At 37.1% G+C, this 249,964-nt stretch overlaps 1 protein-coding gene across 5 annotated transcripts; it reads left to right on the top strand.

The window, feature by feature from the left end:
• Positions 1-19,881: 19,881 nt before the first annotated feature.
• Positions 19,882-239,940, top strand: mid2 (midline 2). Of its 5 annotated transcripts, XM_038286574.1 has the most exons (12): positions 19,882-20,222; positions 71,291-71,349; positions 132,721-133,595; positions 177,555-177,620; positions 180,989-181,084; positions 196,578-196,685; positions 202,877-203,025; positions 204,047-204,174; positions 204,915-205,058; positions 220,078-220,239; positions 237,537-237,744; positions 237,993-239,940. In XM_038286574.1, exons 3-12 carry the CDS (start codon positions 132,777-132,779, stop codon positions 238,414-238,416), a joined length of 2,304 nt encoding a protein of 767 aa, XP_038142502.1. In that variant the 5' UTR covers positions 19,882-20,222; positions 71,291-71,349; positions 132,721-132,776; the 3' UTR covers positions 238,417-239,940. The 5 variants fall into 5 exon arrangements, with proteins under 5 accessions (XP_038142502.1, XP_038142505.1, XP_038142501.1 ...); XM_038286577.1 differs by lacking the exon at positions 71,291-71,349; XM_038286573.1 differs by lacking the exons at positions 19,882-20,222; positions 71,291-71,349 and adding an exon at positions 97,692-97,966.
• Positions 239,941-249,964: the final 10,024 nt, after the last annotated feature.

The raw sequence follows: 249,964 nt of genomic DNA, 5'->3' as shown, positions 1-249,964 counted from the left end.
TAGGACAATTTTTGAAGTGCAAATAATTTTTTGGGATACTTTGATTTATGTTTCACAATATATTTTTTTTTTTCAAGTTCACATAAATTTTAAGATATAAGTTTATTACAGTTTGGGGCAAATTGGGAAAGCTCAAATGATGGGTGTTCAGCCATTTCTATCATAACTTTTCATGAATATTGAGGGACATTAACAGTAAACCTTTAAGTCTTAATTCAAATACAACAAATTGAAGGTCCTGGTCCTTCACCCTTATCAGGGTCAACAGTAAGAACTCTGTCATGGGTTGGAAAGGAACTCCAGACAGCCTTGCTGTATCCGGACAGAATTACCTGATGGAAACACACATGGAGAATATCAAACTAAGACTACAGCCATCAGAAAAAGAACTAGAAAAAACATGAGTCACATAAACCTAGACACCTTGGACATCTGATTGCTGTCCAATCCTATTTGCACAGCTCCAGAATGATTCCTCCTGCCAGTGGTCCATCCTCTGGGGGGTGGCCTTGTGTCTCAACTTCAGGTCTGGCCTGGCTGGGTCCCACAGGGAGAAACCTTGCCAATGAACCCTTGGCTTCAGAGTAAGTTCCTGGCTCTACCGTACCGGATGACATCACCTGCCTCGATTTCTTGGTTATCATTAGGGCTTTGTGAACTGCTATGTGTCTGACCTGCTACCAGGGTCTGTTTGCCTTGGGAGGCACTACAAGTGGTATTTAAACCCCCAACAACATAGCTTCATGGATCGTCAGAGGTAGGGGTTCAAGCAGGGGTGGCTGTTTAAAGGAATAGTACACCCAAAACATGATTAGCCTTCATTTTCTACTCACCCCCATGCTGAACAACACCCTGGAGTACTTTTTTGATATCTCAAATGCATCTGGAGATCTGGGAGGCTTCTTGCTGTCTGCTGACATTCAAATAATGGAGGTCTATGGCGCCCGAGGCAGAAAGGTCCATAAAAGTCCACAAAAAACGTGTCAATATTCCTCCATACTGCTCGTCCAAAGTATTCCAAGTGTCCTGAGTGGGTAGCATCCAGAATTTACTCGAAACGAAGTCATTTAGAATGTTTTTAGAGCATAAACAGTAGTGTATAGGATTTCCTGAAAGCGCGCACCTGCGCGTTCATGACGCTACGGAAGCCGGCAGACCAAACCAGATGAAAGTGCGCATTCAGCGTCTGCTCTGCCAATAATGCAAGCGTAGAAGAAGAAATGTGCTGTTTACCTGTGCAAAGAAAGAAACAACGAAATAAAAATGTCTGAGGACTTCAGTGTTGAGGAAGAGCATGAGTTCTTTGCCGAGCTGAATGCGCACTTTCATCTGGTTTGGTCTGCCGCGGTTTCCGTAGGCTCGTGAACGCGCTTTCAGGAAATCCTATACACTACTGTTTATGCTCTAAAAACATTCTAAATGACTTCGTTTCGAGTAAATTCTGGATGCTACCCACTCAGGACACTTGGAATACCTTGGATGAGCAGTATGGAGGAATATTGACACGTTTTTTGTGGACTTTTATGAACCTTTCTGCCTCGGGCGCCATAGACCTCCATTATTTGAATGTCAGCAGACAGCAAGAAGCCTCCCAGATCTCCAGATGCATTTGAGATATCAAAAAAGTACTCCAGAGTGTTGTTCAGCATGGGGGTGAGTAGAAAATGAAGGCTAATCATGTTTTGGGTGTACTATTCCTTTAAGGAGGGGGTTCTTAACTTCGCCTATGGTCACTAAATCTGGATCATGACCAATAGAACAAGGTTCTGAGCACAAGTAGACAAAATTAGCTTTCTTATCAGGACGGCCAGGCACTAACTTAGAGATCCTGTAGGGCGAGGGGTAGAGCCGCTTCTCCCTACATTGAGAGAAATCAGTTGAGGTGACATCTTTTCTGGACACACCCTGAATGCTACCCTTGAGAGGTGTTCCAAGCATGTTCCACTGGGGTCCAGGAGTCCAGGAGACAGCCCTGGACACGCTGGAGGGACTATGTGACCTGGGTAAGTGGAAGACAATGAATATTAGTATTACTCTCTGTTTTTTTGCTTTAGTCCTTAGCCATAAGAAATGGCTTTGCAACTATTGCCATACTTACTAATCTGTTCTAAATGCATCTTTCGTATTAACACTAGAAATGTCACTGAGTAACACATCTACTTGCTGCCCGTTCACTGATGAACGAAAGACGAGTAGAAAAAAGAGGGATAATTTATTTTATAGTGATTGAAGTCTTTCCTCTGAATCAAATGGTTTAATTCTATATTTAGATTGTAAGATCTGAAGATGCCTGATAAATAATCCAGTTGGTTCAGTTGTGTTGAAAGACGGATGTTTCCAAAAGTTGCAGGATTGCTGCTCTTGAGGACTGGACTGGAGCCCACCTGCTCCACAGTACTGTGCCAGTGAAAGATTTATTTTTGAAAACAAGTGTCAAGGTGTCAATACAGAGTTAAGTACTGCAGCTTTCATCAGCTGGATGCCTAACAAAGATTGGCTTTCCCAAAAATATTTAGTCTAGAACGTAAAACCTTCATATTTTTCATACAGAAGCATTATTAAGTTCAAGCCTTTCTACCAAACATGCAATGTACAAGAAGATGCCTCCAATTAACCCAATGAACACTAGAGGGCAATAAAATCAAAAAGAACATATCAGCCTGTTTTTTAATTTACCATCTGCAAATGCATATTCTGCTACTTTAAAAATAACTTGTTTTTGATTCTTGACAAGACGCAGAATGTGCTAAGCATTTAAGCTCACACTTTATCATTTATCACTGCAATTTACATGCTAACATCAGGCTCAAACAGTGTGAACCTTCATTTTATTTATAGAATACATATATAGTGCAATTTTCCATAGTTGAGTATCAGGCCAGTCTATAAGAACCATTTATTTCTATACTGCTGCTCTTCCCTGTGCATTTAATCCTCTGCTTTGGGCTGTGATTGGTCAAAACATTGGTGTCAGACAGGCTCATATCCTTGGTTGGTGAGATATGGCCAATAATCTTAAGCTTCTTACCACCCACTGGGGATTAAATTTGCTGTCCATTCATCTTTAAGAAATGCAGCTCCTCTAGTTAGCCTTGGACTAAAAAAAAAAAAAACATGAAGCAGGCAAACTCTTATCACAGGAACATGCAGCACAGAGCAAGTAGTGAGCCTGTGCTTGCTATTACTTAGGTTTAGGACATGTATTAATTCTAGAAGTAATTGTAAGGAAAATGACACCTGAATTCATTATAAGGAAATTCATGACATAATCTACCATACAAATTTTTGAAACCCTAAGTTATTTTTGGATCTTTGCATACCTTCCACTCTTTGTAACTAAGTGTTCTCTGTTAATCTTATTTATTTTATTTTTTTCACTTCAGTGTATTTTTTTTTAATGATAAAGAGCAGCAAAATCTGGTTTGTTGTTGTGAAACTGGAAAATGTTAATTCAGCTCACTGATTCTAGTTATGCCCCAGACAGTTAAACAGTAAGAAAGTAAGTAAGCTTTTTTTTATATAGAACATGTCTCATACAAGCTTTACAAAGTGCTTTGCAATATGAGGCATAAAATACAAAACAGCACCATATAAAATAGCTATAGATAAAATAAATCCAATAATCAATAAAGGCGGGAAAAAAAAAGGCATACAAATCTAGCACAATACATAACACTCAATTCATTAAATTTCTATATAATGCATTTAAGTTTCTATTTTGAAGATAACGAAATGTTGAATATTGTTGTTTTTTTTCACATCACTGTACAATGCACAGCACTGCTGTTAACAAATATCTCGCACTGAAATCTTAAATAACATGTATCATAACAACATATGTACACTATATTGCCAAAAGTATTTGCTCACCCATCCAAATTATTGGAATCAGGTGTTCCAATCACTTCCATGGCCACAGGTGTATAAATTCAAGCACCTAGGCATGCAGACTGTTTTTACAAACATTTGTGAAAGAATGGGTCGCTCTCAGGAGCTCAGTGAATTCCAGCGTGGAACTGTGATAGGATGCCACCTGTGCAACAAATCCAGTCGTGAAATTTCCTCGCTCCTAAATATTCCACAGTCAACTGTCAGCTGTATTATAAGAAAATGGAAGTGTTTGGGAACGACAGCAACTCAGCCACGAAGAGGTAGGCCACGTAAACTGACGGAGCGGGGTCAGCGGATGCTGACGCGCATAGTGCGAAGAGGTCGCCAACTTTCTGCAGAGTCAATCACTACAGACCTCCAAACTTCATGTGGCCTTCAGATTAGCTCAAGAACAGTGCGCAGAGAGCTTCATGGAATGGGTTTCCATGGTCGAGCAGCTGCATCCAAGCCATACATCACCAAGTGCAATGCAAAGCGTCGGATGCGGTGGTGTAAAGCACGCCGCCACTGGACTCTAGAGCAGTGGAGACGCGTTCTCTGGAGTGACGAATCGCGCTTCTCCATCTGGCAATCTGATGGACGGGTCTGGGTTTGGCGGTTGCCAGGAGAACGGTACTTGTCTGACTGCATTGTGCCAAGTGTAAAGTTTGGTGGAGGGGGGATTATGGTGTGGGGTTGTTTTTCAGGAGCTGGGCTTGGCCCCTTAGTTCCAGTGAAAGGAACTCTGAATGCTTCAGCATACCAAGACATTTTGGACAATTCCATGCTCCCAACTTTGTGGGAACAGTTTGGAGCTGGCCCCTTCCTCTTCCAACATGACTGTGCACCAGTGCACAAAGCAAGGTCCATAAAGACATGGATGACAGAGTCTGGTGTGGATGAACTTGACTGGCCTGCACAGAGTCCTGACCTCAACCCGATAGAACACCTTTGGGATGAATTAGAGCGGAGACTGAGAGCCAGGCCTTCTCGTCCAACATCAGTGTGCGACCTCACAAATGCGCTTCTGGAAGAATGGTCAAAAATTCCCATAAACACACTCCTAAACCTTGTGGACAGCCTTCCCAGAAGAGTTGAAGCTGTTCTAGCTGCAAAGGGTGGACCGACGTCATATTGAACCCTATGGATTAGGAACGGGATGTCACTTAAGCTCATATGTGAGTCAAGGCAGGTGAGCAAATACTTTTGGCAATATAGTGTATGTGTAAAGTAGTAAATAGCAGCAAAGGAAATATGTCAACAACCTTCGGATATTCCTTTAGAAGACTCTGCTTTGCCATAATTCATTTGTCCCCACAGTCAGTTTTTGAAGTGCTACTACTTTGATTCCAGTGTTTGATCTCCCCTGTATGTTTCTACTGATTATTTGAAGTTCAAATGGGTTTTCTGCTCAGCAGGCAGTGTCCTTTCAGCAGCAGCTTGTGCAGTAGATTTACTTCCAACACTTCTACTTTAAAGGAATGATTTGTTATGCTTGTGGATTTCATGTTGCTACTTGTGTAATGGTAAATCATAATACTGAGACTTGAAAAGAGTCTGTTAGCCCTGATTATGTTTCTGGTTTCAATTCAGGTAAGATATCTATTTTCAAAGAGAAGAAATATTTTTCAGATTTAGCTTCAAATTTAACCCCATTCCTTTTAAAACACAGAATATAACTTTAATTCCTCAAAATTTAGAGGGAATGTGACTCAGACCATATTTAATCTGACATATTCATAATTATTGCCATCAGCAAAGGAAGATTCTTATCATTATTATTTTTTCTGGGAGCCAATGGTGTCTAATTAGAGTTCCAAGTTCCAGAGCAAATGTAATTTATTTCAGACTGGATATTAACTTTATTCTCTGCATTTTTATAAGAAGAGTGAATGCATTGCTATTCTAATACACAGAGGAAGGTTTATTTATTTTGCAGCCTTCCAGGTGAAGTGTGAAGTTTAAGTAAGCTAAAAAGTTTTTATCATAGAACTAATATTAAATAGGAAACTGTGTGTTTATTCTTCAAATACAGTGCCACTGATCAGATCAGAGGCTATGTGGCCTATTTTTAATCACTGTTCTATGAAAGCAAAAAAATAATAAATATATATATGAACTGGTGTCTCTCTTTTAGCCTTAAGGGTATACCGATATCATATTGAAGTTATTTTTTATCAAGAATCTTATGTCATTAAAACTTTTTTGTATGTAGGAGAGAATGATCACTTTGCATTTACTGATTACAAGATGATTTAATCTTTTGTTTTCTGGTAGTTATTTACCAATGATAGCCTGACAGTCTCTAAAAAGGACTTCTTCCAGTTACCAGTTTTGTTGTTGATCTCCAATTTAAAACTGTATACTTTTATACAAAAATGTAATAGACTGGTGACTGTTAAGGCTCAGAACAGAGGACCCAGAATTTAAGGCAGATAGTCAGAAATCTCAAAAAGGCATTTATTTAGAGTAATGCATCTGCAGTGAACAGCTAGGGCGTCTAAGGCAGCAACCTTCTGCAGGAAGAGAACACAGGTTAGAGACCATGTAAATCTTGTGAAGGAAGATAATGAAAATGTGAGTCACTAACCTGGTCTTATAGTTCAGTCCATGTCCGGAGGACGAGGTTGGTACAAGCAGCTCAGCTGCCAAAAAGACGAGCCGGGCACCACCCAGAAAATCCCAGAACCTGAAGGAAGACGAAGGAAGACAAGATAATCCAGAGGGCGAAATCAAGGACGTGCTCAGGATTCAGATCCAGGAGATCAGAGGTCCAGAGAGGTTCCGAAGTTCCAAGTTCTATACACAGGCAGAAATCTAGCAAGTGTCCAAGGACAGGTCTGACAAACGGATAACAATAATACTCACTGGAAGACTCACCGAGTGCCTGAAAAATCTGTCACTGATAACTGGAAGCAGGCAGGTTTAAATAGAGGCTGAAGCAGATGAAACAGATGAGTGGTAATGAGAAACTGGAGGGGCTTTGTAGGGGAATGGAATGAACAGTCAAGCCAGTCATCAGTGCCAAGATCATGACAGTGGCATTTTTTTTATCATGTTGCAAACATAATGAATATTATGTAAAACAGCTCTTTGGTCAAGAACTGTAAACAGAATCTAAACTAAAAAAAATAAATAAATAAATAAATAAACCACAGGTTCTGTTTGTAATGGATGAGCATTAACATTCTCCTCTTAATTTAATGCAAGGTATCTGATGTTTACTGTTGTGTAGCAAAGCATTGATTTTTTACTTTTAAAGCCCAACTCTTCTTGTTGAAATATAGTATGGTCTGACAAGGTTAGGGTCTCCTTATAGTTCTATTTATTTCTCTCTGTATGTGATAAGGACATTGGTGAAATATTGTTCTATAAAAGAATCTAAACAGGTGATAAGATTGAATTGGGGGTGAATGTGCTGTTTGGTGTCAGCATTTTACTTTTTTTATCCTAGAGGCTGGTAGTGACAGTGAGCGTTTGTCTGGCCTGTCAGACAGAGAAATGTCCAAGGGTAAATGTGTTTCTATACTGGAAGTAAACACACTTTTGTCCATTGCCACAGCCTGTAAAACCTAATGGGGTATAAAAAAATATAGCAAAACCCATAAATTGTTACTAAACCTACACATTAAAAGCACTAATGTATAGTTTTCAGCTGTTTTTTTGTTTTGTTGCTAAACTTAAATTTAATGTGTCGTTTTCATGTTTGGATTACAGTAAGGCTTAGGGCCTGAAGTAAATCATATACAGAATCTCTCCCCTGAGATCCACAGTTGTATCAGATGAAGACATTGAAGCTACAGGAATAATTTAATCCCTTTAAGTTCTTGTCTTGACAACACAATTGGACAGACTCTGATATAAAGCAATTAGTAAAACAAACAAAACAAAAGACACAAACGTTCACCAAGTTTTTAAACAGATTACATAGATTTCAATTTTTTATCAGTTTATACATGTTCAGGTCACCATACAGGAGAAACATTGTGATCAAAGTGATCCCAGTATTTGATCCCTTGAGAACACTTTCTGCCCTGATCTGCCCTGACCTAATTGTTCATTTTACTCACCTGCCTAACTCTGTCCGGTTGTCAATCACCAATCATCTAATCAACCTGTGCCTGCTGCTTATATCCAGTTCAGCCCAGCTATCAGGGCCAGATCATTATTTATGCATGTTTGTCAGTTAGTTTGAGATTTGGTTATTCTAAGGTTCCTGTTTTCGTTCTTGTAGGGTGGTACTTAGAGAGGGTATTCGGTGTTGTATTATCGTTTCCTGATCGTATCCTGGCTCTTGCCTACTGAGCACACCCAGTTCCTGTTTTGGCTTGGTGGTGGAAGCCAGTTTAAAGTCCTGCAGTTCTTCTGGTACCATTTCTTGTCTCTGCCTCTCAACTACTGAGCCCCCCTGTCTCCATCGGCGAGTGTCTGTCTGAGCTCGCTGTTGGGCTCATGGAACTCTGATTCTGCCTGAACGCAATGTGGATTCCTGGAGCCCTGGATCTGTCTATTTCTGCTCTCATCGGAACCTCTGACCGGGTTTTGGACTCCTGGGTCTCAGAACCATCCTTATTCTGGACTGTTCTCCTGACCTGACTCGCGGACACTCTGGGTGGCCCTGCGCAGTATCTTGTTTTGCAGTCCATCGGCTGGATCCTGTCTCACCTGAGAGGACGGGCTGAACTGTTAAACCAGGGAAGTGACTCACATGGATAATTCTCTTCCATCAGATTATCGAGGTCACTTACCTGGTTTTCTCCCTCAACCAGTGTAAGTGATGGGCGGTCCCCGCGCCTCCCCCTGCAGCCGCTGCAGATCCGCAGATCCACAGCAGCCTGCTTCTGTTCCTTTCTGTTTGTTTGTTAATAAACATTCTGAAATTTCCCACTGTCTCTCCTGAATAAAGGGTCCATCTGCTACGTTTTATGACACTTACAGGTTGGTGCTTTCAATTTCTCTCTGTTTGTGGTTGGCCTGTTTCATGTCTGAGTTAAACTGAGTTCTTAACCTGGTAGTTCATCTGAAGAGAAGATTCTTTCAAAATCTCCACAGGTGTATAAAACAAGCCTATTCATTTACCAATAAACTTGACATAAATTTTCAGGAAAAGAGAAAAATAATGTTTTGATCAAGGTTTTCCCTCCAGTTTTCACAATAACTTACACCTCAGTTGTTTATTGCTGTATGACCATGAGACTTTTGTGGTATAACTAGTAATTTTTTTGTCAAAACAGGGTAAACATTCAAACTGAGGTCAAACCTAAACTGAATCCTTTAATTCTGTCAATGTTGTTTTTTTTAAGTTATCTGATATGGAGTTTTTATGTAAATGAATAAATCTATAGTCCAGCTTCTTTAAACCCTCAAATGTGTTCCATGTTTGTTTTTCAGACTCATTTAATAAAACTTTTTAATAGCTAGTCTTTATATAGCAAAGAAGCAAAGAAAAGAGTAGTGAAGAACAAAACCCATCTTTTAAATAATTTCTGACAGAATTATTTGAAATCCTGAGGCTTTGAATGTGATAACTTCCTTATTTTTTCTACTGTGGCATAACTTTACAATTAGACAAACCTAACTTTGGTTCTAAACACAGTGGAGATCAGTTTCAAATATGTTTTGATGAAACAGTGTGTGTGTGTGTGTGTCAGGTTGGGGGGGGTGGCGGTCTGTGTGGGGGGTGGTAATACCAGTGGGAGACCATATTTCAAAGTCTTGTAGATCAAGCGTCATGACAACTGTGACAAATTCCTGTCTGCAACTGTGAAACGGTTTTAAAGATATGAATTACAGTAAGTGTACTGTATGGAAAAATATATTAAATGCACAGCGCATATGTACATAACCATAGTGAGTGGTGTACATATGGCGGAAGTGAAGTACTGCTGAGTCACTCAGTTTGACAGAAAATATCTGAGCCCTCTGTCTTTGATGTCTGTCCAATGGCACAGCAGAATGTTCTTTTGAGCTGCTGGGTCGGTTACAAACATTTCTGCAGGGGTCACGGTTATTTGATCTCTTTCTTCATGCTGTAACTGACACAATAAAATCATTTGTTTCTATTTAGTTTGTACTACTTGGAACAAGAGCTCCTTGTAGTCTTAGCTTTATTGTTATTGAATTATTTGCCATGATGATATGCTGTTGTTGGTGATTCCATAGAAAGCTACAACCTTAAAAAAATGAAAACCAAATAACTTGTTAAATATAACACATATAAAATATACTTATCTGATAAAAAGTATCAAGGTAAAAAAATACTATATTTACAGCAGACCAAATCACTGCATAAACTGACTGGAAAAATGAATCCAAAGGTTGCTCCAGTTGATAATATAAGAACTTATCACAGTCTATACTATATTTATCTAAAGAACACTACAGACTTACTACTTTGAAACAATAAAAAACACATAAAACAACAACAACAAAAAATAATAATTTTAGGCATCTAACTGCCTCTTCTTATTCTGCTATGCCTTTGTTTTGTTTTTTTCAGGTTCTAAGCTATATATATAGACTAAACTGGTACTACTGGAAGGGGTTGAGATGAAGGCTGTGGATTAATACAAATACCTTAGGGTGTGGCTTGATAATAAACTGGACTGGTCACAACACACCAACCACCTGCACAGGAAGACACAGAGCAGGATTTACTTCCTGAGGAGACTGAGGCAGTTCAACATCTGCAATAAGCTGTTGGAGATGTTCTACCAGTCCGTGGTTGCTAGCGCCCTCTTGTACACCGTGGTGTGCTAGGGTAGCAGGACATCAATGAAGGACACCTCCAGACTGGTGAGGTGAGCTGGATCTGTGATTGGCAAGAAGCCACTACCTTGTACATTTTACATTTTACTTTTTACTTTTTATATTTTTTTATATTTATCCATATTTTTATCCTAAGTGTATATATTAGTATATTTTTTGCATGCCTTATACCCCAGTGTTTTTAGAGATTTTTATAATTTTATTTACCTATTTCATATTATGTTTCATGTTGCACGATTGTACCATAAAAAATTCCTAGTTGTGAACTCCTTCACTAACAATGGCAATAAACCCGATTCTGATTCTGATTCTGTTTTTATATTGTCTGTTGTATTTCTATCTTTAATTACATTTTGCTTCAAGTCTTTGTACTCTATATAAGCTACTGTAACCAGAATTTCCTTGAAGGAGTAAATAAAGTTAAGTCAAAATATATATATATATATATATATATATATATATATATATATATATATATATATATATATATATATATATATATATATATATATATATATATATATATATATATATATATATATATCATGTATTTGTGAATGTTTTAAATATTGTCCTGCCCTTTGTTGTAAGCAGAAAATCAAAAGCATGGAGGAAGCTCTGTTAAGTACTGAGGCTGCTTTGCTTCTTGTACAGGGTGTCTGAATTTATGCAGGAAGAAATTTGCATTGCTGCTTGGTATAAAATCATCCTATCTGCTCCAAATTAGTTTAAAAACTAATTTTACCTAATCATAAACTCTTTAGCCTAAACTTTGATTCTCAAATATAAAATCCATGCTGAACTGTGATATTATTGCTTCATTTTATTGATTATGATTTTTACACCGAAGAATTACCAAAAGAATTGTCACAGTTTAAAGATGTAACAGTTTAAATAGATGTTTTCCAGACATAGAGAGAGACAGCAGAATTACTTACTTACTTACTGCTGTTTCTTCCAGGCTTTACCAATAAATCTACACAACTTCTAGACATTGAACATAAACAACTATTTCATCTTTTCACAGTTATTGCTCCAAAACTACTGATATTTGTGAAACAATTTCATCCATCAACTCAAAAATAAAGTCACCATTCAGAGGACAATACAAAATAAAATTTACTTAATTTTCTTCATAAGTCACATAACTCACAAGGTCTGTCTTCTTCTTGTGGTTAAATCTTCCAGCTTCCAAAGCCAAAGGGAGGATTCCTGTTCTTTGGTTCCAGCTCAAATTCGCCCTAACATAAAATTCATAACTTTCATTTGGAGGTTTGCTCTCAAATTTAATTTACATACGATGTCAATTTGTCATTTACTTTCCCAAGTAGAACATATCAGATCTCTTTTTAATACTGCAGGCTAGTTTGTTTTGAAAAATGTGAAAAAGTTTTGTCCCATCAATGATTCGGAGCTCTGCAGCTCAAAGTGAGTTTAATTTAGTCCAAATGAAAACTTTCTTTGTAATTCTGTATTCAGACACATTGAACAAACGATTCCCCATTCTGACATTTTCATATTTTACTCTAATTGAAACAGGAACCCAACCCATGTCGCCCTCTACTGCCAGAGATGGAGTAATTATATGACTTCATAAGAAACCATTGATGGCTCTATTTTGCATTGCTTCAAAACTGAGGATTTCCTGGCCCCTAAAAAACTGGCTGCATAATTCAGAATAGGAAATAAACAGGCTTCATTAAGCTGAAAATAGGTTATATAGCCAATATTTTTACTTACTTTAAAGTTATCACAGCACCTATCACAGCGACCATCTTAATGTTTTTTCTTATGCAGCACTTAAATTGAGTTTCACCAGTTTAATCAAGAGTGTTTTTACAGCAAAAATGTTTGGCTTGCAGTTAAATGATTTTTATTCATTCATTCTTATAGTTTGAATAGATGAGTGTGTTTTCATAGAACAGCAAATTACAGCCTGAAAGTTATTTGATCAAATAAGAACTTTTCAACAGCATTCCATTGTACAACATTCATTTGTTGTCACTGTGTGAGCATTGAATGTAAAGTTACTGCACAACATCAAGAACACACAGTTACAGCAAGGTTGGTTATTTAATAGCTGCCTAGGTCAGGATTTATTCAGCTTGATCACAAAACCTGTTTTAGGTTAGTGAGCAGCATTCACGATAAGAAAAGTGAAATGTCCTTTAGTGTGGTGAATAAATTGAAGCTTTCAAAAATACTCTTGCTCACACATTTTATAAATAACCTTGATGTCTTATGATCCTAATTCAAAGTTAGTGTTTAGCAGCGAATAATTCTGCATTCTTTTCCACAGGTGAATAAATATTTTTGTTTGGCTCAACTATGATTTTCTCCTGACTGGAAGTTTGGGAGAAGTACTGAGTATCCATACTTTTTGGCTTAAAAAATTAAATCAGGAAACAAATTTGCATAACCCACGCAATATTCCATACGTGCAATGAAGATTCCTTGTGTTTATTTTGCCACTAATGCTTCTAATGGAGTTAAATGTGCAAATTAAGTGAGTCATATATTCAGCATCACATTTACTTAGAAACTCGGAGTTGGACATGTTTTCCTCAATTGTATCCATTTTCTTTTTTTCTCTGTCCCTCTGTCTCTAATTCTAACATCTACAGCCTCTACTTCTGTTTTTATCTTCATCTTTTTCTCAGTTGTCTCACACTTAGAGGAATTGTGAGCCTTTCCCAATTCCCTTTCAGGATGGCTGCTCTGTTTTGCAGGCTGCTGTCTAGCTGGACTCTAGCCAGGGCCTCAAGATAATCAGACACCCCTCTGGTCCTTCTAATCTAGCAGTACCACCTGGCTAGCAGGAACAGATGTCCTGATACTTGTTTAAGGATCATGTGACACAAGACAACTTCTCAAGGTTCTACAGCAACTTAGCAACTTATCCTAACTATACAAGGCATATAGATAGGTGTTTTTGAACTTCGTTAAAATGTTTCAAAGACAAAAATACAAAAAATAAAGCAGCTTAAACTTTTAAAAAAGGCCCTTCACTAAATTGTCAGTTTTTTGTTGTCTTCTCTTTAAAATGTATTCTATACATCTGGCTGCTAAACTACACATTAGTTTTCCACTTAAAGACATGTTAGTTTTGGTCATTTTTCAATGTCTGGTTTTAATCTATAAAAACAGAATCAAAATGTCTATCTTTAAAAAAAATTTTCAACATGTTTGCATCAAATAAAAATTTACAATTATATCTTTTCTTGGCGTGTTTTGCAGATTACAATATCAGTTAATTGATATTGTCTGGAGTATTCTACAGTAGTTTATCTAACATTATCTGTGCTTTTGTTTTTATCCCTTTTATTTTCTGTTCAGAATCTGGATCATATGTCTATTTTGCTTTATGCTAGGTTTCTTCCCTGTATTTCCTTCCAGTCCTTCTCTGCTTCTCATTCCGTCTTTCTCCCTCAACTAATTGCATTGAGATGTTTTCACTTCTCTCTTGATTACTTCGCCTGCTTGCTTTGTTCTCCATCTCGCTTTCCCACTACTTAAACAGTCTGTTATGCTACTCTTATTGTGAGAGCTGCAAAACATGGCGAGCAGTTTTTTTATTATCCTCCTGCGTTTTTTTGCTTTTCTATATTTTACTAAACAAATAAAACAATATAGAAAACCAGTGAGCAGTTCCTTCTTTGATTTATAATTTCCCTACTAAACTGAAAAGATGAAAATGAATAACAAGCACAATAATTCATAACTTAGTTTTGGGCTTTTTTCAACTTGAAAAATAATGAACAACCGATACAGGGTTTGCTGTAGGATGTCTTTGCTGATTTTCTTTTGGAAAGGACATTATTGAGAATAAATATCATTTATCTAAATAAAACCTATAAATTGGCAATTCAGCTGTGGAGGGCCAAATTTAAAGTGTTGTATTGGTAAATCAACAAAATTACAGCTTGTGATATGACTTTATTTATGTTACAGTGAGCTAAAATATGACAGATGTCAATGAGAAATCTGCTCATACAGATTGAAAAATGGGATGCACAGTTTATCAAACCATGCAACTGATATGAAAAACAACATACTCTATTGTCATATAATTTCGTCAACATTGGATGTAAACCATAAACTGTGAAAAATATATCCTTTGTTTCACCAGTTGCAGAGCCACATTGACAAATATTATCAGAAACATTGATCAGAATGGAGCAAGACCCCGTGTGAGGAAAAACATCCAGCAGCTCTAATCTCATAGCTTCAGATTAACTGCAAAGCAACACTCTTGTAAAATTAGTTTAAATGTGTATAAAATGCCTAATTTGAAAAATTCCTTTCGACGTCCCAGACAACTGTCTTTATAGCCTCTGTTGTCAATCATTGCTGTGGGAGGTGTTGGGGAGGTGTGCAAAGATATTTAAATTAATAGCTTTCATTACCACCCAACTGGCTACCATAGTGAATGTGAATCATTTTTTTCCCCTTAATGTTCTGTGCCAACATTCAAATGGTCAAATATTCTTTAATTATTTTTTTATTTGCACAAATCTAACATCATTAGAAAGCTGAAAATCTACTTTTAGGATCTGTAAAATAAAAAACTCAAAACAGCCCCAGGTGGATTTGTTAATAGCTTCTCTTTGGTCTGTCACATATTTTTTAGTTAGCATATAGTATATTTAAGGAACTTCCCCAAAAAACCAGCTGTGACTTCAAACACTACCTTAAAATTTAGTTTCTTTGTTTTTTGGCATTTGTCCATCTTTAAGGCTTTACACGTTTCTCGCTCAGAGTCTGAATGTGGGGCTGGAAAACGGCAGCTGCATGGCAGCGACTCTACATTAGCGTTGATCCTTAGACACAACAGACAGCCAGACAAACAGCAGCCAAATCCCATGAGCTGCTCAACATAAGGAATTTCAGACTTTAAATTCCAAGTTCAAAAACTTGCTAAAATGCTTCTGTACAGCTGGAGATCAGAGATTAGTTAGAGACAGAGTTACACAATCTGTGAAGGGCTGCAGTTTGGGTTTCTACAACCTATTGTTCATACTACTGTTGCTTTAGCTGGAAAACATAGAGTGCTATTTGAAAAATGCAAGTATAAATACCATAAAATGTGAGTCTAAATAAATAAAGAATAACTATTTTGTTAGACTGGACTGAGCTTTGTTTGAGCATTGTTGGAGTGAAACATTCTTGAGGCTTAAAACTTGAGTTTTCCCTCTGCAACTACAGAAATGGGTCATTTGCCTGTGCCAAAATTTAATTAAGTATCCCACACTGTCCCATCTGCACCCAGCTTCATCAATTATTACTTTCCCTCCATCCTCAAGTTACCCTTCATCCATTAAACATTTATAAACCCTGTAATGATTAACAATATGTTTAGCTTAATCTCTATGCAAATTAAGGAGGCTTGTAAGATATAATAGATTTGGAAACTTATCTGCACATTGTTGCAAATGTTTTTCTTTTTTTATTGATGTCCAAGGTTTCAGTATAAGTTATGATCTAAGTTTAATTCAAATGAGGCTATATCCCATACGTTTCATTAGTAGATGTAAATCACGAGGGCAGCCCTACCAGATCAACTTGTCAAGGTAAAAGCTCTTTAGCAACATTTTGCACCTTTTTATTATAGTTTTAGTTGCAACGTAAAGGTTAAGGTGCACAATTTTACAGAAGCCTTTAAAGCTCAACTTTTAATGATAGAAACAGAGTCTCTATAAAGGTATGTGAGTATGGAGACAAGAAGCAGCTCTGACTCTAGTATTCTTATTAGGAAGTTGGTAAAAATAAATAAAGATATACTGAAATAGAATCATTTACATTTATATTTTTAGGTTTCTATGCTTAAGGACACAATCTGAAAAAGAATAGACAGATGGGGAACTCAGGGATAAAATCTAATAAATCAATTGTATCACTTAGTTTAGACAACATATAAAACAATAAAGACCAAGTATTATGATATGTTATCATATGTAGTTTGATGATAGCAGACTCTGTCCCTTGTGCTGAGTTTTCCTGATGTATTTGTCCAAATCCTCAAAACTACTTATGTACTACTTAGGTTCAACTTTAGCTTTTCTGTATTAATACAGAACGGATTTCCAATATTTTCTGTAATATAGAGCAAAGGGCATTCTTGTTGTCCAAATATAGATTTTTCGAGACACACTGAAATGGGTTGTGGGGGTAATAAGAAAGTTCCAGCATTTGTGTAACACTGATGACAAAAAAGGGCAGTGCTGATCTTCTGTTGATCTCTAATAGTTTCTTAATAAGATATTATATATCTTGGCATGAAATCTGCAAAACTAGCAGTGGCATGTCCCCATAGGAGCAAACTATTTAGCAGTCCTTTCACACCCGCAGAAAGATGCACCTTCAGTTTTGGTATTCAGTCCTGTGGACAGGCTGAACCCTGGAGTTCCACTTTAACACCTGCATACAGAGGAAGGTGGAAGCATTCACAGTGCGCCTCCTGCCCCCACCAGCTGCTCCACTACTTCATACTTTACTTTAGGCTTATTTTTTTAATCTAGCTGGAAGGACAAATTCTGAGCTCTTCTAAATAATGTCTGCCACTCCACTGAAATTCCCAGTCTCATTACAGGATCACCATCGACACTCCAAATGGAGATCAATCCCTAAGTCGGATCGACTGGAAATTCATGATGGGTAATACACAACGAATGTGGCACATTTGTCAGAATCCAATCAATAATGATCTGTGGTGGGGTAAAATGGTGAAGGGCACTGGGGATTGAAGGGGGCTGGGCGGATCTGAGCGAGAGACACAAAGACCACCTATGAGCTCCCCCCTCAGCATTAAGCTGTCCTCCTCATCTTTACTTAGCAGACAACTTGTCACAGAGGAACTAATTAAGTTGGCAACAATCAGTGTGTCACTGCTACAATTAGACATCGACTTCATTAGCATTTAAAAGCTGTTTGAAAGCAGCAATTTAGCAGATAAATCTTTGTTTCTTGTACAGATAAAAACACCAACATTCTCTATCCTGCAGGCCAAGAACAAGTAGCTACTCACATCAAATTCTTGAAAATTGCATATACACATATATATATATATATATATATATATATATATATATATATATATATATATATATATATATATATATATATATATATATATATATATATATATATATATATATATATATATATATATATTTGTATATGTAGGTACTTCCTGATGCCAGTGCTTTTTATCTTCTCCTTTGGTCAGCAGGGTATCTGATGACTTTTAGGGCATAAGTGTTGTATCCCAGATCTTGTTCTTGCCATTCATCTGATTCCTCAGCACCTGCCTTACTCTTGGGAAATACTCTGTTTGTAGCTTTCCTAGTACTCTCTTCATATTTCTCGTTTGCTTGTGGGTTTCCAAGACACTTGTAGCAGTTCTCAATTACTGTGATGGTTCCTTTCTCTAAGTTCAAGCCTCTCACCTCTGACTTCCTTTCCTCTCTTTGTTACCAAGATGCTAGCAGGCAGTGGACACTTGGAATGCCATAACTAGGTGGCCGGCAGCATCTTAGCAAAGCTGGATGTACTAACTTCAAAAATGGATGTGCCCCCACCGGTGGCTGAGAATGACCAAAGGAAGATCCTGTGGGACTTACAGATGCAGATAGATAAAAGATGGATGGCTAACCAACCGGAGAACATAGCGACAATCTTTCATCAGTCTGCTTTATTCTAACAGCTTTCTCAGCATAGTAGCTTAAACTGGTCTGGTGGTCTGTATAGCTGTAATATCAAACTGGTGGGAGGAAATAGCAACTTCCTTTACAGAGTAGATTATAGAATTGGGCCTATTTTTGGTCCTCAGTCCTGTTTCTCTTCAAGAGCTCATATGGGTCAGAGCCACCTATAGAGCAAGTGTACTGTTACCTTAATTAACATAGTAAGTATTTATTCCTTTTGTGTGTCTGTTTCTGTCTCCTTGAATCCTAAAATGACCTCAACAGAAGACACAGACACCAAGCTTGGTTCTGCTGTAGGTTTCCATCAGTTGAAAGCTGCTGTCGCTGCATGCTCGGTGTGAGGGATTGCTGCAGAGTCAGTGACACAGTGCAAGCAACTGTCTACTGCTGATCCTGAAGGAGGAAATCCTGTAAGGTTAATGACTTTATGTAATCAGTTAGGTTTACTTTAAAGCAAAACTTTTAACCCATCTCTTCTGAGTGATTTGATACACTTGTCTTGAGAAAGGTACTTTACAGAAAAAAAACTTGTAGAGAATATTTGAGAAATAAGTATAAAACATAATGTATATAATAAAATAAACCTGTTGCAATAAAAGGCTTTTGAATCAGAAATCGGTATCAACACATTCTTGAAATATATGATGTGGAAAAGATGCAATGTAACATCATTCTGAACTCTGAATGTAGTTTTAAACACTAATTGAGTTATACATGCTTTAATTTACTCTTTTAAAGAAGACCTAGTCTGCTTACAATGCTCTCATATCGTATTTGAAATTCGTTTTTTTTTTACCTATCTGCACTGAACTTAAAAATAAAAAGATAGAACAAGGCGGCCAAAAGATGCTAAAGAGAAAGAATGCAAAACCCAATTAAAAATTGTTAATATCATTCTGGAATTGGATTTCATTGATGAAATCTTTACCAGCCTTACAAAAATCAAACTTCTTATAACTGCCAACAAATTTTGTGCCTATTTCCACTAATTTATTTTTGTTTGATTTATTTTATATTAGTTTAAGAGAAATACACTGATTTAAAAAAAAAAGAATTAGATAAACATTTACAGCCTATTTAGAACAAAACATACCAACAAGAAATTATTGCCTTGTTGCTACCTATAGTGAAGGCAAGCATTATTCATATCCAAACATTTTCTGTCAGTTGAATTGTGTGTTGACAAACTGTGTTGCTGAAATTAAAATCTGAACTAATATGGAATTAAACAGCATAAAACCAATCATAAGCAGTTGTTAATATAATTTTAGAAGGGCTTTTTTATATATATATATAAAATACCAACAAGAAATCTGAGGCTGTCAGCAATTTGACCAATTTAGCTGCATAGTTTCCAGTACAGAACCTAAACATTTTGAAAGGGAACAAAAGACCAAGTCAGAGTCAACATGAGACCACGGAGGTGAGAGGGCGGATGGAGGCGGTAGGTGGAGAGGGAGCATGGCTAGGCACAGCTCGGGTTTGCAGCGCGGCCACAGGAGCAGCGCTGAAACCGATCCCAGCTGCTGCCTTGGAGGGGAATGCAAGCTATTCCTGTCCCCCTGTGGGTTGGTCACGTGTCCTCCAGGGAACGTTGGGTTTGGGGACCGTGGGTGTGCGCGCGCGCCGTTGCGCACAGCTGAGTTGGAGAGCAGCAACATCCTAGGGAAGCGTTGACAGTCCGACGGCGGAAGGATCAGTTTTGTTTGGGGGTGTAGTCATAATAATAATAATAATCTCCACAGTGTCTCCTCACCCGCTGCTACAGGGATCCCTCAGTCACTGCTTCGTTGAAACTTCTCACTCGATGAACTGTGATCTCCACGCAGAGCTTCTTCCTCTTTTTCAAATCGATTCCCAGGACTGTCACAGCGGCTGGAGGTAGGATGCGTTTCTTTCCTCTGCTTTATTCTCCTGGAAGCATGCAGAGAGGGACACAGACAGGATAATCAATTGATTGGAGCTGTGCAAACGCTGCCAGCCTGAAGCTTTTGATGGTGCGTTTGGAAACATAACAGTGAGTGTTGGAGAGCAGATGAACTCTTGCATTAGATTAATTTAATGTATAAATGTTACATCAAGAAGATACTTTTTATGGCTGTTTCTCAAACTATACAAACATCTGCAAAATGAATTAATTATATTTAGTATTTCCAAAAATATTCTCTGATTAGTCAAATCAATATATACTAATGGTTAGACTCCTATGATTGTATCTTAATATCTGGGTTTTATATCACCTGCATCTCTGTAGTTTTCAAATAATGACTGAAAGTATTTTCCAACTGGGACATCAATTTCGAAATTTAAAACTCAAGTTAAAAGTTGTAGAAATCTTATTTCAGTCAGCTTTTAAGTGCATTGCACAGGAATAGGGGTGAGTTATGCATGAGGTAGTTTCAGAAAACTCTGGTTACTTCTATTCTTTTTTCTCTGTGAAATAACTTTAAGCGACTATCTTTGTACAGAAGCTTTGATGATGGTGCAGCCAAGTTAGTTCATATTGTTATTTTGAAATGACGTCATAAATTTAAGCAAATTTAATTTTTTCTAAGTTGAGGGATTTGATTGATTTGATCTGAAAAGTTTATTTGGAAAAAAAAGAAAAAAGATGTAGCATGGATGTATGGAGGTAAAATGTTTTCAGGTCTCCAACTTTGAAACCTGCAAATAAAGCTTACTTGCATTTTAGTATATTTTGGGGGAACTGGGATGAATCCCAGTGAAAAAAATTATGCAAATGCTTTTGCAACCCTGCTAACAGGAAACAACTGTGTTAAAGTAACTAAATATGATTAAGTTAATGCCAAAAACACTTGAATTGTTGTTTTTCAGTAATACTGTAAAAACGTTGTCAGATAGCAAGTTCTAATGAATCCCTGAATATTGATGTTTGTAATAGCTATTGTCAGACTAATAAATAACCTTGAGTAAAACCATCAGTTTTATGGTATTTAAGCAGAATGTTCATTCTGCTATACCACACATACATTTTTATAAAATCATGCTTGTGAGTTTAGTAATCTCCACACCACCAATGGTTTTCCAGACTTGACATATTTGCAAACAGCTGAAACTGTCTCACATGATTACAAATGAGGGTAACAACCTTTTAGCCAGCTGTCTATTATTTCCCAGGAACAGATGAGGAGGATCAGTGCTGCACTATCTTTAGACTGAAAATTGAAAGTTTCAGGAATTCTTTCTTGATAACCACCCCATGTCTACTATAAGGAAAACACTTAAGCTGAATTGCAGCCTTAATTTAATCCCGGACATCTATCAGCCATAAGATAAAGGAATGTTGAAAGTCAGTATAGATGCAAATAAGTCTTGGAAAAATGCTGCATGTATTTCAGGCAAGCAGAAAAACATTATAGTATTTATTTAACGATGCATGGGTCTGGCAAGATCATAGTAGATTTTTCATCATTTTACAGAAAATTGTTTTTTGTTTTTTTTTGTTTAGGCTGTACTGCTCGTGACACTAGAAACCAGTACAGGGTTTGGCTCCATAAGAGCAGCGTGTAAAATGTCAGTTCTGTATTATGCATTACTTAGACCTGAACAATACAGACATGAAGAACGAGGGATGCCTAAAGAATTCTTTTTTCTATTTCTTTGATAACAAGAGACCCAATAATTGGTTAGAATAAACTCATGTATAAAAAAACAGTTACACAAACCCAGGCCCCAATTCAGAATGCAATGTTCTGCCTCCTGCTGATCAGTGGTGGGACATAAAGCTACATTTAATGAACTGCTGTTCCACCTTCTTATAATAAAGATGTATTGGCCCACTCTCTCTGGCTTCCTTGTTACTGCCTGATCAAAGTAGTTAATAAGACAGGTCTCAGTGCATGGGGCCTGACACTCTCGGAGATGAGGCTGCTAGTTGGGTGAATACAGCTGACACCCTCATTCATCAAGCATCTACAGGGTGCTGCCAGCTTTCTCATTTCTCTCCAGGCCTTTTCCTCTTTCTGTCTCACTCTCCCCCATTGCAGCCTCAGATGATGATAATTAAGACATTATAAAGATGACAGAAGCAGTGCCTTTTCTGCGGGAAGGACGGGTTATCTGTGTCTACTGTACTTGCCTGGATGATTATAGTTGTGAAAGAGTGCCGGACAGGGGGGTTGCTGCAACTGCAATGACTGAAGCATTTGTTGGTAGTTTGCCTGGTTATTTGTTTAACTAAACATGTAGAAAGCATAAAATGAAATATCCATATTATTTAACCGATATAGAATCAGATAGAAAAATGGGATGTTTTGACCATGTGACAAACAAGCCAAAATCTTTTAGCACATAAACATGTTAGTAGATCTCCATAAAGGAGGAAATAACTCCAAGAAAATAACCAGTCCTCTTCATTTTCTCATTTATAGTACAATGGATTATTATTAAACCTTTATTTGTGCAGCTAGGTTTACTAAATGCACAGTTTCTAATTTACAATAGGGACTGTTTGGTTCGTGTAAACAACTTTTACAGAACAATACCAAACTTACTGTGCTAAAATGCAGTGTAAAATGTTTGTAATTATGGATTAAAATGAAAACTTTATAATAACAAGCTGTCTGATATTCTTGGAAGATTGTTTGATAAGTAATAAAATCAACCATATAAATCTAATTTGACAGGTATTAAATAATAATTAGATAACAGCTGAAACTATGACAAACAAGACTTGACAAGAATCAGACTCCGACTTGTTACTTTGCCCAATCAGCAAAATGGTTAGGCTGGTAAAGGAAGTGAATCTTTAAAGCTCATTCTTAGAGAAATGCACAAAGTCTCCATAACAACAGTTTATTTCAAAGCTTATGTACACATCTTCACTAGAGATGGCAGTAATCCTAAAAGACACTCTAAAGTCTAACCAAAAGAAGTTAAATCCCTGACTGAACAAAACATGTCTAGCGCTTCAGTTTGTTTTTTTCTATTTTGCTTTAAGAAAATCTCTGGTCTGGAGAGAGTTATTAATCTGTCAAAAATATTTGAAATGAAACCCATATTGAAACATTATTTTTATCATATGACTTCTTGCAGTTGTGCTTTATAAGACTGCCAGATTGCTTTTCCACAGCCTTTTCACTTACTCTTTTTTTATTTACGGCTGCATGATATATATATATATATATATATATATATATATATATATATATATATATATATATATATATATATATATATATATATATATATATATATATATATATATATAGCTGAAGCACAATAAGGCTTTAAAATGATCTGTTTGTAAATTATTTTCAATATAGCAAGAATGCCATTTCAAAAACATATTTTCTTTGGATCACTCTGAGGTTATTTGTCTTGCAGATTGTAGCTGTAGCTTTAACGCTCTCTGTTTCTAATATAGGCCTACCACTGGTGCATTACATTAATGGTAGCAATGTATATCCAAATACAGGGAGGGGTTTGATGGAGATGGAGTGTACAAAAAAATCTATGCATCTATCTTTGTCAGATCTTTGGCAGCCAGATTGAGTTTGAAATCATTAGCATATATAGGTAAAATGGAAATTCCAACATTATGCAAACCTACTTTTAGTCTGATCATCTTATTATGACCCCTTCCCTTGCTTTAGGTTAATAGATTTTGTGTTGAGAATAATAACTACCATCTCAACCAATTATATTACTAGTATTTTTTTGGTATCAAAATAATTGATTCAGTATTCAGAGCCAATGTGTTAAAGTATTTTCCCCATAATTATGAGGCAATAAATGGACATCCTCAAATTCTCTTAAAAACAAATGAATTCTACTTTAGAAGGTTTAAAATCATTCAAAATAAATAAGATTCTGAAACTTTATACCAAAGAGACATCCGTGTTAACAAGCTTCTGTGACACAATTAATAGAACTTCAATTTTATGGGAGCAATAATCGCTGCTGTTTGCTAAACCTGTAAAGCAATTACCTCTGCCAAGGAGGCCTTGTTTTTAGTCAAGTTTGTGTGTGTTTGTTTGTCTATTTGTGTATGGGATAATTTGAAAAGTTACGAAGGGATTTTTGTGAAAATAAATTAAAGGCATAGTCTAAGCCATTGATAAAGATTCAAATGAAAAGTTGCACATGACTGTTTCTGTTTCATAGTTCCTCTATTTAGGCAAATAAGAATTCAAGTATCATAATGAAGACAATGTTTTCTCTATTTCCTTTTTAGTGCAATTTTTTAAAACAAGATTGTGAATTTTCATGTCATTGCGCCATCTTTTAGGCTGTTGTTTGTATTATCAGTTCATTTGAGAGGTTAAAAAAATTTCAGGGGGTGTTAAAAGTGCAAAACTGGTATAACTACGGAAGTTTACTTTGTGTTCATCCAGAGATAAATTAACTCAGTAATTACATTTCCGTTTATGCATTAAAACAATAAATTTATTCTGTTTTGTTATTTTCTGTTTTTGATTATTTCATTAGAGTGCATTAGAGTTGTGTTTTTAAATTAAATGGTACTTTAGTTATTGGTCTGTCTGTACTTAGACTCTAGAGACTAAGAATTGCCTTGCTTTTAAGCTCCGAATTTTTAATCTCCAAAGTGATCTTTTTTTTTTTTACACTGAATGAAGTGTGTATGGTGTCGTAGCATGCTCTTAAACCAGAAGGGAATGCACATTGTAATACATTCACATATAGTATGTATTATGTTTAAAGAAAAGGGAGCAACAAAGGCTGTTAGATGGTTTATATAAGTATTGGATGATGCAGTGGTAGGTTTAATGATAGTACTCTGTGAAGTTATTGAAGTTTTTTTTTTAAAAAGAGGGGAGAAAGATGGTGTTTGTGCTCTGTATTGTTGTTTTGTTTTTTAGGCTCAATGAGGCTATTTTACTTGATCTATCTTATTGAACTCATATCATAGGTAATGCATTCAGTTTATTTCATATGTTTTATTATTGATATGTTTGTATGTCCCAGTCTGCCTCATAGCTAAATACGTTTTTTGTGATTCCAACTGGGGCAAACCGGACTGTTTTCTGATGCTATTGAGATTTTATTTTGTTGGTCTATTTCCCCTAAGCGGATACTTTAAAACCACGTCTCTCTTCCTGTCAGATGCATGAAATTTCCGCTAAAATGCTGGGTCTTTCACTTAGCACCATCATCTCTAACGACACAATTTTCTGTTAGATCAGTTGCAAAATCATGTTTGTTGTGGTCTGGGCTTTATACAATTCAATTCAAAAACACTTTATTAATCCCAGAGGGAAATTGAATAAATAAATATATGTTAAGGACATTTACCAACGGTCCCTCAATTTAGCAGCCGCATCTTAAAGCCTCCATAGCAAAATGTATGTTGTTTTCAAAGTACTGTTCAAGTCTTATTCCTCTTTGAATCAAACATTTTTTTTGCATTTTTTCACACAGGACCTCGGACTATTCTCTACAATCTGCTGGGAGGTGAACTGGCTTATCTGTAGCAGGCTGCTCTCTTGTTTACTCACTACAAGCATACGCTTGAACCTCCATTGTTATTTTAGATCGACACAAGAGCTGCTTTAGCTAACAAACTGAGAAAAAACAAAGCATAAAACACAGAAATAAATATTAAGCTACCTGGACTTCGTAACCTGGTAACCTTTCAAAAAAAAAAAAAATGTTCTATGTCGAGTGAGAGTTAGTGGCATATAAATTGAGAAAATGTCAAATAAAATGACTCTGCTCCTTTAAAGCTCTTTAAGTCCAATAATGTTTTTAGCCCTATTACACATTATTAAACACATCTTTACCTAGAGAGTCTGTGTGCAATTCTGATGTTTTTTCCCCTTGAATCAATGACGCAAAACAGACACCCCACAAGGAGCTTTTTTCACTTGGGACTAAAACTAGTTTCCAAATAAGATTTTCCACTTCTTGGCCATGACTTCACACAGAGTCCCTGAGCAGTAGGAGACCTGACATGTTCTTCTAACTTCAGGATAGAGCTTTAACCTCCTCCGTGAAAACATAAAAAACAACAAAAACATTCATAACTTACAGTATATTAAGTTATTGATTTTTTTTCTTTATAACAGTACTCCCACATATAGTCACAAGCTCTCAGTTTCTCTACGATTTCTAATCCAAGTAGCAGTTTCTAATAACCTATTTGTCAAACTGTTGACAAGTATAAAGTTTACATAGAGCTAAGACTTGTAGAACTATTTAATAAACTAAATCCTGAATAGATGATGCATTGTTGGTTTTATTGGAAGTGCAGTGAAAGACTGTTGGAAGCACAGATTTTAAATGTTACAGACTATCACATCTTAGATGGCGTCTTGGCTTTTAGTATTTAATTTTATTAAAAGGTAGGTATGCACCACCCTGTCAGCAGGTCAGTGTTGATTCTGAAAAACTAAGCTATTAAAAATACTGAAATAAACATTAGTCAGTCACAGTTATCATACATTCAATTGCATTAATATTTTGTAAAAAATGTTAGCCAAATGACACAATTATATAAAAAATGCTGCTGTATTTTTGGTCCTACAATGATTTCAGTGTTAAAAAAATCCAAAGTAGTAGTGGTATCGAAAAAAAAATAAAGTTAATTTGATTAAGTAGAAAAAAAACACCAGATTATACAATCTCACTTTGGCTTATACTTTGCATTTAAGGATACAGCAATTAGAATGTAAACAGGTTTCTTATCTTCTGTAAAGCTTTGACCTTCCTTACAACTTTATCATATTTCAATTTCCTTTAGGGCTGAAACAATTAATCGGATTAATTGACTATTGAAATAATCATCAATTCATTTAGTAATCGATTAATTGTTAACTGGAGTATACAGTCTCTAATCATGCCTTTAGCTGATAGAGCAAACTACCTTGAACAGCAACTGCTGTGAAATTGTTAATATTTTGTATTGAAGATAAAAATAATTTTCTTCTGTCAATATGCTCTACCCAGAACTCCTTAAAAAGGAAAAGTTTTTGTTTTATCCGGTTTAATTTAGCAAAAAGTCTTCTTTAAGGAAACTTTTGCTATCATTGATTAATTAAAAAAATCAATCAACAGATTGATCGATTTGTAAAATAATCATTAGTTGCAGCCCTAATTTCCTCAGGAGACATATTTATGACTTCTAAGTGTTGAAGTTCAATCTTCAGTAATTAAATATTTACCAAAGAAATTTGACCTCTCAAGTAAAAAAGGTGTTTACAAAGACATCGAGCTTATATAAATGAAAATGTATATATTCTCAAGTCACGGTCAAACAATTAACTTTACAGACATATTTAATGAATACACACATTTAGGCCAGCTTATAAAATATAGGAACTTATTAATAAACAACTCCAGGTCAAACTTATTTTAGTTAAAAACTCTTAACTAAGCTAGTAAAACTCAACTTAACTAGTCACTACTTTTTACACATAGGAAAAGATAATTGAAAGTGGTTGAAAGCCACTATCAATAGAACGATGCAATGGGATCAAATTGTAGCATGGATTTTATGTTTGAGAACCAAAGTTTATCTGGGAGAAGGTGTAATGAGGACCTGAATAATGAGGAACTTAAGCCAAATTTAGAACAATTGATAAAATATTTTTCTGTCCTAAGAAATCTATAAACATGTAATAAAAACTCTTGATATTAAAAATTATAAAGCTCTCAATTTACCAGTCAGTCTTTGTTCTTATGCTCACCTATGGTAATGAAATCTGGATCATGATCACAACAAACAAGATGTACCCTTGCAAGCAGCTGAAATGAGCTTTCTAATTCTTTCTAAAAGGGTCAAAGCTGTGGCCTAGCATTGTTGTGCTCTCTTTGGTGCCCTCGTAGAAGAACCTGCTTTATTCCTCTGGTGGGGTCTGGTTTCAGTCCTCTGTTTAGGTGGTCCTCCCTGACGTGGCCTTCTCTTGGTCTAGGTGACAAAGTGAACAGGGTTTTTATAGCAAGCTTCACAGGGGGTCTTAGGATGTTTCATGCAGCTCCTGCCTTTCTTAGTTGGTCACAAAGACATATCAGCCCAGAGTCTCAAAAGCTGTCCTGCTTCTTTTTAACCGATGTTCAACATTCATCCATGTTCACAATTATCTAATGGAGGTGAGGCAAAACAGTATATTTGTTTTCAGGCATGTTTTGCATTTTCAGGGGGGACAGTTCTTCTTGTTGCTTGTCCAGTAGCGGGCTGCACGGTGATGCCATGGGCAGGAATGTTGTGGGTTTGATTACTGACCCATGATCTTTCTGCATGGAGTTTGCATGTTCTGCCCGTGCATGCGTGGGTTCTCTCTGGGTACTCCGGCTTCCTCCCACAGTCCAAAAAACATGACTGTTTGCTTTATTGGCTTTCCTATATTGTCGTTATGTGTGAGTGTGTGTGTGCATGGTTGTGTGTCTGTGTGTGTCTCTGTGTTGCCCTGTGACAGACTGGCAACCTGTCGAGGGTGGACCTCGCCTCTTGCCCATAGACTGCCGGAGATAGGCAACCACCGCGACCCAGACAAGGAGGGAGGGGATAGATGGATGGATAAATTGATTGATTGAGTGAGTGATTGATTTCTGGTAGCATCATCTTACACCTATTATGCCTTCTTGACAGGGAAATATTCTCTTTTATATCCTCAACAATAAGGTCAGTGTGTCCAAGTCCAAGTCAGATGAAAAGTGGCTTATAAAATATTTTAGTTTTTAAAGATCTATTTATGTTAAGCTCATCAAATATTGTAGTTATTAATTTTTCCTTATTTATTTGGGTGCTGAGTACTTCCTTTCTAATTGTTTTTTTTTAATCATTTTTGATGCTGTAGGTCATTTCTTCTGGCATTTACTACTGCAGGAATTTGTGCAGAAACACTTTTTTTATTATTTAAATAATATGACAGACTGCAGGTAGGTAGGGTACTTGGCTCTGTCAGTCACGCCTTTCTTCTTACAGTGGCAACAACACTTAAAGCTTCCAGTCGAGATCCAAAATTTAATCTCGGCACTCATCAGGGGTTTAATATTCAATTATGAGGGTCCATCTGCTTAAGCTGCTTTTTGAAGACTGATGGAAAGCCCCCACCTATTGATAAGTGGCATCTTTTCTTAATAGGCTCACCATTTTCCCATGAGTGACTAAGAAAAAAAAGACAGATGGCTTATAGGAGTGTTTTTCTATTGCCGTCAAGAGTTTCTTGTTATTCTATCTTAATACTGGGATTTTTTTTGATTTAGGAAACAGGAACATTTAAGCATCCAGGATCAGTCAGACTAAGTGAAAAGATAAGGTTAACCTTCATGTTATATCTTTTTATTACAGAATATCTGTTATCGTGAGAGGAAATAAAATAAATACCTAAATATACTCTTTAAAGCCTGGTCTGTGTTGCAAAATGACATTTTTTTAGGACCCACCCACTCAGCACTACCAGATGTTCTGCAACTTGGACTCATGAAAATTTGTAACTACACAAACAGCTCCAAAAAAAACATGGTGGAAGAGTAAGAGCTCCTACTGGTGAGGGTACAATGTATGATATAGAAATATAGAAATAAATAACTTTTATTCTTGTATTACACAAAGAGGCTTTAAATGTTAGTGTTAGTGTTTTCTACTTTTGCATATGTGTTGTTGAAAAATTGTGGTCTTTGCTGTAACCACTCCCCTAGAGTTGGACAAATTATTAAGTGAAAAGATGCAAAGGGTATAAAATCTCCAGATGTTGTGTCCACGTATCTCTTTGTTTCCGTACTGAGCTTTAAGAGTGAATACCAAAGCATACAAAGACAATGAGTGACATCCCCTTGCCTTTTAGACAATGGTTGTGACAATGTGCCAAACGCAGCACAAGTCCCTGAGTTGTGCTGACTAACATAAAGAGGACAACAATAAGGCACTTCAGCTGTTGCCCAAGCAGAGTGTTCAAAAAGCGGTCTCTATCTCTCTCCTCTGTCACCTTCACACAGATAAGCATTCTCAGCAGACAGGTGTCTGGACCTTGCTGGTGGGTCTCCTCTTGAGCTGAAAGCTGGACCAAGCTTCCAGTCAGATTAGCGCTTTTAGACATTGATGGGAAAACAGCCTTATGAAAAACCTACAAATCCCCAAATCCAGAAAAAAAAATCAAACACACAGGCCTGCACAGCTTGCCCCCAAATAATGAAGGGGTGAGATCAAGCCAACTCATGAGAGGCTCTTTTCCGATAAATCCCTCCATTGGGAAACTGCTGTGTCCTTTATGCCCTTCATGCACATGTGCATAGAGTTGCACTCTCACAGACACACGTATGCATCCTCCCCCTCTTTTGAATCTGAGGAGGAAAAAGGAGGCCATATGGTTTACTAAGCAGAGTAGGTATCCAATAGATGACCAATCTAGACATTGTATGTATCAGCATGCATAATCCATTTGTGAACAGATAAAAAACAGAAAAGGGAGAGGTTCCATTAAGGCTTTAAACACCTCACATTCTTTATGCACATAGATGTAGCTGTACACATATAAGTAGTAAATAAAGATCTGCATGGGTGACTGTCATTTTCCAACTGCCCTGTTTGATTAGATAAAATTTACTTTGACATTGTGAGATTGGCCCTGAGGGCACTCCTGGCTAATATGCTTCAATTAGCTTGTAATGATGACAAACAGCTGAAATGACAAGGGGCAGGAGGAGCGCAGATTACAAACGTAACCCGAGTTTAATCATCCCATTTTAATATGTTTTTATGAACTACGTTTGCTGGATAAGTTGATCAATTTTCATTATATGAGCTTATAGCAGTCACTATAGAGTTATAAAGATAATCAGATTATTTTTTGTATTGTAAAATCCATTATGAGCTCATTTTGGAGGCTGCAGTTTCTCTTTTTTATGTCAGCCTTGTGATTGTTTGTTTATATATACCCATTTGCATTCATTTATCTTTGATTTATGGCCTAAATGAAGTCGCTTTTTCTAAATTAAGGCAATGGGGTAAGTCTGACTGCTGCTGGCAGTGTTGTTGTCTTTTTAATAAAGTCGATTTTTACATTTTATGATATTTAAATTATTTCTGATTATGACTATAAAAAGTGTGCAAATATAAAGCATGCTATATTTGTACTTAACAATTTTTTATTATATTTTTTTAGTTCATTAATGTTGCCACACAGTCATTTACATTTAGCTGAAACCCTGAAGTTGGTCTGGCTTCAATTTATTTTTATAACTTTTGGTGTAGAACAGCATTATCTATGGGTTTTATGATCTCAGTTGGATTTTTCATTGTATATATACAAATTTTTAGAAAAGCCTTTCTGTTTTCTCCTCCTTTGGCTTTTTGTGAAGTATTCATTCTACTTAAATATGCGTATTTAAGGAGTAATATGTCTAAATATATAACTATGTTTGTGTGTGTAATTGGTTGGTTTAATGTTGGTACATTGATCAAAATATGACAGAGGCACATAAAGAAATTGGTAAAAACACCAGAGGAGCCAAACACCAGCTGCTAGTTGGCAGAACAGTCACCCAAGAGGGCAATTTCAGACAAACAAATCGGTTCACTGTCTGGTTAGATTACAAAAAAGCCGGTGACTCAGTGCCACACACATGGATACTGGCATGCCTGAAGATGTAGAAGATCAACAACACTCTATGAGGCTTTATTGCAAACTTCATGGGGCTGTGGAGGTCAATGTCCAGGCAACTGCTCAAATCTTCATTGAATGTGGAATTTACGGAAATGATCTGGCGCTTCTGCTGCTCTGCAGAGGCCTAAACCCCCTAAGCCACAAAATCAACAAGGCTGGCTATAGATACTGTCTAAAAATTTCGCCCACTATCCGCCACCTCCTGTACATGGATGAGATCGAGCTATATGCCAAAAAAGAGCATGACATTGACTTGCTGATCCAGACCACCAGGATCTACAGCAGGGACATTGGAATGTCATTAAGGCTGCAGAAATGATGACAAATGTAGGGGGATAATTTACACAAGTGGGGTTTGAACTTTCAGGAGGAGCAAATGTTAAGCATAGTTGACTACTGGAAAACTTCTTAAAAGTGCCGTGGTCCAGCTGAGACACCAATAGCAAATCCAGGTAAGGTGAAAAAGTAAAAAAAAAAAAAATAAAATAAAAAAAATCTTGTTAAGTATTAGCCCGAGCTACTAGAAAATGCAGAATAGAACTGCAGTTCTGTGTTTTTGCCACATTTGGCAGTATCGTTCAAAAACTCTGTAATGTCTCTTTAAATATTTTTTGCACCAGCTGAATTAAATGCTGACTGAATAAATAATAAGTGGAATTTATTAACCTATTGATCTGTGGTATAAGTCACACCTTTTATCACCGGTGAAAGTAATGTGATTATGAGAAAATATTTAAACACTGATTTTGAATTTAAGCTGTTTTTTATTATTAGTGACAGGAACTGTCAGTGCCAGCATATATTGCATGCCGATTTAGGTTCTGATAAAGCCAATCTATGTTAAAAGTTTTAAATGGAGTGAAATTAAATGTCCCATCAAGAAGTTGGACATTTATTTCTGAACCCATCATCCTCCATCTTAGAAAGAGGTAGATGTCTCAAATGCATGAAACTGTGATAATTCTTCCTCTAGTTTGCGACTCATGATGTTCTCTCTCGCTCTCCTGCTGCCTGAAAGAAATAAAGACGTGAATTTATATGTGGAAGAAAAAAAGCTGTTTGGGCTTCTAACAGCCTTTTTTCTTTGTTCCTCCTCTATCCTTATTTTAAATGCCTCACAAATCCAGAATACAGCTCATCTTCCTCACTCAGCAAAACCTTCAACAGTAAATACCTTTTTGGCTGCGACCTGGTAAAGCTTGCACAGAATGTATTCACTGACTGAAAGGGTTGATTTCAAAGCTATTCACCTCTCAGAGATGGGTAAAGTTGATATTTTGAAACTTTAGACACATTTAAGGGGTCCATAAGTTGTAAATCTGGTACCAACAGCTCTAAAAGATCATGCATTAAAATGCACTCCAATAACACCTTGAGCGCAGCCCATATATGAATACAGATTTAAAAAATAGAGAGATATTTCAGTAATTTCACTCTATGAGTTCATAAAGAATGAAGCAGAGAAATTACTGTTAGTATGGAAAAGAGTGTATGACCATGTAATTTAAGTCTGGATGTATGTGACAATTTATTTTCTTTTCCAACCCAATAATTAACATTCCTACCAACACAGTGCAGGACACAAAACAGACAATTTGGCTCTAAATTGGCAGCACTGAAAAAGAGTAGCATAAGCCCTGTGAGGAAGATGATTTGAAACTACAAAGAGGAGATTTAGATCATGTTTGTTGAAAGGGTGAGTGTAGATGTGTGTCTCATTATTCTAAATGAGAAATCTGCAATACATTGAAGGGGCTGAGAGGAGGAGTAGAACGGCTGAGGGCAGAGGAATAAAAAAAAAGGAAAACTGAGTAGGATTGTGCATTTTTATATGCAGAAATCCTTACCTTTAAGACTGACAGCAGAGGTCAGAGATTAAGAATAATATTTCAAAGCACATTAGGTAAAGACTTTAAAGTCTTTCAACCAACATCGCCTCTAATGTCTCAAACTTACAAGTGGTGACAGCGGAAAATGATGCGGACACCATCTCCCTTGATTTTACTCCCAATCTAACAAGTGTATCCTTACCAGCCTTAACAGAATATCAATAACAAATCAGATATATGTTGGCACTAAATCAAATGCTCCTTTTAAAGCTAAATTAAAGAACAAATGTGTTAATGAGTTTTTTCTTTTTTCTAAACACAGTTTCAGCTTTCATTTTAGGCATGGAAGTTGTTGAAGGAGCTTTATGGTTATACCTTACAATATTAGATGTTTGTTAATTACATCATTACAGCAGGAAACAATACATGCAAGATTACATCATATAGCCACAAAGCCACATATATATAATATGTAGCCACATTGAATACATTTGAAATACACAAGTACATAAGGGACATTTTTGTTTTTCATTTTTATTCAATGTTATGTTAGAGTAAGCTAATGAGGAAATGTTAAATCATGCACATGGTGAACATGCAAACTTCCCAGGCCTGGAATCAAACCCAAAACCTTCTTGCTGCAAAAAGATATGAAGTCACATTCTTTGCTTGATCTGTCTGCATCAAGAGCAAATGATGCTTCACTATTTCTGTATAGGATTTATTTACACATAACATTTTTGGTTTCAGCTTGACATTACATCCAGACCAAAATAAAGTTTTTACTCTAAAATTGAGGGCATGTCTCCCTACTTGCTTGAAGTTAGGAGAGATTTTTTTTTCACATTTTCAGGTTAAACCTCAGAGTGCTGAAGGATTTAGCTCTGACCTTGAGGATCAAATCAGATACAAAAACTTTATGGAACCAAGTCTGCCCTTCTCAGCTTATCATTTTTATTGCAGAAGTGCTCCCAGCCTTCACAGAGATGACTTCTTACTGAATAAGTCTGAAAAGGTAATGCTTCTTGTAGAAAACTGCAGGAAAATCTTTTAATATCAAAGAACCATTAGATAAGTAATTATTTTATATTCAATCCCTAGAAATGATGTTGAATCAGCCCTCCTCACTGAAGAGTGCTGGACAGACTCCAGCATTCTGATGTCCTCCACCACCAGCTTTCGCATACAGTAGATAAAGATTTAATGTTGCAATGTGACATTTTTAGATCTCATTTTGAAATTCCTCTTCTGTTAAAAGGAAACTGGCTCTAAAAAAAAACCATCAAATGAAAAACTCCCACAACCCACGCAACCTCAGCATGATGAGAAAAAGACAACCCTACCCCCGTCCCCACCAGCAGCATTCTGCAGCTGTGTTTAGAAGGTAATCGAAGATATAAAAAAGGCTTTAATTCCGCCACTGTTTGTATGGTTAACAGGAAACCACAGAGTCCCACTGAATTTTGCTGCTTTCTCTCTGTCTGCCTTTTATATGTGCTGAGACATAAAACTGCAGTATTAATGGGTGTGTTGAAAAACTCCAGATGATTACATCAGCACTCTATATAAAAATGTTACCATAACCCTACTGCCTAAGTATCCATATAATTTTCCACTTTACTGATTCACTTTTGAATTTAGTTACCCGAGTGGGTTCTTATGGGCTGTTTTCTTTGTGAGATTGTTTTTCCTTTCCCAAGAGATTCATATCTTTCTTGTTCATCTGATCTCCCCCAGGCAACAGGGTGAAATAAGTCTTTTGCTGAGGCTGAAAATCTTTATTTCACACATGATTTAAGAGTCTTTCACTTTGTTATTAAAGAAAAAGACACTTTATTTCATACCTTGTTTTGTTAGCTTTGTTACCCTCTATTCTTTGCTTTTGCCACATATCTGAATATCTTAGATTAGTCATTTGTATGCACTCTTTTTGAAAATCTTAGAAGTATGTTTTGGTTTATTTTAACACTGTTGCTATCAAAATATACCATTTATTTCAACAATGTTAGCCCTCTAAGTATTTTCCATCATTCCATTCCTATGGTTAACTTGCTTCTTTGTCTGATTCTCCCGCCTCCTGCCTAAAGGAAAACACAGCTTTATAATTGGAAATATGTTTAGTCATGAAAAACACAAACTGTTATTCTTGAGGTTTGAACAGGGCCTGCAGCTGTTATCAGAGTACATCAAGGTTTAAAGTTAGGGTTACAAAACTGCTACGTTTTTATGCTTCTGTGCTTAGTCATTTTAATGAGATGCAAGTGGGGCCTGTATTATCTCTGGCTGTATAGAGAATCAAGTAACAAAGCACTGCCGCTATCTGTATTCTAATTACCCTATCTTTTGTACACTGCTGATTAGGGGGAAGATGGCCCATGCATTATTTCCTTGCTTACAAGAAAGACAAATGCTGCTGTTTGGAAGCATTTCTGGTTTTGGAAAATCTTGTAATACATCATGTGTGGATGAGCGAGGGCCACGTATTATGTTTATGAAGTGTGCCAAATGGATTGTAGCGCTTTACCAGGGCGGATTTTAGGGCCAGTTTTTAACTGGTTCTGAAAAAGACCAGTCTTGCTTTTCCACAACACAAGCGCCAAGTCAGGTCCTTCACCTAAACCATAATTTTAATTCCAATATTATTGCATAGTGTAGCATATAACTACCGTACCATGTATTTATTAGTGCTGTTTTAATAGGTGGAGCCATAAGATCTCTCAATCCTTACCAGCTGATCTTTCTATTACTCAAGCAGCGCCGGAGAACAGAGGTCAACACATTGTAAAGAGTGAGGAAGTAAAGTACTGAAGGTGTTGAAAAAAAACATACAAATAAAGTTTATGCATTCAAGGGGAAATAATTTGTTTAAAGGACAGCAATTTCAGTGTGTTTATCTACTTGAAGGAGTAGAGCCTCTCTCTACCTCCATTCCAAATGCAACCCCAGCACCTTCTCATCTGTTGCCTCATGTGCACATATTTGTAAAGAGTACGTACACAGCAAAACAGCATTACAGAATTTGCAAGAGAAGTTTGGAAAATTATCATCTTCAGGTGGACGTTTTGATTTGCTTGATGCGCTCTTGTGTTTTTGCTTCTATGGCACATTGTATTTTTGCCAAAGTCCTGAATCGATTTGATTTTGATTCATACGGTTCTAAATCGATTAATTACGATTCAATCTGTTTTTACAATAATGAAAGTGGTCCAACTGTGTTTTAAAATACTCATGTATTTTATTTTTTTCCTGTCATATTAAACACAAAGTGCAAACTTGTAAATCGGACAGTTTAAACTTGAGATGTGAACAAAACTGTCTCAAAAGTGCAACCTTGTTTGTGAAAAGTGAAAAAGTGAAGCCTCGCTCGAGCAAGCAGACGTGACACAGCAGAAATGCATGTGCTGCATTATCTCCACTGTACAAACTATATGTGCAGTTGGTCAGTCCCCATTTATTAATGTCTTCAGTCAACCTATTTGCTATATTTGCAGCTGTCTGGCTTGAATTCATCTTGAGAGCATCTTTCCTGCTCATTTGAATGTGAACGTCACACACGTCACTATAAAGCGAATCAATCTCATTTCCTAGACATTGATTTTGCAAAAATATAAAGGAATCGATTCAAAATCGATTAAATCAATATTTTTTCCCATTACAGATTTTTATATTGCTGCTGCATCTCTAATAGAGATAGCCCTATATATCCATCGACCCATATTTTTGACTGTCTTCAGTGTTTTTTTTTTCATTTCATGTATTGGCATCAGCTGATGCATGCTTGCTTTGGGCAATTCATTAGTGCATTCAGCCATGTTTTAGGATCCAATGAGGTGCAGGCGTTGCTTTTCCTGTCGTACTTAAGTTATCAGGCCTTAAGAACACATGAAGTTTGACGTTTCTTGAATTTCCTTAACGACATTTACGACGGTTCATTAAAAAAAGCCTTATCTCCAAAGAAAGGGGTTACTACATATGGACAGCATATACATAAACTATGGCAAAAGTGAACAAGCTGAAGCTTTAAATCAAAACTGATGTTTTCAGTGCCACCATAAAAACAATGTGGTTGCTACTGCATGCATATTATTTCAATAAAAAAGGTTTTATCTTTGACATAAACAAATCTTTAAAAATAATTTCAGACTTTGCCTTCCCTTGATATCCTAATCAAGGCATTAATGAAAAATAGAGCAAATTTCCACAGAGCAGCATCAGCGAGACAGGAAGTAATTTAGATATCATTGGGCCAAGACTTTGGCTGATGTGGGTCAAATATATTCACAAACTGACATACATTATACAAGAGAGCAGGTTTTATCTTATCTTTACCAAGAGATCTTAATGGATGTTGAAAATACTGTATCCAGACCTCTTCCGTCTTGTAATTAGATTAGCTTTTTTTGGTGGAAAGTGCAGATCAGAGACAGTTTAACAGTTTTATTTCTAACCCCATTGCAATATTGCGCTTGGGAAAATCCAGAATGTATTTTAAGACGCTGTCCTCTGTGTTTTCTCATGGTGATACTGTAAAAGTCACTTTATTTCAATCAATCAATCAATCAATCAATCAACTTTATTGTCAACAGCAATTTACATTGCAATCGAGATTTCAGTTTCAGTACAAACCGTTCATCACAATACATCACATACATTGGGGTGGGAGGGGCTGAGAGGGAGAACGGTTTACTGAGGCCATGCGTGCCACAGAAGCTGCCTTTGGCATGCTCTTACAGCTGCCTAGGGCCCCAGCCTGTAGGCGGTTCTCTATAGCGCTGCCTCTTATCTCTGTGGAAAGATAGGATTCACATTGGGGAAGGAGAGGGGGGAAAAAGCATATTTCACACTTTATCCTTGACAGGATACAGTTTAAGATATCAAAAAAACCTTAGTACAAGAAAAGCATATATAACACGAGACAGACATTTCAGCAGACGGTCCAATCAGTCACACGAAGTCAATCTGACATTTGAGACATTAGTTGTGTGTGTATGATGAGTGCGTTCAATTTGTCCGTGAACGCTGTCCACAGGCCATTGTCCTTGATGTAAGTTTATCTACAGATCTGGGTGCATCCACAGATGTTCACGGGTAGGGGAGGGGGGGAAAGCAGTTCTTCTGTGCCCTTTTTCCATAACATCTAGAGGAGATTTGATAAGGGGGGAGGCCGAATCCAGAATAACACTTATTGTGTTGAGAGCAGGTTGCACAGGAATTTTCCGTCCACCTTGAGTCATTTTTTGCTAGCACTACGTGGTGAATCAAATATTCCAAATTTGTTGGCCTTTTCTGCCTTGAAGCGAGGGTGCACATCCAAAATATTATCCCATCTCCCCTTTGAGTTCAACCATGTCAATCGCACCCAGTATACGGCTCATTTCCCGATCTTGCTCGTTCACAGCCTTTGTGAGGGCATCAACCGCTGCCGGCAGCCTGATCAATGCCCATATTGCCACCAACATCCTCTGTAATTGTAGATACAACAGGTATCCTCCAAATCCAAACAGGAGAAATCTGAGAATCTGAAAACCAAAAATTCATACATCTTCGATATCCTCCACTGACAGCATTGTGAAGCACATCATCCTCCAGGAGTCCATGGTGTATGCCACAAAGTATGTCCCGGCAGGACAGAATGATGATTCCTTTTCCCTGTCTTGCAGTTGAGAAAATTTGATCAATTGCATTGAGAGACCAGCTGACCAGAACCATTGTTTGAGCTTGGGTGATATGAAGAGAGGGCTCACAAAACACAAGACACAGCAAAGCAGGAACACATCAGGGAGTTGCAGTGCATCAGGAAAATGTGACCGCCTCCTTCAAGAGTCAGAACAGAATTCAGTGTATCTATATAGCACCAGTTTACAACACATGTCAACTCAAGGCACTTTACAGAGATGATTCAATCATCAGATTGGTTCACAAATCAAAACGATCTCTACAACAGATTGCTGCACTTTAAGAAATGGAAATGTATTGACAGTTGTATTGAACGAAATTTCGTTTTGTATACACTGTGTGTACAAAATGACGCTAAAGTTTGTCTAAGTCTAATATAGGATAAATCTACAACAAATTCAATTAAAAATATAATAATTTATTAACAAAAATCATTCACCTTCATGTCAAACACACTTTGGTCAAAGAACTCTTGGCCAAGAGTTTTGAATTTGAGTCCCCATGAGGGGAAAAAAAGGGACAAAAGTCAAGACCGAATTAGCAGAAACGGGTCCATAAACAAGTAAGAGAGAGGCTATGGGCACATGGAAAGCAACAAACAATCACACAAGAGAGCTTTCTCTCCTTTGTGTTATATTTTAGCCTCATCGTGTTGAATCTGCATGTGTGGAAAATTCAAACTGCACATGGAGAGATTATTAAATGACACTGATTATATGAGAAAAAACAACTTTGAACCAATGTCTAAATGTTTTAATTCTATTTTTGATGGTTAGAAGAAAATGGCTATAGACATAGCTTTGAAAATGTGGCATTCCTTTCTTCGTGCATTTAGACTGCAATGCACTAGCTATTGTATATATATATATATATATATATATATATATATATACATATATAGATGTATATGTATATGTATATATGTATATGTATATATGTATATATATATATATATATATATATATATATATATATATATATATATATATATATATATATATATATATATATATATATATATATATATATATATATATATATATATATATATATATACATATATATATATATATATAGTTGGAGTTCAAAAATAGTTCTCTTTGTTTTGAGATGAAATGGGTAAAGAGCTTCATCAAACAGCTCTGCAGTTTCAGGGTGAAAGACCCTAAGACCCTAAGTAGATTTTGACAAATATCCCTCCCAGTTTGGGCTCTTTCGTAATTACTTTAAGCTCTTCATGGTCCCCCTCAGCATGTGTGATTTTGACTTATTATTCATACAATGCTTCTCCTGTTTTTGCCAAGTTAGTTTTGTTCTTAAATTGGGTTACTTTGATGGAAATAGAAGTCTGTTCTCCATCTCTTTCTCTTTTGCTGACAAAAGAGGCGTAAATAATTAATGACTTTTCTGAGATGTCTTTGAAGTTCCTTTAAAAGAAAGAATGACAATACAGAAAAAAAAATGCACGAAATGGCCTGGAGCACGTACAGAAGGAAAACAAAAAAAGTTATTTTTTTGGCACAAAGAATCAAAATGTATTGGTTTTCTTCTCCCTGTTTAGTTTATCCAGTTAGATTTGCAGCCTGATGTAGACAACTAGTAAGAGTCCCAAGTTAAAAATACACAGTTAAACAAACTGTGTAGAGAGTTGGCTGGGAAAGTATATTATCAGGGAAGAAAACATTCATTTTGTCTTAATTTTGGTCCTCCAATTTGCAGAAGGGTTAGTAGTAAAAGGCAGATTATGTATTGGACCAGTCGTCGTTCATAGCAAGAAACACATGAACTAAGCACTAACTTGACAATTTAAATATAACAAACTGTGTGATGCAATGTGAGAAGAAACTGGGGGATCAAGGGAGATAATAAAAAATTCAATGAAAAGGATCTGCACAGGAGATTTAAACCCCATTTGTCCTTAAAATGACAGAACAAGTCCTTAGTACATGTTTTTGGTTTGACTGCATTTGTTAACACAGAACAAATTAGTAAAAGAGCATTCAATAGTTCAAAGTAATCTTGTTCTATAATTCCCAAGTCTATGAGTTGATGCAATCAGCTGGTCTTCTTTAAATATAAAACTTTTAACCAATCTAACTGAGTGATCTAATTGAACTGTCTCTGTAAAGTGCCTTAAAATGATGTGTTGTGAATTGGTGCTATATAAATAAACCGCATTAAATTGAATCAAAGTCTTGCCACAATGGACTCTCGACAAGGAAGCTTTTAAGGACATAGTAACATTGTAAGCCTAGAGTTAAAAAGGTAGATGCCTACGGTCTGTGTAAAGGATAATCAATCAAAATACAAGGTAATATTGGTTGAAAGCCACAATTTTGTTTTTTGGCAAAAATTTTCCAGCTTTGGTAAGGCATGGCATGGCATAGCATGGTAGAGGCTTATACGAAAAGACATGCACTTATATTTGCATTAAATGGTGATTCCAGGAAGTACTTTTTTTTTTCTTAGAGTCAATGTTTTGTTCTCCTACTGTGTCACAAATATGCTACACTTGTTGATTTTTTTTACATCAAATCTCAAACAACAGTATTAAATTGTAATGTGACTAAGCCTAAGAAAATTAAACAATATATATTTTTACAAGGTGCAGTATTAATGTTTTAAAAGAGGTTACAATCACTTTCAGTAAGGTAACTTAATAAGTAACTATTTACAGTTACTTTTTTTCAAAAACAACAATCCTTAGTAACTCAGTTACTGCACTAGTTACTAGTCGAAATAATTATGGATTTACGTTTTATGATCGAAAATTTTCAAGGATTTGGATTATTTCCTTGTTGTTTGAACTTTGCATAAAAATAGAAGTTAATCTATTAGATATATGTTTGACATTATTTAATTAATTACCTAATTAGGTTACACTTCACAAGAACCATCATAACCATCATTTATGAATGGTAAAGACGACATTTATCAATCATTAACAGATAGTTTATTAATACTTGATTTAACTACATCTAAGCCATTTATAAAAAGGTAAATTGATCCTTTATTAAGGTAAGGCCACTGATCTTAGGGTAAGGGATAAGCTAAGATGGTAGGGCAATATGATCTATTGACTTAAATAATTAAAAGAACTACATATCAGAACTTGTTGAATACTAGGTAGGTTGGACAAGGTAGGTGAAATATATTTGTGTATATCTGATTGTTTTTGCTTAGTCAGATAATCAGATATTTTAGAGCTAGATTTATTTGCCTTTTGACAACCTTGACCTGGCTATGAAATAGGTAGGAAGCTGAAAACGAATGCTTTGCAAGCAATTTAACAAAAATTTAAATGTACCTGGTAATAGAGTCAAACAGACATCAGCGTAATCCAGAAAAAAGGACCAAACTTTCCCAATATTGCTTAGGAAAAAAACAATAACAAAGAAACTGTAAGCTATGCAAGTAAAACCAGTTTAACACTGAGAAAGCAAAGAGCAAAATGTATTGGTAAAGAAGGCTTCGTAAGATTAGAGATGCTTTTAACTACTGCATATATGAGTAAAAAAAAACTCTTAAAATAAGTGTATTTACCTTTTAATTTGAGTAAGTAAATAAGATGATCTGCCAATAAAAGGAGTGTGTTTTTCCTTGAAATAAGATAATTAGATAATATGCACTTAAAACAAGAAAAGATAAAAGTTATTTTCTTATTTTAAATGTAAATTGTGTTGTTCCATTGGTAGTGTCTCATTTACCTGCTCAATTTATGAAAAAACACACTTATTTTAAGATAAAATTACCTACTTAGATTTTAATTGTTGCAGTTTAATGAGCAAAAATTAATAAGCAAAAAGCTCTTTAGGAACGCTGTCGTTAGATCAATGGTTAGTCTGGCCATAATCTCTCGTTCTCTCATTCTTTGTTCCAGACATGCTGAACACCCAACCACATAACATTTAGGGTTAGGTCAGTTATGCATATCTCAGCTCCCTGCCCATCCCAGCAGTGAAAATCTCTCCCTGCAGCAGAAAGAGTACGCCTATGAGAAGTCACTTTGATTATTGAGTTGTAATAATGCACTGTATCACGAGTTACATAATTGCAATTAACAAGAAGTGAAAAAGGTTAGATTGGTTTTTCGATTAAAAAATAACTCAGTTACTAATGCTGGTATTATGTAACGCTGTTACCCCCAATATTGGTTAAACAGCTGACTGAGGATGATTGAAACTTAGCACAGGTATATAACATTGGTCAAAATGTTAAGCTCTGTTTGAATAAACGTCCACTAGTTATACCAGTAGCAAATCACATTGTAACTGGGTTATGAGAAAAACTCTGTGTTTGCAGAGTTTTGTCAGATCTTCATAATGTAAACACTGTTCACAACAATGTTGACATTAAGGTCTATATAAATTCTGTTCTTTAGAAAGCACTTGGCTAAAGAGTAAACTATAATCTCCTCTAAAGCTGATGAAGTAGAGGGGAATACACACTGGTGATGGAAACAGCCTGAAGGACGTAGGAGAGATGAAGCAGATGGAGAAACAAACTCAAAAGTCCTGAAGCAACAATCGTTTGAGGAACTCAGGAGAAAGGACAGTTTGTTACTCAGTGCCTATGGTGTTACCGAATATTTTCTCCAATCGTCATGTAAAGCTTCACTTTTTCTCTTTTGCTTGGTAATAGATTTGCCAGGATGTGGCTCCCTTTATCTGCAGTAGATTGAATTTCTTCAACAACAGCAGATATATTGCACCGCTATCCAATACTGCTGGGCAAATGTGGAAAGATGTGAAATTTACCCATTTCTCTGACAGGATAGTATTTTTTCCTACTTTTTAATATATGCATGTTACAGTTTTGCCCAGCAATCATTTTGTAAGAAGTTTCTATATTAAGGTATAGCATAGATTTATTTATCATTTCCCTTTTTGGACATATGCAGACAAAAAGCCCTTTTGTTATTGCTTTGAAAGAGTTTGAAACCTGCTTGTTTAGTTGATTAAAATATTGTGTTTTTAGCAATACAATTTTTTTCATTGCTCTGGTAATAGATGCAAATTGTGCATTGTTGTTTGTAAAAGGATGAGTCTGTGCTTTGATATAATCTCTAATCTTAGAGTTCAAACAGATGATTTGCATTTTGAGCTCCTGTTGAACCTTCTTGTGTTCTCATCTATAGCCACATATTGATTTTATGCAGTTTTAGAATATCTATATGGAAATAAATTATCTTTATTATCTCTAACTCTTACACTTAAAAAAAACATAACTGCTAAAAACTTAATGGGTTTATGATTCATAATGCAACATGATAAATCTTATTAGTTATACACTGTATTTTATATTAATATGCCAGTGAAGACTGCTGATGGTTTTGCCTCTTTAATTATTGCAGCTCTTTGCTTATCACACAAACTATGTGTTAAATTCAGTCAAATTTAGATTTTGCAGAGATGGCACTAACTCTAATCTGACTTTATTTAAACTCACATGGATGTTTGCTGTATTCATGTGTTTTATTTTTTTTTCTGAGGACACTAGATGGCACTATTGGTGTATATAATTCCCTAGAAATCCTGTTACTTTTCTTGCCCTAATTCTCATGCACTAAGCAAAAATACAAACAGCATATTGTTATTTTCAACATGAGGTGATTAGGAAACATCCATATGTGGTTGAAGGGGTGGCTGGATTATTTTAACCTATTTTTTTGTCTGTTATCTTTTTCTGTTTTTTTTTTTTTTTATTCTAACATGCATCAGCTTCTGGTATTCATGTCCTCATCACTGAATCTGTAGTTGTATCAGTTAAATTTCTATTTATTTATGTAAGTAAAAGTATGTTTACAGAATCTGTAAACTATCTTTAGATATCCTTACATGAAATACCCACATTTAATCCTATTTTTATTGGTCATGGTATTTAAAAATAGGAGGCTGGTAGAGGTTTTTTTTAAATAGAAGTACTATCATACGCTCTACAGGATGATTTTGCGTGCAATCCTTTTAAACACTGTTCCTTAGCTGAAGGCTTTACCTCATAAAAGTGCAGTTTGTGTCATGCACCTAAATCTGTTTCATGTTAAGGATTAGCCTTACCATCCACCTCGAGAAGATAATCTCCCCTTCCCTATTTTCGCTCCTTGCATCCCTTTTTTCTCCTCTTCTTAATATTCATATATCATGTTTGTTCCAGTTCTTCTCTCAGTCACTGCCTCATCTCTTCCATCCCTGTCCTCTTCTCCACTCCCCCATATTGCTTTTCCACAGTTATAATCAATGCAACTCTGCAGGCTCCATAGCATTCCCTGTCCTCAGCATCAGTGCTCCAGAAAATGTTCTTAGCTTGTTTGGTTGTTCATATAAGACAGAGATTTAAAAATCTGCAAAATAAACAGTGCTATATAAATAACATTATCTATCTATCTATCTATCTATCTATCTATCTATCTATCTATCTATCTATCTATCTATCTATCTATCTATCTATCTATCTATCTATCTATCTATCTATCTATCTATCTATCTCTAATGGTATGTGCATTTGTGTCCATATCTAACTAATTTTATTTCTAGAGCACTTAAAAAGAAAATAGAAGCTAAACAAAGACCTGCACAAAGAATCCAATACATATATAAATGGTATTATAATAAAACCAGGAAGGACAAACAAAAGGAAAACAATAAGTACATTTGAAACCAGATAAAAGCTGAACGTTATAATTCTCTCTGCTCGCTGCGACCCTGATTTGTTTAGTTAGCCGTCTCTTGTTTCATTAAGTTTTTGCATGCCATCAGACATAATTAAATGATGGCCTCTGAATAGTGCAGGATGTTTACCAATCCCGTCTCTAACAACTTGTAACACCATGACAAATTAGATTGTTGAGCTAGAAAAAGCACCATTAAAGTCCTGCATGGGTCCAGTTTCACAAACCTGCAGCGACCAAACCTGTTAGGATGGGTAGCTACTACCGAACCCTATCTATCTCACATTTATCTTCCATTCAATTCTGAACCTGACTAACACTTCAAATTTTATTTATTTGTGCATTTTTTATTCAGAGAATCTGACCAAAAGAATAAACTGCTGTGGTGTTTCATTCTGGGGGATGAGGAGGAGTGAAACAAAGGGGGAACTGTTTCTGTTGAACATGATGCTCGCAATAACACTGAGGACTGCTCTACATTAGACACTTAGAATAAAACATAGATTCTTGCTGATGCAGCAGAGATTCTTAAGTACTAAATACTTAAAGGGACAACATATATTCACTTTGGAACAGGAAAGCAGAGGTAGGGCTAAATTAGTCACTGATGGTAAATCTTTTTTCTGCCAACCTTTGATAGGGAAAAAAAAGGCTAACAAGCAGATAAAATATGACTACAGCCTTTTAACCTCTTTATCAACATGCAGGGCTGCTCAGTTGCGCAGTTAGTAGCACTGCTGCCTTGCTGCAAGAAGGTTGCTGGTTTGATTCCTGGCCCGGGGTCTTTCTGCATGGAGTTTGCATGTTCTCCCTGAGCATGCGTGGGTTTTTGTCCGGGTACTCTCGCTTACTCCCACAGACTGTTAGGTTAATTGACTTCTCTAAATTCTCCTTAGGTGTGAGTGTGTGCGTGAATGGTTGTTTGTCCTGTTTGTCTATGTGTTGCCCTGCGATGGACAGGGACCTGTCCAGGGTGTACCCCGCCTCTCACCTGTAGATGGCGGGAGACAGGCACCAACATCCCCCGCGACCCCACTTGGGATTAAGCATGTCAGATTATGGATGGATGGATGGATCAACATGCAGTACATTTAAACCCTGTGTATGATGAGCTATAATTGAAATACTGAACCAAAGGGCGCAAGCACCGGAAATGAAAAAAGCAATACACTTTTTATAACTCATCAGATACCAAGATACCAATGTTTCATTTGATTACATATTTCCTACAATCGATCAAAAAACTTTATTTTGGAGTATTTGATGGATGGATCTGCTGCTTTTCTGCTGCTTTTATTCACAGAACAATCTCTAGAGTTGTTGATGTTTATCTCTTTGTGACCTTTTGTGACGCCAGAACCAACAGATCAGTCACAGACTGAGCGGTATTAGCTTTAAACAAGCTCTTTGTTCAAGTCTGTTGTTTATTCACACTAATTAGAACACTTCATTGTCAAGAGAGTTGCCTGGCGGTGTGTGTATCTCTTTGCATGCGAGTGTGCTGATAGAGAGAGAACAACATGACCACTATGGTAGACCACTGAAAAAACCTCGAAGTACCCTTGATGACTTTCTACATCAGAAGCTCTATTACTAATTTTATTCAATAGATAGCTGTGTGTAGATAGGTGCTCTTTACACAATTGAATTAAAAACTGTTATATTTAGTTAGATTAATGACATTAGCAAGGGATTAAAGTAGTACAGAATGCATTTCATTGTCAACACACTGTTACTATTTAAAAAGCATCTGCATTAATGTAATAATGATAATGAATTAAATAATTACATTTGATCCTGACTATGCATGATGCAGGGGTAAGCAATAGAAAGATGAATCTCTCAAAGTGCGTTCACAACAAGAGAACAACTCAAATGGAGTTGCAATTTATATTTTATCTCTGTCAAAAGCTGCAAACGGTCAGTGATAAGAAGAATTCTCTTAGCCTTCAAATGTTTTTAAATGGCAAGAATTCGCTGAAGAATAACGCAAAGTGAAACTAGCAGTGCATCGGACATGTCAATAGAACAAAGCAACTGAAAAGCGTAATGTGCTCGCCAACAGAGCGATGCAAAATTGTACTCAAATTAAATAAACTGAACTAACCTTGCGTTAACTAATCAGAGACAGGATCTGTGATATAGTTGTGATATAGTTTGAAGGAGCACAGTGGAGACAAAGCTTTTTTCATCCTAAAAATCTCACATAAGTGATATTTCCTCTGATGTGGCGCAGTGGGTCTTGGTACCTGGTGCTGACAGACAGAGGTACAGCTGGAAGAAACCATCATACAGCTGTAGCCCAACTGTCAGTGTCTCCAGAGGATCAAGTGGGCCCAGGGACACTGGTTCCAATGTGTCTATTAGTTACAGCTCTGTAACTCACTCAGTAGAGTTGAGGTCCACCAGGTTGAATTAAACATACAAGACTAACCTCCAAATAGATAGAAGTAATTCCTATTTGATGATGGGGTATAGTGAGCTGGGCAAAATTTTACCAGTTGTTTGCATGTGAGGCGAAATGTCAAGCGACCAATCACGGACAAAAAATGTGAAATGATTGCGTATGAATTTACCTTTACAGGAAGATGAGTGACTCCAACTCAGTTTATCTCAGGAGTTTGAATACAAGGGAAAGAGATCAAAACTCAACATAAGTTCTTAGTAGATAAAATGTCTTTTCTCATGTGATGACCTCTCATGTGTTGCCCTTGTTTTCATTTCTGTTAGCATGCTTACATTCTTTCTTATATATTCTGGACAATTCCTGGTAAAGTTAAACTTTGCTTAGGACTAATGCTATTCAAAACTGGCTTTAAAATCAAACTTTAAATATCAGATCTATGTTCTCTGACAACAGATATGTTTAGTCACTTGAACTATGTTATTATTTGTACACAAGCCTCCCTGAGTGAAAATAATGATAATAGTAATTGTTAACAGTTCCCTTCATAGACTTGTAGGTTGCCTATGTCAAAGTGCTATGAGCAACAGTTAAAAAAGTTAAATGAAAATATGAAAATAGCAAAATACAATATTAAATAAAAATAAAAAAGATAAAAAATATCACAAAACACAGGACACTTGATTTTGTCTGTTGTTTCACATCCTTGCCCCATCGCCTCTCTCACAGAGAAGGAGCCACAGATTTACAGCATAAGCTGTATGCTCTAAACAGCTGGATGTACCTTTGCCAACTCTTCTCAACAGCTGCTTGACCCAATGTACTGCAAAACAAGCCAGCCATCTATGCCAAGATTTTTTTTTACTTTATGTTTGCAAAGAAATGTTATGCTTAAGCAACCTTCAATATTTTAAAAAAGGAAACCTTAATGAGCTTGTAATAATCTTAAGTCACAGTTATCACTTCATGTTTTGAAAGATTATTTATTTAATGCCTTTTTGATGTTATTTTTTATTTTAAACCCACGAGCCACAAAGTTAATAAAAACAGCTTCTAAAGGATTTGAATTTGGCCCATATAGATTTGATTTATAACTGTTTTTCTTTTTGATTTCTGTAGAATGCAACTTTTAATCTATAGATAAATAGATGGATCGATATGAAAGATTACCCATGTTTCTATTGCATATACCTCCAAGGTTTGCCTAAAGAAAACCATACTAAAATTTATGAGTGTGACATTACGCTATTGGACCACTTAGGAATCCCATCATTTCTATTTTATTGATATCATACACAGTTCCAAAGATCCAGAGACTTAAATTTTATGATTTCAATACTGATTACATCATTGTGCAGAGAACACATAGCAGCTAGTGGTGATTCATATCTGTGTTAATTTGTTACTTTTTTTTAACAATGTTCATGTCAACAATGACACTTTTACTCAGACGGCAAGGGATATGGTTAATTCATTCAACAGTAGTATCGGATCGGTATTGAATATCGACGAAAATGCTAAACCATGTGTCCGTATTGGATTGAATCAGAAAAAAATGGATCACTGCATCTCTACCTGTTGGTACAACATACTGAATTGGTGAGTTTCTGAATTTGAGTATTTAGCCCATTTATTTGCTGTATCATAAACGTTTTAGGAGTCCGAAACAATCCTGCCTATCATAGCTTTTCTTGTTTCATCCAGTTGGATGTAAATGGAATGTGCAGCAGAGTCACATTGGTTTAACTGGGAAATAAATGCTTTAACATTTTCTGCTCTGGCAGTGTATCAGCATGTTAGGATTAACACCACACTAAAGAACCAAAGCTGTTAAATGAGAATATGTTGCTTTATTCTTTTGTGAATTTTACATCCTATGTGCAATTAAGTTTTCTAGTTTTCTTTTGTGCACTCAAGCCAAAGGGAGGAAATTGTATGCATTAAATAGAACATGCATTAAATAGAGCATCTTCCTTCGAGTAGCAGCTTTAATTTCTTGCTCTGATAGACATCTTTTCAATATATGTATGTGTCTTTGGTCCATGGCGCCATACATTTGTTTGATTGTTTTTTGGAAGTGGAGACACTTTTTGGTGAAGATTTTTCTTGTGTAGAGGCGTTGTTAAAATTTTTCCATGAGTGTAAAATGGTCTTACTGTAGGATAAACAACTTGTATTGATGAAAAACTACATCTTTATGTCTCTGGTGTTGGAATGAGATCTGAATTACTCTTACCATTAAAATGATGCAGCAAAGTTTGCCAGTGGGCTGTTTTACAACAGATGTTTTTAGAAACAACTTTATAATATTTTTAGAAGAGCTATAAGTGCTGGAATATTGACTGATGGACAATATTGTCAAAAAAATTCACTTACATCTGAGAATCAAAACAGAACTTGCTTTTTCATTAAAACATTTTTGTGAATTTAAAATTATACTTGATAAATAAAGTATTGAATTCTTTGCTGTAACCAATAAAATACCATTTTAAACATGAATCAATAAAATTTCTTGATATAAAAAACAATACTCAAATACAGCGTTAATATGTAATTTTGGTTTCTTGAAGCAGCGAGACATCTTAAAGTTGCAGTGCACCAGGACTTGAGTTTGACACCTTTGTTGTAGACAGTCTTGTCAACTCTAATATAAACATCTATAAAGAGGTAGCATGTCCTGAGTCTTCAAGTAAGACCTGAAACATAAAGAACCTTATGATATATTTTAAAGGGTCTATCGTACTTGATAATTAACCAACAAAATGAGATCAGTTGATCCAGAAGGTGCTCCCACCGAGAATCTGTGCCCTGAAAGCTATTTGCTCGATGCTAAGTTAACATCAGCTTGTATCCTTATTATGCTTTGACATGTTAGTTATTTTACTGGTATCTTTGTCATCCCATTGACTACTGTTATTGATGTGGGATGCATTTTGCACAGATTGAAAATCACTGGTTTAGCAGATGGTGTTCACAGCAAGCTCATGCAAACACATTTTGAGCTTTTCATTCCTGCAAACAGACTGGATTTAAAAAGATAAATGCTTTTTCCCCCCCAAAAACAGGTTCTTTGATAACGGATATAAGATCTCCTGCTTTGGGTATTTGGCTGCTCTCCTCAGGCTTCATTGAAGGACTGTCCATTTATTCATGTCTGTCCCCAAAGCCCCAACCACCCATTGCCTGAACCCTTTTTTTAGAATACAGAACAAAAGATATTTTATATCTTAGGAGAGAGTGGCTGAGGGAAGAGAGTGGGTGAGTGAGGGTACGTTAAATTCCAACTGAAAAGAATATTTGCACTATTCTGGTTGAATAGCCCTTATGTCTTTGTATGCTTTTATGTGCTCATGTGTGAATGTCTGCCCTGTGTGACACCCCCCCTGACTTCAGGGGAATACCAGTAGATATTATGCAACTCGGTTCTCTGTAAAACTTTGTTCTGTACAAAGGGCCCCTTCCATCCTCGGCTCTTTAGAAGCTTATACATCAAAAATGTGACTGGGCGGGTAGAGTTTTGCATTGTGATCGATTTGCTTAGGGCCCTTTGTTCTTGGTTTTACTCATGGGAACTAGGTAGTGCTGTGACACAAGAGTCTCATGTTTCTTGGTTTCAGCCATATCACTGTATTAATTCCCTCGTTAGGACATGACAGCATAGGTGTGTTGTTCTTTTGAGTGATTTTGAGGTCTTAGTTTTGTCTGAATTATGACCCAAAGCAAATATTTGTTTTGTAGTGCAGTCCTCATACCTTACCTGAAACTGTGGTCAGTTTCTTCCCTGTAAGGTTGATACTGTGGGATAATTCAGACCGGTATAAAAATCCAATGTGCAAGGTAGTGCATAGTTCTGACCTATTCAATTCAGCAGCCTAGGGTGTCTTGCACAGTATCACAATTTCATTTAGGTCAGGGCTTTGGCTGGTTTACTCTAGCATATCGGTATGCTTTCAATAAATCATCCCGTTGTACACCTTGGTTTGTGTAAAGAGAGCTTCCTCCTCAGAATCAAGTCTCTTAAAGCTTCTAGCAGAGCTTTCGATCAGTACCCTGTGTGTAGCTCAATCAGACTTATCAACTCTAATCAATATTGATGCTCGGTTAGACACCATCCTGCAGCATGAACCTGCCACTGCCATAGTTTTTAGCTGGATAGTCAACAGTATCATGTTTAGTGTTACCTGTCATAAAATCTGCATTTTTGATTTGGCATCAGCATTTTACTTTATATATTCACTGTGTCCCCTTAGATTGTCCTATCTCACCCTTAATCATAATGTGTGATGAGGAAAGAGACAGTGTCAAGTGGGGGTGGAGGTTTGACAGGACCTAAATGCAGACACAAAAGCTGAAGTGGTTTCTTGAATTTTTAATGAACCAAAAAGTTCAACAGAAGCAAAAATAAAAAAAAACATAAATCCCCAAAAATCCCAAAAGACTGAAGACCAGGAATACTCACAACAAGAAGGTGGCAAAGAAATGACGACAAACCAGCAAAGAGTGACTGAACAGGAGGAGAATAAATAGGAGAGAGAAACAAAGACCAGGCTAATTAGAAGATTGGGAGCAGGTGTGAACAGAGACAAGAAGGGAAAATTAGACTGACACAAGAGGGCAAACAAGAAATATCTAAGAACTAAAATACAAACAAAAATAACTAGAATACAAGAATGAAAATAAGAGTAATGAAAATTCAGAGATAAAACTTGAACAGAACCAAAATCATGACAGATAGCACTACATAATATAACTTGGACAGCCAAAGTCCATCCCACAGGTAGATGTGGAAAAGTTCAAGGTTAGGTTCTATACTTAAAATAGGTTTTATACCCTTTAGATAATTTGTAAGTTTACAAAACAGGGCTGCAGCTTTGACTGAAAGATTGAAGAAGCGTTGTATTTATTACTCTTTATCAAGAAATGTTTTGTCTATACCCAAGAGTAACTTTTAATTCACACATTAATAAGTAAGGTTACGGATGCTGTTCCAGTGTTGTTTTATGTTATGTATATTTATGTGAAAAAGGTTTCTTTCATGGAGTGAAAACTGATGATTAGCAGATGCTCTACAAGTATCCCAGCATTGTTTCAGCTTAAAGAATAAACAGATGAAGCTTTAGTGCATTTGAGCTTACTTAATGAGAAAAATACTGAATAGTTGTTCATTTAGTTTTCATTTTATTTTACCTTTATTTTACCAGGAAAGAAATTCATTGAGATTTGGAATCTTTTTTTACGAGGATGTCTTGGCCAAAAAGTAAAAAAATGCACAAGGTAGAAAATGCAAACAAGGTATTACATCCATAAACATTATTCACAGTATCGGTAATGTTCAATTATCTACAAAAAAGTATAAAGAAATAAACCATAAAACACAACAAAAAAAATATTTCACTAAATTTAACCATGTTTTATGTAACATTTAGTCAAATCTCTCTATAAAAGGAATCTAAAGTACTGAGAATACACCTGAAGCTTCTATCAGATTTTATGTTGATATTAGAATTTTGTGTATTGTGCAATTTTACCAGAACATTATTAATACATACAGTAACTAGAACTGGGAGTTATAGTTCATTAATAGGGCAGTCAAATCATGAGTAAAATTGATGATCATTAGTTTAAATGATTATAAATGTAATTTGCTTTCTTACCAGGGTTCTTGGTCTTTTACATAATGTCTGACTCCTGGGCCGGCTGTTTAAAATCCAGTTACCTTCCCCAATTTATTAATTTAGACTATGGCTATCAGCAGAGTTATTAATCACCAACCAAATAAATGGTCTTTCTTCATTCAAATGCTACTCAAAGGAGGGTAGACCTGTCCTGAGTGATAAATCCTTACCTGCATAACATAACCACAAAAAGACAATGGTACCTTTATTAGCCCATAATAACAAAATATTATTGTAACTTATAACCTACGCAAATGCTAAACACTACTGGAAATAAGCACAAGTAAATAAAAGCAAAAAAAAAAACATGGGAAAGAGGATTTTAAGAGTTTGTTTAAGAGGTATGTTCAAGTTTTAAGGTTTAATGTGTCCAAGGTGTACTCTAAAATAACAGCAGTTACTGTAAATGTGAATAACGGTGTTGCAGAGATATTAAATGCCATCAAAACAGTAAATTTTTATTTTGGTTTTACAGTTATAGATTGAACAATGACTCAGCTCAGGAATGCATTAAAATATATTGACAGTGGAAAGACTGGATTAGTTCAGCCGGCACAGGATATCCGGTTCCGGGGCGGGTCATCTAAAAAAAAAGGTGAGAAGACTCACAAAATAGCTACTACCATAGCACCGGCAAGAGGTATATTGGAACTAATAATGCTAGCCAGTCCAACTGTAGAAGCCCAACTCTTTAAACAAATGAAAAACAGGGATTAAGCAGCCAGTAACATGGATTGTTCATTTAGGCTCAGTGAGCATTAGTATTCTATTCAGAACTCTTACTCAAAAACCATCAGCAGTTGATTCAGAAAGCTTCCTTCAGATAAAACAAACAACAAAAGTAAAATATCAATTCTAACTATTCTTCGCCCAAGCAGAGTATTTATTAAGCATCAGATAAAGCAGGGAAAAGATGTGTACTTGTTGGCTCAGTGGAATGGATTGGGTGGGAGTTTGGTTCCGTTCAGTCCAACTTGGAAAAAGGTTGGTTCTGTTCATTAACTGTTTGGGTGCCCAGTATGTTTGTCCAACATATAGCTCTCGATGAGACTTGAATGATTCTGATAAAAAAAAAGGAAACTTTGCAGGGCTTAATTTAGTCACAGTGACCTTGGAAGAGAGGTTCCCCTTAAAGCGCTGGATACCTTGTAGCAGCGGCTCAGGCGGCGGCAGCACAGCTCCAAAGAGCAGCCGAACCAATTAGTCACTGTCCCATGGTTCACAATTCAATGCAGACGCATAACTAGTGTGACAGGGGTTGGCGGCTTATGTTGCAGAACAGCAATTGGGCCCGACTATTCTGTGGATAGACCAGAACTGCAGCATTTTCTCATCTACTTCAGCAAACTGATTCACAAAACTGTTCAACTTGGTTTGAAACAAAAGGAAAGACATTCACTACCGTATTTTCACGACTATAAGGCACACTTAAACATCTTTTTTTTCCCTCAAAATGTGCGGTGCGCCCTATGGTGCGGTGCGCCCTATGTGTGTTGTAACTGCGACTTTTGAGACCACCTCATTGAGGAGATGATGAAAGAGTGGCTGAATGTAAGGAGACCAGGTGTTTTTTTTTTTCCACTCATCACCATCGCTGTTAATATGTAACTCCATGCGTGCCCATCTCACAGCTGATGTGAAAAACATGGGGAGACAAATTAACCCTGTGCTCGCTGTTCAACCGCTCGACATCGGTGTGAACCGGACCCAGCAGGTGCAGCAGAAGCAGCGAGTTTACATGCAAAGTCAATGGTTGACGCGCGTATAGGTGCAGCAAAAGGTCCTGCAGCGCGTTTTGAGCAGCAGGAGCGTTTAAGCATCTGCCAACGCGCTGCTGCTGCTCGAGATGGAAAAATTTAAGTTTTGCTGCTGGATGCGCCGCATCAACCAATCAGAGAAGCTGATCTGGGAGCTGACAGCGAGACAGACACAGCGCTCTGATGACATATGATATTAACGCAAATGAAAAAGGCTGGATGGATGAGGAGATGATGAAAGCGTAGCTGAGGGAGGTGTATGTGAGGAGACCAGGTGGTTTTTTCCACGCATCACCATCGCTGCGTGCCCATCTCACAGCCGATGTGAGAAAAAAAAGGTGAATCAAATGGATACTGTGCTCGCCGTTATCCCGGGGGGTCTGACAAAGGAACTTCAACCGCTTGACATCGGTGTGAAGCGGCCGTTCAAAGTAAGGCTGCGAGCGGCGTGGGAGCGATGGATGACCGACGGAGACCACAGTTTCAGGATAAGTGGAAGGCAGCGCCGGGCAAGTTACGCCACAGTTTGCGGATGGATTGTAGATGCTTGGAATAACGTGTCTGCTGGCTCTGTTGTTCAAGCTTTCGCAAAAGCAGGCATTATTTCTGAGGAGCTGCGCTGCACGGAAAGTGACTCTGACAGCGAAGAAGGGGAAATTTGCATGTCTGATTTAATGCAGCTGTTTAATTCAGAAACAGAGGATGATGACTTTGATGGGTTTGATTAATACTTTGTAATAAATACATCAATAAAGCACAATCATACTCAGTTTTGCTCCCGCTCTATTTTTCTACCTGAAAACTTAATTCAACAGCAGCCTCTGGGCGGGTCTCCTCCTCTTCACCGCGGTGGCTGGCAGGTGTTTTTTCATCTAAATAATCTAAATCTTGCAGCTATATTTGCTGTGATCAGTGGGAATAAAGTAGTTTTATTATGTTTTTAAGTCAGCTTTGCTTGTTTGTCAAGACTTATTTCTGTAGGTAACGAAATAATTTGTGGCATATTTCATGCCTATTTAGTATCTTTTTATCTTCATATAGAATTACTTAAAACAGCATGTTGTTTTTACATTCTAAATGCTGCATGTAGCCCCTTAAGAGGCTTGTCTTTGACTGCTTTTTAGATTTTCAGCAAAGAGATTAAATCTACTTAATAGATCTATTTAATCCTTTATCGTCTTACTTCTTCCACCATTTTGCTAGACTCCAAACTCAGCATGGGCTTGTTCAAACTGAATTTTCTAAAATCATATTTGCGAGAAACTGAGTTTTAAATTAGTCTTAGATCTAAAGCATAAACAGTTTTGCTTATTTTGAAAATTAGAAGTCCAGCTCCCCATTTAACTACATTTGACTTTTTTTAGGATCCCTTAAAACTCAATTTTTGTACAAATGTTTGGCATCATGGTTGAAATAAAAGTCTATTTGTGATTTGACATTACAGTGGCTCAGTAAAGAATTTAACCTTTTGCAAAATACATTTTTACATATTGTTATGTTACAACCACAGAAATTGGAATGTTATGCTTTACTTTTTTAAAATAAAAGTGTATTTGTATAGCATAATTCAGTACATGGACAATTCAAAGTGCTTTACATGAATTAGAAAATAAAATAGAAAAAAAATAAAAGCAGAATTCAAATAAAACATGAGCAAAAAAAAATGAAACAGAACTGACCACATCATTTAACAGTTTAACTTAAACTTCAAAATTGGTTTATAAGTTTCAGGATAAAAGTTTTAATAAATTGTACATACCTTGGATCAATTTAATTTTGACAGGTGATCTAATCAGATCTGTCTGAGGTTGATTTACTTCAACAGCCAATACAGCAATGCATTTTTCACGATGCAGTAGACCAAGGTTGAGGCAGATTCCTTCATTTTTGCATTTTGCATGATTGTAGTTGCCTAAATAATGCAAAATTCACGCTGGCTCTATGGCACTGCGGCATAACATGGAACCCCTGTCCTCTCTTGGATAAAGGGACTGACTCTCTTTTCATGTTCAGTTAGTGATAAAAAAAAAAAAACATGTCAGTTTCTAAAGAGCAGATGCGCCAGACAGGAAATCAAGGAACATGGCAGATTAATCAGATCTGATGATTTTCAAAATGAGGGGATCTGTCTGGATGCAGATACTACATGCATCTGATACGGCATGTCTCATGACAGGTAACAGATAATGTAGCATACACATAATCAATGGAAACCAAGGTTTAGACATTGGTTACCTTTAACATTTTATGAGACTGAGCTCTGAAAGTGTGACACCTGGAAGCTCTGCATAATTGTGGAAACGTAAGCACAGAATCACCTAAGATCCCTGTGGTAGCTCTGGAGAAACTGCAGACATGCACAAAGTAAGAGGAGGAATCTGTTGACAGAAAAAGGAAGAAGGTAATACAAATTCACATTTATGTAAACCTTGTTGCACAACAAACAAGTGGAAAAGTGGTCTGATCAGAGCAGACCAACACTGAAGTTCAGTGCAGACACAATGCTAAGAAGTAAAGCTAACAGTATACATAATCCATGATATGCATGATCAATGCCTTACTCTGACCTTTTATAGGAAGAAAGCAGATACATATTGCCAGCTACAGAACTTGCCATCTGGAAACTTCGGTGTGTTTCTCTTTCTCCTTCATTTCTCCTTCTTATGCCTCTTTTGTGTAACTATTACTTTTAGTAATATACATTTAACATCTGCCCCTAGTGACTCAATTTAACATTGTTTAAATACAGTTAGCTGTTTAAATAGCTGCCATTTTGAAGCAGTAGTGGAGACAACATCCACAGCAGTCCCTCTACCCCTGCAACAAGCAGCAAGTTAGGGGAGTTTTCAAGGACGCAGAGCAGCATTCATATTCATGTGTAGTGATCAAATGTAAATGATTGCCCAAAGGATTATGGCACCAGAAGCATTTACTTTGACTCCATTTTTAGGCCTCTTTATAGAAAATGTATTGTCCTAGTTTGTAGAGCATGGTTTCAACATCAAAGCGTGTGTGTGTCTTCGGTTTTTCTAGAGTAACCTAAAACTAATTCAATAGTTTGCTTTACAGACAAACAAAAACATGCACCATAATATTTTATTCTAGCATTCATAGCTGTACAGACCAGCACTTAATAATGAAATCGCTTTTTGTAGGGGTTTTTATTAATGATACAACTGCCGCATATGAGCTAACTTTTCATTATTTAACAGTTTGTCTTTTTTCAGTGAGCCCATCTTTATTGCTTCATCCTCTGTGATAAAAAAGTCGATGGTGTACTCGACTCGAGCAGCAATCAATGTCAATATGACTGATCAAAGGTCTAGGTCATAAGCCTTAGACAACACCAGGCTAGATATTAAGTATTTATATGATATATAGGAAAACAGTAGAAAGCCAGATCAGATTAAAAGATGGATACTGCTGGGAAAAGGAAAATTGTGCCCCCCACCCCCAGACATGCTTGAAATGCTCACTTAAATTCTGTTTTCCTACTATAGATTTCTTCTATCTTTTCTTCCTTCAGCATTCTTCCTCATTCTCTTTAAATATTGTGTCACTCATATGTGTGCTTCGCTCAGTAAAGACTTATTTATCAATACATACATTTTTAAACTCCTATTTGACACCTCAGCTATTTTTAACAAAGTCTTTTATCATTTTCTAGATTTCTAGATAAGGAAAATTAGTAAATCATTTGTTACAAACATGAAGCTTATATGGGCTTCATAAGTAAAGAAACAAGGTTAGTAATGTAGGAGAACTAAGACAATATTGGTATGTTACATTCAGGCTATACTTTAATCTGTAATGAGATACTTTTTATTTATGCAGTTTGCTATGAATGTTAACAAAAGATTATGTTAAACAAATTTTTTATTTTAAAGGACAAGATTGTAAAATTATTACAGTCTTCAACAAAAATATTAAAATGGAATAATGTTCTTTATCTGCAAGTTTTGCAAAACAGGCTGTTAGTTTGTTTTGTCCACACAATAATAAATAACACAATAATAAATGACATTGAAAAAAAAATTCCTTTTTTCAGAGAAGAAATAATTTATATTGTTCATTTTTAAAATAATTTCTTGTTCTAATATTATATTTTAACAGATACATTTTATCCTCACAAGCAACACTTGTGCTCACTGATGATTTTATAGGTCATGTGATAGTCTGAACAACAATGAGCAGGTTCACTTTCTTCAATGCTGTCTAATGAACAGTTGCCTCTTTAAAAAAGGAGACGACTAAAGTTCATTGCTACAGGAACAAGCTGTTCCCATAGTAATGCCTCAGGTCTAATTCTGGGGTTGATGCATCAAATGCTTTTCACACTCACAGGTATCTCTGTTTTCGAATTAAAGAAGATTTTGTATTACGTTTGTAAATCAAGGTTGAAGAGTCTGAATGATGAATGGAGAAGTAAAGAACCCACATTAAATAAGGTCCAATGTGATGTTACTGCTGTAATTAGTGTCTGGGGCTAGTGTGTTTTAAGTTTTAAGCACTGTATGACACTGTTGAGGTGCTTCTTTCTGAAGAGGACACCTCCACACACTGACAAAATAACTAATATTACTTTTAATCACCATTGGTATGGCTGTCCTCCTATGACCAGCAAACCCACCTTTCCATCAAATTGTCAGTGGAATAAGAAAAATCTAAAAAAAATCCTAGCAAGTTAGAAAGCCACCTGGGATTCCTTAACAACTCAAAAGAGCCACAATGGGGCCTGTCACAATGAAAAGAAATTTGCTGGAGGATAAATTGTTCCAGAAATTATTGCAATAACCACAAATATTCTCATTCTGTTTTAATCCAAAGGAGTCCAACACTGCAGCTGTTGCGCCTGGCTTTGAGACCCATTCCATCTCAGTTTATTTTATTTTTATTTTTTTTCCAAATCTCAGGCAGTGTTCCTCTGGCTTTATACTCCTCAGTAACAAGGCTCTCATGCCAATGGTTAGCGGAGGGGTGAGTGGAGACCGATACACCTGACTGAAGCCTTTTCTCATCCTGACCTGTTAGTTGAAAGCAAATAAGACACCGGGGTGCAAAAGTAAATTATTGAGCTTACTTAAATCTATCATATGATTAATTGTTATCATGCGATTCATTAATTTATTGTTTATTGTGACAGGCCTAGCCACAAGTCCATTGCCTCTATCTCAGGCTGGCATGAAGACAATAATATCAGAGCAACAGACTATGGACTTCATATTCTATACAGTGTATAGATATATTGTTCTCTGGTTTGAGAACAATATATCCACATATACAATACATATATTTTATATACAATATATAAAAAAAATTCCATCTCTCTGTTGGTCTTATGTTATTAAAGTTTTTGGAAGAACCGAATTTCAGGCTTTTTCTAATCCAGTTGTAAGTAATATTGAAATAACAAAAGTAAACCTGATCATTGCTCTAATATGTTTTATTTAGATATATCTACCTAGTATTTTCCTACAGTAATGCTTTATTAAAGAAATAATAAATAAATAAAAACATGCTCCACGTTATGTTAACCCTCTGAGAGTTTAAGCACACAGAATAAAACAACAGTTTCACAAGCAGCTATTGTTGCTGTCAGGTTTTGTGAGTCAATAAACCAAGAAAATTTGGCACCTTCTGCAGTGAGGTAAACATCATGCTATGTTTATGGATCCTGATTATCCTTCTGCTATTCCAAGGAATGTACAGCTGCTGATAGTTTGCATGTATCTGCTGTCTGAAGGAGGGGGGCTTTATGCAACAGGATACTGCACTTGCCAAAACAACAATTTGTAGAATTTTAGCAGGATCTGCATTTGAACATCTGCAATCTTTGTGCAGAAGATTCACGGTGTTAACAGCCAAATTGACTGCTCAAGGTCAAGCTGCTACAGAGGATTTTCTCATTAGTATAAAAAATGTGGTTACTCAAAGCTAAATTGGAAATAGTTCTTCTAAAATATGCACCAAAAGCTGTCAGTAGATGTCATAAAACATATGTAATGGTCACAATGACTCTTTCAGGACTTTCTTCAGCTCATAAAATGATTTTTAGCTCTTGGCCATTAGTCAAAAAGGAAACTGTTCTGCAGCTGTGTAGATAAATTCAGCAATTAAGAAAAGAAAACTTTTTTAGTTAAAGTCTTTCAGAAAACTTTGTCATTATGTAGTTCCTTAGTTAAAAGACAAGAAATATCTTTTGAGTGAGCTATGACAGAGAGACATGGTGGTGTCAAATGTAAGAGCAGCAGGAAAAGCATAGTCATTAAGACCAGAGGCACAACAGAGAAAAAATCTATACGAACGGCCATGAAAGGTGCTAAATGATGGAAAAAGTTAGTAGTTCAATAAGCCGCAAGTGTATTGTATTATGCTTTTAAATTCCAAGTTATATGAATATGTAGTTAAGTAAAAATAGCAAACCAATGATGTTGCATTTGATTACTGCTCCCTTAAATAAGCAAGAACTCAAGTTAAGTAATTGACTGATTAAAAAAACAATTCTGCTCCTCTTTTAATATGGCTTGTGTTTCATTTAGTCTCATCACTCTTATTTCTCTTATTTCTTAAACCACTTTTAAGAATCTAAACAGTATATGAGGTTCTGTCCTGTATTTAAGCTTTTCTACTTCTCCTCCTTGTGTTGTCAAAAACATAAATCAAACAAGAAACCCTTTTAATGGAGGACTGAGAAACATTAATACCAGATCATTTAATGTAGCAGCTCTACAAAAAGCTTAAGTAGACTCAGCAGTCAGACTACTAAAATAACCCCAGGTAGAGTTTTTGAGGATAAAGTGTCTGGTGGGATTGTGAGTTATGATTTCTATATTTTTCTCCTGTAATTTAAAATGTCTTTTAACATCTGCAGACTGATATACAAAACCTGGGACCCTTTCTCTGACTTTATTGGTTCTGCAAAAGCACAGGCTGTATAGAAGAAAAGCTGTGGACTTTTCTGAAAAATCATACCTATAGACAGTGTTGTGCCTGAACGCGTTCATTGAACGAAAGTTCATGAACTCGTTCATATTTTGGGCGAACGTGAACTGAACGTACTGCATTATTGCCTGGTGAACGTTATTGTGAACTCGTTCATTCTGGCGTCTGTGAACGGCACGCTCTCTCAGTTCAACTCCGTTCAATAGGTTGCCAGATTTCTATAAAGCCCTCCAGGCGAAACCCCGGCTAAATCAAACCGTAAACAGGCCTTAATATGTAGCGGGAAAAACACCCAATCTGGAAACACCAGCTACCAGCGTCGTAGCCTACAGCCGCATGCGTCATCAAAACAAAATGCAGCGTGGAAGCAACAGCAGCATGGAGGCGACTTAAAACAGGTTTATGACCAGGTGGTCGGTGAGGATGATGGCAACAAGTTTGCCCGCCGGCTTTCAGTAAAAAAATCCGCACTTCAGTAACCTTAAATTCCTACATCAGCCTGGTCCCTCAGTTTGTGTTAGTAAAATCTTCTTGAGCGGAGGTCTTCAACAGGGGATCCGCGACCCCTAGGGGGTCTACGGAGGTACTGCATGAGGGTCTGCATTGTTAGTTGATATTTTTATATTCCCCCCCTGCATTTTTTCCCCCCACTAATTGAAATGTCTTTAAATACTCATTAACATGAAATCAACGCACTGTAGTAAACAGATAAATGGAGGCAGAAGATGTCTTTCAGTCATCAATGCTCACATTCAGCGACACACAGGAGCTCTTTCAAGCTGGGCACCGTTTCCTTCACAACACCTGTCCCATCAACCAGGAATCAGAATCAGAAAAACTTTAATAATCCCAGGGAGAAATTAATTTCTTTACATTACTCCATCTGTAATAGAGTGACTATAGGACACAATTTCATACAATATATATAAATAGGGGGTCCCCGCTCCATCTCGCCATCAGTTTGGGGGTCCTTGGTCTGGAAAACATAGAAGACCCCTGTTCTTGAGGGTTTTACTATCCATGTAACTTGTTTGTTAAACCTGCCTGGTATAATTTTCCAGGATTCCAGGATTCCTTTTTAGTATGTATTGAAATGGAATTTCAAATGGAAAAAATTATTAAAATAAAAAAAAAAAAACATTTGCACCTTAAAGACTACTTTCCTATTTTTCTTTTAATAATTACTCATAAAAAAGACCATTCAAGCAGCACATTTTTCCTGATGTTTTTGAGAATATACTGTAGGGGTGAAAGCTGCAGCTGCTACTAGTGTGAAGTGAATGGACGGCAACAAAGCATTAAAGCAACAATGGGGAAATGCTGTCCCCTCAATGCTAATGTAAACCCTGGTTGGATAAGGATTCAAAACTGGATATGAAGATGAAATCTGACGCACAGTTTCAGGGTTACAACTGATAAAATAATTGCTGTCTGTGGTTCTACAGTAGGCTATGGTGTAATTGAGCAATATATGAAAAAAAAAAGAACTATGAACTAGTTCGTTTTTTGGAATTGTGAACTATGAACTGAACTAGTTCATTTTAAAATGTGTGAACTGAACTTTGAACTAGTTCACGTAGAAAGAGAACTTTCCCAACACTGCCTATAGAGTTACACTTTTGAGTTGTGATGTCAATCAGGCACTTCACTTAAATTCTCACTGCCTGAGTACCTGGTTTTCTAACATCTTCACAACTGTCAGTTTGAGTCATTAATTAATTAATTAATTAATTAATTAATTAATTAATTAATTAATTAATTTATTAATTTATTTATTTATTTATTTATTTATTTATTTATTTATTGTCTTAGTAATTGTCTGAGTTTTTTGTGTTGTTTGGTTTTGCTTCTGTCTTTGGCTTATGTTTTCTAAGCTGGTAAATAAATAAACATATTGTAAAAACAAATAAAGAAACAAAAAAACATCTGCAGATGGTATTGCATTGTTTAATTAGTCATTTCTCTAAACTTTATTACCATTTAGGTAGAATAATTAGCTCTACCGGTTGCATTTTATATCAGCAATTTGACCTATTCCTCAACATACAGTAGCGGTTGTTTTCCAATGATTTTGTAAAGCCAAGTGAAATTTGGGAGTTTTGCCCTAGATGGAATTTTGGCAGTGTCGGCTGGCCATTAGATGGCGCTAGGGCGCGGCCCCATCCAACCAATGACCTTGATTAAGACATATAAAAAAAAAAAGAAATTTGAAAAAAAACGAATAAAAATTATACGGAGCCCCTCTGATGACATGGTCAAAAAATTTTTTTAATTGTAAGCAATAAGTATAACATGCGCACGAAATAGTACTTCGTGGCCACGCAATAAGTTTAACCTGCGCACAAAATACTTATTAATAATATTAATATCATTCCTGGACAACTGGGTAAGCAAATCGAGCGCGCCTTCTCTAAGGTCTAAGGCACGCTCGATTTGCTTATTTGTTAAGAAATTAAAATATTTTAAAATATATTGATATTTATTTTTTAGATGTGCAAAATAAATATATCTTTAATGACAAGTAAAGCTGTTTTTTTTTTTTTTTCGTCGGATCGGTGATGTAATTCTGCCCTAGGACACAAAAATGTTTGCTCTTTGACTGTGGTTAAAAGTTGTACATGCACATTAGCTTGTCTGCAATACAGAAGTATAGGAGAGCTCTTGGCTCACTAAAGCTACTGTATGCGCTGAGGTGACAGGAACGGTCTTCATAGTTGTTATGCAGATGATTGACAGGCTGACTTGCGTAATGGAAGAAAACTTACCAAGAGAAGCTGGAGGTGAAATTGTTTGGACCTGATCAGTCAAACATCAAAATTGGCTTGGCCAACTGCATGCAGCGAGGCTAATGCTTTATTCTACTTTGCTGCCTCCTTTCTCCAACGTCAGGATCTGACTTAGCATGGATACAGACAGGTAGGATTTAAAGCAGTTTTTAGAAAAGGAAAAGAAGCATGAACAATCTGGGATTCACATGAAAAATAATATTATATAAAGTACTTTTTCTAGACGTTGTTAATTTGCAATGTTGCTCTTAAATAAACAAATTTTAAGAAAGTGCAAGAATGCCAGCATAAATTAAGTCATTTGAGATTAATCTCCTTTGAGTCCCTGGTATTTCTCCACGTTGCATGTTGCAGTCACTTAGTATTGCTATGTCATCCACAACTGCTTTCCTCTGCTTTTTGTCCACCACCACAATGTCCGGTTGGTTTGCCATTATCATTCAGTCCTTCTATATCTGGAAGTCCCACAGGATCTCTGTTATTCTCTACCACCTTTGTAGGCGTTTCCCACTTTGACCTTGGGGTTTCCAGCCCATACTCTCCACATATGTTCCTGTATACTAATCTAGCCACTTGGTTATGGCACTCCATGTAAGCTCTCCCTGCCAACATCTTACACCCTGCAGTTATGTGCTGGATTGTCTCAGGGCCTCTTTGCACAGTCTGCACCTGGGGTCTTGTCTGGTGTGGTAGATCTGGGCCTCCATTGCTCTGGTGCTTAGGGGCTGCTCCTGTGAAGCCATGATGAGTGCCTCTGTGCTGTCCTTCAGTCCAGCTTTGTCTAGCCATTGGTAGGATTTCCTGATATCTGCCACTTCGATTATGTTAGATAGATAGATAGATAGATAGATAGATAGATAGATAGATAGATAGATAGATAGATAGATAGATAGATAGATAGATAGATAGATAGATAGATAGATAGATAGATAGATAGATAGATAGATAGATAGATAGATAGATAGATAGAAAAAAAATCATAAATTTAAAACAATGGGTTATTATTAGATATTTGATTGATTGATTGATTTGCTTTGTATTCTGAAAAAAAATACGTCATGACTTCTGGGGCTTTTCAAAAAGAAGACCTTTACTGAGCTCTCGCTGAGAAAAGTCCCTGGATCCTGTTGAATTTGAGTTTGTTCTTCAAAGCATTACATTTGTGTGAGTTTATTTGTAAAACTAAATCCCACAGTTTGATTTGTTTAAAGCTGAAAACACATATTTACACACAGCTTCTGTGTGTGTGAAGTCAGCTTAAAGAGGCAGCCAAACACAGTTCCAAACAAAATGGTAAAATTGCATACAGAACTGGTAAACCTATTCCTTTTGATTTTTGGTTATGGATTTTACATTATCAACTGGTCTGAGGAGAACTAAACCTACACCAACATTTTGCCTGACATTTTTTAAGCATGGGTTAGGGTTAGGGCAGTTAATTTTGTCTTTATTCAAGAAATGTGTTTGTTGCATCATCAGTGGTATAATTCTAAAACAATGCATAAAGCTGTTATTGTTTCACATTCAGTCCTATTTGAGTCCTTCTAGGTCTGTGGTATTCAAAACTCATTAGCCTGTGAACATTGCACCACTGACATTTATCTATGTGAGATGCCCCTTTTTAGCATTTAAATTGAGGATTTTAGACTGCCTAGAAATGGGATATTCTAATTTGATCAAGACAGATGAGGTGTTGAAATCTTCATTAGCACTGTTTGGGGTTAAGACCTGAAAGACAAACCTAAAAGGAATTATTTGAATACTGCTGCAGTTATAAAGAGCTATAATAGAGTATTTTAGGGGACTGCAGTACTAATTTAGCTCTGATTATACTGCATGACCACTTTAGCTCATACCGAGGAAGCTAAAAGGTAAGCACATTACATTGTACTGTACTCAGGGTATGTCTTTGTATTAAATAATATGCATAGGGTTCAGAGATGCCCCGATCTGTGGAGTGCTGTCAATCTTTATTCAAAGCAGCGCCTCACTTCATGACCAACCTGCACACCATGCTCTGAAAATAGAACAGGAAAAGGATTTTAATATTTACAAAACATAATGCCACCAGGTTGCAGAAGTTTGTTTTTCATAGAGAAGGATCTAACCTGTTTATTTGTTTTTTAAGCTTTTACTTGATCTGTTTTCAGTGCACTGTCTATTGAAATGTTTTATTGATTGCATATGTCTGAGTCTGTTGCACGTGCTAAACATATGTTTACAAATAGGGCAAACCTGGCTGGTTAACTTTGTGATTTAGAGATTTCACTTTTGTTTTACTTTCCCACCATGTCTCTCTTTCTGTCTGGCTCATAACATTAACTCTGCATTGTTGTGAAAATACACCAGGGGTCTATCTCTGTCCGAGCTACACAAGCACAATTTGCAGAGAATCATCTCTGGTCTGAAATGAAACTGATTGAAATAAAAACAGAAAATGATAATTGTACTTTATTGATCTCACATTGGAGAAATTTACCTCTGCATTCTCTGTATAGCTGAAAGGGGATAGCTAGAGGTTTACTCCTCGTTGCCAGTAATCTGTGGACTGGTGCTTGCATACTCTGGTTCCAAGCTTTAGGTGTACTGTTTCCAGCCTACAGCCAGGTCCAGCAATCCTAGTGCTAACATTTAGAGACTAAATACATTTTTTGATATTAGTTCATAGCTATTTGTTACTATCTGCTTTAGAAACATTATGTCTTTGATTCTTAGATATTAGAAATAGTCCTCCAGAACATTGTGCATCACCTTGAGGTGCATGAAGGTAGGGTTTTTCATTGGGGGAAAAAAAGGGGGGGCGGGGCATACAGATCATCCTGTACAGTATCAGGGAAAACTTCTTCAAGAACGAGATGTTTTCATATACCTTTTAAAGGTTGTATCAGTAATCTTAGTTGTGACATATTAGTAACAAAAAAGTAATGTTAATTAAACAAAAATCCAACCTTTAGTCATCTGCACTCATAGAAGTATTTTAAGGGAGGACCTAATATCTGAACCATTCTTCCCATTTGGGTGTCCTCTTGATTAGCTTCCTCTCTGACTCCCACAGGAAGATGCTGGTGGGCCAATACCATCACGTTTTTCAGCAGCTTTTGAACATTTAAGTGAAAAGGGAAGGCGATTGCAAATGGAAAATTGTGAAGGCAGGGGAGAAAGGAAATCATGCTGTTTTGTCATTCTCATGTTGACAGACCTGTTTCCAAGTATTTTTTTTCCATTACATGGGAAGGATTCCTTTCACAAAGCCTTGTTTTTTTAAGCCACACCTGTTTTTCTTGTGAGAAACAAATTGTACGTTAGTATAAATAACATCATGATCCAGTGAACCTTTTATGTGCCAATAAAGTTCTTACTGTTGAAGTTTGTGTAGGTCCAGGTTACAGGCCAAGCACACTAACCTCAGCTGCTTTAAATTTAAATTTTTGAGATGAGAGACATTGAGGAAAAAAGAACAGCTGTGGTAACCAGCTGCCAACTGGGCAAATGGAAATATATGAATGACATTATTCAGTAATGCATACCATGGGATATTCTCTAGTCAAATGAATTACCATAATGATTTTGCAGGAGAGGGTCTTTGCCAAATCTTTTACTATATCTTCCACAGAACAGCCTCTTTATTACAGGCTAACCTAATTGAGGATTTTCAATGTGAATATTTTTGTAATGGCTTATTCCTTTTCAACCTCGTCACATCTGCTTCCTTTATTTCATACATCTCTTACAATCTGTTTCCATTGAGAGAAGAGAGATCAGAGCACCTTCATCAGTGAAAAATAGGTTAAGCAGTCTAGATTTGTATTGCTAAATATATTAGAGAGTGAAAATCCTATTTATCTGCAATCATAGGAAATACCACACACGTAAACGCCTCTCTATTTTAGTTTACTTTGAAGCCCAGTAAGGGGTTAACAACAGTTACAGAACAATATTCACAATATTCCATACTCATAGTATGTATATGTGTATATATATTACACTTTAAGTATATATGTTATTAATTTATTCTATTAAACAATGAGCCTTATTAAAATCTAATGATACATTTAAAGACCAGTGAAAATAATGAACTATTTAGTCTGCAGAAAAGACATCTAATGGATGAAAAAAAATACATTAATGTGGTCAAATATTCTTCAAATATATTTTCAAATATATTTTTTCTAATTTCCTTTATTTAGGTGCATCAGATAATTATATATTTTAAAAAGTCACCAATGTAAAATTGTGAAATAAACAATATATATATATATATATATTAGGGGTGGGTATTGCCAAAGAAGTCACGATTCGATTCGAATCACGATTCACATGCCACGATGCGATTCTATCACGATGCATCACGATACTTGAATTATTGCGATGCATTGCAATATTTTCTCCTCCATGTTTTGTTTTTGAATGACTCGGCACAGTATCCCGCGGCCGGAAATGCTCGTGACACAAGGCAGCGTGCGTCAACACATTTGAGGCGACATCTACTGGACTGGAAGTGGTATTACACTTGTTTTTGGCTGATGTTCGCCAACCATTCATGCAATTTTATTTATTCATTTTTTTAAATTAATAATCGATTCTTGGCATCAAGAATCGATGCAGTAGATCACGAAAATTAGAATCACGATGCATCATCATCACGATTATTTTGCACACCCCTAATATATATATATATATATATATATATATATATATATATATATATATATATATATATATATATATATATATATATATATATGAAGGCCATACAGACACGTGGAAACCACACACAATACTGAGCCTTATTTAGACCTGTTTTATGGATTATTGATTGTGTGTTTTGTTTGTTTGTTGAGTGTTCTCTTTATTTTCTTAAGCAGTTCATTATAATTAACTTCTATTGAAAATAAATAATTTTGGTCTCCATTATTCAGTTTTTTTCTATCGAACTTAGAGAACATGCATGGAGATACAGTGATGTTTACAATGACATCTGGGGCCACAACGGCTTTTTTAAATGAACATTTTTGGAAAATTTAATTTTTGCTTCTTTTTCAATATTTCAAGAGTCATAAGTGGTTTTGTAGGTCATTTAGTCCCACAGTAGAAACATTGCAACGTTAAAAAGGACATTTAGAAAAAGAAGAGGCATATTCGACAAAATCATACTTTCTTTGGATTGAACCAAACTAAAATATAAGTCAGATTAGTTTTTGTTTTTTTTTGTTTTTGTAAATGTCTCATTATTGTTACTTACAGCAGCAACTCCCAGAAACATTTCAAGCCAAGAAACCATTTTAGGCTCAGTGTGTACAGTGTGTTTTGGAGAGGTAGAGAAAGTGTGCTCGCCCATTCAGCATGTGTATCTGTCACACTCAGTTGGTAGTTACTGCTCCCATCCACAGCCTACTGTGAAATTACCATTTGTTTTGGACTCAAACATGGGCTTTCATGCTACGGTAATCTGACTTGTTCTTTCATTGCATCCCTCCTCTTCTTTTCTTCCTCTTCCGGTTTATTTTTGTCCTTCATCTTATATTCACCTCACCTTTTTTTATAAGTACAGAATTTGTCACCATTCCTCCCCCATCTGTGATGACCTATCTTGATCTCCTGAGTTCTGTCTCTGTCTCCCTTTGCAGACGATCAGCGCCCATGGTGTTCCTTCTCAGTGCTAACTAGGCTGCATTAAAGACCACAGGTACCCTCTACCCCCTCTCTGCTCTATTTTTAACTCTACTCTCAGAGATCTCTCTCCTTGATTTCCAATCTCTAATCCAAACTCTGATCTTTCTTGCCAAACTCTTTCTTTCCAGCCAGCTATTTGAAGAGAGTAAGCCAATGCATGTTTAGTAATTTATACCCCTTCGTTTCTTTTTTCCTTTTGTGATCTGTCTTAGTTTAAACATCTGCTGAAAAGTATCTCAAATTTGGATTTCAGTCAAACTGAAGATATTCACCAGTAAAGGAAAGAAAACTGATCTAAAAGCCCAGAACATTCTATAAATATATACATAACTTCTTATTTAAATTGGTTTTAACCATTAGAAAATAAATTCAATAAAAGAACGTGCTGTTTCATAATAAACCCTGTGAGTATCCACTCACTGTCAGTGTCATTCTCTATAATTCAAATAGCAGTGCACTTTAGAATGTAAACTCATAATCAATCAGCATTAAATCTCATTTAAATAATTCAAGTGCATACATTATTCAGATAAATGTGAAGTAATTGAGTAAAAGAATCATCACTATATCACCCCACTTCTGAAGGCTAAACAGATTTTTGACTTAGACTTTGGCTACAAAGAAATTGCTGCTGTCCTGTGCAGATTAGGTGCTAATCGAGTCGCTTCCTCTCAACTTGCCTCTCATCCCTGCTTCCGGATCTGAGAAAGTGGGAATTTATTTATAGTGCCAGCATATCCGGGTTAAGGCAGGTGCTTCCTGAAGGGGGCATTATTAGGTATATACTTTCCAACCAATCATTTTCACATCAGTAAAGGGGCAGCTTGTAAAGCCCCTCAACTCAGGACTATTACTCAGATATGCAAGAATCAAGCAAGTGCTTGATTTAGAAAAAGGAATAGAACTATAATATAGTTAGAAACTTTTTAAAAAGCTGATTTCAATTAAAGAGGCTGAACAGAAGAAATGCAGATTTATCCAGGTGTTCTTCTTACCCTCCTCATTCTTCTCAGTTCATGCATTAACTGTCTCTTTCACAGTTTCTCTGTCACTAACTTCTTTTTTCTTAACGTGTCCAAACTGATAAGACAAACACAGCTAAGCCTAGAAGTCTATGTTCACAAATCACTACAATAGATAGAAAATAATACTGTACATACAATTAAGTTATATATTCTCAAGTCGTTGTCTCTTTAATCAGTTTATTGCAGAAAATTACGTATTTCTTTAACTCTAACGATTATAAGACATTTATGTATGGAATTATCCGTTATAAGCCATCTGAGATTTTTTTTTTTTTGTATTTTATTGAAGCAATGACTTACTGTAGGCTACTTTTCTTTAAGTTAACAGAGTATTATTGAATTGACTGGGTCCATCATATTTTTTTGTTAATCCAAATATGGTCATCCTAATTTACGATAGACTACATACTAACTCTACCTCATTTTCCAAAATGATCTTTTTGATATTTTACTAATAAGTTAATTTTCATCGTATGTACTTTTCTGAAAGCAGCCCAGCCCAACGTAGTTACCCATTTACTGCGTCATCTATACCCATTGCCACCCTCATCACCAATCTCATCAGTATCACCTGGTTGACTTTCTGTCCTTACAAACCTTACCTTTTTAACATTTGGCGATGTTTGAATCAGAACCATAATATGACAGGGCAGGTGATGAAAAGCTTTCACTGCTCTTTTATCTGTCGTTTGTTAAAGACCATGTAATTTTCACTTTCAAACCGCTGCTTTAAAAGCGGTTGTTATGAGCAAAGCACTCAATGTAAACTCTACACAGCTTCCATAATAATAGATCATAGGCAACTTTTGTTCCTATCATTCATCAGATGATAAAGCCACAGACATTTCTGGGGAGAGGTTTTGCCCGGGACATGATGTCTAAAATGGGATGTCTGGTCACATTAGCTTAGGATTTATACTAAAAGTTTACTTATGCCAAAAACTCAAAAATGGCGTAAAAAAACCTGATTTATAAAACCAAAAGCAGACAAAAAATCTATCAATTTTTATTTATAAATCCCAACTGTACCTTAAATTTTGCATCCAAGGCGTGTCCCTCTTTACACCCACATCTAACTATAAATGGTCCATGCAAAGTGCAGCTTTAAAGCCAATTTTTGTAATTAAGCCAGCAGACAAATGCCAACAGCAGGGAAGGGAGTGAAAAAAAATGCAGTTGAACCTAGACAGAAACAGATGTGCTGGTGAGTGAGGAGGAGAGTCAGGAAAAAATATGTTTGGTAGCCACAGTGGTTGGATGACAAAAGTATTATTAATGATAGCTTCAGAATCTGATATTTGGACAGATTTTATAAAGAACATCTAGACAGTGTTTGGCTTATCACTGGCTGTGATATCTCAGAGTTATGGATAATTTCATTGAATTATTTTGTTCCTAAAAGTAACTTTAGAAAGAAAGCATATATTTAAAAAGAGGCTGATAAGAGGCTGTGGCAGTCACATGGGTTACATTTTCCATATATTAAAGCACAGTTTACCCCTAGATGACCTCTTTTAGCTAATAAACCTCAGAAGTAGCCATCTGATAGAGCTGTCTACATGTAATGGGCATTATTTTAACCAGTGCATGTTGAATTCCTGCTTTGTTTGGTAACCTCCTCAGGTCAGACTTTTTATTGTCTTAGCTGGGATGTGACCTTACCAAGGAGAAACTGATCAACAGTTCTACAGTCAACAGTTCTACGCTGACTCGATCCTCTTACACACAGTGGGTCACTAATGTACTTGAAATAAATGAAAATGGTTTTCTTATAATAGAAAATGAAAATAAAAAAAGATAATTAAAGCTCACAAAAATGATAAGTGTATAAAATTGGATAAAAGCAAGTCTGCATCATCTCTCCAGACTAGTATAATGATTTGACCTTAGTGGTGTCAGACAGTTACATGACTCAAAAGCTCCAGTAAAAATACATCTTGATGAGATAGAATATGAAAAATGCAGCAAAATTAGACACAGAGGACTGTGCCTTGACTTTTAGTCTAAACTAATATTTAGACATAAATTTTGTGACCTGAATCCATGAATAATCCTTTCCAGTTCATCTAAAAAGAAATTCTAGTGCAGAAATTTCTGCAGCAGTTCCACATATGTGAAAAAACAAAACTATAGACTTACTGTTAAATATGTCAAAACAATTATTTAACCTTGGCATATGATAAATGCTGTTTTATCATTAAATGTACATTGCATTCATATTTTCTCATTTTTTTAGGAATTGATGAAAAAATTGTTAGAAAAAATAACTAGATTATTATGAAAATGAAAACTTTTCATAAACGTAACAGCGAAATAAACTATTGAGTAGTGCAGAATAAATGTATTAATTTTAATGTTCATTACAAAATTTTAATGGGATTTACCTGAAATGAATATTTGAGGTAATTTTGCACCAATATGATTCTGATTCATGTGGACCAAAAAAAAAAGCAATCTGAGGGGGAACATTGGTTGGTGGCAACTTAAGGAAACAAGAACTCTCTTTTAATTTCTTGAAAGTTATTGATTTTTAATTTTTTTTTACTTTGAAAAATATTTTCAATGAAATAGAAAAAAAAAATTGAATGAACCATATAAAAAGTGCTTAGGGAAATCTCAGCGGGTTATCGGTATTTTAAGATTATCCAATATAACCCTGAATTATACTCTAATAGAGTAGCACTGGTTAGCATAAATAAATCTCAAAATTGAACCTATTTCTCTATATTTGACACCCAGTGCAATAACTACACATATAAATATAAATATCCAACTATATAAATACCCATGTAAACATGCTGACCCTGTATAATAATCCTGCTATTAAAAAAAAGGTGTCATATTTGGATGCACCATATATATATTCAATACATCCCAAGCAGCTTTTTATTCCTTTGGTACCTTCTTCTTTTCCTTTGGCTATTTGAGCTTATATAAGGAGTAAATTTCTCCACTGTGAGATCAATAAAGTCAATCAATTAGCAAGAATTAGTTCTTATCCTTATGGATGGTTTCATCAGATGAGATTTAGGTTAAAACACTTGATAACTTCACACTTCCCATTTTCTCCCATTTAGTCCAGACAGTTGAAAGTGCAAGCTGCAACTGAAGTAAACAGCATTATGTCAGCTTTAGCTGCACGGTATGACTCAGTAATAATCCTTGTCTGAGTCCCTAGATGTGGCATTTAGGACTAAGGACAGACCTGCCTGGTAGCGCTCTTGCTTGAATTGCCTCATGCAGGGCCAGGTAGACAGCTCTGGGACAATCCATTTGTCAAACTAACAGTCCTTCACGGCTATAGACAGCAGCATTCAATGGAGCACTTTTGAGTTATTATGTGCCTTACAGAAAGAACGTGCAGAATTTCTTAAAAAGAGGTATTGGAGGGTATTTTATTGCCATAAATTCACCAATGTATACACACAATATCTGTTTTATTGTCACACATGACTTTAGTCACTTCAGTAGACTCACCTCCAGTATTTCACCTCTCATAAAGGCTTTAATCTGTAGCAGAAGTAAGAGTTTAAGCACTGCCATGCTGAGATATGAAGTGTAATGATATGAAGAAAGAAAAGAAATACCTAGAGTAGAAATTCTTCCAACTAGCAGCAACACATTAACAGTGAGCAGTATTTTTTATGGGCTGTATTTGCACACAATGTAAGACTAAATGTATTTCAGAAAATCTTAAGAAGGCAAAGCGGTAACATCTAACCCAGTAAGTAGTTCATTCAATAAGCCTAAGATAATACAGTGCCTCTGCTTAGGGCCACCACTTTGTTCTTACTGCTACTTTTTATTGAACTTTTTCTCCTTAAGGTGGATTATAATCTAGGCTTTACTTTTACTTTATTTTCACCATGCTCTTTTTTGCCTCTCTGGGCCTCCTCTTTATGTTTTCTTTAATCTTTTATCCTCTGTCATTATACAATGAGGAAAAAACATACTTCAATGATTTGAGTGGTCGTGAAACCTGTTTGCTTGTGACAAACAGACAAAAAGTGAATGATATTCCATTCATTCAAAGTTTAGCACCAGCAGAGAAAGTACTCAAAGCTTCCACATTTTTTCTATATTTCATAAGAATTTGGTTTTGATTTGTTAATTTATTTAGCACATTGCTTTAATTCCAAGTTTTGTATTCAGTTATTTTTATTAAACCATGATTAGATATAATATTAAGGGAGTTTTCGGCCTTTCAATACAGATTTAGGTTGTTTTAATCTTCTTTAGCATGTTGGATTCCTTACCAGAGGGTTTCATTGAAAAATGTGAATGACGGTATTTCTGTACACATTTATTACTTTAATTCTGAGATTTCCAAATATATATATAAATGAAAGGCAGAATTGAAACCTCTGAAAGATTAAAGGTAGAAATTTTAATATGAAATGTATTGACTCAATAATATCTGTTGGGTTATTTGCTGTATGCCATTTTTAAAGAAACGGATGTGACCTGACATCAGCCTTGGTTTTGAGTGGCTTTTAAATGGCTAAAACAGATTTTAGACTGGCTTATAATGAGGTTAGGGATTCAAGCCCAATCCAAAATCTGTATCTATTGTTATTAGGAGTGAAATTATGCTGTTATGTAAACTAAAGATCTGTAGTCTGAATAGCAGGGCTCATTTTGTCTGGTTTATTTTTGCATTTTATTATTTAAAAGGTTTTATTTCTGCGCATCATTTAACCATTATTACTTATGCCCAAAACAAACGTAACTTATTTCTGTCATGTACTCTTGCTGCTATGATACCTGGGTCATTATGAAGACATTTCTTCTTAGACTAACTATTTGATCTGACTTCAGAAATGTGTGCACCCGAATGTTCCTTGGTTATTTTGTTTTATTTCTTACGAAAACACCTTGAAAATGTTCATGTTTTTCTGATAACCCAGTAAAATCCTCCAACTTGGAATGGGAAGAAGAAAACCTCTAAAAACTACAGTGCAGTAAATGGTAACTGTGGACAAAAAGACCTCAGAAATTAAAAGGTACAATATTACACCCATCATTAAAAAAAAGAAAAACCTTGTGTTTATTTGTTGAGAAACTCCACAGACAAGAGATGTGAATCTTGCTCCTGTATTTTCATTAGGAAATAAATGGTTTTATTAATGATGGCATAATTATGCTCATTATCTGTTTTAAAAAACAAAACAAAAAACAAAGTAGCTAATGACGGTCTTTGCATCATAAATAAATGTCAAAAGGCTAAAAGATAATGTTACGTGACTGTCAAAAGCAAATGGACCTCAGTGATTATCATCCATGTCTCCGTCTAATATTCATGTAGATTAAGAAAACTTTTAAAATGTTGAAAAGGTATTAGATGTGTTTCCATCCATTGAATCAACCTAATCGGTCGGCGCAAAGTGTAACATTGTCGTTGGTTAATGTAACGCCTGGCTGTAATAAACAGGAGGTAGAAGTAGCAAAATGCAATGAAACACACATCTGTAATGGACTAAGGCTTTAATGAATGTGTTGCAGTTTGGCAAGTTGTACTTACTTTATCATGTCAGCCAGAGACATCGAGACAGAAGAGCCATTCTAATGCTTGTGTTCAGGACACCAACAAAGGAAACAGCTGATCAGTCATAAGGTAAAAGTTTGCAACACAAGAACTTTTTGGACAAATATCTTTCCATCTCCTCAGCACATTTACTCCTTTTCAGAAAAAAAAATCTATTTTGTGAGCATGAAAACCCTTTTTATGTAATTTATTTAATTGATTCAAATTTTGCTGTTTCAGTCCATCTCTTCTAATGTAAGATATAAAAATGCTCATAAAAATGTTAAAGCGGCTATAATAGCAGTATAAATTGAATATTTGACTAACTGAGGATTAGCAAATTCAAACCATGTTTTAGTCCTTTTATGTTACTTAGCCCTGGAGAATATTTTTTAGGTGACCTTAGTTGCAGCATAAGAAGCATTATTCTACTTTGACACAAGTCATCTTAATAGTCAGCTCCACTTTTTGCTTTTCCTTCTCCCTCTTTTTCCTCTGATGTCTCTTATTTATCGTTGTTTACTTCTCCCTTTCAGGGCTCAGTGAAAGCATAAATAGGTCATTATTACAGAAGAGGCATTATTTACTCCCCTTTTTCTTTCTTGCTTTTGCATTTTTATTTTCTTCCTCTACTTTTTCATCCAATCTCTGGTGAAATTCCTCCTGACAACAAATCTTGCAGCCTGCCTTGGCCACATGTAGTATTATAAATGTAAGGTTTTCTGCCAGATTTCTGTTTCAAAGATGCCTTCTGATGCCTCTCAGCTCTTTCTGTAGCCCTCATCAGGCAGATAGAATAAGAAGGGCACAAGAGAAGGAGAAGAATGTTGGAAAGAGTAGAGTGAAAGCTTCGAGACACAAATAAGCAGTCTTGCCCCTTTTTCCAAATGTAAAGTTGTATCATGCCTCAGAACAGCTTGTCATCAAAGAGGCTTGACATACAGGTGAGTGCAGCTTAGGGAGATACCGTGACTCTTCATACACACTGCTTACAGTTTGAAGCTCCTTTTACTCAGTCTGACAGCTGCTAAGGAATATGAATGAGGTTTTGGACATGTTCTTGGCATCAGTGTGTCATCAGATGACTTGGGGATAGCCAGAGAATTGAGTTCAAGTAAAAAAGACAAAAAAAAAAAAAAAAGACATTGCATTCCCTGAAATAAATCCATGAAACGTGTTCTTAAGGTTCAACTTCAGAGTTCAGCAATGTCAAGATGGGTTTGCTCATGTGGAGTCATGCTTTGTTAGACAGGTTTATTTTAAAAGATCTTTTACCTGAAGCTATGGTGGCCAAGCGGGGAAAACGGCATGTTAACACATGATTTCACAGCAAATTGAAAAGGTCTTACAAATTAGAAAATTAAACGAGCAAAATCAAAACTGGCAATAGCAAAAACTAAAATTACACAAAAACAAAACATGCATGCAAAATACTGCATTAAGAGAAAATTGAAAGAATAAAAATATGAATCAAGAAATGATATCTATGCAGGTGGGCACAAATACATGGGTGAGTCATCTTTTATTTCTTGCAACAGGGATTATTTTCTCTTTCAGTTCAATAGAGCACAATGAACGATTGTTTTTTATATGGTTGCACCTGTTAGACATAGCCTTGGTGAGGGGAAGGGCTGTAGGGCCAATTTTAAGACAAAGTCTCATTTTTTTGTTTTTGTTTCAGCTAAGGGAAAAACATATTTTCTGATGTTATTCAAACTTTTGTTTGCTAGTCTATTTTTAAAGTTTCATTCTCTCATTTCTGTGTTTACAGAACATTTTACATTTGCTGTAAAATCCTGTATTTACAGGCATTTTACACCCCTCTGCCACCTTATAAAACATATCAAGCTGACATGGACTGATTGTACCGTTTCAAGTAATGTTAATAAAGGTGCACAAGTCACTGTGAGACAGCCGTTAAGTAATCATGTTCCTCTGCAACTCATGTTGGTCCTAAATTAATGACATTATTGTTTTTTTCTTTCATGAATTCCCATATCGTTAAGCTACTGTAAATCTACTCTTTGTAAACTCCTATGTGAACGTCAGTTGGGAGAGTCCTATAAAAAAGACATGTTTACTTTTTACTTCTATAACTTTTACTCTATCCATGCTTTAAAAGCTTTACTTTTTCTTTAAACCAATGTTTTGGTTTAATGAGGCATCTATTAGTGATGTATGTATATGACAAGAACAGAAACAGATAAGTTTTAGCCCAGATATGCTTTATCCCATAATCATCACATCTTTACCCACACAGAAAGCCTTTCACTGTTGTCTTTTGAAAGTAGCGAGCGGCAAATCGCTTGGATGACAGAATAGTTCCATACAAACATGATGGAAAAAAAGAGAATATTAATATGCAATGTAAAATTTATTCAAAAATCTAGTTGTACTCTTTCATTCTTTAAATAGATTAATAAGTATAAGATAAAATGCAAAAAAGAAAGTAAATAATGTAATGTGAAGATGTAAAGAATAAAAGCTAGAGATTTGTGCCAGGGAACTTTGTGATTCATTTTATATCTTTAGCTTTTGTAAACATTTAATATGATGTGACAATGTTTGTTGATTCTGATTTAATTTTAGAAACTATTATATACTTTCTGTTCAACCTTTTTAACTAAAAACAGCTAAGAGTTTTCAAGTTCTGTTTACGCTTTTAGTGTTTTTTTGGTGATGCTCACAGGAAATGGGGTTGGGAAAGGGGCTGAAGATATGTGGCAAAGGTCCGCAGGCCAGGGCTGGGGTGACGCCATGCTATGTGTGGGACATTCTTGCAATTCTCTCATCTGTGCTGTCATCCCACAAATCCAATCAATGGCCAACATTTGGCTGGGTCAAATAAAAAAAAATAAGTCAAAAGAAAAAAATCACTGACATTTTTCCTAAATTCCTGCCAAGCTACAATTGATGGAAACTATGGTTAAAGAAAATAACACATGACCACAGCACAGACTGCAGAACAGTTCTGAGGTAATGAAAAGTGAATCTCTGAGAGTTTTTTTTGTGAAGTTTGCCAAAGTTAGTTTTCAGTTTGATATAAAGGAAGTGTGATGGTAAAACATGTAGAAGTGAGTCACAAAAGATGCACACAGCTGAAGAAGTTGCATCTTTTCCACTGAAGAACAGTATATGCTGTCAGATCAGCATTAGTTTATTGACCTAAATAAATTCTGAGTCGCAGTGGACCAATGCTTCCTGGGATTTTTAACATAAAAACAAAATGTTACCAAATCAAAGCTGATTTTTACTTCTTTAAAAGTTAAAATAAACATGTTTTGTTGGTCGATACACTGCTGTTAAAATTCAATATGGTTAAAATTCTCTGTTGCGCACGTGGTAATGAAAAGTTACCATCAGATCGGTATACATGTCGTATGACAGAACACCGCATCTACCCTCATAAGCATCCATCCTGAACTTACAAGGTTGATTCGATATACCGTAGATTGGAGTTTGTAGTTTCAAGCTGATCATCAGTCAGGGCTAAAGGTAATCTGCATAAAATTTAGCAGCAAGTTTCTCCATACATTTCTATAATAAACTTGTTTTTAAAAGAAGGCAAATGGAGGGGCCTTTAAACTGTGACTTTTTTTAAATTGAAAAACGGTACGGGAGAAAATCAAAATGCAGGCTGACGAATTCTTACTGTTCCCAAAAATATACATTTACAATAATTATGGGAAAAATGTAGCAATCATTCAAAATGGCCCTTCCCAGTCAAACGCCGTCTGAATAGCAGCCCACTTCCCTCCAACTCCCAGCAAAATCCTCTACAACTTCCAGCCACTGAAGTGACCCCTCTTTCACATTTTTTTACTTTGACTCCGCCCTTTCACTGAATTACAGGGTCTGACCTGGAGATGACGCTTCTCTTTAGATCTTAATGTGCACAAATCATGAAAGAAATAATATTTTAGTACAAATATTGATGTTTAAAAAGGAATTGTAGGGGACCTACTTCGCAAAAAATGTACTTTATTTTAATCAAATATTTTTCTGTTGCGTCCCCATTTGTTTATGTTAGAAACATTTTTTGGCCTACATTTCTCCTTTCATAATCTTTAGAAAGCACAAACCTTTCTGCTAAAACTTTAATATGCTTATTAACCAGGAAGCATACCGTGTTTGTGCTCTGATGTCTTTTAATTTTGAGGCTGTAACTTCTGATTTTAAATTCTAGCTAAGCAAAATCTGTTTTGTTTTTCTGAGCAGACTTAAATACCTGAAGCTTTTTATTGCAAAAGAGATATGCACTTGTCAGTGTTGGAACAATATGCTGCCGTGAAGCAGCCATATGAAACGGTAATCTCAGCAAAGATTACAGAGGAGACAGGAAGGTTCTGCTTTATACGCACGTAAATTTTACTGGAAGACAAGTGAGATGATGCCATGTAGACCTGAGCAGAGAGATTTAACTCTTAGATGCTGCAGCCAGAAAAAAATAGAGGGCAGGCAGTAAAACAAGTGACAGTTGGTCATTATGAAAGACGCAGGTGGGCAAAAAAATCAATCATGCCAAGACTGGCCTAGACTGTGACAGATGCCTGACATCTGCCTGATGAAGAGCTCTGCTGCTGCTCAGCAAGGAGAGGTGCATGGAATCGGGAAGCAAGAAGGAAGAATTCAGAAGAAGAGATGATAAACTGTGAAGAGAAGTATTCAGAATCAGCAGGAAAGAACAAAAAGTAAAAGGTGGATTGGGCAGTGAGCACATGTAGTAAGAAAAATCAATGAAGTTGTCAGAATTTAAAGGGTAATAAAAATAGTTGGACAGTCGAGGGAGAAAAATATTTAAAGCATCTTTTCCATTAACTGGATTGTGGCTTTTATTTCCTGTGGCTACAGTTGTAAGAGCATGTTAGCAAACCTGTATTAGAGGCAGCCACAGACAGTGTTATGACCACACCTTTAGAACCTATTTCATGCTGTCTAGTCTAACAATAGCAGAAACTATGTCAAGCGTGAAATGCCACTGCACTACCTATTAAACTTGGTTTAATTTGGTTGTCAGTTTCCAGCCTGATTATAAAGAAATATTTATTTGTCTTAAGAAAAGTATACCTGCCTAACAGCTGCTAGGTTAACAGGAAATAACTTGCATCTTCTTCAATGCTTTGTCCTTTAAGAGAATAAAATAAAAAGTAAAGAGAAACAGAACAATTCCTTAATGGCAGCAATCATTACAGAGTTCACGCTCTCTTTCTCTTTTGCAGTGCACAAAATATGTCTATGATAGGTATAAACAAACCAATGCTTTGGGGAGATGTCTGGGATCTGTTTTTTCTTGGGCTTTTGAGCACATTGAATTGATCTATTTTTCATACAAAATAATCCAGTTCAAACAATCACCTGTTAAAGTCATCTTATAATAATAATAGAAATGTACTGATCTCACACTTGAGAAATTCACCTTTGCATTTAGCCCATCTTCTTGGAAGCAGTGGGCTGCAGCTGTGCGGCACCAGGGGGCAGTGTGGGGTTAAGGGTCTTGCTCAGGGACCCAGAGTGGCGGTCTGCGGGAGTTTAACTCAGAACCTCTGGGACTCAAGTGCAATGCTCTAACCACCAGGCCATCACTCCCCCGTGCACTCTCTGGTGCATCTGATCAGTCTAAGCATACACTTCAGGAATAATGTGCTTTGATCCAATACGACCAAAATGTAACCTCTGCACACATTCTTTATGGTGAAACATGGCGTTGACAGCATCATGCTATGGTATTCCTTCACTCAGCATGTGTAGGAGACCTAGAGAAATTAATTGAGCTAAATAAAGGGCAATACTGGGGATCGAGGACAAAAAAAGATGTTAAAGGCTGGTAATATAAAGAAGCAATCCATATTCTTGTTAGAATGGATCAATCATAGTCCAAACTTCAATTCCATCAGAACATGTTTGATAGAGCTTAAAAACTACACCACTAATTAATAAACAATAATTAACTTTTGGTATCCTTATATGTAAACATTATTTTATTTTGGTATTTATTGCATCATTGCATAAAGGGGACTAAATTATATCTTCAAACAAATGTATTTATGGTATAATTATATTGATAAATATCATTACCTTGTTTTTCTGATTATAGATATTGAACTTTAGAAATATTATTGCCCTTATTGGATTCAGTAGAGCTTCACTTTTATATTTCCTTTAACTTACTGCGCTATTTTTACATTACTATGCTTTTCCTCACATAAGGGAACAGTTTATATATCATGTAATATAAAGTGAATCGTCCTTCATATCGTTTCTCATTTGCTACCTATTTCCTATCAATTTGACTCTCCATCTACCTCTGGCGTCCTATATTTTCTTCCCTCCCTCTTACCTCCACCTCCATCCTCTACGTCTCCTCTTTCATCTCCTGCTTTAATTGGGCATCTGATCACAGGCCCAGGAGGATGGGGAGGATAATGAGATTAGCCTGTACATGTTTACACGTTTCCATTTACATTGAGCTCTCACTGCCTTTCTCCGTCTGACCCATATTTCTCCACATCCCTCCTCTTCCTTTTTGCTTTTTCTGCCTACACTATTCCTCCATGAGCTTCCCCTCTTTCCTACATCCGTGGCCTGCCTTCTGTTAAACAGTAATCAGTAATAGCATATGCTCAAAACCAACAAGACTTTCATTTCCACTCTGGTGCGTCTGATCTATATGCAGAAACTGATTATCATGCCAGTGATCTGTGATCAAAAGTACACTCAGTGATTCCTATCCTCCGTGTGATTAGCTGGTCTGAGAACCAGCAGTCTGCTTAGATTTTACCCGGTGGTGCTATCCAAATAGAAAGAAAATGTCATTGAGACCACAGCCAGGCCAATGTACTGACTTATTGGTTTTAGCAGGCAATCTTTCAGAGGATGTATACGGTTTGTACTGTGGCAGAGATGAAATGCGCTCAGCAGCAGGGCTCTATTGATCCACTGTGAGATAAGGGACGATTCTAAATGTCTGTAATCCTGACGAACATGTACTGTGCCTGGAAAAGGTGAACTTCTCATTCTGCATAATGCACCACATCTGTACCGGACCAAAAAGCAGTAGTCAGAATGGGAATCTAAATGGGCTCTCTTTTAAATACTTGTTAATAATCAGGACACAGCTTTAAAATTGAATGAAACCCCAATAATATAATTGGAAATATTTTAAACCTAAAAAAGCATCTACAAATTAATTATTACTGTGACCTATCTACTAAATAACAAAGCACCAAAGAAGTATCTCTCTCTTTATGTTTCATAGAGGTGTTGCATAACTTTTAGTATTTTTGCGTGGGCTTTTTGTGGCAAATATAAAAAAAAATCATTTAATCCTTGAAATCATAATACATATAGAGTTCATACGTTTGATGTTTTTTTTTTTTATGGTTGACACTAGAGATGCATTTATTTAAGCTTTTCAGTCCAATCTACTTTTTTTTATTACTTTCTCCATCATTGGCAAGATTACAATAATATTTGTAGTTTTTGTTGACATTTACTAATGCTGTTAATTAATAAGTATTTTCAGTAACGCATCCTGTCTGTTAAAAAAAATTTACAAATCATACCATGTTACTAGAAAAAGTTGGTTCTACAAAAGAGTTGTGTGATGTCTCATTAATAAAATGCTCTAATTTGTCTGTTTTAAGTTTATGAGGTAATTTTTTTTTGCAAGACATAAACATTTATAATTATAAATGTTGTGAATTTTAAGTACCCCGTTATGGCGTAATAGCAAAAATATACTAACATTTAGATAATTTGTTTTTAGTTATTAGACATAACTTTGTTTTTTATAACTTATTAAAAAGAGTTCTAATAAACTAAAGCTAAACATAGCATAATGAAAAAGAAATTTTATTCTCTATACCATTTTTAACGACAAGTCATATTATATTACTGAATGATCCTACAGTTTTTGAAAGCTGACTAGAAGCTTTAAGTTCTCAAGCTGATACGTTAAACAAATAAAAAATGTAATATGACATTATTGAAATATTTTAAAGTTTAAAGTTTTAGGAGTACATTATTGTGAAAGGTTGTCAAATTCAGTTATTAATGTGTCATTACATCTCAATCTCATAACATTATATGAAACACAACTTTGGCAAAAAATGTGCTCAAAGTTTTAGAAACACTGTGGTCGTAATCAGTTGTTATGGATACTTCTTCTAAAACTTAATGGTATCATTTGTGACCGTGAGGTAATTCAACAACTTGAAACAAAAATCCTACCCTTTTTATTGTGTTTACATCAATATGTGACTGGACTTCATGTTTCAAATTCATCTCCCTATATCTGATATTCAGTTCTATCAAAGTGATTTTACTGCTGTTATGTTCCAATGCTTTACTAAAGATTCTTGATTCAGCCAAGATTCTTTTTTTTCTTTTTTAAATAATCCTATCAGACAAGATGGTAACTGGCAAAGCCATTTTCAAATTGTTCTATAAAGAACACAAAGATGAACTGAATATACTTCTTCTTTAGAGTCTTTTTTGTGTCTAAATTCAGGCTTTTTTTCTAACAATATAATCCAGGGATGTACTTGTATTTGAAAGAAAGTAATTCAGATTTTTAGTGGTGATATATTTCTCTTCCAAAACCAAAAAACGAGCTATCCCACCTTCCAATTTTAATATCCAATATAAGCTTTCAATCTTTACAGTTTCACTCTGCTTAGTTTCTTTCATTTGGTCATATATAGTGCTAAAGCAGGCTTTGCATGGAAAATGCTCTGACCTCCCAGTCTAACATCCAGTATCACAGGAGCCAAGTGTGCACTTTGAATATTAGTTCCAGTTTCTAAAACTAACTAATCTATAGCTATGCTAGATAGTGGAGGCCTTATCATTGCAGCAACTGCACATTCGCTGCCGTAGATGTAACATCCTGCTTTTGATATTCTCTGACATTCAACAAATGATACTCAGTCCATTTGAAAAACATTAATTACGCCAAGAAAGTTGTGTAGATACGCTGTTAGTCTATAGAAGTGCAAAGTGATGGTTTAATGTCATATCTTTAAAATATCAACTTGTTTGTGTCAGCCTGTTTGTGTGTGGGTGTGCATGTGTGTGTGTTTTTAAGAGGTAAAGATATAAAAAATCACCATGAACCTATAATGTTCTAATAAACCTGCTCACCAATCATCACCATCAACTGATCAGAACGAGTTTCGTTTTAGATTACCCCTTCCTCCCCCTCTACAATTTGCACATCTCTGTACAAAAGGTTTTGTTTTTGTTTCACTGTTTAGTGACAAACAACGCGGCAGAGCATGGGTCACTGGGAAGTCCGTTCATTCACAGAGCCGATAAGGACTGTCACTTTCTTTTCTCTCTCTCTTTCTCTTTTGGCAGCCATATATATCATTCCTCTCAGTTTGCCATATATCTCCACAAGTAGTCTGTCTCTTTTGGCTCCAAACTGTCTTGGTGGTTAACCAAAGGATGAAGAAGGCAACACAACTGTGATAAGAAGGTCAAAGTACTGTCTATGCTTAGAACATGTAAATATGCAGCTTTTATCATTGAACATGAAGACTTTTTTTGTTAGTTTTTAATTATTATTTTTATTCACAGGTAATCGTTCTGTATCAATATGCTCTGACCCTGTCCCCACTGCAGCTCTAATCCAAACCTGTCCAAATATATTGCAGATCCTCTCTAGATTAGGTATCAGAGTACCGGTAAACAAAATTGAATGGATTCATCCCTTGGACTTGATGCTGTACTCTTTGCCTGAGTGCATTAACTGCAACACTTTACAGCATACACGACCCACAAAACAGTTAATGATTGCTTTTCCATGTGAAAATCCAACCACTATTAATGTCAGAATACAGTCACCCCCCCCCCCCCCTTTAGATGTGTGCATATGTATTTTCTGCTTTGATGGCAGTGTGAAATGAGTATTTGCAGCCGTGTTGGAAAGACTTGGCGAGACTAATGGAAAACTGTTTTTAGCTACTTGTTTTTCACCCTCTAAGCTTGTATTGATCTGGTTATACTTTTATGATTTTATATTACAAACAAGAGGGCTCACAGATGGCACTTTTGATGTAATATGGAATTACAAGTCTGTGATTGTTAGAATTTTGAAGCCTCTGTTAACGGATGGGGAAAAACATGTCAAGAATGTTCATAGTAGTGTTTCACATCAAAATGAAAACATTTGAGATATAATGTGTTAAACAGTTACTGCAATGCTAAATCACTGGGTTATGCTTCCAAGCCATTGAATGGTTTTGGTCATTTCAATGGCCTCATGTGTTTAAAATGACGCTTGTTTTTTTTTTTCCAGCATAGTTACATGATTGGATGCCACTTCGCACTATTGAAGAAATTTCCTTTCTACTTAATATTCCCTAGTTATCTGTTAGAGATGCCATAATTACCTGAAATCAATTAAGAATATTTGCAACTCAGCTGCTAAGTCACAGTGCAATAATCTAAACATTTCTGCATTACACTTTTATATTGCCTTCAGATTAGGTCAAAAGTATTGTTGAATAATCGCGGAATGGTCTCAGTGGCCTAGCAGCTGCATCTGCTTACACCACCAAGTGTAATGCTAAGTTTTGGATGCAGTAGTGCAAAGTACACCAAAACTGGACTCAAGAGCAGTAGTTCCACACTTGTTGCTGCACACTTATGGTCTAATATTACAGTAAAAGATACTAGAGTTTTGCCTTTCAATAAAAGACAACTTGTCTGTTACTCTGCTGTTTGTGAATATTTCTTGGGTAGCGGGAGACATTGATAGTCATTAAGTGCATTTTGCTAAATCTAAACTTTTGGTAGAGGAACTATTATAGTTTTGGGTTGTTTTTGATTGCATGGTTGAAAGTGGTAGAGTTTTTCTCATAATTTTGAGCCATATGCAGCAATTAATATATGTGCATACAACAACCAATCATATGTCTGGTTTCCAACAGCACTTTACCCATAAATTCAGGTAAAAAGTTCCAGTAAAAAGAAACACCTAATGTTGTTACAACAAGATTGCTTAAAGTAAGATCCATAATGACATACCTGAGTAAATGTAGCAGGAAAGACCTTACTTTGCCTGCCTCGAGTCCTGACCCTAATCAGTTGGAATGCATTTGGGATGAATTATTGCAAAGACAGAGAGTGATCTCTTCTTATTTAATATCAATATCTGACCTTCCAAATACTACTATGGAAAAAGGGTCAACAGTTTGCATTGGGTCCTGGATGACTGGTGTCCTGGACCTTATAGAGGTATTACTGCTTCCAGGAATCTGAGACAAATACTTAATTAATAGGACTCTTGAGATCTTGACTTGTGAGGCAGTTTAGCCATTTGATTCAGGTGTGGAAGCAGAAACATATCTAAAAGATGCTGGATACCAAACCTTAGGCACAAGAATTGATAAACCTTTGTGATGAGGAGTTTAATAATAATGATAAAAAGTGTAATATTAAAGCATCTTAATGTATGTTTACATCTGATAAAGGCATACGTAAATATGTGTTATATATCGTAGTTTGAATACCTATAGTATACTGATTATTACTCTGCTTGTCACTAAACTTGAGTTTATCAACATTTCATAATCAATGTTTTGATTGTGATGGTTAAAATATTTATTAGGTAGTATTGTACAGTTAGAAATATGCTTAATGCTACTTCTCTATTTTTCACCCACTCTTTAAACATGTAGGCTTTAATACTGAGGCGAAAGAAGAGGGGCAAAAATAGGATTATCCTTACATTCAACAGGTTTTTATGTTTTGAAAAAAATAGGTAAAGGAAAAAAAATAAACACCTGCTTTGTTATTATTATTTCAGTGCTCGGAAGCAAACAAAGGTTTTTTTTTTTTTTTATCTCTCAATTAATGTTTTTTCTTGATCAATTCCCAGAGAGGCTGGTACAATACAGGTGCTGGTCATAAAATTAGAATATCATGAAAAAGTAGATTGATTTCAGTAATTCCATTTAAAAAGTGAAACTTGTATATTATATTCATACATTACATACAAACTCATATATTTCAGATGTTTATTTTGTTTAATTTTGATGATTACAAATGACAACAAATGAAGATCTCAAATTCATCATATCAGAAAATTAGAATATTGTGAAAAGGTTCAAAATTGATGGCCCCTGGTGCCACACTCTAATCAGCTAATTAACTCAAACCACCTGCAAAAGCCTTTAAATGGTCTTTCAGTCTAGTTCTATAGGCTACACAATCATGGGGAAGACTGCTGACTTGACAGTTGTCCAAAAGCCGACCATCGACACCTTGCACAAGGAGGGCAAGACACAAAAGGTCATCGCTAAAGAGGCTGGCTGTTCACAGAGCTCAGTGTCCAAGCACATTAATAGAGAGGCGAAGGGAAGGAAAAGATGTGGTCGAAAAAAGTGTACAAGCAAGAGAGATAACCACACCCTGGAGAGGATTGTGAAACAAAACCCCTTCAAAAATGTGGGGGAGATTCACAAAGAGTGGACTGCAGCTGGAGTGAGTGCTTCAAGAACCACCACACACAGACGTATGAAAGACATGGGTTTCTGCTGTCGCATTCCTTGTGTCAAGCCACTCTTGAACCACAGACAGCGTCAGAAGCGTCTTGCCTGGGCTAAAGAGAAACAGGACTGGACTGCTGGTGAGTGGTCCAAAGTCATGTTCTCTGATGAAAGTAAATTTTGCATTTCCTTTGGAAATCAAGGTCCCAGAGTCTGGAGGAAAAGAAGAGAGGCACTTCATCCACGTTGCTTGAAGTCCAGTGTAAAGTTTCCACAGTCAGTGATGGTTTGGGGTGCCATGTCATCTGCTGGTGTTGGTCCATTGTGTTTTCTGAGGTCCAGGGTCAACGCAGCCACATACCAGGAAGTTTTAGAGCACTTCATGCTTCCTGCAGCTGACCAACTTTTTGGAGATGCAGATTTCATTTTCCAACAGGACTTGGCACCTGCACACAGTGCCAAAGCTACCAGTACCTGGTTGAAGGACCATGGTATCCCTGTTCTTAATTGGCCAGCAAACTCTCCTGACCTTAACCCCATAGAAAATCTATGGGGTATTGTGAAGAAGAAGATGCAATACACCAGACCCAACAATTCAGAAGAGCTAAAAGCCACTATTAGAGCAACCTGGGCTATCATAACACCTGAGCAGTGCAACAGACTGATCGACTCCATGCCACGCCGCATTGCTGCAGTAATACAGGCCAAAGGAGGCCCAACTAAATACTGAGTGCTGTACATGCTCATACTTTTCATGTTCATACTTTTCAGTTGGCCAACATTTCTATAAATCCTTTGTTTTTATTGGTCTTCAGTAATATTCTAATTTTCTGATATGATGAATTTGAGATTTTCATTTGTTGTCATTTGTAATCATCAAAATTAAACAAAATAAACATCTGAAATATATGAGTTTGTATGTAATGTATGAATATAATATACAAGTTTCACTTTTTAAATGGAATTACTGAAATCAATCTATTTTTTCATGATATTCTAATTTTATGACCAGCACCTGTAGGTCTCTGATGAGCAGTGAGCTTTGGAACTGGAGCTAATGCATTTCCTCTGGTCTTACGCTGGTAGATGGTACAGGTCATTTGTCATGGCAGAATGCATGTCAGCATCCATGAGCAATTTCTATAAGTGTGTTTTTGTATGTGGTGTGTATGTTGCATGTACACCAAATCACACACACCAGCAAACAACCCAAACAGACACACAGACATACAAGGATTGTTAAGCTGATGGTAATTCGATATGTGCTTTGCCCCATGCAGCCACAATGGCAAAAGTCTCTGTTGGCCAATGGGTTTACTGTCAACAGCAGCCTGCATCCTGTCCTCATTCTGTCACTTACCCTTCCACTCGTTCTTCATATGAATTCATCACTATTGCCCTAATGCCAATGTTGGCTGAAGCAGCCTCTTATATACATACAGTCAAACACAAGCAGCTCCAAACTTATAGGGTGAAGCAGAAAGTTGTTGGCTCTCTACTCCATTTGCCCTGCACATAATTATTGTTGATAGACAACATGGCGAGCACCCCATCATCATACACACATCCTCCTTGCTGTCACTTTTGTAGGACTGAGATATGTGCCTCATGCATAAGGTATAAGCCTCGTGAATGTGTGTTACCATGAATCCAAATATTGCAATAAAACACTAGAAGAGGTTAAGAAAATCTTGATGGGGACATTTTAGAGTTTAAATAGTACCACATAACCTTATGCAAGCATATTTATGTTGTAGTGACCATTAACATTTATACCTTGTTATTGAAATTTGAACGGAGAACCAAAATATGATTGGTTTTAAAATCACTACAAAAGCTGTGTTTGCTGTGGTCTAAGTTAAACGTGTTCTATCTGAAAAACGGAAAACCTATTTGCTGGTGATTATGGGTTTTAACCACTATTAGTTGGACAAAAAAATTATGTCTTCTTCCAGACATAGATAAGGGGTATGAAATTGGCAGATTGCCTTCAAAACTCCTTTCCTTGTTTAAGCCTATTAGTATATTGTGAGGCCTAATAAATGCTTGTAAATCAAAGAATGGAAGTTTAATCTAAAAAAAGAGTATTATACAGTATCTCTTTACATTTTAGGTATCAACCTAAAAATTTATATCCTTATGAAATATAACCATCCGCTTTGCAACTTATCAGGTTAAACTTGAAACGTTTGTGTTTTATATGTATAGTAGCTGTTACTAAGCTTTTTCTAACTTCAGAGCAGTGGTGGTTGGCCAATAGAGGCGCCGCCCCACCCAATGACCTTGATTAAGACAAAATGATAAAATGATAAAATTACAATATTTTGAAATAATAAATATATTTTTTTAGATTTGCAAGACAAATATTTAATCTTTCATGATAAGTAAAGCTGTTTCGTTTGTCTTTGGATTGGTGACGAGAGAAATGGAGCAAGAAAAATGTATTTAAGTGAAATCCCTTTTTAGCAAACTTACCAAGAGAAGCTGGAGGTGAAATAATTTGGACCTGATCAGCTGAAAATCAAATTTAATCAGCAGTTCAAGGACAGATGGAGACGGTACACACGATCTGGTTTAGCTAGAAGGCTTGGCTAATTCTTTAGTCTGCTTTCCTGCCTCCTTTTTCAAACGTCAGTATCTAACCCAGCATGAACAAAGACAGGTAAGACTGATTTAATGCACCTTTTAGAAAAGGCAAAGAAGCATGAAAAATCTGGAATTTACATGGAAAATAACATAGTGTACTTTTTCTCAGTGTTCATTAATTTGCATAGTTCCTCTTAAATAAACACATTCTCAGAAAATAGTTTTTATATATTAAAAAATATAAAAGCTGACTAAAAGCTTCTCCATTATTAAACAGGTACAAATAGTTTTTTAGTTTGTGACTTATTGGACCATGCAAAACACAGATTGCCTTCACAAAGCCACAGAGGGATTTATGTAAAAAGTAAACCTGTACATGAAAATTATGTTTTGTTTTTATGTTTTTTTTGTTGTTGGCATTCATATAAATATACTGGTTTTATAACTTAGTGTACGATTTATTGGTTTTAGTATACGTGTATTCTGAATTTATAACCCCCCCGGAGAAAACTCCACAGGCCGCCACTGCTTCAGAGAGCATTTTTGTTGGATCTCAACTTGGTAAGTGAAAGAAAACAAACTGACATGCCATTTCAAGTAGAGTGTGTCATAAGAGGAATTTTTTGTAGCTAACAGTTATCCGAAACAAACATCAAAAGTTGCACGTGCCTCGTATTTCCTTAAGACCTCTAAATTAAGACCAACAGCACAGGATTTGATCATCTGGAGTTCAACCTCTAAAATACTTATACTGGTCATATTTTAACTTAAACAAGAAAAAAAACTGTTTGGGATTAAGAAACCTTCACGGGGTTTTTCAAAGCACAGATTGTATTCCAATGATTCCATGGCAAGTCGGTTTAAGTCTTGACTGTGATGCGGGGAAAGAATCTGCTAGAGAGATGGCATTCAGTATTAAAACTGCCACGTCCATAAGACCATTTTAAGATGTAACCGCTTGGATGCAGCCAAAATGACACAAAAAAATTATTATACTCTGTCATTTTTAGATTAAGGACCACCTTATGCAAGTATAAAATCCACATATGTCCTGTATAGACTGGTCAAATGTGAAATTCATAATTACATGCTTTTTATAAACTCTTTTAAATATAGTTAACTTGTGAGAACAAACCATTTGTATTTTTATTTTTCCCTAAAACATAAATTTGCTTCATCATGCTTTTATAAACCTAACAGCAGGTATGGTTTAATCTCTCGAGCTGGATGTTGTGCTATATCCCTAGAGATGACAAATCTTGCTACTTCATACAATCAGTAAACTTGGCACGAGTCAAGAACTACAACAGTATATCAGCCAACTTTTCTCCCCATATATTTCCTATGCATCTATCTAGGCCAAAAGGCGTCTTTGTTGGGGAGAATCTCGACACTAATCCATTGTTATCAGCTGTATATTTGCTAATATGGCTGCTGTAATCACACGGGTCTGCAATATAATTGGAAGTGAGTCTCAGTGGCTCAGAATGAGAAAAAGATAGATTAAAAAAGAAACTGGCTTTAAAAAAAAGCCCTCTATAGCATTCCTGTGACCAATCGCTGCAGCAAATAAAAGAGGCGCTTTGAACACACGGTGAGTAAACATACATTAGTGCTCGCCAACCCACAAAACACTGAGTTCATTTAGAGTGCTGGATGTTAAAAGCTCCCTCTCAGTGCAGCTGACTGCCAGGCTCAAAAAACTCACATGTCCATGTGGTCAGAAAGTGAAGACAGCACTGTGGGTGCCTCAGGCTAAATCCAGGCTTAGTCTGCACAGTCAATCAGGCAGCCGTTCTGTCAGACTTAAAGGGCAAAAGACCTATTAAAACTCAAAATACCTCCTGCAGGGAGTTGACATGATAGTCACTCGCAACTTAGTCTTGCTATGTATTCAGTAGACATTGTTATTTTTATGTTCACTTACAGACAGATGGATTAGATAAGGTACAGTCTTAGCCAGTCAGCACAGGGAAAGTGCTCCACTTAATAATCTTGACGCAAACGCTTTTGTCCACCTCTTTGGTTTGCAAAGCTGCATATCATGTTTCTTATCATTCATTCTGACTGACGTTCGAGCCAACCTGTTTGTCTGGTAGCGCAACTACAAATCTTTAACATCTGCAACAAAGAAACAAGCAGAGACATCCTGATTCAGACATCCCACAGAACAGTTGTTAAGCTAATAGAAGTTTTGCTCATGGGAGACACAAATAGGCCAGATCTAGGTTTCAATGTGTGTTTATGGACACAATGAAATGAGACAGATGGGTAAATATGGCGATTTGGGACCCAGCAGGCCCCCAGAGACTTTGCATGGTACCATCTTTGTTAAGAGTCTGAAGACAGACCTGCCTGTCGGGACACACCTTGTCTGGCACAGTTTTATCCACAACAGATTTCTTGTAGAAGCAGATATCTCCCTCTAACCTCTGTCCTAGTCATCAAATAAAACTGCTTAATTAATCAGGCCTTGAAAACAATGCCTGCATTCACTTTGCTGTTGTTGTAACGCTGGTACGTGATTCTTTTTCTGACACTTTATCCAGTATCAGAGATAAAAGGGATGTATTTCTTAAGTATCTGTAGAAATAGTAGTAATATCTGTACCATTGACCATTATGTTTTATGCCTGTGTTTATTTTGATAGTGTGACCTCATTACCCATTACAGCAATGCATCAAGCACATATTAAAGAAAAAGAGAATGCGTGCCGAGCTGTGTGAGGTCAGACAGGTGCGGGTCATGACAGGCAAACAATCTCATTCTTAACCTCTGTGTTGTTCCCAATTAAACAGGCACACAAAGCCAAGTAGCAGAACACATACACTAAAAGCTTATCAGAGCAAAGTTCAGGGAAAACCCTGGGATATAGTGCTTTGCAATAGTATTTATAACCCATAAATCTTTTTCCACATTTTGTAATATTAAAAAAAAATTTTTAATAAAGTTTTTTTCTTTTTTTTTTTTTTAGAGTTTATGTGATAGAGCATTACAGATTTTGGAAATATTAGGAAACATTCGCAGCTTTAATTTGTCTTTTTCAAATAAAAACCCTAAACGTGGGACCTGCATTTCTGTTTAATAGCTTTCTAAGTAATAGCTGTCTAAAACCAGAGTAGATTGGTTTATTTATTCATTAACGTTTGTTGGGTTGTGATAATGTTGAATTCTATTTAAGCTCAAAAAGGACTATTAGAACTTTATTTTATAATGATCAAATGGTTTTTGCTCTTTTCTGTATTGGCATAATACATCATTTTAGCCCTTTAATTTATATCAGGTATTTAAGTGAATGGGTTTAAATTATTCCTAAAGATTAGGGGCATGCATTTATATTGAACGTTTAATTTCCTCCCATGTTGGTGATAATTACTTGACAGAATTTAAAGGGGAACACCATTTTTTTTTCATTGGCTCCTTGATGTTACATTATTACATCATGTTCTACTCACCCATATGATTTTTTTGTCATTTGGAGCTTTTCTGAAGATATTCCGTTAGGTTATATCCAAATAACGTCTTCCTTTTGGCAACGAATTGAAGGCACATACTAAACTGTTCATAATTTTTTTATATTGTACGCCAGCATTCGTAACATGTAAGGCGAATCACTGTCCCCCAGACATCCACGGTTATATTTTTATAATTATATATATTTTTTAAAACAAAGTGGAGTGTGTATGACGTCATCCGCGTCATTCTTCCTGTCCGCTAAACTTCTGCTACTTTTTCTCACATGCCTGGAAGATGTCTAGTGCTACTACCACAGATGATCTCGCTCTCCAAATGGAATTGAACGATTCAGATTAGTTAGCTGAATGAATAGAAGGGATAGAGCATAGCCACCTGTGGCTCGGGCTGCCTGTCACAACTCCAGTCCGGCGCACGGATGACGTCATACACGCTCTGCTTTGTTTTTTAAAAATATAAAAAATATAACCGCAGTTGTCTGGGGGAGGTGATTCGCCTACATGTTATGAATGCTGACGTACCATAACGAATAAATTATGAACAGTTTAGTTTTTGCCTTCAAGTCGTTGCCCATAGGAAGACGTTACTTGGATATAACAAAACTGAATATCTTCAGAACAGCTCCAAATGACACAAAACTCATACGGGTGAGTAGAACATGATGTAATAACATAAAATCAAGGGCCCAATGTAAAAAAAAAAAAAACAAGTGTTCCCCTTTAAGCATTATATTTGTATTATAATATATTGGACCTATCAATATTAAAACTTATGTCCTGCCAGCGTTTAGCTTTAACTGCACAATTTTTCTGCTTTACCATGTGTAAATAATGAAAGATGTATGTTGTTTTATTAGGGAATCTGCATCTGTTGCTCGAAGTTACATCATTTTTCCACAATAAGAAAAGGATAGAGGAATGTGGGCGAATATCTTGCTGACTGAATGAAAAAAAACCTGCTCCATAGAGAGGAATTAACCTTAAATGACCTCACTGTCCGACTCCTTGAAATTTCTTTCATTAATAAAGCTTCAAAGTTTAACCTGCCCTCTGCTGCTAAGTTGCACTTTGGATGAATTAACCAGGCGTTAACACTTGGCGCTCCGCAGTTCATGCGGGGCGCACTGACCTCCTACTGTATCTGCTCGCCTCTGCGTTTGGTAATGGGAAGGTAGGAGGAGCCGCTTTTTCCTGCGATTGTCGGCCTCCCCTCCCCTCCTCTTTCTCTCCCCTTTCTCTCTATCCCTCTCTCATTTTCTCCAAAGTTGAATATTCCGCTTTGCCTCGGAGCGGTGCGCTGCAGCTGACTGGTTCAGAGTCTGGGCGACAGACGGATCGCTCCTGCTTCCTGCGTTCCAGAGTTTTTCTCTTTGCGTTTTTACGCGGAGTCTCCTAGAGATGAAAAATCCTCATTTCAAGGATCAAGTCTAGCTTTTGAACCCATTCTTGTTTATTTCCCTCCCCTCCTAAATAAATCCGGGATACTTCCAAGATGTCACAGGAACCAGGCGTCGGGCGCGTAAAGCTGGTAGGTGTCTCCAACCCCTCCCCTCAGTCCTTCGGAGGGGTCTGACTGTCTTGGTGTGAAGTGGGGCTCAGCTTCGCGGTTCTGCTCTCACACACGCAGGCAGAGGCGCCCTGGAATAGAAACGAGACCCGGTGGTTATTTTTCCCCCCTCTGTCAGGGGGATTTTTCCTTAACTTGACGCGTCTGGCTTTAAGCTTTTCCCGTGAGTGAGTGGACCCAAGTCAAAAGTGTGTGATCATGTCTGAGGTAGGCTGCTGGAGACTGATGAAACTTGAAACTGCTTTATTTCTGTATTTTGCATAAACATAGAAATAACATAAACAGAGATGTTTACTGTTAATGTATAGTTTGCCAAATTGCGCAACAGACTTGTTGGATCCCAGAGATGTTTGAGGATGACAGTAAAGATGCAAAGAAGCCAAACAGGGAATGAAATGTTGACAGCTGGTTTGGTTCTGAGCTCTTAATTAAAATGCATGCTGGCTGTCAGTGTTTCAATGTCAACATACTATTACTGTATTACTATTTGTCTCTGGCTACACATATGGTTTGTTAAAGCATATATTTAACATCCACCACATATTTTGTATGACTTGTGGTTTAAAAAAAAATCATCACAGATGCGAAATTCTTAGTGAAATCTACAATTGTTTACAAAATTGTCCATACCTCTTCACTCAAAATGTCATTGTATCTTATTTCATTAGTCTGTTTTAGACTCCTTTAAAGTAGAACATGACTGTGACGTCAAAATATGACATGAAATTTCATATATTTGCATTCGGCTGCCTTTAACTTCTTTTAAAGTGCAAATCCATGGAGCCATGTACATCTACAATGCAAACAGACAGTTTTACTGTTTTTTTGGATGCTATGTGAAGCTTAGTATGATTGGACACAGGCGGGGTGTTTGAAAACAGAACTTTTTAAGTCTTGCCACATATTTTTCATCTGTATTTAGATCTGGCTGTTCTAAAAGAAGCTTTGATTTAAACCACTCCATTGTTGCTCTGGTTTTACATTAGGAGTCCTTGTCCCTCCAGATGGTGAATCTCCACCCATTTTTGTGACTTTCAATGGGATTTCTTCTAGAATAACCTTGTATTTAATTCTAGCCATGTTACCATAAGCTCAGCAACATTCGATGAACTCCTCATAGAATAATGCTCCCATTATTTTATTTATTTATGAAGGCTAGTTTTATAAAAAGTGTTGTGTGGATTTGATATTCCTGTTTATATGCAAATGGGTTATTTATTTCATATCTGAGCTTTCCTATAACATGCTTGCTTTGTGCCCTACATGGGAAACAAAAATGGGACTTCCTTAGGCTATTTGTCAGCGACTTTCCTCTTCTCGATTTGATAGAAAACCCAGACTTATGCAGTGTACAATGGATAGTTATCCCTTCCTCTGATTCTCTTAAATTAGCTGTGGGTGCCTGCAGCTCTTTCACATTTACCATAACCATATACACACCATGGCACACCGTGTATCCTTTTTTTTCCTACAGCACAGTTTTGGACCATGTTGTGTTACTCTTTTTTTAATTAAAAACTAACTCAACCAATTAATAACTGTATAAAGAATCATGGTAAGAATACATCTGCAGTATCCTTTCTGTCATAGTCCAGGGAGCTGTATTTTCCTGTGTCACATTGTCATGAAAGCCACATGGTAGTCAGAGAGGCGTTGAGGTGTCACCTATAATTCATCCATGGCTCGTGCTGAATGCCAAACATTTAACTTAACTCAGCTCTGTCGATCCTGCTGAGCTCAGCTGACGGTGAGAGGGAGCACAAGTGTTGTTCAGGCCGCTTTAAGTCTGTCTGTGTGTAATGCACAGCGGGAAGCATTTATGTCTGAGGATATTAAATAAATGTTGCTCTTGTAATAAATGTTGCTCTTGCTTTTTATTGGGCTACACTTATCCAAATCAATATCCAATCCAGTTTCTAGATTCATCCTCACTTTCCTACTCTATCTGTGCCAGCTGATAAAAAATGTAAAATGTACTGAAGACTGGCTAACGTAGAAATCGTATTATTCCAGCGTTTTGTTTTGTTTTTCTCTACGCTGTAATAGAGATGCACCAATATGTCTGTCAGAGATATACTTGATTTTTCCTCAGCCAAGGATGCAGAAGAACTTTTTTTAGGTATGTTGTAGCCCTTACCTAAGACAAGATGAAAACTTGTGTTGGCTTTGAAAGCCATTAACTTACTTAATTATTCTGCAGTCTTTTAGTAAAAATAATTTACTGACTTCTGTTTTTCCTAAGGCCTTGGAGCTTACTGTCTCATACCATCACACAACATGCCTCATCAGACTGATTACACATCAGTACACTCATCAATGCTTCCCATCTCAAAGAGACAAGGGCAGAATCAATGCTCCCGGCTGCTGCTTAAACCTTCAAATGCCATACATTGGCTTTGCTGACTGTCTTTCTATCTATAGGCTTGTTTCCTGAAGTCCCTTTCCGCTCCTCCTCCCTTCCTCTCTCCTGTCTAATTCTATCTATCTCTCTCATTACCTTAAGGAAAAGTTGGTGTTGTTTCCTATCAGCACCCCCAAGGTTTAGTCACACTATTGACTGTGTGGTATTGCAATAGTTTTGAAAGCAGCATATTTTATTTCTGCTGCTGCACATATGTGTTTGACTAGTTGTCTCAGAACATCGAAAGGATGCGAACAGCAAAGTGTATTCGATTATGATTTATATTTAAGATCTGGAATGTAGGTGAGATAATTTAGATATTTTTAACCAGCTTTTAAATATTTATTAAGAGAGTTGGGATAACAATGTCTTTGTACTGTAAAATCTTAACATGTTAGCATCTCTATTAGGGATTATTTATGGAGCATTAAAACAGTGCTCTGGGTGAACATCCTTAAAATTTTGATGAGGTTTGCCATAAATTTAATTTGATTTCAAAGATTAGAGTCTCAAAAGCATAAAAGGGAGTATTATTTATTGCATTATTATTATCACATTATATTATTATATTAGGCTCACTCTGTCTGTTACTTCGTTTGAGTCTGCCTGTCTTGCTCTCTTTGTGTTTTCTCAATATTAAAATAGTTAACTTTGGATCCTTTTCTCTCAGTTACTATGTCCACACTCGCTGTTGCAAGCCACATGAATCTACTATTGCAAGAAAGATTATATTTTTGAGGGCAGCAGTTCATGTTTCGCCGACAGTCAAGCTAAAAATGGGTCGATGCAGGTTCCCAGTGGATGCCTTGGTGCATCTTGATAAAAAAAGATCACAAAATAATGAGATAGTGAAAAGTCAGATTCAAAGAAGTCTGTCCTTACTCCTGACAGTGTTGGCTGTCAAAATATCTCTCATTTCCCTCTTTGTTCTGTTAAATAATTTATGACATGTTTCTCAGTTTGGCATTCTGTCTTTAAGTTTCTGTCACATCATAAAGCCAGTTGTCATATAATCACGTCCTCAAATGTCCTTGCACACGAAATCTGAAGTAAAATCTTGTCTTTTATATTAATTAATTCTAGTTAGGCCACTTTTTCTCTGACAGGACCTTTTCATCTTGATTTCAAATATGACGTGAGTCGTAAGTCTAATTTCAAATGACATTGAAATGTCCTCCTTTGGAAAATCTTCCCTTTACCTTGATGAAACATTTAAGCAGCCTTCCTGTCAGCTGCCAGTTAGATCCTTATAAGAGCATAATATCCAAACATCTTGACAGGACAACTAGGAACCAAATAAGGTTTATCTGTGTGTGGGTGGTCTGTTTTTTTTTTTCTACGGTCAGGGCACATTCCAATAGAAGTTATGCATTGGTGTTTTCAAATCCTTGCCCTGTGCTATAGGTCTTAACCATTCGTGACATAGTTCCAGCTTTGTGCATTAAACAAGGAGAAGTTTCACAAATCTTCTCAGCAGCTCCAATAAATCACCTCAGTTAGCTGCCACGGTTCCGTTAATAAACTTTGGGCCCATGTGGTTTTTTGACTTTAGTGGAGTTCTTTATGCACTTTTGGTTTGAAAATAAATGAGAAAAAGAGAGATTTAGGAAGAGCAAAAATAATGTCAGGCTACTATGTGAGAAAGGACTGGATGTAAAACAATGTTGCTTTTGTATTAGTTAAATTAATAAAGCAGTTTACACTAAACTGTCAAACTAGCCTTGTTTGTTTGCAATTGATTTAGTTCATGCAAACAACATTAACCTAAAAGTTGTCTTTGTGTGCATTTTGTGGAAAAAAATTCCGTACCCTATTTCTGGCTTTTCAAAATGATCCCTTTTCAGCATAAACAGTTTAGAAGATAAACAGGACAAAAAATAGCTGCTTTGCTGTGAGCCTTCCTGTTATCTGGTTAAGATTTCATTCTCTTAAAGCCAGTATGACCCACAAACATCTCTCATTATTTCCAACAAAATGTACGTTACTTTAAAATTGTGTTTTAAAGCTTTGTTTTATACTGCAGCATAGGTTAATATGGGTTTTCTGCTTCAATCACCTATGGTGTCTTAAAGGAGAATTCCGGTTTTTAACACTTTTAGCCCATTTTCTGTAGTGTCCAGGATGAAATCGAATAATCGACACCAAAATTTTGACAATTGGTCCTGTCTCTGCTTTTTGGCTCATTTAGAATCCACCCCTGGCTGCTTCAGAATGGCTTCCATAGTGCATGTCCGATAATGTCCTTAAAACAACCTTAAACGTTCTTTTTTTTAAATATGCTACTCACCGGGTCGTCAGCGCGGTTCAATGACGTTCCAAAAAAAGTTTCGTAAAGAAAAAACGTTTCTGTAGTGTTTTATTTAGCATTTTGTAAATCCCATTGAGTTCTGTTGGAATAGTCAATATTCCCCTGCCACCGGAAACGGAAATGGGGCCTGTTTACACAGTTGTAGTCTTTTCGCTTCACTCTGTGTACTCCGACGTCGAGAATCAAGAATCCACCTTTCGTATTCCATTTTCAGAGTTTTTTAAAGTGTTTAACAGAGACGTTAGCACCTCGACGTCGGAGTACACAGAGTGAAGCGAAAAAACTACAACTGTGTAAACAGGCCCCATTTCCGTTTCCGGTGGCAGGGGAATATTGACTATTCCAACAGAACTCAATGGGATTTACAAAATGCTAAATAAAACACTACAGGAACATTTTTTCTTTACAAAACTTTTTTTGGAATGTCATTGAACAGCGCTGACGACCCGGTGAGTAGCATATTTTAAAAAAAGAACGTTTAAGGTTGTTTTAAGGACATTATCGGACATGCACTATGGAAGCCATTCTGAAGCAGCCAGGGGTGGATTCTAAATGAGCCAAAAAGCAGAGACAGGACCAATTGTCAAAATTTTGGTGTCGATCATTCGCTTTCATCCTGGACACTACAGAAAATGGGCTAAAAGTGTTAAAAACCGGAATTCTCCTTTAACTGATTTTTTATTTTATTTTTTTGTCAGTGCACTTAGTCTGTTACAGTCTGGCCAGTAACTGGTCCTGGCAGATCAAACCAATAATTGTCTGATTTCACTAACTCCCTGGCTTTCCTGATGCACCACAAAATGATGGTTGAAGAGGGAAGAAATCATAATAATCACACACTGATGTCATGTAACAAGACACTAAAACCAGCCACAAAATAACAGAAAGCACTTGCATGGAATTGGAAGTGTCAAAACAGCCTTCAAAGGTCTTAATTTGTATTTGGTTTTACACAGCAGGTGATTACTTTACACAATATTGATTAAAATGCTACGTATTTGCATTCATAGTACAAAATAAATCCATACAGTTCACAGAGGCCAGATTGCATACATTACGATTGAAAGCTGGATGGAAAGTCTGAAGCCTGGATCAAGGGAAAGGCTGTGGGAGTTAAAGTACATGCAGCATGGACAGATATATATTGTGGCAGACGCCCTCATATTTTTGTGCCCACACTGTTTTTATCATTCCATTGTACTCAGAGCAGCGAGGTTCTTAACAAGAAAGGCATTTCTGGACCACTAGGGATGGGGGTTTCACTTTAGATCAGAAGAATTTTAACAAGCAATCCCCTTAAAGTTTTTGCGCTCTAAAACCGAGTTTTTGTGTCTGTTCTTTAAGTTTTCCATAGAAGTTTATTTGGACAAGGAAAATTACTTTTTACTTTCTGGTTAAAGTTATTAAAAACAATCAGTTTGGTGAAATGGAGACAGGCTCTTTCACTTTTCAGTTTTAGCTGAAGAACAAATGCAATTGTTTTGACATTATTTGGTCCTTGAAAATACAGTTTACACTTAAATGTTCACAGAACATCATCCCCCCTCCTTCCATCTATTAGGATTAACTTTAGTCTTGATCTAGAGTACAATGTTTGTTCCCCTCCTACCTAAAGATTTTGATTTATTTATTGCAGATCACATCTTTGATTTTACTTTCATTTGACAATTATTACCATTTCAAGCTTTTTCCAGTTTTTGTTTTTTGACATTTTCAATGAAAGACTCTGCAGGAGATGTTCACCAACTAGTAAAAGATGACAAATATGTTGGAGATTGTGGTGTTAAAAGTAGAACAGTGGTGCACTAGTGTTTCCTTAATCTTACAGAAGTTCTTTATGAGAAACCTGAAAGTATATTTATTTTAAAAAGATCATTATTTAAAGATTATTTTTTCTTGTTGACTATATTAACTTTTGAATTCTTTAAATGTTACCCAAATCATCTGATATAAAATCTAGCTTTGTTAAAAAAAAAATGTATTGGCTAAAAAACAAACTTGGACTTACAAGAGTTTCCTAAAGTCCATCTTTGCTTTGAATTTGATGATAGATTCCCTTCAGTTTAGGTGGGGTATGATTTTTTGGGGGTTTTTTTCTGTTTGTTTTTTGCCTTTTCAGTGGTTTCATTCAAGTACCAAACATACAGCAATACTAAATACACAGCGAGTATGGTCAAATGTATCTTAAAAAGGGGACAGAAGCACCAACTAAGCAGTTTTATTTATTTCTTTTAAAATTTTTAATAACTATGGAACTAAAAAAAAAAAAAATGTTTTTCTCCTCTATTCCTATCAAATACTTTTTTATAAACTACAGCAAAATTAGTAGTAGTAGATTAAAGCCAAGTGCTTTTCATCGTTTTACCGGTTAAATGTGGACCAGGTAAACATCATTAGATGTGGTATACATTGTTATCAGCATCTAATTGACCTTCTTTGGCCTCTTATCGATCCAGCCTATGTTTGTTTCTCTCTCCGGATTCTCACTGGATGTTTTGCTGATGAATGGAGCAACAACAGAGCTTACAAGGTTTTAACTGGCTATACTATCAACAACTTAAAAACAGAGGAAGCAAAGCTGATTTATGGCCCTTGATAGGAAGGAACATGTAATCCAAGAAATAGATTGTATAATACAAGCCAAGGAGATTTTTGCAAAATATAAATTGCTTCTGGAGGACAGAGTCATCATTATTTGAATCCCATCTACTATCAATTTTGCAGAGATAATTGTTAATTTTATTTTCAGAGAGAAACAATCTCAAATGGATTATGATCAGGGATACTTGTTTAGAAGTAAAGTCAGATCTTTTCTATGTGCTATTCTGCCCCAGGTCACTGTAGCTCCCAGGCTTTTGGTTCTTTAATTTTTCTTTTTCATTTTCAGCTCAATCTGCTCCCTTTGTTTCCTCTTCCTCTTGCTTCCTGTTTCTCTTTCTTTATAACTTTCAAAACATAGACTATTCAGCAGCCATATCCCTGTATCCTGACTTACTATGTTAAATTATTATTTAAGTGTGAGTGAAACAAAAGTGACCTTTATATGATAACCACCTTTCTTTAGACCTAATGTATCTCCATTTCTAAATTAATCTGTCTTTCTCTAAACATAAAGAAACCAAGCCACGATTTATAGTCTTATAGATGTTATAAATTCACTCTCTGAAGGTAAGCTGGAACAGCAGAGATGATCAATCAGTGTTCCCTACCTACCACCATTATCTCTCGGCCTTGTTTCTGTTTTGCTGAGCACACTGGGTAGTTTCCTAATCAAAGATTTTACAAACTCATATGAGTCTATTCTCACTTCAGTTTAGTTCTTTCCATCAACTCCACACTCAGAGCAGCAAGGAGAGGCAGAAGTTGCTTCCAAATAAGGCTAAAACAATTAATCCGATTAATCGATTATCGAAATAAAGTAAAAAAATTTTGAAGGAACTTTTTGTTATGTGATTATTGATCGATTAATCGAAAAAAAGAATTGACAGATTACTTGATTTTGAAAATAATTGTTAGTTCCGGCCTTCTTCCAATAAGTTTAATGGGAATCATAGCTGTGGATGGTGTCAATTAAAGCCCTGTTTAAAGTGTGTATCAGCAAGTATGACCACCTCCCTAAAAGAAGCAGTTTTTTTTTTTACTTTTACTGGCCTTATAGAAGCAGTTTATTGGTGCATATCAAAGTATTAAATACGTTTGAAAGCTATTTGAAGTCAATATTGTCCTACAAAAAGTATTAAGTAGAATCTGGTTAATGCTAGTAGTCTTCTGAGATGTCTTCTTCCTAGTGGAAGTTGATTGCTCCTAGAAACTGCAGAAAAACACTATCCCAGGCTTTTCAGGCCTTGCTTATCATGTTAAATATTCATAACTGTGCATTTGCTGAGCAAGTAATTCTGAGAAAGTATCATTCTTCTAGTGGGAATGTGGCTCCAGAAGCTGGGTTTTAAGGGTTGCTCATACAGAAAGCGATGGAATGATGTCATTCGGATAAATAAAACCAAAGTGGCATTGATAGGTACCTCATACAAGCTGTCAGGCTCGATGGTGGAAGGATGGTGACTTAGCTTGTTTTCCAACCACTTGTTTGTAAAGTGTTCTGATATGTTAATAATAATATACACATCACTACATAAAAACCAGAATAAAAATAAAAGTGATAAACGGTTGTTCTCACTTTGGCCCATTTAAAGCCCAGACTTTTGCTTTAGTGGGATCTTATTAAAACTTTAAAAAAAAAGACCTGCAATGCCAATGAACCACATTAATGTTGTAAAGCTTTTGAAAACTTCCCTTCAAAACACGAGCCGCTGATAAAATTTATACAGAAACCAACCACCTTAAGTTTCTTTCTGCTTCATGCACTTCTTTAAGTTACTGAATCATTAGTGTGCCTCATTTCTAAGGTGACTGTCTTCACATTCAGGACACAGTAGTGTCGGCTAATAAAGTGGAAACAGTTCCCTCTTTCGGCTTTATTCCATCAGGAATCCAGTTTTCTTTTTTTTAATTCTGCTGCCAGTTCCAGACACCTCTTTGTTGGTAAGAGTGTGGTACACCCTCTTCCTCCAAAGAGCAAGAGCTTGTGAAGATGTGACGTCTTGTCCAAAAATACTTGTTTGACCGGTGAGTAGTCAGACATCCTGTCTTCTGAGAAAGCACTGTTATGGAGTGTTTTTAGTTTCATAGAGGCTTTCAATTCATAATGGATTTAGAAGGTTATTGAATTTGCATAAATTTGAATAAGCATGACATTTATTTCTTGCTTTATCCATTATTGCATTACCAAAGTGCATTCATAAAGGTTTCCAAGCCCAGGTAAAACCTTTAGCACTAAGTGTCGCACCTCATTTTTGGCCTCTTTAACAGCATTGAGATTCTTGCTTTAATAAACTATAACTGATCATAAAAGTTTCATCCAGAGAGAGAAATATTGATTTATAGATGCTGATCAAGAAGTGGACAAAAAACAGGTAAGCCAAACAATATATATTGTTTAAGATCAGTCTTATCTGTATGTCCAGAGAGGCTTAGAAGTTCCTGCACATAGATTTGGAAGCTAAAGCCAAGAAGGTGAGCTGGGAAGAAAGGAAACAAGACTCCTGACCTCAGACAGATAAGGTCTAGTCAGGATATAGACTCATTTGCTCATTAATCAGAGAAAAAAAATGCTCTGTTGGCCATTTGAAATTTTCTATATTCTCAAAAATCGTCTTCTGTGCCGCTTTTTCATTTCCTGGAGGAGGTTATATTTTATTACACCTAAAAAATGATCTTTGAGAAAGTTTCAATTGATCTTAAAGGTTTATTATGCATTTTAGCAGGTCAGTGGAACCTGCCTGTTGGAGAATAAATCTAAATTTACTGACGTGAGTTCGTTGTCGTTTAAGTCTTTGCATTAAGCTCAGGTCAGAACTGATGAAGCAGTAGGCATTGTTAAACTTCACTATTATACTCTTTGGTGTTGCACAGCCCCGGGGAATAGCTATTTGTAAAATGCCGGCAAGGCCGGGCAGCTATTGTTTAACTAACTACCTATTGATTTGTGTTGACCTCAGTTGTGGGGCCAGTGCTACAAAACTGTTAAACATGTTTTCTGGTTGTCTTTTGGTGTATTTGTATTTTTATGCCAAACACAATCGTGTTTTAAGCTTTAATATCACGTACTTTAAAAATTTCTCATACTGTTTGCATCCTATGCTCATGTCAACTGTTTCTATTCTCTTTAATTATAGTCAGTTTGACATGTACTGATCATGATCCATCTGTGTGCAGTGCAATCTTTGCATAAATAAATCTGTTTTATGAAGATTTTAAGAGTCAATCAAAATAGAGTCATTATCCAGTAGTAAATTTGGTTTACAGCCATCAGTTAACATAAGCTGAAATAAAAAAAAAATCACAGTAATCGTAATGGGATGAGGATCCAAACATAGGCTGCTACAGTTTCTTCTGGGTCTGTCAGTTACTAACATGAACATACTGCATCTACCTACTGTATTACACTGTATTGGCAGCACCATGTTATTAGAAAACAAATGGTAGGGGTCAGCCAGAAAAGCTTGGGACATTCTTGTCCCTCTGGTTTTGCAGAGATGGAAGAGCTCTCTAATTCTGATTCTACACAATGCAGCTTATTACTGGCCTGTTTTTTAGGGGCAAGGTATTCAAACCAACAATGAAAGAATGAAAATTAATAATAAAACGCATCAAAATTCAGAGAATATTTTTATGAAAATTGAAAAAGTTGCAGACAAGCTTAAAGCAGAATATTGTTTAACTTGAAAATCTCATGAAGCACATTTCAATGAATTTTGGAAACTGAAACATTGTTTTGGAGAGGTGGATTCAACATAAATTAACTGGCTGGGAAAAGAAAGCATTAGTCAAGGAAGCAGCCAAAAAGTGGTGGAAACATTGGAGGAGCTGCATGGTAGTAGCGGTATCATCCTTAACCCTGTAATGCCAAATGTATCATATTTACATACTGAAATGTTTTGCGTCTGACACCTTTTGCCTAATCAGATATACCTGATAACAGAGGGCAGAAGATTACACAAAAAATAATCTTGACTTATCGCATAGTAATAAATTATTAATATCAAAAATGCATTTCTGTTTTTTCTTTTTACATATTTTGTTAAAAGGCCAAATAAGGACTTCAAACCAAAAAATAGTAATTTTCTGTTTTGTTTTATTCTTGGATCGGGCTTTAAAGGGTTAAAGCCGGGCTTACACTGTACTATTTTTTTCAGTCGCTGCATGCAGCTACAGCTCACACTGTATGCCAAAACCCTGCGGTTTCGGTGTACAGTGTGAGTCCATAGCTTACAATGTATGTTCTAATTCTGTGCGGCCCGATGCTCTGATGCGATCTACCTGCTCACACTGTACGTCTAAATACCATGTCGGAGTGAGATGGAGCTACTCGGACTCGTCTAACCGGAAGCCAAACGAGTAGAAGAGGAATATGAAGCTCACTAGAGTAAAACATGCTGCCTTTGCAGTTTGTGCAATTTTGTGTGCTGAAAGCCCTAAAAAGAAAAGGCGACGATGTATTTGGACAAAGACATGGCAGAGCAATCGTGGCTACTACGGTCTCTCCATTTTACAGGAAGAACTCCATTTCACTCACACCCCCACCAGGCTTCAGAGAAAGCAGATGAAGAAGAATCCTTGTTTGTGCATGCCCACTGAGCGATTTGCCCATGGCCGACTGAATTTCAAACATGTTTGAATTGCTCCCGACCTTATGATTCCTGATCTTGAGGTGGTCGTAAGAGGCTAATCGACCCTCGTTACCCCCTGTACACAACACGACACACAATCAGGCTGAAAGTCGGCAGGATCGAAAAATTCTCACAGGACTGGAGAAAAAAATCATACATAGTATGCCCAGCTTAAGGGATCTTTTTTTTTAATCAAGCACAGAGTAGTTTCTGGTGTGGATCTGACAAATCTGATTAACTATATTGAGCTAAACACAGAGCAACTCTGGAAAAAAAAAATCCTAACTCTAATTTTGCATCTCTCTTGAAAGAAATTGCTACTCATTGGTTTTACAATTACTCCCAACACCATAAGTGTTGTTGTTGTTGCCCATTATATAAAAAAAACAAAACAAATTATAGCCTCTAAAACCCCAAACAGGAGGAGAAAGATTGATCTCCACTAAAGCTTTGAATCAGTTGATTGTACTTTATTGATCTCTACAGTAGGGCTGCAACTAACGATTATTTTAAAAATCGATGAATCGGCCGATTATTTTTTCGATTAATCGATGAATCGGACAAAAAAAATTTTTTATATTAACCTCTTTATTCCAAAATAAACATTTTAGACAGAACAAACAAGCACACAAGTACAGGTTGCTCATTAACTGTACTGGTGCAATATGAAAAATAAATGTTTGTGTAAAAACTACGCAAACTTACATGAGAAATGTAGCTGTACATCCACAAAATATAGGCTACTTTGTTTCATAAAGCGCAAAAAGAGACAGGCATTTTTGTTTTTTAAAGCCCCTAAGGGGTTCAAACAATAGGTCCCCCCATTTCAACAAATGAGTTTTTTTTAGACTAGAAGAGTTCTGCCTTTTAAGACAGGAAAGTATAGCAGTTAAAGTTGCTGCTTGAGAAAATACTGAACCATAGAGATGAAAATAGCCCTGTGATTCAAATTATAAATTGTATTTGGAATAAAAATGAGAGAACTAGGGGTGCTAAAAAACACATCCTCCAAAGACAGATATTTACATGGGAATGTGGCAGATAATTAATTGACATATTACTGATCTTGCTGGATTTTATTCTGCTTTACTTCCATAAATTGCAGGATCTTCTTTTCTTTATCTTTGCCAGAAGATTTAAACTTTAAAAGCCTTGCCCTCATAATTTGCAAGTTAATTTATTTATAAAGAAAATATAAACGCTGCTTAAACAAATTTAAATGAAATTAAAAGTAAAATAAGTAGCCAACCTTATCACTGTCTGTAACCTACTAACAAGGTAAGGAAAGCATCAGAAGAGCTACCTGAGAAACTAACGTTACGTTTCCCCACTTTAAAACCAAACAAACATGGTTACTCATCCTGCTGATCAGCTCTCTTCACTGCCATTGAAGGCTCCAACGTGTTTTCTTTTCAGGTGCTGCGTCATAACAGTGGTGCTTCCGTGCCATGTTCATTTGTTTTTACAAAAGTTGCATGTTACGACTTTTTTCACTTTACAAAGCGCCGGCTATTTTAATTATTGTGATCAATTTGCGCCGTCAATCCCGGCGCATGCGCGCTTCATTTGCAGTCTGGACGCTGAGGGTAAACTCCTCACTAAAATCCTGCGGCTCTGACTGCCGCGCTGAGAGGGATTCCTGTGGGAGAGGGAGAAAGGCGTTGGGATGGGGGAGGCGCCCCACGGCAGGCAAAAGCCGCCAGTGACACCGTAAAAAGTCGCCAGATTTGTCGCTAGTCGCTTTTTTGAAAAATAGTCGCTGGAGGGGTCTGAAAAGTCGCTGAGTTGGCAACACTGCAACTGCGGCGCTGACTCGCTCCGCCATATTTTTTTTTTCTTCCCCCGGTTGACGGCGGCGGCGGATGATTAATCGCGCGACACAACTAATCGATGATTAAATTCGTTGCCAACGCTTTTAAAAGTCGATTTTTATCGATTTTATCGATTCGTTGTTGCAGCCCTACTCTACAGTTATGTTCCCTATGATTGCTCACTGTCATAGCTGTGTTCAGGCAAAAGTGTAAAGTTGTGTTTTTCTATATCATGGCCTTCTTTTTTTGATACCATCTGAGAGCCTTTAGAGCTGCTTTGTGACAATTATTGTATGTTGGTGGGTTTGGACAACGAGATAAATGCATCAGATTCTGCTCACATGGAACATAAATGCCAAATGAGCTTTTGGAGTTTTGTTTTTCTTATGGGTTTATAAAGAACAGCTGAAAAAAAGGCCGCTTGCTCCTTGAGTGAATACAGTAGGTACTGCTCTATATAACAGTTTACAACTATATTTTGTACAATATTACACTATTCTTTTTACTATAGATGCCAACAATAAGCTCAGGTTTATATATATATATATATATATATATATATATATATATATATATATATATATATATGTATATATATATATATATATATATATATATATATATATATATATATTACCATCCCACAAAAGATGTGGGGATGAGATGAGCTCAGTCCATCCAGTGGCTGCTTGAGCTCATCGATTCTCACTTCATCCTTTTTTTTGGCTTCACCACTGATAAGATATCCCCTCCTAAGAAAGAGCAAACGATATTTTCTCACTGATAAATAAAGCTAATCGAGTAAATAGAGCCACAAGCTCCTGACATTTCAGCACATGGAGCCAACCGAACAGCAGCCAAAGAAAACAATGGCCATAACCCTCCCCCGTCGAAGGAAATGCCAAACATTACAGCTCTGTATAAATAGAAAGGCTCTGACTTTGTAGAGCGAGATAGAGGACAGGAACCCCCCCTCCCTGGGGACGTACTGATGGCAAAGTCTCCCACCTTTTCTTCCCACTCCACTCTCAGAGTGTGATCTATATTTCTTAGCCAATTTCTCTTCTCGTCTTTTGCTGTGTGTTTGATTTTAACTTTAACTGGACAGCCAAAGTGATGGAATAACTGAATAGCTTAGTAACACCTTACAGGCAACTACAGCTTGTTTAATGTTATAATGTACTGAATCTTCACTCAGAAATCTCTCTCTCTCTCTCTCTCTATATATATATATATATATATATATATACCGTATATATATATATATATATATATATATATATATATATATATATATATATATATATTTTTTTTTTTTTTTTTTGTTCGCTTTTTGAGGAGGAGGACAACAAACTAAGGCTGTATTTGGAGTAATAAGGTGGCGTTTGATAAGTTTTCTATATATTTCCCTTTACTTTCGGATGAATTCAGTTGTTTGAGGTTCTACACAATTACCAGTTTTAGGTGTTTTACACAAGAGGCACTCAAAGCAGAAAAAGGAACTTCATCAAGGATTTAAGATGCTAAATCATCGATTTTTTTTTCTCATTAAACACCTTTTTTTCCTGTCTTGGTCTCTGATGAAAAGGGTGAGGGAAGACAGTCAATCCAAAAACAAGGTTACTTTTTCTTTCCATAATCAAGGGGGTTATAGACCATTCAGTCGAGAAGGCTCCTGCAAGTCTTTCCTCTGTGTTTTATCTTTTCTTTTCCTGTCTGTTGTCTAATTTTGCCTCCCTGAGTTGACGGGCTACACAGTTTGAAGAACAGAAGCCCAGTGGCTGGCATAGGGAGATTTAGAAAAGCATATGCATGTGGTTGTGTTTATGTTGCCCTCAGAAATGCATCATTACATAGGAGCGAGTCTTGCATTAATTGAGGCAGATATCTTTGCCCTACCGCTGCACAGAGCTGAGAAACTAGTGAGTATAGAGATAACTATTAGGCTCCAATGTGACTGTGGCAAGTGTAAAGGGTTAAATTGAGATGTAGTGAAGAATAGATGTATATTTGCTTTCTTAGGTCTTTCTGAAATAAACATGATACACAAACTAATAAAATACTATTTTTAAAGTTATCTGTGCAAATAAACCTCAGGATCACTTGACAAGATAGGTGATGTGGACGTTTTGTACAATGAAGTCCTCCGTAGTGTTGGGGGAGGAGAAGCGATGGGGCTGTGAAGGCTGTGATGGCCAGTCTGACCATTAGACGTCGCTGGAAATCACACACTGTAGCTTTAATGGAGCAATAAGTGGTTTTTCAACAACTCTATTTTACAGCTGGGCTGTGTTCTTCTTGTCTCTCTTAAAAGTAAAGTTGGGTCCATTTCTGGTCAGACTCACAGTTAACCCAGACTCCCCAATTGTAGCATTACACTGAATTGAATCAATATAGCAACAAAGGTAACAATGCTGTTACACCAAAAAACACTAACATTTGATTTCATGCTGTTACTCATCGGTCCAGGAGGAGAAAAGGTAGCTCCAAGTCAAACTGGAGCTGCTTTTGCTCTCAGGTGGACATTTTGATGTGCTTCATGTACTGTCTGCTATATTGCTCCAATGCTATGCTGGCAAGTTTGAGTGGAAGCTCTTCACATACACATACATGCAGTTATGCAGCTGATCCTGCTATGTGCATAAGAGACTGGAGAATAACACAGAGAGATGGTGTGTGACGTCTTACCGTACTTAATCTGAAAAGTCTCTTTATCTAAGTTCATTAAGTTCTTTTTATCTGAAGTATTACATTTTAGCTTATTGTTTCTTTAATATTGATCATTGATAATATTGCTCAGGCATTCATTCTCAAATTTAGCTTTACCATCCATCCTTGAATTACCATGGCCAGCTGGTGCCTCATCTCATTGGGCGAGAGACAAACCCATAAAAGGTTGGCAGTCAATTACAAAGCAAAGGAAAAAAATCAGCACCAATAAGTGCAGCCACACACTTTCTCCAAATTGCAATTTAGTGTGACAAACTATCTTAAATGCATAGTTTATCTAGTTGCTGGAATCCTAACCTGCACAACAGACCATGAAAGCAACCAGCAATGCCAGGATTTTACTTACTGCAGAGCTAACCGCTGTGCAGCCCTGCTGCACTCAGGATGAACAGCATTTTTTTTTTTTAAATGGACTGTTCATTGGTAATTAGCTGTTTTTTTCTTAAAGTTTCTCACACAGCAGCTGTGCAATTTCACTGTAAAAGGTTTTTTTAGGTAGCAGACAATATTTTTTATAAATTGTATAGACTGTTTTTTAAAAAAACCTGTAAGATATTTCCATACTTACAGGAAACTCTTGTTAAAGGTGTGTTATTAAGTTAGTATGATGGTCTTGCTCACATATATCAGACAAATTACCAAAATGAATAATTAGGTTATGTATCAGTGAAGAAGGTTGGTTTCGTGGTAGGACATACATTTTCCAACATTTTGCTGAAAGGAATAATTTTTTTATTATTCACATTGAAAAAAAGTTCATTTTTTGCTTTGTAAAATAGTCAAGGTACGCTTAGTAGAAAATAAGTGATCAGAGTGAAAAGAAAAGGTGAGTCAACAAGAGGAAAGAAGACAAGATGTCTGTTGCTTAGTGATAGTCCCTGTCCTTGAACAAGTTATTGAGTCCTTATTGTTTGTGTTGTCTTTGCTTGAGGTGGAATAAGGAAGGGCTGCAACATTATTGTTTAATTATCTGCTGAAGTGCATGAGTGCAATGACGATTAAAACAGGGTCAGATGTAAAAGAAATGTATCAGAAATGAGTGAATTAATTATTTGATAACAAAACTGACTGGTTGATTATAACTATAAAGATTACTTTTGATTTCTCTTAAGAAGGTATTGCATATGAGATAAAAAAAAAAGCATTCTGGTTTTTGTAACCTTTCTTCACCCAGTGCTCATAAATTATTTCCATTCAGAGAAAAGTAACAAAATATCTTTTGTTTGAGAGAGAGCAGGTATTCTAATAGATTAGTAATAGATTAGTTTATTAAAAAACAGTCTATTTTCTTAAAGACAGCTACAAGGAGCATTTCAAAAACAGGTGTCGTAAGTATTTCTAAATCCAAGGTGTTTCATGAGTTTTTAAGCTCCAAAGGATCAAATTACTCACTTTTACTAAATTAGGTTTAGCCTTCCTGTTATCTACTTTAGGTATTGCTTTCTTGCTGTCATAAAGGAATAAAGGAATTCCAATTAAGCATGTCAATCTTTTTTTATCGCATATCAACACTTGACACACTTATATGTTTTATAATTAAGGTAGATTTTGATTGATAAATGAATCTATGAATAAAAATGTTCTTTAAAGGTATAGTGGAGGATTTCCGCAAATAAAAAAAAAATAAAACATGCATAATCCTGTACCCGCTCCCGAGAGGGAACGCCTATTAAACATGTGTGAGAGAAGGCATGAGCCCATTTCTCCTCGTGCACTCTCCGTTTTAAAGTTGCTGTTTGCATGGCTCATACAAGCTTACTTTCCAAAAGAAGATTAGCAAAATTTTGGCTGTGTCAGACTCACCACCTGTAAGGGAAAATGGTGACGAGCACGTAGGACGGCCTTATGTCAGCATATCACCAGAAGGATTGACAATTAGAAGGACCACTTATTTCGATGATCCACCCTGAAAAAGAACATTCTCCACTATACCCTTAACTGCCACCTGACATGTAGACTGACTTATAGTGGCTGTGAACCTTTAACAGAATGGTTTTATCTGACCCCAGCTTTAATATCTGTGCCTAGAGCAGAATGTCTTGCATTGACGTGACTGGCTTGAAATACTTGAAATGCCTCTTCTTGGTATTTTTCTAAGTTAGCAAAGAAAAGTTAGGGGGATTACCACCACATACCAGGATGGACTGTGTGCAGCCATGTTATCAGTGGGCAGGAAATGAGACAGTTTAAATTTCATACCTTTTTTTTAAGTCCTAGCTGTAGTCCCTATAAATCATACAAAATGCAGTTTCTGTTAAATAGTGTCTTACATTTTTATGTTTCACCTTACAAGTAGATAATTTCCACATATCTAACTGATACCGCAATAGCTAACTTTGACTCTCAGTGTCAAACAGCAAGCATTGACTTTGTAGAAAAATATCTTATTTAGGAATATCCTAATGGTTTGTCTCTATCTAATTCTGTGCATCTATATTCATTATTCTTTTGTGGATAATTAGTTGGATAATCAACCAGATGCCTTTCCAACATAAAGTTTGGACACATTATCTCATTTAGTTTACTTGTTCATGTCTACTTGACCGTTGAGTGTACTGAGACTCGAGGTGAAGAAGCGTGGTTCAAAGCATAAACATATTCAAAACCTCTTTACTTATAATTTGCCTTCGCACTCTGTTAGCTCAACCTTTGTTCTTTGTCTCTGTTCATCCACGCGCTCCAGCATGCACAGCTGCGTCTAAATGTCTCCTAAGCTGTTCTGCCAACTTTTGATCCTGGGCTTGTTCTCACCTGGGCAAATACACATAAATAATGGAAGCTGCATGAAGTGAGGCTGCGGTAGTGTTGCCTCTCTGGTATGTTGAGGCCTGATAAGGCTCTCCTGCACAGGAAAAAAGCCGCACAGAGATGATGAGACACCCAGTGACAGTATTAACTTTATTACCCACAGGCTGTCAGGCTGTTAACAGGCAGAAGTATTAAGTTGATGGTAACTGAGAGGAGGTGCATTCTATTGGCTGTCACGTCTTTATGGAAATTTAATTTTGGTCTGCTTTCATGTGTATATACATTAAAGCAATTAGCATGTCTGGTTTATTATACCACAAGCTTGACAAGAGTTGATTGATTTTTGGTTGAGAATATTTTGCATTGTGTTGCATCAGGAAATGTCCTTCACACATGATAGAGCTGTAGTCAGTTCAGACAAGCAATAAAAAAGTATTGTTTTCTGCAAAGAATAGGTCCTGGTGTGATCTTTTGTATTTTCAATTTAAAGGATTGTGTATGTAATTCGATTAAAATAATTCTTTAGTCCATATTTTGTAACATAGACATGCAAGCTGTGAAAATATGTGTGCTGTAGTAAACAAAAAAACTTGAAAACTTTGAAAGTTTAAGCCTGTTTCAATCTTATATCTATAGATTAAAGTAAACCAGTCTTGAACCGTTTTTATTTTTTGCAAGATTAGCTGATATTGGCTTGCAAAAGTTTTTATACCACCTCAACTTTTCAACCTCTATTTGTATTTATATCACAATTACAAACTTGATACTGTTAGAATTAAGTTTTTGCATGCTAGATCAACACAAAATATGCACAACTTATTAAGTGTAAGGATCCACTTTCTTTCTAAAGTCATTAGAGAATTAAGTGTGGGCAGGTCACCTGACTTTGGTAAAATCCCTTTTAGAGTGTAAAATAATAAAGTAAATAAATGTGTTGAAAATGTTCGTAAAAAGAAAGATATTGCTGAAAGACAACTGAATGATATATTTTTTAACCATTTTAACCTTCCCTTAAAGCGATGTAAGGGACATGAGAAAGAAGAGATTCTTGTCACATAAGATTAATACTTGGTTTTCTGTCTAACATGTGAAACAATACATTTTGATTTTAAGCACTGTGTATCAGTCTCAAGACATCTTTCTGACTGTTAACCTAGTAGGAGCAGCATCATGCTGTGGGCTAGAGTGGATGAACACAGACCACCCCTGTGGCGACATCTAACCAGTGGAACAAGCTATTCCCCTCCGAACCAGGGGGTGGCAGCAGTGATGCTCTCAACAGGAATATTCTAACTAATTTGACGTATTGTTACCATAAACTGACAACAGAAATACAATAAATAGATATTAACTTTGATATACTAACATTAAAGATTTTATGAAGGAAGACAAATGTTTTTCTCTGCAGTTTTCTCTTAGTCTTCTAAATGTTAGATATAAATAACTCCTTAACCCATTTATTGTAAAGACTATATAGAACCATTTATTTTTAATTCAGGCTTCATTGATTAATAAATATGTGTTTAGATTTATAATTAAGTGTTTTCTTCAAATTTGCTCTGTCTTAAGTGATTTATTTGGAGAAAACGGATCTTGTACTCATCATTTTCCCGTTGGTACCATGTGATTAATGTAGATCGAATGTTTCTGTGCCTTTCAGTTTCTGGCCACCCCTAGATGTAAGTGGTTCCTATCTAGCCACCCCTGTGGAAATTTTCTGGCTCTGCAACCTGTTGAGGTGGACAATAATTAATCAGTATATCTTGCATATGATTCCACTCAGTAACTGTGATATGACATATCCCATATTTCATTACATTACATTGCAGTCTAAGATTACAGTATTAGTCAAAGGCCCAGATTCTTTGGTAGTTATAGGCTTCTACAATGTGGAAACTACAATAGATGTAAATACAGCACAATCATCTGTCCTGTAGCAGTAATGAAAGGGTTAAACATTTATTCCCTACTGTCATCTTTATTAAAGGGAAAATGGAAACACTAGCTTGCCTGTTGAAGCAGTTATATTCTATGTAATCCAACCAGCCTGCTGTGCCAGATAGGAAAGACTGATCCAGTCGAGGAAAAAGGAATGAGAGCACAGGAAGAGGAAAGAAAAATAAGGGGGGGGATGTTGGTAATGGAGATGTTGGGCAAAGGAAGTCCACATTATTTTTCTTGATTTAATTGCTTTATCCCTTAAAACAATGATAGAAATATTGCAACTGACACTAGATACATTCCGATGCAAAGCATTTGCTGTATATCATCTTTTTTGGGGGATTTTATTCATACTTTGTTTATAGTTATCTCAACAGCTTTTACTTAGCTTGGAAAAAGTTCAGCCTTCTTATGTGAGGCAAAACAACTCTACCGCAAAATACATTTGTGGTATTTCAAATCATACTTCCCTAAATTAATTCCAGTCCAAATGTCAGTAGAGGGAAATGCCAAGCATTCAGACCCTTAATAGTAATTTCCATTTAAAGAATGTCTTATTTCATTCAACTTTAAATGGCCAGCTTATTTTTTGAAGGTTAAAGCCACAGGAAGGCTGCTTAGGAGTTTAGTTGATAATGAAAACATTCATAAACCAGTTATATATATGTCTGTTTGAATTAAACCTTTGTACCTCTACCATAACTTGTAGATGGTTAAATATTTTAGAAACAAATTAGCATCTTTCAGTAGAAACATGCTGGTTACCCCTGTGGTGTTTGGAGAAGCCATAAATGTATGAATGTAAGGTCCTTGCTTGAGTGAGAAATCCACTTAAAGGAAAAGTCCGGTCATATTCAGAATCCAAACTCCTGAAAGTACTTTAAATATGAAATTATTAGATACCTTTCAATAAATAAGTGTTTTTAATTGAGAGTAATTTAATTTGAATGTGCTTTACTGGAGAAATCCATGTTTGTCAAAGAACACTACTGCCACCTACCAGTTAGTGACTTCATGGTGCGGTATCGGCTGTTGATCAAGTCCCAGTGCTGTATCTGGTGTTTGTCACTACGCGCTTAATCCAAGTCATCTTGAAAACATTCTTCTTCAAAATGTTGGCTACATATTATTTGCTTTTTCTCTGGCCAGAAGTTCAGTGGCAAATCCTCCCTCTTCAAGTTGGCAATCCAACGACGAACCCGTCCTTGGAGGATCATGAATCGGAAATGTGAAATAACTCATATTTTTTTCCCTTTTACCCAATGTATTATAACTTTCAACTGCCAGGCACGTGGCCATTGTCAGTTTAACTATAGTTCTGGTGAATTTCAATGGTGAAATCCTCTAGTAGTTCCCATTGAGTTTGCTTGTAAAGTGGGGGGAATGGCGCTAGGCTTACCGCACCATGACGTCACTGCCGGAAGATGTCAGGAGTGAGGAGTTACTAAGTGATCGCAACGAAAATTATTATTTTTATTTCTTTACCGAATAACACTAAATTCATTAAATCACCGAGAACGTATTGTTTTTGGTATAAATAATGATCCATTGATTACTCCTTGCTGATAGAAATGCAGATATTAAAGCACATCTTATGCCAATTGTAACACTGTTTTTTAATAAGAAAGTGATTAATTGTTGATTCTCAAAGAGCCAGGATAAAATTTTAGTATCTTTAACCTTTTACCTGGCTAGAGATGTTTGTAAATTCTCAATAACGAGACCACAGCAGATTGAGGTCAGAGACTGCCGGCTTGTCAGCTAAACAGCATGTGTCTTTGTTTAACCTGCAGAATCAGCCTGACAGCAAGCCACCATTGTGCTGTTTCAGAATGTGGTCATAGTCTAAAGCAGCATTTTTATACACGGCAGGTGAAACATCCATGACAACAATGGCCTACTACATTTTTATATTTGAAAAAAATAAAAACATTAATTTCAACCAAATTTATTGAAATTTCTCCTGAAAAACAAAATTAAGCTGTGACACTATTGTGTGGGAATACTGTTTTTAATCTCAGAAATGCAAGAAGAAAATATGCATGCTTTGATTGAAAGATTAAGATGACTACTGTCACAACCGGAAGGTTATTTGAAGCAATCTCTTTTCAGTTAAACTGGATAAGGTTAAAAAATGCAAGAAAATATAAAAAAAAACAAAATCAACAAAGTTTTTTAGAAAGGTGTTTCTTATGTGTGCTTGCAAGTATGATATTACATACTCATTATTCTTGTAGCATTGTTTGTGCTATCTGACTTTGGCTGTTGGACAACATATAGATTTGCCAATGGAGGGTGTGTGATTTCAAATTATCTTTGCTTCGTGTACTCACAGTGAATTACTCAATACCTAGATACGCAGAATGGAAATAGCCAATAACTTCTGTTTTTTTTTCCACAACACCGGAGAAAACATAGACACAAGACAAACTTTCAAATGTCAATTTATTTTTATTTTCTTCGAAGCGTTGTTATTGTCGAAACAGCAGATTTCACAGTGAGACATGCAGTGTTTAACTTTTGGCGAAGTGTCAGCAGGAATCACAATTGAAACATGCTTTGGTGAGAGACAGATCATGTTGTAATAAGCAAAATTATATGATGCAACACTGTAGTGAAAGTAGGGAAAAGGCAGATTTAAGTGAGCACTCACCTTGCAAAAAAAATATAATAAAATCTGGCAGCAAATACATGCTACACGCGCTATTCGTGAAGGCTTTGAAAAAGAGGTCCGGAATAAACTTCCAGTCCTGACAGTGCAGGAGACCACATTGTGCAGCTCTGCAGGCAGACCCCTCTCTCCCCTTGGTGGGTCAGATCAATTCATCCATAGAGTAAGTGGTTTGAATTGGTTTTTCTAAAGTTTCAAATGTAGAGTATGGACCTATTTGTGAAAAAAAACCATCAGGGGCAACTGATTTCTTAAACATTTAATATGCTGATGTTTTAAATTTAGGGAACTCTAGAGTTGGTAATCCATATATTTTATATATGATAATAGTGGTGAACAGATTATTGGTTGACCACAGTAATCTCCCTCAGTATGATGTAAAACATTTTAATTTACAATTCTAGAAGAACAGAACTGTGTATAATAAGATAATTTGAAGGAAATAAAAGATCATTAAATTGTGAGGTGCTTATCAATATGATGTTATTTTTAGTTATTTTAAGACCTTGATAAAATTAGCTAGGTCCTTTTATACGTTATACCTTGACAGCCTTTTCCTCCCAGGGTTATCTCATAAGAACCTTGGCTCACTACTCTCGTAGTTTGATATAAAAAGAAACCTTATTTTTCTCTCATGAACAATTATCAATGCTATTATTATTATTTTTTTCAAATGTCATGTGGATTTAGAAGTCTTATATGGCAATTTTGTCTAGATTCACTGATGTAACTCTTAACCTTTTCATAATTTTCATGATTGAGGAGTTGATTGAAAGATCTAAAGAAGCTAGAATAGCTAAACCGCTGCGTGAGAAGTCTGTTTTAATGAATTCAGGGTGTTTTCATGTGGAGAACATTTTACTGTCTTACCACTTTTAAGGACTTTTGAGTGGGGCACATTCACATCAAGCTCTTCCAGAAACCTGTTTACTTGTCCTCACTGTCTTCCAGTGCTAGATGTGTTTAGGGGGATCCAAATATCTTCTATGACAGAAGGGGAATCAGCCAATTAAAAACCAGAATGACTTGATTCGGTAGGCCTTTTTTTACTAGAGGATGTTCTTCTAGAACACTTATTGGTTACACAATGAAATATTCGCCAACTCAATTGAACATTGTCACAATCACTTGATAAAATTTCATGAATTTATCATTCTTCATTCTTCTGTTGCAGCTTAGTACGTTGCCAATATCACATTAGCTGTTGTTAGCTTTGTTTATATCCTCCTCTAATCCCAAATAAAAGCATGTTTTAATGAGCACAGAAATGTTGCATATATTTGTCACCTTGTCTTTAGGTAAACCAGTGACAAATAACTGATCAGTCAGGAGAAGAGGTGTGCCAAGGATTCATGTTTGGATACAGTCTAAGAGTCATAGACTGATGGGAGTAAAATCACCATTTGCTAGATTCCTGCTGTCTAGCCTGCTGATTGCCCTCCAGTATACTTTGTTTGCTGCCTCTACCAATAGCTCTTTTTATGTGTTAAATAGAAGTTAAAGGTGTGGTGAGTAGTTTATCTTGACAGGGAATGGCACCCATGGACTGGGGTCCTGTCTGGGATTGTGGGACTTCTGGTGGGTGTGTCCCAAACCAATCCTGCTATCGTCACAACCTCCACCTCCTTAAAGGGGTGCAAAACACCTTGCCTGTTCAGCCAGGCCAACAATTCCCTTTAACGGAACCCCTTTCAGAGATATAGTCAGGTATTGGGTGTTACAGGCTAACAAAGAAATAAAAGGGGTCTGACCCGTTCCTCCGGTTTAATTTGCATGTTTTCTGAGCCAAAACAAGGCTTTGGTTTTGGTCCACTCTATAAAGCCTCGAACTCAGCGCTATTTCTGACATTTTGAATTGAAAAAGCTTCCTGGATAGTAAGCAAAACGTCTTCAAACTTGGAAACAAAGTCCAGTGGAGTGTTTTTTTTTTTTACTTTTTTTTTTAAAGATTGGTTAGTTCTCCATAGAAGTTTAGACTGGGCCAAACAGCTTCATGCAGTTGCATTGGATAGTTTCAGTATTTCTCAAAGGTTGTGCTGATCAAGATGGGAAATTGGCACAAAGAAGAAAGCCTGTCTCATGAGGTTTTTGTTTCTACTTCGATGTTATGCAACTACTGTTGGCATTTAATTATTTATATTTAGTCACTTTAACACAATTGCTTTATGTCCTACCCTGCTAACTTGAATTATTTGTGTTAAAGTAACTAAATATGATTAAGTAAATACCTAAATCTGTTGCATTTTTTTCAGTGTATTTGCCTGGATCTGTCCCCCCTCATATAGCCGAATTAGGCATTTTTAAACACCAGGCTATTGTTCCAGGGTCCTGGTTGTGGTTACAATTATGTGATCTGCTCCACAAAGTGGACTCTGGCACACTAAAGAATGTTTCATAGGTTTGGAATGAAATAGTTTTCCAGCTTCATACACCTACATTTGTGTCATCAGTAGCAACTAAGGGATTTTGATTTTTTTTTTCTCAATGGTGTTGTTTTATTTAAAGGTAATTTCTATTCCTTGTGTCAGGAACTTGGATTTCTTTCTCTGGTCTCTCATGAAAAAATTTTTTTTTAGATTAAATATAGGTATAATGTGGCACTCTTAATGCATGCCTTCTAAAGCACCGCTTCCTGCAGCAGAGGGACACCAATCTGCCTGCTTTTTACCGCAGTTTTGCTTTCTTCCCTCTTCAAAAACTAGACCATGTGATTTTCTACTTATGCTCCCTTACCTAGATAAACCTGTCATTGCCAGCCTCCAGTGTGATGGATAGATTCAACTACCACAGATAGATTAACACTACTCTCTGCACTTGTAAACTGTGTTGTGAATACAAATGGGGGGATTACATGGTGAGTTGTGGGATTGGACGCTTGTTAAACTATACACAAAGAAAATCTGACAGTATAATGTGCTGATTTACTGTTGATTGGTGAGTGCTATCCAGTTGTAACCTTAGCAAGCAGCCAACGCTTCAGTTATGGCAAAGAGCTCAAAGTAAATCTTTAGATACAGGCTTTAATGTGTGGGCAGAGCTTGCTGTATTTCAGCTGTTATGTGCATGGTAGCATTGCCTTGTACAAAATCCACATTCATATTACTTTGAATATTTTTTACAGTAGAGTTTTCATTGGTACACAAAATTAAGTAAAATAAAAGTAAAAAAATTCAGGATAATTTCCTTGCTGATTCAATGGATCTACAGCTCACATTATGTAGTGTAATTCTGGTATTGTTTTCATTAACTCAGTGGTTTGGTTTAGAGGTTCGCCAATCAAGCATTAACTGTCTGATATCGATTCTGGTTACTGACACACTGTTTCTAATCTCACCGTGCATGCTGGCATTTGGACAAAAAAAAAAAAGTACCTGATAATTGTGATTGTATGAAAACTGTATCTTAACTGTTGATCACTGAAGTGAGTGCTCTGCTGCCTATAGACAAGTATTGCCTTGTTGTTGTTGTTGTGCTCCATTAGTTCCCTCAGTCGGGCAGACATTTATAAGCTAAATTAATCAGAATATCGCATTTCAGGTTAGAGCGATGCTTGGGAGCAAGGTAATGCCTATATTGAGGTTGTTGAGATTAGCTGATAAAATGTGGTCCATCCCGTGACAGTTGAGCAGTAGTCAAGTTAATTTTGTCTTATTGGTGCATAGGGGGACGTTTTTTTGTTGAAAAAATGATTTGCTGTTGTGGCAGGTTGGCTTATCTAAGAGGCAAGTTGTGGATGCTGCAGTAATAAATGCATCAGTGGTCCATGTGGGAACATCATTTTACATTTCACTACTATTGAGACTAAAGACTAGTGTGATTAAAGGTCTTCTGCCAATTTTAATATGTGCAAACTAAGGAGTGTTATTCCATGCCTTATAGCTTTTAAGAAATGTGCTGTTAAATTCCCCTATTATTTTTTTGGGAAATAAAATTCCCCAAAAATGCCTTATTGATCCCAAAGGGTAATGAAATTTTTCAGTAACTTTTCAAAGACATCTCATCAATGTAATTAGGCTGATTATGTGTAGTGGCCTATCTAAGAGTGGTTCTGTTGAATCCTCTGACTGAAGAAACTCTGTTGTTGTTCAACAGTCTTCTTAAGGGCATACTTTCAGTTTTCCATAATGTTCTTCATTTTATGAAGGATTCTTCTCTTCAAAATAATCCCAACGTTTCTAGAGGAGTTTCCATTAGACCAGGCGTCATCAACCTCTTTCAGTCTTAAAGGCTGGTACTGAAACCACTGTCACACCTTAACAATTTAGCCAGCGTATGCCTTATGTAAGAAAAATCTTGCAAAAATGCTGGCATATGTTGGAAAAGTTATGGGTCAGTTTTATATAAAATATAAACACAGTGAAGCATGCTGAAACACGTCGACATTAGGCAATTACTTTCTTGACGTATACCAGTGTATGCTCATACATGGGCAACAAGTTACAGGTGAGTTATTTGTTTGTTGACATACTTTAAGTGTAAGTTATTCATAAGTTGTGGAATCTAGCCTATTCAAAACCTATGAGTAACTTTACATAGCTTATGTGTAACTTATCAAGAACTTATCTCCAACGCATATCGACGTATTTGCTGTGTTCCAGATGACCGCCCCCTAGCAGACACTAGCAGCATGACACTAAATTTAGTGTCATGCTGCTTTTCGTTTGATAATTTGTTCGGCGGGCAGTAAACGGCAGTTGGGTCAATACCACGATCAAATAAACCTTTTTATGGAGGCCATGTGCATCCGGGTCCATTGCTGCTCCCCTCAGGACACTGGCTTGTGAAATATTAAGGGCATTACGCTGCCATGCATTATGCTTAAGTTAGGCTGTTGTTGGACATAAGTTTAGAAGTCATTATGAATATGCTAGGCATTAGGGATGGAACGGTTCACAAAATCCACGGTTCGGTTCGATTCACAGTTTCGTGGCCACGGTTTTCGGTTCGGTTCGATTCGGTATATGTTGATTGTTAAACCGAAATCCCATAAAAAATTATGAAATTAATGAAAAAATGCCCCCAAAAATAATGGATTGTAATTATTTTAAATGATCCGCGGAAACCCTGGATCATTTCCGTATGTTTTGCTGCTTTGAATTTAATCATCTCACGCATGCCGTCTTCCATCTCCAAGGAACTCAGAGGGGAGCGGACGGGAGCCACAGTGGAGGCTGTAGGCTTTTCCTTTGAGCAGCCGGTCTGGAGCGCAGCGGGGGTTGCTGACGGAGTATGTGGGATTTCGGGGTTAGCATGACATGTTGGTCATGTTGCTGTTAGCATAAACAGAACGTTTTGCACAATGCTTGCACAGTGTTGCACTTTTATCCACAACTTTCTTTCCGACGTCATCGTAGGTCACTCTAAATGCAAAGCGGTCCCATACAGCAGACCTATAAAGTGCTGCTGGCGCGTCTTCCAACTCCTGTTCTTTCCCACTCGCCATTCCGATACAATTCTCCACAACAACTGATTTTTTTCCCTGCTACACCCGGCTAAGCTGCTTCGCTTCTTTTTCTTCTTCTTGTTTACTACTGGTGGTTGGCTTTGGTCGCAGTACCGCCACCTTCTGCTCTGGAGTGTAAACGCTTCGCCAATGAGAAAAAGGAGCAGCGCATGAACCGAACGAAACACACACGAACCAAACCGAGACAGTCAAACCAAACGGTTCTGACGGTTTTCATAATCGCCCCATCCCTACTAGGCATATGCCCAGAATTGAGGAAATACACCAAAAGTTCAGTGTATGCCAGAGTAGAAGATTCTTGGATGTAAGGCATACATTGGCTAAATCGTCAAGGTGTGACAGGGGCTTGAGGCATTGGAATGGCTACCAATACTAACCTATGAATGGAGGAACCAACATTCACCTAAAGTGCATGCATAAAGAACATATTTTTGTTTTTTCCTCCTTATTTCTAATTTTCTATTTGATTTTGATCATTTTGAATACTCTGTATATGATTAAAACAGAAGAGCAACATAATGAAATAAAATGTCAAATGAGTTGGGCTGTTTTCAGTAGACACTGAGGGAACCGCTGGGAGGGCCCCCTGGTGCCCACGGGCACCGCGTTTGCAACCCCTGTATTAGGCATTAAAGGGTCTCTACATGAGAACTATGAAATAGACCTTTGAATACCATTATCTGACACGTTCTATTGGTTTAACATGTATCTATCCTGACAGTAAGCACTGCAGTATGTAGCTTACAGGATTTTACAATTTTAAATTGAAACGTAACACTTCAAAAAAAAAAAAATCTCACAGCTTCCCTCAAAGGTCAAAGTGTGGTGCTTTGTTTTAGCATTTGTGTTTCATCAAGGGTCCATCAGCCACCCCCTCATGGCCCTATAGCTATATGATTACTGTTCATTGGGGAGCAATTTTGTTTTCATCAGCAGATTGTTTGCTCAAGGATAATCATCTTTGTTTCACAAGTGTCGCTGCTCAAGACTGATGCGTTGCAGCAATGAATTCAGACACATTCACACATAGAGCCAAGGGACTGGAAATGTGAGCTTGTAGATAAACAGCTTCTTTTATTCTTTCATTATATGCAAGATTACAAAGCGGCTGAAAGAATGACATGAATATCTTCTTTTTCTGGAGCATTCCCTAAGGTTGAGCCTCGCAAACCATGAACTGATACAAAGAGCTTTTGCATAAACACAGAGGCAGTGCAGAAGTGTCAAGCAGTGGTTTATAATTTAGTTTTTAAACATCTAAGTCATGAATCATCAAAAATGTTGATTTGAAATTCCAGATGGGACACTTAACTTTAACAACATATAAAATAAAGGGAGATAGACAGTTTTTGTTTGTAGATATTACAGTTTTATAGTGCATCCACCCCACCTAGCAGATGTCCTGTCTTGCCTGAGGCCAGTGATTCAGCCCCTAAGTGGCTCCCATCATAGCACACACCGTTTCCCCAGGGTGACATAGCTAAAGCCTAATGGGCTCGGTGATGGTGTGTTAAAGCATGGTGTTAATTATAACACCATGCCCCGTTAAACACAATCACAGTAACATCAGGAGGCCCAGCAAAGTTCAGCTTTATGCTGAGGAAACGCGGTAGAATGCTAATTCACTTAGCGTTGAAACTAAAGTGCTCGTTTACTCACTGTTGACCTGATGAGCATTATCATTTAGAATTCATTTTTTGTTCTCTAGGGACAGATTTACTACAATTTTTTTCTTTTTTTGGAAAACAAGATTAATCAAATTCTAATCAGCAAAATATCTAAATAGATTAGCTTTGAGCATTTTGTTGGTTATCCTGTTTGTCACAATCTCTCCTCACCATATAATAAACTTCTCTTCATTCAGTGATGTTCTGCATGAGGTGTTGTCTAGCAGCGCTTTATGAATGTGACTATTGTGTCTTGTTGTTGCTGATTGTTCACTCAGGCAGGAATCATGCTGCTCAGCTGTTCCTCTCAGCAATGTGAAAACTCTCATCTATCTGTGTATGTTTGCATTTATTTGAACATACATATTATAAAAAGTTGTAAAAGCCAAAATTACTCAAATGTTTTCCTTCTTTTAGGTTGTATTACAAAAGTTTCTATCACCTAGCCATGGTTCATGGATTAATAATGCCCCGGATGATTATATCCGTACACCCACCACCAACCTCCCATAAAACCCATTGAAACAATCAATATTTGTCTACTTGTGAGGTAGGGATCTGTAAGGAAATAAAGGAGATATGCACACAGGGTTCACTTTAGAAATTGATGTATCTTGACCGCATCTCTCACTGTTTCTACATTTCTCCTGAGCATCCAAAATACTGCACTTATATTTCTGCGTTGAATCTATTATTAGTCTGTTATTCAAAAGCGAAGTAGGAGAAATTGCATAACTGACACTTTTTACAGCCCCTGGATCCGTCTCTCTAGGTGTTTAACCCTATTTCCATATCAGAAACTTTCACTGGTTTTATCATATCTGCTTTGCAAAATTACATTATTTAGAAACAAAAATAAACAAACAAAATAAGAGGAGCAGTCCAAATCCAATTTAAACTGATGCAGTCTAATTCTAGAGGAAAGGCAATAGGCTTAATGTGGAGAATATCATCTTTTCTTTGTGACACAGAATGAAACAAGAGTTACTTTCTTCAAAAGGTTGTTTTCGACCTAACATTGCCTTTGCCCTCATATCTAATTTCTCCAGTCATTTTGTTTTGTCTTACCTTGTTTATCAGTTGTCTGATGTACAAAGTAGAGACAAATCAGACCTATTGTTGGAGTAAGCCGAGTCCTATCGTGGCTCTGTGGAATGGGACCAGCTTCTGGACCTTCTCTTTCATAGTAAAACAGTCATCCCCTTGATAATAATCACATCTGTAACACATCTGATCAAGGTGCAGCCCAGGTAAATACCTGAGGAGGATACTGTGCTTCTGCAAACATGAATACAAAGATAGCAACAAAAAATATGCAGACTTTTAATTTTTATGCAACCTAAAACATCATCATTTTGTTCACATTTGTAAGTAGCTACGTTATTTTCCAAATTGTTACATTTCAGCAGTGCAATTGCTTTTTTGTAACCCCTATTCTAAACATTATAAGCTTGCATGAATCATATTTTCTTGTACACCAGGAGGAGACGTCTGTTTGTTCGATAAAGTCTCGGCCTTTTTAGCCATGTCCGTGTTTTTATTTAGTTAGTCCTGTCAGCAGTTCCTTTCTCTGGTTCCTGAGATTATTCCTGTTTGGAAATTCTGTAAAATGTCTGGCCTGAAAATGGGCCACTGCAGGAAATTTTGCAACTCTTTGTACTGAAAACAGGGACAATGCAGATGTGTGGAAAACAAGCGGAGAATTTGATTATCTGTTGCTGTCTGCACGTCGGCTCAATCTCACTGCACAATGAACAATGTGTGAAAAACAAAACTAAGCTGACGTTATTTAGTCAGTAAAACGAATGACTGTAAGTGGACACATTTTAATGAATCTTTCAAATGTAAAATATCAGAGGTGTGTGCTTTTTTGGTACCCTTGTCAGCTCTTACATGAGTAATCACTCAAATCGAATGTGATTTATGTATTGTTTAAATGTATATATTGTGCTATGAGGGCTATTTTTGGACATTTTAAAACTCATAAATACAAATGAAAATACACAGCTAATCACTGAATCAATATTCCTATGTTCTATACTGTTGATTCTGAAGTTTGGACATCAAAAAATGTCTAAGTTGTGTCCGTTTTGTGGTATGAGCTGTCCATAAAGGTTAAAAAGCTATAGAAAGGATAATAAGTAAATTTTGCATGAGAGAGATGCTATCATTGTTTTAGAAACATAATGAAATTGTCATTGTCTTGTCTAATTTATTACAGCTGTTTCACGGTGCCTGCTTGGTTTCTTCTAAAGGATAGAGCAAGTCTACACACCTTTGCCCTTAAATCAGCAGGGTGGCAGTGTCAGGGAATGGAGTTATTAGTCATTTCACATGTCAGTGATTTTTAAGGCCACCTTGAGGGTAAGGCAGCTTGATATGCGGGCTACAAGGTGCTGGGATTTGGAAGTCTGTGAGATTTACAGAAAGGGTGTGAAATCAATTTTCCTTCTTAGCTTATGCTGAGCGTCTGTTCGCTTTGTTTAAATTTGCAGTTGTAATCTTGCTTTTCAAAGTTTTGTTTACCATGAAGCTACTTGTTTATTTCTCAAACTGATTTTACTTTGAAATGTATGACCATAACAGTGAACATGTAAAGGTAAAAGCAAATGCTCCACATAAGGGTTTATACCATCTGCTGTTGGGAATCCCTCCTGTTTTTCTCATATTTTCCTTACTCTGTTGAGTTATATTTCTTTTTTAACATCGGGCCAACCTCTAGCTTTTTTTTCTTAGTTGCTTTCCTCTGTCAGCACATGCATTTCTAACAGAAGTTTAAACAAATGAGCGAGGCCCATAGAAAATCATGTTCTTCTATACCATTATAAGAAGGTGCAAACATTAGCTGTGTCTCTAAGTACCTGCAAGGTGGTTAATTTACCTTTGGCCAGTAATTCACAGCTGATGTACTTCAAGCTAATTTTTACAGTAAAGCCTAAGACTAAAATGAATAGCACATGTAATGAAGTTCTAAATGTAGTTCATTTAGACCATTGTCCATTGCTGAATGAGTCTCATTATTTATTAAAAGTAAACTGAAGGTAGAGCAATTTCACAATGAAATAGTTTACCATAAAAAAGCAACCTAAAAGCTGAATTCTAGCCTAATGAATTGAGCAAAGGAAGCAATAGTAAATTGAGCCTCTTAACAATCTGAAATAAAACCAAGGAAAAACCTGAGAGTTGCCATGGACTTATTGAATTCTACCTAGATGGATTTCTAATATTCACATTTTATCACAGTGTGAAAGTTAAGAAAATAGAATGCTATGGATCTTGGTCTTGGTCAACCAAACAGCAACTGTTGCAGCCAAGAACGGTGTATCTTAAAATCTAAAATAACTCTTTACTTCAGCACAAGAATATAGCTCTAAAGCATCTGTTAACAGCTAACAGCTATCCACTTTTAGTACGCTCGTAGTTATCAACTTTCATGCTGATGGAGGCTAGATAGCAGGTTACAGGGAACGCTTATTGTTTTAATATCACAACATTACGGCAACAAAATGTCAACATATATAAAAAAAAAGAGTTGGAATCTCCATTTAGCATTTCAGATTTTAAAGTTTTGGTTGTGACCTGACTTGCACCTGATTGGATAAGATTTTGATTTGGCAAAATTACTACAAAGCTGTTTAAAGTCACTTGCAAAAGATCATTTTGCAGGTTAGAATTCCTACAGGTGTATTCCTCTGTATTTTTTTGTTATTAACAGTAAATATTGGTCTGTTCTCTTTTCTTGTAGGTAACTGGCCAGCTTCTGTGGGATTTGATGTCACCTTTAGATTGGTTTAACTGAAAATGGAAACACTGGAGTCTGAGCTGACGTGCCCGATCTGCCTGGAGTTGTTTGAAGACCCTCTGCTCTTGCCCTGTGCCCACAGCCTCTGCTTTAACTGTGCCCATCGCATCCTGGTGTCTCACTGCTCCACCAGCAAGCCCCTTGAGTCCATTTCAGCCTTTCAGTGCCCCACGTGTCGTTACGTCATCACGCTGAATCACCGCGGCCTGGAGGGCCTTAAGCGCAATGTGACGTTGCAAAACATCATTGACCGCTTTCAAAAGGCCTCCCTCAGCGGCCCCAACTCCCCCACTGAGAGCCGGCGGCTGCAGACGCAGCGGCCCTACACCGCAACCATTAGCGGCACGATAGGTGGAACGATTGGCGGCGGTGGAACAGGTGGTGGAAGTGCTCGCGGCAGCCCAGCCACTTCCAGCCACTCCCATCCACACGCCAACCACACCAATCACGTCAACCACACCAACGCCAACCACAGCCCAGCTGTTGTGGCAACAATGGATCCGAGAATCAGCTGCCAGTTCTGTGAACAGGATCCACCACGTGAGGCTGTCAAGACGTGCGTTACATGTGAAGTCTCATACTGTGACCGATGCCTGCGTGCGACGCACCCAAACAAGAAGCCTTTCACCAGCCACCGCCTGGTGGAGCCAGTACCAGACACCCATATCCGGGGGCTGACCTGTCTGGAACATGAGAACGAGAAGGTGAACATGTACTGCCTGGTGGACGATCAGCTCATATGTGCCCTCTGTAAGCTGGTAGGGCGTCACAGAGACCACCAGGTGTCCTCGCTCACAGATCGCTTTGACAAGCTCAAGGTTAGTGCTGAATTTATGCTTCACAGCAAATGCAGAACTCCCCCTATTATATGTTGTTAAACTTTGTTGGGATGGTACAGTAACTCTAAATCAAGTGCATACCCAGAATTTTCACTCTCAAATTTTATTTTGCATGATATAACAGTTTTGATCAAGACAGTTCACAAAAAGACTATAAAAAGAGATAGTGGGAGTGATTCTCTGGCATGGAGAGGAAACACAGATGAAGAACTATTGGGAGGGCCCTCATTATGATAGTCATTGAGCTTGCATTCCCCGTGGCCACTGAGCTTTCACAGGCTCTGTTTAAAAAGCGGTATTGCTGAATCAGGCTGAAAACAACAGAGGAAGGCAACAGTGAGTGCTAATTCCACTTCTAAAGCCCTAAAGCAGTGAGCTGGCACCAATCAACTTTTATCTGTATTGTTTACAAAGCATAGGAACATGCTGTATCTGTGAGCAACTGTTTTTAGAGTAGCTTCAGTAAAAACTGGTTAGTTTTCATCTTTAATTATTCTCTGCAAGATTTAAACAGCTGTTTAAGCAAAGATATAGTTACACAGAGGTGATCTTAAAAAAAAGCCCGTAAAATTGTGTCGGTAATGATCGCTTGTTAACCGACATATCACTTTTTTGTATAGTGATTTTATTAGATGTGGAGATAAGACACAGTGGGAATCTACATTTCCATATTATGAAACAGAAAAAGAAAACCTCTTCCACTGACGAGAAAACATAATAATGGTAGAGTTAAGTATCATCTCACTGTTAAAGGATGTTGTATAGAAGCATGGTAATAAAAAGTAAAGCACAAGAAAAATGTTTTGAATAAAAGGTAATTAACAGAGAGGCAACACAGATAAGCACAGCCTTGGGAAGACTGTGAAGCATGATCAATTCTAGAGTTGGAGGAGACTTACAAGCTATTGATTGCGGCTGGAGTCAGTTCACCTCAATCAGACATATAACTGTCCCAGTTTTTGATATATTAATCTGTTTCTAGAAAATTAAAATAATCAGAATGCAAAGAATTATAGTCATTTGTCATTGTATTGGATGGATGGATGGATGGATGGATGGATGGATGGATGGATGGATGGATGGATGGATGGATGGATGGATGGATGGATGGATGGATGGATGGATGGATGGATGGATGGATGGATGGATGGATGGATGGATGGATGGATGGATGGATGGGTAACAGTTAGGGTCCTCATTATTAACCTTAGTATTTTTGTTATTTCTTTTTTTTCATACATTAATTTGCTCCATTATTTTGTCTTCATCTCTGAAACTTTTATTTAACATGTTTTATTTTGCAAAGGAAATTACTTTTACTATGTCTTGGTTATTGTGTATTGTGTAGTGCAAAGATCAAATGGACACTTTACTAATGTAGAGCTCTATGGCATGTTTTTGCTTAGAAAACTGCAGATGCTTATTTGATCATCTAAACATTTTACCATTCTCCAGCAGGAAACAATCGCTGCACCAGTTTAATGGCAGTGTATGAATTTTACATTGTTTAGTGTGTAGAAAAAACTTAATCTCAATGGGTTTTTGGGGGAACAAAGCAGCTGTAATTCTGTCTGCATCTCAAGCATCCTTTTCATTTGGGTGAATATGCGCTCTTGTGTCCTACATTATTGATGCTCTAAGAACTACAAATGTCACCTTCAGTTTTGTCTACTAAACCCTTGCTCAGCACCTCTCACAGCATAGGGCTTCGTTTCTCTGCTGTTAGTCCCCTTGTTCTCTCCAGGCTCTGGGAAGGGCTACTGTAAGTTGTTTGCAGTTCCCATCTTTTCCCTCCATTTCCTTGGCTGGCTGCGGTTCTTTTGAACATTGCCCAGGCTTTGCCTTTGAACTTCTTTGACTTTGAATCTACCCCAAATTTAGGAGGAGAACTACCCAATTCAAAGTTCCAGTTAACTCACCAGTGGCAGTTGGAGCTATTTTTGAAGTTTATAACCACTACCAGTTGCAAGTGTTTTCTTCTTGCTCTACTTTCATTACAGACAGAACTTGAAACCTCCAAATGACGTAATTTATTTATAAATCCAGCCTTCCTGTTTCCTCCTTAAAGCGTTGCTCTCCAGCTGCCTGAAGGAGAGACATGTCTTGAGATCTCTTGATAGAAAACATGATTTCCTTATAAATACCTCCTTATATCTTCAGGGCGATATTGCTGCAGATTATCTGATTCCAATTTTTACCTGGTTTATTCATATATCACTTGGAAGATTTAATGATTTTTATCTCCGTGTTTGACTCTTGGCTTACTATTTTAATCTTTGATCACCTTTGAAATCAACCCCTCTGTTTGTGGAAGCTCCTTACAGCCACACTGTCACTATGATTTAGGTCTCATTAAAGGAAAAGTTAAGCTCCCCTTAGGCAGAAAATGGATGTTTCAGGAGTGAAAATGTCAACAAGTGCTAAATGTGGCTCACACTGTAAGGAGGTGAGTTTTTTCTATACTCAGCTGCTAAGCAGAGCTCTTTTTAGACAGGCAGAAAAATTGGTCTCAGATGTTTGGGAGACCTCTGTCTTAGTGTTATACTTTGAAATGCTAAAATCGAAGATGCTTCAAGGAGCTTCTCTAAAGATTGTTTGGCTGTTTTTAGAAAATCAGGTTAATTAAAGTCCCTACCAGTCAAGGCACGGAGTAGAATTGAATATCTCATCACACATTCTTTGCAAGCGCCTGATTTGAGCTCATTAAAATGTAATTAAGAGCAATTTTGGGGCTGCCTAACTATTCCTTTTGGAGGCATGCTATAGGAAACCAAGAAAAGTGTATGTGCTACTTGTATAAGTTTGATATACTGGCTTGTATCTGTGCACAAATCTTCATAATTGAAAAATTCAGTACATCAGGTTAAAGAATTAGTATGTCCTTGGTTTGATTTGATTTTCATTCTCCCGTCTCCCTATTTTTTTATTCATTTCTTTATCTCTATATAACGGCATTTTAAACCTTACATAAACACAAAAGTATTCATAACCGTTGGACTTTTGTTTGCTTTATAATAGTTTAGCCATAACTATTATGGTGGTATTTCAAATTGGAACAGGAAGGACATGTGCTTTTAAATGTATTTTAGAAACAAATAAGGGAAAAAATTCACAAAATCTTACTTTTTCTCTGTCTTTAGCTTAACTTGATACTTTGTAGAACCACATTTTGCTGACCTAAACTTGGAAATAAATTGTTATCCAAGTTTTGCCATATCAGTCCTACTCATGTTGTTGACTGCAGAATAGACCAATCTCAATCTCCATTAGATTGGAGAGATTTGATTTAAACCAATCCGCTATAGACCTTTGTGTGTATTTCTGAGTTGTTTTCCTGCTAAATGTAGAAATTTTGCCCCAGTTTTGAATCCCTGCTGAATAAAAAAGCATCCCCAAAGCATGATGCTGCCATCATTATGTTTCACCACATGGATTGTGGATTTTCAGCAACTGAGTTCTTGTTGACACTTTAGCATTAAGTGAAGGAAACCACTTATAGCTGTCATGACAACGTATTATAACTTCTCTGCAGCTTCCCTTAAAATCTGTCATTTCTGTGCAGCTTCTCAGATTGATGCTGTTTTTGGTCAATTGTTCATGTTAGATGCATGGACCTGAAATAGTAGATTGACACGTTTTACTCTTTGTGAGATGAATTGAGGAGCTCTCTGTGAGATGTTCATAGTGTAGCTTGTGATAGTTTATGACTCGTTTCTTTTGAACATGGCCCAACCTAGGGCTTTGAACTTCTCTGAATTTGAATCTAGCCCAAATATGCACCCCACATCATGGCCAACCTGCGCTTGATGCTCCATAAACAGAACATTTATTGAGTATCCATGCAAATTTAAATTGAAACTACATCTAAAGAAAATAAACTGCAGTAATAATAATGACTTTAGAACATTGTCTGCTCCTCATCGATCTTCATCTACTTTTTATTTACAAATGTTTTCTACATCATTCAACTATTAGCTATTATTATAGATGAGATTCCGAAGTGATGATTGTTGATTTCTAATTGGATCACCCCTCTTCCTGGATTTTATGTCCAGACAGTAAAGTGCAGAAATGCTTTAGTGTTTTATCTGTATCCATTTAAAAATCTAGGAAGAAGCTGAAGAGTTTTACTTTTGATTTATATTTATGAAAATGCTTACGTTTAGAGGAGCATTGCATAAATTCCAGAGTTTTTACAGAAGTTTAATCTCTCTGGTGACAAGTTAAAATGGCACCAGCATTGCGAATGCACATGGGAGAAGAGGAAAAGCATCATAGTCTGCTGCTGCTGCAACTGCAAAGGAATCTTGTTCACTTTATTTATTTATTTTTTTTAGCTAAAATAAGGCAAAATGCTGGACCCTTCATTCTTAGGGTAGATCTGAACTCAAAGCTGTATTTATGCTCTTCTTATTCTGTCAGTGATTAGGCCCCAATTTGACAAAAGCCCTGTACTAGAAACAAACTTAAGTTTGTTTGAAGTAATAGCACAAAAATTGCATCAAAACAAATGCAATACCTGATATAGCCCGGTTGCATCACTGTAGTCTGTGTCAAGAAATAAAAATACCCACCCTGTAGTTGGTCTGTGACTGTCAAAAACCCACATTATGATGGCTCAGTGTCTCCCTGCCTGGTAGATTTATTTATTGATGAAGGCTGGGTCACACCTCTTGCATTCAACTCTGCAACAACCAATGCAACCCCCCCCCCCCCCCCCCCCCCCCCCCCCCCCCCCCCCCCACTCATACTACACAGAGAATGACCAGGTGTCCTTGTTTCTGTGGGACTGCGCCTCATTTGTCATTTCTAACCTGGTTTCCCACATACTTAGACAATGTCCCACATTTCAGTGGGTCACATTTTTGTACAATAAAAATAATCATTCAACACCTGTTTATTAGCTCCACCAAGGGGGTCATGTTTTTAGTCAAGTTTGTGTTTGTTTTTCTGTCTGTGTACATGATAACTTAAAAAGTTATGATCAGATTTTAATGACAATTTTACCAAAGATCCAAGGAACAATTCATTACATTTTGGTGATGATCCACATCTGGATTCTGTAACATTATTTGGTGGAACAAGCAGTTCCCCCCTAAACTAGAGGGTGGCATCAATGACAGCTTCAGCATTAGACAAAAAAAAATCCATACGTATTATACCGAAGACAAAAAAAAACAGGAAAGGTGAGCCATTCCTTGTTGTAAGTCTCAATCTGTTTATCAAACAAGAAAAGCAGAGTTAATGAAGAAGGTGAGAGCAGGACAAACACCAGAGGCTGCAGACAGGTGCCTTATTTATAAACTCATGAAAGGGTTTTAGGGAAATTGTTACCAAAGGTGCACCTCATGCCAAGGAACACTTCATTTCAATTTGGTCATGATCTGGATCATGTGTGCGTTTTAGCTGTAGGTGTAAATCACAATATGGGGCAAAATTTGCTGCTTGGTGGAGGTCTGCAATCTCTGAGTATTTTTCTAGTCTTAAATGTGAAGATAGTTGAGCTAAAATCATTGTCGTTGAGCCACACAAGCTGTCAATCAATATTAACTTCCTAATATAGCTTCTAGATCTGTACACTCTAGATTGTCATAGATTTCTCATGCTTGCTGCTTGTTATTGCTCTGACTCACAAACCTTAAGGAGCTGTAAGGTGGGTCCCTGTTACATCACTATTTCCTAATGGGCTGACATGGTTTAGAAGTTTGTAATACTGTATGTCAGAGCTGTCATTCTGTGTGACAAATGAACCTTATAGGTTAAGATCCTCAGCTGTCCAACTGTAAAAGAGCAGCACTTTGCATGTCACTGTAAGATTCTGACAGATCTCCAAGTGTTGTCACCAGTCACATGTCATGCAACTAATAAATGGAAAGAATATTCAAAGCTCCTAAAGTGATCCTCGGATTAATTTTATGTTCAGAAGGAAACAAGTCCCAGCCTATAATCAGCAAACCCCACCCTTCCCCATCTTCTCCATTGCTTCAATTACTTTATTGCCACAAGTCATGCTTCTATTTTTTTATTTCCGCTGTTTTCTCTATTCACCCCCACCCCAACCCCCTAACCACTCGTACTTTATCCTCTCCACCCTCTCTTCTAAGCTCCTTGAGGCTCCGTCTAACTTTTTTAGTGCTGTGGCTGCTTCATGTCTGCTCCTGCTGCTGACTCCACTGCTGCTGTATTTACACTCGTTCTGCTTTGCTAAATCCTGAGGCGAGCTTATGCAGATCTACACGGGGAGAAGCATGCATGCAGTCATATGCACCTTTATTACTTTAAGACCTGCAAGCAAACCGGCAGTTTTATGGTGTTTTAAAGCTGAGCAAACCTGATATGACACCAGAAGCTGAATAATTATATGTATCATTTCCTCTTTGCTGCCCATTAAACTCATTGATTCCATATTATATTTCCTTTATATATGTGCATTTTAAACTATATCCATCACTATAACTATGCGACTCCCACTCCTCTGCTCTTGCATACAGGTAGACAAACATCTTGCATTCCACATGCTTTATGCCAGTTTGTCACACCTCCCTTTGCCTCATTTGGCCCCCAGCCAGTCCGTCGTGTTTTGCCTCCCCTCTTCTGCCCTCAGTCACCCACGAACCCACTCACGCTGCTGCAGCTTGTAGCTGTTGAAGGGAGATTTGCAGCCCTTTTGTGCGTTTGTGTGCATGAGCTTATATGATTGCATTCAAAAATGTCTACATCTGAGTAGAGACATGTATGCGTGTATGAGTGCCTACGAGCAGATGTAGGTGTGTATATGTCTCAGAGCAGTTGATATAATTTTGATGTGAGGAATGACTACAGGCTAGGTGTATGGTGCTGTTAAAAATCAAAGCTGGATGCGTAGAACAGAGTGAAATGGAGTGTTTTCGCTCAGGCTGTCAGAATAACCAAGGATGGAGCAGAGAGCTTTTTAGTGACTGTGCACCAATTCTCTGCCTACACATGTGAGCATTGCTATATGTTTAAAGCCTTTACTGTATACATAAGTAAGCCAGGGTTCAGAGTTCTTACTCAGTCTTTAAATGATGGAATTTGTTCTCATTTCTCAGTTTTGGAAAGGTATGTAGAAAAGAAAACTGAACATTTGTCAGAAGCTCAGAACATAGGACCCAGGATTCAAGGCAAGACAGGCGCTGGGATTACTTCAAAAAGCTTTTATTAAAAAGAGGCAAATCTGCAGATCTGCAATGGCTAGGGCATCTTTGGTAGTAACCTCTGCAGGACAGACACACAGGTTAGTGACCATGATAATCTGACCGAGAATAATTATGAACATGTGAGTCATTAACCTGGTTTAACGGTTCAGTCCACATCCAGAGAACGAGCTAGGATCCTTCCGATGGGCTGCCAACAAGATGCGGCAGGCGCTGTCTAGGGTGTCCCAGATGATGCAGCCTCAGAGAACATGCAGGAGTCTGAAGCCAGGTCAGGCAAACAGATAAGAACAGGAAACGGCAGGCTTTCATAAATATGGTTATTTGTGAAAGAAAGAATGCTTATTGTATCAGCAGAGATTACTTGTGGCCTGCTTAAAAATACTCACCCATATAGTAAATATCCAATAATAGGCTTTTTCCTATATCCTTAGTTAAATCCAGGTATTACACAATTCAATTCAATTCTGTTTACTTTTATAGCATCAATTCACAACACATGTCATTTCAAGGCACTTTACATAGACGATTCAACCAGATCATTCAGTCAAATTGATTCAGGGTTTTAAGGAAAACCAGTTGATTTCATCGACTCATTGACTCTTCGGCAATCCCTCACACCAAGTATGCTTGTAGCGACAGGGGAGAGGAAAAACCCAATTGTAACCAGATGAAACCTCCAGCAGAACCAGGATCAGTGTGAGCGGCCATCTGCCGAGGCGGACAGGGGTTCAAGAGACAGAAGCATAGATGCATAGAATCCCATTTTAGCATTGTGTTGATTTATTAGATTAACACTATTTAATAATACATTGTATCAAAAAGTTGAGAATTTTTTAAGCAAATGCAGATTTAAAGTGCTAAATGTATAGAAACAAATAGGTATACACCTTTCGGGTTAATGCGTCATGCAAATATTATGGTTTACCTTAACAGAGACCCTTGAAAACATTGTATAATATTAAATTCATGTACTGCTTACCAGGGAAGTGATGGGATGTTTTAAAAACAGTAAAACAAGACAGACATAGAGATTTAAGTACTATTAGTGATCTATGACTTTGATGTTTAGGATTGAAAGTAATGTACAAATGCATCAATTCAGTGTTTCCATTACATTCCTTTTGTAAGAGCAGCCATCAGCTTGCTTTGCTGGATCATTAATCTCTCTGCAGGCTGCTATCTTTATACTTGCACTGATTATAATGGCTGACAGGTAAAAGTGAATGATATTGCTGAGTTCCTTTCAGTGCAGGAATACCAGCATCTTAATATGGATGTTCTGTTTGACACCAGTCAAAACATTTTGGCAAACTAGTCATCTGGAATATCATCCCACACTTCTCCCACCCACAGCATTCGTAATCCATATGATTTATTTAAAGTGCGTTTATAATGTAACAGCGTAAATCATTTGTCCTTATATTCCCTTGCTACATAGACTTCAGTTCTGCAGTGTAAAGATACAGCAAGTCGTGTGATTTCTGATACAGCAAGTCAGAAATCACACGCTCCTCTCTGGACTTTCGTTAATGTGTAACATTCATTCAAGTGAACTTAATAAACTGTTTTTCTATCACATAAACCTAAAATGTGATCTAGGTTGTCGTTTTATAACCAAATAGTGTCATGTTATTTGATGGTAAGGAATCAGTATCTCACCAGCAGGTGAATAGATACTTTAAATTTGTTCAAGTTGAACTTCTTATATATTGCTGAAATCCAATCCAACCTGGGCACCCTGCTAATTAGTTTTCTGCTTGACTCTATCGTGGGAGTCCCCTTTTCCAGACCTAGATTATTTGACTACTGTCCACTGGAGCAAAATTACTATAAAATATTTTTATTAAATTAAATAAAATGTTGAAAATGCTCCCTCAGTTAATGTGATTTAATAGAATTTTATGTCCAAGGATTTGAAATATATTGTTCATATAGCCCATTAAGGCACAAGCACACATACATTAGAAACAAGGACACAAATTAATGTTACTATATAGATGCAGTTCTAAACAGTCTTAATTCAGTAATAATTATAATAAATTACAGTCAGAACTTGGTCATCTTAACTCATACATTGGTTACAAAGTAGAGTATTTGCACTAAATTAGCATCATTGATTCTTTGCTATCAGCTCTTTTGCCACCTACTTATTTTAAAATTACAAGGCTTAGTAGTGGTAGTCAAGCACATGAAGGCTTGACTGTATTTTAGGCTAAAGCTGTAAGAAGCTGACAGCATTGCAGGGCTCAGCTTAGCTTATGACACTTTTGACACTTAAAGAAAATCACTTTAAGTGAGGATGTGCTAAATACGACTTTAAGATTTATATAAGTACTGCTTACTAGAAAAAAAAACTTGAAAGTAAGAGTTGGATTTTTTAGGACTTTGTCTTTTATGGCAATATTATGTGCTGTGCAAGAATATTTTTTTTCCATAACTGTAAAATTTAAACATATTTTGGTAGGATTTCCTATATTAGACTTGCATGGAATCATCCCTAATTTTAAACAGATTAGAAATTATGAAGGTTTTTAGATGTATTTGACCAAGAAACAACTGAAAGGTTGCGTATGCATTTGCATTTAGCCACACTGTGTTCTTGTCCTTACAGCAACTTTCTCAGCATGCACAGCTGCAAGCACTTTGGAACGTAAACCTTCTATTGCATATTTGTGGGATGCTGTACATTATTTGTGGTACTTTACAGAGTTTCTTTTTATTTATTTATCTATTTATTTTTTTCATCCTGTCTAGGTATTTTAAGCATACCATACAGAGAAGTTGATTGCCTACACATGCCAGGGCAGTTTTGCACTACCTTAAGTAGATCTGAAAACAGAGCTCTAGATCCTGATTGCTTAACTTGATCAAGAGAAAGCTGCATCTAACATCAGAATAGAAAACGATATGGAAATAGTAACCTCTGTTTGTATGAACTGCAATTAGATTATCTTTGAGTGTGGATAGGTACAATAAGCACATCTATGAGAAAGTTTTTTCACCAGGAGGTAAACACTTGTTAGTGCGGTGAGCTGTAGAAAGCCTGCAACACTTGCATTGAAGCGCAGCAAAGGTGATGGTCAAACAGAAAGCCAGTGCAGCCGAACATCTTACACAGAGGACAAACCCCAAAGCCAAAGAGGCACAGAGTGAGACATAAGGCACCAAACACCCTAATGAAGCCATGTAATGATTTCCCACTGCACAGGCCAAGCCAGAAACACATTCCGCATGGCAGCCCACCACCTACACCCCCAACATCCCCAAAACAAATGAAAAAAAGGACCATGGGTTATAGGCTTGTTAGAAATCATGTTTGTGATGCATATCAGATCATGGAGGCATTGTGATTCAAAGGCTGTAGTAAAGAACCTTTTAATTGTGTCCTTGGTTTCCAGGCATTTTAGTTTTCTGACATTTCATATTGATGTTCGTTATTATCCTGCTGTATCTTATGAATAAGCCATCTGTAATATTAATCCGCCACATCATATTAACTTTCGGAAAAAGCAAGTAATCAATGTGGAAAACAAGTCTGGTGCAAGCTATGTCCGAACATTATTATGTAGTTTGATTTGATTACTCTTTTTTTTTTTTTTTTCTCCCAGAGTCTGTTCTTTCAGCCACAGGTTTCTTGATGGTGTTTTACTTGTGCATCATGGCCAGAAAAAAACGGCATAAAGGCAATATCTGTTCTAAATCTGGAACCCCATCCTCCCACCCCACTAATATACACCGGAGTGTTATATTATGTTTACACACATAAAGGAACCATGAGTCAGTGTGTGTTTTGGTCTGTTTTTGCCTAGTTTTGGTGCTTGGCTGCACACTTCCCTCTCCTGTACTATGCCTGCGTGAGGAAAACAGCGTGCTGTTTTGTGAGGCTGCCAGGCAGGAACATTATGTTGCTGTTGGAAGAAGCTTTGTTTAAATCAAATCACTTGTGTGTGCGATGATCAGCACGTCTTCATCTGCATCAGCGCTGAGACCTCCAGCTCCAACAGTAAATGGCACTCTGATTAGTAGGTGTACATTGCAAACAATGATCATAATTTTTATTAAATCTCTGAAGACACTTTATTGTCTAGTAGACCTTGAAAACTTGATTGGATGTTTTGTTTGGATGCTATTTCCACATTTGTCTCTTATGTTAAATGTTTTTTTTGTTTTTTTTCTTTTAAGTTATAACAGTTGTAATTGCCAATATTGTAACTCCTAATGATGAACTAATTGGTGGAAAACGAATTTGAAAAACTTATATGATATAGATTTAAATGCCTGTTTAGTTGATCAAGATTTTATGACAAGTCATCACGGCAGAAGTTAGAAAACCTTCAGTTTAATATGTTTTTTAATATATATTTTTGTATAAAATAGTCTTCTTCTGAGAAAAGTTTTGCTTTTAAGCTAGATTTAAACCAAACAGGATAACATAAAAACATGGTTTTATTCACATATGCCAATCTTAGCACTCTTAGCAATCCTTAGATAAATTTTGCTTTTATTACAGCGATTTAATCTTACTACTAGCCCCATTAATCTCAGTGGTTGTGTCTTTGACCAAGACTTACCCACTGATGGTGGTCATAAGGCCCATTAGGGCCTGTGTACAGCAGTCTTACTTCCGTTAGCATGCCCCAGAGCAGCTGTGGCTAAATTGTAGCTTGCCACCATCATTGTGTGAATGTCTGATAATGGTTGAACGACTCGATGTAATGCAAAGTGCTCTAAAGTCCCTTGACCTGTAAATGTGCTGTGTAAATGCAGGTCAGTAATTCAATATTGATAATAATCTTGTTTTAAGAAGTAGTTTTTTATAGAGAGCAGACAACAAAAGCCCCATTTACACTACCCTCTGAAAACCGATCGGTGCCGAGCTTGGTTCCTTACGGCCGTTTACACACCACTCTAGCACAGTTCCTTGCCTCCTAGGGACGATCTACGGTATTACTGCTATCTAGAGGTAAACAAGCAAATCAACATTCAGGAAATTTATGAAAGTCAGGCGAAGAAGGCCGCGTTTGGTGAATTTACTTGACAGAGTCGGCTTTTTGGAAGTGGCTATGACAAATAGTCTAATCAGGGCTTACAGACGCAAGAAATTATGACAGATTTTGAGGTTCATCAGATCGCTAAGCAGAATCATCACTGGAAATCATGTCGCATAGTAGGGAAGATTTTATTTTTATGAATATCTGAAATTTTATGATTACAGAGGCTGACTGTAAGGAAATGACACGGTCTGCTGATGTGCTCTTTGTTATCATAGAACCGAGCAAGAACTGAACCGCGCCGAGCCCTACTGATGAACCAGTACCATGTGAGCACGGTTTGGTAGTGTCTGGCGCAGTCCGGTTCTGTTCTGCGTACCATTTACTCTCACAGGTATCTTGGTTACCCTGCTCAGACTGATCTCGGCATAGTATTAAAGGGGTAGTGTAAATGGGGCTAAAGACTCTACATCAGTGGCCCCAACATTTAGTTTAATGTCAGTTAATATTTTTATAGACTGGTCTGTAGCTTTAATACTCTCTGGTCTCTATTGTAACATTAAACCTGCCTTTATAATGAAACACCACAAAACCAAGGAGCATGACAAAACACTACTAACTACTCACAATAGCAGTGAATCAATGAGAGCCATGGGCTTATTTTGCCACAATGAGACGGTGGGGTTTTAAAGTGGGATGTATCATGTGAGCTACGGTGTCATGGCCGACATGCATTAAATGTGAGTCAAATACAGATTTAAAGAAGATAATTTAATCATGCAACCCTGCTTTAGATTATTTGGATTATCATTAACTCATTACTTTGCTGATAAACCCAGTGATTAAATGCCTGCTTTTTGAGAATCAAAAAAGAATCACAGCATCACAGATCCCTGGCACTCTTTTCGTTTGTCATTAGGGTACTTTTTACATCTTCATTCTTTGTTTCAGACGCACTTGGAAAGCTTTTTGTAAAAACTAGTCAAGTCTAAAGTCAAAGTACTGGTAGCAATGACACTTTTAGTGTCTATACCTTTGGATGGTTGATAGAAAAAGGCTTTATCCTATGGGAGAATTTTTGACCTCCTTTAACATTTGGCCTATAGTGTACATTGGTTTAATGGGTCTCCCTGCAGCTTACTGACCAGTGGCTACAAGAAATGGATGTCTTTGTGATATCATCTTAACACCCCAGGGAAGTTATGGGTCATACATTATTAATTAAATGCAGTGATGGGCAGTAGCGCCGCTACATGTAGCGAAGCTATTAGTTTAACTACATTTTCCAGTAGCTTGACCGTAGAGTCGCTGCTTTATTTATGAAGTAACTTTCCTGTAGCGACGTTATTGTTTTGATCAAGTAGCGACGTAGCGTCCACAAACGCTACAAAATCCAGGGCAAAACTAAGTAATGAAACCAGGTTTTCTATTTTGAAACAACAATCAGCCACAAGCTACTGTAAATAGCAGTTTCAGCTGACGTTCTTATAAGTGGCGTAGTAGCACAGTCACACTCAGTAGGGTTAAACAAGAGCACCCTTTCCCAGGCTGTCGTTCTATTGGCTGGGATGGTTGCTAGGCGACGATCCAACTGCAGTCCGAGAGAGCAAAAAAAAATCTGCAAGCAGAGCCTACGGGTTTGCGAGCGTATCTGAGACTCGTGCAGAGCGCGGATTGTGCGCGAAGAGAAGGAGGCAAGCGAGAGGAGAAAATATCTGTGCAAGAAGCATTAAATCTGAGAGAAGAAACAAAGATTTGAGAGAGAAGAGAAAATATTTGAGAGAGAGCCCATGTTTGGAGTGTGAGCATTATAAGTTTTGAGTGCAAGAAGATGAAATTCTTTTCTTAAATTAAAACTATGTGCTCTTGCATTATGGCAGGATAATTCTCCCATATGTGCCACTAAGATACTCTAATTAGAGAACAGTAGTGAAACTTCGATATTGTATTTTCATGGCCTAGTTTACCTGACAGGATGTTTACATAAATCTGTTTTTAGGCTTTGCACAGATAAGATTTTTTATTTATGGAGGAACAGCTCTACCGTTTATAAAATAAATACATAAATAAATAAATGCTCAATGAATAAATAAATAAGCATTCAATTAATTGCCCCCAAAAACACAATGAATAAATATGTAGGTAGAAATAAAATTATATGGTGAGACATAAATATATGTATCACTTAATTAGCTTCTTTAGCTAATTTTTTCTTTAACATAAAAGTCACTTTAGGCATATTATGAACTGTTTTGGATGATAGTACCTTGATCCACTTAGAACTTTTTTTCTTTTTTTTTTTTTTTTTTTTTTTTTTTTGCTGCTTCACTGCTGCATCTGCTTGCAAATGGAAACATGTCATCGCCCTTTGATCATGGAGCTGAACGGTCCAATGTCTCCGGCTGTTGAGGGCAGTCAGCAACTCAGACTGAATGTAGGTCATATTACACATGGCTTCTTAAGTTAGTTGGAGATCAACCTTGCTTGTCTGTTTTACAGACATACAAAGTTTTCATGCTTTTTTTTCTTTACTCTTATTTCCCTGCGAGGGAGCTTATTTTCCTTTTTGTACAAGGTCATGCACTGCTGTTGAAAATGTCTGAAAGGAGTGACAGAGAAAAATGAACACACTATGGAAGCTCGGCCTCCAGAAATAAACCGTTATAGAGCAGATTTAGAAAACCAATGAAGTAGAACCAAAACAAGAAGGTGAAATGGACAGCATTTCTGATTCATTCTTTGTTAAAGCCTCAAGTCCTAACTTTTCTGCGGATTCTCTTCTAGTTCGTTGTATTTTTCTTTTCCTAGTTAAAAGTTACAGACTGCTTTTGGAGTTTGCATGATATGTAAATTGCATTTTGGATTAAAAATAAAATAATTTGTAAAAAGCTTAAAAAATCCATCCACTGTGAATCCCTTAAAGTAATTTCTATGTGAGAGCGTTTATTTTCTAAGTTTTTAATTGTTTAATTGGCAATGATTTTTTTTTTTTCAGTAAAATAAGATTGAAATATCTTGTGTCATGTGATCTCAGATCAACTGAATGTCGGTTATAAAAAGAAATCTTTATCGGCCAAAATCAGAATCAGCATGTCAAGCTTTTTAAAGATCGCGAATTAGTGATCGACCAGAAATCTGCAATCAGTGCACCCTGAGAAAGATGGAAGCATGACATACATGTGGATACAGTCATTTTCTCATTATTTACAATGTGATACATACAAATAATCAGAGCTTGCTGCCTCCATCTCTAAAAAAAACATTATTTAGATTGATGATGATGATGCCTGAAACAAAAATGGGTGTATTAAGGTTTTTAATGTGTCTTTCTTTGTTATGATTTTCATAAAAAAATGTTAGATGCTCATTAAAAGGTACCCAACGCAGTGAAGAAGGAGTTCAAAGTAAAGTTCTTAATTTATTGCAAGCTTGGTTTTGTCAAAAAAATACATTTTTGTTATTTGGTAAAAATGATGTGCTATATTTATCAGCATTTATATGCAAAACACCTGCATTCTCATTAAATATTTCCCGAAGTATAGTATATTAACTTAAGCTTCAGACACTGCACACTGTTTGCTGTTTTGCTCTGTTAAATTCCATTCAAACTTGATGATGTAGGGACAAAAGTCTACTACTCGACAATGAATCAAAAAGAGCTTAGACTTCGAACAAGTCAAGGGAAGAACATTTTTGTCTGAGCAAACAGCATCAACATAGTCTAACTTTCCTTATTGATAAAGCTTGTAGTTAAAAACAAAGTAAGATTTGCTTAGTCGCTGGGTGAGTAGACAGGTAGGTTGAGATAGAGCGTTCACATACCGATCCAGTAGGGAAGAATTTTAGTCCACCTTTTTCCTCAGCTTTACTTTGGCTCTACTGTGGCTCTACCTTATTTTGACCTAATCCAAAATAGTGTTTTCTGTATTTGTGCTGCTACATGTTTAGGCTGCTGGAAGACATGTGGACCACTTTTCATCATTCTGCTTCATTCTCCTATTCTGCAGTATTCGTCAAGTTTCACTAACTTTATGCTCTCTCTGCTTTTTCTCATCAAAGTAGCTTAATCTGTGCTGTTCCTGTTCAGGAGTGACTCCATCCTGGATTAAAATATCAACTATGCTGCTGCTATCGATATCGCTGTTTACAGATATTGGAGCTTGGCCTGAAGTCAGTGGAGTTAGACACTGTTGTCGGATAACATGCGGATATTTGTAAATGTTTTCCATCAGATTGGGTCCGGATATCCAGTAAGTGGGTCCAGATCTGGACCCCGATCCGCTAATTCTTCACCTCTGGTCTGTAGCATCAAGAGTTTAGGAAGATGTTTAAGAACACTAAGGATGATATTTTTTTTCAGATCCATTTTCAGATTGCAACATAAAGAGGAGTTTTGCTTGGACATTACGACCATCAGTTGTCTTTGCAAACTTGAGTTCTTGCTGAGGTTGTTGATTTCACTTCACAGAGAGATTGGGAACACAAGTTAACGGCACTGTGCCCCCGAAGTCTTGCTTCAAAAGCCAATAAGAAAGGAGGGCGATGATGCATGCTAAATAGCATGTAGGGACCCTTTTATGGTTTCTAAAAAGGGACACATCCGCCATCCTCTCTGAGGCAGCGGTGGTGACAGCAAACGCTAGCACCCTGTCTCCTGTGGTTGCACAAAGAAGTGGTTAAAAACAGTGGTTCTTTAAAGGCTAATGGAAACATGAAGATCCGGTCCATTTATTCACATAAGGTGAATCAAATATATATTCTTATTTGTATTGGAATGCAGGATTTACAGAATTCTTTTTACTAAGATTCTTTAATAAATTATTTTAATATATTGTTAGTACCAGTTGTTTTTATTAAATTTCTGCTTCTTCCATAGAGTGAATGCAAAATGATCAGTGGTGGATTTTTCATTTTCTTTGGTGCTTTAAAGCCCTTAAATATCCACTGAAATACACCTTTTATAACATAACCACTATCAGGAATCTTTAAAAAAAAAAAAAAAAAATTTTTTTTCTATTTCCCATGACCGATTGGCTCTATTAATGTAGATGTATCTCCTTGCGCTACAACTCTAATGTGATCATTTTATTTTGAGCAAATATTAAGTAGCATTGAAATATATCATCGTAGAAAAATAAATTGCTCTCATATTCTTTAAAAAAACCCATCTGAATGATTAATTGTCTATATATCCATTGGGGTTGCAATTAAATGAGGATAAGTTTTCTATATTTACTCAGGAAACCAATAGAATCAAAGAACTTACTGAAAATAAACAATAGCTGGATAATATTGAGGAAATACCAAGTAAAATATGAAACAAGTTCAACTAAGTTCATCTATAGTATTTTGTTTTTAAGCAGCCATTAAGCTGTAGTAATATATAGGTGATTAATAAACTAAAAGCTACCAAAACTAAAAACCAAAAAAAGATTTTTTTTAGTGGTATTGTAGAAGTAAAAAAAATAGCTATATCATGGTACAGTTTAAGTTTTTAAGATCCCTTGAGTTGTGTTACAGATAGACAGAAAAAAACAACTAATTTGTAAATAAATTAATGAATTTGGATTTCCTTTTTATCATCTTAGAGAATATTTTAAAAAAGCCAAATACTTTGAGTGACAGGTTCTCACCACTGAATTTAGAGTTCATTTTGGCTCAATCATAACATCTATCAGGCCAACATATGTGAGCTGGATGGTCTTTGTACACCTCAAATTTAGAAGTGTTTGTTACAGCTTTCTGTTACACCCTCAGTGTTTAGATCTTAGTTCAGGGTAAAGCTAAGGAAATGCCAGCAGTTTCCACACGGCCTGGATCTCAGTTGTTAGTATGGGTTAACTGTTCTGAAATGAAACCCATCAGAAGTTGTTGTTCTTGCGACAAAAAAATTCTCAGCTAAATTTAGATAACTCTTATCATCAACACCATCTCTGCAAGATTCTGTTTATTTGGAGTCACACAGAGGAAGTTTCATTCCCCAGAGGAGTTGCATGAAAAGGAATGTCCCACCGATGCAAACACAGAAATGCACAAGTGAGGGACTCTCTCTCCCTCTCCGGTCCACTGTTATCCCACTACTGACACTAAGCAGTATTTTCTCACGGTCTCCATCAGAAAAACATGCATGAACCACCGCAATGTTCCATTTTATTGCTTTAACTGAGCATATTTCCTTTGCTTATGTTCTGGAAGTGCAAACATTTGTTCTTACCCAAGCTGTAAAATGTAAAAAAAAAAAATGTTTAGATGCAAAACAAGCCCATTTCATATTGAAGGGTGTTAGCCAGAATGCAGATGTAGTGTGTGAAAAACTGTGTACACCCTTTAATTTAAGAATGCCAAACCACATTTAGAAGCAACAACTGGAAGTAATGGCGCCCAGTTTTACTCTGTCTGTTTCTCATCATCGTGAGGAAAGGACTCTGTCTACAGTGTCACCATAGCCTATTGTGGTTTGCGGCCATTTGTTTTGTGTCTCTTTAAAGTCCGACCACAGCATTTTAATTGGCCTGGAACTGAAAAGGCCAGTCCATTAACGCAATTCTTTTCTTGAATTCTTATCTAGAATTTTATCTGAGGATTTAACACTCTGACCTAAGGATGAAATCGCTAAAAAATTAATTTCTAGGAAAATTGGTAGCTTTTTCAACATGAAATAAAGGACTGAAAATCTTTATCCTCTCCGACTAGATGGAAAATATGTAAATATTAAATAATAATAATAGGAGATTATAAGTGTATCATTGAAGTAAAGCACTTAAAGCAGAATTTCTGTTTAACATTGTTAGTATTTCCTATTTTGAAATTACCCTTGTCAGCACTACAGTGTTGTGGCTGTTTTTGTGTTGTGTTGTGTTGTTGCTATTATATTAGAGTGACCCTTCTGGGCCACCATTCAGCAGAGAACATAATAATAATTTAACTTTATTGATCTCACATTGGAGAAATTTACCTCTGCATTTAACCATCCCCTTGGAGAGCAGTGGCCTGCAATCATAAGGCGTCTGGAGAGCAATCAGGGGTTAAGGGTCTTGCCCAGAGACCCAGAGTGGCAGTCTGTGGGAGTGGGGCTGGAACTCAAAACATTAGGATTCCAAGCTCTATGCCCTAACCACTGGGCCGCCACTCCCACCACCTAGAAGATTCTGATAAAGGTACCAAATATGGAAAAAAACTGGAGAAAAATTTTTTTTTTCTTTGTGATCTTTAGTCATTTAGGTTGCCCAAAGAATTGTTTGCCAAGTACTCAAACATAGACATGTGGCTCAGATGTTGGAAAGCAAGGAAAAAAGATTTTCTTCTCATTACTGTAGTAGGATGAGTGTGGTTTTTATCTTCTCTATTTATGCTTAAAAATATTGTGCTGTGTCCTTTTTTACCTACATATGCACACAACAGGGTAATGACTTATGGATTTCCACTTCTATATTTCATAGAACGATATTCCTTAGTGTTGGTTTAGTTTGATGACATCACAACATGAAGGCAATTCAAAAAGGAAATTGCTTTTTTGCAGACATTTTTTTTTTCAAATTAAATTAATTGTATATTCAAAAAAAGCACTGCATCACCTGTAAAGGTATAAGATTTACCACTACAGTGGCACTACATATAGTCTGAACCTACTCATAATAACTTCTCTCTGATCATCCAGGAGTTTTTGTTTTTTTCATCTGCCTCTGGCGTTGACTGGATTATTTGGGATGGCGATGCTATAAGCTATAATGCAGTTGAGGCATGGTGGGGCTAACTTGTAGGTCACAGTTTATTTTAAGCCTGTCTGCCTGGCAGTGATTTTCTGCAGTTGGTGCGGTTAGATAGCATTTTTATTGGAAACACACTGGGAGCCGAAAATCATCTAATAGATCCTATTAATTGGTCTTGTGGTCTACAGCATCGGAAATGATCACTGTCAGTATTTAAGAAATGAGTTCAACTGGTTGCTAGCTTTAATTCCTTTCAAATACATTTTATCATTTTTTTTGACTAGTTAGTTATTAACCATCATGGTAACAATTGTATATGGATGTTACAATAACCTCTAGACTTAAATAACTCCAAAAATATATAAGTACCTGCTGATATGCCTCCAACTGACAGTGTATAGAGCTGCATTGTTGATTGACACAGCTCTCCAGTTCAGAAAAGGAAGACATTTTGTGTGTTTTGTTTTGTTTTTTTAATCCAATTGCCAAGTGCAGCATAGCTGAAAATGTTTATCTTCACCAGAATCGGGATCTTAAGCTGTTTTACATTTGAATTCCTGCAGAGCCCTTATGCATTTTTGACCAAGATAAAATTCCTAAAACTGTTTTCTAACAGTGCTTGGCAAACTGGTGCTATGAGGGTTTTTTCTACTTTTATTTTCAGCACTGCGGCTAATGTCATTCAGCAGTTTTTACAGTTAACATATGTTCTTATTTATACAAGTGATCTACAAGCCTTTTACACCTAAAATCTATAACTCTTCAAGTAAAAACTCCAAAAACTCCAAAGTCTTCTGGTTACCAACTTGTTCCTGCAAAATCGCCAAAGTGTCTGCCTTGGTAACATGGCTGTAGTATGTATCTAACAAATGGCTGATGCTTAAGGTAGCTTGTGCATTTCGAGACGACACAAACTTTACCTTGAAGTTTGCAAACAGCGCTGTCTGGTACTCCAGCTGAGCTACATGGCCACTTCTGACTGCCGCTGTTAGAACACGCACAGGCCGTTGGTCAGCCTTCCTCCTCTAAGCCACTGTCCATCTTCTAATGAAGTATTCCCATAAAGCTGGCTTTAGTAGCTTTCAGTGCACAGTGGTGCATGAGTCGCTCCCTATCTGAAAGGGCCAGAGGCGGGGGTGAATTTTTTTGTCCTATGACCTGTTGAGGTTCACAGGTGATGTGCAGGGGGAGCGGTTAGATGTTGCAGGTATGGCATGATGGAAAACTTTAGTGCTTTTGAAACTGACTTTTTCAAACCGAGCTATACTGTGAACCCAGTGCAAGGCCCATGCCTATTTCTTACTAGGTGTTTTACACAGGAAACTAACTATTGAATCACTGCCAGCCTACATTATTTGTGTGGATATCATTAGCATGAATGCGCTCCCAATACTGAGGCATGACTGAATTACAGGTTTCTAAATAACCCTCATATGAACCACATCTGAGATAAAGGTTAGCCTCGAGATCGAACTAATCTTGATTTATATTAAATTAAGGGGATCATTTCTCTCAGTGTAACAGCTAGGGCTTAGGCAATTAATTGGATTAATTGCGATTTAATCTATTAATCTATTCTAGTAACAGATTAATGATTAACTGAAGTACAGCGACTAAAAAATGCCTTTAGCTGACAGAGCATCCAAATTATAACAGTAATCATACCAAAAAAAAAGTAAATATAAAATTTTGCATTTAAGATTTTAAAAAATTTTGTCCGTCACCATGCTCTACCCAGAACTCTTCACGTGGCAATGTTTTAGTTACACCTTTATATTCTGTTTAAAATCTTCTTTAATGAACCTTTTTCTATCTTATTATTAGTTGATTAATCTAAAAAAGAATAAACAGATTATTAGATTAGTAAAATAGTTATTTGTTGCAGCCCTAGTAACAGCTATGAACTAGCAGTGGTGACAGTGTTATGCACAGAATTGTGAAGCCATTCAAATTGACTCTAAACCTTTGCTCTGTTGTTTTATATTAATCCTTGAAGAACTGCAGCAGATGAACTAACATTGCAAGCATTCCTTAAAGATAATTGAATTATTCTAAATTACTCCACAGCTCTTTAGGTGGACATTAAAGTTAGAAAAATTATCCAGTTATGAAGCTTAATTCAAAATACACAATTTGCTTAGTTTAGGGAGTAGAAATTCGGCTACATCTCTTCTCTTTCCCCCACTGAATTTCTCAGAAAATGAAATATTTCTGCATTGAAAAAGCCTTCACTAACTTAAATACCAGAGTCCTGTTTACTGCAGACTTGTTTTCTTTCAGGTACCTCTGAAGTATCTCAGATTAAAGAAATCTGCTATCAGAATTTATATTCCTCTGTTACCTAATAAACTTTCTACTTCACAGCTCATGAAAACATTCTGGGCTTCTATTGCTAAAGGCTGAATAGCTGTAGGCATTATTCATGCCAAACTGTTGCTGCTGAGCAACTAAAGGTGTAAAAACATGACTCGTACAGCAACCTTAAGATTACTGATGAATGAGTCCACAGAGAGAATGAATTAATATGTAGACCTTTAATAATTAAAGGTCAGATAAAAAAATGTCACTTCAAATCAGCTTGCTGTGGTTTTTCTTAGTCGTCACTAAAACTCACGTTGTGTCTGCTGTCTTTCTTAAAGCAATCGCCATAATGAACTAAAAGACAAGGTCAACATTAAGAGCTCTAACATGCTGTTAGTGTGGTTTTATTCGTACAGCTTTAAAAGACAGAAAAAGGGTCAAGAAAATGATTATCCAGATTAGCGATGAGATGGAGACATGACAAAAGCTTCTGAACAGGAAGAGCAAAAATGGTTCTAAAGAAAGATGAAATCAGAGGTGGCATTGAAGGGTAAAAGCAATTAGTGAAGGCAGACAAACAAAATGATGGGAGGATCTGCCCGTGTCAACACTGATGTTTTTTCACCCATCATTGCTCATGGTTTGATAGACAAGTCCTTGCTTGCACCCATCAGAGTTTAAACAAACCCATAACTTGGGCCTCAGCTGCCATTGCAGCCCATTTATCTCTGCATTGTTTTTAATCTCAGAAGATCCATCCTACTTACAAGGAGTAATACATAAGATTCCCTCGACACACTAATTATCCAAAATAACAACCAGACATTGAAGCCAGGATTAAAATGATCCTTCTGCCAATAAAGGAAAGGTGACACATGTCAGTTGGAAAATTATGCATCACCGTTGCTACAAAAAATGCTATTTCATTAATCCAGAGATTTCCTGTAGCAATATCAAATTCAGGTATTTATTTACTTTTTTTTTATTATTTATTTATATAGTTCTTGGAAATATTATTACTTGCTTTTTGGCCAGGTCACACGTTGTGCTAAAAATAAGTAAAAAACTGCTCATGAAGTTTTTTTCCAAATATAAAAGTGTTCTTATGAATATATTATACAATACCTTGAAAAAGTATTTACACTCCTTGATTATTTTTTTTCACATTTTTGTTGATATAGTCATAAAAATCAATGCCTTCTATATTGATTTTATTGGAACTATTGAGATAATGAGCAGAAGAGAAAACAAACAATGATTTTTAACAAAAGAAATAATGAGGGAAAATCCAGAAAATTGCCATGTATGGCCCACTTAATTCTAGGAATGATAAGGAAAAAGAATTCCAAATAAGAAGTATCTGCATACATATCCAATCCAATCCAATCCACTTTATTTATATAGCACGGTTTAAATAAACACAAGGTTTCCAAAGTGCTGCACAAAAAGATAAAATAACTAAAATAAATAAAAGTAATAAAATAAAATAAAATAAAAGCACTGCCCGCACAGGATAAAAAAATGCATGTGTATACATAAAATCAACATGTGTACATAAAATCAACATGTGTACATAAAATCAACACTCTACATGGTGTTAAAAGCCAAAGAAAAGAGGTGGGTTTTAAGAAGAGTTTTAAAATGAGACAGAGAGGTGGCCTGTCTAATGTGCAGCGGCAATGCATTCCAGAGTTTTGGAGCTGCAACAGAAAACGCTCGATCCCCTCTGAGCTTAAGCCTTGCTTTAGGCACTGTCAGGAGCAGCTGATCAGCTGACCTGAGAGATCGGCTGGGAGTGTAGGGGTGCAGAGGCTCAGAGAGGTAAATTGGGGCAAGGCCATTCAAGGCTTTAAAAGTAAATAAAAGAATTTTAAAATTAATCCTAAAATGGATGGGCAGCCAGTGGAGTGAAGCTAAAACAGGTGAAATGTGCTCGTACTTGCGTGTGCCAGTTAAAAGACGTGCAGCAGCATTTTGAACAAGTTGAAGACGAGCAATTGAGGACCCAGCAATCCCCACATAAAGTGCATTACAGTAATCCAGCCGAGTGGTCACAAAGGCGTGGATTACTGTCTCAAAGTGCTTTCTCTGAAGGACTGGTTTGATCTTTGCCAGCTGCCTTAGCTGGAAAAAGCTAGATTTCATTACAGCTTTTATCTGGCTGTCAAATTTAAGGTCTGAGTCCACTTTTACCCCGAGGTTTCTTACAGTTGGTTTACTGTATTGCGATAGAGAACCTAGATCAACTAGGGAGGGGGTCACAGATGTGCCACCAAAGACCATGACTTCTGTCTTTTCTTCATTAAAATTCAGAAAATTTAAAGACATCCAAGCTTTAAGGTCATGTAAACACCTTAACAGTGGTTCAACAGAGTAGGAATCAGCCTTTTTGAGGGGGACATAAATCTGGCTGTCATCAGCATAACAGTGAAAGGAAATGCCATGTTTCCTGAGAATGGAGCCAAGTGGGAGTAGATAGAGAGAAAATAAAAGAGGGCCAAGCACGGAGCCCTGTGGGACCCCACATGAGAGAGGAGCAGTGGAGGACACAGAGTCATCAAGGCTGACACAGAAAGTCCGATGTGACAGGTAGGACATGAACCATTCATACATATTTCATCATACATATTATTACATATTTCAATAAGGATCCCATAAGTGAGAACATTGCAATGGGGGATGAGAGAAGCAGTGCTTTGGGGCTTTGATGACACACATCTGCTCTGTTTAACAAATGAACATGGTGAAAGCTGCTCCACAGAAAGAGTGGACCCAACTACAGTGGCCACAGATTTCATCTTCCACTCAGAAAGTTATGTCTACATCTGCTCACTTTACTATTGTGCATATTTCCCAAAACGATAAATTTCATAAATTCAATTAGGTTATTGCATTGTTGTTTAAACATAAATTGCTTGCTGATATAATATATAATATAATATTTGTATGGGTGACATGCAAATATTTTCATATTTAAGTTATACTTTGACAAAGATCAAGAACCCATAATCACTATGAAAAATGTCATGAAATTGTTTTGCAAAACCTGGCTCAAAATGGGCACATGGAATGTAGACACATTAAACACTTTAAAAAGCATCCTCAGAAGATGCATTTAGAATTGTAAAACCTTCAGAAGAAAAAATTATAACAAACACCATTTATATTACTCGAAAGAAAAAGTAGCGGCTGTAAAGAAAGTGTAGTCAAATACAATGAAGGTTTTTTAGCATGCTAGGCGTGTCTGCAAGAAGTAGGAGTTGTTAGACCAGACCTCAGTGTAAAAACGTATTCTCTGCTGTAAGATTGCAAGACGGAATGTGGCTTTAGACAAGTGAAGCTCACTAGGCTACTGGACCAGCAGAAGGCTAGAACTAAAGTTCTGTCTTTAGCCAAAAAAATTAGGGAAGATATAGCTGCGGACTCCCTAGGAGGTCACTCAACTAACTGCTAAACTTTACTGATGCCCTTTAAGGAAAGGAATATGTAAGTATTTCTTATGTGAAACCTCCTTCACCTCATCTTAATCATGGCCACTTAACAGCTGTTTAATACACCATCTCGTTTGGACCCCAGTTTCAAGATGGATTTGATCACTGCAGACAAAAAGTGATTTGGGACAGTGTGGCAGTGACTGTTGCAGTCCTTCAAAGACGGAGGAAACACATTTTAGCTCTGATGATGAATCAAAGTGGCTGCCCCACCCCAGAAATAGAAAGCTAAAAAGGCCTTGGGAAGCTTTTTCATAGAAAAATGGAGTGGAGCTGCAGAAAATGATGATTCTGTTCTACTCCTCAAAGTGTTGTAAACAGACCTTAACAACCTGCTAACACCTTCTATAGACAGTGAAGAGAATCCACTCACACCGTGCAGACTTTCTGCATCTTGCCAAGCTTGCTTACTTCTGCATTCCTACAACAAGCTTCTCCTCAGTGAGGCTTTTCAGTATGATTGGCAACATTGTCACTTTGCAGTGTTCATCTTTAAAACCTGCAGTGGGATTATTGGCCAACCGCTTCAAAAAATTGCACTCAGTTTTTATGATGTATTATTGTTAATTAAATGATTTTACATTTTCACATCATAAGTGTAATATTTAGATTAATTAAACTGCCCAGTACAGTAGTTAAAAAGAAAATAAAAGAGCAGCTTTTATTAAATGTTCAGGGGTTTGTTATCATTCAAACTGGTGTGCTATTACACGGACCTAAGAATCTGTCCAACTAAATTTCTTAAAGTTTATATTATTCTTTTAAATGTAACTTTTATCACCAAAGAAACTGGCAGTGTGCTTATACAAAAAAATTTGTTTATATCATGTTTGATCATTTTCAAATGACCCAGGAAAGTAGATGTAGAGCTATTCTTATTTTATTTCAGTACTTTAGCTGAAAAAAATAGATGTTTAGTTTGCTGTGCAGGACTTCGGTTGTTAGTGTCCAATAATCTTTTGTCAACTATTGTTTGGTACCTAAATGCAATTATGATACTAGAATGATCCATTATTGTATAAATACTTTAAAAGGTTCAAAGCCTGATTCAAGTTTGCATGTGATAGAACATTTAGGTCAGGTAACATTTTGCTTTCTAGTAACTAACCTTATGACTTTAATTTATGTTACTCATACCTTTTTCTGTTTTTATTCAACCCCTTTTGTCTAAAATGAGTAGAATGATGTATTACTTTTATTCTTTTACTGCTTCACCCACATTCATTTGACCATTTTTGTTCATTTGTCTGTGAAATTGTTGCATGTCATTAATTCTATTCGCCAGGATCCTGTGCACAATGGCAGCCACAGCATGGATGTGTCACTTTTGGCACCTACACTCAAACTTTACTTAGTGCATCAAGTATAAACCTGGCTTGCGAGTGACAAACAGAAAACCATTGTTGAACAAAAAGCATCATATGATCATGGTAATTCAATGCATGAAACTGACTTTTAAAAATATGATTGTAACATTAGAACATTTAGGAGCATAGAATAGAGGAGGATAGATCTCTGGTCACATTAAGACAGAATTACTCCATGAGGTGGTAAACTAAAGGAAAATAAAAAAATATTTTTTGTCCTCAACGTTTATGTGAACACAGGTGTATCTAGATGTACACTTACTGGACTTACACTACAGATGTAGCTAGCCTTTTATCTTCCATCAATTCAGTAGCTCTATAAATATAACCAGGATGCTACTGTATCTATGATGAAGTATTAGGGCATACTAAGACTTTTTTTAAAATCATAAAATAATAAAGTCATAATATTAGGAAAATAAAGTCAGAATTTAATGAGAAAAAAAGTTGAAATAATTTTAGAGGGAAGTTTTAATATTACAGGAAGAAAATTCTGTTTTAATAAGAGGAACGTTATTAACCAAGCTCACCCAAACTGCAGCCTGAGCTGAACATTTTAACCCAGGGTAAACATTTAATAATGTAATATTGTAAAATAATTCTCATTGTATTACTACCTTAAGCTAATAACTGTAGAACTTTACTCTGGTAAAATAACAATGTGAGTTAAATCTCATAGGCTTGATATTATATTACCATTCTGGTAATCTTAGGAGTTTTATGTCATTTATCAATAATTTATTATCTCAATGTTATGACTATATTTTTTATATTAGAAAGAACTCCATATACTTGTGGCAATCAAAAATATAAACTCATATTCTTGTTAGAGTGGCTTAGTCTACTCCAGAAAGAAATTTAAGTGAGATTCAGTTACAAGACTTGAAAAAAGCTGCCTGTTTTCACTAAACTTTTATGGGTTTTTTTTTTTATGTCAATAAGCATTTATTATTTTCTTTCAATTTCATACATTTGTCAATTTTTGTGTTTTGTCTATCACATAACTCATATCAATGTTTTTGATTATCACTTCATAAAAATGTGGAAAAACAAAAAATAAAAATGGGCAATCACTAAGAAAAAATGTAAGCAGTTCTGGCCCCGTTTATTTTTATGCAACACAAGAGATCCAGAAATTATGTTAATAAAAGAGAAACCCTTCAAAAACTCTCCTCATATCATCCTCCAGGCTGAATTCCCTGCCACTTCTATTTGGCTTCGGCTCAGATGGGAAGAAATGGATTGCAGTTGCACAGCAGCTCAACCAGAAAGCCCTACACATGCAGTGTTTGTGAAATGCACATGAATTTTCCAGGAGCATAAATGTGCTCTGGTCCATGCACCGTAAGTGAGACTATCTGATGCATCACTTTGCCCTGAGCAATATGGTAAAACACCGCCAAGGACTCTAAAAAGCTGTGGAGCTGAAAGAAAAACCTCTCAGCTGCCATGTCACCTACTCACCATGTTTTCACAGCCAAAGTGTGCAAAGCTTTCAATCTCGGTTTCTCAGGGGAGTCAAAATACAGCTGTTCGTCTCAGTATTTCCAAGATGCTTTCAGTAACCGTGTTTTCCTCAGAGATCAAATCTAACAAGTATTTTTTACCATAACTTGTAAGTGGGAAACCGGATTGGACCAAACTGAATGTTAATCAAAGGTGGCAGAAAATAGTAAATATGTGGCTTTGTATGTTTATATAACAACTCCTTAATAACATACTGAATTTATGTACAGTTTTATAGTCATACTGACAACTCAAACACATTATACATTAACCCTGTTATTGTTAAATATCTGCAAACTCTGAAGAATTTGAAATAACTGTTAAAGTAATTTTTTGACTGCCTCTCAGCACATAGTGACCAAAATGTTTTCTTTTCATAGATATTTTTCATTTTTTACCGCTTCAATTAGATTCCTTTAATCACTTTTGGCTAATTTTACTTGAGAAGTACTTTGTTCAGTATTGGTTGTTGGAAGTGCGCTATATAAACAAGAATTTTTTATTTTATTTTTATTCCAGCCAGCTTGTACGTCTGAGAAGCTTTTTGTACTTGTTTGGAAAGGTCCTTATTATTTCTTATGTTCTTGTTATCCATCCATGCATTCAGTTTTTCCCACATATTCTGTCAGGATAGTGGTGGTGCTGATGCTTATCTCTGGCAGTCTATGGGTGAAAGGCAAGGTGCACCCTGGACAGTTCGCCAGTTTGTCGCAGCGAACACTGAGACACAAAACCACACAAACTCACCCTTAAGGACAATTTAGAGATGCCAATTACTGTAAAAGTCATGTTTTTGGACTGTGGGAGGAAGCAAGAGTACCCGGAGAGAACCCACGCATGCACAGGGAGAACATCCAAACTCTATGCAGAATCAAACCCAGAACCTTCTTGCTGGATGTCAACAATGCTACGCACTGCCCCACCACGGTGCCTTTATTCTTGTTATTTTCTATGTTCCTTTTTTTCTAAGAATTTGTTTGTCTGTAGGGGTGGATACTTTAATATGCACACTATAGTTTTCAATTGTGTAGATTATTTTGTACAGATCCATCACATTAAACAACAACACAAATGACTTGAATGACATGTTGTAATGTAAGAACATAGGTTAAACAGTTGAAAGGGAAGTGTTAACTTTTGCAAGGCACCATAAATAGTAACATGTTGACAATTTGATTTGACATGTTCTTAGTCACGCTTTTAGTCATTTCCATTTGAGTCTAACTCCTTTGAAATCTCCACACCCTTCTACTCCTTCACGTTTGGATGTTTTGCTGCTTACAGGCTTAACAGAAGATTTTGCAAGAACAACATCTAGGTTTAAGCTCAGCATTCTTCTAGATTAGCTAACCAGGCTCTGCTGAAGGCTGTAGTTATCTCACTTCAGTAACAATCTTTGCTTGGTCCTCAAGCTTAAAAAGGATTATGATTGGCTACTTAATCAGAAGCATAAACTGTAGAGGATGTGTTGGTGAGAGATTTCAGGAGCCATATCTAATTTTAATACAGAAATGTATCTGAAATCAGAGAAGAAATCATGTCTCATAGGAATAAACATGCAGTTCACCTTTATTTTTCTCTACAGCGGCCAACTGTTTCACTGACAGCATTAGATTTTCCTTTGCTCTTTACAGTCTCACTAATATATCCTTTAGTCATTTTTCAAACGCGTGTAAAGTTCCTTGAGTCACATTCTGCTAAATATTTACCATACCATGATAGTAAGATAAAGTTGGTGAAAAAAAAGTTTTTGTTTTTAAGCACAGGGTACTAGCAGATCTTTAAAAAGGCTTAAAAAGCATTGAATTGTTTTATATTAAACTACATAAGACCTTAATTGGAATTTAGATGTCTTTAATCAGTCTTTCATAGGTCTTAAAACTGTAACCACATCATAAAAAAAGAATTTTATTTTTGTAATCCATATCAAACATCAAAATAATTGACAATAATTTTTTATGTACGGAACAGTTCGTTCTAACTATTAATTGTTCCGTCCCAATAGCGGAACCACAATATAAAGGATGTTGCAGCCTGACCTTGGGGTGATGCGCCACTTGCTTTTTATCTTAAAAACATGAGGAAGTGTAGATTATACGAAAGCAGGATATCCAGCCAGAGTTTTCTGCATGGCTAAAACCAGTTCCAATATGATGCACAGTGTGTTTTGTGCAAGAAGTCATTCAAGCTTCGCAGGAATCAAAGCAGTGGAGACACACATGCTAAGTGTGAAATACAAAGCGTCCAAATCAAGTTACCGGGAATCAGCAGGTATTTCTCCGTTCTGTTCCGCCTTTGTCTCTGCTGTGCTTCACAGCCATCTCTGACATCATCGACAGCACCATAGGCATCCAATTCTCTGGATGATGTTTTGCTGTACACCTACAGTGAAAGCTTTGAGTAGGGAACAAATCAGCTCATGAATTCAGTTCAGTGTTTGTTAAAATATATCTGTTATTTGTATGTTTTTAGTTTTCTTCCTATATGGAACATTTGTCAAAATTTTAAACATTTCTAAATATTTCGAATGGTTTATGTTAAAATAAAAATTGAGTAACATTTGTTGCAACCAGCTTATTCTTGTTTATTGTGGAGTTGGGCTTAACTTTTTAAGTGGTATTGAAAAGTCTTAAAAAGTCTTGAAAGTAATTTGCCTTGTGCTGTAGGAACTCTAAAGCAAAGAAACTTTAGTATCAAAGTAAGAAGAACCACCAGAACATAATGACTAATGTTTAGAAAAGTGAGGTTATTGCCCCAGCAAAGTACATGTTGTTGTTATAACCTGGAAATAAAATAATTTTAAAAAGTACAAAGGTGACCTTATTATAGAAATAAAGTTTTGTTTTATTTTACAAAGAAAATTTTCCATTCATCCAGAAGTTCCATTTTGCCAAAGAAGTTATTCTTCTTGGTTTTATACTAAAGCTTTCAAATTAAATTACAGCACCGTGTTGGGTTATAATATTCTATTTTTGTGTTTTACACTTTCTAATGCTCAATCAGTTAGTGATTTTTTTTTATTTATTTATCATTATGATCACATTTTAGAGAGCTACAAGCATCAGGGCAGAGGGTAAATAAAGTAATGGAGCTAAGCAAGACCAAAATAAAATTCCAAATAAAATATGAAGACTGAAAAATAAATGTATGCCTAGAGGCAGAACACAAATAACTACATGGACCTTGGAGTTTGAGGAAAGAGCTAAAGCATCAGAAACTTCCAAGCTGTTGGTTGTGTGAGTAAGTAAGGTGGCAACAGTGTCAACCATAGCCTATTTGCCTGCTCTGCCTGGTGCAAAAATATCTTTTCAGGCTTAAAAATTACTAAGCGAACACTATCAAGGTGAATTCTTGGCATATATTGCTTCATTTTAACATACAAATGTTTTTTGATGTTTCCATATAGGCATATCATATAACCAGGCCCATATAAAACATTAAACTTTGCAGTTTTAATAATGTAATGAAATATCCAAGGAATTCAGAGACAAGACCAGCCCAAGACCTTTAGAGGCCGAGATGAGGCCTCATATGTACCTTCAGGTTTATGTCGACAAACCATCCAAACTTGAGATAATTCTATTATCTACTACTTAGGACTTTAAATCTTCACTGTTCCTTGTTTATCCTTCAGTTAATCACTCAACTGGTGCTATCATCTACAGTAGGCATAGCAAGGCTGAATATAGACAATAACGATATGCAATGTGGTGCATGGTATCCAACTCAGCTGATGACTGTTCACAAAGATCATGTTATCCATGTAAGTGAATAAAATTGTTGCAATTTATACTGTAAGTGAAAGAATGATTCACTGATAATAAAAACGGGACGGCACATGCTGAGCTCAAAATAAGAGACACCCTTGGTCAAATTTCAGTCCTGTTCTAAATGTGTGTTTTTTTTATTTTCCTTTTTTTAATAGCATATTTAGGTTTTCTTAGCCAGGGAATTGGTTTGATGCTTAATGTTCTATGGTTCTATGATTTGCTCCAAATGCTAGACAATTTATATATGTGTTTTAGAGGGAGATAGGCTGATGGAGCTGATCCGGTTGGAGGATACGTGCTAAATTTGTCATCATACAGCTAACCCAGAGTGACAGACAGCTTTGCATGCTCACTGTCATACCTACAGGCAGATTTGAATTTCCAAATTAACCCAGTACACACAATATGTTTGCACTGTGGGCTAAAAGGCAAGTTTACTGAGGAAACCTATTGAAGGAGAAAAAGAATAATTCAAAAATAGACTTAAGTCCACAGAAAGCCTAACCTCATACTGTTTGGTCACTTATTAACAATGGTGGTATCACCATTCTTATATTCACCTCAGGAGGAAAAATTACAACATTTGGCATTGCAAATCAATCAATAATGCCCTTCTTGAGACTGATAAACCCAAAACAGCAAATTTCTCTTCTTTCTTGGAATTCTTTATGTAGAACTTGTTCTTATGGTCGGATGGTATATTCTAAGTTCTTGTTAAAACAGTGATTGTTAAGGCCAAGATGGCCAAGTAATTCTTACATTGTGGATTCAGTCAGTGTAACATTACTTCACACTATATAGAAATGACAGGACCTGATTTTTAACCAAATCTGCTTCATTTATTTACATTAAGATATTCAAACATAAGTAGCAAGATACAAAATAGCTTTCAACAACGTGTGTCTCTTTCAGAGACGTACTGATTACTTAGAAAACCAAACAAGCCACTTGTGGCCCCTTTTTATTTCCCCAGTAATAATCTGTTTAAACTGAATTGTGTTGCTCCTTCAAGAATTTATTGCAGGCTGATCGAAATAAAACAAGGATCCCTTTAAGTGCAGTCAGCCATATAACTGTTCTCCTTCTACTCTGTTTCTCTCAGCTCAGGCACCTCGTGCAATGCCTGAGGTGCCATTGTTTTATACTTAGAATATCTTGTTATAATTTGTGTGCGGTTTAATGGTAACCACTTTCAAAAACTGAAAGATCAGACATTGGCCAGTTTAATAACTTTGCTTCATACTAAATCTGTTTTTCTCCCTAATTCTTATTCTCTCTTTGCATTCAACTGGTCCTCAGGAATCCTGGGCTATTCTGCATTAGACCTTAAAAAATAACTGCAAAGCTAAAAGCACACAGGGCCCAATGAATATCTAAAAGTCTTAAAAACAAATTTAAATGCCAGGCTTCCTTATTTCTGCTGGGTAGTTATAACATAACCTGCACAGCCATTATTGCCCATTCAAACCCAGAGAGAAATAGCTCGATTTTAATCCCCTCATGAGGCTAAAACTTGCACTTTAATTGGATTTGCGTCCATTTAAGATACTGTAGGGTAGTTGAGCAATAAGCATTTAGGGATAAATACAGCTGGGTATAAGAGTAAAAGCTTTGGAAAGTTTATAGCCTTTTCCAATGAGACCCAAAACAATAACAGAAGATGTATGCTTTCACTTATAATGTAGTTAAAGTGTGCCAAGCAATGTTTATTCAAAACATTGTGGGCCGGATTTATCAAGATCCAATTTTGCGTGCAGTAATTTGCGCTCGCAAACTGGAATTTTGCGCGAGGGGCTGAACCATGGTTTGCGGGTGATTTAACAAGAGTGATTGCGTAACTGGTGGAAGGTGCAAAACTGTTGGAGACGCCCTATTTAAATGATGGTTTTGCGCGTTTTGTGGTTTGCGGCAAAGTAGTTTGTAGTCTGTACAAACTAGTGCATTAAGAAATTTAAATATTACAGTGACCCCCAACAAAAAAAAAATAAGTAAATATATATATATATATATATATATATATATATATATATATTTATAAATTGGCAACCTTTATTCCCTAAGGTGGTATGTGCTGCAGTAAAAAAAACAAACAAAAAAAAAAAACAGGTGTTTTGTATTGGCCTGTGACTGTGGATGAGATCCCCGCAGCATTTGGCACGTTGCTCCACAGGCGCAGGGGGAGAACCCCGACCCCGTCGGACAGCACTTCTGAAAAAACGAGATTGGGAGATCCCAGCTCTCGCTCCAACCGTACGCTGGAATGACCCAGATGCAAAAAAGTGCAATGTTGCAAGGAGTTTTGTGATATCTGGTATTGCGTGGGTCCTCCTTGCGGCTGGCTCCAAATCCATTCGGAGTTCCCCCAACAGCTCCAAAATGGCAATGCTGGATAAACGATATGTTTTGATGATCGTTTCCTCGTTCATTGCAAAAATATTCACACGGAGTGAAAAAATGCGTTCTCTGCGTCTCCTTGCTTTATTTCCATGTCTCCTTCTTGCGACAATAACTGCTGCCATGTGTGCGCAATTACGCATACAGACCATTTTCACCTTCTTTTGAAACGTGTTAAATATAGAGTCAGATACCGTTAGCAAAATTGCGTTCAAGTTTGATAAATCACTTTGCGAGTGCTAAATTAATATATTTACATGTTCTCCTCCCACAAGACGCACTTTTGCGTGTAAACGCCCTATATTGAATATTCATTGCAGAAAAAGTACTAAATGGATAAGAGGCGCTATTTAGCACGTTTTAAAGACCAAATCCTTTTAGCACGCTGTTGATAGATCAGTTTGTACATTTTTTAGCGTGCGCAGTGAAATAGCTCACGTTTTAATACACGCAAACCTTTGATAAATCCGGCCCTCTATTTCTGTGCAAAAATAAAAAATAAACCTGCCTCGGTTCGCCCAATAGAAGCAACACCACAGTCTAATGTGTGTTTTATTTAAGTATGGCAAGAAAAACAGGTCAAAATTTTTGGCCAGGTTTCTGCATGCCTGTCGGCTTCATTAATTGAGCACCATGCTTAAAGGTTATGTGACAAGCGTGATTTTCTATTCAAATTGAGATGCTACTTTCATTTTTTTTGTATGAAATATTACTCTTAGACAAAAAGTACAGTTTCCAAGGCGGCTTGCGTTACAACACGTCCAGACCCCGATAAGCCTCTTGGTAACAATAGCTGTAAAATGAGCTTGTTCTGTTCTTGTTCAAGCTAAAGTCCATGCTTTCATTTCTGGTTCTTTTTGTGTCTTGCTTCTCTTGTACATTGGGGAAAGTATTGATTGAATTAGAAGAAAAGACTTTGAACATAGCTGCTTGGTTTTAGGGAGTTATGTTCCAGCTTTGCTGTGTTCTCTGATGTATTTTATTGTTAAGTTTCTTTTAATGGCAAAACTTTTAAATAACAGGCAGTGCTGACAGAGTGCAGCATAAAACTGTGTCCTCAAGAAAGTTTATAATATTTTCTGGCATTGAGGGTGGAATATCATAACATTTGCATTGTGTAGCACTTTGAGATTTTTGTTAATGAAAAGTGCGGTATAAATTGGATTGATTATTATTATTATTATTAATTGTTTCTGATGCTGTTTCTCATGGTGTGAATACTGCAAAACCAGTCATGCTAATATGATCATCCTTCTGTTCAGAACCCGAAGACCTTTATTACCAAAGTAGTGTTGTACACGTACCAGTAATTGTGTTTGATAATACAGACAAGCATAGTAATACAACTCTGATCTGGAACTTAAAAAGGTTATGTTTAGAGCTTCCAAATGCAAACAGTAAAAAAATATCAGGCTCCATTGTTCCAGTGAAGTAAAAAGCTTTTCATATTATCAGCTCTTCAAGTCAGATCTCACCGGAGATGAGAAAACATCTTCTTTAAATGTCAGTAACGTCAAGAAACATCAGGACCATTAAGTTTGTTTGTTTTTTCTCATTAGAAAAAAACTTTTTTTTCACCTTAAAATGTCTATCTTTGGTGATCTTGTTCGAACTCCAAATGGGCAGTTTGAAGAAGTTTTTAAAACCCTTCTCTCCAAGCTGTCTGATTAGTATTGGGGTGCAGTTGGCAAAGTTAAAGCTTAATTAGGATTCTGGATCATCTTTTATCTTGACAGATAGCCAATTGCATCTTCCAGTTCAAAGCCAGTTGAAATGTTTTTTGGATCTACCTCTTGAAGTTTTATATTCCATAACCCTCACAATTGTATTTGTAAAGAAATGCAAATTGACTTTCTTACTGTGTCCAGCCTCAGCGGCAATGGAAAGTTGCAAGAGGCCTTGCAGCTCAACAATCACCGCATTCAATGGGGAGTTTTTTTTTTTTTTTCCCTTTTCCATCAGGAGATGATGGCATTGTGGATTCCAGGCAGAAAAGGACACTAAATACCCATTTTAAAAAAGATTTTGGCTTTTAAATGATGTGGTCTCAAACTCCCTGTTTCAGTTTAAATACTGTATCCAATAAATTACTCAACTTATTGTACTTTTGTTTATTGTTTTTTTGTCTCTCTCTAATTTCTTCTGTTTGCATTTGGAAGCTCTGCTTAGAACCTTCTTAAGATTCAACAGTGCTAAATGTAAATTCTTGTTATTTTTTAACTTTTTGATCAGGAGTGACCTGTAGAGAAAATTCCATTTATAAGTTGTAATATTAATATAAAGCAGGGGTCACCAATGCAGCACCCACAAGCACCAAGGGGCCCTTAGCGTTTTCTGAAAATGGAACAACTCATCAGTGAACCAGTTATGAATTTTATTTCATTTTATTGTTCTTCTTTTTAATCATTTAGCGGGGTCCGGATAAAGAAAATCAACAACCAGTAAAGGTCCGGACACATTTTTAATTATAATCTGTTACTTTAAACAGAATTGAATCCATTTTATACGCTGACTTTTTAAAGCTACAGTGTGTAATTTTCAGCGACATCTAGAGGTCAGACTGCAGACCGCAGCAACATGAACATCTCCCCCCCACCGCTTCTCCCCCCCAACAGTACGGCGAGCGTTACGGGACAAAATTTCTTCCACGACGTCCGCATCACCTACCCTCTCAAGTGATGAGGTTTGTTTACATAGATAATTTTACAGATAGTATTTCATTAGTCTGAGTAGGGTATAGATTTCATGTAGACTTAAGATAATAAATATACCCGTTATTTTTTCTACATCGTTGTGACGTTTTGGTGAGCTGCTTTGCATGGTGATATAAACAGACTACTAATTGCAGTCATTAGTTTAACAGCGAGATTGTGTTCGCTGGAAGAATATATATTCCCCGTTTACAGAGTCCAAGTCATTTTGGTGGCACGGGGGTTACAACGCGAGGAAGAGGGAGAGGACGAGGGCGAAGGCAGGGAGGCCGTGCAGCTAGGGCCAGGCGAGAGAGGGGTGCCAGCGGGGTGAGAGCAGAGGAGGAAACGCTTGAAGATCTCCAAAGGAGCCGGAGAGAAGTAACCGAGGTATATATCCAGAAAATTATTTTACAGAAAATTACTGAATCATTACCTATGAAACGTCAGGGACGTTGCTGAATAAGTATACTGGAGAGGAACAGCATCATCACTCCGCAGCATGTTATTGTTTTAGACAGGTCTGAGCATCCTGTACTCCAAAAACTGCAGTGATATTAGACAATTGTGTGTGTAGGATTAATTACCTGTCCAAGAGAAAACTGGCAACTTGAGCGTCACTTTGAAAACCTTTTTCCTCCATCAGTGACTTCCATCGTGTAAATGCCGTGCCAATGTTGATCCGTGTTTTTTGTCGTTTCTTGTCACGCTTGCGTTTATTCTCGTCGTGTTTCCGCTTCTTAGATGACGGGGGTTCGGTGTCCGCCGCTTTTCGTTGTGATACAGAGTAGGCATGATCCTCCATTCGTCTGATGTTTGGCCACACAGTGCCAAACAGTTTGCAAAGTCACTCACGCCTGCCGCCTTTGTTCACCTTTCTTGTTACTGATGCGCAGTATACCTGCTTCTTCTTCTTCTTTGGTTTCAGGCAGACTAAACGCTTCTCAGGCATAATACTGCCATCTACTGTTCAGTACCGTCTCAGTTCATCTCTCTCAACTTGCCGTAGTTATTTTTGAGCGTCATGGGAGATCTCGCAATCGCTAGTTTGTTGCCTCTGCGCTTGCCGTAGCGCAAAGATGTCAGCCTCCATGGCTGCGAGACCCGCTCCTATGTAATTATAAATAACGAATTCTAAGGCAGCGCAAATATTATGGTTAAAAGCCTGAGCTCATAGGTGATGATAAATAACATAGTTATGTATAATATATTAAATTTCTGACTTTATATGCCTGTAATTATTACACACTGTAGCTTTAAATAAAAAAAAAACTTTTTTTTTAAAAAGAAAATTTTTCCATTTTAAAATCTAAAGTGTTTTTTAAGTAGAGAACAATCTTCCAGTTTTGTATATAGACAATTTTCTGATTCACATATTTTATAAAACACCTGACCTGACTATTTATTTTATTTATTTCTTTTTTATGGCTTAATGGGAGCAGTTAGCTTTACGCTGCCCTGCAAGGCTTTAAACGTGGGTGCCGACAAAGCCATTCTGCAGCGCATCTCAAGGTCCATATTCATTGTTGATTATGTTCAGCAGTAGTTTGAGCCAAACATACTGTACTTGGATGTTCTCCCCATGCATGTGAGGGTTCTCCAAACATACTCAAAATGTGCATGGTCATCTTCAATCACACCATTTCACTTTTCTTTCACCAGTTCCCTGCAGTTTTTGTAGCAGTCCACACTTTCCTCATTTTTTCTAATCTTCTCCTCATTTCCCATCGCCCGGCTTGCCACAGAGTTGCCTGCTGTGTCTAAAAGTAGCTAGCAGCAGCAGCCCTGATCGACACAGCTCATTGGCTAATTGGGATCACCTGCAGCCTGTTGCCACAGGGCTTTACCGTACAAACAGGAGAAGCAGTGCAAGGGAAATTAGACACTGCCGTCGGACAACATGCGTTAATTTATAAATGTTTGAAATCCGTTACCTCTGATATAGAGCATTAAAAAATTTATAGAGAAAAAGAATATATATATATAAGAATAAGAATATTCTTATATATATATATATATATATATATATATATATATATATATATATATATATATATATATATATATATATATATATATATATATATATATATATATATATGGTTATACTGCTACCACCATCTGTATTGTAGGGAAAAAATGGTAGGGGTGGCCACAGGGGTGGTCAATAATGATTGGGTAAGGGTGGCCATTGCCACCCCTGGTCCCCCATCTAGCTCCACCCCTGCTGGCAGGACAACAACTAAATTTATTGAGCCCAAACAGCAATAAAAGGGTTTAATTAAAAGTTTAATATGGTTTATATGGTTAATAAGAATATAAGAAAATTTAAAATTACAACAAACAATTAAATATGTTTACATGCATAAAGTTTTAGGTGAATGCTGACTCTTCCAGCTCATTGGTCAATATCGGTACCCATTCCTATAACTCAGCACCCATGAATTAAATCGTAGCATTAAAAAGGTTGGTGACCACTGATGTAAAGGTTGTCATCGAGAACAAATGGTGTTATATGTGTAGTTTTATTTAATAATAATATATTTAATAATAAAATAAATTTAATAATAAAATAATAATAAATAAACCAGTATACATTCTAGATCAGGGGCATACACAGACACTTTTGGTGGAAGTAACTTAATCTGGAACAGATAGAGGATGAATTCTCACCAGAACCAAGAAGTGTCACAAGAAATCAAAACAATTTTGTGAGGATTTAATAACAGAAAGGATCTTCTTTTTTTTTTTACATATCTACAAATGGGTAAAATGTTTAGTTTTGGCAAGAGGGCCCTTCTCATCAGGTGATAAAGGCAGGCTCTTGTGCATCACTAGAATTTTATGTATGCATTTCCCTGCTCTGGATTGTAGCGCACTGGACTGTGACAGTTGTGTCATACTAAGAGTTATCTTCTTTTTTTTTTTATTACTGCCATAATTCATCTCCATTCATTACAAACATTCACCATTTGTCCAATAGAAAAATGAAAAGTTGTTGTAAGTCATATTATAAGGATATATATCTGCTTTCTATGTAGCTACTGTAATAAAAATAGGAGATTCACTTAGGAGACATTCATCATCTGCAACGGAATAAAAACCAGGCGCCCCAAAACACAATGATGCCATATGTAGGCGGCTGATGTAACCCAAGCTGAGGGGCTGTCAGCAGTTAGGGATGAACTTATGCTGGGGGAGACAGAGTAAGGACTGAGGCAGCCAGACACATTGTGAGAAGCTTGAAGAAGCAGGCTGTAAAAGGAAGAATATAACCCAGGAATGGCAGGAAGATGAATAATAATAGAAAAGAGGACAGGAGAAGAGATGGAAAAATGACCAAGTTGGAGGGCGAACCAGACGGGAACTACTCTGCCAAGCTGCCCCTCACAGCATGAGGTTCAGACCTTTTTTCATCTCATCAACCCCCTCCATCTCAGTGGCCTTCTCTGTATTCGCTGTCATAAGATGCCATGTCCACAGCTGAATCAGAGAATGACTGATATTACCCCATGCCTGAAACCATCCATCCAACACTTGGTTGGTTGCTACCTCCTCTGGTCTCTGTCCATCGATATTTCCTTTTCCTATTTATGTTCTTTTTTCTGCCTCAGTTCACTATCTCAGGGTGGTGCTAGCTATCTTCGATGCCTGTTGGGTGCTATAATGATTTTTCTTGTGGAGGTTTGCTCCTGATTCACTCTCGCTGTCACCTATCTTGCCTACCAGACAGATACTACAAGGGTGCCAATATAAGTAAGATTAAACCTGTGTGAACAGGAATCACAAATGGTGTCCCGGTATCTATGTAAAGAAATATAAAAACCTAGTCTGAAAGGCATACAGTTAAAAGAGTTCTATAATAGTATATTTTGTCAAACTGAATCTTTTTGCATAGCTATTGATATAGTGTCATGTATCACAAATTCTAAGGTTATGAACTTTTTTCACGGTAATAACTGCATGTAAATGACCATGTAGACACAAAAAAACAAAACAGCTCAAGTTTGGTTAGATATGATAGTATGAATAAACTTTTGTTTAAACCCTTTTATTGCTGTTTCGGCTCAATAAATTTAGACGAACCTATGCCCTAAATTTAAGTCTTTTGCAGCCTCTTATCAGATTTTCTTACAGAATTACTCAGTTTTCCCTTTTATCCATCTTCGTATTAAATCATGCCAGTTTGTTTATTCTTACTTAAGAAAAACATGCCCACCATGCGATGCTGCCTCCTATTCACAGTAACATGAAGTTTTATTTCTGACGAACAATGTTCATGTCTCTCCCTCTCTCTCATTACCCCTTTCCTGTCAGACTACTATCGAAAAAAATTAGCCATTAGTGCCGCAAAAACTAAAAAAAATAGATATATAAATACAAAAAATTTAAAAAAGCAGAAATATAGGAAGAGGAAAAAAAACAACTCATTCATTCATTCATCCATCCATCAATCCTTCCTTCCTGATGGACAAACTCATCAGGGCCACAGGATGCCAGCAGTCTTTGAGTGAAAGCAAGGTACATCTTGGAAAGGTACCCAATCCATCACAGGGCAACCGGAACCATAAAAGATAATAAGATTTATTTTCTTAGACACTCAGTTTACCTTCAATATCTGTTTTTTTTTCTTTCTTTTCAAACAGCTCTAATTCGAAATTTCTTACACATTATTAAAAGACGTATTGAATGTTAAGTTGTGAAACTTGTTCATGTCTTGCATATTTTTTTCTAACTTTTTTTTTGTCTTTTCTAAACAGTTTAAAATAATGTTACTTCTTTAAGATGAAAATCAGAAATCAGAACCTCATTTAGCTTTCTGTTATCTGCTAAAGTCCTGCTCTCTTTCACATCTCAACATGCTGTAAAAAGTATGGCTTCCTTTCATATAACTGCTAACTTCTCCACCAGTGGTGATTTCTTTTTGAATACTAAGGAGGTTGGAACTCCCTTGTGAATTAAAATAACTGGTTAAATATGCATTTTTAAACTTCATTAATGTGCTCATTAAACTGAGTGAAATGCGAGCTAACATGAGCTAGATTTCATGAGCATGTTGGACATTAATCACCCGTTGAGCCCACTCTCAGAGATGATCTCCCCTCCACTCTGCAGCAGCAGTACACTGCCTGTTAATCTATGAGAAATCCAAGTGAGTTTTGTGCCTTTGTTCATTTAGGCAGCGAGAAATTATGACCTTGGCTGAATTACATGCTAAAATATGTCACTTCCAGTGAGGTTAAACCTCTAAGGCAGCGGTCCCCAAACTTTTTTGCACCACGGACCGCTACATGTCAGACAATATTTCCACGGCCCGGGGGGGGTGGGGAGGGGGGTGTTGGTGGCTTGGGTTGTTGCGGCGGCGGACCGTTTTTTACTTGATCGTATCTAACCAACTCCACCACCGCGCTGACCGGCCGGCCGGGGGGGTAAATACGATCAAATACAAACACCATAAAAAAAATACAACAAGCCGGTATATATATATACATATATATATATATATATATTATTATTTTTTTTTTTTTTTTTTTTTTTTTCTGTGCGGCCCGGTACTATATGACCCACGGACCGGTACCGGTGGTTGGGGACCGCTGCTCTAAGGGGTCTATAGAGCAGCGGTGGGTCGTAAAGCTGACTGCTCAATGCTGATTGGCCAACAAACTTAAGGATTTTTGACTGACAGTGGCCAGACAGGAGGTCTTCCTCGAGAGGGCTCTTGTGCCGAACTCTTGCCGTGGTTTCTGGACTTAATTATTTCAGAGCGCTTCACAACAGCTATTTTCACATGTGATGTGTTTTATGTGTTTCAGCATTTGTTAATGTAATACATGACATTTGAATGTAATTATCATCATTGTGGCTCCCCTGTTTCAAAGAGATATCTAATCAGTCTAATGGCTAACATTAAATCTAATTTTGTCATTAACAACTTTCGGACCAAAGAGTAATGCTCTTAGGCTGACCTGCTGGTGATTAACTATTGAGGCTTTTTTTTATGGAAAACATTTGTCAAAGTTAAACTTCCTGGTTATGTTCAGCATCTGATTCCTTTGAACTTGAAAAGTATTTGACACTGCAGCTGAGTAAATCAGGATACAATACCGTCTCTTGTGATATCTGTTGCATGGAAACACCCACTGAGGGACATCTATAAACTATAGCATACATACATATATGTAAATCTGCTGAGGACAGAGCAGTTTACTTTCTCAGAGAGGCAGCTGTGTTCTGATGTATTAATCATCTTGGTCCCTGGCTTGCTAATTAATGACCCATCTGTCCCCACTCATGGAGGCTTCCACTTCAGGGTCCCTCAGATGCAACCCAACACTCTCTTCCATGATGTAATCACAGCGCTAGTTCAGAAGGAACAAATGTCAACAGTCAGTCTAAACGTCTCTGTCTCATCTGCTTTTAACTTTCTCTGGAGCTTTTCTCCTCGGCTGCTTTGCATTAAGCTGGCAGATGTTTGTGCGATCAGGCTTGTCTGTGTGTGTGTTTTTGTGCACTTATGTAGGTGTATGTGTGTGTGTTGTAGGCTTATCAGGTGAGCCCGGGCAGAGTGTCAGATGCAGTAATGGAGGCTTCAAAGACAAGCGTTGCGGTGAGTTCCCCGGCTGCCTTCTTACCAGCATCCTAAAACCTGTATATCCATCCACACACCCTTCCTCTGTTATTCCCACAGAGCCTCAGAAAGGCACACAGGTAGACACTTGTCCGGATAAGACAAGGATGCAGAAAGGAAGATAAGGAAGCGGATAGGTAATTAAGTGGCTACAAAGTCAAATAGACAACAGATAGACAGAGTATCTCAGTCTGAGTGACAGGTTGAGGAGATACTGGAAACCACTAAGGATCCCTGATAGAGGGGAGATCAGATAAAGCTGGATTCAGGCAGACAACCTACAGACCAGGTGCTCATCCAGATCCCCCCCTCCTCCTTTTGCATGATTAGAGACACTTCAAACGCCGGCCGCTTGTTTGCTGCTTTGTTCTGCTGTTTTTCTTTGCAGCTGCAAATGTTGTTTTTGATGCCAAAGCCATTGAATTGCTTCATTTTGAATGGCAGCTCCTTTTTCACGGCTTCTCAATTGCTTATCTACATTTTTATCTTTTGTACCATTCTAAGTGAGTTTATTTTTCTGTTAAATCGTCTTTTGTCCCGCCTCTGTTGAGAAACCACGGTCAAGGGGCTGTAATTGAATGTTTGTTCATTAAAATTATCATTACATTTATTAGCCAAGGTTGATTATTTTCAGAGATCATAGCGTTCTTTCTGTGGCTTTGATGTTACTTATAATAAGAAGGTTAGCCAGTAAAATCCCCAACATGAATTTTTTAGTTGGTGCATTTATTTAAAATCTGATGAGAGAAAATTATCAGAAGAAAGAAAATGCTTGGTCATCATCATTTAGGTAAGCATTAACAGACATTTCCTACTATATTATAATCAGGGAATTCCTTACATATGTAACATAGATTCATGACAGAAAGAGAGTTTGGCTCAGTTTGAATTTTCTATAGATTTTATGTAGGGCTACAGTGATTATTTTGCTGATCCATTAATCTGTTCATTATTTTTTTGATGAATTGATTAATAATCGGCTAGCAAAAACTTTTCCACTTGTGCAGTTCTGGATAGAACATATTGACAAACTGGAGTTGTTGTTTTTTTATCTTAAATACAAAATATGTATATTTTTATAAAAATCTGGTTATAATTACGTCTCCAAGTGAGATGCTCTGTCAGCTAAAGGCGTGTTTTAGAGTCTCTACACTCCAGTTAACGATTAATAGATTACTAAATGAGTTGAAGATTATTTCAATAATTTATTAATTAGGATTAATCTGATTAATTCTTTCAAGCCTAATTTTAAGTTTAAAAGCAAATTTTTTATAAGCAAACAGAACCTCAAACTTGCAAAATCTAAAACATACACTATGGATTTACTGCATGAATGGTCAAAAATAACCGTCCATGCAGTCTTATATATCGTGTGGGGTTGCTATATGTATAGAATACCAACCAAAAGAAGCCTTTGAAGTAACAGTAAGGCTTTTTAAACATGTAAATATTAGTTCTGTTTTATGACCCACATCTTGTGTTCAAGTTGCAATTAAAGACAATCCTTGCAGAACTTAAAAAAACAAAAAGTAATATGCATATGCTCTTCTATTGATATCACATAACAGTCACTGATTAGGCAAAGCAGCATGACCACTAACAGTTTATATAAACAACGCTAGTTATTTCTTCATAATATTAGTTAAAGACATAGAGCACAGTGACATCAAACCTGATGACAAAAACAGGCAATAAAAGTATGCCTAACGATATGAGAGCTTTTTATTGGTCAGATTTTATCCCAAACTGGATTTCTTTCGAGTCTTCCCTCTATGTAGGTGTATTAATGTATCAAAAGTGAACCAGCGATGAGTTGCGGACGCTTAGTCTAATTTGTAAAGGTCTGGTCTTGTCCTACAGCTATGAAGGTGTTAGGATACATACTTCTACATATAAAAACAGTCAATAAATGGTTAATTATGCTAATGGGGAAGAATAGCTGCAGAAAGGTCAGGTTGCCAATGCTGACTCATGACTTTAGTAATGGCAACCCCAGCTGGCATCAGAAGCTTGTGAGTTGGTTGAGGAAGTGTTCTGCTGGTGAACTGTTTCCACTAGTGGGTGGTCCTAACCTTTTTCAGTAGGATAATGCATCTGGACCCAAACAGACAGGGTTCAGCAGTTTTTAGTGTTGGGGTATTACAACTGTTTACATTCGATTACTGCTGCAATTTATGAAATAGAAATGTTAATTTCACTGCTAAGCTGCTGCTCATTCACTCTCTGAAATTAGAGTAAAAGTTATCTAAGTCCAAGTAATTTTAAGAAGTCAGATCTGTGGAGACCTCACCTCTCAACTTGCAGCACTTACAGAGGATGCTACTAACACATTGGTTATGTATTGACGTTTAGTAGACTAATAACCTCTATTCCTTGATGGGCCAGGGATGATTTGGGAGTGAAAACAGTACTGACTAACAAATAGGTAGGTCATAATGAAATTAGGGATGCACGATATTGGGATTTTGGCCGATATCCGATATGCCGATATTTTAAACCTCATGTAGCCGATAACCGATATCGATACCGATGTTAAAGCTGGACAAAAATAAGTAGTCATTAAAAATAGCAGTTTTGTTATCCATTTCTGACACTTTGAATAATAATATTCTCAAATATATTTTCATATGCTGATATCAAATAGATTTTTAAAAACGCGGTATCGATCTATTTTACTTTCAAAATCTCGTGAAATTTCATCGTTCTGTTACAAACTCTCGTGAGATTTTGCAAATTCTTGTGAGATTTTGTTAGTAAAATAGATCGATACTGCGTCAATATATCAACATATAAAAACATGGCAAAAGTTCGTGAATTTTCGGGGGATTTCATAGCATAACGATGACATATAGCAATATTTCATTAGTAAAAGAGATTGATATGGTGTTTTTAAATGGCAATATATCAGCATATGAAGATATGGTGATATTTTAATGTATCAATATTTTTTCCCTCGTCTTTAGAAGTTTTTAAGTCTGTAAAAAATGAAGCTTTTGAGGAAGAAGAAGAAGTAGTATTTTTTTTTTAATTTAGACTTTAGAAACTCAGAAGCTGATCAAATATCGGGTTAAATATCGGTGGGGTGGCCGATATCCGATATTCAGTTTTAAGGCCGATACAGGCCGATACCGATAGGGGGCCGATTATATCGTGCATCCCTAAATGAAATGACTGATTTGTGTATTGTACATGTTTTATTCATGCAAAGCAACTTGAGTTATATTAACATGTTCTTACCCATAAATCAAAAAGGCACATTATTTATCTGCAAGTTAAGTCTTGTTAAGACGCTTGGACACATCCTTAATCATCTCTGTCTTTTTACTCCTTTTTGTCCCTCTAAACAGCAAACTCTGGAGAACAACCTGACCAACTTGGTGAAGAGGAACAGTGAGCTGGAGAATCAAATGGCCAAGCTCATTCAGATCTGTCAACAGGTTGAGGTACGCCACATGTGTTCATAATCTTATGCTGCTGACATCAGTAAGATAACACTGTCCATCCTTTTCTGTGCTCTAAGAAAAAAAAAACTTCAATAATTGCAGCCTTTAAGCTGAGATTTAATTGTACAAATTTAAGCTGTAAAGCTAAAACCATCGGCCGGCTGAACAAATCCTCTCTTTTACCATATTATTCCAGCTTACACTAGATTTTAGTTAAAGCTCCTCTAAATATTTCCCTCAGTGCTGCTTGGTAGTGATCACACTCTGATTGCATTAAAAAGAGTTCAGACTTTTTTAGCCTTTTTAATGCTTATTAATATTTAAACTTAAATTAAGTTATTTTTAGTTTTTTTAATTATAAAAACAATTTTATTTGAGCCAAAAAAAAAAAAACTTTCAAAAAATCTAAATCCATTAAAAAGTAAATATCTTTGTTTTGATTTTCGTTTTTAACAACAAAAGCATTGGCATTTATCCCCTTCCTCAAGCAGGTGTAATTTTTAACATGTACCAACCAAAACGTTATACTGGAAACAGGCCCATTCTACAGCAACCTGTACTTATATTTAATTAAAAACAAAAAACAGGGGGAGAGCATGGTACCTTCAATTGACAGTATCTAGATGGTTTCTTGTGGTCTTTCCCACATAAGCTCTGAGTCTCATTGTACTGGACCAAGATGATGACCTTTGACATTAAAATATGAAGCAGAGCTATGAATTTTAGTTATTTATGGAAAGAAGTTGGTGTCTGAAATGTTGCCAGATTTGTATTTGTGAGCTTCCTTATCAGTTCTGAAAACTCACTCAGTTGGAACAATGGATGGAAAAGACAAGTCACTTTGCATGTAATGTTTTACTAAAAAACATTATTGCCTCCAAAAGCCCATGAATTCCCACTTTAACTCCAGCTTTCAGTTAATCTGTCTATAGATGGACTGATTTTTAAATGAAGCAGCATTTTTACTCTCAGCAGTTTAATTTGCCCTGGGACCACCCACGCAAGTAAATTATGCTCCCCTGTGAAGTCAAATAAGATTATGTGTCCAACCGCATAAATCTCTGCAACTTGTCACAAACTGCTTCAGTGATGTATCACATCCTACCCTGATTCAGATTTCTGTCAACCTCTGAGGACTTCTTTTTTTTTGCAGCCTGTTGTCCTGATTTGATCCTGGATCTATTGGCAGCTTTTTGTCATTTAAGCTCAAGCTGTGCTCTAACAGAGCTACATGCAGAGTATGTTAATATGCCCCCATAAAGTGTTCTCTCCCTATACTGTAGTTAAGAGTCTCACACACACAAACACTTAAGCGCATATTTTCTACACACTCACTTTTTATAAATGTCGTAATTTCTCTTGGAGATTTGACGTTAATGGCTGCTGCGGATAAATGCATTTTAACTGTGCCATCTTTCTCCACGTAGTCCGTTTCTTATTAGCGGGGCATGACTCCATTTTCACTGAGGCACTTCGAGGTCTCCAAGCAGCACAATCAAAAATTAAATGATTGCTGTGTGATTTATTTAGTACACGCAAAATGTTCATCAACATCACTTCGACAAGTTACAAAGATCCGTTCGTTATTATACAGGTTAGCGTTCAAGTATCCTGTTAAGACTCAAGTTAATAATTCAGCAATTCCATATCGTGGTTAAAAAGGTTAATCTTAAGGAGATTATTTAAATAACTCCCCTTTAAGCTGTTATTTGATGTGATCTTAGCACTAAGAGGTCTAGATATGAATTATTTACAGGGCAATGAAGTCAAAATGCATTTGGGTGAAACCACATTAAAGCGCAGGGGTTGGTAAACTCTAATGGGAAGAGAGGATAAGACAGAAAGCTAATGAGAAGATATGGATATTTAAAGACAGGAGAAACCCGGTAAAGGGGTAAAACAGAAACAAAAAGCCAGGGTCGGCGGGGCACACACCAAAAAGGGCTAAAAAAGGACATATTTTTAATGTTAGTGTGACTGCCAATGATTTTTTTTTTTCTTTTTTGGCCAGAAAGGACTCAGGGACTGTGAAGAGGAAAACGCTCAGTAATAATGAAACACAACACAAAAAAGGAATAAGGAAGTGGGAGTTTTAGCGGAGCGAGACGAGTGTGTTCAAAATAAGAAATCTCTGAAGGGCTTTGAGCATGACCTGGTTTTCTCCGTTTTCTGTTTGCAAGCGTACTGTATTGGAGCCAAAGACAAGATCAAACATAGTGTGAATTCTCTTCCAGTGTGTCAGCACACACGGCAGTGAGGGCTTCTCATTGGGGAATTAGCTTTTCCTCAGTCTTAGAAAGGATGTGCTGACTTGACTGTGAGTAGGCTGCTTGTTTCCTGGGGGAACTCTACCTTTAAGGCAATATTTGATGTTTTTTCTTCTGCCTTACTGACAGCCTGAATTGGGTTCATTTTTTCCTGTAAATGCATTTGGATTTTTTTTCTTTAGAATTATGCAGTTCAGTGGGATTTATCCAGTTTTTTTATAACTGTCTAGAAGATAAATATATTTATACCATTAACCTTTTTTAAATTAGGTTAATTCATATTATCAGTGGAGAGAGATCTGGAAGTGGGAAAAAGAAGAGATCATTGGTTTTATTTTAACATATATTTCTAGGTCTTGCCACAGATTCTCAACTCTGGATTTGATTTAACTAATCCAACACTGCAAAAAATATCTAGAATTAAGTAAATATTTCTAAATTAAGTGTATTTACCCTCAATTGGAGTAGGTAAATAAGATGATTTGCCAAAAGAATGTGCAGTTTTACTGTTAAACTAAGATTATTAGATATTATGCACTTGAAATAAGACAATGCAGATGTTTTTGTCTTATTTTAAATGTTAATTTTATTTTTCAGTGTTTGGCAAAGTATCTCACTTCTTCAATTCAAGAAAAAAATGCTTTCATTAAATAAAAAAAAGATTATTTAGATTTACATTTTTTTGCAATTCATATAGTTTGAAACAAGTGTTACGCCCACCAAGGACACAACATATTTGAGGACACGAGACAAAAATGAGGGTTCAAAAAAAGATATTTTATTAATAAATTCTCTCCGTTTTAGTTGTTCTTGGTTCGGCTTCTTCAGATGTTCTGGGAAGAGAAAAATAGTTAACGGCCCTCAAATCCCGTGCCCCAAAAAAATAAAAAAAGAAACCCAAAGTAACAACAGAAAGTTGGACCTGGCAGGCCGATCAAACAGAATAAAACGGTACAGCAGGGGGCCAACCCTATACAGGGCCGTCGAAGCCCCTACTGGTACCGTACTAAAGGCAAAAAATAACCTAAGCGAAAGAAAAATCGAAAACAGGACTACCGGTCCCGCCAGGCCAAAAACCTCAAGAAAAAAGTAAGAAAAAGTTAACAAAAATACCACATGGCAGGCTGGAACGTCCGCTGCAGGCCGCAGCGACAAGACAAGTGCGCACCGCGCACGATGGAGCAAATGAAGCAGGTGGGAAGTGGCGTCCAAACGAGGTTGGAAAGGAACGCGCAAGGAACGCGCTAACGTGCTGAAGGCCAGCCTATTTATAGGCGGACGACAGCACCACAAATTAACATAATTGATTTACTAAAAAAAATCCTAAAATATATTAACAAAAGGATCCTTCAACTAAAGTTTATAAGCAAACGAAGAAAAGAAATGGACAAAAATCATAATGTGCCTGGGGCACATAACACCCCCACCCAAAGACTCTGAATGGGGTCCGAAGCAAAGCTCAACCCATTCAGAGAAAAAAAAAAAGGAAAGCGGGACTACAGTCGTGAGTGTGCGTCGGCCACTACATTGTCTTATCTTCACATAATAAAAACACCTTTAAACTAAAGCGGGACTAGAGTCAGGAGAGTGCGTCAGCCACTACGTTGTCCCCTCTTCCTACAATAAAAACGCGTCACATAGCTTTCACATCCAAGACATGATCTAATGCGCTCTCAATGCCACCGAGCGCGCAAACACAGCCGATCCACCAACTCCAGTCTGCGTTCTTCCAAAAACAGCTCCTTTTCCATCAAAGCCAGCTGTCCTAATTCGATCTGAAGTTCCTCTAAACGACACGGATCAGCTGCAAGTGAGGTTTTATTCGGCGATTCATCAAGACTCTGTGCTAAAACTGCAGCAGGAAAAATATCCTTCGTGCACTCACTAAAGACATCTAATGTGGCTCCTCGAGCACTCATCCAGGTCAGACTCCATGTCCACCCCTGGAATCTAGCCACACTAAACAGGAACACTCCATCCAATGTAGGCTCTCGAGCAAACTCATCCAGGTCAGACTCCATGTCCACCCCTGGAATCTAGCCACACAAACTGTCAAGCACACATACAAAGCCACAAAAAACACCAGAGCCAAATCGTCCAATCCACAATAACCTCAAAATGCTCGGCTTCCCGTGCATCTGCAGCTGCCCCGACACCTGCGTCATCTCGTTCACTGGAAACACAACTGATAGAGTTATGCAGAGCGGGCGCACGTTCAGCAACAGATCCTTTGTGCATTTCTGCAAAGTGTCCAATGTGGGCCCTCGAACAAACTCATCCAGGTCAAACTCCATGTTTACCCCTGGAATCAAGCCACACCAAATCAGGGACACCTCTGCACTAACAAAGCTACAGCACCACCAGAACCGAATGCTCTAATTAATCAGCGCAACGCGCGTCAGCTGCGCAAAAACACACACAAACCCAGCACAACCGCCAACAAACAAGAACCAACCGTAGGACCCGACCTGTCTCTAAAAGGCACACTTTGTTTAAACAAGCCCCCAAAAATATGTTACGTCCACCAAGGACACAACATAATAGGGGACACGAAAGGCAATGTTTAAACAAAGTAAATTCGTTAAGACAAGCCCCCAAAAATATGTTATGCCCACCAAGGACACAACATATCGGAGGGCACTAAAGGCAAACTTTGTTTTGACAAGCCCCCAAAAATATGTTACGCCCACCAAGGACACAACATAATCGGGGACACGAAAGGCAAACGCTGTTTAGACAAGCCCCCCAAAATATGTTACGCCCACCAAGGACACAACATATTTGAGGACACGAGACAAAAATGAGGGTTCAAAAAAAGATATTTTATTAATAAATTCTCTCCGTTTTAGTTGTTCTTGGTTCGGCTTCTTCAGATGTTCTGCGAAGAGAAAAATAGTTAACGGCCCTCAAATCCCGTGCCCCAAAAAAATAAAAAAAGAAACCCAAAGTAACAACAGAAAGTTGGACCTGGCAGGCCGATCAAACAGAATAAAACGGTACAGCAGGGGGCCAACCCTATACAGGGCCGTCGAAGCCCCTACTGGTACCGGACTAAAGGCAAAAAATAACCTAAGCGAAAGAAAAATCGAAAACAGGACTACCGGTCCCGCCAGGCCAAAAACCTCAAGGAAAAAGTAAGAAAAAGTTAACAAAAATACCACATGGCAGGCTGGAACGTCCGCTGCAGGCCGCAGCGACAAGACAAGTGCGCACCGCGCACAATGGAGCAAATGAAGCAGGTGGGAAGTGGCGTCCAAACGAGGTTGGAAAGGAACGCGAAAGGAACGCGCTAACGTGCTGAAGGCCAGCCTATTTATAGGCGGACGACAGCACCACAAATTAACATAATTGATTTACTAAAAAAAATCCTAAAATATATTAACAAAAGGATCCTTCAACTAAAGTTTATAAGCAAACGAAGAAAAGAAATGGACAAAAATCATAATGTGCCTGGGGCACATAACAACAAGCTAAAAAAAAAAAAATAATTGAGTTGTGGACTCATTTGTCCAGAGTGTCTGTTTCACATTTCCCTAAAACTTAAACCCTGACATCTATAGTGATCTTCCTAAAGTCCATTTGGCCATGAAAGACATAACAAAGCCTGGAATGCATCTACAACAATATTTGTTCTGACATCATATATCACAGAGATGTGTGTGGATTGATAAATAAATGACTTCTGAGGTCAGATTATTACACTGCGATCTATTTGAGCATAAAGAAGTACAGGGGACTGAATAAAAGTTTTTTCTGCACTTTCAGATTTTTATTAAAAACATAAAACATACTTCCTCAACTTTAAAATTCCTCGCTATTTTATGGGTAAATTACATAAACTACACTAAAGAAATGTATAAGCATTATATTAAATTGTGTGACGGAATAAAGGAGATACTTGTACCCTGATTAAATGTTAATTGGTTATTTTCTATTACATCTTCTGATGCTTGGTGTAATATTTTGATTTGCTGGTTGGTATTGGTTGCATTTCATCCACCCAGATGCAGTGTTTAAGAGACATACGCTGAATGGATGAAAAAAAAAATTTTCTGATTGACTGATGGTGTGGTTTATTTATGAACTTTGTCAAATTGTGAACACAGAGACCAAGCAGATGATGCATACGAGTCAAAGTTGAGGGAGACCAGAAGACATGTTTCAAACATGCATGTGTTCGATTTTAAAAGAAATACGACAAATAATTGTTTATTTACATAGATGTGTTTGTTCACATCCGTCTCATTGGTTTGTGGCATAAATGTAACACCAACGTTTTGGCTAAGCTTTGAATTTGTGGATATAAATAAGACCGCCTTAAGAAGGCACCTGTAGTCATGCCAATGCCTTAATGTCATAGGACCAGATAATTTAAAGGTACACCATGTAACATTTGGCCACTAGGGGCACTAGACCTATAACTTCCCGTATTTTGCTTCTGCTAAATATTGAAAATAATAAAAAAAAGTATACGACTGTATACTAGAAGCAGTGTTAACTTACTAGTCTAATAATAAAGTTAAGAAAAGACAATTGATTTTACATCAGGCTTCTTTAAGCCTTCAACCAACGAACAAACTCCTTTCCAAGATTGACTCTTGTTTTTTTTTTTTATCCCTTTCATGTTTTTTCTTTTTAGTCTCCTTAGAAGGTTTAAACTTTTTCCTCGCCTCAGCCATGAGCAGTAGTAGAGCAGCTGCAAAACCATTAGAACAAAAGTATTTGTGCTATGACTGTATAAGAGCCTGTGGCAGTAAAGCCATATGTTCTTCTAGGGGACATGACCTGGCCAAAGATGGTGCGTCTTCTCCCAACTTAAATAGTTGGTATTTCAAGAGGGGAGCATTGATGGTGTCAAGCGTTGTATATTAGCCCAAGGAAACATTTAAAACGGAGGTCTTCCCCCCTGCAATTTTTCCACTAATCGAAATGTCTTTAAATACACATTAACATGAATTGAACACACTGTAGTAAACAGATAAATGGGTGCAGAAGATGTCTTTCAGTCATCAATGCACACATTCAGCGACACACAGGAGCTCTTTCAAGCTGGGCACCGTTTCATTCACAACACGTGTCCCATCAACCAGGAATCAGAAATACTTTAATAATCCCAGGGCGAAATTACTTTCTCCATCTGTAACAGAGTGACTATAGAACCAGTTTGATATAGCACAATTTCATACAATATATATAATTAGGGGGTCCCCGCTCCATCTCGGCACCAGTTTGGGGATCCTTGGCCTGGAAAATGTTGAAGACTCCTGATTTAAATTAACTCATATGCATCAACTCTTTAGGTCACCAAGTGGGCCTTTAAGAAGACCTCTTGGCTATTTAATAAAAAATGTTCCTCTTAATTGTGGTTAACTGAAAAAATAGCCTGGCAAATACAAATTCTGGTTTCCCTTTGTTTTGAAGTCTATAGCCTTTTTTATTAATTTATTTATTTGACAAAATGTGCTCACTCATACATGTCCAAGTGTCGTTTGAACATGTTCATTTTAAATTCCCAGTGAGCCTTTACACTGATGTATTTCAATCTCCAATGCAATATTCAAGGCATATCCCTTCAAGACATAAATCTGGTCATTTTTTTACATTAATTCTTCAACACATGCAATTTATATTCTAAGACCACAGTTTACTTACAAGGGGGGGCATTCTTGCAGCAATAAGAAGTGTGAACTTTCTAATAAGGTGTTTGCTGCTTAGAAGCTTCACTCAGACAGAGCTATTGTGGATTAAGCTCTTTATCAAGGAAGCAGCCAAAGTAGCAGCCAGTGTTTCAAACCCATAGTCCTCCATTTAAAGTTCCATATGAGCTTTTAGAGAGGATGGAAAAAAAGGAAAGAATCACATCAGGCAGAAGATTACTGGGTTTAAACGCTCAGACTTGTATGTCGACCGATTAAGCAGCGAGCTGCAAGTCATTAGTGGGGACCTGTCTGGGTGTGTGTACTCTGAAACTGATCCCACTGTGTGCAGAATATGAATCAGCTGTGGAAGATGGCTGGAGTGCTGCCTGATATTTTGTCTCTAGTCTCAGATACTCTGTCTAACCTTTCCACAAATGCATTGGGGAGATCTCCCCGCCAGCAGTACGTGTCATTACAAATGCAGTGCTCATTTATTTAGTCATATATCTATAGAAAAACTTAGTTCACCATATTTTCTTCATTCATATTTTCTTAAGTGAAGCCCTCTCTTTGAATTCACAACTAAACTATGTATAACACAGAAAGTCAACAGTAGCCACCACAAAAGAGGCTTATAAAAATATAAACTGTATTCGTGATTATGATAATAATGTAGCATTTTAATGTATCGCTCATTTATTATTACTACACATTTCTGTGCAGTGATAATATCCAACATATGTAAAATATTAATGCATCAGGCCCTTTTTCATATTTTGTCACTTTTCATACTATATTTTAGTGAGATTTTATTGGAATACACAAACAGCTCATTTAAGTTTATTTCCTTTGTTTGTTTATGCAACAAAATGAACTGAAAAGAAAACAACTACGAATCTACCAAGATCTTTCCAGCAAACTAAATTAATAAGAGCATCAATTCAAGACTGTGGAAGAGCTGTAGAGATGCTGAGCTGAGGGGGGGTCAAATAATAATGACCATAAATATTACTCATGTGCTGCACTAATCTGGCAGGTCTATTTAATAGGTAGTAAGAAGAATATCACTGATGCTTTGGTCTGATAATACAAATATAAACTTTTATATCTCCGTGTTTTGTTGAAACCATTTCTTTCCTCTGAACTTCCATATCAATGCGTTTTTGCGTTTTCTTCAACACTGTTTACTCTTGATCACTGCAGCACTTTATTGAATGGAAATGTTCTGAGAGCTGTTCAAAACTAAATTTCATTTTGTATACACTCTGTGTATACAAAATGAAGAGTTGTCTAAGTCTGAAAGTTTCACCCTAAACACACCATCCCTACAGTCAACAATTGTGGTAGCATTATGATGAGGGATTTCTCTTGTATAGCAGGAAAGTAGCAGGACAGTAACCGTAAATGAAATGTTGAAATTTAAAGCTCTTACATGTTAGGATTGGCCTGTTTTCAAAGTTATGTTTCAGTGCATGGTCTGCACAGTGGTGCCGTGGGTAGGCTCTAACCAGAGTAGAAAAAGAAGTGGGAGGCCGCGTTGCACAACTGAGCAAGAAGATAAGTACATTAGAGTCTCCAGTTTGAGAAACAGACGCCTCACAGGTCCCCAACTGGCATCTTCATTAAATAGAACCCGCAGTAGCCTGTTTGCGCTGTCCTCGGAAGGGAGTAGTACACACTGTTGTAGGAAATCTTCAATTTCTTAGCAATTTCTCACCTGGAATAGCCTTCATTTCTAAGAACAATAATAGACTGTTGAGCCTCAGAGAAAAGTTCTCTTTTTTTGGCCATTTTGAGCGTTTAATTGACCCCACAAATGTGATGCTCCAGAAACTCAAAATGCTCAAAGGAAGGTCAGTTTTGTAGCTTTTGTAATGAGCTAAACTGTTTTCAGATGTGTGAACATGATTGCACAAGGTTTTTCTAATCATCAATTAGCCTTCTGAGCCAATGAGCAAACACATTGTACCATAAGAATACTGGAGTGATAGTTGCTGGAAATGGGCCTCTATACACCTGTGTAGATATTGCACCAAAAACCAGACATTTGTAGCTAGAATAGTCATTTACCACATTAGCAATGTATAGAGTGTATTTCTTTAAAGTTAAGACTAGTTAAAAATTATCTTCATTGAAAAGTACAGTGCTTTTCCCTAAAAAATAAGGAAATTTCAATGTGACCCCAAACACATACACATATATAAATCTAAACCATGGCCTGTCTTCTTTTCAGTCCCCAATTGTGCACTATTTTGTTATTTTGTCACAGAAACATTTGAGTAAAACAGACGTAACATCTGCTGTAAGTTGACAAAAAGTTGAAGGGCTTTGAGTCCTTATACAAGGCACTGTATATGTAGCTGATCTTGAGAGAGCAGAAACCCAACTGAAATGAATGTCATGACAAAGATGAAGTGAGATGAAGTGCTCTGCTCATGTGCTCTTTGTTATTAGAGAACCAAGCCACAGCTGAACCATGCTGAGCCCTACTGTTGCACTAGTACTAGATTTAGCATGGTTTGGTTGTGTTTGGCACTGTCCAGTTCAGCTGCGTTCCATTTACACTCAACAGTTATCTCGGTTACTGTGCTTGGACCGTTTTCAGCAAGGTTTCAAAAGTCTATTGTGAATGGGGCTTATGGTATTGCTAATAGGGTTTACTATTGTCCTGCTTGTGTAGGACCACACATCATATCTGCTACGTTTTGTAATATCTCATAATTTAGATAAGGCCCTGCCTGTTGAGTGCAAAAGAGAGAACAACGTGTTTTGATTTGTAATTTCTTTGACTGCTCTTAGTATGAAATTCTGGGAAGAATTGTCACACAAAAGTTACATGGTTGTGGATGCTTGAATCATAGAGTAAACATGAAAATTGACAAAAATTAGCAGCAAGCACATGACTTAACATATAACACATCTGTAGCTTTGTGGGTATAGTCAAGGTAAATGGTAAAGCTTAACCAGGGCATCATTTAATGAAACACTGTTTCTGCCTGTGAGTTCTACCAAAGTAATAAAATAATTGAACTTTATTAATCTCACATTGGAGAAATTTACCTCTGCATTTGACCCATCCCATTCTGGAGCAGTTGGCTGCCATTGTGCGGAGCCCGTGGAGCAGTGTGGGGTTAGGAGTCTTGTACCAAGTATTTGCAACCTTCTCAGAGCATAGGCTCACTGCTATAACTATAGGCCAACACCCCCCTTATGCTATAGAGACTTTGAGATTTTAATTTAAAGGAAAAATCTGTAACAAAAAAATATATATATACATTGTCTGTTCGCTTGTGGATTGCCAGTTCTTTAACATCTAGCTGATATTTTTAGCAGAGCTGTAAAGAGGCCATTTGTAGAAAGTACAGTAATTGTCAGAAGGTTGTGTTTTTTGTTTTTGTTGGAGGTAGTCATTAATGTCGGTAATAGAAATGGTCTTTTTTTAGTCCACTGTGATCCATACTGGTGTATTCTTGTCTGTATGACGTTGTTTGTCATATTGTTTGCATTTCTGTTGACTTTCTTAAAGAGACCTATGTTAGTTTCAATAAAAATATTATTTATAAATTCCATGTTACTTGTTTGTCTGTGACTTAGTTTTAGATTTAAATTTAGGATTTGGTTTTGGTGGAGGTCAAACATTGAAGGAAGGTTGAGGGACTGTGTTGTTTCAGTGAGTGTCCTTACAAAGATGGAAACACTGAGTATATGTGTTTATGTGAATAAAGAGGCTTAAGTGGATTGCAGGGTAATAATGAGCTTTGTGGAGCCATGGGTTGCTGTTACAGTAAGTAGTTTAATAAGCCCCTTTCAGGCTTTAGCTGAGCGTGTCAGTGTCATATGTGCTTAAGGACCCAGCAAGTAACGTCTTCTGACAGCCATCTTACATGGTCAGAACTTTTGATAACTACATATCACTTTCAGAGAACTTGCTGAACTGCAAGCAGACATACAATATATAGAAAGGCAAATGTTCTTACTTATTGACTGATTGGGCATTTTTATATATTTAAAAAAAAAAAAAAAACCTTCCGAAGCAGTTTTTTTATTTCTTGTGTAAATTATGTTTTTCAAGCATTTATTTGGAGAACAGTCCCTTTGTATGGACTTTGGCTTTGAAACAGTTGCAGAGTTTTTACATTTAATGTACAAAATATAATGTACCTATTATGCACTGTTTGTCACGTTTTGGTTGTGGTTTAGAGGACCCAAATGCAGAGGCAGAGAGGCTAAGGTGAATTCTTGTAGTATTAATGCAAACAATAATAACAGAGGCAAAATCCAACTAAAAATGTACCAGACCAGAAACATGGAGACATCAGGGGAAAACACGCACAAGGAGCCAGGGAGAGACGAAGTGAGCAGAGAACAGCGACGACAGGACCAGGAACAACAAGGAACCAACAAGGAGTGACTGCAGAGGAAGAGTATATGTAGCTGACTGAGACAATGGCAGGGCTAACGAGCTGACAAGGAGCAGGTGTGAGGAGACAATGAGGGAGCCAAGGGGAAAGGAACAGACACAAGAGGGTAACAGAGGAAAACAGAAAAACCTGAGAACTAACATAAATCTAGAAACTACAACAAAATAGGAATTAAACCAATAAAACTAGAAAACAAGGAGCAAAGTAAAGCACAACATAACCAAAACCATGACACTGTTGTAGCAAATCAATAAATAAAAAAGGTGATGTTAATGTGCGGGGTGCTTACTGTAGACAACTCTATTATCAGGAATGGATTAATGCCATATTAATCTTGTATAATAAAAAAATTATTAAATATACAAATATATGAAATCCCTGCATAAGTAATATTACATAGACTTGAAATGTTAAGTGCAAAAAAGCATGTAAAAGGTTTCCTTTTTTTCACACAATTCTGACATCCATTCATCCATCCATCTCCTCCCACTTATTCCGTCAGGCCGGCTGTTGGGCCGGTGCCTATATCCAGCAGTCTATGGGCGATAGGCGGGTTCCACCCTGGACAGATCACCAGTCTATCGCAGGATATTTTGGCCAATAATTTTTCTAATTTTTTGTTTTTTTTATAACTATGTCCTTAACTATAAAGAGTTCTTTATGTACTCAGGACTTGGGCTTGACTTTTTCTTTTGTATGAATTATTACAACATTATTCCATTGAGGAAATCAGCCTGTGGGTGTGCTGAGGTGTTCCCACATTGCTTTAATAGAAGCCATGACTTCAACTGCATGGTTTGTTCTACTTTTTATCAACCCTGTCTGATAGGTCTGGTGTTCAATCAGTCCAGTAATACCATGATAAGGTACCAGGACCTAGCATGGCCAGTCTGCTAGAGCTCAATACTCCCTGGTCTAAAACAGACTGGACCAATCGCAGCAAGGGTCACACATCTGAGGTAATATGAACGGTTTTAAATGATTCCAGCTTACTTTGTTAGTCCCACCTTTGTTATCAGGCTCTACCCACTGCCAAATAAACTAAGCTCCACATCATGCAGATTGTTCCTTTGCACAGGGACAAGGGTTAAGCATAACTTTGATCACTCTTGATCACTCCAGCTTTTTTTAACTATGACCTTTCATGGTTTAGCTTTCTGGTGGGGGAATGTGAAAATATTTTTGTAGTGTAATATTTTTATTGGTCTTAAGTGATATTTGTCTGTTCTAAGATAACCAGTTTTGTGTCTATGTGAAATATTTCTAAGATAAGCACTTCATTTACTATAAAATTTTGAATTTGAATTAAATATAAGTATTTTCTAATCTTCTGAAGACTCACTTGTAGTTTTAGGAAAAATAAAAACATTTTGATTCCTGATTTTACTTTTCAATAATTAAGAGGTTCTTACATTAACATGATGCCATTTGTTTATGCAATTTGATCAGTATGTCCTTATCCATATTTAATTTAATTTTTTTTTTTTTATATCTTTCAAGCATCTGAGCAAGAGAAATTGAGGGGATTATCTTCCCATAGTGTTCTTGAATGTTGTATAAATTATGATGAGTCGTTGCACAGTAGAACGGCCTCATGCATGGCTTATTTTGACAAAACATTCTGTTGGGCCCAGTCAAGCAGATAAATCAGCAATGGGCCGGGTGCATGTACATGGCGTTGGAGAACATTTCTGATGGCAGGCGCCTTGGTGAGGAGAGATTTCCTGCAGCACATGTGCATTTTTTTGACAGCTCTGAAGTTGGCTGCTTAAACTGTTAAAGCCTCAAACTTGCACTGTATTGGGTTGCTTTGTTTTCTGAGTCTTCTAAAGAAAACTTTGCAATTTCTCTGATACACTCCCGGTCCTACTTACAGAATGTGGGACTCCTGTCATAATGTAGTGAAGTTTGTTGTACACAAAGTACATCTCAGTGGGGCCTAGTGCAAGAGAAGACAAGCTTCTCTTTTTCTGCTTTATCGGAAATGCAGTTATTTCATCCTTGCATCAATGCTCTGCAGAACAGTCTGTACTTAGCACTGTTTAATTTAAATCAATCTAAAATTCTTACAGCAGAGAGAGCAGAAACCTGAAGCAATCTCATTCAGTCATGTGCTGCTTCACTGAAGAGATGGATGAAGTCTCTAACTCATATATTCATAAACATTTCCAGTACAGTTCCTCATATCCTTGACAGATTTCTAACCACCATAGTTCATATTTCAAAAAGGAAAAGTCTAGTATTTGCACACTTTGCAGCTCAGCTAGCATTTCTATTCACTGCCTGAGCAGTACTGTTGGATCCATCTTTTTTTTTTTCATTTAAACTCCTGCCGTAAGTGTTTCTGAACCTTTCAGTGTAATTATATTATGTAGTTGGCAGACCTTTTGCTGGGGGCTCGTTGCAATTCAGCAAAAACACTTTTAGAGCTGGCTGGTTAAACTATGTTGGACTCATACAGGGAAGTGATGCTGAGTTGCCTCGGCAGCTTTGGCTCAAATATAATCACAGAACATATTAAATTGGCAGAGTGTAAGCATATTTTTCCAGTATATCACAGAGGCTATCAGTGTGACTAACTTCCAGTGCAAGATTCTAGGATTTTATTCATTTTAAGTCTGTTTTTACTCCTAAAAAAAGATTTCTGCAAAGTTTTGGAATTTTCGAATACCTTTCTGGTAACATTAATGAACAAGTTGTAGTGTATGTCCAGCATCCCTGCAACAATTTTGGTAATCTTTGTGAAGAGCTCCCTCCATCCCTTCACTGATAAAATTGTTTTTTGAACATAGCCACATCTTTTTTTTTTTTAACCAGCTGGGACCAGTACACCTCAGGTTACCACCTGTTGCTGCCAAAGCACTTTCCTCCCGCTGGACCAACATCAGCTTTGAAATATAATGATTTATGGTTGTTCCTGTGAAACAATTAGTGTTAGATTACTTATCTCTTCTGCATTCATCACCAGTATTTCATACCAGGTGCATATGTTGCCGGAGGCATCCTTTCCAGGTGTTCAGGTTGCATAATAAAACTCATAAATAAAACAAATGCTGTGAAGATGTACAAAAATACTTTAATGAGGAAATCATTTTAACTTTTTAACAGTGGATGAAAAATAAACGATGTGTAAAATATGTTTTTTCTTTCTTCCACTCTTTTCCAGGTCAACACAGCCATGCATGAAGCCAAGCTTGTGGAGGAATGTGACGAGCTTGTAGAGATCATCCGCCAGAGAAAACAGGTCATCGCTGTCAAAATCAAAGAGTCCAAGGTAAAGAATTAGACTTGGGATCCAGGTTGAGAATATTGAAGCTACATCTGCAGACTTTTGGGGGCTTTCACCAGTTGTTTAAAAATATGAGGAAAGATGTCCCAGCTCTGTTTGTTTGAAAGAAAAACAAGAAAATAAATAAAGGTACTATTAAAGTAATTAATAGTTTAAACTCCTATGTTTAATTGTACAATTGTTTTATTCTGGTTTTATTTGCACAGTAGTTCTCCTGATTTTTGGACTTTGACTGATGTATAGAGAGAGCTCTCTTAGGTAATTTTCAGCAGGAGAAACTCTAAATCTCTTATGGGTCATTCTTAAGTATAGAGAATTTCTTAAGCCACACAATTCAACTGTGTCAAATTCTTAGTTGAAGATTTTAGAATGCCTGATCTACAGAGCACATCTCTGCTTCATACCAGAAAGTGCACCATAAAGCAACCACACTGTGGATTGAATATATATTTGTTAGGCCTCTTCTTTAGTATTCTGTCTCTGAGAAGCAGACAGCTGACCTGTATGTAAAAACTGTTCTGAACTTCACTCATGGGTTTCCAAGAGAAGCCCAGGACTTTCAAAGGGTATTATGTAAACTAGCCTAACAAGGGTATAACAAAGGTGCTTTTCCTGCCTAAGCGTCCAGGGATTCACAAAAGAGTCTCTCCAAGGAGAAATATTCACAGCACTGGTTGTCAATCCGTTGAGATGGCACAAAGGTTTTGTTGAAAGATTAAATATATCTGGACAAGGCATGTAAATAGATAAGTAGATGTGTATATTGCTGTGTATGCGTTGCAGAGCAAGGAGGTTTGTCTGTATTTCTGAAGCTTGCAGACAAAAGACAAGACATGTTCTCTCATGAGTCTTAGGCTCTCTAGCAGATGATAGATATAGGATATAGGTCAAATTCAAAGAAAATAAAAATGTTAGATTGTGGAAAATGGTCAAGAAAAAGGAATGAAATGCATAACATGAATATATCACATAGTCAAAAAAAAAAACTATCAGGAAAACACACTTACATATTTAAATAGAACACTGATCCAGTTCTCAGTTGAAAACAGTAATGAGAGGGGTACTCCAGTCTTTAATCTTACCTCCTCCTAATGAGCTATGGATCTCATGAGGGAGACCGAGCTCTCATAGTTACCTCCTGTCAAAGTAAAACGCTCCTTCCCAAAGTCTAATGTGTGTGTTTTAGTAGTATGACTGGCTGTCTTACAGGCATCATTTCTTTCAGCATCAGGAACTAGTTTTTGTCCCTGATCTTGATCCAATGCATCTGGAGATCTGGGAGGCTTCTTGCTGTCTGCTGACATTCAAATAATGGAGGTCTATGGTGCCCGAGGCAGAAAGGTCCATAAAAGTCCACAAAAACGTGTCAATGTTCCTCCATACTGCTCGTCCAATGTAATCCAAGTGTCCTGAGTGGGTAGCATCCAGAATTTACTCGAAACGAAGTGATTTAGAACGTTTTAGAGCCTAAACAGTAGTGTATAGGATTTCCTAATAGCGCCCCCATGCGCACTCACGATTCTACGGAAGCCGGCAGACCAAACCGGAAGAAAGTGCGCATTCAGCGTCTGCTCTGCCGATAATGCAAGCGTAGAAGAAGAAATGTGCTGTTTACCTGTGCAAAGAAAGAAACAACGAAAGAAAAATGTCTGAGGACTTCAGTGTTGAGGAAGAGCATGAGTTCTTTGCCGAGCTGAATGCGCTGGTTTGGTCTGCCGGCTTCCGTAGAATCGTGAGCGCGCATGGGGGCGCTATTAGGAAATCCTATACACTACTGTTTAGGCTCTAAAACGTTCTAAATCACTTCGTTTCGAGTAAATTCTGGATGCTACCCACTCAGGACACTTGGATTACATTGGACGAGCAGTATGGAGGAATATTGACACGTTTTTGTGGACTTTTATGGACCTTTCTGTCTCGGTCACCATAGACCTCCATTATTTGAATGTCAGCAGACAGCAAGAAGCCTCCCAGATCTCCAGATGCATTTGAGATATCAAAAAAGTACTCCAGAGTTTTGTTCCGCATGGGGGTGAGTAGAAAATGAAGGCTAATCATGTTTTGGGTGTACTATTCCTTTAAAATCAATGCAGTTCAGGCTGCTTGGTTTGAAAGTTTATTCTAAACTAGAATATAATTATTATTAGACTGTCAGACAGTTTAGCTTTGCATTGTTCAGCTCTCCTAGGATGGCTTAAGATGTGGGCTAAATAATTATTTGTATTACCAATGAGCCACATTAGATGATCGATCCAACAGTGCATATAACAGGATTCAGCCTGACTTACATCATCAGAAACTCCAGAAAACTCAGGTGGACGCATCAACAAATACCTGGATCAAAGACCACCTGACACATAGACCACAGTTTGCAAGACTACAGGGTCAGTTGTCTAATTAGGTAATGAGCAGCACGAAGCATCAGGGGACGGTACTCAAATAATTGTTTTACTTTCAACTCTGTATTTCTGCAGTCCTTTTATCTGCAGAAATACTTGGATGACTCTTCGGTCATTCGGTGCATCGAAGATGGAAAAGAAGCTGAGTATAGGCAGCTGGTTGTTGCATGATGTGGAAACAAATAGTCTGATCCTGAGTTTGGACAAAACAATGGAGATAATTGTAGATTTTTAGAAGAAACAGAAATGAGTCAAACGCTATTAACATCATTGGAGAAGAGGACAACATGCTCGACTGGAGACCCAACTGTTAATCTGCCTACAAGAGGGTACCGAGCAGTCTTTACTTCTTAAGAGAGCTGAGGTCCTTCAGAAGCTGAATATCTTCTATAAGCCGTTTGGAGAGAGTGTGATCTCTTCTGCCATCAAATGCTAAGGTAACAGCATCAGAGAAAACTATTTGAAAAAGCTCAACAAGTAGAAAAAGAAAGGAGCTTCTGGAGAGGATTTCATAAAATAAAAACGGTGTGCTTCCTGTTAAGAATTCAAAAGCATATACTTCCTGTCTACAAATATCAATATATACAACAACTCCATAGAAAAACAACTTATTAGGTCCTATATTTAATTTCTGTTAAAGATCAGTAAAGGCATTAAACTCGTTTATTATAATTGATTGACTATTATTGACTTTGATATAAACTATATTTTACAGATCTGGTTGCTTATTTACCTGCAGGTATAGAAAGCTGTCCTTAAGGAGAAAGAAAACTAGACACTGGTCCAATACCAACATAAATGAAGTTAAATATTTGTATGCCTTGATATCACATCTGTACAATGTAGTGGAAAATGATAGTGGTGGTTATATATGGTTGTTTTATGTGCTAAGCTCTAGAATAGATGAGAGAGGATGACTATGAAGAAAATGTTTTTCATCCTAAAATGATAACATCTCAGTATTTTCTTTCTGTATTTAAAATAATTTCAACCTTGATAACATTGTAGGGGAGACCAGTTTCCATTTTCATTTTTTGAGTGTTTATCACATAGATTCATCTGTTTAAATAAAACAGACGCTCAAACAAAAACCCTCTCAGCCTGGGCTATATTGTCTATTACCCTGAGCGAGCAAAGCAATCATCTCTTAAATTTTGTTCACAGCAGATGTTGCCAAATAATATCCCATCATTAAAGCCATCTTGCTTGTTTCCAGTCACCGACCAGCTCAGATGTTGTTCACGAGGGGCTAAGAGAAAGACTGGCTGAGACATCAGTTTAACACTCCATTAAGCCTCAAGCTTTAAGACTTTACACTGAACACCTTTTATCATCTGCTGGATAAAGTTAGGTAATGATTCACTTCATTTCAAATGTATGTTTCAGACACTAAGTCAAAGAAAAATCCTTTACAGTGAGAGCAAATACGCAAACATGGAGATGATACCTGATAGGAATTCCCAATCATAAATGCCAGGTTTGATTAGTATTTAGCTGTTTACTGAAAGTAAAATATTTTCCAAGTTGGAAATGTCCATTTTCTTTGCTGATATCCGCTGCATGGGTTTTTAATTTTCTCCTGCCTGCTCAAGGTTACAGTGGGAACAGTACACTAAGCTGCCAATTTTTTTTTTTCCTCTGCATCTTTCATTTTGTTTACCTTTCTCACTCTCAAGCAGTCTTTGTTTATTTGCTGAGGAGGGGAATTCGTTAAACTAAGTTCATGTTCAGAGTCAGGATATGGGCCTGAGTGAAGATAAATAGATTACTTTAATTTCAAATAAACCTTGGATTGTTTCCTTCTGCTCAGTGGGAAATTACATTACAGAACACCCATGTTTAAATTATAGTTGAATGAAACAGCATTACAGAATGCTGATTCTGTGCTCATCCTTGAACTGTGGTTTGTCTTGTGGCACACAAAAAGGTTCTGTCTTCATAATTTTAGCATTTATTACCCTACATCACATAAGCTCCATTTTCTGTACTTTCATGGACGGTTGAAACCTGCTAGAATGACTCAAATGTACCCAACTATGGTGACCAAAGTCGGAATGTTTGTCATACAGTATAAGCCATTCAAAATGGCCCTTCCTAGTCAAACGCCAGCTGAATGGCAGCCCACTTTCCTGCAGCTGCCAGCGAAATTGCCTCCAACTTCCAGCCACTGGCCTTCTCCTGGGCGTGTGTATTTTTTTACTCTGGCTCCACCATTTCACTAAATTACAGGATCTGACTAGGAGATGATGCTTCTCTTTAGATCTTAATGTCCACAAATCATGATAGAAAGTGATGATTAAATATTTTAGTACAAAGATTAATGTTTAAAAGGGAATTGTAAGGGACTAGCCAGGGACCAGCCAAGGTCCCATCAAGGAAATTTCAATGGCTTCTACTGTAAATGAGGTATCGGTTGTTTTCTGCATAAAACCTTTCCAATAAACTACCTATGTAAAAATATGTACCGTACATACCCTCGGATAAGTATTCAGGACTTCTTTGAGTCTTTGACGGACAAGACTGCTGTCCACCTATATCTTAAGGACAAAGGACACTTGTTTGAGGACCAGAAATTTCACATTTTGGACAAAGAAGATAGATGGTTTGAAAGGGGTGTGAAGGAAGCCATTTTTGTTAAGAGAGCAAACCAACCCTAAAAAGAGAGTAAGGACTCAGGTTTCAACTCTCAAAAACCTATAGTGCAGCGATAGAGTTGATTCCTTCCCGCTATAATCTCAAATTCTAACGGCCATGCAGGCAACCAAAACATCTCGGCAGTTTAGCCAGGCCAAGGGGCTCCCCCTACAGGTTCGGTGGGGGATTGTTCAGTTGATATCAGTGGCTATTATAAGCCCTGTGCGGCTTATAATATCTATGTTTCCATTTTTTTTTTTTTTTTTCAAAAAATTTAGTGGGCATGGCTTATATTGAGGTGCACTCTATGGTCCGGAAAATACGCTAATTATTTTCCTTCTTTGCTATCATAATCATAATGTGCTTATATCTATGAAAATTACACAAAAATACAAAATTTATCTTTCATAAATATGAAAATAAAACAGTATAATACATTCTTTATGACACTGAGTGAATTGAAAAAAATTTTGGACCCTTTTTTTTTTTTTTTTTTTTGTGAAATAAACAGCCTTTTTGTTTTGTCTTCACAATGCCACTGTGAGCAAAGGTGGTTTTAAGCGGAGTAAAGATGTTTGTTTCTTTACCATGTTTCTGATTATGCATTTGGATGGAGCAGATGTATTTGCCATTGTTTTCAGTCATCCGTGAAAGGAGACTTTTTAGTTACAGAACATTAAAGTCTAAAGTAAATGTGTGACTGTTTATGTGAAGATAAGTGTTTGTTTGTTGTATCTAAGGCCAGGGAAGTATATCAAAAGAACTGAAAACTGCCGCTTTTTGCTTGCCTCTACAATTATGTACTACAGACAGTCCCACAAAACACTGTGAAGTGATTCTGTATGATCTTCAAGCATGGGGATATGTTTTAGATTAGAAGTTTCTTTAATAATAACCTGTTTGATAGATTTTCTGCAGATAAAGCCTCTTGCAGAGATTTTATATTGAAATGTTTCTAAGGCAACACACTACAAAGATACTATTCTTGTCTGAGATTTTACCATGGAGAAAAAAAGACACAAATAGTCTTCTTATCCTAACAGCAATAATTACAGAGATTAATCCTGTCAAGATTTATTCTGTGCAAATGAGCTTAAATCAATATATCTCTCATAACATCCAGTGTGTCTGTGCTTGTTTCAGGTAATGAAACTGCGGAAGTTGGCTCAGCAGATTGCAAACTGTCGTCAGTGCTTGGAGCGCTCCAGCGCCCTCATCACCCAGGCCGAGCAGAGCCTGAAGGAAAACGACCATGCGCGCTTCCTCCAGTCTGCCAGGAACGTGGCAGAGAGGTGGGTCATGACACAAATGCTCTGCACACAGTAAGGCAGAAAAAGTGATAAAAATGTTTTTGTTTCTGACAAAGGTCATTGGAGGATATGTCCACCCCTGCTTTTCTGAAGTCACTGCTTATGTTAATTGTAGTTGCAATTAGCTTGTTCAGTGGCTGTAAATTAAAAGTATAAGTATGTAGGGAAAATCCTACATACTTTTTTGCATAGTTTCCCAAGAGACTCACTTCTAATGTATCTGACAATAGGACTTTGTTGAACTTTTTAAATCAAATCTTTCACTGCAGTGTAACTCCTTCTTTATTTAATTTCCACCTCCGAAATCCACTTAAAGGGCTGCTGGTAAAATCTGTTGTATCAAACCAGCTCCTGCAATCAGTGTCAAGCCTGTGTTGAAAATCATCCATCATTTAAAAGCCAGTGCTGTCTTTATTAACTATATCGTATCCTTCTACTGGAGACGCCTTTCACTCAGTCTGTCTCTTGAACGAAGATCTTGTTGAGAAGCCTACAGCCGGTGTTACATCTTTTATATTGCTCAGTCTAGTTTAGCCCTCACTCACTTTGCTGAGGACTGTGAATCTGAAGGCCTTTAAGTGTTTTATGTCTACCTTTACACTCTGCAGTGTAACTCTGCTGAAGCTGTGGTTCCTGCCACAGGCTGCTCACTCATGCTCAAAGCAGGCACACGTTGCTGCAGAGCTGTGAGGGGTTTCAGTTGCTGTTGAGTTCATATCTGTTTTGACAACACATTGTTAAAGGCATTCAGAACATACTAGATATGGTGCGGGGGTCTTTTTGAATTTTTATCCCCCACACCTGTTCTTGTGTCTACTACCTCTCCTCTAAAGTAACCTCACTGCTTTCACTCCCCTGCCTCCTAACCACCCTCATCACCTTTCATCTTTTCACTTTTTCTCTCTACTGTTCTATCACCCATCTGACCTTCTGAACCTTTTTACTTTTACCCTTCTGCTTGCTTTTTTTTTTCTCATGTTCTCTGCCCTGGTCATTTCTGCAGGGTGGCAATGGCGACGGCGTCCTCCCAGGTACTTATTCCTGATGTGAACTTGAATGAAGCATTTGATAACTTCGCTCTTGACTTTTCCCGAGAGAAGAAGATATTAGAGGGTCTAGATTACTTAACAGGTGAGTACTGTCTTTTTCATATGAATTTTTTTGTTTCATTTTCATAAACAGTCAAAGCACAAATATTCTAATTATTACTGACATTATTTACAGTTATGCTGTAAAGTACAGTATTGGATAGAACCATACTAATTCCAAGCCCCAAAATGTAATCTAAATAATTAATATAGATGCATAAACTACGAGGACAAAAGGGGAAACAAACGACCGCATAAGTTGTATACTCCTTAAAAAATTATCTTGAACTTTCTCCCATGTCCTACTGCTACATCCATAAAATAATGAGGTTTAAGAGGATAGATGGTTTTAAATATGAGTTAAAAATGATTTCTGTGATGAAAACATGCAATATTTTAAACACTGTAAACATTTGTCACAAAAAATTTACTATTTGTTGGTCCACTGCCTAAATTGCCAAAAAAGTGTTTGTAAGTTTGTGCTTATATCCTTGTCTCCCCCATTTAAACTTTTCAGCAAAACAGCTGATAATCAACTGTAATGGATTTTCTAATTTTAACCTTCATGTTCTTGTTAAATGTCAAACTGTTGGACCCAACAGATTCTGATTTTCTGGCACCAGTTTAGCATGTTGGGTCAGTGGAATCAATATGAAACTAGATCAAATACCAGTTATTTACTATCACAGGGCTTTCCTCATTTGTCTTTTTAAAATCTTAAGAAAAGAAGCTGAACTTAAAAGTTAATGTCCTGCTGATTATTTTCTTCTCCTTTGTCCTTAGCGCCCAACCCACCATCCATCAGGGATGAGTTGTGCACAGCGTCCCATGATACCATCACCGTTCACTGGACCTCAGAAGATGAGTTCAGCGTCACCTCCTATGAGCTGCAGTACACCATCTATACTGGCCAGACAAATTTCATCAGTAAGTCCATTGCTCACACGCCCACAACTTTATATTTCTATCCATATTCATTTACCCCTTACCCTAAAGGGTCAGGGGTTCCCTTACAGGTTAGTTTCTAACATTGAAGGTATAAAAGAGGATTCTTCTCAGAACTTATGTGTCCAGATTCATCTAAAATGACTTAATTGATGGCTGCCATTATTGGACTTATGGTCCCTGCCCCCGAAAAAAATTTAAATCCATAAACTCTGGTCATGGTGGGGCCTACAAAACATTAGCCAATCTATTTCATCTACTGTTGAAAGTTTGGCTACTTGCTGGACAATCATACATTTGGCGTTCATGCCACCATGACGTTTTTATGTAGGCTCTAAGCATAACTCATTCGCTGTTTGGCTAGTGCTCCACCATTACACCACAGAACGAATAAGTACACTCAGGCTTGTTTGCTGTTGCAGCTTTATTTTAGCTATTTGCTCACTCTTTTGAGTAAATTGGAGCATCAATGGCCTAAAACAATCCTGACAAACCTAACCAGAAAAGAAAGCCTTTTTTCTATGTAATAGAAAAGAGAAGAGAAAGTAGGAGAGAACTCGGCCGGTTATATGTGTGTGTTAAGGAGATTCTTTTCAGAGATGGCTTGAGTGCCCTAAAGGAGCAAAAGGGTCTGAAAATGGATGCTTTGGTCGGAAAACGTCTGTTGGACTGGTAAATTACGTTTAATTCTGACGGAGGCGTTTCCAGAGTAGAAACTTGTGATGGAGGGGGCAGTGACACATGTGCACAATTCAAAAATACACAAACAGCCGTTGGACATATTTTCCACCACAGAATCCTCTTTCCTGCCTTTAATCCCAACCTAAACTTTATCCATACTTAAGTCCTAAACGTGACCCCAGACCCAAACACAGCAGTTCCCCCCAAGGGGTCCAGGCATCAGCCCCCACAAGGACATTTCCCACAATGTGCTGTTTTTTTCAGAAAATGGTCCCCACAATGTATGAAAAAGAAGAAACCACTCACAGACATCTGTTTTCTTTCCATGTTGCACAGCTGGATATGGTGCTCAACGCAGAATCATTGATTAGAGATGGGTTGGACTGACGTTACACCTGAAGCTAAAGTTAGCAGCAATAGCCCTTTAGCCATTTCATAAGTTTGTACCTACAAAGTGGAAATCAACTTCAGCTTTGTGTACATAGCTGCTTAAGGAATAACAAATAATGAGGGAAGTGAAAACATTTTAGTTTTCATTTTTTTATTAGCATTAGTTCAAGTGTACACTTTTCAACAACAAATTTAACAGATTTTTCCCACGTATATTAAAAAAATAAGAATTATAAAAAAAATAAAAAAAAAAAGATCTGCCCAAACCTATGTTTTTAGCCCAATTAGCTAAAGTTGGCTACAGTGGGGAAGCTCAGTCAGTGGGGATGTCACTGCTGATTAGAAGTTGGAAGGTGTGTAGTAAGCTGGTTGATCTAGGTCAAGCCTGCCCCAAGTCAGCCCTCAAGGCAGGCCCGGTCTAGGTTAAAGACATTGCTTTTGCTTCGCCCATCTACTTTAACTGGTAGATGGGCGAAACAAACCAAATTTATTTTTAAAAGGTTTATAAAAGTAATTAGGACAGCAAAGACAAACTGCGACAATACATGAAACTAGTGTGTGATGCCAATAGTAACAACATATTGGGATATGAACCCTAAATCTCATGTTGGTTTTTATAGGTGCTTTTGGTTATTTGGATTCACATTCTGATACAGTTTGAGACCAATCAGAACCCCCTCCCCAAGTTCCTGAGACCCTGAAATCTGTTTCCTGATCAGCTGGTGCACATGATAATAATAATAATTTCAATGCATCCTGAAACTTTTCTATCTGTCTTTGCTTCAGTACACCTGAGTCGAATATTCAGGTCATTAGCAGGATCATTGAGCGCTTGACTGAATAAAGATGTGGTAATTAAGGCATTTAAATCAGATGTGTTGGACCAGGGACACATATAAAAGGAGCCTGGACCTTGAGGACGAGCATTACCCGTTATATGGCATCTAAGCAGCTGACACAGCATTGTTTACAGCCTGTAATTGTGAACAGGCTTCAGTGTTTAAATGAATAAAACCAAGAGGAGGGTGTCTGTTGACGACCTGTGCTTCTAACAGCAGGACTGTTGGTCTCTGGCCACAATAATGAGCAATTCCCATTGGTGTTGTGACTTGCAGCTAGAACCCATTTAACTTGGGTGAGGTGTCATTCCCAGAACAGAGTTCCGACTTCAGAAACAAATTGGAGGCACCATTAAAGCTACAATGTGTAATTTTCAGCGACATCTAGCGGTCAGACTGCAGACCGCAGCAACATGAACATCTCCCCCCCCACCGCTTCTCCCCCCCAACAGTACGGCGAGCGTTACGGGACAAAATTTCTTCCACGACATCCACATCACCTACCCTCTCAAGTGATGAGGTTTGTTTACATAGATAATTTTACAGATAGTATTTCATTAGTCTGAGTAGGGTATAGATTTCATGTAGACTTAAGATAATAAATATACCCGTTATTTTTTCTACATCGTTGTGACGTTTTGGTGAGCTGCTTTGCATGGTGATATAAACAGACGAAGTAATTGTAGTCATTAGTTTAACAGCGAGATTGTGTTCGCTGGAAGAATATATATTCCCCGTTTACAGAGTCCAAGTCATTTTGGTGGCACGGGGGTTACAAGGCGAGGAAGAGGGAGAGGACGAGGGCGAAGGCAGGGAGGCCGTGCAGCTAGGGCCAGGCGAGAGAGGGGTGCCAGCGGGGTGAGAGCAGAGGAGGAAACGCTTGAAGATCTCCAAAGGAGCCGGAGAGAAGTAACCGAGGTATATATCCAGAAAATTCTTTTACAGAAAATTACTGAATCATTACCTATGAAACGTCAGGGACGTTGCTGAATAAGTATACTGGAGAGTAACAGCATTATCACGCAGCATGTTATTGTTTTAGACAGGTCTGAGCATCCTGTACTCCAAAAACTGCAGTGATATTAGACAATTGTGTGTATAGGATTAATTACCTTTCCAAGAGAAAACTGGCAACTTGAGCGTCACTTTGAAAACCTTTTTCCTCCATCAGTGACTTCCATCGTGTAAATGCCGTGCCAATGTTGATCCGTGTTTTTTGTCGTTTCTTGTCACGCTTGCGTTTATTCTCGTCGTGTTTCCGCTTCTTAGATGACGGGGGTTCGGTGTCCGCCGCTTTTCGTTGTGATACAGAGTAGGCATGATCCTCCATTCGTCTGATGTTTGGCCACACAGTGCCAAACAGTTTGCAAAGTCACTCACGCCTGCCGCCTTGTTCACCTTTCTTTTTACTGATGCGCAGTATACCTGCTTCTTCTTCTTCTTTGGTTTCAGGCAGACTAAACGCTTCTCAGGCATAATACTGCCATCTACTGTTCAGTACCGTCTCAGTTCATCTCTCTCAACTTGCCGTAGTTATTTTTGAGCGTCATGGGAGATCTCGCAATCGCTAGTTTGTTGCCTCTGCGCTTGCCGTAGCGCAAAGATGTCAGCCTCCATGGCTGCGAGACCCGCTCCTATGTAATTATAAATAACGAATTCTAAGGCAACGCAAATATTAAGGTTAAGAGGCTGAGCTCATAGGTGATGATAAATAACATAGTTATGTATAATATATTAAATTTCTGACTTTATATGCCTGTAATTATTACACACTGTAGCTTTAAACTAGAGGTGTCCTTGGGTTTCTATTAGCAGTGTGGAAGAACCAAATGTTTTATTATGCAAGTTGTGGTAAGATACAGAAATAACACAACACTTAAATTCATTTTTTTTGTATTTGGAACCAATACACAACCTTAAATCAATTAAATCAAAATTATTTGCACTTTTTAACCACTGTTGCTGCATGTTATATGCAAAGTTGCACCATTTGAGCCTTGAAAATATTAGAAAAACTTTTCAATCATTGCATATGCTTTTATTTCTTATGGGTTATATTTATAGATAAAATAGATTCCTTTGAAACAAAACCTTGAAAATAATATATAATAATATGTAATTTATTATTTTATGTCATTAAGCTTTGATATGTAGGAAACAGTCAGGTGCTGCTTATCTGAACTAATTATCAGCAGGTGTGAGCTTCTATACACTCTAAACAACGAATGTAGCTCCAACTTTTTGTTTGCTTGAATTGGTAACAAGTGTTAAAATTACAATGTAATACAATTAGTTTACAATGGATTAACTGGAAAACTACTATAATAAATAAATTTTGTGTAAACCTAATTAATTGTTAGGTTACAAAGTGAAGCACTTCATTTAAATTGGAGATACATTCTCTTTTTAGATTCTGTTTAAGAAGTGATCGATGTTTTGTAAGTATCAGGGAGTGTGCTAATATAGTGCTAAGTAAGAATATCACCATTGTTAAATCATTTTTTTTCTAATTGGTGAATATGAGTTTGATATTTGAGCTTAAGACCCTCTTTGCAATGTTTTTAATTATAAAAAAAGAGAAAATGGATAGCGAACCCTGTTTTTAAAGATAATGTCTGCCTGCAAATTTACCTCAAAATCAGACATACCCCACAAACTCAGCAGTTAAATATCAGTGTATACAGGTGTTACTTTTTTAAAGGACTGCTAAAAGAGTATAATGGCACAGATTAAATTTAAGAATCAGTTTCTCGATCTTGTCACTTCACACTATTGAACATAAGAAAGATCCGGTCATATCTAACCCAAAATGCCACCCTGCTCTTGGTACAGTCCAGTGGCACGGGAAGGGGGGTGCTGCGGGGGCTGCAGCCTCCCTCGTCATAGCATCAGCCCCCCATGGTGGGGGGGCTGTGGAGTAACATAATATTGTACTTAAAAACATGAAATTATTTATGTATTTATTTTTTAAAAGACTGTTTGATATAGGATTAAAATGATGGGCTGTGTATAAGATATAAACTAATGATTCATTATTTTAATATTTCATAAAAAACTAGGCTACTCCCCCGAAGTGCTTCCGCCACCTCACATTCGTTTAGGCATGGCTAGCAATAGGCAGCAGAAACGTATTTCTGACTATTTCGAGGTGAGAAATGGTTTTAATTCCCCTATACTGCCGCATTTAGCGTTATTTATGTGCCTATTCGTCGTCGTCCTGTGGCTGAAGAAGTCTATGCTAGAATAAGGCTGCATATTACTAAATATTATGTCTGTATTAAGCTATTTAGTGATAAAATATGAAATTAGTTTTTTTTTGTGTGTGTTTTTTGTTTCAGATATGAAATCATTCCCCATAACCATAGTCGAATGGACTTTCAAGACGTTCAATGCTCAGTTTACAATGGGCTATATTTAGGCCATGTTTTATTCAAGTATTCCTGATCCTGTTGATTGGGAGCTGTTGTTTGTTTAGAATGGTTAAAAGAGAAGAAATAAAGTTTAAAATGTTCATGCTTTGTTCCGATGCATTTTAAATGGCAGTTTTTGGCGACAAATGTAGGCCTACAATATTATGTTAAAAACGTCAGCCACAGCCCTCAACATAATAACGTCACGTGTTTTCCAACCCAGCCATCAGCCCCCCTCGCTTGAAACGGCTTCCAGCACGCCTGGTACAGTCTATGATTACCTACTGCCTTGACTGTTGTAATGCACTCCTGACTGGTCTTCCACCCTGAATGATAAAACCATTACAAATTATCTAGAACGAGGACCGGCGCCTAGTCTTCAATCAGCTCAAAAAGTCTCATGTCACCCCTCTGTTTATTGAACTTCACTGGTTACCCCTTGCTGTCCACATCAAATTCAAGTTCTTGATGCTAGCCTACAACCGGGCACACCTCTTTATCTACTTGAACGCCCTTGCAAAGGCTCATGTCACAACTCGGTGACTCTGGTCATCAATGGATTGTTGTTTAGTCGTGCCTACGGTTAACACAATCCAGACTGTTTTCATGTCTTGTTCCAAGATGGTGGAATTACCTAACAAAGTGCTACAAGAACAGCAGCGTCCCTGTCTATATTCAGGAAACTCCTAGAGATCCACTTCTTCAAAGACTATCTCCTATCCTAACTCTTGACCATAGCTATGTACCCTTCTACTACTCTTTCTGCACTTCCCCCTATCGCTTTACTGTCACCACTGATTCTGACTAGAGATTTTCCTCTAGAGAACTTATTGTCAAATTGATAACTGCAACATTGTGCCTACTTTGTAAGTTACTTTGAATGAAGGCGTCTGCTAAATGCATAAACCACAAAGGATAAACAATAATTGGCTCACTCTTTTAAAGTTCAGTCATTTAAAGATATGCCGCTGCTGACTGTGTTACAAAAACTATTATATCAGGACAAAGATGCTTTACAAGCCAGTTTAAATGCAGTTTAACCATGATTTGTGCCATTGCACTCAGAGGCCTCTAAGGTCTGACTGATAGAGCTCTGAATTTAGAGCTAGTTTTTTTTTTCCACCTGTGGATTTCTGGACCTCATGACATGTAGAAGATGGGTCATTGTGTGTTATGAACTGATCATCCAGCCATAGCAGTTGAAAATGGAGTTGGCAAAAAAGGTCAAGATATCAAGGAAACCAATGGGACATCCCAAGATTTTTTTTTCTGCAAACTGTAGACCCTTCATGTGGCGTGTCAAAGTTCAACTACCATCTGCCTGTTTGTGCTGTGTGGAGGCAGGGAAGGGGGGCGAAGTTGATTCGCCACTGACATCCTCACAGAAGGGTGTGTACAAGGCCAGACAGCATGATGAAAACAAACTGGATACAAACACTAGTGCTGTTGTTACTCAGCTGATAACGCTAAACCAGAGTGGTATTTAAAGCATGACTAGCATAACAGAGGTGATATACAGCACAACAGCTGTGCAAAACTGCACTGGTGTTTTGCTGACTCCCTCATTTATTCGCCAGCTGTCATCTGCGACCACGAGGGAACTCTGGCATTATAAAAACTTTCATTTTTTATGTAGAGGACATGTAATTAGGATCCATTTTACAGCCCAAAGAGTTGGGCACCTTGCAGTAGTTATGTTGATCATGAAATCATTTTTATCCTAAAGAACTTAAGATTTAAATGTTTGACCATCTGTCAGATGCTGGTAAAGGGGTTGTAAAATCATACAAGCTCACATAGAGGAGTTAACAAAAAGTAATTGATTCATAAAGCATTTTTAAAAGCTGTGGAATCATGAGTTAATTTGTTTTGTCTCTTATTTTACACAAGGCATTTGCATTATTTTGAATATATGAAACGGTGACTTTTGTGATTCACTCTGCCATTTTGTTTGCATCCTAAATATTTAATTGAAATTCGACTTATTTAATTGCTGTTAGAGTTCATACCCTAATAGATCCACGTTCTGTGTATTAAGCCAGCATAGAAAGGCCTTCGTTACATAATTAACAAAATAGTTGCTTTGCTTTTATATATCATGCGTATATGAACAGAAAGAAAATAATCTGCTGTGGAGGAGGAAACAGATTGGAGACCAGGGGAAAATCAGACAGAAAAATGGATGTATAGGGCTGGTGAATTACCACTTACTGATATAAGGAGGCTGTCATTAATGTACACAAATGTGCACATCCATGAATGTTCCCACAGACACACACCTGTGCCTCTTCATTCTTTGATCCTTTCATCATCTCCTCCACTCTCCACCCTGTAGCCTGACATTTCTCCATCTAACCGTGCAACTCAAGTGCCCTCGCCATTTGAAACATCAGGATACATTTCAGTCATGATACTCTGAGTGACTCACAAATTCAGTGCATTGCTGCCACAGTGTCCTCAGAGATTCATAGGAGAAACTGAGAAAGAGAGAAACCCATTAAGTCTGCCATGCCACTTGAGTTCTCCAATACAGCATTTCTCTTAAACTTTCCAAGTGGCTAAATGCTCCCAGTAGAGGTCCAGCCACAAGCGCTCCTCCCAGGCTTGAGCTCCTCATGGGAGGTAAAAGTTGGGTCATGGTGTCAAACCATCCTTTTACATGATCATCCAGGCGTAGCACTGGAAAATGGAGTCAGAGAAAATAGTCAAATAGCAAAGACAAATGTTATGGTTGCAAACCTTAGCCATCACCAAATGGCACACGGATTACATGTGGTGGAAATAAAATTACACAAGACTTTCCTGACTGATGAATATGAAGACCCAACAACAAAACAGACAATTTAGGAAAAATAAATATAAACAATATCCAAAGAACAGCAGCATTTCTATGGTTTTATAGAGATCATACTGAACTGTACATGCCTTGGGGATTCTTTTCTACAGTGGAAAGGGTAAATCTGGTCAGGGTTGCTACAGTATATAGATGTCTGAGGCTGAATACAGAGCAGTTTGCAGAGGCTGAAAAAATACTTTAGAACAGGGCAGACTTCTCACTGGTGAAGAGCCACAAAATTGTAGAAATAGCTACAAAAATATGAGTCCGATTTATTTAGTTAAAGTTCAGATCTAAATATGGAATCAATAGCAGTACTTGATATTTGATTTTCAAATCGGCACCTTTAGGGGCCCAATAATGATGTGCTCTAAAACCCGCACTGAAATGTGTTGTTACTGATATATGCTACTTAAATAGACTTGCTTGCCAATGCTTTCCAGTCAATCTGACTTATCTAGAGGTATATTGCAGTTACTGGAGTTATGAATTAAAAAATAAGATGGCTTCAATTTTTGCTTTTTTTTATTCAAAAGTAGAGCTGGAAAATTAATTGCAATTTTAAAAATGCAATTTCTAAATTAGAGTATGTTAGTGCAGAAGGTAATTATAAAAAAATCTGTTTTTCTATCACTAATTTTCCAAGCTGCTGTCGTATCAAAACAGAGCGGAGTAAAAGCAATACATTTTTATGTTTCTTCTAACTGTGCTCTGAAATGTGGAGCATTCTGTGCTTTTAGGAAAAAACAGCGGTAGATAGTGAGCCCAAGTTGATATGCCATAAGGTTATCACAGCTCGAGACCAAGATTCTGTAGTCTCTTAGTGGTTTAACACCAATATGGTATTTTAAAGGCATACTGTAATAAAGGTGACATATAGCGTAACAGCTTTGAGAAAACAGTGATGTCTCACTGAGTGATGCGTTTTGTTGCTAGTGGATATTCTGCTTTATGATCATCTATTAAAATTTTACTTTATAAACCATTTCTGACTTACCTAAAGGCTTGTAATGAGGCAGTTATTTACGTATACCCTAATGAGTTAGGCTTATATTTTGTCTTTCGAGTCACTGGATTTGTTGAATTATTAATACATTTCTCAGTGGAGAGAATCTGACAAGGAGCTTAAAGGTTAGATTTTTGTGCAACAAAAAGACGTCAAGAAAAGTCTGTTTGTGGATTGGTGTGCAGACAGTCATACAGGGGCAGTGTTTTCTGTGAAAAGAAATGGAAAGAGTGACACGTCCATGTTTATGTGCCTGCACACTCTGCCACTATTAACACTGAGTTGCATCATCAAAGACAAACCCACTTCCACTCCCAGGATACTTTGTGCTGCAATTCCCCCCTCACAAACACATGCTCACATACAGTACTCCAACGACACACATGCTCGACGTTTGGATGTGTGTTGCTCTTTTAGTTCTTCCTTTGTTTTTATTTATTTATTTATTTATTTATGTTACTTTCAAGTAACAGAAAAAAACATTTCTTTAAAGGAGCAGAGCTTCAATCAGGAAACCTCCTCAGTGTTTTCTGACCTAATTCAACAAAAATTGAAATATTATCAGTTAGATATTATCAGTCTGAAATGGCTGTATCTGTTTTCTTAGCTTCAAGAGCCCCCTCCCCTCATTTATTCTTAAAGCCAGCTAACCTTTAAAGGCCTTATTTGCGTCCCCTGAAGTATTTATATTTACAAGCAGGCTCTCTGCTATTACTTATGAATGCTGTTTCCATCTGGCTCAATAATTTACAATGCTTCCTAACCAGAGGGGGTGAAGTAAGTATGGCTCTGAGAGCTGTGCTCCTCTCAGAGTGTGTATTTCTCTGTAATTGTGCAGCAGAAAGGAAAGAAAACTCAGCAGACCTAGTAATTATTTTACTTTTTGACAAAATAAGTTTAAATAAGCTGACGTTTATTGTGCAGTATTGTGCGGTTGCAGAAGAGCTCCCTCCAGGAAGTCTGCTTCTGAATCCTATTATCACTCTTTTCCTGTTTGCTTTATCCTTTTCCTAAATTTAGGTTAATCTATGAGATTTATTGTTAAGAAATATCTATCTATATATTTTTTAACAAACTTGCTGTCTTTTATTAAGGATTGTTCTCCACAAATTACCACTTAAAACAAGTAATCAGTGTTCTTCCCCTTTTTGGTGCATTGCATATAAAATCCAACCACAAACTTGAACAAACTAGACAAGGGAAAAAATATTGATACATTAAAATATCACAATATCTTCATATGCTGATATATTGCCATTTAAAAACACCATATCAATGTCTTTTACTAATGAAATATTGCTATATGTCATCGGTATGCTACGAAATCCCCCGAAAATCCACAAAATTTTGCCATATTTTTATATGTTGATATATTGACGCGGTATCGATCTATTTTACTAACAAAATCTCACGAGAATTTGTAACAGAACGATCAAATTTCACGAGATTTTGAAAGTAAAATAGATCGATACCGCGTTTTTAAAAATCAATTTGATATCAGCATATGAAAATATATTTGAGTATATTATTTTTCAAAGTGTCAGAAATGGATAACAAAACTGCTATTTTCAATGACTACTTATATTTGTCCAGCTTAATCATCGGTATCAATATCGGTTATCGACTACATGAGTTTTAAAATATCGGCATATCGGATATCGGCCAAAATCCCAATATCGTGCATCCCTAGTTTAAGCAGGTCTTTCATCGCTAATTCTGCATTCAGATGTAACCTTAAGATGTCATACTTTAGTCCAAGTTTCTAAAAAGTGCTGGATGATAATATTAACTACCATTGACAACATGATCTATTGTTGATTTAGAAAAAAAAATATGAATTGGAAAAACATTAAAGTTATACTTGTTTTTTTATTAAAGATTTTGTCATTTGAGCAAAAAATTTTGTCAACCCATATTCTTTTTTTTATTTACAGATTGAATTTAACGTATTGGATTTGATAAACAGTTATTAGAATATAAAAAGATGGTTCTTTGCAAAAGTATTCACTTTATGTTTGTTTTGTTGGGAGCAACATTAAAGCTACTAAACTAGGTGAGGTGAAAAAACAATAATACAGATCACCCTGGGCACGTCATCCCCAGCATGATGCACGGTGGTGGCAGTAGTTTACCAAGGGGGTGATTTTCTTCAGCAGTGTAAGGCCCGCTGCTGAGAATTGGTTAAAAAACAGATGAAACTACACAGGCTGTTAAATTCATGTTTTCATGAAATGAAGATTCATGAAAACATGATGAATGAAGATTCTTCTATGATGATGAATGAAGATTTTTCTATAAAAACATGTGTGGTCAGTTTTTTAACTTTTAAAACTTAATGATATTTGAAATAGTTTATAATACTCCTTACAAGAGAAGTGGGAGCAGGAATAATTCGTTAAAACAGAACTTTCTGGAGGAAGAGCGGGCCGCCTGGTCCGTGGTTTTGGCTGGGGCTGGCTGCGGGGCCTAGGTGGCCTGCTGGTGGCGGGGGCTGTCACCTCTGCTCTCCCCAAAGAAGGTTGGATGGAGGGGCATGAAGTGCCTGGTTGAAGGTTTTTTTTTTTTTTTTTTTTTTTTTTTTTTTTCTTCTTTCTGTTCGGGGGGGGGGCGGTTCTGGTTGGGTGGCCGGCGCGGGATGGGTGGGGGCTCTTGCTGGGGGTGGTCCGGTCCGTGTGCGGGGTGGGGGGCCGGGCTTGAAGCAGGAAAGAGATGGGTTGGTGTGGCGGTGTCGCCGCTCCCCTCCCCTCACATCCGGATTTTAGGTTCACTTATGGGGTCATCCGATAGTCCCGGGACCGACCACCGGTGTCACCGGGTTTTTGGTCCTGGTATTATTGGATGTGAGTGTTATGTGTGAATGTGTGTCCGCGTTGTTATTTTCTTTATTTATTATTATTATTATTTTATTCAATTTTTTTTTTTTTCCCAGGTTGGGGTCTCAACCGCACCCTCTCCCAAATACATCTCAAGTCTCCGCTAAGTGCGGAGCCCATTCCCCCCGTCCTGCTCTCCCTCCGCTGGCTGGCGTCGGGGCTCACCGGTGCACTGGTGGAGCTGGGGGTGGATCCCCGGGGGACTGCTGGCTCATTCCTGGCGGCCTCTCCGCTGGCCCCGGCCGGCCGGGGCTTTTCTGGGGCTCCTGTCTGGGGATCGGGTGCCCTTGGGGCCTCGGATCCCTGGGGCCTGGGACTGGATCCGCTTCGGGGTGGGGCTGGGTGTTGTTCTGGGATTTTCGGGGTCGGTGCCGGTGCCTTCGCTACGATGCCGGTTCCTGGGCGGTGTTTCTTTCCTATGCCGGTTCTGTGGTACCGGTTCGGGGGGGGGGCTGCACGGCATGGTGGGGTGCGGGTCTTGGGTCCTGTTTTGGGCTCCGGTTTTTCCGCTCGCACTTCTCCTCTTGCCTATTTATTTTAATTGTAATAATTAATTAATTAATTTACCTATTTATTTATGTTTTTTTTTCTCTTCCTCGGTGGGGGGGAGCGGTTGCGGGCGGGTCGGTGTCTGGTGTCCGCTGTCGCATTGTGGGGGCATTGTTTTTTTTTGTTTTTTTTTTTTTTGTTTTTTTTTTTCTTCCTTTGGGGGGTTTGGCATGTCTGTTTTCTCGGGGGGCGGGCGGGCCTGCTGGGTGGGGGTCCTGCTGGCGGCGCGCCGCTGGTGTGTGGGGGTCCGGGCGGCTCCGGCGGGGGTAGTGTTGGGGGGCCGATCTGGGCGGGCTGGCTGCGCTGGCTAGGTATTCGGGTGGGTTTTCCCTCCTGGAGGCATGGCGGGGCTGCTCTGTTCCTGCTGATCGCGGCGGGTGGGGCTGCGGGGCGGGTGGGGGCCTGGAGTGGCTATGGCCGGCGCGTGGTGGGGGGCCGGGGCGGCGGAGCTGCTCTGGCAGCGTGTCAGGGCCTGGTGCGGGCGGCGGGGGGGGGCGGCGGACGTGGCTGGGCTGCTTTGGCTTCGTCCGGTGGGGGGGCGGCGCGGTTCGCTCCGCTCTGGCTTTGTGCTGCCCCTCGGGCTGCTGGGGGGGGGTGGTTGCGCCGGCTGCGGTCTGCTCTTCTTGCGGTTTTGCGCCGGGCGGCTTTTCTGCTCTCGGGCTGATTCTGTGCGCGGTGTGTTTCGTTGCGCGCTGTTGGCATCGGTCTTGGTGGGGGGGGGCTGCGCTTTTGGCCGGGGGGGGCGTTTGGGGGGGGTCCCGCGGCGCTCGCGGCCGGTTCGCGGCGGATGCGCATGGGCCCCGGCCGGGGGCGGGGCCGCCTGAGTGTTTTCCTGGGTGGTGCGGTCGCGGTGGGTGTTGCGGCCGGTCGCCGGGGCTTGGTGCTGGGGGGCGGGGCGTGTTTCGGTGCTCTGTGGGGCTGGGGCGTTTCGGTCGGCGCCGTGGGGGGGCTGGTGTTCGGTGCCCGGCCCTACTTCGGGGTGGCCGGCTGCCGGCGGGGCCCGCGGACTCGTCCCCGCGGCTCCCCGGGGCGCCGGCATGGCGGTGGCTGGGGGGCTTCTTCGTGGCTGTCTCTCCTCCTGCCTTGGTGGGGTCTGGTTTCCGGAGCTGGCCCCGCCTTGGTGCCTTCGCTTCTGGGGTCCCCTTGGGCGCCTGGGGCTTTGGGTCTCCCGGCGCTGGACTCAGTGCTCTGGGGGGTGTGCCTCTCCGGCTCTCCACAACCACTATTGAGCATTTTTTCTATGGTTAAAACTTTACATGCACAAGTTCACCCTCACAAACAACTACAGGTGCTAGGCTTCAGGTACTTAGAGATTCACTTCCAAACAGAAACCCCACATTCATATCTTCAGGTAACACAGAGTACATGTCAGACTTAATAATATTACTTTAGCGATAGTTTCAAGGTGTTTGCTTTATTGTATATCTCGTACCATGTTTTTTGGTTGTGCTGTTCTTTTTTTTTTTTTTTTTTTCCATCTCATTACAGGTGTTGAAGCAGACTGAAAATGTTTTGTCATTGTCTCCTTCCTATCTCCTCTTTCTTTCATCTTTTGTCCTGTTTTTTTCTTTTTCCTTCTTCTTCTTCTGTTTTTCTGCTCTACTTACATTGCAGTGTCCATATGAACTGTAAAACTCCCTGCATAATTATAATAAAGCAATTTATATACATGAAACAAGTGGAGCAGTATGGCAATTGCCATACCGCTACACTTCTGAAAGTAAAATCTGTTGGGCTCCTTTTGGCATCAAGACAATTATTCTTATTGCCACCTTGCCAGACAGGACACTGTAAAAAAAAAAAAAACAGAACTTTCTCCTTAGCTCAGAGCTGAGATCGTTTATCTTCTTCAAAACTCATAGATCTTAGAAACAGAAAAGATTTTTTGCAAAAGGTTGATATGGAGCTAAGACATGATTACTAATCCCCCACTTTGAATAAAAGTGTCCACCAGCTGCGGTCATGTTGGTTTTACCCCTGCTTTCATACATTTAATCATAAGATATTTTACTCTGTTGTCTGGGGGGAAATTAGCCTACATATGGTACCATGTGATACTATGAGAGAATTGTTCCTGTGGGCTTATGGCTTCAGCTTAGTGAACACGTTGGACTGCCTCTGGGTGCATGTTGTAATAACTCTGTTAGAATGGTAATGGAATTGATTTTTGAGAAAACATAAATGTTGCATGACATCAAGAGCCACCTGTTAGTGTGCTATAACCAACAGGAGGTGTTAGGAAAGATAGTATCATGCTATTCCATTTTTGTTATCAGGGTTTTTTGTTTTGTTTTCTTGTTTTTTAATTTAACACCAGTCGAAAGGGATTTTCATCAAGACTGCATCTCCGTGCAACTTTCAGATATTGGCTTTTAATACTTTACTGTGTGTGTTTGTTTTGTGTGTCTCTCTATCAGGTCTGTACAACTCTGCAGACAGCTGGATGATTGTACCAAACATCAAGCAGAACCACTACACAGTTCACGGCTTGCAGAGCGGCACCCGTTACATCTTTTTCGTCAAGGCTATTAACCAGGCGGGAAGCCGCAACAGTGAGCCGGCCCGCCTCAAAACAAACAGTAAGTCGAGGTCCATGTGACACTCCCTAAGGTTTTCCATTAACTCTGGGCAATTTCTTTCATTTGCCAAATATTAGCAATTAAACAAGCACAGTTTTTAAATCGTAGTGGCACTCAATATTAGTTGTGTTACAATAACATATGATATGAAAAAGTTTGGGCACACCTATTAATCTTAACTATTTTTATTTCTAAATATTTGTGTATCATTCCGTTATTAGATATATCAAACTGAAATACCTGTTGCAAACACCCAAATGTTTAGAAATAAAAATAATTAAGATTAATAGGGGTGCCCAAACTTTTTCATTTGACTGTAAAATGTGTAATACACTTAATATCTCACTCCAGCACATTAGGTGGCGGTAATACACTTAAAGTGGGTTTGCTGCCACACAGAAGGCTAGAACTCAGATCCATGCTTTCAAGTAGAATTAAAGTACTTTCTTACACAGAGATTACAGTAAAGTCCTGCAACACTGGACTCTGGGAAAAAAAAGCTTTCAATATCAATAAAATCTGAAACTGTGAAGTGAAACATCAACATGCTTGTGGTTAGTGCAAGGGAAAATTAAATATTGATTAGTTAAATATTGCCAACATTTTTCTGGCCTGTTTTCTCTGAGCAATTACAGTTGTTGTTGGGTTTTCTTTTGGGCTAAAAATCCCTCAGAAAAATCACTTCTGTCTGTCATTTTTGTTTATTAGCCTTTCTGATGCTACAAGCGTTTCACAGACATTTCTATTTGATTAATAATAGCGCTTTCCTGTGTAGGGAAGTAGAAGTTGCCATTAAGGAGGGACATTTGTCAAGGTTGATATATTTATAGATGGCAGTAAAGTTTGTAATGTTTGGGACTGTTTAACAGCCAGTATTTTAGCTATACCTTTCTTAGAATCATAACTGGGTGTGAATTTTGTAAATGTTTCCATCTGCCAAGTGATATTTTAGTAGCAGAAATAGCCAGAAAATCTCTGTTTGGGGGAACTATACCAACTCCATTTTGGTGTTAAATATTGGTATTGGCCATTTGTGGTTAGTTTGTGGCAAACAAGCTAAGACCAAATATTCCGCACATAACATGATAATATTTGTATGTTTTTCTGTAACTCACCCATCTTCTTAGTGATATCAGTTTGTATTTTTCCTATCACGCCACTGCATATTGCAAGATTAAAACATAAAGTCTGTATTATATAAAAAAAAAACTTCTGTGTTTTAGTACTGAATTGGACAGAGCTATCTTTGCAGACTCTGGTACTTGTTTTTATCAGAACATAACATGGAGTACTTATTTTCTATCCAAAGTAAATATTTTTATCGAGGTAGGTGGCGCCCCCAGTCTAAGTTAAAGATCTGTCTTTGTTCTTTTGTTTCTCTTTTCTTTTCTGCCCAAAGCTATTTTGCTTGCTGTGGAAATATAATATATTTGCATTGAACCTCTTCTTTTTACTTTGCTCTGCATCCGCCTCTTGTTATTATTTTTTAGTATGGTGATCTTAAGAGCCAAAGGAGGCAAAAGAAAAAAAACTCAGTAATACATCTGTTTGGATTCAGAAATCCTGGAAGACACTTGTTAGGTGTAGTACAGAGCAAAAAGTGATTATGCATGTCTAATGTGCGAGAAAATCATCACCTTTTTTCTTCAGTTCATAGATTTTTATTAAGAATCAGGTATGGCAAGATACAAATTAAAGGAACTAAATCATGCAAGATCAACTATTTTATTTGTAACTTTAATGTAATAATATTCTTTCATTACAATAATACCCAAAGTGGTATATCATTTGATTCATTTATTCATGGAAAACAAGTGTCCATTACAGTTTCACATAGAGCAGTGCCTCTCGCCCCTTCCAGGGGACACCTAGCTTGACCGTGCTGCACGAGATCAATAAACGCCTCGCCTCCTTTCTCCTATCAGTGAGCAGTGATGTAAAGCAGAGAATGATCAGTTCTGCTCTCTGGAAATATCCCATAGAACCAGAGCAGTATCTGGACATATACATACCTATAGCTGACTTTTGAGGGCTTAAAACAGCATGATATAGAACCTTTAAAAAGACAAATTAACAAGAAGTTGTTAAAAAAAAAAAATAATAATAATAACAACAAATAAATAAAAATGGAAAGTCAATTTTACACATTGCATGCATATTAATCCAATATCAGGGGAAATTCATGGTCAATGACAAGGTATAGTCATAATTTCACCACCATGCCTGTATATTTGGGTGCTTAAACTAAGTTTAGTGCATATTGGCAAAAAATCTGTTTTTTATCTGATCTATCCAAGGGACATTAAGGTGTTTAGCAAAGGTATTAAAAAGGGAAGCTCTACTTATATTATGTTTCAGAGCATATAATCTTTCTCATTGCAACATATCTTTACAGCCATAGTTTGGTCAAAAGGTTTGCTGCTCTGAATGGAACAGTAAAATTTGTAATATTTATTTCTTATGGTATTAGACAGTTGGAAAACATTCAATATCTCACTAAAATGTTAAAAAAAAATAACACATTTTTATACTGTATTTTCCTGAGGAAGATATGTATACTTAATAAATGTTTGTTAGGTTTTTAGCATTTTATGACTTTACATAAAGAATCTGTCTGGGAAGAAAAGTGATTAAGGAAAGGTATAAAAATGCCCTTAAATCACAAAAAAAACAAAACAATGTTATATTAACAACAATAAATTCAAGTTATATCATAGAGGATGTGTGTAATGTCAGTACTAATATGGTACAGTGCTGATGGATAATTCCCACCTCCTCTGGCAGTCAGTGCTGTGAAGGGAAAGCTTGTCCACCCACCGCCAGCGCCGATCGAGATTATGAGCCTGTGATTGTCAAGCAGCTTTTTTTTTTTTTCCCAAAGCTGTGATGATTTAGACAAGCCTTCAAAATACCAGCAAAAAACACACGTATTTTTATGCACAAGACTTTAGCGTTTGTCTCCATCTCTCTGCGTGTTTTTGTCCTATCTCTCCCTTTCCACACTCAGATTAAACAGCTTTAGTGTCCTCTGTTTGTCTAAAAGCAGAGTTTTGATTAAAACTTGTCCCAGTTCACCAAGGTCACAAACATTTCTCATATAAATTGCTGCCTTACAGGCACTGCTTTAATAGCAGGTTTCTTTTCTATCATCTTGTCTGCGGCTTGATTTGAAGGATGTGCTGCCTTAAGAAGCCTTCAGCCAAAGTTCCTTATTATTAAGCTAAAAAGATGCAAAGCAAATAACATTATGGTATGAAGCAGTGCTAGACCATGAAACGCCCCGTATCATTACAGTCCAGTTGTTTATGGTTAACTCAGAGGACGTTAAAATGATGAAGTGGTGTGCTAAAAACATATCTGCAAGGCAAACAGAGTTATAATGCATCCATAAAGTTAGCACCTGATATGATATATTAGTACAGCAAAAAAATTCTCAAAAGATATAAATTTAGACATTACCTGGCTTTATTTTTTTTCTTTGAAATTATTCCTCTTTCAAGGACAGCATATTAATAGAATTAATTTATTTATCTGTACAGCACTTTGGTTAGCTTTGGTTGTTTTTAAGTGCTTAACAAATACAATTGGATTTAATTTGATCATGTTCTTTGATTTCTCTGGTACATTTAAAGTGATTCAGCCTGATCGGAAAGTCCAGACGATTTACCATACCATACCAACTTTATTTATGAAGCCCTTTATGCACTGGACAGGACCAAAGTGCTGTACACAATCATAAAATACAATAAAATTATAAAATAAAAATAAAAAAAAAACGAGTGTAAAATACAAATTAGTATACAAAGAGAATAAAACAAAGTAAAACCTCTCAAAGTGTGCCAAAAGCCAAGGAAAATATTTAGGTGGAAAAACTTCCACAACTAACCATTACAAATGGCTGGACCTGTTTTTTATGTTCAATTTGCATGTTTTCTAAGCCATAACAAGGCTTTTCTTTTGGCCACTCTATAAAACCTGGATCTCTACACTACTCCAGACATTCTTTCTGGATGGGAAGCAAAATGTCTTCAAACTTGGAAAACAAAGTCTAGTGGATTGTTTTTTTTATTTTTTTAGAATCTTCATACTAAGAATTTTCTGGCAGCTCTTTACTGATGCTCAAAATCAACACATACATTATAACATGGAAAAAAAAACAGATAATTAGATTTCCAGGTGATGACTCCTCTGAGCTGTTGTGGGGAGTGTGATCTCTTCTGCCATCTTGTTGGGGTATCATCTTCAGAGCATACGACTTAATCAAGCTCGACAAGTTAATAAAGAAAGACGGCTCTGTTCTGTCGGCTCCTCTAGAACCCTTTAGAGATGATTTTACATTTTCATATAATGAAAAACCTGGACAATCCTGAGCAACCTCTTCTGAAGACTCTTAAACAACAACAACACAATCCAGATCCGCTGCAAGGCAGACGAATACAGGGGATCCTTGTTGTCTAAAGATAATAGAATTATTTATAGAGATTATTTTTCAACAGCTTTAAAATAACATTTAATTTCCCTTTGATATTAATAAAGTATTTTTTATTGCTTTGGATTTAATTTAATTACTCTTCAATCACGCAATTGAAAACATTCCAATTAAAGCCCCATTTTAAAATGTAAGTGAATAGAATGAACACACAGGTCTTTTCTACCAAAATAGATCACATGTTCAACCAGAGCTTCAAACAGTTTAATTGAAAAGACAGTTTTATCAGACAGACAGACTAAATTAAGGTATGTAAATAATTTTACATACCTTAATTTAGTCTGTGTAAAGATATTTTTTTCAGCCAACAATTTACAGACAATCTAGTTAAAATTGGACCAAACAGGATTTAGGGTTGTCATATGCGCATGTTTTATACAATTGAATTACACTTAGGGCAGGTGCTCCAATTAACAAGAGGTGTTGCTGTTGCAAAAACACAACCAGAATTGAGGAAGAGGACTTAGAAAGGAAGTCCTCTCCTCATCCACAAATACCTTTTTATGTTATTCACACTTGCCTGCATCTAATTTGAAGCCATTTTTAAATGATGGTATACAAAGCAATATTGTTGGTGGTTTTTAATCCCATTTTATTCCAAAAATCCAAAATTTATCAACAACTCCAGCAATAAAAAAATAAGGCATAAAACTTTTGCAAACCGGAGTTTATTTACTGGGTTTTTAGATTTGTTAAAAAAAAAAAGGTAGTTGTGAATAAAAGTTATTCAATTATCTCTGGATGCTCCATAAAATCAGTGCTGTCTTTGTCTTGGCATTTAAATTGAGAACAATGGATGTAACGTAGAGAATTCAAATTTCAGGATTGGGTCATGATGTTTGATATGCAGCATTTTCTAACAGTAAAAACCTCTCCGGTTCCGACTCTGAGTATCTATTGCTTTTTATCCTGCAAATCCTCACAGGGCTTCACATCCCATCATGTGCAAATCAGTGACTTTGACTGAAACATTTACAATCATGTTTGGGTGCCATCTGTAGCTTTTTAGGTCAGTCCACACAGCGTTGGACCATGAGAGGGTGAAAGTGAGCAGTGCCTCTAACGTTGCCCTTTAGAGTATCAGTGAGCTGTTAGGTGCTTGCGGCCAACATGTAAAGTAACTCAGTTTTCCTGAAAAACACATGAATAAGGCATGACGAATAAGAATGCAGTAGAGACAAGGATGCCTACATGCATGTGTGCTAGCGTGTGACCTTTTATCAGCACGCCTGCTCTCGTGCATTTACCTCAGAGTGAACCGTGAGCAGCCTTCTGCATCACTGTCTTTAGAAATGAGCCGAGAGGTAGACAGAAAGAAGTAGTAGGAAAGTGGATAGAAAAGTGAAAGAATGAGAGTGTGAAAGAGAGTGTTGAGTGAATAAAAGACAGCAAATAGCTCTTTGCACGGATGAGGGTTCGTGAGTTCAGTACCATCAGTGGCTGCTTTTTAGCCATTTATAAAACCCAGAAATTGGTAAAAAGAAAAAAAAATATGCACGGTGCGAATAAGTTAGCAATATAAAGGTTGAATAGTTGGTTGCTTGTTTATTAACACCCAGGTTTTTGCACATTAATTTTATTACCATTGACTTCCTTTTTTTCACTTTATTCCAACAAATGTAGGACTGATCCATTTGTTATTTGTGAGATAAAATACAAAACATCTGCCTCCACTCATTTTTAGACAATCATAAGCCCGTATGATGACAATCGTAACATTGGTGTTAAGGCACCATATTTTTTGCACTCATAAGCATGAAATATATTTAAACTTGCAAATCGATTCAGTCAGACCTTATTAAGGCAGCGGCTGAAAAGAAACAAACCATGTTATTCAAGATGGCTGTTATTAATTTACACTTTGCATGTGCTTTATTTCGTTATCTGTCTCTGATTAATTCATATCAAGAGCTGGTGGTTACACATTACTCACTGAAAATATTTTCCCTTATTAGCTGGATATATACGGTACTTTTATTATATTGGAAGCCATAACAATAATATAACATAACAGCCTAAGAAGCTTATAAGAGTTAAAAAGTTTGAAGAGGCAGCCTGTATAGCTAAATAATGTTTATTTAAAGGCTGGTTTTTCAGGCCACATTACAAAAAAAAACATTTTTATTTTCAGCTTTTCTTGCAAATGAACTTGAGTCATAATAGACATTGTTTGATAAATAGTTTGCAGTAAATTTGACTCATCCATCCCAAGAGATCGGGTGTAATTGAGTAAGCTACTGTATGTACAGTGAGGAAAATACGTATTTGAACACACTGCTATTTGCAAGTTCTCACACTTAGAAATCATGAAGGGGTCTAAAATTTTTATCGTAGGTGCATGTCCACTGTGAAAGACATAATCTACAACAGAAATCTAGAAATCATAGTGTATGATTTTTTATTACTATTTATTTGTATGATATAGCTGCAAATAATTATTTGAACGCCTGAGAAAATCACTGTAACAGTAGCCTTTGCGTGCAATTACAGAGGTCAAACGTTTCCTTTACTTTTTCACCAGGTTTGCAAACACTGCAGGGATTTGGGCCCACTCCTCCACATAAATCTTCTGTAAATCAGTCAGGTTTCTGAAAAACACAAATTTTGAGCTCCCTCCAAAGATTCTCTATTGGGTTTAGGTCTGGAGACTGGCTAGGCTACCCCAGAACTTTGATGTGCTTCTTCTAGAGCCACTTCTTGGTCATCCTTGCTATGTGCTTTGGGTCATTGTCATGTTGGAAGACCCAGCCTCGACCCATCTTCAATGCTCTACCTTAGGGAAGGAGGTTGTTCCCCAAAATCTCACTATATATACCCCCAGTCATCCTCTCCTTAATACAGTGTAGTCGCCCTGTCCCATATGCAGACGACAACCCCAGAGCATGATGCTACCACCCCCATGCTTTTCAGTAGGGATGGTGTTCTTGGGATGACAATTTTATCTCCAGTGTCTTTGGACAGCTCTTTGGTCTTGGCCATGTTAGTAGTTGGATTCTTACTGATTGTATGGGGTGGACAGGTCTCTTTATGCAGCTAACAACCTCAAACAGGCGCATGTAATTTAGGATAATAAATGGTGTGAAGGTGATATTTTGAAGGCAAACTAAAAGGTCTTTGAGGGTCAGAATTCTAGCTGATAGACAGGTCTAATACTTATTTGCAGCTGTATTATACAAATAGATAGTTAAAAAAGATCATATATTGGGATTTCTGGGATTTTTTAGTAGATTATGTCTCTCACAATGGAACCTACGATGACAATTTCAGATCCCTCCATTTTCTATGCGGGAGATCTTGCAAAATAACAGGGTGTTCAAATACTTATGATCCTCACTGTAGGGTACCTTGGTCACAAACATTTTTTTGCTCTTTTGATGAATCTCCCATAGTATTCATAGTACCCTTTTTTTTTTTTCCTAAGGCACTTTATAACTTTCTTCACTGTGTTCTAAGAATTTGTGCCCAAACCTCACTAACTGGCAGATGCTGTTTGGTGTTTCTTCTGTATTTCAGCATTATGCTATTTCGTCATAATGCCACCAATTAAAACAGGGGAAGAAGTTTCTCCTACAAAAAAAATAAAAATCAAAACATGGTACTTCCACCCCCATACGTTATGGGGATTGTGGTCTGAGACTTGCTACTTTCTCCCTTTTTCCTCCTAATGGGTAGTTTAGTACAGAAGACTGATCTTAGTTTACACCTTTGTTTAAACATTGTCTCTTGAAGAAAGTTCCTTTTCTTTGAGTGCATTTTGAATTTTCCATTCTACTTAATATAGTTTTTAAGGTAAATATTAAATAACCTATGATTATATGTCGATTTTTAACTCAGGGGTTCCAGAGCTCTTAACACATCATGCATCCGACACCACTGTCACCCCATTAGGAGGCCATCATCACATAGTGTATAGAAGTTTAATCAAATAGATGACAAGTGACAAAGTTATGATAATTGGTAATTAAAGGATGGGGTGGATTTTGTGAGTGAGGCTTTCAGAACCTTCTCATCTCAGATAGATTAATGTTTATCCCCAGTGGACTTTATGCAGGATCACATTGTTGCTAGGTGCACTGCAAAAAATAGAAATCTCAATAAGTTATTTTTTCTTAAAATAAGTCATTTTTCCTTGAATTAAGGAGGTAAGTAAGACACTTTGCCAATGGAACAAGACAATTTCCCTTTTAAAATAGGAGAAAACAATTTTATCGTCTTATTTCAAGTAAATATTATCTAACTATCTTATTTTAAGAGTAAAAATACTCATTCCATTGGCAGATCATCTTATTTACCTGCTCAAATTAAGGGGAAATACACTTAACTTAAGATTTTTTTACTTATTTCTGGATTGTTTTTGCAGTGTGTCTCAAAGTAACATTGATCATCTTTACTAGATATTGTACTGATATATGGGTCTAAAAGCCTGAGTCAGAATGAGCACAAAGGTCAGAATTGTGTTGCACTAACTTTGGCTGGCAGCTGTTTTGGCCTCTGAGCAAATATTCACCTCACTGCAGTTGATTTAATGTATAAACAGCCACTTTATTCCCTATTAGCCTAATTTTATTGGGCACAAAAGATACCAGACAATAGTTTGAGTAACAAGGGACACTGAGACACTGCTTTGTGAATTGTGAAGAAGGAGTTCTGGTAAAAAATTATAAACGTTAGCAGAGGAGATATTTTACTTTTTATTTACAGTTAATCAGAATCAGCAGCTGGAAGTATTTTTAGTTCAAAGCAGCACCAGGTTGGTTTAATATAAATATTTACCTGCATGTTGCTTAACTTAACAACCCTTACTGTAACTTTTACTGTTGGTTTATTATTATTATTATATTTTTTTTTTTTTATGTACTGTAGGTACTTGCATGCGATCAAATGTCGTCTGCTGTCTTGGTAATGTGCTTTACTCTATTTCTTATTCTGGGCATCCAATTTGTGAAAAGAACTGGATAAACACAGGGTTTCTGTGTGTGTGTGTGTGTGTGTGTGTGTGTGTGTGTGTGTGTGTGTGTGTGTGTGTGTGTGTGTGTGTGTGTGTGTGTGTGTGTGTGTGTGTGTGTGTGTGTGTGTGTGTGAAATCTTTGCATGATTTTAACACATTTAAACAATGTCTGGTAATATATTAGTCCAACGCTATAAATATCCCATCAGGGTGCCCAAGGTTCCACAATCCTGCCCCTGTTAAAAAGCCTGCAGTATTTACCCAGCATGCATCCCTGCCGAATGGCCACAAGCTTTCACTCCATGCCTAAAGCAAACAATCAGTGGTAGAGATGAGGTAAGAGGAGCAGAGGAAGAGGTGAGGCTGAGGACACCACCATGTCCCCCAGGGCAAGACATTTAACTGCAACTTGCTTTCTAATCTGGGTACTGATGTATGAATGTGTCAGTAGGTGCGAATGTTTGAATGTGGCTGTTATATAAAGTGCTTTGAGTGGTACATATGGCTAGAAAAGCTCTATATTAGTTCAGTTCATTTACCATTTATTGGTGTGCTGTATAAAATACAAAATACGGTGGAGCAAAAAAGTATTTAGTCGGCCACTGATTCTACTCTGAAAGATGAGATCTGTAATTTTTAGTATAGGCAAATGTCAACAAAGAGACAAAATGAAAAAAAAAAACACCCCATCCATGAAAATTCACATTGCAGGATTTTATATATTTTATTTGTAAATGTGGGTGGAAATAAAAATGTATGTATTTAGTCAGTATCAAATGTTCAGTTCAATACTTTGTAGTATAACCTTTGCTGTAGCTACAGTGTAACTTGCCATCATCAGTGTGTGTATGAATGGGTAAATGACTTAATGTTGTGTAAATCACTTTGGTCAAGTCTCCTGACTTGGAAAAAAGTGCTATAGATGTACAGATTATTTTCCCTTTGTTGGCAATGACTGAGGTCAAACATTTCCTGTAAGTCTTCACCAGGTTTGCTCTCACTGTTGATGGTATTTGTGACTCACTTCTCCATGCAGAGCTCCTCCATAGCAGTGATGTTTTGGGGCTGTCGCTCGGCAACAAGGAGTTTCAACTCCCTAAATTTTGTTTTTTTTCCCTTTCTATGGGCTTGAGGTCTAGAGAATGACCAGGCCACTCCAGGACCTTGAAAAACCTTTTTACAGAGACAATCCTTGGTTGCCAGAGTGGTGTATTTGGGATCATTGCCATGGTAAAAAACCCCTCCATGTTCCATCTTCTCACCGATGGAAGGAGGTTTTTAATTTAATCTAATGAAAAAAAATATGTAGTTTAAATATCCTACAATGTGATTTCTTTGATTTGTTTTGTTTTTTTATCATTCAGCCTTATAGTTGAAGTTTACCTATCACAAAAATGACAGACCTCTCTTGTCTTTAAAGTTATAGATCTTTAACATTTAGTGACTGAGTAAACACTTACTTTGCACAAATGTAAATATATTTAAGGTTAATGATTATAATGTTGCAAAATGTGAAAAATGTCAGTGGCATGGGAGTAGTTTTGCAAAAGACTTTTTCTAAACCTTTAAGTTGTTTTTCAAAAAAAAAAAGTTACGTGAAAGGGAATGCATAATCCTTAAGAGGCTAGAGAAGGAATTAATGATCACATTAATTGTGATCTGTTGCTAACGTTTTAATGTAATTTGTTTAAAAGTTATGTGGAAGTCCAATCCTTTTCATGTTTATTAGGTAGTATATTTTAAAGTGAACAAAATGTAGTAACAAAATGATCAGTCAAGTACTATCAAACCCATATAACAAGAGGACAGTATTTTAATCCAGCATTACAAACATTTGTAATGTACCTCAAATATTTAAATTCAGTTAATTTAAGATTAATTCATTAAGAACCACAAAATGAACATACATTTTGGACCTACTTACCAAAGGTTTTATTTTTTTATTGGCCGTTTATATCAGAAATAATGTTTTTTATAGCAGTGGTCTTTAAAGGCACCTTCGTTGGTCAGTGCATGTTAAAGCTGAGGAAAATGCTGATGCAGGATTGCTGAATTTCCTTAAACCTATTCACTGATTTTTCTTTATTTCTTTCTCTACTCATAAATTAGCCAGTAAAAGGTGAGAAGTTGTGATAGATAAACTGAGATCCCCTGGAAGTTCACTAATAACAGCTTTCCTGTTGCTTGTTCTATAACTGATTAATTTATAATCTCACCAGAGTACAGCTGCGCTTCATCTGGAGCGCTGCTGGATTACATACCATGTTACATATAAATTAGGCAGTCAGAAGCCAAATGGCAGACTGCCATGCATTTTAATTACATAAATGAATTTGTAAGTTCAGCAGGGATTCAGGAACCTGTGTGAGGTTGCACTTGTCAAGAGAGTGCTTTGAATTCCTTCCTCTGCTGTTTCAGCTGCAACGATTGTTTAGTTATGCAGTAAAATTAACCTTTTTTTCATTTTGGTCTAGTTAGAAGGAGCTTAATCTCTCCCTTAATGGAAAGGAAATTACACTGATGACATAGTCAATTACTGAGAGGATGTCCAACTGTAAGATTTCAAGCATGTTCATGGGTCTGGATTAGAACTACATTTTGCATTTGTTCCTCTGGCTGGGGTCTCTTTTAATTTATATATCTTCCTTGCTGTCGACGCTGTCTCTTTCTTGTGTTTGACAAGCTTCTATTTAGTATTTCAAAGCCTTAATAATCCAAGGCCTCAGGACAGCAGAACAAGGATGTCATTTCTGCAGACAGTCAGAGATAGTCCTAATTATTGCTGTTATTCTGCAGAGTAGAAATAAACTCACAAAGTCCAGACTCTTGGATATGCTGTCTCAAACAGCCTTATTATCGCTCTTGTGCCAAACGCTCACCAAAATCTGCACAAGGATGATTGATGCTCTTTTGTTGCGATCAGAACCAATGCAGTTTCTGCTGAAAAATGTGTGTTGTTTACAAAAAATAAATACTTGAAAGGAATAGATTTTTTTGTGTGTGTTTTTTACGTCCACCCTGAGTTTGTACTAGTCTTTTTTCTAATATCCTCTATATCTTCACACATGCCTTCTTTATGCCTCCAGCGGTGTAGCACATTAGAGGAAAACACATTCGGCATGTTCTCCGGGTGCTGCTTGCTAAAACCAGCATGCTCCCTGTGAGCTTCGATCTTTTCACTTCGTGGCAGCTCTGCAACATGAAGGAGCCCCGATGTTAGGGAAGCATCCAGACTGGTAGAAACACATTTTTAATGCTTAAAGACCAACATTCAACTTTGAGCAAATACAAGGCTGAGGTACATACACAGTCTGTAAAAGACACGGTATGATCATTTTTAAGCCTTGAAAAAGTGTGAAAAACGTTGTGGCTTCTGGACTATGTTTTTTTTATTTATTCTATTATCTAAAAGTTTAAAGTAATAGTTTCTCCCCATTTTATACCTGTGGGACTGGCTGTATCCTAGTTGATATTTTTAGTCACGAAATGGTGTTGTTTGCTGTGGGATGTTTTCCACCAACAATCCTATTAATTAGTCTACTAAAGCATTAAAGTAAATCTTTGAAGAAATTTTCAATCTGTTCATAATTTACTCTAATGATGTTATAGGACTCCAATAAAAATGTCACATGCAGGAAAACAGTTTTTATGCTTGAACAGTGGTCAAAATAAACAAAACATTATTTGGAAATAAGGTTTAAAATGCAATACCTTAATCTTCATTTATTTATTGTATGAAACTTTCTTTACTGAGTGACAGCATAATTCATGAAAAAACAGATAAGTGACTGTTTAAGTATATTATCATTAAACACTATGGTTACAGAATAGAAGCAAGTAGGGACAGAATTGCCCCATATATATTTAAAAATCTCTTTTTTTATTTATTGATATATATATAGTGACATATCCTATAGGCATGCTTTTCTCATCTTGCTCATCACTTTACTCCAGCTATAGCCTCAAACCCAGATCGAGTGCAACTTATTCTAGTTTTAAATTTTAAAAAAAGCTTGATGTTAGAACACAATGATTGGGTCCAGAAAATAATAAAAAAGTTGCTACATACTAATTTGCTCTTTTTAAGCACCCAAGAGTTTTCAAAGACGGTATGGGCAATAGAAACTGTTTAGTTTTGTTTTTTAGATTTGCAGCTTGTTGTTGATCTATTGAAACCCTACATCTGAAATGTTCTTGATGTTTTAAAAAATGCTCTTGATGTGTTTGGAAACTGACTGAAATACATGACAATATCTTTATCTGCACACTGCTGGACACAAGTATTGAATTTCTACTCCATGTTTTCAAAGTAAAAAAACATCATCTGAATCTGAAGATACTGTACCGAGTGTAAATTCTGAAATATCCAATTAGAGACTCTGAATCCATTACAGGTTTTCTTTAAAATATGAGCAATTGGATTTAGCCGCCTGCCAAAGGCAATGCAAAATTGCCAAATGCAACAGTTCTTTCAGCGTCACCATCTGCCATTTCATCTGTTTCATTTATTCTTGCAGATTTGTTGTGTTTGATTTCCTGTATTTTGTACAGATCTGCCACTGGACGTATCCACTGTGCAATTTTCTGTACTATATGCATACATTTGTATATAATTGACAGTATTTGCATCGCGTGTGTCTGCTTGTCCTCTAATGTCATGTGCGTCTCCCCTTCCCCAACCTCAGGCCCAGGCTGAGCTCTCAGGAGTCATCCCCTGGAAAGGCATGACAGAGCCCCAGTGTTTGGAAATGGCTGCGCTGGCAGCGATAAGCAGTTCAAAGAAGAGAGCGCATTAATGTAATAGGGTGCCAGCAGCGCGTTGGCCTCATCGTCTCATATGCACATTCAGTGACACACACTCAGCACGCAGATTATTGGAGAAGAGTGTCTGAGAGTGGTGAAAGGATAGAGCAGATGAGAATGAAAGAATTGGGGAGAGAGAGAGAGAAGGAAAGGCAGATAGCGAGAGGAGAGGAGGAGTCGGGGTCCTCATTGTGTTGCTCATTAAGCCATGGGAGACTCTGAGAGGCTGAGACGAGAGGTGTCAGAGTTAAATGTCAGGTCTGGTAGGGATGTGATTGACTTAGGAGAAGCCACATACACACACTGACCCCAACACAGAGAGGTAGCTCAGAGGGGCTCCTCTGTCACTTCTACAGACTCATATTATCCCCTCAGCTACTTCTCTCTCCCTCACTCTTTAGCCTCCTTTTCTCTGCCACTCACCTAGTTTGGCCCCCTCAATTTTTCCACCCATTACACCCAAATTACTGGTGTCATTGCAAACTGAATAGTTGCAGCCGGATAGAAGCGTTTCCACTGAATTGCAGCAGCTCCTACCAACTGCAGTGGAAGTAAAGGCCATTTCCTTCAGCTAATTTACAAGTCTGTGTGATTGGAGGAACAGAGGGAAATGCCGGGTGACTTCCTTCACTGTTATGAAATGTTTTCACCAAAGGCAGCGCAGGCCTTTGAAGTTTCGACTCTCTCGCCCTTGTATTTCAAACAGTCTCCTCTTCTGTTTCTCCCTGTGAGTTCTCTGCAAGCACTTCTCCACCCTACTTTTTGTTTATTCACTTCTTCTGCTGCTGCTGTTCTTCTTGTTGCTATTCTGGTACGTTTTAACACTATGATCTTGGGAAACCTTCGACCTTGATAAGCAAAGACGAAATAATTAAAGTTGAACAACTTAAATAGCGGGATTTGTTATTGTCTTATGGGGATGTTTCTTAGTTGTTTTTTGTTAGGTTATTATATTAGATGCACTGCATTACCCCTTGACTTCCTTATTTAGCATTGATGTGGATTAATTGTTCTTGGGGGCTGAAGTTAACTAGTCCAAGGAGACTATAGTGATACTCTAGTTTTAAAACAACTAATCTCATAAACAGTGTGAGAGTGTACGCTTGTTCTACATTATGAAACTTGAAACCATTTTTTCATTACATTTTGATAATTTTAACCCTTTCATGTAAAAGTGTTCTTTCTATATATATATGGCTTTAATTTTGGGCACCTATGCATATTTTCCAATCTAGTGGAAGCTAATGCATCATCCCATACAGAAATATCCCATTTGTTGATCATTGCAATGGAAAATAAATGAGACCAAGATGGATGACAAGCAGGGAAAAAGACCAAACACCTCGGCTATTTCAGTTTCTACAGAGGAGTAGAGGAACCACCAATTCAACAGAATACCATATTTCAGCTGTAAAACTGAATTACAACTTTATCTATTTATCTACTTTGTTGGTATATTGATTTTTTTTACAGTATAAAATGCATAAACTACACTTGAGTGGACAGATAAATATTTCTTTATAGAACAAAGATACACATTTTTTAAACCTTGTTTTCCATTTCTAAAGATGTATAAAAACACCTGAGAGGGTTAATAGACACCTATTAAAGAACTAAAAAAGAAATGGAGCTAGGAAGTTGTGCACTAACAGTAGCTGCTTTTCAATTAAAAAGTTGACTTTCGATATTCTGCTAAATTCAAAAAATCGAAGTTACGCAACTGCAGGATTTTCTATTAAATAACTACTCAGGTCAACATATTCTCATTATCAGTGCATATGAAATCGTACGAAAAGTTATGCACACTATTTCGTATGTTTTGGAAGTTTTTTCCTCAAAAAACCACATCAGTGCGCACGCGCTGGCAGACAAAAAAAAAGCAGATCCGCGGACGGACGTAAAACTGGGAAAAACAATGCAGTCATCACTTATTCATCTCTAACTACGTTGCTTGCTGTTTTATATCTTAGGGTCAGGGTTAGGGCTAATTGTAATTTATATTCTATATTCGTGAATGGTGCGTCAGATGTGCATGCGCATACGATGAAAAAAACGTCCAAAACGTACGAAATTACGGTGCATAACTTTTTGTACGATTTCATAATGAGAATAGGTTGCTCAGGTGCAAACTACTTCCTGTCTTCTTCTTCATCTTTTTTACAAGGCAGTAAGGTCCAGCTGTAGATCATTTGACTTGTGTGATGTAAAAAATGTGTTTAAAGTACAGTTTTGTGAAATAAAACAGTTCCGATCCAACCGAAAAACACATAAGTCAAAGTTCGTTGTTTTTTTATTGTAGTGTTTCCATTTAGCACTTTTTTTAATAATTACAATTTGAGCAATGTGATGGTTCAAGGAAATATAACTATTGATCTTCCTGTTTAAAACATTTGCTACTCATGAGTCTCTACATTAGAAATGTAGAATTTGAAAATCTATATAGTTAAAAAAATACATAGAATGGACAGGAAGTAATGTGTCTAGCCTTTTTTACCAATCCAGTCTCATTTATTCAGAGATACAGCTCTTAACAAGTTTTTCTGGAACTTGCCACTTATATATGGGGTTGTTGTGCTTCTCTAACCCTTAGTTGAAAACATTTGACTGGTACCAAGTCATTTTTTTCTGCTGTCGGGGTCTTTTTGTATCATAAATCTTGGGTTAATTTTATTTTTATATTTGTATAATATGTGATGGACCAAAGTAAAGCAAGGAGACCTGTGAGCTGAAGGGAAAATGTTTATCATTTTATTCTCTTTTAAGAGTGTCTGAAACATGTACTTATGTATTTCCCCTCTTAAAAAAAATCAAAAAATAATTAGAGCTGTGTTTCATTTTATTTGAGCTACTATACAAAGTCATTAATGCTAAGAAAAAGAAAACGATATTGCCAAAATGTCCTATATTTGATACAATTTTATAAATTGCTCTAAACATCAGAAAAGGATTTTCTCATCCATCACAGCCCAAATACTTTTTTTCTGTTTCAGTATAAAGTACAAAATTTTGAAAGAAAAATAAAGCGCACTCAACTGACCAGCTTCTCTGTCTCTCCAGGTCAGCCTTTCAAGTTAGACCCAAAGACAGCCCACAAGAAGCTACGCCTTTCCAATGACTGTTTGACCATGGAGAAGGATGAGAGCTCACTGAAAAAGAGCCACACCCCAGAGCGGTTCAGCGGCACCGGCTCCTACGGAGCTGCTGGGAATGTTTTCATCGACAGCGGGTGCCACTACTGGGAGGTGCTGCTGGGAGCATCCACATGGTGAGAATGTTATATAAGCCTGGAAAGGGGCTCAGAGAACCAATTCACCCATGTAGTTTAATATGCAAACTGCCCTCTAACAAATAGAATTTAACACAGACAGCACATGCTCGTTCTTCGTACTCATTGGTTATAAACCAAAGATACTAATGCAGGTCTTTCATGTCCTTAGATTAAGTTCCAGTAAAGAAAATAAAAGGAGGGCCATTTAGTCGTAACTTGTTTAAAAATAATTTCCTTCCTTCCAGGTATGCCATTGGCGTGGCTTACAAATCAGCCCCAAAAAACGAGTGGAGTGGCAAGAACTCGTCCTCGTGGGTGTTCTCGCGTTGCAACAACAACTTTATGGTGAGGCATGATGGTAAGGAGATGCTGGTGGAGGCCAGCCTGCAGCTGCGGCGGCTCGGCGTGCTCCTGGACTACGACAACAACTCGCTGTCCTTCTACGACGCCATGAACTCCCAGCACATTCACACTTTCGAAATCTCTTTCCTCCTTCCTGTTGTACCCACTTTTATGATCTGGAACAAGTCAGTCATGATTCTCTCAGGACTACCTGTCCCAGATTTTGTTGATGGGGTGGCTTCAGATCTCCAAGAGCAACAGCAGCAGCAGATGGGTCTGTGCCGACAGGAATCGCCATACTTGACAGGGATGAAAACCTGCCACTGACTAAGCCTGTGACAGAAGAGCGGATTAGGACCCGACACATTGACGGCTTGACTGAGCTTTGCTCTGATCCTTAACGAGGAACGGGTTACTGTCTTAAGTGTTTAAAAAATGTAACTCCTGTTAGTTTGTAGCCACTCTGTGTTTTGTACATTCATTTAGTTCATAGAAAGGTTTCTTTGACTGAAAAGATCAGAGTGTTCAGTTCGTTAAACACCCTGCAGTTACTGTCAAAGGTAGCTTTCAAAAGGTAGGTCTTTGTTTTTTTATTTATTGGACCCCTCTAGGTAGGAGATCAAGGTTGAATTCTTTCACGTTCAAAGTTGCAACATGGAACTAATGGGATTAAATCTCACAAATCCCTTAAATTTAATCTTTTGAAGAGTTGTTTTTTTAGACAGCAGGAATAAATACATTATTATAACATGTGCAGGTGCTTCTCAGTAAATCATAACATATAATTGATTGTGGAAACAGAAATGTTTACCTCCTCCTTGGCGGTGAGCTGCAAGGAAATAGACTGGCTGCGCTTTACATGATGCTGTTGATGTTTCCCTGTTTTCTCTTCCTACTTTCTCTCATTAGTGTCAATAATGAGAATGCGATCTCCAAAATCTTTTTTTTAATTGCCTCCTAACAAATGGGCCATGTATTGTACACTGTATGCTCTCAATACTTAGTTGTGATTCCTTCTGCATGAATAACTCCATCAGTGCAGCTTGACAAGTTAGCACTGCAGAGGTAGAGCAAGGGTTGCTTTAAAGGGACCTTTAATCTACCATTATTTGTTGGGTCTGGTATTTATTATCTCCTTTTAGGCCTACAGCAAAACTCCACGGTAAAATCTTGTCTGGGCCTTAGAAATGACTTTATACAAGGAGTGCAAGAGTTTTAGTCTGGTCCTGTGGGGCTCCTTAGTTCAGTCACTAACTGCACTTTGTGATTCCTCCCCAAATTCTTTTTTTTTCTTTCTCCAAGCTTTGCTTTTTGCTGTTGCCAGTGTACAATTTTTCCTTTCAGTCAACATCCCAATAATATGCGTGGATACAGCACCTGCCTGTGAGGGCTTACCCTCCCTTTTGTGCAATACTCAAAGCAGCACTCCTGTCTGTGATGAGAAGACCATAACAATGCATGCCAGTTTAACCTGTGGTAGTCTATTGCATCTAGCAAGCCATCAACTACTCCCTATCTAAATGCAAGATGGAGTATAACATGTATACCACTTCATCCGGATGTTGCATATTTTATGCACCAAAGATCATTTTTAAAAGCCTATTTGCCACCCTCTAGCTGCATCTTTACCCCCAATTAAAGCTTATCTCAGAAGTTTGCATCCTAAATAGCAACAGACAGTGAAAATTCAAATTCGAAGTATTATTGATTCAGCATCTGCTTTAAAGCAAAAGCACAAGTAATTTGGTTTGGACTTACAATAAAGCTTATTGTTAATATATTGGTAAGTGGTTTCAAATACTTTGAATAATTACACTGACAAACAATAAACAACTAAAACATTACTCCTTAAATTAAATTTCCCATATCAGTGCTATGGAATTTACTGAGGCAAATCTGTACAGCACATCTTCCAGAAAATACTCCCACCTTTTAGCCCAAAGTAACAATAAAATGTATTTGATTTTTGTTTTATTTCAAGATTTGGGTAGCAGTTGCTTGTAAATACTTAATGGTTACTGTGTCCTTTGTGGGTGTAACTAAACTTCCCTGCAGCCTCTCCTTGTTCTTCCTCCTAATTTTAACCCATCAGCCCCATTTGTGTGGGAGGGTCCAAACTTCCAAGCTCCCAGGTTTTGTTCTTTAACATCACATGGAGCAGATTTTTATCGTGTGACTACTCTTTTTGTAAGATAAGAGACTTATTAAACACAAGAGAACAAATTTAATATTTATAGTAAGGAATGGTTTAACTTTATTTTACATTTACCAAATATTCATGATGCACTTTTGAACTTGACACCGATTGCCCTTTCTGATATAAAGTAGAGCTAGAGCTGAGTGGCAGGTTGCAATGAGGGGAATAAGTGACAACACTGTGTTAAAAATATGTTTACCATAAAAATGAGTATAGTGCAGCAAAATGCTAGTAGCTTTGCAGGCAACTTGTGTTTATCTCAAAGCAAATGCAAAGTAATTCCTCATTGCACTTTTTAATTCCATTGAAGTTATCCTTCTGTGAAAAATAAATCTGGTTATGGTATTCATGGGGTTTTTATCTGGATTGTTTCGGTTTTACATCTTTTTAAAAGAAAAAAAAAGGGTGTTGAATTTTCAGGGCTGAAGTGGGTTCACACTTGCTGGTTGTTGCAGTGCCACGGCATGACTGTGTTTTCCTCCACAAACACATTTTAACACATACTCCTCTAACCGGGTCGGGATCGTTGCATGTAACATGATCAGATTACAGGGAATCACTGGGAATTGTATGTATTTCAAAGAACTTTGTTTCATCTTTTTTTTTTATCATATTGCCGAAAAACTCCAGTTTTGAATGTTCACATTTAGTTATAGCTTGACGTGTTCGGTTTTTGTTTGTTTGGATTTCAAGGCTGGTTTGAGATTCAGGTAGCAGTGCTGATCCAGACAATCAGACGTGTATTATACTGTAGTTTAGGCAGATTGAAAAGGCAATGTGGAGGGAAAAGCTGACACAAATTGACACTGGATGTTGGTTAAATGAACTATATATGTATATGTGTTGGGGTTTTTTTTTGTTTGTTTGTTATAAATCCATCTCACCATATGAGCATTTTGCTGCATTAAGCCTCTCCATACTGGCAGCTTATGATGTCTCAGAAAGGCCATGGTGCAGTACACTGCAGTAAAAAATTTATTTAAACTTTCTTTTGCTTCATCCATTATGAGCTTTTAGTTGATTTTAGCAATTATAGAACAATCACCTCCTATTTGGTCTAATTGCACCCAAATGACAATAATTGAAAGAAAGCTGTTGATAGCTTTAAATGGAATAGACAGAGGATCTGTCTGGGTGTTGCCAAATTGACCTTTTTTTTTATTATCTATCAATCTCATTGACTGATGTCTATCAAAGACTTAACCGCGTGTTTATTTGTCAGGACGAACTGAAATGGGTGAGTGTGTGTACTTGGCTGGGTCACTGCATGATTACGTGGCCTTGCTGCAGGTTTCTAACCCTTTTCTTATCTTCCTGATAAGGTTTCTTATCAAATCAAATATACAATCTCTGTTTATTATTTTTTTATGATAAAAAGGAAACATGACAGTCGCACAAAGCTGTCATCGTCGTGTGTTTCTGATTGTTTGCTGTGTTTCTTTTTCGTGTTACAGGTCAATACAGTCAAATATATTTACAGTGAATGACTTTCAATAGCTTCCCACTCCTTGTAGTGCCGTGATTATACCCTAGCAACAATGCAATAGTTTGTTTTTGTTTTTTTTGTAAATTTGTTTGTTTTTTTCCCTTTTTTGTACAACTGAAAAGAAGTAATCTTCTCCTTTATGGCACTTGGACCTTGGGAAAAAAAAACAGCACAAAAAGAGCAGTTTTGCCTTCATGCAATGCTTTCTGTTTCCATAGATATATCTGAGATACTTTTAGCCAGAGAAGAATGTAAATCAGAGGGGGAAATATATATTATATAACGTTGTATAATGTACAAAATATATATGAACCAATGTTATTTATGTGAATTTGAGTCCAATAAAAAGTCTGATCCCAAAAATCTTCCTGTTAATTTCCTTTTGTTCTTTCTGTTGACTATTAATAATGAAAATAATACGTAAGCAGGTTTAATGTTTGCTTGTTATTTATTCAATTACTGGGAAGAAATATTATGCATTTATTGTTATAAATCACGTGTCAAACTCCAGGTCCGCAGGCTGAATCTGGCCCTTGCGTGCCCCCATAAAAACCCTACAAAGTAGAGGCATATATTATTTCAAAGTGTACAAAGTGGCTAGAAATGTGAAATGAATGTAAATAAAGAAATATAATATCAGAGCATTATGCAAATTATAAATGAAATGCTGAAATCTAAATTTTGATTTATGATGGATAAGTGGTCCAATATAGAAATGAATTTAATTCCCACCTTCTAAATGATTGGGGTTTTGATTTTTTATAGTGAACTAACACAAACCAACACTAAACCTTGAAAAGAAAAGATATTTGATTTTTAAAAATCCTGCTAAATTAAAATGTAAAAACTTTATCATGGATTCGTATGGATGTGTTTCAGAGGCATCCTGATGTCATGACAATTCTACATTATGACCGCCATGTTGAGTACGGAACACTTTATTTTAGATCTGGTAGCGCCCCAGACCACATTTGATCATTCTCATTTAAATCCTCCTGAGCTAAAACGGCAACCTGAGAAAACCTGTGTTACTGGATGCGATCCATACCAAGTCCCTGCATTCTTTTTTTCAACACCTTTTTTACAACCAACAGAGTTCCAGATTATTCCTTTCAAGACTGATAGATATATCTTATACACACCTGTCCTCATACATGGGAAAGGTTGCACCAATACCTGTTGTATTTCACAGCTGGCTGGGTTATTGGCCCAAAAATACAGTATCCAAAAAACAAGAAATTCATATGTAAAGCAAAGCTAAGTCACATTCTCTTGATGCTTACTTTATGTAAACAGCTAAACAAAACTATAATGTCTATTGCAAAATCTTCAGATCTTAATATAAAATGCACATCTTACACAAGGTGTATAATCAGTGTAATCTAAGCGCTTAATTTTTAAAAATCCATTTGGCAACAGCCTAAGCTAACTTCTGAAACTCACCTGACAGATAGGTAGTCAATATGGCCGTGGCTATATTTTAACGTCTGTGATGTCAGCTGAAAGACATCTATTCAACCTTTGTGGTGAAGAAAAGCACAGAATGAATCCTCCTCTACCGTATTAAAAGGTACGTTTTTAATTTTTGTTATCCAATATTTTTTTTAAAGCCATTAGTTAAAGTTATAGTGGATGATTTTTGAGAATTTTTGAAAAGACCCAACCTCTCCACTTAAAAAACAAAAATGCACATGCACAACCCTGTACCCACTCCCCGAGAGGGAACGCCTATTAAACGCGTGCAAGAACATGCACCAGCCCATTTCTACTCGTGCACATGCTCATACAAGCTTACTTTCCAAAAGAAGATTTGAAATTTTTCCACTATGTCAAATGAAAATGGAGAAGAGCACGTAGGAAGGCCTTACGTAAACATATCACCAGAATGATTGACAATTAGGAGGACCATTTATTTTGATGATCCACCTGGAAAAAGAACATCCTCCACTATACCTTTAAATAACACAAAGGAGGACTAGAATATATATGTGAGTAGAGATTTTTCATGGGTATCAGAGTAAAGGGGGCTGAATACGAATCTTAAAATCAGACACAGTTCAAGGGGTACAAAGTTTTGCAATTCCTGATTTTTTATTAAAAGACAAGAAGTTTCTCTGAGCTTTTAAAGCACAGAGTTTAAAGACTTCATGGCTTGAATAGTTTTGGCAGGTCATTTAAAGCTGGAGGTGGAGTTAGAGGGGATATATATGCTTCGCCAGTCATCTGCCATCACTGGCAGGAGCTCCTCATCCCTATGTGAAGCGAACAGCCTGATTCCCTACAGTGCCTTCAGGCATTACAAACTGTGACACTGACCCAAAGCTGATGAGCAATATGCTCTCTTTATTTTGTATTTAACATCCATTGAAGCTATTTAGAGGAATCAAACCGTTCTGGCTTCATTTGAGCTTCAAGAAATAATGATGGAGTACATTGAGTACTAAAATCTTATTACAGTTTGTTAGTTTCGATCTTGTAAAATATGTCTTGGCAAAGATCTAAGTTTATAGACTTATTAACTTGTCCCTTTATACAACTATGTGCAACAAAGTTTTCACACACCAGCATTTACTCTTTACACCAACACAGAAAATAACATGTTTTCAGAAACAACTTTAACCACAAAATGTGGGACTGTCTACAGAAAGTACAGTAACTCCCTCACCGCTCATTGATATTTGAATTCAGAGTATTGTATGTGTGGATGTTGAATTTCAAATTAACCCCATAACATGTGAGCAGACGTCTGAATTATTCTGCAGAGAGAAAAGGCGAATTACTTTAGTGTCTCCTGACACAGCTACTACTGGAACTGTTGTTGGCTGAGTAATGCCAGTGTGAAGCAGAAGGATTTTAGCTTTTGTAGACATTTGATGACTGGTTATTAACAAAATGATGGGGCTGTAGTCTCTAGCAATGATGTCCTTTATTTTTGCCCTCTGCAATATCCTAATTTAGCTACACAGGAACTGTTGTGCAGCTAGTAATCCTGCTGCTACCAAAACATAAAAATACTCTGCAGACAGAAGGTTTTGTTTAGTTTATTTTATTGCATCAATTAATCCAAAAATCGGGGGGGGGGGGGGGGGGGGGGGGGGGGGGGAATAGAGGTATTTAACTTATTTTTCTTAAGATCTTGGATACTTTTGCATTGTTGTGTTTTTTTCAGAGAATGTATAAATACATAGTATATAAATACGCTATATTAAATATAAAGTCCTGGGATATAAGAGAAGTATTCTTTAAAATTAGCTTCTTTATTTTCTACTCAAACTCAATGCAACATAAATAAACTTGAGTTTAGCTTAGCTAAAATAGCCTTACATATGCCTTTTTCCAGCATGTTTTCCTGAACTCATCATTAGGCGCACACAAACTATTGAAGTACAGTGAAAAATCTAAGTCAAAAGGCAGACTGATTCCCTTCCTTTATGCCTCAACAGTGCACTTTTGTTGCATTATAATGTCAAATTTTGCTTCAAAACCAAGCTGACCAGCTGGAGGACAGCAATGGTGCTGCCAAAATAATTTTCTTCTTTTTCTGTAAGAAAGAAGTCCATATATATATATATATATATATATATATATATATTTTTTTTTTTTTTTTTTTTTTTTTTTTTTTTTTTTTTTACATACCAGTGATTTGACATTTAGGTGTTTTAGGTGTTACTAGATATCTCCATATTTTTCTTATTATATGTTTAATTATTATATGTTCTACTGTAGCAGGATTGACCCGATAATGGCAAAGGTTTTTTTCTTGGATTTCTCTATTTATGTATTTGTTTGTGTATTTTATCCATTTGTGTATTTATCTATTTATTTTTTAATTAATTTATATATTTATATTTATTTGTTCAACAGTGCTGCATCAGTTTGTCGTACTGTTGCCTTGCACAATCATTGGCCAGGGTCTATCTGCATGGATGTTATTTGTCTCTGTGTTGCCGTGGTGACTTGTGGATGGATGGATGGATGGATGGATGGATGGATGGATGGATGGATGGATGGATGGATGGATGGATGGATGGATGGATGGATGGATGGATGGATGGATGGATGGATGGATGGATGGATGGATGGATGGATGGATGGATGGATTCTAAAATTAGTTATGAAGCAGTAATCCTAGACTAAATAATTTTAATGCTGATCATAATTTCTTGAAAACACAATTTTGGTGAGAGAGAACTTTAATATATGAATAAACATAAAATAATATAGGTAGTATGCAGCACTATCCAATTAAAAATTTGAACTATTGAAGGCTTACCTTAGATCAGCATTAGCATACTAATTGTAATCTAGTATAGTAAGTAGTTTTTGCTTAGAAACAGAATTAATGTAAGGGGAGTTGTTCAAGCTTGCCTGAAATGTATGCAAGGTTTACATTTTTGCAACTCATTTTCTCCTTTAAAACCTGGAAAATCCATCTATAAATAATACATGGCAAACGTATACAGGCCCAATAATAGCTGACTGCATTCAGTTTTGATTTTCTATGAGGGAAGACAAGCCTGAACAACTCCCCTTCATCCAGTTCACTAGACTTATTTTGAGTGCCGGGTCTGTGATTAGAGACTTGTCTACCTTTCCATGTGCAGGAGATTAACTGACAGTGAAGTGCGATACTTACACTGCATCTGCTTCCTCACACAGCTAGCCAGCTAGCAAGCAGGCTGTTGAAGCAATTCGTAATTGCATTTTTTAATTGCAGAATAATTAGGACTCCCTGTGTAGCTCGTTAAATCATTTGTCACCCCAACTGTAAACGCTGCTTAAATCACAGCGTTAATTACAAATACGACAAAGACTGTACGGTGGAGAATCCTTGACATCTTCTTTTTATTTAAACATTTCTTCTTTGCTTCCACAGTTTAGTTATATATATGCTGTGGTTGTGCTTTTTCAGAAGAGTTAGTGACTGAGCATCAAGTCAAATGTCAGTTTGATTTGACATACCCTTTCTTTAAAAACACTCAAGGTCTAACATGAGCAGTTTTAGTAGTTCACCTGCAGCCCTGCAGCAAGAGATGTCTTAGTTTACAGTCTCTGAGTATTATTTACAAAAAAGACAAACAAGGTGGGGATCGATACAAAATGCAGTTTCCAAAGGACAGAAAAAAACATGGTGTTGCTGACACATTTTCTCTAATATAAAGATCAATCTAGCCTCTTACCGCTAAAAGCTTATTTCAAAGAAACATCAACAAAGTACTTAGTAAAATCCTTCAGAAAGGGAGCTGTCTGTATAAAAAATTAAAGGTATTTGCCTATTGAAGTAAAAATCACAGACAAGCTGCTTATTATAAACATGCTCACTATACAGGACTTAAATAGGAAATGGAGGTATTCCGGTGTTTTTGCAATTTGGAAGAACCTCTATCATTCATAATTGTCTTCGAATATTAATTATAAACAATAAACAATTATTGTTCATTACTCCAAAATTAGAAATGTTATCCATAATCAAAAGCTGATTATTTCATGCCACGTTTCTGTTTTTATTTGTAGTGCATAAAAATTCAGAGGCCAAAAGAAGTCTATTTGATTTATACCATGTATGGCCATGTTTACAACTTTCCACGTGTAAATTTTACATTTTTTCAATCCACTTTTACATTTAGGATGAAATAGTGATACAAACAGCTGATGCATGTATGACTTTTGAAACGACCAGGAATTATGCCTTACTGTAGGGTCAAAAAAAAGGGTTTATTTCTGATAATAGCATTTGCATGCTAATGTTACCTGCTTGGTCAGAATAACATTGACCAGTTTGTTTACCGGTAATTCAATTCTACGTCAGAGAACAAAAAATATGTCTAATCAGGTAATTGTTACACCTGCTGTGCGTCCAACAACTGAGCTTAGTTATTTATTCTTTTCTTTTTTTTTTTTTTTTTTTATACAGTGTCCTGTCTGGCAATGTGACAATAATTATAATTGTCTTGATGCCAAAAAAGAGCCCAACAGATTTTGCTTTCACAAGTGGAGCAGTATGGCTATCGCCATAATGTTCCGCTTGATTTATGCATATAAATTGCTTTATTATAATTATGCAGGGAGTATAACAGATTATATGGACACTGCAATGTAAGTAGAACAGGAAAGGAAAAACAGAAAAAAAGGAGAAAAGATGAAAGAAAGAGGAGATAAAAGGGAGACAATGATAAAACGTCATCTGTCTGCTTCATCACCTGCAAAGAGATGTAAAAAGAACAGCACAACCAACGGATATAGTATAAGAGATACAATAAAGTAGCACCTATATACTATCTCTCAAGTATAAATAGTATTATTTAATCTGACCTGCATAGTGTGTTAGTTAGCTGTTGTGTTTATCGGGAGCTCAAACTGCAGTCATCTGGATCACGCTCTCATGATCTGACATTCTGCACCTTTTGGTTGTAGTTTGCGTTCTGCACCTTTTCGTTGGTGTAATTTTAGCTAGTTTCCCTGACGTCTCATGTTTCTGGTTTTCTGTTTTGTTTTGTTTTTTGGATCTGCATTTAATCAGCAAATACTCATCTCTCCCTCCTTCCGTATCTGAATTTGGGTCCTCAAACACCTCCCACAACCTGAGACACATGACTCATTCAGTGTTTCAGTTTCAGTTTCTCAAGGTTTTTAGGAGACTTTTTTAGAAGGAAAATCTAAATGCACCATTGATACGCACCAAGCGCTGTATATTGACTTGGAAAATTATTTTATATGTGTGAAATTAGGCTAATATTTGGGTCAGAAGTCACACAGTGTTGCTTTAAACAAATTTTTTTTTCAATAAAATCCTGTCATCAGTGACCTACTCGTGTTGCTAATGTTGCAGTTTTTCACATCCCATTGTGTATTGGGATGAAGAGTAAAAAAAAGAAATGGTCTGCTTTGGTTTCAGAAAGAAGTTTTTCCTTGTGTGTTTCCTTGAGCTTTTTCTTATGTGCATTTTGAAGTATGGCATTAGAAAAGTTTGATGGAAATGGAAACTTTAGAATAAACTCCCTTAAAATCGTAATAAAAATACAGTATATGGTTTTCCAAAAAAGTCCTGATGTGCAAAACGGAAGATAGAAACTCATTTTTCTAATCAGCTCTGCCCTAACAAACTTAACCCACATGATTGATCAGCTGTTTCTGCTTTCGATGTTTTCTCAGATGTTTCTATTATGCATGTAGACATGGCTGGAAGCAACCTCACCATTACTAACTGACATGGTAATGTAAGAAATTTCCCTGATTGCAACACATTCATTAAAACTTTCCTCCATTACTGATCTGAGGTCAGTGCAGGATTGCAGCCTCTACTTCCTGTTCACTACAGCCATGCGTGACCACATAATATGGATGATGACATAGGACACCTTTGCTGTGCTTGGTTAATTTACTTAAAACTAAATGGAAACACTGCAAATTTGCATTTCCTTTTTTCGAAACTATCTTTTTTTTTTATAAACTTTGCTTAAAATTTTAATTTCATTTGAAAGAAAACATGGCTCCCATGACATAAAAGTACTTTTATTTATGCTTTTGCCATGCTTAATGATCTTGAGACATGTTCATTGATCATTTTTGGGCCCCATTAGAGACCCCAAATAGTCAAACAATTACTACTTGAATTCATCAGTAAACCGTTTAACTGACATCAGTTGCCCCCATTTCAAGAGTTTGTTACTTTCGGGGAAACTTTTTATATATAAATGTGGGTGAGACGAGATTCATCCAAGCCACCATCTTATTGTGTCCCTACAACTCTCAATGAGAAATGCATGCGCTGGCTGTCAGGGTTCCCTTGAGTGTTTTAGTGCTAGTGATGCATCTTTCAAGAGAGGATCTTGGTGGAGAACATGGGTAGCCTACACAGGTGGAGCTCATCAGTCTCATCAGTGTGCTGGGCTTTAAAGAGCAGCACAGCATTCCCTTAGTGCTGGTTTCTTGTTATTTTGGTGCTCTTTCTTTTCCTGGCTCCTTATGTGTGTTTTATCCCTAATGTTTCCTATATAAGTTCATCTCCGCATTTGGGTCCTCAAAAACCTCACAACTTTGACACTCACACACATTTAATAGCAATCCCTCACGGGAGTGGGTACAGGGTTGTGCATGTGTATTTTGTATCTTAAAGTGGAGAGGGTGGATTTTTTTTTTTTTTTATTTGCAAAAAACCTCCACTATCCATGTCTTTCTATGCTTGTAGCATT

The sequence above is a fragment of the Cyprinodon tularosa genome, unplaced genomic scaffold (assembly GCF_016077235.1).
Source record: "Cyprinodon tularosa strain WSP-4 unplaced genomic scaffold, ASM1607723v1 ctg228, whole genome shotgun sequence".
NCBI classification, from domain to species: domain Eukaryota; kingdom Metazoa; phylum Chordata; class Actinopteri; order Cyprinodontiformes; family Cyprinodontidae; genus Cyprinodon; species Cyprinodon tularosa.
The sequence above is the reverse complement of the archived record's forward strand: the minus strand, read 5'-3'. Positions and strand labels throughout refer to the sequence as shown.

Excerpts from the sequence above, each read along its gene's own strand:
- mid2 (XM_038286577.1), top strand. The coding sequence starts at position 132,777 with ATGGAAACACTGGAGTCTGAGCTGACGTGCCCGATCTGCCTGGAGTTG. Across the intron at positions 204,175-204,914 it reads GGGTCTAGATTACTTAACAG|CGCCCAACCCACCATCCATC; the intron begins GTGAGTACTGTC and ends CTTTGTCCTTAG. Across the intron at positions 220,240-237,536 it reads GGCCCGCCTCAAAACAAACA|GTCAGCCTTTCAAGTTAGAC; the intron begins GTAAGTCGAGGT and ends CTGTCTCTCCAG.